At 34.9% G+C, this 288,358-nt stretch overlaps 5 protein-coding genes and 3 long non-coding RNA genes across 27 annotated transcripts in view; 6 read left to right on the top strand and 2 right to left on the bottom strand.

The window, feature by feature from the left end:
- LOC136041636 (dystrophin-like) overlaps positions 1-11,263 on the top strand; it is a 92,217-nt gene extending 80,954 nt beyond the window's left edge. Inside the window, exons 13-14 of one of the 2 annotated variants that reach the window (XR_010621075.1) lie at positions 7,968-9,734; positions 9,777-11,263. Coding sequence is in view for 1 of the 2 variants with exons in the window: in XM_065726333.1 (XP_065582405.1) it covers positions 7,968-8,065 (98 nt within the window). In the remaining variant the exon portion in view is untranslated. Of the gene's footprint in view, positions 1-7,967 lie in introns of both variants that reach the window. The other variant, XM_065726333.1, reaches the window with a different exon arrangement.
- A 49,305-nt stretch (positions 11,264-60,568) lies between these two features.
- LOC136041642 (uncharacterized) lies at positions 60,569-86,038 on the top strand. The gene is made up of 6 exons (XM_065726351.1): positions 60,569-60,656; positions 70,478-70,589; positions 73,999-74,181; positions 80,470-80,582; positions 82,015-82,171; positions 85,908-86,038. The coding sequence occupies exons 2-4, from the start codon at positions 70,496-70,498 to the stop codon at positions 80,505-80,507; spliced, it is 315 nt and encodes a 104-aa protein (XP_065582423.1). The 5' UTR covers positions 60,569-60,656; positions 70,478-70,495; the 3' UTR covers positions 80,508-80,582; positions 82,015-82,171; positions 85,908-86,038.
- LOC136041647 (uncharacterized) lies at positions 78,897-114,039 on the bottom strand. 2 transcript variants are annotated; one of them, XR_010621084.1, is made up of 5 exons: positions 113,730-114,039; positions 100,250-100,428; positions 92,858-92,979; positions 91,062-91,148; positions 78,897-79,525 (listed from the first exon to the last, which is right to left on the bottom strand). It is a non-coding gene; the product is annotated as an uncharacterized LOC136041647 (long non-coding RNA). The 2 variants fall into 2 exon arrangements; XR_010621083.1 differs by lacking the exon at positions 113,730-114,039 and having other exon boundaries at positions 92,858-102,119.
- Positions 91,520-189,558, top strand: LOC136041641 (uncharacterized). Of its 7 annotated transcripts, XR_010621078.1 has the most exons (6): positions 149,093-149,420; positions 152,525-152,650; positions 155,759-155,900; positions 158,103-158,257; positions 178,462-178,671; positions 189,067-189,558. XR_010621078.1 is itself a non-coding variant. In XM_065726346.1 (5 exons), the coding sequence occupies exons 2-5, from the start codon at positions 152,618-152,620 to the stop codon at positions 189,093-189,095; spliced, it is 414 nt and encodes a 137-aa protein (XP_065582418.1). In that variant the 5' UTR covers positions 91,520-91,599; positions 152,525-152,617; the 3' UTR covers positions 189,096-189,558. The 7 variants fall into 7 exon arrangements, 6 of the variants coding, with proteins under 6 accessions (XP_065582418.1, XP_065582420.1, XP_065582422.1 ...); XM_065726346.1 differs by lacking the exons at positions 149,093-149,420; positions 158,103-158,257 and adding an exon at positions 91,520-91,599; XM_065726348.1 differs by lacking the exons at positions 149,093-149,420; positions 158,103-158,257 and adding an exon at positions 148,621-148,921.
- Positions 189,559-192,782: 3,224 nt separating this feature from the next.
- On the top strand, positions 192,783-201,314 carry LOC136041644 (uncharacterized). The gene is made up of 4 exons (XR_010621079.1): positions 192,783-192,911; positions 195,425-195,536; positions 198,142-198,508; positions 200,980-201,314. It is a non-coding gene; the product is annotated as an uncharacterized LOC136041644 (long non-coding RNA).
- Positions 201,315-207,323: 6,009 nt separating this feature from the next.
- Positions 207,324-236,290, top strand: LOC136041645 (uncharacterized). Of its 3 annotated transcripts, XR_010621081.1 has the most exons (9): positions 207,324-207,439; positions 210,652-210,763; positions 213,395-213,761; positions 216,205-216,356; positions 217,512-217,623; positions 222,592-222,930; positions 224,974-225,117; positions 228,734-228,902; positions 236,159-236,290. It is a non-coding gene; the product is annotated as an uncharacterized LOC136041645 (long non-coding RNA). The 3 variants fall into 3 exon arrangements; XR_010621080.1 differs by lacking the exon at positions 228,734-228,902; XR_010621082.1 differs by lacking the exons at positions 217,512-217,623; positions 228,734-228,902.
- Positions 236,291-243,720: 7,430 nt separating this feature from the next.
- Positions 243,721-274,221, top strand: LOC136041637 (uncharacterized). 9 transcript variants are annotated; one of them, XM_065726340.1, is made up of 3 exons: positions 243,721-243,741; positions 258,181-258,382; positions 262,775-264,701. In XM_065726340.1, the coding sequence occupies exons 2-3, from the start codon at positions 258,267-258,269 to the stop codon at positions 263,718-263,720; spliced, it is 1,062 nt and encodes a 353-aa protein (XP_065582412.1). In that variant the 5' UTR covers positions 243,721-243,741; positions 258,181-258,266; the 3' UTR covers positions 263,721-264,701. The 9 variants fall into 9 exon arrangements, 8 of the variants coding, with proteins under 8 accessions (XP_065582412.1, XP_065582406.1, XP_065582410.1 ...); XR_010621077.1 differs by lacking the exons at positions 243,721-243,741; positions 262,775-264,701 and adding exons at positions 243,980-244,138; positions 273,146-274,221; XM_065726334.1 differs by lacking the exon at positions 243,721-243,741 and adding an exon at positions 243,980-244,138.
- LOC136041639 (uncharacterized) lies at positions 264,838-271,603 on the bottom strand. Of its 2 annotated transcripts, none has more exons than XM_065726343.1 (4): positions 271,528-271,603; positions 268,776-268,944; positions 267,032-267,197; positions 264,838-265,814 (listed from the first exon to the last, which is right to left on the bottom strand). In XM_065726343.1, exons 2-4 carry the CDS (start codon positions 268,933-268,935, stop codon positions 265,160-265,162), a joined length of 981 nt encoding a protein of 326 aa, XP_065582415.1. In that variant the 5' UTR covers positions 268,936-268,944; positions 271,528-271,603; the 3' UTR covers positions 264,838-265,159. The 2 variants fall into 2 exon arrangements, with proteins under 2 accessions (XP_065582415.1, XP_065582414.1); XM_065726342.1 differs by lacking the exon at positions 271,528-271,603 and adding an exon at positions 269,840-270,034.
- Positions 274,222-288,358: the final 14,137 nt, after the last annotated feature.

Here is a 288,358-nt window from a genome sequence, read left to right as displayed (position 1 = left end):
CCTTGAACACATCCTACTTCCTTTCATAAGTATGAATGCTAATTTCGGGGAGAATCAGTTTGGTTTTCGGTCTGGCATCGGGTGCCAGCACGCTCACCGTGCTGTTGCTTTCCTTCTTAAAGTTGCTTCGGCTAAAGGGTATGGTCTTCATATTTGTGCTCTTGATCTTTCTAAGGCTTTCGATAGTGTTGTACATAGTCAGGCTCTTTACTCTCTTTATAGTCACGGTATTAACCTTTCAGTTATTTTTCTTCTAAAGTTTTGGTATAGTAATTCTTATCTTCGAATTAAAACTAATGGTGCCCTTTCATCTTCTAATGTTCTTGTTCGTCGGGGCGTACGGCAGGGTGGAGTGTTATCTCCTAGTATTTTCAAATTTTGTATCTCTGGTATTCTTGAGAATATTTCTTCTATGTGTTTTGTTGGTTTGAGTGATATTTCTTACCTTGCTTATGCTGATGACATTCTTCTAATTAGCCGGTCTAAACTCAGTCTATCGCAGATGGTTCATAAAGTTTCTTCTTCTTTTACTAAAATCGGTCTTTCGCTTAATGTTGATAAATGTGAGTATCTTTCTTTCAATGTTCCCTGTTCTCCTAGGCCTCTAATTTTTCAAAGTTTTTCTATCCCTCATGTAGATTCGATCCGGTGGTTGGGTATTACACTTACAAAAAATCTTAAAACTCTTCGGGAGCGTGCTGTCTGTGATGCTAGAGTGAAAATTCAGATTGGTTACTCTAAAATTGTAGCCAATCGAGGGAAATACAATCGTATTGCCCTTGGTAAGCTTTATTCTACTTTTTCCGATCATTCTGTCCTTTACCTTTCTGGGCTTTACCCTATATTTAAGAAAAAAGATATTAGCGATATTCGATCCTCTTATTTCCGTTTCTGTAAATTTCTTCTCTATCTTCCTCTGTGGTATAAGAATCGAAAGATAATCAAAAAGTTCCATCTTCCGAACATTACTGAGAAGCTGACTGATCTACACAAAAAGCTCTCAGAAACGGCGTATCGGCGTTTGTCGCCTCACCACGGTCTGATCCGTTTGTATGATTAATGTCTATTGTTGACTCTCGTTTTTTTGTTATTTGTTTTTTTATTTGTTATTTGTTTTCCGTTTTTCTTCAAGTTTTTACTCCACTATTTATCTTTTTGATGTATGTGGGTTAGAAATAAATATATATTTACGATATTGTCAAAAATTCGAAAAATATTTCATAAATAAAATGTCATCTTAAATTCAGTATACTCCATGAAATTCAACATGTCTGAGAACCCTAGAGTGTGAGTTTGCAAGCTCTTATCAACAGAAATAGGAGCGGCTCATTATCTTCGTCGTGTGTGAAGATCGAACCAGTTGTTTTGATTATCGAGGGACGGTATATTCAAATAGAAATTTAAACTTTTGGGTTTTTTATGGAAGTTGGTATTAACCAAGTGACGTGTAGCGATCGCAAATTCTGTCGGTCCCGGTTTTGCTAGTTTAGGCACTTCCAGATAAGCTAAGACGATTGAATTTGGCAGGCGTATCAGGGACTAGACCAGATCAAATTGGAAATAGTCGTTTCCCCAATTCGACCATCTGGGGGGGGGGGACGGTTAATTTGGAAAAATTAGAAAAAATGAAGCATTTTTAACTTACCAACGGATTATCAGATCTCACTGAAATCTGACATTTAGAAGGATATCGTGTCTCAGAACTCAAATTTTTAATCCTGACCGGATCTGGTGACATTGGGGGGGGGGGTGGAGGGGTAAACCTTAAATCTTGGAAAACGCTTAGAGTGGAGGGATCGGGATGAAACTTGGTGAGAAAACTAAGCACACGTCTAAAAACTAAGATACGTGATTGACCTAACCGGAATGGATCCGCTCTCTTTGGGGGAGTTGGGGGGAGTTTTAATTCTTAAAAATTAGAAAAAAATGAGGTACTTTTAACTTCCGAAGGAGTGATCGGATCTTAATGAAGTTTCCTATTTAGAAGGACCTCGTAACTTAGATTTCTTATTTTAAATCCCGATCAGATCCAGTGTCATTGGGGGGAGTTGGGGGGACCGGAAATCTTGGGAAAGGCTTAGAGAACAAAAGTTCAGGATGAAACTTGGTGGGAAGAATAAGCACCAGTCCAAGATACGTGACTGACATAACCGGACCGGATCCGCTCTCTTTGGAGGAGTTGGGGGGAGGGTTAATTCTGAAAAATTAGAAAAAATTAGATATTTTTAACTTTCGAACGGGTTATCAGATCTTAATGAAATTTACTATTTAGAAGGGTCTTGTGCTTCAGAGCTTTCATTTTGAATCCCGACCTGATCCGGTGACATTGGGGGGAGTTTGAGGGGGAAATCGGGAATTTTGGAAAAGGTGAAAATAGAGGTATCTTTATCTTACGAATGGATGATCGGATCTTAATGAAACTTGATATGTAGAAAGATCTTATGTCTCAGATGCTCCATTTTCAATCCGAATTTGATCCGGAACCTAGGAGGTTGGAGGAGAGAAACAGAAATCTTGGAAATCGGAAATCTTGGAAAACGCTTAGAGTGGAGAGATCGGGATGAAGCTTGATGGGAAGAATAAGAACAAGTTTTAGATACGTGATTGACACAATTGGAAAGGATCCGCTCTCTTTGGGGGGTTTGGGGTCGGGGTGTTGACTCGGAAAAATTGAGGTATTTTTATCTTAAGAACGGGTGACCAGATCTTAATGAAATTTAATATTTAGAAGGAACTCATATCTCAGAGTTCTTATTTTAAATCCCGACCAAATATGGTGACATTGGGGGGAGTTGGAGGGGGAAACCGGAAATCTCGGAAAACTCTTGAGTGGAAATCGGAGAGATCGGGATATAACTTGGTGGGTAGAATAAGCAAATGTCGTACATATGTGATTGACGTAACTGGACTGGATCCGCTCTCTTTGGGGGAGGTCCAGTGCTTTGGCGAGTTTGGTGCTTCTGGATGTTCTAGGACGATGAAAATTGGTAGGAGTATCAGGGACCTGCACAAATTGACTCGATAAAGTTGTTTTTCTCCGATTCGACCATTTTGGGGGCTGAAAGGAGAGGAAAAATTAGAAAAAAATGAAATATTTTTAACTTACGAGTGGGTGATCGGATCCTAATGAATTTTGATATTTAGAAGGACCTTGTGTCTCAAAGCTCTTATTTTAAATCCCGACCGGCATTAAACCTCTTATTTCTTTTTTTAATTAATCTATTGATTCTTTGAATTTTGCTAGAGCTCATTTGAATTTTGCTATGAGCTCTTGGCTCTTCCGACCTCGTCACAAGTGCCATATGAGCTCTTAGCTCTTGTTTAAGTAACAAAACATACAGAAGTGTTAACTTTTTCTTTTTTCTATTAAATCCCACTTGAACTCTACTCAATGACATAATTATCTTTTCACTTAAAGTTACTTTAACTTCAATGTCACCAATATTAAATTTCAATCTTAAATTTGTTTGTCAAATTTGGTTAGCCAAATATTATTGATTAAAGCAAAGTATGCTACTAGAATTACAAAACTGAATACTAACCTTCAAATTTTTCATGTTTGGACAAAATTTTCAAACCGTCCTGTCACTCGCCTTTATTTGAAGAAATACACTTTGGCTGTACTGGGGATTATACTGAGAGGCCAGCACTTTCATATTCTGGTTAAGCTTGAACAATGTGTCAAAACGGAAAAGAAATGATTTTAGAAAAAAGCCTTTTTTTAAATGAAAATAAGGGGTGTTAAAACTTCAAATAGTCGTAAGTTATTCTTCTTATGCTAGGAGGATTGCCCCTGAACTCTTCTTTTTCCCTGAACTGCTTTTCCTGAACTCTGCTTTTCCTAAACTTCCCTGAACTCTGCTTTTTCAGCTACAGTTATCTTTTCTTTTTTCTCCGAGTTTCAGGAACGAAGCCTCCAACACCAGAGAAATGTTGAAAAGCTTCAATTTTCTTTCAAATCGCCTCGAGAATGAACGATAATTATTATTATTCGAATTTGCTTTGAATAGTAAATGCCTAGTTCTAACATTTTTAAAGGGAATCAAATTAAGATGTATACACTGACCAGTCTTAATTGACTTACCGCTGTCAGATACCTTTGGGACAATTATTTGAATTTTTGTGTGTAAAGAGAAGGGGGAGGATCCTCTCCATTGTTGCCAATTTCTAATCGCATTAAGTTTTATTATAGGTCTCTACTCTCATTTGAAAAACCTTTTTTTGTAAAATTCTCACAGACGACAGTAAAACGTTTTTCGAACGAAAATGGTCAAATGAAGTTATTCTGTAATCTGATTGATGGCACGTTTATCTAAACTTTGGTATGAAAATTCGAAAAGAAAACTACTTTGCGCACCCATTTACAAATAATTACATAAGTTTTCCAGCCCCTGCACCACCAACCAACCACTGAATGTTTTCAGGCCACAAAATGGTCCTGGAGCAGTTTTGAACCCTGTTTCGATTCCTCGTCGTAATTCTTGAGCATTGTTGACTATAGTATATTTCGTGGGAGAGAGAAAGAGCGTGGTTTAAACAATTCTTGGTGAAGAACTGCTAAGGAACGAGCAACGTGGGTTAATAGTGACCAAAACTCTAAACAATGAAATTTTTATATTAACAGATATACCAATAGGATCAGCTTATTAGACTGATACCAAATGTAATACTCATTACGTTTAATATTACCCATTGAAGGTAAAATTTGCCTGATTTTCAAAAAAAGGGGGGCACTGCCTAAAAGTAAAAGAATCTTAACGAAAATGACACCTTAAGATTTAACGTATGAGAGAACTGTTCTTGCTCCTATCTGCAAAATGTGGGAATTTGTTGTTTTTGTTTTTCCAGGGGTGATCGTATCAAACCAATGGCCCTAGAGCACCGGAAGAGGGCTCATTCGAACGGGAATTTAGACTTCTAGTGCACTTTTCTGTGACCCAAAATATTGGAGGGCAACTAGCCCCCCTTCCACACACCTTTTTCTCCAAAATCGTCTGATCAAAATTTTCTGATAGCGATTTTGCCCATCATCAAACAGTTCGTGGTAAATAACTGTAGTAAGGAGCGACCTAGCTCAATAGTAACCGAAACTCTAAAACACAGAATTTTGATACCAATAGTTACATCAAAAGAATCTCATTTTAATGCTGATTTTAAATATATAAGTTTCATCAAGTTTAGTCTTACCCATCAAAAGCTACGCGCCTGAAAAATTTGTCTTATTTTTGAAAATAGGGGGAAATACCCCCTTAGAGTAATGCAGTCTTAAAGAAAAACACACCATCAGATTCAGCGTATCAGAGAACCTTATTGTAGAAGTGTCAACAATTTCACGGATGCGTGTTTTTTTTTTTCAGGGGTGATGGTATCGACTCAGTGGTCCTAGATTGTCGTGTGAGGGCTCATTCTAACGGAAATGAAAAGTTCTAGTGCCCTTTTTAAGTGACCAAGAAAATTGCAGGGCACCTAGGCCCCCTCCCTTGCTCATTATTTCCCCAAAGTCACCGGATCAAAATTCAGGGATAGCCATTCTATTCACCCATAGTCGAAAAAACTAATAACTATGTCTTTGGGGACGACTTACTCCCCCACAGTCCCCGTGGGAGGGGCTGCAAGTTACAAAATTTGACCGTTGTTTACATATACTAATGCATATTGGGAAGTGTACAGACGTTTCCAGGGGGATTTTTTGCTTTGGGGGGGAGTTACGTGGGAGGCTTTTTCCATGGAGGAATTTGTCATGGGAGAAGAGAATCTCAATGAAGGGGGTGTGGGACTTTCTAGTGTTATTAAAAAAAAAACAATGAAAAAATAAATATGAAAAGTTTTTTCAACTGAAAGTCAGGAGCAGCATTAAAACTTAAAACGAACAGAAATTATTATGCATATGAGGGGTTCACCTGCTCGTAATGCCTCGCTCTTCACGCTAAAGTATTTTTAGTAATTTCAACTATTTATTCTACTGCCTTTGTGATTCAGGGTTCATTCTTAAGGAATTGGGACAAAATTTAAGTTTTAGTGTAAAGAGCTAGGTATTCACGAGGGGGTGAACCGTAATAAAAACATACGAATATAGAAGTTTTTTACGTAAGTTACGTATATTTTTTACTAATGATAGCGATAGCAAAAAATTAGAAGCTCTAGTGGCCTTTTTAAGTAATCAAAAATTGGAGGGCAACTAGGCCTCCTCCCTCAAAATATTCCGATTAAAACTATGAGAAAGCCATTTAGCCAAAAACAATTAATATGCAAATTATGTTTTAATTATTTATGTGCGGAGAGCAAAAATCAAAACATCCATTAATTCAAAAACGTTCAGAAATTAAACAAAAAAAAACAAGTTTCTTAACTGAAAGTAAGGAGCGACATTAAAACCTAAAGCGAACAGAAATTACTCCGCATATGAAAGGGGCTGGTTCCTCCTCTACGCCCCGCTCTTTACGCTAAAGTTTTTACTGTTTTAAAAAGTAGGATTAAGAAAAAGAGTCAAACTTTAGTGTAAAGAGCGGGGCGTAGAGGAGGAAGCAGCCCCTTTCATATACGGAGTAATTTCTGTTCATTTTAAGTTTAAATGTCGCTCCTTACTTTCAGTTAAATGTGGGGTAATTGCAAAGTCAACTAAAGGAATTAGGGATACCCCTTTTAATTTTAACACTCTCCGGGGTATTTCATTTCCTCTGGAGCTCTGATGAGGAGTATTTGAAGTACACTCGACTTTTATAATGTAATTATATTTTACATAATGGAATGCAAACAGTGTAATAAAGTGTAATCTTAAACTCTTAATTATGTTTAAGTAGATGTGACAAGTATGTTGTTGTTTATTCTTTTTTTGAGATAATAATTCAAGGAAAAGGATATGGCGATGGGGAACAAATAGTAAAAAAACGGCCAAAAAAAGTTTCTTTGTGCTATCAAGGAATGCTTAGGGAAGGAGGAGAGATCCAATCTGTCTCCATTTTGCACCCCAGAGCTTCCTTACTGCATTGAATTAGTTTATAATATTTGCTTATTTAAACATAAATCCTTTATTTATTTTCCCTTGGTTTTATATCTTCATTGACCTTTATTTATCCTTATTAATCCTTTATTTATTTCCCCTTGGTTTCATATATTCATTGACCTTTATTCTTGTTTTGATGCGTTAAAATTGGTGCCAGTGCCATTAATTGTGAAGTCATTTAAATTTGGTAGCCGTTTACTCCCGCCGTTTACCCCTGCCAAATTAACCAAGCACTTGGAAAACCATAGATTCTATCTTTATCTTAGCTCTAGGACTATCTACCTTGGTTCTACTGCCCTAGGAATGACGCATGGACGGATAATAGATAGACGTATCTATTAACAAATGAACTAACCTCGTTTTTATACAATCCTAATAAGGAGGGACTAATGCCAGAATTGCCTCTCACTTAATTGGACTGTCTGTCTTGGCTTTTTCTACAATTAGCCTTGACTTGATGCCCACAACTATTCCTATTACAGGTCTCTTAAAATATAATGATGTGTATTACTACTACTTATATTTCAAACTATTAAGAACTTATTGCTGCACTAAACTACCTGAGACTAACACTGCTGCGCATACTCCTACCCCATTCCGATCTATTCAAAGCTTCTCTCTTTACCCTCTTATAAACTTTTAAACTCTTTAAATCCATGACCTCTCCCCCCCCCTCCCGAATTTGGGAACAACCTGCTTTTCGTTTGGCTCCGTATTGATGGCCAAAAAATACAATCCTTGGCAATTTGCCTACCTTTGTCCTTAAAACGTCGTAAGGCAGTACGAAAATGGCTGAGTCATTTTTTACCTTTTTTTCATGATAGCCCTGGTTTAACGAAACAATTTATTATGAATAATTTATTGATGTAATAATTACTTATAGGTGTACTAGTATTTATATTTTGTGTAGATTTAAGGTAAGTAAGATTTAAGGTTCTTTGTAACTTATTTGTCTTTTCTTTAGCCAAAAATCCCAAAGAAACAGCAGTTTTAAATGCAGCGGCTGAGATTGAAGATATACTCACTGATTTGGTCAAAGTCATTAAAGAAGAAGGACATTAAGTTTCTGACATCATATTTAGAAAAGTGTGATTATTTTTTGTTTTTTTTTTGGGGGGGTATGAAGACGCAAGGTATCGAAAATGCCACCGTGGTAAGTCCAAGATCGCTACAGAAAAGGAAAAAAATTGGACCGTCCTAAGCACTAAAAAAAATGGAACAGAGAACTAAAAATTGACTAAGAAAAATCATATTATACATCCCAGCAAGATCTCATAGAAGATCTGCCAAGGTTTCTCAGGCCTCATGCCAAGGTCTCAAAGTAAACTGTTACCAAGACAACAGTGACAGAAAATGGACACTAAAACCCAGGAAAATTCATTGATACTTAGCTCTAAAATTGGAATTGTGGGTAGGAGCTGACCATTTTCGAATAATGTCGACAATTGTACACTTTCTTGTTCTTTACTCTACGCCCCGTATTAAGTTTGCTGTTTAGTTACAGCTGGTTGTATGGTCATACCTTAAACAACAACCTGTATAAAATCTTTCGATTATTTTCATTTTTTTTCCTTGGCTAATACAAGCTTTAAAAATTTTCGTATGTTCCTCCTATTGTTACTGTGTCTAAATAAAAAAAAGGAAGTAAATTGGAAGGATAAGCTCACAATTTCTTCACCATAGCATTTGTTAAACTAAATATTATACGCAATTAAATAGTGATTTGGGATAAACTCTAAAAGAGGAGGGGGGAAATCTACAGTTTGGCGTTATCTTTCGGTACTAAATAAAATAGTGAGCGGGGTATTACACGTGAGGACATTTATATAAAATGACCGGTAAAAGATCGGAAATGTTTTACCAACCATTGTTTCACGTTCAACTTTCGAAACCCAAATACATGTTTCATGTCACTGTTAAATGACCCTCCTTCAAAATGGGACATCTGTTTTGGCCATACTCAGAAATATTCCTATTTTTAATTTTATTTTACCAATTTTGGAACCTTGCATTTGTGAATTTCTTAGAGTAAATTTGCTGTGATAGCCGAAATATCTTAAATAATGAGAAAGACGTTTGCGAGAACTGCCTCTATGTTTGTATCTGATTAGAAATGATATTTAGTTAGTGCCTTATTGTGTCACTTTTTAAGATTCCTGTTACTATTTTGATTCAATCACTTCAAACATTTTTCATGATATATCTAAGACGTGACCTTTAGAGCAATTTTTGGAATTGAAATTACTGCTTCTTTGTTACGGCGAAGTGGCTTGACTCTACTTGGTATATTTATAATTAGATACACTGTTGAACTTGCTTAAACTTCCATTCCTTCTTAGACAAATATCGTGTACCTGTGGTAGTTCTACTCAATTGACTTGTGGAGCTATAAAAGGCAGTAAAGGTTACTAGTGTGGAATTAATGGATTAAGGTTTGGGTGGAAGTTATTAACTGGGATGAGGCTAGGAAATGATTTATTTGAACATTCATTGGAAGCTGCGGGAGGGGGGATCTGCATTTTAATGTCGAGTTAAGAAAAATGCAACGAGAAAAAAGAGTCACAAAAAAAAGACAAACAAACTAAGCATGAGGTAAAAGAATATGGAATAAAAACACAAAACAAACAAAAAATCTAGGAAAACTTGCTAAAAAATGTATATTTTCACATCAAACACACAGAACGAATAATCACCCACTGAATATTTAGTCAAATCGTCTGTCAATAAAAAGGTGTAGAAATGGCTTCAAAGTTCTGGGATTTCTCAGCATAAGCTTCGAATAAGGCTTGATTAAGGAGGAGGGCTCTCCCCTTGTTACCCACTGGGAGGGAAAAAACCGTATACCCACAGTAGTATCACTGAAAACCCCGTAAGGAGGTGAGTGAAAGGCAGGAGGTATTCGTATGTAAAAATAGCATTATGGATTGGGGTGGACGTATTAGCCTGAATACGATTGTAAAATGACTTGAGATTATTGTTTTTATATTTATACTTTTGACAGATTTCCAAAGCAAAAGCTTGGAATATGGTTGGATGGGAGAAAAGGTCTTGCCCCTGTTTTTGCCATCCTCATGTTTCATGTTCAATGGAAGTAAAATTAAGAGTGAAATTATAATAATAATAATAGAATTAGTAATAATTATTACTTATTACTTACTATTTCAAATTAATTACGTAATAATCATTACTAATAGAATTAGTAATAATAATGATTATAATAATAGAGTTAGCTAGGAGTTTGAAGAGTGAGAGCTATATGTTTAGATTTTTTTTTTACAAAATTTGCCAAAAATATAGTTGAGATAATTATGAATCTATCATTGTTCATTGTTAATGTTTTGATTTCGGTTTTATTTTAAATGTGTACTTTTGGTCACATAAGATTTTTAAAGGTTTAATTGTATCTTTTTTCTTTTGTGAGACAATCCTGACTTTCATTTAGTTTATTTTATTCCTTTTTCGTTTTTATCTTTATTTTTTCTGTGTTTGATTAACTTGATTATGTATATTTTTTGTGGTTTTTGTTATAGGGACCATATACGCAGCTACTGGCTACAATCGCGTTGGGTTATTCCAAAAAAGTACCTAGATATTTGTCTTTTATTTTTTACCATTTTAAAACCTAATAGGTTGCTAAGGCAGCTCCAGATAACTTAGTTTCAATATGAAATAGGGAAATTAATCTGAAATAGGAAATTAAATAACTTAATTTCAATCTGATTTTTTTTTTTTTTTTTTTTTTTTTTTTTTTTTTTTTTTTTTTTTTTTTTTTTACTGCTTGTATTTGCGATTTTCTCTGTCTATAAAAAAAAAGCAGAAAAAAAATCTCAACGAAAATCGGTGTTTAGTACTTACGAATCCAGTGTGCCTTAAAAAAAAAAAAAAAAAAAAAAAAAAAAAAAAAAAAAAAAAAAAAAAAAAAAAAAAAAATGTTTGAAGAGCTTTATTGCTGTGCACATTCCAACTGTTTTATTTGGCCTTGTCCGTCCGTGCTAGTGACAATCTGTGAATTTACTCAATTATTTATAGTTATTTTATTTATTAGTTAAATAATAGATATTTAAAGATTGCACTTGTTGTTTGAGATAGAGAAAACATAATTAAACTTAATTATTCACTTTTTATCTTTTTTAGCCACTTGTGATTGCCATCTTTCCAAGTGTAATTAGTCCATATGTTGGGATCTTATTACTTCTAATTAACTAGTACTAGTGATTGTTATTTAGTTCTTATCAGTTCTAAATAAATATTAGATCTTAACGAATTAGTAACTTATTCTTTAGTTGGTCATCTAATCGACAATAGGTTGCGGATCGCACTACAGCGAAATACTTATCAGACAGAATACATCTGTGTTGTTAAAATTTATTACATGCAGTGTCTAAATAAGGGCTATTAACGACATTGATTTTATACATATGTAATTTTTTTGGTGTAAAAATGTCTAAAATTTTTCAAATACGCAGTCTAAATTAGTGCTACCAACAACATTGATTTCGTTACAGAACCACAAAGAAGGTTCTTTGTGGTCCCTCTTCAAAATATAATGATGTATATACGTCTTATTTTTGTGTGGGCGCAATTTATTATTTTTTTTTTTTGCTCTACTGGCAATGTGTGCTGTGCTTGAACTTGCAACAGGAACATGTTTTTTCCGCCTCACCTGACATCTGCAAATCAGATGTTTCTTGGGAATTTGTTTATGCATAATACATTTGTTCAGTCATAACACTAATTCCACTTAAAGCCAAAGTATTGGCAACCCTAGGATTTGAATCCTCGCCGCGAAAGATATAGGATTGAAATTTATAAGTACCATCCACTTAGCTAGGATGGCTCAGCTGGTTCAGATATGTACTGCCCGGTTTTTTTAGGTCATGAGATTAAAAAGTCTTTTAGGGTTTCATGCTTGAGGTATTAGAGCCCACCATCCTTAAGTTGAAACTGTGCTGTTATTATATATAAAATTTTGAAGCATATTTTGTTTTAAAGCACATTAATTTTTATACAAATTTAAAATTTTATTTATTTTCTTTTTATAATGTCAACCTTTAGTCCAGCTTTCGCCAACCTTATTTTCAACTTCTGTTTTTTCCTTTTAATTAAAATCTAATTTTAAATTAAAATCTAAAATTAAATTTAAATTAAATTAAATTAAATCTAAAATCCTTAAAATTAAAATCTAATTTTCCTTCTGTATTTTCAACTTCTGAAACTTCGTTTTTGTTGTGCTAATAGAAGCTTGTGATCTTTCATCACATACACAGTTACACTGGCTGGTTGTGGCTCCTAGAGTGATTTCACGCTTGTTATGACTTTATTTAAACGGTATTGGAAGGCGACGCATTTAACATCCGAGTTCCAGATGCCAGGATTTGTGGAAAACCCCTGGTCCCACTACAAAGTCAAGAAGAAGATCGTAAGGCAACCAGACCTAGTTTTGCGTCTTTTCATTCTACTCGCGGCCTATCTAGAGACATTTGATAAAACATTTGAGGGAATTATTTCAATACAAATTGCCAAATAGCCAATAAATATGTCTACAGGTTCAAATTGACCCTGTATTCTCTGGGACTACACCCAAAGATTATGCAAGTTATCCAGTGTCTATATGAACTTTAAAATGGGGCAGGGGACTATGTTTGATCCTGGGTGTCTAATTACCTCAAAACTAGTTGATCTGAATTTTTGGGCCAAGAAACTTCTATATATTGATTGAGAGTAGGGGAAAAGGGAAGGGGTTCCTAAAATCGGCCAACAAAATTTTGCTCCTAATCATTTCTATTTCTAGTCAGCTCATGCGGATCATTCGCTTATCCTTGATTCTCAAAGTTTTCCTAGAATGCTTCTTGGGAAAACACATTTTCAGCCTCTGAGGAGAGGGGCTAAAATTGAAATATAGTATGTGTGTTTTGAAACAGCCTGAGATACGGCGTTACAAATTTTAAATACTGTTGGAGAAAGAAAGGGATATCTGGGCGAAAAATTCAAATTAGTTGTTTTTTTTAGGCGGGAGAGGAAAAATCTTCCCAATATTTGATTCCAATTCGCATGTAAACAATGTTTTATTGGAATATTATCTTCTAAGAGACTTATTATTCATGTACGGTTAAGTAGTAAGATAGATCAAAAGGCACTATGTGATACCAGTTTCAAAATTGTATAGACGTAGTATCTCGAGAACTATTCACAACAGTGTTCACTCCGAAATTCTGGAGAACTTCGAATTGGGGGGAGGGGGAGAGGAGAAGAACAAGACGGTAAATTGTGGTTTGTGGGAAAGGACAGAGCCAAATCAAAAGACATGATTTGCATCTTGTATATAAAAATATCATATCTACAATATCTTGGGGACGGAAATGAATCGATAAACGATCGAGTTGAAACTTTGTGGAAATACTGGACAGAAAAGTGGTGGGGGTCGATTGGATCTTAAGTTATAACCTGGGGATCAAAGAGTGTTTATCAAGGACATTACCCTTCTGAAAATTCACCAATCAAAAGCAATGTCAATTAAAAACGAAAAATATTTTTCTGAAAACAAGTCTTTGAAAGAAAGCAAATAACTATATAAAGACAAGGAGAAATCAAGTAACATAATGTTCCAAACTAAGAGGGAATGCAATTAATACATCTATGAATGTACAAGACCAAAAAGGAATAGATACTATAATAAATAATCAAGCCAAAGTGAAAAGAAATTACAACGAACAAGAGTAGAGCTAACGCCATCTAAGTCTTTTAAAGGCTAGAGTGTAATTTACGCTTCACCAAGAAAATTATATTTAAGCATTTTCTTTTTTATTTAATTAATAAAATAAATATATCTGAGACCTCTGTAAATGAGTATCCTCATCTTATCAACAATTTCAATATTTCTTTTTTGTAATATTGGTTATTATCGTAGCGCATACGGTATTTCAATAAAATATAAATGACATTCAAACTGTTTGGAGGTTTTGAGAGGAAGTAAAAGGAATAGAGAATATTACTTTTATTTATAAACCTTGATTAGCCTGGAGATATCATTTCTGTGTTGTGTTGTTGTTGATGGTATGACAAATAGATATTCACTGCTTATAAAACAAACTGTATTCAATAAAGTCCAAATGACGTTCTGGCCTTTAGAAGTTCCAGGGGGAGAAAGCTCTACTCCTCCTGGTTTTAGGTTTGATGTGATAATTCAATAGAATTTCTGCTTGTTTCGGGTCTCAAATGTTCGTTGAAAGCAATTTTTCAGCGGTTTAATTCGGCCTTTAGAGTGTTCAGGGCTTAAGTTTTTCCCCTATTAGTTTTAAGTTTCGGATGATTATTCATTGCAATTTGTGTTTGTTTTGTGTTCCATATATTCATTGACTAGTTTTTGCTTGTTTTAATTCTTAAATGTTACATGAATTAATTTATCTTTGTCTGTTGCTTAATAGCTCTTGACTTATATTTTAAAAAACTTCTTTTTTTTAAGTAAACGTTTGTTTTATTAATTACAGGGAAAAGCTGTGGTTATGAGGGGGTATATTTAGAACTTATTCGGCAATAGGTAGTAGCACAGACACATAAATAAGCCCGATTTAAAGTTTTCCTTTACAGCGAAGAATATAGAGGGCACATATAGGAGAGCTTATTGCCACAAAGTAGTTTGAAATAGTTTACATTAAACGAAATGTTACTTATATTTTGCTTACAAAACAAGAGATAATAAGGGTGAATTACGAATAGACCTCTAATGCAATAGTGCTGTCTAAGTAAAGAGTGATGTGTGCACTACGTATTACTTATATACTTATTTATTTATTTTTAGTTTTGAGTTTTTTAGAACAGGGCTCCTCGTATAGAAGGAGTTGTCATAAAAACTTCAAGAAGGGCGCATTCGATTTGAATTTGAGAGGGCTAGTTCCCTTTTTTAATAGTCAGAAGTGACTGGAGGGCAACCAGCCCCTCTTCACACGCCCACCATTTCTCCGAATAAATCCAATCAAAACTCTGAAAGCCATTTTGTCCAGCGTAGTTGAAAGGTCTGGAAATAAATGTCTTTGAGGATGACAACCTCCTCCCAAAGCCCTCAGGGCAAGGGTTGTAAGTTGTAACTTAGGGGTATATAAAGTTTTTATGGAAAGGGTGATCGTACAAACTTCGGAGTTACAATATAAACTGTTTCAATTAGTAATTCTTTTTTACTCTAACCTTAAATATGCCTCGTGAAACGCTTAGGATAAGTAATCTTGGTAATCTGGGACGAACAAGCAGCATATTACCTTTATACAACCCAGGCTTACACCAGATCAAATATAATATCCCTCGTGTTTTAAGAATGGCTCAATTAGCATTAAACTTAACATTTAGATGCTGCCTGCTTTCGTCATTAAACTAGTTTTCGATTTGGAGGTAAGATTAATGGACACCTATGAAGAAGCATTGCTGCAGTCAGGCCATCATTTTTTGATCAAGCTATGAAAATTTCTTCTCTCAAGATAGTAGGAAAATAACTGATAGTGTTTCATTGTCAAGCAGAAATAGAAACACCATTATTTCCATTAAAGTTTGTCTTCATGCAAACGGATGTTTCCGTTGATCCTATTGATTTGACATTTTTGGAGTTCTTAAGCTAGGAGCTACTTTCTGTATTTCCTAAACTGGTTTTGAATGTTAAGGCCTTCAGAAGTCACTTAATGTAGTTTTTCAAGGAGATAGTAGGTATCCTACATCCAAGAATAGTTGGATATGAAGGTACATAGTTATATGAATTGTATTTACATGTTAAGAAATTAAGAGAATGTAGTCAGTCGGAACTTGCTCCACGATAAAGATAGTAAAGGGCTTTCAATTAGTGATAAGGAAAATGTTGAAGAAAGATGCGAGGAAAATTTTGAAAATTTGTTAAACACATATAAAGCTTTAGACAATGATATCGATAGAAACGAAAAAAAAAATTCAACGCTTTGGATTTGAAGAAAGATCTATTTTGCAAGGAAGATTTAGATGCAGAACTAAAAGGATTGAAAATAATGAGACCTCAGGCGCTCATAGTGTGCTATCACTTCTAAAAATAATTTACATGACTTTCGAAAAAGGTTAGTACCCGGTGATTTTAGAAATACTCTTATTACATCCCTTTATAAGAAAGGTGATCAGAGTGAGTCTGACAGTTACTGACAGGCATTAGCCTCATTTCTGTTGGAAGCAAATTTCTTAGCATTTAGAGACACTGTAGGTGAGTTCTAAAGAGAATACTACTACTACTAATAACTCACCGCAGCACCAAGCCACCTAAGGCCAACACAGCTACATACGCTCCTACTCCAACTCAATCTATTCAAGGCCTCCCTCTTTACACCCTCCCACGAAGTTCCTATTTCCTTTAAATTTTCCCATTTCAAAAGTTCCTATTTCATTATGCTCAAGAGAATAATGATGTGATTTTCAGAATTGGAAAGGAAATGTTGATCAGATTTTTTTTTATTGATGATTGATAGTCATCTATCAATCATCAGCTAGAATCATAAGCCCTATGTCTTATAGATCATGATCCAATGTTTGATTCAGTCGATAGAAAAGCTTCAGTGAGGATCCTGTCTTTGCAGGGTATGCCTAATAAATACATTAAAGTAATCAGTACTAAGTGCAAAAACAATATTGTTTCATTTAAGCTACGAAATGAGGTTAGTTCCTGGTTTTGTCAGGAAAGTTGAAAATACACTGGTTCTAATTTCCAAAAATGAAGAAGGGTGGGGTGAACTACTTTTTGTGGGAATTCAATTTAGGGAGATGAAAACATATAGGAATTAGATACTCCCTTCAAAAATTACTTCTCTGTAAGTAGGATTATATCTTAGCCTAGTTGTATATAATATTTAAGTAAATTTACCCTAAAAAGGAAAGCAAAGACTTTGGGATGGTATGCAATGAAATGGAAAGGTGAAACTGCAAAACTTTGGTTGAAAGAAAAATTTAGATTCAAGAAAAGATGGTAGCAAAATAAAAGAATTTGCAATTGCTTCATGGGTACCATGTTTTGAATGCAAGGAAAGGCTTCGAAATTACTGTTAAAAAGTGTAGATGTATGTTGCTTGGACTAGGAATGATTTGAGGTTAAATATAAAGTTGAAAATAGCATACTATTTTCAAGTATGCACTTCTAGCGCTTTGAAATATTTGGTTATAACCAGGGGCGCAACTAAGACGGGGAAGGCTACTGAATCACTGGTTGACATTTTACTTTTTTCCATGGGAACCTTGTCGTTAATATGATTCTATCCACTGTATAATACCCTGTTTTCAACTCTCTTGACCTGCGGAAGTAATCATTTCTATAATGTCTTGTTAGACAAATAACTTTACAGAGGAGTGGAGGACCAGATCTGAGGTGAAGGACTTGGGGTTCTCTTTAGCCGTTGCTCCTAAGCCTCGTTTGCATGGACGCGTTTCATCTTGTTTAACTCAATATTATTCAGGGATCATTTTCTGGAAATGTTCCTCAATGATTAAATTTAATCAATATCCGTTATGTTTCGAGACCTCGATTGGCATCGGGAAATAAATCCAATTTACAAGCTAAATTATCTTTTATTTAAACATTTCCAGTTATTATCGAAGGTTTTTTCAGTCATTCTTTGAAGCATGGGTGTTATGAATGTTCAAGGAGGATATGGAATTAACCTTCCGATAAAATTGCCTGAGGCAATTCCATCGGAAAGTTAGCAATTCCATAGGAGCTTCAGGTTGGTGATCAAAAAATTTGTAGGGTCCAATCATATCGTTATTTAGGAGTTTTTCTTGATCCCTTTTTGTCATTTCATAATCATATTGAGTATTTAAGATTAAAATTTGCTCAAAATATTGGGTCGATGTATCGTGTGAAGAATATTTTTCCTTTTACTATTTTAAAAATAATTTAACACTCTCTAATTACTTCTTATTTGAATTACTGCTCAGTTTTATATCTTAATACATTTTGGAAGTATATAAAACCCTTACAGGCACTACAAAATAGGGCAATAAGAATACTTGGAAATTTCTTATATCGACCTTCAATGAAAGCCTTGAAAATGTTTCGGAAACAAAAACATGATTCCTCTTCTTAAATTTGTTAGATTTAAATGATATACGAGTATTAAATACTTCCATATGGCATTTTCAAATCCAAAATTCTAAAAAGTATTTCTATGACAAATCTCTGCTAATTTTACTTCCTCGCTCGTATTGTCGGAGGTCTGGGATGTACAGAATTCCTTTTGTAATTTCTGAAAGGTCAAGGTTTTCGATTAGGTACCAAATACCCTTCATTACAAACAATTATAAGCTGAATAATAAAATTCTGTTTGATCCATCCCAAAAATCTCAGCTAAATTTAAAAAAGCAAATGCTAAAGATTGTTGGCTAAAATTTTGATTATTCACCATTGATGAAGGAAAAATTAAATTATTTGATTTTCTTATTTGTTTGTTTCGTTTTTGTGTCCCTGTGTTTGGTATTGCCTCCCACGCCCGTCCTACCCGATATTTATTTATTAACTTTTCCTTGTTACTTCTCTTTTATGAGTTTTTTTTCTATTTTGTTTGTCTTTTGCCGTGTTAAATTATGGAATCGTTATTATGATGAGATATTGATGTTTTTTCTATGTTGTTGCACTGTCCCAGCCTTACGAGCTCTGCTCGTAAGTACTTTTTAAGATGAATAAAGAAAAAGTTGAAGTTGAAGTTAAGGATAATTTTAGGCAACTCGTTTTACTGATCGTATGTCAAACAGTAAGTGGGTGGTTCAGCACCTCTTTCCCGGGGTAAAATATTGAGGATGGAAGATGATAGGCTGCAGAAATTCAGGTTTTTGGCCTTCCAATTGAAACCGAAAGAAAGCAGAATACTCTCGAATGAGGTAGGAACAGGTCATAAAAAAGGATATAAAGGCTATTATAACTTCATTACAGAGAGTAAGGATTGGAACTTCGAACAAATTGATGTGGAAGAGGTAAGTTTGGAGCCATGTTTGTCCCAGGCTGCTTGGTGCTGCAATCCTACCGCACCAAAAATTGTGCAGTAGGATTGATTTGAGATTAATTTGAAACGCGTGGATATTTTTTTTTTTTTTTGTCGACTTGTTTTTGCTTCTATACATGTTTGAAGGAGCTGACTAGAAGAAGAGTTAAAAAAACAAAAAAACATGAAACTGAATCTGGCGAATGCAACAAAATGTACCAAATACGCCACAAATTCTGGATTGTGTGTGTCTGGATTTTGCAAGAATCTCCAAAGTTTGCCATCTCTAGATTTTAACACATTGGAAACGCTGGTTACTAAATCAATAAAAATATCAGGTCTGAAAAGATTATCAATCATTATATTATTTAAATTTTTACAAGGTTTCACGTTTAAGAAGGTCAATCAAGACAAGGAGACGTCCACTCGTAGAGGTAGAACTATGAAAGAGCAGCAATATATCGCTTAGCTCAAACCCTATTTTAGCCAATGATAACTGGTTGATTTCTAGCCAATGTTGATATGTTTATGATAATGTAAGCTTATAATTTCTTTGTCAGCAATACAGGTAAAAAAAAATATTCATGGTAAATAATTAGCTGGACAAGAGATCCAAAAAATTAAATATGGCCAACTGTTGTTTCTTGAATGCAGGAATTTCATCAGGAAATAAGAGAATTCTGCTACACTTTTACAGCGAAAAATATTGTGTTTCCAGGCTATCTCTTCTTTTTTGTTCACACAACAAACGCTATGAATTTCAAGGGGTTGTCACCTATGACTGCATAAATAATATAAGGGAGCGGCACATGGTGCAGCCTCTCACCCCAAACATTCATGATTCCCATAATGTTAATGATATTCCTAAAGATACGAACATTTTGTTACATTTTGATCTTCGATAAATTTTAATTTCATTTGCCAGGTTTAGAAATATTTTTTTAAACTTTTCTTCTAGTCAGCTGTTATAACTATATGTAGAAGTAAGAGAAAACTGGACTCAGAAAGAAATATCCATGCTATTTATTTCAAACTGATCATTACACGTGGAAATAATGCTTAAAATCAGTTTTTGAAAGAGGGTGAAGGTGTGAGCGAAAAAAAGGTTGCTTACCCTCTCTTAGTATGGTACTTATAATTGATTTAAGAGACAAACTGATTTGCTGATGTCTCTCGAACTTGAAGCTGACGGACTTAGGTTAAGAAAAAAACTATTTGGACCCTAGAGGGATTCTATGGTCTTGAAAACAAAAACCAACAGTTAATTCAAAGTTGGCTTTGATTGTATTAAGTAAGGATTCGTTCTGGTCGCCATGGCGTTTTTTCTCCCCAGAAGGGGGCTTGCATCAAAGTCCATTCAAAGCAAGGCCAAGTGATGGCCATTAACAGGCAAGTCTAAGCAATGAGAGACGATTGGAGTGAGCGAAGGAGCTGGGACCATTTGGGCCTCAGATACCTTGGTAAGGTATATACAAATATTTTTACCACAAACTGGAATTTTCTGTGGTTTGACAAGATAATATCAAAAAGGCACACAGAACTGGCCATACAGTGGGTGATGAGTGTTTCGTCCTGAAATTCAATCAATATGCGTTTTACAGAATTTAATAGAAAAAATGGGTATAATTTAAACAAAATAGTGACCGCCCCCCCCCCCAAAAGAAAACTTTTGGTTTTTAGACTCCACCTCTACGAGCCTTTGTCAAAGGGAGAAAAAATAGGTAAAACTAATTCAAATAAACGCAATATATAAAGAAAATAAAAAACTCACACACAAAAATCAATAAACAAAATTCACATTTCAATAGCCTCCAAAATATTTGACTCGCCATAAACAGCCTGAATAAACACATATAAATGACAAAAGATTATTACTGGCACACCAGATTGTCTCTCCTATAATTCAAGTCTAGCAATGAGAGTTAGAAAAAAATATATATTATATTAATTTGAATGAATTTGACTGTGTATGTAATCTAAGGCTGTATATGGCAACAGGTCAAAGAAAATTATGTGATATGTTGAATGGGTTTTTTTTATTTCATAGCTTAGTTGCGTTCTATTAACTCTTCCCAGCATTGACCTCATCCCAACTTTGACTCAAAGTGTTGACACTTGTTCGGGAACTATTAAGAAACAAAATGCTGTTTGGAACTTTGACCTTGCCCGTAATTAATTTATTGTAAATTGGACTTGTAAACTGCATCTATTTTTGTGTATGTTTTTTTTTCCTTTTTCTCTTTATGCGTTGCATTGAATTTAATTTAACTTTACCTTTTTCCCCCGTGGATAAGGTTGAAATATTGGATTTTTATTAGTTAAATTTTTTCACTAGTTTATTTAAGTTATTATCACGTTTTCGCTTTTAATTTCTGTAAATGGAGAAGCAGTTTGGTTTAAAATATTATTTACGTTGCTTTTTTGTATTTTTTAGGTATGAAAAGCAAACCAGGTAAGTTGAAAGTGCACCTTCTATGAAATTGCTCATTGCAAAAAATTCAGTACAATTCCGTTGTTCAAATGGTAGTTGCAGTTTTGATGCGCCCAATTTAGTTAGGTCGTGTCTTCATTATGGACTTTTGAGGCGTAGTTGCAGGTGTTTTTTTACTTTTCAGGCAGACCAGCTTCCATTGTTGCTTTTTAAGGCTCGAAAAAGCAAATAAGGTGTGTTTGAAGTGTTTTTTTTTCTTCATGAAAGTCTCTGTCTTAATGTACAGATGTTTTCACTCGGCTGACATGCCCTGAAAACCCATAATGAAGACAGGGGTTCATGTTTTGATAATTAACGTTTAAGGCTCCTAAATGTTTAATTTTTGCCTAAATTTTATAGTATCTTATTTCCAGAAATAGAGCCTTTCGAAGCATGCAGTTAATTGGAATTCAATGAGTCATGGAAATGGCAATTTACTAGCCATAAAACACACGCCGTGTAAAACACAAATGTCAATTCAGTTTTTTTGTTGAAATACTTTATTCAAATAAGTTCAACTGGATTACAGCAGTGTTGCAGTAAGTTGAAATTGTTTCATGCTACGTTGGCATGCTATGTTTTTCATGCTCTATAGAAGTTGGTTAAGTGTTTTTCTGCATATATCAGTACGGTGCTATTGTTCAAACACTTGAATTCAGTTCAAGTGTTGTAAAGTTTATTTGCAGCTAGTTGACATTGTTGTCCTACTACTTTTTTCATTCTCTTTGGTTTATGACAGGAGTATTAATGTCATTTTTATTATTATTGTTATTAATTTCATCATTCTCACTTTTTTATTTGATTATTTGATTATTATATTTAAAATATTATATTATTTCTATATTAATATATATCTTTTTATTTATCATTTTTTATTAAATTCTCTTTTTATTAATATTTTTCTGTTGTTTTTGATTTAGATTTGATTTATATTTTAGGCTTTACAGGTTATTTTAGTTTTTATCCTTCCTCCTTTAAATAGTTGTTTACTATATTAAGTGGTGAAGACTCCTAGATTTACGCTAGCAATATGAACGTAGCTTGTTTTGTTTTTTCCTTTCTGTCCACTGGCCGTCAGCCAGTTGTTTTGTTTACTACCGAGTGAACGCATACAATTTGAGAAAATCCTTAAATATAAAAAATTGTTATACTTTACCTTCGTCGAGTTACTAGTGTGCTCACGAGAATAATCAAATGTTCAATTAGCTCTACAGCAACACCGAAATCGTGACAATTTTAAATCATCAGCCTTCCTTACCTCTTCTCGGAAAAATATTTTACAAACCCCAGATCAGCTGCCTCACGAAGGCAAGAGTCTGCTCTGCCTCGGTAGTTGGAGTTATGTAGTACTTGTCAGAGACTCTATGCATGTCTCAGACGCTCAAGGCAGATGCTTTTGAGACATGGCACCTCCATGAAATCAAGCATGTTAGATGGTTTAACAGGGTAAACGCTCGAGCTCAATCGCAGCTCAAGTCTTGGTCGGTGCGTTGGTACGGTTATCTACTTCATCTACCCCCTCAAACGCCCACCAAACTCATTTTTGATCCAACTGCAAATTAGATAACGTTCTAAAGGTAGATCACCCACAAGATGGGGGGAATTCATCTGCGATTGAATCACTACCAGAAACATCAACCCCAATGAAGCTCCAACCAACACCCAGGACAGAACACCCTGGAGACAACTAACGGTAGTGACGTCTCGTTCCCACTACGCTGACGGCACTTGATAAATACAAATGAGTACCATTAACTGATCATGAAATACGTTCAGCTTTCACAAAATTGTAGTATTTCCAGTATTTATGATACAACGGGGGCGGCCAAATCTACATTCTCTCCTGTCCCTTGAGAAAAAAATGTAGATCCAGCTCTGCTTTATTTTATAGCTCAAAGTACCATAGCTCTGGTGCTAAATTAACGTAAAACTGTCAAAAAGGCAAAAACAGCCAGCTAAGAATCTATTGAGGTATATATTAGACGAGGTAAAGATAGAACACAATCCAGATATGCTGGTAATCCTTTTCTTTCTTTGTTTCAAATAGGTTCCCTTCTGCCACATGTCTCCAGTTATTAATTTGTATAAACAACCTGGAGACTAGTTCAGAAAACCAGAAGCTCATGCCTGGTCACAATAATTTTTTTCCAGAGTCAGTACCAGATAATTAGTTAAGTGGATGAGGATCTCTGTAAAACAAAATGGGGAAAAAATCAAGTTCTTAAGTTTAGGAAGTAAAGGTAAGACTCAAAATTTCTGAAGGAAGCAACATAAAATATCATAACGCAGTTTTTTTCAAGCCAAACAGGTGCAAAAACTCGTGTGCCTTAGAACAATTGCCTGTGTACGTGCCTTTGCAATAATTGCTCTAATAGTGTAAGCAGACTTTGAGTGGAAGGGTATATTCAGTTTAGGGGAAATGTAACTTTTTCATGTTATATGGAATTTAGGTGGGATTAAAAAGCATTTTTAATCACAAATACATCCTCAAATATAAATTTCTTAGAAATCAAATAATTCGCATAGTATGTGTCTTTGTCTACAAGGATGCGTCTCCTTCAATATTTCAGTAGAATATTACCCAGCAAAGGAGGAAAGGATACTTTTTTTTAATGAGGAAGGTCAAGGTCCAGAACAGCACCAGGTGCCACTGCCTGAAAAAATAAATCAAGTACAGTTGGCAATGCTTTTGGACGCAATATTTCCCATAGAAATTTAGGAACAAAAACAGAATGCCACTACCGTATCAGCTCAAATAATTTAGGGGAAATAAATCTTTATTTAGGGGAGCTAATTTCGGTGCAGAACCCACATTAAACGCACATTCAAAAATATTTTGAAATGAAAAAAAATTGGAAATTAATTTCTAACTCACCCCCTTCCATCCCTAGAAAGCAAGAAAACATTGAAGAATATATAAACAAGCAAAATTAAAAATAATACCAATCATAAATTTGTACAAAAAAATTAGCTTTTCCCCTTCCCTTGTGGAATTCATTGGCAGGAATCATGATCCTCATGATCCTGAACAGGCAGTAAAAAATCATTATCATAAGGTGGTGCCTTTCAACTGACTGCGTAAGAGTTTGAATAATTGATATTCTAATGGTATCAAAAACAGAAGGATCTTCATTTGTTTTATACTTGCAATATTTTAACATATTAATGGTGCAATTTTGAAGTAACTTCCGCTAGCAATTCCCAAGCAATGGTTAGAAGGCAATCGACTGTTCTGCAAGATTAGAGAGGAGATAAAGATGAAAAACACAGGTGAAATAAAAAAAAAGCTCTTACTTTGTAGAAAACCAAAGAGTAAGGGTTTGAATCGCGAGAACGTGCTGCTCTCTCTTTATTTTGGAACATGGCAACGATGTCAAAGAGAACAAAACTTCCTTTTTAATTTTTTGGGAAGTAAAAGATACTTAAATTGTATAAGCAGACGCTGATGTACTATTCAGTATGCACGTATGTATAATTAAATAATTAAGTATATGTATAGTATAATAATTAAGTATATGTATAATTAAGTATGTATAATTATGTATTTTTGTCATACGCCAATCTTACTATTTCTAGACCATATCTATAACTGGAATAAAGATCTTGATTCTATTTTTCCTAGAAAACTTTATCAATTAGTTTTCAAATTTTATTAGTTGCTTTTCAAAAATCATATTTGGTTGCTATTATTTTAACTTTTCCTTATTGTAACGTAAACTTATGTATTTCTGTGTGCAGATTGAGTCCACTCGGGAGATAAAGATCGAGTATATTTATACATTTCAGACAGAAAATTTCGAAGTACTGTTGAATTATACAGTTTAGCAAGGTTTAATTGGTTGAGACATGTCTTATTACGGACAACTGAGGCATAAGGCGAGCCACACTTTTTTCAAGGGGGGAAAACAGCACTAAGCAGGTTCACTTAAAGGATAGTCCAATACAAATTAATCAACTTGTTTTACTTAAGACCGTCACAGATAGACTGAATGAATAGAACCCACGTTTTTGAAAAAAAAAGAGAATGTTGATAGTTAAAAAAGCAAATAGATGTTAGAATAGTTTGTTTTGAGTCCCAAATTACAAGGACAGACTTTTCAGTTATCCCTATATATCATAATTATGCCCCGACAATTTCATATCGCTTTCAAAAACGAATTCGGTGTGAAGCCCAAATATCTTGATAAAAAGGTCTGATCCCTAGAACAGCTGGAAGTGAATAAGCTACGTTTGAGCTAAAGAGAAAGCCAGAGGAAGCTGATAAATATGTGCCATCTATAAATACTTCTAAAATAATTATAAATACATAAAATTTATATATTAATTTTTTTATCCAATGTTTAACTTGGTTGAGAAATCTGACAATTTTTTTAATTTAAAAAAATATATAAAATTTCAGAGATTCACCATTCTTTTTTTACGTTAAACATTGATTGAAGAAACATAGCGGCCATTTTAATTCCGTGTATGTTAAGATGATTGATAATTTGACATAGCCTAGTCCAAGTTTTAAGGTAGTAGGGCTAATTTTTAGGCTTGGTGCTCTAGATTAAGGGTAAGACTTGAAATTCTTACAGATTATGGTAAAATTCTAGTTAATTGACTTTTTGCTATCCCAGAAAGGGTTTAGGTTAGAAAAATGAAACTTTCAGGAATAAATCTACAGACTAAAGTATGACCCAGGAAGGTATTTTGAAGCAACTACTTCCACTCCTTCTCCCTTTAGAGGGCCCTGACCTTTGATGACCTTTAAAAATATGTGTTTTAAAAGTGAAACCTTGCAAAATAGATCTTCTGCTTAATTGAAGTACAACAAAATTGTTTTCAGCTTCATAACTTTGCTCAATTCTATTTTATAAGGTTTTAAAGATATGCATATGCATATACATTTCTTAAATTTAAAAAAAACATTGATATGGCTCAAAATTCTACTCAAATAACAGGAATTGCATTTTCACAACAAAAGGCAGAGAAAAAGCAACTAGTAACTGAAAATTAAGGTTAAATGTTGTTTTATCAAAATTTCAATAGGTATAGACCTGTCATGTAGGCAAATTTCAGGGCCCTCTAGAGGGAGAAGGAGTAGAGGTGGGTACTTTAAAATACCTTCCCGGGACATACTCTAGCCTGTAGACCCATCCATGTAAGTTTCATTTTCCTAACCTAAAACCTGTCTGAGATAGCAAGAAGTCAATTAACAAGAATTTTACCCAGATTATTGCTTTGTTATTTTATATTTAACATTTCTTTGTTGGCTATTCTTAAAGAAATAAAGTAAACATTAAACCTATGCTTTGATGAAAAGCAAAAAAATAATAGAATGTTATTTTTTCTATAATAAAAATCTGTGGCATCAATGACCTATGTAAAAGGAAACACTAGGCTATAAAATTTTGAAAAAATCAAGATATTCTTTTGATTAACGTGCAATCCCCATAAGTTTAAACTTTTAGCCTATATTGCGTTGGCTAAATCCTTTCCCATGTGAGATTTTATTTTAAAAATGCGTTTCCTGATCTACATTCTTTATATGTAAATAATTAATATATTATAGGCTTCTTATTTCAGTTGCTGTCCCCCTATTTTCAGTCTTGCTTTTCTGGTTCTTGTTTTGTCACAGCTGATTCAATTTGCAGATTAAATCAACAGAGATGCATGGGGAATATATAAAATGGACCATATATTTGAGCATTTAGGGGCTAGGGATAATGTAGGCTAGTAGAGCTGTATTCATAATTTCTTAGGTAGCCTGCTGTTAGGATATTCTGCAAGTTGTAAAGTAGGCCACAGTAAAGTTTTGGCAAAATTCTAGTTTAGTGACTAGGCTATCTTTGAAACAGGTTAGGTTAGGAAAATGAAACTTAGGGATGGGTCTACAGGCTAAAATATATCTTGGTAAGGTATTTTAAAGGTATTTTAACACTCTGTCCCTCTAGAGGGCCCTAAAATTTGCCTATATGACAGGTCTAGCCTATACCTATTGGAATTTTGACAAAGCAACATATCACCTTAATTTTCAGTTACAAGTTGCTTTTTCTCTGGCTTTAGTTCTCAAAATGCAATTCCTGTTATTTGAGTTGAATTCTGAGCCATATCAGTGTTTTTTTTTGAAGCTTAGGGAATGTTTGGTCAATGTTCCATTACCTGAACAAATGAAGAAATATATTTTGGAAAAGAATTTAAGTTATAGTGAGAGTCCTATATTAAGAAAACTAAAACCAAGTCATCAAAATCATTGTTACCAAAGAAGTGAATATGATCTGCGGCTTAGCATGAATCTATGATTTCAAATACGTTTGTAAACAGGGAATTTTACCAGGACCAAAATGATCCTGAACAAAAAAAAAAAATTAAACTATCTCTAAAATTGCCCCATAATTATAAAACGGATGATGAATAAATGTGTTTGTGAAAAATAATGATGGAAAGAAGGGGTAAAGAGGAGAGCAGTGTATGAAACAACAAGTAGTGGGAGGAGGGAAGCCGTTCTGGCTGGTAGCCCCTTTCAAGGACTAGAATGATTTTGGGAATCAGGTAGCATTCAAAGAACACATAAAATTCAATGAATGATTTTGTAGTAAAAGTTAATCATAAAAGAACAAAAAGAATTGATAGAACAACTCTGTAAATTAGAGGTCAGGTTGGATTGAGTTTAATGACCATCAAAAGGAAGACTCTTGCAGTCTAAGTTGGAAGAGTAGCTCCCCATCCTATATAGGATGGGTAAAAAATTAAATATAGGATGGCTCCCCATCCATCGAAATTGCTCGAGTTTGCCCGTTTTTGTGATTTATCCTTTTCTAATCACTAGGTCTGTTTCTCCGTTTGCCTGTCTCTTCTTCATCTCCTCCAACAGGGTTTTTCTGGTGTTGCAATCTTCTTTGGAGCTGTCGCCATAGAATCAAATTGTGTCTTGTTTGCTTTTCTACTGAATGACCCCAAAACCCCTGTCGTTCTCTAACCTGTCTACTTTTATATTACGTTTCACCTGTTTTTGCTTTATCTGTACCAACTACAGCCCCCTAGACTCAAAAGTCATTGCACTTAAAAAAATACTTAATGTTTACCATGAAGTTCCTTTCTGAATAAATTGTCTAAATGAGTGTTTTCTGTTTGTATAGCTTCTACTTGAGAAGGTAGTGGTAGTTCTTCAAAATCCAGATTTATTTTTAAATTAATCTAAATATCATTTGCCTACAAAAGTTGTACAATATACAATGGCTAGATATATTTATGGGAAAGAAAGACTGTTGAATATGTGCTTCAGAAGGGTAAAACTGGCAAAAAGAAAATACTTAGTTTTCACAAGTGTACATGGTTTTTTAGGTGTAACTTTATTCATATGGGAAAATATTTCTAATAATTTTGTCTGAACTAACTCACTAAATCTCAAGTTTTAACCAGATTGATAAGACATACTTTTATCAATACAATTATAAAATACAATTAAAGCATGAAATATTGAATAGTTGTCAAGCATGGTATTGAATTACTTTTCCAGACTTTCTATGAAGGGAATTTTTCTTTTTTCTTTTTTCATCAATTTTACCTTTGATGCTGATAATATCAGAATAAGAGCTATTGTTAACAGAGTTCATGGTACATATCCTAAGAATGAAAATAAGGGTTGCTATTTTAATATTAATTGGAGAATTCCTGAAGGGACAAAAATACAAAAAAGGAAAAATGATGCACAATATTAATGTGCATTTAGCGTGTGCCTTCAAATTTTTTATTCCTATAGAGGGGATAAAAGTTTTAGTTGCTACATAATACTGCAGCTATAGATCATAATAGTGAATCCTTTACATCTTTATTGCTTATTTGTAAAATTTAACAGTGCTTCAACTATTTAACAGTATCACAGTGCTTTAGCATAGTGATTCCAAACAGTCTGTTCCCAACCCCTCCTACGCTCGTTGAGCATAACTCACTTTTTTCACCAGTGTCGAATTTAATACTATCCATCCTAACTCTGAATATGAACCCTACCGACAGATCTTTCAAGTAATCTTGGAAAATAAGCGAATTTGACTTTCCTGTAAATTGATTCTGAGGTCTATCTTTCAGGAAAGAAGCTGAAGTAAAACATCTTTACCCCAGATGGGTATCATGGTTTCTTCTTATTTTATTGTTCGTATTAACGCTATTAAATACAATATTAAATGTGATCATCTCTACCGACGACATGAAATTGTACATAAAATGTGCCATTGCAGTACAAAATGATGATGCAGATGAAGAAGGAAAAATCAAGGACATATTAAAAGTCAAAGTCAACAAATCATTCAGAAATTTCGTTTATGCTCTGAATTTGTTTGTAAAAGTATATCAGATATTGATGTTTGTGTATGATGATGAGTTTAATGGAAACCCATTGGCGGTATATTTATCCTTGGGATTAGCATTTGGCATAGAAATCCTAATTCCAGAGGTATGTAAGCTTTATTTGCTCGTTGTATTTCAAATATGGGAATATTTGGTATATTTGCATTAAAAAGGATTAATTAATTTGTATAGATATAACAGAAAAGGACAAAGTATTAATAAAATCATATAAGTTTGAATCATAAAGTTTGACTCTTTCTTTCAACTCTTCTTTTTAAAACAGTAAAAAACTTTAGCGTAAAGAGCGGGGCGTTGGTGAGGAAGCGGCCCCTTTCTTATACGAAGTAATTTCTGTTTGTTTTAAGTTTTAATTTTGCTCCTTACTTTCAGTAGAAAAAAACTTGTTTTTTTTTTAATTTAATTTCTGAATGTTTTTCAACCAGTGCATGTTTTGATTTTGGCTCTCTGCAGAGGAATAATTAAAACGACAATTGCATATATTTTTTTTTTTTTGCTAAATGGCTTTCTCATAATTTTGATCGAATGATTTTGAGAAAAAAAGAGCGGGGGACGGAGCCTAGTTGCCCTCCGATTTTTTGGTTAATTAAAAAGGCAACTAGAACTTTTAATTTTTTACGAATCTTTTTATTGGTAAAAGATTTACGTAACTTATAAATTAGCTTACGTAAAGAACTTTTGTATTCTCATGTTTTTATTACATATATGGGGGGATTCGCCCCGTCGTCAGTACCTCGCTCTTTACACTAAAGCTTAAATTTTGTCCCAATTCATTAAGAATGACCCCTGAATCACAAAAGCCATAGAATAAATAGTTGAAACTACTAAAAATACTTTAGCGTAAAGAGCGGGGTATTAGGAGGAGGGGAGCCTCTCATATGGGTAATAATTTCTGTTCGTTTTAGTTTTAATGCTGCTCTTTACTTCCAGCTGAAAAAAAACATTTTCATATTTATTTTTTCACTGTTTTTTTTTTTAATAATGCTAGTAAATCCTAGTCTCCCTTCATGGAAATTTTCTTCCACCATGACAAATTCCTCGATGGAAAGTTCCCCCAGTCTATCCCCCTATTCTTAACCCCTCCCCTCAACCAAAAAATCCTACTGAAAACGCCTGTACGCTTCCCAATAACTATTACTATATGTAAGCACAGGTCAAAGTTTGTAACTTGTAGCCCCTCCCACGGGGACTGTGGGGGAGTAAGTTGTCCTCAAAGACATAGTTATAAGGTTTTTCGACTACGCTGAATAAAATGGCTATCTCAGAATTTTGATCTGTTGACTTTGGGAAAATAATTAGCGTGGAAGGGGGCCTAGGTGCCCTCCAATTTTTTTGGTTACTTAAAAAGGGAACTAGAACTTTTCATTTCCGTTAGAATGAGCCCTCTCGCAACATTCTAGGACAACTGGGTCGATACGATCACCCCTGGAAAAAAACAACAAAAAACAAACAAATAAACACGCATCACATTTTTGTGGATAGGAGCTTGAAACTTCTACAGTAGGGTTCTCTGATACGTTGAATCTGATGATGTGATTTTCGTTAAGATTGTATGACTTTTAAGGGTTGTTTACCCCTATTTTCTAAAATAACGCAAATTTTCTCAGGCTCTTAACTTTTTATGGGTAAGACTAAACTTGATGAAACTTAGATATTTAAAATCAGCATTAAAATGCCATTCTTTTGATGGAGCTATTGGTATCAAAATTCCATTTTTTAGAGTTTTGATTACTATTGAGCCGGGTCGCTGCTTACTACAGTTTGTTACCACAAACTGTTTGATAATCTTCCCGTTTAAGTATTCTCCGAAAGTTTTAACTTAATACCCAAATGAATTCTTGACATACGGTCCTTTTACAAAGTAAATGCACATAGTATTTTTATTTGGTTCAAATTGCTCCTAAATTTTTTAAAATGAAGTAGTGTAGTAATTGTAGCAGTAGTAGTGTCAGTAGCTGTAGTTGTATTGGTTGCACGCAAATTTTGTCTTTTTAATCATCTCCCTTATCATTTTCTGAAAGTTTTAAATTAATATATTCAGTCATTGCTGAGTTACGTCCTGTTGACAATCTATATATACACATATATTCATTTAAACACTTCCCTGAGCATTCTTTGTTAGGCTTGTCTGAATGCCCTTCATGTTTTTGTAAAGTGAAGTTCAAACAATCATACCTTTATCAGCAACATATATATATGTGAATAATGTCAGCAACCTTTATCAGCAACATATATATATGTGAATAATATTCACTATATGTGAATAATGAACGAATTTTCGAAAGTACTACTCTTGTCCTGATGACTATGATGAGATTGACATCCCCAAACAAATAAGCACTGAATAATTCAACAGTGCGAAACAAGAAAGTTCTTTCAAAGTTTTAATAGAATGTTTTTTGGAATTTTGGGCTTTGGGAGGGCTGTTAATCCTCCATTTAGTTTTAACCCTTAGAAAATACAATAGAACTCCCATTCAAAAGATCCCCATTAAAAGTTCGTACGACCATCCGTTTCATGAAAACCTTGTATGCCACAGATGTAGTGTATTCTTCTAGTTTTGTTGATCATACTTACCTCAGATCGACACGTGTGTCGACCTGAGAGACACGATGGAGAGACTTAAAGATCTTCAATTATTTCAGGATCCTCAAAGAGGAATAAATTAGAAAAAAAGAGTTTACTAAGTTTTTTAGTCTACAGTCAGTCTCTAGCCTACAGTTTTTAGAAAGAAAAAAGAACGTGAAGTATTTTAGCCTGAATATTTTTTTTTTACAAATAGACTGTTTCTCGAAGGTTAAAAACCTTGATTATTTTTCCTATATATCTAGATATTTGATACGTTAAATTGTCTTTCCACGTAAATAAAATGAAAATATTGAGGCATGTTTAATTGAAGTATTTAATTTTTGGCATATTTGTACTAATTGTTTTGCCTTCATTAAAAATTGTCTAGTTCTTTTATAAAATACTCATTTCTCTTTTCAAACTCCAAATATTATTTTTATTTATTTATTTATTAATAGCAAATACGGTAAGTTTTCAAGCTTGTAGCACTAAACGTAATAAAAAGAAGTTATGACAATGGTGACAACATAATAGACATATACAAATATATGAAAAATAGCAACTACAACAAACACTGACACATAATACTATAAATGATTTGCTGTGAAAAGGTGTTTCTTCTAGTTTTGTTTTGAATCTGTATCATCTGTCAGAAATGTTTCAGGTGGACAATGATTATGAGATTAATACGTCCTCTACCCGATTTCTCTTAACAGTAATTATGCCTCTTGAAGAAGAACTAGTTTTTATTATTTAAATTGCTTTTTCGTATTTTTTAGGTTTGAAGAAGCAAGCCCAGGCAAGTTGAAAGTGCACCTTCTGTAAAATTGCTCATAGCAAGAAATTCAGTTCAATGGCGTTGTTCAAATAGCTGTCGCAGTTTTGATGCATCCAATCTATTGAGGCTGTGTCTTCATTATGATCTTTTCAGGTGTAGTTGCCCTTGTTTTTTTTTTACTTTTTCAGGCAGTCCAGTCTCCATTGGTACTTTTTAAGCCTCAATAGGAAATTATTATTTTTATTATTTTAATTCTATATTAATTATAAGTTGTTTATTTATTATATTATATTGCTATATTATATAATGTTTTTTCATTAAATCCCTTTCTTTTAGTCTTTTTGTTGTTCTAGATTTAGATTTATTTTAGGTTTTACAGGTTATTTTAGTTTTTCTCTTTTGTCTTTTAATAGTTTTTTGTATGTTTAGCGCTGAAGACTCCTAGATTTACCATAGCAATATTTCCGTAGCTTCTTTCGTTTTTTGCTTTCTTTCAACTGGCTATCGGCCCGTTGTTTGTTTACTACCAAGCAAATGCATACAATTTGAGAAAATCCTTATATATAAAATGATGTTGTACTTAGCCTTCGTTGATTTTCGATATTCCAACAGATTCACGGTGGCTTATTAAACAATCTACCTGTGTGCTCATGAAAATTACTAATTTGTTGAATTAGCTCTACAGCAACGACAAAATTGTGATGATTGTAAATGATCAGCCTTCCTCAACTCTTCAAATTAGAAATGTTGTTTGGCAAGGCCGCACTGCTGAAACCAAACTCTTCAACTTCGTCACAGACCATGTTCTAAGCATAATACTGCTACCGGTGAGGCCATTTGGTACCCATTTTGATGAACGAAGTCTTTTGGATCTACTCTTTGTTACCAATGGGGCTTTAATTTAGGAGCAAGGAAAAACTTGACCTTCAACTGGTCTAAGACCAAATTAATGTATATAGAGCAAAATAAACCTCATAACACATTTAAATGTGTATGGAAAGAATACTGAGAGACTCAAATAGTTCATCTACCATGGTTCAATTCTGTCTGCTCAAATAGAAATCTTGAAGCAGAGAAACTAGCAAGGTTGGGAAGGTGAATATCGTCTTCTCGAAACAATATTTCACCAACCCTAGAGCAGATGCCTCACGAAGGTAAGAATCTGCTCTGTCATGTAAGAATCGTATAATCTAATAAAGACCCATCAGAGTTTCTAATAAATATCCAAGTGTGATGTGGCCAACTAGGTAAATATTTTAAAAGAAGCGTGCCTTAATTACAATTCATATAGAATGACTATCAACTACAAAACGGACTTTAGTTGAGAAAATGTAAATAAAATCCCACTCATGAGCTGTAGCTCATTCGTAAGTTAGTACTATATGAGGTCTTAATGAAATTTGGTAGAAGTATTAGGGACATTCCTGCCAAAGTGGCGAGGAATTGTATCAAATACAATTTTTTGGCCATCAGTTCAGTCTTTGAACTATATATCGCAAACCCGAGTAACAGCAATACAACCGAAAATATATTTAGAAACCAAGTTTAAACTCTTTCTTATATATCAGAAAGAAAGCTGGAAACTTCAGGAAAGGCAGCTGACAACGACAAAGGAACACTGCCTACGCTTATATCAAGTTGTGCCTGAAACAAAGCGAATAGTTCATATTGAGCTCCATGTCCTTCGGTTGCGTCACCACCCACCACTGCAATGCGCTTTCCCTGATTTTGTTTCTTCTTTAATTCCAGTATTCTTTATTTTAGTGAACACAGGACTTTTTAAGTAAAATGAACGTTAAGGTCATAAAAAAATAGGGAAAGTGGTTACTGCTGTTGAACAAAGAACTGGGTGCTTGTGTAATGGCAGTTCTAAAACTTAGTATCCTCCCCTCAGCAGGCTGTTTGGGTTCCTATTTTTACTGCTATACCCACGCTAATTATGTTTTTATCTCATAGCACTCTTTGGCCGGCTGTTTGTTTGCGACATTAAAGTTAATTTCGGACACCACTTGAGTTAGAAAAAAAGCTTGATATTATTATTAGAAAGGCCTATTTCCTAGTCTTGAAATATAAAAAATTCCTACAGAACTAATTAGAAGCATGAGGAAATGGAACACTAAATAACCTGATGTAACTGTCTTGTTTCATGGCTCTCAAATAATTTTTGGCACTATATTTACTATTGTTTTAGTATCTGAGAGATTTTTTACGGAGTGTCGATGAAATTAATACTTTTATTCTTAAAATGAAACCAAAGGTTTGTATGCGAAAATGTAGGGTCTTGTTAGGGACAAAATTGCCCAAACCTTCTGAACAGGCAGTAAAAAATCATTATCATAAGGTGGCGCCTTTCAACTGACTGCATAAGAGCTTGAATAATTGATATTCTAATGGTATCAAAAACAGAAGGATCTTCATTTGTTTTATACTTGCAATATTTTAACATATTAATGGTGCAATTTTGAAGTAACTTCCGCTAGCAATTCCCAAGTAATGGTTAGAAGACAATCGACTGTTCTGCAAGATTAGAGAGGATATAAAGATGAAAAACAGGCGAAATAAAACAAGCTCTTACTTTGTAGAAAACCAAAGAGTAAGGGTTTGAATCGCGAGAACGTGCTGCTCTCTCTTAATTTTGGAACATGGCAACGATGTCAAAGAGAACAAAACACGTTACTTCCTTTTTAATTTTTCGGGAACTAAAAGATACTTAAATTGTATACGCAGACGCTGATGTACTATTCAGTATGCACGTATGTATAATTAATTAATTAAGTATATGTATAGTATAATAATTAAGTTTTTGTATAATTAAGTATGTATAATTATGTATTTTTGTCATACGCCAATCTTACTATTTCTAGACCATATCTATAACTGGAATAAAGATCTTGATTCTATTTTTCCTAGAAAACTTTATCAATTAGTTTTCAAATTTTATTAGTTGCTTTTCAAAAATCATATTTGGTTGCTATTATTTTAACTTTTCCTTATTGTAACGTAAACTTATGTATTTCTGTATGCAGATTAAGTCCACTCGGGAGATAAAGATCGAGTATATTTATACATTTCGGACAGAAAATGTCGAAGTACTGTTGAATTATACAGTTTAGCAAAGTTTAACTGGTTGACACATGTCTTATTACGGACAACTGAGGCATAAGGCGAGCCACACTTTTTTCAAGGGGGGAAAACAGCACTAAGCAGGTTCACTTAAAGGATAGTCCAATACAAATTAATCAACTTGTTTTACTTAAGACCGTCACAGATAGACTGAATGAATAGAACCCACGTTTTTGAAAAAAAAGAGAATGTTGATAGTTAAAAAAACAAATAGATGTTAGAATAGTTTTTTTGAGTCCCAAATTACAAGTACAGACTTTTCAGTTATCCCTATATATCATAATTATGCCCCGACAATTTCATATCGCTTTCAAAAACGAATTCGGTGTGAAGCCCAAATATCTTGATAAAAAGGTCTGATCCCTAGAACGGCTGGAAGTGAATAAGCTACGTTTGAGCTAAAGAGAAAGCCAGAGGAAGCTGATAAATATGTGCCATCTATAAATACTTCTAAAATAATTATAAATACATAAAATTTATATATTATTTTTTTATCCAATGTTTAACTTGGTTGAGAAATCTGACAATTTTTTTAATATAAAAAATTATATAAAATTTCAGAGATTCACCATTCTTTTTTTACGTTAAACATTGATTGAAGAAACATAGCGGCCATTTTAATTCCGTGTATGTTAAGATGATTGATAATTTGACATAGCCTAGTCCAAGTTTTAAGGTAGTAGGGCTAATTTTTAGGCTTGGTGCTCTAGATTAAGGGTAAGACTTGAAATTCTTACAGATTATGGTAAAATTCTAGTTAATTGACTTTTTGCTATCCCAGAAAGGGTTTAGGTTAGAAAAATGAAACTTTCAGGAATAAATCTACAGACTAAAGTATGACCCAGGAAGGTATTTTGAAGCAACTACTTCCACTCCTTCTCCCTTTAGAGGGCCCTGACCTTTGATGACCTTTAAAAATATGTGTTTTAAAAGTGAAACCTTGCAAAATAGATCTTCTGCTTAATTGAAGTACAACAAAATTGTTTTCAGCTTCATAACTTTGCTCAATTCTATTTAATAAGGTTTTAAAGATATGCATATGCATATACATTTCTTAAATTTAAAAAAAACATTGATATGGCTCAAAATTCTACTCAAATAACAGGAATTGCATTTTCACAACAAAAGGCAGAGAAAAAGCAACTAGTAACTGAAAATTAAGGTTAAATGTTGTTTTGTCAAAATTTCAATAGGTATAGACCTGTCATGTAGGCAAATTTCAGGGCCCTCTAGAGGGAGAAGGAGTAGAGGTGGGTACTTTAAAATACCTTCCCGGGACATACTCTAGCCTGTAGACCCATCCATGTAAGTTTCATTTTCCTAACCTAAAACCTGTCTGAGATAGCAAGAAGTCAATTAACAAGAATTTTACCCAGATTATTGCTTTGTTATTTTATATTTAACATTTCTTTGTTGGCTATTCTTAAAGAAATAAAGTAAACATTAAACCTATGCTTTGATGAAAAGCAAAAAAATAATAGAATGTTATTTTTTCTATAATAAAAATCTGTGGCATCAATGACCTATGTAAAAGGAAACACTAGGCTATAAAATTTTGAAAAAATCAAGATATTCTTTTGATTAACGTGCAATCCCCATAAGTTTAAACTTTTAGCCTATATTGCGTTGGCTAAATCCTTTCCCATGTGAGATTTTATTTTAAAAATGCGTTTCCTGATCTACATTCTTTATATGTAAATAATTAATATATTATAGGCTTCTTATTTCAGTTGCTGTCCCCCTATTTTCAGTCTTGCTTTTCTGGTTCTTGTTTTGTCACAGCTGATTCAATTTGCAGATTAAATCAACAGAGATGCATGGGGAATATATAAAATGGACCATATATTTGAGCATTTAGGGGCTAGGGATAATGTAGGCTAGTAGAGCTGTATTCATAATTTCTTAGCTAGCCTGCTGTTAGGATATTCTGCAAGTTGTAAAGTAGGCCACAGAAAAGTTTTGGCAAAATTCTAGTTTAGTGACTAGGCTATCTTTGAAACAGGTTAGGTTAGGAAAATGAAACTGTTAGGGATGGGTCTACAGGCTAAAGTATATCTTGGTAAGGTATTTTAAAGGTATTTTAACACTCTTTGTCCCTCTAGAGGGCCCTAAAATTTGCCTATATGACAGGTCTAGCCTATACCTATTGGAATTTTGACAAAGCAACATATCACCTTAATTTTCAGTTACAAGTTGCTTTTTCTCTGGCTTTAGTTCTCAAAATGCAATTCCTGTTATTTGAGTTGAATTCTGAGCCATATCAGTGTTTTTTTTTGAAGCTTAGGGAATGTTTGGTCAATGTTCCATTACCTGAACAAATGAAGAAATATATTTTGGAAAAGAATTTAAGTTATAGTGAGAGTCCTATATTAAGAAAACTAAAACCAAGTCATCAAAATCATTGTTACCAAAGAAGTGAATATGATCTGCGGCTTAGCATGAATCTATGATTTCAAATACGTTTGTAAACAGGGAATTTTACCAGGACCAAAATGATCCTGAACAAAAAAAAAAAATTAAACTATCTCTAAAATTGCCCCATAATTATAAAACGGATGATGAATAAATGTGTTTGTGAAAAATAATGATGGAAAGAAGGGGTAAAGAGGAGAGCAGTGTATGAAACAACAAGTAGTGGGAGGAGGGAAGCCGTTCTGGCTGGTAGCCCCTTTCAAGGACTAGAATGATTTTGGGAATCAGGTAGCATTCAAAGAACACACTAAAATTCAATGAATGATTTTGTAGTAAAAGTTAATCATAAAAGAACAAAAAGAATTGATAGAACAACTCTGTAAATTAGAGGTCAGGTTGGATTGAGTCTAATGACCATCAAAAGGAAGACTCTTGCAGTCTAAGTTGGAAGAGTAGCTCCCCATCCTATATAGGATGGGTAAAAAATTAAATATAGGATGGCTCCCCATCCATCGAAATTGCTCGAGTTTGCCCGTTTTTGTGATTTATCCTTTTCTAATCACTAGGTCTGTTTCTCCGTTTGCCTGTCTCTTCTTCATCTCCTCCAACAGGGTTTTTCTGGTGTTGCAATCTTCTTTGGAGCTGTCGCCATAGAATCGAATTGTGTCTTGTTTGCTTTTCTACTGAATGACCCCAAAACCCCTGTCGTTCTCTAACCTGTCTACTATTATATTACGTTTCACTTGTTTTTGCTTTATCTGTACCAACTACAGCCCCCTAGACTCAAAAGTCATTGCACTTAAAAAAATACTTAATGTTTACCATTAAGTTCCTTTCTGAATAAATTGTCTAAATGAGTGTTTTCTGTTTGTATAGCTTCTACTTGAGAAGGTAGTGGTAGTTATTCAAAATCCAGATTTATTTTTAAATTAATCTAAATATCATTTGCCTACAAAAGTTGTACAATATACAATGTCTAGATATATTTATGGGAAAGAAAGACTGTTGAATATGTGCTTCAGAAGGGTAAAACTGGCAAAAAGAAAATACTTAGTTTTCACAAGTGTACATGGTTTTTTAGGTGTAACTTTATTCATATGGGAAAATATTTCTAATAATTTTGTCTGAACTAACTCACTAAATCTCAAGTTTTAACCAGATTGATAAGACATACTTTTATCAATACAATTATAAAATACAATTAAAGCATGAAATATTGAATAGTTGTCAAGCATGGTATTGAATTACTTTTCCAGACTTTCTATGAAGGGAATTTTTCTTTTTTCTTTTTTCTTCAATTTTACCTTTGATGCTGATAATATCAGAATAAGAGCTATTGTTAACAGAGTTCATGGTACATATCCTAAGAATGAAAATAAGGGTTGCTATTTTAATATTAATTTGACAATTCCTGAAGGGACAAAAATACAAAAAAGGAAAAATGATGCACAATATTAATGTGCATTTAGCGTGTGCCTTCAAATTTTTTATTCCTATAGAGGGGATAAAATTTTTAGTTGCTACATAATACTGCAGCTATAGATCATAATAGTGAATCCTTTACATCTTTATTGCTTATTTGTAAAATTTAACAGTGCTTCAACTATTTAACAGTATCACAGTGCTTTAGCATAGTGATTCCAAACAGTCTGTTCCCAACCCCTCCTACGCTCGTTGAGCATAACTCACTTTTTTCACCAGTGTCGAATTTAATACTATCCATCCTAACTCTGAATATGAACCCTACCGACAGATCTTTCAAGTAATCTTGGAAAATAAGCGAATTTGACTTTCCTGTAAATTGATTCTGAGGTCTATCTTTCAGGAAAGAAGCTGAAGTAAAACATCTTTACCCCAGATGGGTATCATGGTTTCTTCTTATTTTATTGTTCGTATTAACGCTATTAAATACAATATTAAATGTGATCATCTCTACCGACGACATGAAATTGTACATAAAATGTGCCATTGCAGTACAAAATGATGATGCAGATGAAGAAGGAAAAATCAAGGACATATTAAAAGTCAAAGTCAACAAATCATTCAGAAATTTCGTTTATGCTCTGAATTTGTTTGTAAAAGTATATCAGATATTGATGTTTGTGTATGATGATGAGTTTAATGGAAACCCATTGGCGGTATATTTATCCTTGGGATTAGCATTTGGCATAGAAATCCTAATTCCAGAGGTATGTAAGCTTTATTTGCTCGTTGTATTTCAAATATGGGAATATTTGGTATATTTGCATTAAAAAGGATTAATTAATTTGTATAGATATAACAGAAAAGGACAAAGTATTAATAAAATCATATAAGTTTGAATCATAAAGTTTGACTCTTTCTTTCAACTCTTCTTTTTAAAACAGTAAAAAACTTTAGCGTAAAGAGCGGGGCGTTGGTGAGGAAGCGGCCCCTTTCTTATACGAAGTAATTTCTGTTTGTTTTAAGTTTTAATTTTGCTCCTTACTTTCAGTAGAAAAAAACTTGTTTTTTTTTTAATTTAATTTCTGAACGTTTTTCAACCAGTGCATGTTTTGATTTTGGCTCTCCGCAGAGGAATAATTAAAACGACAATTGCATATATTTTTTTTTTTTTGCTAAATGGCTTTCTCATAATTTTGATCGAATGATTTTGAGAAAAAAAGAGCGGGGGACGGAGCCTAGTTGCCCTCCGATTTTTTGGTTAATTAAAAAGGCAACTAGAACTTTTAATTTTTTACGAATCTTTTTATTGGTAAAAGATTTACGTAACTTATAAATTAGCTTACGTAAAGAACTTTTGTATTCTCATGTTTTTATTACATATATGGGGGGATTCGCCCCGTCGTCAGTACCTCGCTCTTTACACTAAAGCTTAAATTTTGTCCCAATTCATTAAGAATGACCCCTGAATCACAAAAGCCATAGAATAAATAGTTGAAACTACTAAAAATACTTTAGCGTAAAGAGCGGGGTATTAGGAGGAGGGGAGCCTCTCATATGGGTAATAATTTCTGTTCGTTTTAGGTTTTAATGCTGCTCTTTACTTCCAGCTGAAAAAAAACATTTTCATATTTATTTTTTCACTGTTTTTTTTTTTAATAATGCTAGTAAATCCTAGTCTCCCTTCATGGAAATTTTCTTCCACCATGACAAATTCCTCGATGGAAAGTTCCCCCAGTCTATCCCCCTTTTCTTAACCCCTCCCCTCAACCAAAAAATCCTACTGAAAACGCCTGTACGCTTCCCAATAACTATTACTATATGTAAGCACAGGTCAAAGTTTGTAACTTGTAGCCCCTCCCACGGGGACTGTGGGGGAGTAAGTTGTCCTCAAAGACATAGTTATAAGGTTTTTCGACTACGCTGAATAAAATGGCTATCTCAGAATTTTGATCTGTTGACTTTGGGAAAATAATTAGCGTGGAAGGGGGCCTAGGTGCCCTCCAATTTTTTGGGTTACTCAAAAACGGCACTGGAACTTTTCATTTCCCCTAGAATGAGCCCTCTCGCAACATTCTAGGACAACTGGGTCGATACGATCACCCCTGGAAAAAAACAACAAAAAACAAACAAATAAACACGCATCACATTTTTGTAGATAGGAGCTTGAAACTTCTACAGTAGGGTTCTCTGATACGTTGAATCTGATGATGTGATTTTCGTTAAGATTGTATGACTTTTAAGGGTTGTTTACCCCTATTTTCTAAAATAACGCAAATTTTCCCAGGCTCTTAACTTTTTATGGGTAAGACTAAACTTGATGAAACTTAGATATTTAAAATCAGCATTAAAATGCCATTCTTTTGATGGAGCTATTGGTATCAAAATTCCATTTTTTAGAGTTTTGATTACTATTGAGCCGGGTCGCTGCTTACTACAGTTTGTTACCACAAACTGTTTGATAATCTTCCCGTTTAAGTATTCTCCGAAAGTTTTAACTTAATACCCAAATGAATTCTTGACATACGGTCCTTTTACAAAGTAAATGCACATAGTATTTTTATTTGGTTCAAATTGCTCCTAAATTTTTTAAAATGAAGTAGTGTAGTAATTGTAGCAGTAGTAGTGTCAGTAGCTGTAGTTGTATTGGTTGCACGCAAATTTTGTCTTTTTAATCATCTCCCTTATCATTTTCTGAAAGTTTTAAATTAATATATTCAGTCATTGCTGAGTTACGTCCTGTTGACAATCTATATATACACATATATTCATTTAAACACTTCCCTGAGCATTCTTTGTTAGGCTTGTCTGAATGCCCTTCATGTTTTTGTAAAGTGAAGTTCAAACAATCATACCTTTATCAGCAACATATATATATGTGAATAATGTCAGCAACCTTTATCAGCAACATATATATATGTGAATAATATTCACTATATGTGAATAATGAACGAATTTTCGAAAGTACTACTCTTGTCCTGATGACTATGATGAGATTGACATCCCCAAACAAATAAGCACTGAATAATTCAACAGTGCGAAACAAGAAAGTTCTTTCAAAGTTTTAATAGAATGTTTTTTGGAATTTTGGGCTTTGGGAGGGCTGTTAATCCTCCATTTAGTTTTAACCCTTAGAAAATACAATAGAACTCCCATTCAAAAGATCCCCATTAAAAGTTCGTACGACCATCCGTTTCATGAAAACCTTGTATGCCACAGATGTAGTGTATTCTTCTAGTTTTGTTGATCATACTTACCTCAGATCGACACGTGTGTCGACCTGAGAGACACGATGGAGAGACTTAAAGATCTTCAATTATTTCAGGATCCTCAAAGAGGAATAAATTAGAAAAAGAGTTTACTAAGTTTTTTAGTCTACAGTCAGTCTCTAGCCTACAGTTTTTAGAAAGAAAAAAGAACGTGAAGTATTTTAGCCTGAATATTTTTTTTTTACAAATAGACTGTTTCTCGAAGGTTAAAAACCTTGATTATTTTTCCTATATATCTAGATATTTGATACATTAAATTGTCTTTCCACGTAAATAAAATGAAAATATTGAGGCATGTTTAATTGAAGTATTTAATTTTTGGCATATTTGTACTAATTGTTTTGCCTTCATTAAAAATTGTCTAGTTCTTTGATAAAATACTCATTTCTCTTTTCAAACTCCAAATATTATTTTTATTTATTTATTTATTAATAGCAAATACGGTAAGTTTTCAAGCTTGTAGCACTAAACGTAATAAAAAGAAGTTATGACAATGGTGACAACATAATAGACATATACAAATATATGAAAAATAGCAACTACAACAAACACTGACACATAATACTATAAATGATTTGCTGTGAAAAGGTGTTTCTTCTAGTTTTGTTTTGAATCTGTATCATCTGTCAGAAATGTTTCAGGTGGACAATGATTATAAGATTAATACGTCCTCTACCCGATTTCTGTTAACAGTAATTATGCCTCTTGAAGAAGAACTAGTTTTTATTATTTAAATTGCTTTTTCGTATTTTTTAGGTTTGAAGAAGCAAGCCCAGGCAAGTTGAAAGTGCACCTTCTGTAAAATTGCTCATAGCAAGAAATTCAGTTCAATGGCGTTGTTCAAATAGCTGTCGCAGTTTTGATGCATCCAATCTATTGAGGCTGTGTCTTCATTATGATCTTTTCAGGTGTAGTTGCCCTTGTTTTTTTTTTACTTTTTCAGGCAGTCCAGTCTCCATTGGTACTTTTTAAGCCTCAATAGGAAATTATTATTTTTATTATTTTAATTCTATATTAATTATAAGTTGTTTATTTATTATATTATATTGCTATATTATATAATGTTTTTTCATTAAATCCCTTTCTTTTAGTCTTTTTGTTGTTCTAGATTTAGATTTATTTTAGGTTTTACAGGTTATTTTAGTTTTTCTCTTTTGTCTTTTAATAGTTTTTTGTATGTTTAGCGCTGAAGACTCCTAGATTTACCATAGCAATATTTCCGTAGCTTCTTTCGTTTTTTGCTTTCTTTCAACTGGCTATCGGCCCGTTGTTTGTTTACTACCAAGCAAATGCATACAATTTGAGAAAATCCTTATATATAAAATGATGTTGTACTTAGCCTTCGTTGATTTTCGATATTCCAACAGATTCACGGTGGCTTATTAAACAATCTACCTGTGTGCTCATGAAAATTACTAATTTGTTGAATTAGCTCTACAGCAACGACAAAATTGTGATGATTGTAAATGATCAGCCTTCCTCACCTCTTCAAATTAGAAATGTTCTTTGGCAAGGCTGCACTGCTGAAACCAAACTCTTCAACTTCGTCACAGACCATGTTCTAAGCATAATACTGCTACCGGTGAAGCCATTTGGTACCCATTTTGGTGAAAGAGGTCTGTTGGATCTACTCTTTGTTACCAATGGGGCTTTAATTTAGGAGCAAGGAAAAACTTGACCTTCAACTGGTCTAAGACCAAATTAATGTATATAGAGCAAAATAAACCTCATAACACATTTAAATGTGTATGGAAAGAATACTGAGAGACTCAAATAGTTCATCTACCATGGTTCAATTCTGTCTGCTCAAATAGAAATCTTGAAGCAGAGAAACTAGCAAGGTTGGGAAGGTGAATATCGTCTTCTCGAAACAATATTTCACCAACCCTAGAGCAGATGCCTCACGAAGGTAAGAATCTGCTCTGTCATGTAAGAATCGTATAATCTAATAAAGACCCATCATGAGTTTCTAATAAATATCCAAGTGTGATGTGGCCAACTAGGTAAATATTTTAAAAGAAGCGTGCCTTAATTACAATTCATATAGAATGACTATCAACTACAAAACGGACTTTAGTTGAGAAAATGTAAATAAAATCCCACTCATGAGCTGTAGCTCATTCGTAAGTTAGTACTATATGAGGTCTTAATGAAATTTGGTAGAAGTATTAGGGACATTCCTGCCAAAGTGGCGAGGAATTGTATCAAATACAATTTTTTGGCCATCAGTTCAGTCTTTGAACTATATATCGCAAACCCGAGTAACAGCAATACAACCGAAAATATATTTAGAAACCAAGTTTAAACTCTTTCTTATATATCAGAAAGAAAGCTGGAAACTTCAGGAAAGGCAGCTGACAACGACAAAGGAACACTGCCTACGCTTATATCAAGTTGTGCCTGAAACAAAGCGAATAGTTCATATTGAGCTCCATGTCCTTCGGTTGCGTCACCACCCACCACTGCAATGCGCTTTCCCTGATTTTGTTTCTTCTTTAATTCCAGTATTCTTTATTTTAGTGAACACAGGACTTTTTAAGTAAAATGAACGTTAAGGTCATAAAAAAATAGGGAAAGTGGTTACTGCTGTTGAACAAAGAACTGGGTGCTTGTGTAATGGCAGTTCTAAAACTTAGTATCCTCCCCTCAGCAGGCTGTTTGGGTTCCTATTTTTACTGCTATACCCACGCTAATTATGTTTTTATCTCATAGCACTCTTTGGCCGGCTGTTTGTTTGCGACATTAAAGTTAATTTCGGACACCACTTGAGTTAGAAAAAAAGCTTGATATTATTATTAGAAAGGCCTATTTCCTAGTCTTGAAATATAAAAAATTCCTACAGAACTAATTAGAAGCATGAGGAAATGGAACACTAAATAACCTGATGTAACTGTCTTGTTTCATGGCTCTCAAATAATTTTTGGCACTATATTTACTATTGTTTTAGTATCTGAGAGATTTTTTACGGAGTGTCGATGAAATTAATACTTTTATTCTTAAAATGAAACCAAAGGTTTGTATGCGAAAATGTAGGGTCTTGTTAGGGACAAAATTGCCCAAACCTTCTGAACAGGCAGTAAAAAATCATTATCATAAGGTGGCGCCTTTCAACTGACTGCATAAGAGCTTGAATAATTGATATTCTAATGGTATCAAAAACAGAAGGATCTTCATTTGTTTTATACTTGCAATATTTTAACATATTAATGGTGCAATTTTGAAGTAACTTCCGCTAGCAATTCCCAAGTAATGGTTAGAAGACAATCGACTGTTCTGCAAGATTAGAGAGGATATAAAGATGAAAAACAGGCGAAATAAAACAAGCTCTTACTTTGTAGAAAACCAAAGAGTAAGGGTTTGAATCGCGAGAACGTGCTGCTCTCTCTTAATTTTGGAACATGGCAACGATGTCAAAGAGAACAAAACACGTTACTTCCTTTTTAATTTTTCGGGAACTAAAAGATACTTAAATTGTATACGCAGACGCTGATGTACTATTCAGTATGCACGTATGTATAATTAATTAATTAAGTATATGTATAGTATAATAATTAAGTATTTGTATAATTAAGTATGTATAATTATGTATTTTTGTCATGCGCCAATCTTACTATTTCTAGACCATATCTATAACTGGAATAAAGATCTTGATTCTATTTTTCCTAGAAAACTTTATCAATTAGTTTTCAAATTTTATTAGTTGCTTTTCAAAAATCATATTTGGTTGCTATTATTTTAACTTTTCCTTATTGTAACGTAAACTTATGTATTTCTGTATGCAGATTAAGTCCACTCGGGAGATAAAGATCGAGTATACTTATACATTTCGGACAGAAAATGTCGAAGTACTGTTGAATTATTCAGTTTAGCAAGGTTTAATTGTAGAGACATGTCTTATTACGGACAACTGAGGCATAAGGCGAGCCACACTTTTTTCAAGGGGGGAAAACAGCACTAAGCAGGTTCACTTAAAGGATAGTCCAATACAAATTAATCAACTTGTTTTACTTAAGACCGTCACAGATAGACTGAATGAATAGAACCCACGTTTTTGAAAAAAAAGAGAATGTTGATAGTTAAAAAAACAAATAGATGTTAGAATAGCTTTTTTTGAGTCCCAAATTACAAGTACAGACTTTTCAGTTATCCCTATATATCATAATTATCCCCCGACAATTTCATATCGCTTTCAAAAACGAATTCGGTGTGAAGCCCAAATATCTTGATAAAAAGGTCTGATCCCTAGAACGGCTGGAAGTGAATAAGCTACGTTTGAGCTAAAGAGAAAGCCAGAGGAAGCTGATAAATATGTGCCATCGATAAATACTTATAAATACATTTATAAATACTTAATAAATACGGGATTTATTTTAAATCCCGACTGGGTCTGATGACATTGGGGGGAGTTGGAGGGGGGAAACCTAAAATTTTGGAAAACACTTAGAGTAGACGGATCGGGATGAAACTTGATGGGAAAAATAAGCGCAAGTCCCAGATACATGATTGACATAATCGGAACTGATTTGCTCTCTTTGGGGTAGTTGGGTGGGGGGGGGGAGTAATTCTTAAAAATTAGAAAAATGAGGTATTTTCAACTTATGAACGGGTGATCGGATCTCAATGAAATTTGATGTTTAGAAGAATATCGTGTCTTAGGGCTCTTATTTTAATCTGTTTGTATCATCTGTCAGAAATGTTTCAGGTGGACAATGATTATGAGATTAATACGTACTCTACCCGATTTCTCATAATAGTAATTATGCCTCTTGAAGAAGAACTAGTTTTTATTATTTACATTGCTTTTTCGTATTTTTTAGGTTTGAAGAAGCAAGCCCAGGCAAGTTGAAAGTGCACCTTCTGTAAAATTGCTCATAGCAAGAAATTCAGTTCAATGGGTTGTTCAAATAGTAGTCTCAGTTTTGATGCATCCAATTTATTTAGGCTATGTCTTCATTATGATCTTTTCAGGTGTAGTTGCCCGTGTTTTTTTTTTTTTTTTTTTTTTTTTTACTTTTTCAGGCAGTCCAGTCTCCATTGGTATTTTTAAGACTCAATAGGAAAATATTATTTTTATTATTTTAATTCTATATTAATTATATGTTGTTTATTTATCATATTATATTGCTATATTATATCATGTTTTTTCATTAAATCCCTTTTTTTTATTCTTTTTATTGTTCTAGATTTAGATTTATTTTAGGTTTTAAAGGTTATTTTAGTTTTTCTCTTTTAATAGTTTTTTGTGTTTAGCGCTGAAGACTCCTAGATTTACCATAACAATATTTCCGTAGCTTCTTTCGTTTTTTGCTTTCTTTCAACTGGCTATCGGCCCGTTGTTTGTTTACTACCAAGCAAATGCATACAATTTGAGAAAATCCTTATATATAAAATGATGTTGTACTTAGCCTTCGTTGATTTTTGATATGCCAACAGATTCACGGTGGCTTATTAAACAATCTACCTGTGTGCTCATGAAAATTACTAATTTGTTGAATGAGCTCTACAGCAACGCCAAAATTGTGATGATTGTAAATGATCAGCCTTCCTCGCCTCTTCAAATTAGAAATGTTGTTTGGCAAGGCTGCACTGCTGAAACCAAACTCTTCAACTTCGTCAATGACCATGTTCTAAGCCTAATACTGCTGCTGGTGAAGCCACTTGGTACCCATTTTGGTGAAAGAGGTCTGTTGGATCTACTCTTTGTTACCAATAGGGCTTTAATATAGGAGCAAGGTAAAACTTGACCCTCAACTGGTCTAAGACCAAATTAATGTATATAGAGCAAAATAAACCTCCTGACACATTTAGAAGTGTATGGAAAGAATACTGAGAGACTCAAATAGGTTATCTACCATGGTTCAACTGTCTCTTCAAATAGAAATCTTGAAGCAGAGATACTAGCAAGGTCGGGAAGGTGAATATCGTCTTCTCGAAACAATATTTCACCAACCCCAGAGCAGATGCCTCACGAAGGTAAGAATCTGCTCTGTCATGTAAGAATCGTATAATCTAATAAAGACCCATCAGGAATTTCTAATAAATATCCAAGTGTGATGTGGCCAACTAGGTAAATATTTTAAAAGAAGCGTGCCTTAATTACAATTCATATAGAATGACTATCAACTACAAAACGGACTTTTGGCTCCTACTCCAACCCAATCTATTCAAGGCCTCCCTCTTTACACCCTCCCACGAAGTTCCTATTTCCTTTAAATTTTCCCATTTCAAAAGTTCCTATTTCATTATGCTCGAGAGAATAATGATGTGATTTTCAGAATTGGAAAGAAAATGTTGATCAGATTTTTTTTTATTGTTGATTGATAGTCATCTATCAATCATCAGCTAGAATCATAAGCCCTATGTCTTATAGATCATGATCCAATTTTTGATTCAGTCGATAGAAAAGCTTCAGTGAGGATCCTGTCTTTGCAGGGTATGCCTAATAAATACATTAAAGTAATCAGTACTAAGTGCAAAAACAATATTGTTTCATTTAAGCTATGAAATGAGGTTAGTTCCTGGTTTTGTCAGGAAAGTTGAAAATACACTGGTTCTAATTTCCAAAAATGAAGAAGGGTGGGGTGAACTACTTTTTGTGGGAATTCAATTTAGGGAGATGAAAACATATAGGAATTAGATAATCCCTTCAAAAATTACTTCTCTGTAAGTAGGATTATATCTTAGCCTAGTTGTATATAATATTTAAGTAAATTTACCCTAAAAAGGAAAGCAAAGACTTTGGGATGGTATGCAATGAAATGGAAAGGTGAAACTGCAAAACTTTAGTTGAAAGAAAAATATAGATTCAAGAAAAGATGGTAGCAAAATAAAAGAATTTGCAATTGCTTCATGGGTACCATGTTTTGAATGCAAGGAAAGGCTTCGAAATTACTGTTAAAAAGTGTAGATGTATGTTGCTTGGACTAGGAATGATTTGAGGTTAAATATAATGTTGAAAATAGCATACTATTTTCAAGTATGCACTTCTAGCGCTTTGAAATATTTGGTTATAACCAGGGGCGCAACTAAGACGGGGAAGGCTACTGAATCACTGGTTGACATTTTACTTTTTTCCATGGGAACCTTGTCGTTAATATGATTCTATCCACTGTATAATACCCTGTTTTCAACTCTCTTGACCTGCGGAAGTAATCATTTCTATAATGTCTTGTTAGACAAATAACTTTACAGAGGAGTGGAGGACCAGATCTGAGGTGAAGGACTTGGGGTTCTCTTTAGCCGTTGCTCCTAAGCCTCGTTTGCATGGACGCGTTTCATCTTGTTTAACTCAATATTATTCAGGGATCATTTTCTGGAAATGTTCCTCAATGATTAAATTTAATCAATATCCGTTATGTTTCGAGACCTCGATTGGCATCGGGAAATAAATCCAATTTACAAGCTAAATTATCTTTTATTTAAACATTTCCAGTTATTATCGAAGGTTTTTTCAGTCATTCTTTGAAGCATGGGTGTTATGAATGTTCAAGGAGGATATGGAATCAACCTTCCGATAAAATTGCCTGAGGCAATTCCATCGGAAAGTTAGCAATTCCATAGGAGCTTCAGGTTGGTTATCAAAAAATTTGTAGGGTCCAATCATATCGTTATTTAGGAGTTTTTCTTGATCCCTTTTTGTCATTTCATAATCATATTGAGTATTTAAGATTAAAATTTGCTCAAAATATTGGGTCGATGTATCGTGTGAAGAATATTTTTCCTTTTACTATTTTAAAAATAATTTAACACTCTCTAATTACTTCTTATTTGAATTACTGCTCAGTTGTATATCTTAATACATTTTGGAAGTATATAAAACCCTTACAGGCACTACAAAATAGGGCAATAAGAATACTTGGAAATTTCTTATATCGACCTTCAATGAAAGCCTTGAAAATGTTTCGGAAACAAAAACATGATTCCTCTTCTTAAATTTGTTAGATTTAAATGATATAAGAGTATTAAATACTTCCATATGGCATTTTCAAATCCAAAATTCTAAAAATTATTTCTATAACAAATCTCTGCTAATTTTACTTCCTCGCTCGTATTGTCGGAGGTCTGGGATGTACAGAATTCCTTTTGTAATTTCTGAAAGGTCAAGGTTTTCGATTAGGTACCAAATACCCTTCATTACAAACAATTATAAGCTGAATAATAAAATTCTGTTTGATCCATCCCAAAAATCTCAGCTAAATTTAAAAAAGCAAATGCTAAAGATTGTTGGCTAAAATTTTGATTATTCGCCATTGATGAAGGAAAAATTAAATTATTTGATTTTCTTATTTGTTTGTTTCGTGTTTGTGTCCCTGTGTCTGGTATTGCCTCCCACGCCCGTCCTACCCGATATTTATTTATTAACTTTTCCTTGTTACTTCTCTTTTATGAGTTTTTTTTTCTCTTTTGTTTGTCTTTTGCCGTGTTAAATTACGGAATTGTTATTATGATGAGATATTGATTTTTTTTTCTATGTTGTTGTACTGTCCCAGCCTTACGAGCTCTGCTCGTAAGTACTTTTTAAGATGAATAAAGAAAAAGTTGAAGTTGAAGTTAAGGATAATTTTAGGCAACTCGTTTTACTGATCGTATGTCAAACAGTAAGTGGGTGGTTCAGCACCTCTTTCCCGGGGTAAAATATTGAGGATGGAAGATGATAGGCTGCAGAAATTCAGGTTTTTGGCCTTCCAATTGAAACCGAAAGAAAGCAGAATACTCTCGAATGAGGTAGGAACAGGTCATAAAAAAGGATATAAAGGCTATTATAACTTCATTACAGAGAGTAAGGATTGGAACTTCGAACAAATTGATGTGGAAGAGGTACGTTTGGAGCCATGTTTGTCCCAGGCTGCTTGGTGCTGCAATCCTACCGCACCAAAAATTTTGCAGTAGGATTGATTTGAGATTAATTTGAAACGCGTGGATATTTTTTTTTTTTTGTCGACTTTTTTTTGCTTCTATACATGTTTGAAGGAGCTGACTAGAAGAAGAGTTAAAAAAACAAAAAAACATGAAACTGAATCTGGCGAATGCAACAAAATGTACCAAATACGCCACAAATTCTGGATTGTGTTTGTCTGGATTTTGCAAGAATCTCCAAAGTTTGCCATCTCTAGATTTTAACACATTGGAAACGCTGGTTACTAAATCAATAAAAATATCAGGTCTGAAAAGATTATCAATCATTATATTATTTAAATTTTTACAAGGTTTCACGTTTAAGAAGGTCATTCAAGACAAGGAGACGTCCACTCGTAGAGGTAGAACTATGAAAGAGCAGCAATATATCGCTTAGCTCAAACCCTATTTTAGCCAATGATAACTGGTTGATTTCTAGCCAATGTTGATATGTTTATGATAATGTAAGCTTATAATTTCTTTGTCAGCAATACAGGTAAAAAAAAATATTCATGGTAAATAATTAGCTGGACAAGAGATCCAAAAAATTAAATATGGCCAACTGTTGTTTCTTGAATGCAGGAATTTCATCAGGAAATAAGAGAATTCTGCTACACTTTTACAGCGAAAAATATTGTGTTTCCAGGCTATCTCTTCTTTTTTGTTCACACAACAAACGCTATGAATTTCAAGGGGTTGTCACCTATGACTGCATAAATAATATAAGGGAGGGGCACATGGTGCAGCCTCTCACCCCAAACATTCGTGATTCCCATAATGTTAATGATATTCCTAAAGATACGAACATTTTGTTACATTTTGATCTTCGATAAATTTTAATTTCATTTGCCAGGTTTAGAAATATTTTTTTAAACTTTTCTTCTAGTCAGCTGTTATAACTATATGTAGAAGTAAGAGAAAACTGGACTCAGAAAGAAATATCCATGCTATTTATTTCAAACTGATCATTACACGTGGAAATAATGCTTAAAATCAGTTTTTGAAAGAGGGTGAAGGTGTGAGCGAAAAAAAGGTTGCTTACCCTCTCTTAGTATGGTACTTATAATTGATTTAAGAGACAAACTGATTTGCTGATGTCTCTCGAACTTGAAGCTGACGGACTTAGGTTAAGAAAAAAAGTATTTGGACCCTAGAGGGATTCTATGGTCTTGAAAACAAAAACCAACAGTTAATTCAAAGTTGGCTTTGATTGTATTAAGTAAGGATTCGTTCTGGTCGCCATGGCGTTTTTTCTCCCCCCAGAAGGGGGCTTGCATCAAAGTCCATTCAAAGCAAGGCCAAGTGATGGCCATTAACAGGCAAGTCTAAGCAATGAGAGACGATTGGAGTGAGCGAAGGAGCTGGGACCATTTGGGCCTCAGATACCTTGGTAAGGTATATACAAATATTTTTACCACAAACTGGAATTTTCTGTGGTTTGACAAGATAATATCAAAAAGGCACACAGAACTGGCCACACAGTGGGTGATGAGTGTTTCGTCCTGAAATTCGATCAATATGCGTTTTACAGAATTTAATAGAAAAAATGGGTATAATTTAAACAAAATAGTGACCCTTGCCCCCCCCCCCAAAAAAGAAAACTTTTGGTTTTTAGACTCCACCTCTACGAGCCTTTGTCAAAGGGAGAAAAAATAGGTAAAACTAATTCAAATAAACGCAATATATAAAGAAAATAAAAAACACACACACAAAAATCAATAAACAAAATTCACATTTCAATAGCCTCCAAAATATTTAACTCGCCATAAACAGCCTGAATAAACACATATAAATGACAAAAGATTATTACTGGCACACCAGATTGTCTCTCCTATAATTCAAGTCTAGCAATGAGAGTTAGAAAAAAAATATATATTATATTAATTTGAATGAATTTAACTGTGTATGTAATCTAAGGCTGTATATGGCAACAGGTCAAAGAAACTTATGTTATATGTTGAATGGGTTTTTTTTATTTCATAGCTTAGCTGCGTTCTATTAACACTTCCCAGCATTGACCTCATCCCAACTTTGACTCAAAGTGTTGACACTTGTTCGGGAACTATTAAGAAACACAATGCTGTTTGGAACTTTGACCTTGCCCGTAATTAATTTATTGTAAATTGGACTTGTAAACTGCATCTATTTTTGTGTATGTTTTTTTTCCTTTTTCTCTTTATGCGTTGCATTGAATTTAATTTAACTTTACCTTTTTCCCCCGTGGATAAGGTTGAAATATTGGATTTTTATTAGTTAAATTTTTTCACTAGTTTATTTAAGTTATTATCACGTTTTCGCTTTTAATTTCTGTAAATGGAGAAACAGTTTGGTTTAAAATATTATTTACGTTGCCTTTTTTGTATTTTTTAGGTATGAAAAGCAAACCAGGTAAGTTGAAAGTGCACCTTCTATGAAATTGCTCATTGCAAAAAATTCAGTACAATTCCGTTGTTCAAATGGTAGTTGCAGTTTTGATGCGCCCAATTTAGTTAGGTCGTGTCTTCATTATGGACTTTTGAGGCGTAGTTGCCGGTGTTTTTTTACTTTTCAGGCAGACCAGCTTCCATTGTTGCTTTTTAAGGCTCGAAAAAGCAAATAAGGTGTGTTTGAAGTGTTTTTTTTTCTTCATGAAAGTCTCTGTCTTAATGTACAGATGTTTTCACTCGGCTGACATGCCCTGAAAACCCATAATGAAGACAGGGGTTTATGTTTTGATAATTAACGTTTAAGGCTCCTAAATGTTTAATTTTTGCCTAAATTTTATAGTATCTTATTTCCAGAAATAGAGCCTTTCGAAGCATGCAGTTAATTGGAATTCAATGAGTCATGGAAATGGCAATTTACTAGCCATAAACACACGCCGTGTAAAACACAAATGTCAATTCAGTTTTTTTTGTTGAAATACTTTATTCAAATAAGTTCAACTGGATTACAGCAGTGTTGCAGTAAGTTGAAATTGTTTCATGCTACGTTGGCATGCTATGTTTTTCATGCTCTATAGAAGTTGGTTAAGTGTTTTTCTGCATATATCAGTACGGTGCTATTGTTCAAACACTTGAATTCAGTTCAAGTGTTGTAAAGTTTATTTGCAGCTAGTTGACATTGTTGTCCTACTACTTTTTTCATTCTCTTTGGCTTATGACAGGAGTATTAATGTCATTTTTATTATTATTGTTATTAATTTCATCATTCTCACTTTTTTATTTGATTATTTGATTATTATATTTAAAATATTATATTATTTCTATATTAATATATATCTTTTTATTTATCATTTTTTATTAAATTATCTTTTTATTAATATTTTTCTGTTGTTTTTGATTTAGATTTGATTTATATTTTAGGCTTTACAGGTTATTTTAGTTTTTATCCTTCCTCCTTTAAATAGTTGTTTACTATATTAAGTGGTGAAGACTCCTAGATTTACGCTAGCAATATGAACGTAGCTTGTTTTGTTTTTTCCTTTCTGTCCACTGGCCGTCAGCCAGTTGTTTTGTTTACTGCCGAGTGAACGCATACAATTTGAGAAAATCCTTAAATATAAAACATTGTTATACTTTACCTTCGTCGAGTTACTAGTGTGCTCATGAGAATAATCAAATGTTCAATTAGCTCTACAGCAACACCGAAATCGTGACGATTTTAAATCATCAGCCTTCCTCACCTCTTCTCGGAAAAATATTTTACAAACCCCAGATCAGCTGCCTCACGAAGGCAAGAGTCTGCTCTGCCTCGGTAGTTAGAGTTATGTAGTACTTGTCAGAGACTCTATGCATGTCTCAGACGCTCAAGGCAGATGCTTTTGAGACATGGCACCTCCATGAAATCAAGCATGTTAGATGGTTTAACAGGGTAAACGCTCGAGCTCAATCGCAGCTCAAGTCTTGGTCGGTGCGTTGGTACGGTTATCTACTTCATCTACCCCCTCAAACGCCCACCAAACTCATTTTTGATCCAACTGCAAATTAGATAACGTTTTAAAGGTATATCACCCACAAGATGGGGGGAATTCATCTGCGATTGAATCACTACCATAAACATCAACCCCAATGAAGCTCCAACCAACACCCAGGACAGAACACCCTGGAGACAACTAACGGTAGTGACGTCTCGTTCCCACTACGCTGACGGCACTTGATAAATACAAATGAGTACCATTAACTGATCATGAAATACGTTCAGCTTTCACAAAATTGTAGTATTTCCATTATTTATGATACAACGGGGGCGGCCAAATCTACATTCTCTCCTGTCCCTGGAGAAAAAAATGTAGATCCAGCTCTGCTTTATTTTATAGCTCAAAGTACCATAGCTCTGGTGCTAAATTAACGTAAAACTGTCAAAAAGGCAAAAACAGCCAGCTAAGAATCTATTGAGGTATATATTAGACGAGGTAAAGATAGAACACAATCCAGATATGCTGGTAATCCTTTTCTTTCTTTGTTTCAAATAGGTTCCCTTCTGCCACATGTCTCCAGTTATTAATTTGTATAAACAACCTGGAGACTAGTTCAGAAAACCAAAAGCTCATGCCTGGTCACAATAATTTTTTTCCAGAGTCAGCACCAGATAATTAGTTAAGTGGATGAGGATCTCTTTAAAACAAAATGGGGAAAAAATCAAGTTCTTAAGTTTAGGAAGTAAAGGTAAGACTCAAAATTTCTGAAGGAAGCAACATAAAATATCATAACGCAGTTTTTTTCAAGCCAAACAGGTGCAAAAACTCACATGCCTTAGAACAATTGCCTGTGTACGTGCCTTTGCAATAATTGCTCTAATAGTGTAAGCAGACTTTGAGTGGAAGGGTATATTCAGTTTAGGGGAAATGTAACTTTTTCATGTTATATGGAATTTAGGTGGGATTAAAAAGCATTTTTAATCACAAATACATCCTCAAATATAAATTTCTTAGAAATCAAATAATTCGCATAGTATGTGTCTTTGTCTACAAGGATGCGTCTCCTTCAATATTTCAGTAGAATATTACCCAGCAAAGGAGGAAAGGATACTTTTTTTTAATGAGGAAGGTCAAGGTCCAGAACAGCACCAGGTGCCACTGCCTTAAAAAATAAATCAAGTACAGTTGGCAATGCTTTTGGACGCAATATTTCCCATAGAAATTTAGGAACAAAAACAGAATGCCACTACCGTATCAGCTCAAATAATTTAGGGGAAATAAATCTTTATTTAGGGGAGCTAATTTCGGTGCAGAACCCACATTAAACGCACATTCAAAAATATTTTGAAATGAAAAAAAATTGGAAATTAATTTCTAACTCACCCCCTTCCATCCCTAGAAAGCAAGAAAACATTGAAGAATATATAAACAAGCAAAATTAAAAATAATACCAATCATAAATTTGTACAAAAAAATTAGCTTTTCCCCTTCCCTTGTGGAATTCATTGGCAGGAATCATGATCCTCTCCCAGGTCTTCCTTTTTTTTTCCTGGTAAGCATGTCAACGTAATCTTTTATTTTCTGCAGAAATTGTTTTTCTGCACTAAGAGAGAAGCTGTCTCCATCCTGAATCCCCATGTTACGCATATCTAACAATATTCTCAAGAATTAAGGGAGATTGAACTGCGTACTCTTCTATATTAATCCGAAGGCTTATCAAAAATTGAAAATTTTGGGCATAAAAATTTAGTTTTTGAGGTTTCAAAAGTCACAAGATGTAAGGATCGATATAGATTGGGCACAAAGTAATGTATTTGGAATCGTGATTTTCTGTTATGTCTCCCTTAATTCAGGGTTGGTATGAGTAGGTCGAAAATACTGATTTTAGAGATCTTTGGATACTTTCTCTGAAACTGGCAATTTTTAAATAGTTTTTCAAATCAACTCTAAACTATTTTATAGTTTTGTATTTTTTTTTTGCTTCATTTTGTATCCACTATTAGGGACTTTAAGAATCGTATAATCTACTTCACAGTCTCAGACCTATTCTAGGAATTTTATTGAGGAATTTATTCAGGAATTTCTATTGAATTTCCAAATGTGATAGGGCCAACTAGGTAAACATTTTAAAAGAAACGTGTCTTAATTACATTTCATGTAGTATGAGTATCAAATACAACACAGCCTTTGGTTGAAAAAAGGTATAGATAAAGTCCCAATTATGAGCTCTTGCTCATTCGTAAGTTTGTACCATATGAGGTCTTAATGAAACTTTGTAGAAGTATAAGGGACAATCCTGCCAAGGTGGCGAGGAATTGCATAAAATACAATTTTTGGCCATCAGTTTCAGTCTTTGAACTAGATATCGCAAACCCAAGCAACAGCGAAACAACAGAAAATATATTTGGAAACCAAGTTTCAGCTCTTTCTGATATATCAGGAAGAAAGCTGGAAACTTCAGGAAAGGCAGCTAGCGATGACAAAGGAACACTGCCTGCGCTTGTATCAATTTGTGCCCAAAACAAAGTGAAGAGTTCATATTGAGCACCATGTCCTTCGGTTGCGTCACCAACCACCACTGCAATGTGCTTTTCCTGATTTTGTTTCTTCTATAATTCTATAATTCTGTTTCTTCTATAATTCCAGTATTCTTTATTTCAGTGAACACAGGACTTTTTAAGTAAAATGAACGTTAAGGTCATAAAAAGATAGTGAAAGTGATTACTGCTGTTGAACAAAGAACTGGGTGCATGTGTAATGGCAGTTTTAAAACTTAGTATCCTCCCCTCATGAGGCTGTTGGGGTTCTTATTTTTACTGATATACCCACGCTAATTATGTTTTTATTTCAAAACACTCTTTGGCCGGCTGTTTGGTTGCGACATTAAAGTTAATTTCGGACACCTCTCGAGTCAGAAACCAAAGGTTTGTTGGCGAAAATGTAGGGTCTTGTTAGGGACAAAATTGCCCAAAACTTCTGAACAGGCAGTAAAAAATCATTATCATAAGGTGGCGCCTTTCAACTGACTGCGTAAGAGCTTGAATAATTGATATTCTAATGGTATCAAAAACAGAAGGATCTTCATTTGTTTTATACTTGCAATATTTTAACATATTAATGGTGCAATTTTGAAGTAACTTCCGCTAGCAATTCCCAAGCAAAGGTTAGAAGGCAATCGACTGTTCTGCAAGATTAGAGAGGAGATAAAGATGAAAAACACAGGTGAAATAAAAAAAAGCTCTTACTTTGTAGAAAACCAAAGAGTAAGGGTTTGAATCGCGAGAACGTGCTGCTCTCTCTTTATTTTGGAACATGGCAACGATGTCAAAGAGAACAAAACTTCCTTTTTAATTTTTTGGGAAGTAAAAGATACTTAAATTGTATACGCAGACGCTGATGTACTATTCAGTATGCACGTATGTATAATTAAATAATTAAGTATATGTATAGTATAATAATTAAGTATATGTATAATTAAGTATGTATAATTATGTATTTTTGTCATACGCCAATCTTACTATTTCTAGACCATATCTATAACTGGAATAAAGATCTTGATTCTATTTTTCCTAGAAAACTTTATCAATTAGTTTTCAAATATTATTAGTTGCTTTTCAAAAATCATATTTGGTTGCTATTATTTTAACTTTTCCTTATTGTAACGTAAACTTATGTATTTCTGTGTGCAGATTGAGTCCACTCGGGAGATAAAGATCGAGTATATTTATACATTTCAGACAGAAAATTTCGAAGTACTGTTGAATTATACAGTTTAGCAAGGTTTAATTGGTTGAGACATGTCTTATTACGGACAACTGAGGCATAAGGCGAGCCACACTTTTTTCAAGGGGGGAAAACAACACTAAACAGTTTCACTTAAAGCATAGTCCAATACAAATTAATCAACTTGTTTTACTTAAGACCGTCACATATAGACTGAATGAATAGAACCCACGTTACTGAAAAAAACAGAATGTTGATAGTTAAAAAACCAAATAGATGTTAGAATAGTTTTTTGGAGTCCCAAATTCCTGAATTACAAGTACAGACTTTTCAGTTATCCCTATATATCATAATTATCCCCTGACAATTTCATATCGCTTTCAAAAACGAATTCGGTGTGAAGCCCAAATATCTTGATAAAAAGGTCTGATCCCTAGAACGGCTGGAAGTGAATAAGTTACGTTTGAGCTAAAGAGAAAGCCAGAGGAAGTTGATAAATATGTGCCATCTATAAATACTTTTAAAATAATTATAAATACATAAAATATATATATTAAATTTTTTATCTAATGTTTAACTTGGCCGAGAAAACCTGACAATTTTTTCAATATAAAAAATTATATAAAATTTCAGAGATTCACCATTCTTTTTTTACGTTAAACATTCATTGAAGAAACATGGCGGCCATTTTAATTACGTGATGTAAATATAACTGACATAACCTAGTCCAAGTTTTAAGGCAGTATGGCTAATTTTTAGGCTTGGTGCTCTAGATTAAGGGTAAGACTTGAAATTCTTACAGATTATTGCTTTGTTGGGTTATATTTGACAATTCTTTGTTGGCTATTCTTAAAGAAATAAAGTAAACATTAAACCTATGCTTTGATGAAAAGCAAAAAAATAATAGAATGTTAGAGAAATCACAGACTGGGACACAAATAACGACCGGGAGATATAAATGACGACCGGGACACGCAAAGATAAATTACAGACCGGGACACAAATGACGACCGGGACACCGGGAATATAAATGACGACCGGGACGCTCAAAGAGAAATTACAGACTGGGACACTGGGGCACAAATGACGACCGGGATACTGGGAATATAAATGACGACCAGATCACAGGGACACAACTACAAGGGGGATGCCGGGGGCAAAGGGGGATATATAAATGACGACGGGGACACAGGGAATGTTTGATTAGCAATCACCATCAACAAAGCTCAAGGGCAATCATTAGAATAATCAGGTATAGATCTGAATACGGATTGTTTTTCCCATGGACAATTTTATGTTGCATGTTCAAGAGTCGGTAAACCTGACAATCTATTTATATGCACAGACAATGGGACATCTATATATATATATATATATATATATATATATATATATATATATATATATATATATATATATATATATATATATATATATATATATATATATATATATAATATATATATAGTATATATATATATATATATATATATATATATATATATATATATATATATATATATATATATAGGTGTATATATATCGCCGACATTATACATAGTTCACCGCCGGTACCCAGCACGGCACGTGGCAGGGTTCTATATATAGATTCTCATTGTCCCTTGTGTTCTATTGCAATTTTTTTCAAAGTTATTTGACTATTAAAGCAAGTCCAATTTCTAACCATGATACCTACTAAGCTTCGAAGTTTTGGTTTTCTTTTTTATGGTTTTTGAATTCTTGTAATCCCTTGTTTTGTAATTTTAATTTTTTTTTTCTTTTTTAGTTTCTTCTTTTTTCAGTTTTTTAAGGTTTTTTTAGTTTTTTTTCTTTTAGTTTTTTCAAGTTGTTCACCTTTTATTAGTTTTTTTTATGGTTTTTATGGCACTTGGTATTAACCAAGTGACAAATAGCAATCGCCAATTCTGTCGGTCTGTCTGTCTGTTGGTCTGTCGGTCCCGGTTTTGCTACTTTAGGCACTTCCAGGTAAGCTAGGACGATGAAATTTGGCAGTCGTATCAGGGACGGGACCAGCTTAAATTAGAAATAGTCATTTTCCCAATTTGACCATCTGGGGGGGAGTGGGTTAATTCGGAAAAAATAGAAAAAATGAAGTATTTTTAACTTATGAATGGGTAATGGGATCTTAATGAAATTTGATGTTTGGAATGATATTGTGTCTCAGAGCTCTTATTTTAAATCCCGACCGGATTTGATGACATTGGGGGGAGTTGGAGGTGGGAAACCTAAAATCTTGGAAAACACTTAGAGTGGAGGGATCAGGATGAAACTTGATGGGAAAAATAAGCACAAGTCCCAGATACATGATTGACATAATCGGAACGGATCCGCTCTCTTTGGGGTAGTTTGGGGGGGGGGGGTAATTCTGAAAAATTAGAAAAAATGAGGTATTTTTAACTTACAAACGGGTGATCGGATCTAAATGAAATTTGATGTTAAGAAGAATATCGTGTCTTAGAGCTCTTATTTTAAATCCTGACCGGATCTTGTGACATTGGGGGGGGGGGAGTTGGGAGGGGGAAACCTAAAACTTGGAAAACACTTAGAGTGAAGGGATCGGGATGAAACTTGGTGGGAAAAATAAACACAAGTGCTAGATACATGATTGACATAAACGGAACGGATCAGCTCTCTTTGGGATAGTTGGAGGGGGGGGGGGGTAATTTCTGAAAAATTAGAAAAAATGAGGTATTTTTAACTTACGAACAGGTGATCGGATCTCAATGAAATTTGATATTTAGAAAGATATCGTGGCTCAGAGCTCTTATTTTAAACCCAACCAGATCTGGTGACATTGGGGGGGGGGGGAGTTGGGAGGGGGAAACCTAAAACTTGAAAACACTTAAGAGTGGAGGGATCGGGATGAAACTTGGTGGAAAAAATAATCACGAGTCCTAGATACATGATTGATATAACCGGAACGGATCCGCTCTCTTTGGGATAGTGGAGGGAGGGGTTAATTCTGAAAAATTAGAAAAAATGAGGTATTTTTAACTTACAAACGGGTTATCGGATCTCAATGAAATTTGATATTTAGAAGGATATCGTGTCTCAAAGCTCTTATTTAAATCCTGACTGGATCTGTTGACGTTGGGGGAAGTTTGGGGGGAACCTAAAATCATGGAAAACACTTACATTGGAGGGATCGGGATGAAACTTGGTGGGAAAAATAAGCAGAAGTCTTACATACGTGATTTACATAATTGGAACGGATCCGATCTATTGGGGGGGGGGGGGTTAATTCTGAAAAATAAGAAAAAATGACGTATTTGTAACTTAAGAAGGAGTGATCAGATCTTCATGAAACTTCATATTTAGAAGGACCTCGTAACTCAGATCTCTTATTTTAAATTTCAGCCGGATCAAGCGTAATTGGGGGGGGGGGGGCCGGAAATCTTAGAAAATACTTAAAGCGGTGAGATCAGGATGAAACTGGATGGGAAGAATAAAAACCTGTCTAAGATACGTGACTGACATAACCGGACCGGATCTGCTCTCTTTGGTGGAATTAGAGGGGGGGTAATGTTGAAAATTGAGGTATTTGTAACTTACGAAAGGGTGACCAGATCTTAATGAAATTTGATATTTAGAAGGATCTTGTGCTTTAAAGTTCTTATTTTAAATTCCAACCAGATCCTGTGACGTTGGGGGGAGTTGGAGGGGGAAACCGGAATTCTTGGAAAATGTGAAAATTGGGGTATTTTTATCTTACGAATAGATGATTGGATCTCAATAAAATTAGATTTTTAGAAATAATTCATGTCTCAGAGCTCTTATTTCAAATGCCGACCAGATCGTTTGACATTGGGGGGAGTTGGAGGGGGAAATCTTTAAAAAACACTTGGAGTGTAGGAATCGGGATGAAGCTTGGTGGATAGAATAAACAAATGTCCTTGATACGTGATTGACAGAATCGTACTGGATTCGCTCTCTTTGGGGGAGTTGGGGGGGAGGGGCTCAGTGATTTGGCGAGTTTGGTGCTTCTGGACGTGCTAGGACGATGAAAATTGATAGGCGTGTCAGGGAGCTGCACAATTTGACTTGATAAAGTCGTTTTCCCAGATTCGACCGTCTGGGGGGCTAAAGGGAGAGGAAAAATTAGAAATTTTTTTTTTATAACTTACGAGTGGGTGATCGGATCTTAATGAATTTTGATATTTAGAAGGACATCGTGACTCAGAGGTCTTATTTTAAATCCTGACCGGCATTAAGCCTCTTATTTTCCTTTTTTAAATCAATCTATTGATTCATAGAATTTTGTTAAAGCTCATACCATATGATCTCTTGGCTCTTAGCTCTTCTCGCCTCGTCACAAGTGCCATATGAGCTCTTAGCTCTTGTTTCTTCTTTATTTTATTTTCTTCTCTGTGTTTTTAGTTTTTTTTCCGGAACGTGCCCCAACAACACATGTGCAAGGTGCTAATTTTTAATTGCGTAAAACTTGCGCATATACAACTGATAATTCCTCTGATATACTCTTGTAATTCCTCGACACGCATTCCTTTTTTTACTTTCTCTTTCAGCCGCAAGCCAGGTTTCGGGTTTGTCTTGTAACACATCGACACGCTTTCTTATCGTAATTACCCTCTGAGCCGCAAATATATATATATATATATATATATATATATATATATATATATATATATATATATAGTCTGGTCATGGATTGATTTAACATAAGTATTTGTATCATTTAAATGTGACTGAATTTTATTATCATAATCTGTTTTATTCATAATTACTAAGGAGTTGATTTTATCGGCTTTAGTGATTATTACTGAGGAATCATTACGGAGTTTGCTCAAAATTTTGGTGTCATATGATTTTTCCATTGCGTCATTGGGAGAATTATGAAGCTTTACTGAAGTGTTGTAAAGAGTGTTAATCAAACAAGATCTAACTATATCCGGGTTTGAAACAAGAGCACTACATTTGGAGAGAGAGGATTCTAAAGATGCTACCAAGCCCGCAACTGGAACTTGTTTCGGTAAAAACGAAGATTTTGGCCCCAGTTCTAGGACTTTTTCTTCAACATAACTAAGCTTTTTAGATGAAATATTTACAATCACAGGTCCAGGACTTATCTTAGGATTGTTAACTGGGTTGACTATTTGAGACTCATATTTCAACCTTGCAAACTTATTAGCGAGTCTCTCTTTTGGAAAAAGAGAGACTTCTGTCTCTTAAAAGAAATATCTCTTAATGGAAAGGAGTAAGGACTTTAACAAGAATTATCTGAGTGATGAATTGTTTGAAAATAAGAGGAATGTAAAGAAAATGGAGAAAGCAAGAAAATATGAACTGAGGAGGCGTGAAGACCATGACCAGGGATGTAATTGCCGAGGATCTGGAAGATGCAGCTAAACGGGATAGCAGTAAAATATTGTACTGACATGTCAATAGATTGAGAGGGAGTAGTCAATCCGGACTGCCCAAGTCAAAGATAGGAACGGTACCACAATATTGAGAAGGAGAGTTAAAGAGAAATGGCCTGAACATTTTGAGAAAATGTGGGAATACCTAGAGAATTAAGAAAATCTTAAATAATACACTGTATAAGAAAGTGATAAGAATGAGTGTGGCAAAAGGCAAGTTTCTGTAGGTAACAAATTGCTAAGTAATATGACACTTTTTAGACAGAGATGCTGTAGACAAGGTGATAACAGACGAACAGTGCAGTTTTAAAAAGGCTAGAGGATATGTTGAACAGATTTTAACTCTTAGGTTAATAATTGAGAAATGGAGATTATGAGCAAGCTTTTGATTCTGTTGATAGAAGAGCTTTAGCGAAAGTTTTATTCTTCTATGGCATGACATACAAATACATTAATGGAATCAGTACTATGTAAGAGAATTAAATAAAAAAAACAAGTTTTTTTAACTGAAAGTAAGGAGCGACATTAAAACTTAAAACGAACAGAAATTACTTCGTATATGAATGAGGCTGCTTCCTCATCAACGCCCCGCTCTTTACGCTAAAGTTTGACTCTGTCTCTCAATTCTTCTTTTTAAAACAGTAAAAAACTTTAGCGTAAAGAGCGGGGCGTTGATGAGGAAGCGGCCTCATTCATATACCAAGTAATTTCTGTTCGTTTTAACTTTTAATGTCGCTCTTTACTTTCAGTTAAAAAAACTTGTTTTCTTTATTTAATTTCTGAACGTTTTTTAATCAAAGCATGTTTTGATTTTGGCTCTCCACAGAGGAATAATTAAAATGAAATTTGCATATTTATTTTTTTGGCTAAATGGCTTTCTCAGAATTTTGATCGAATGATTTTGAGAAAAAAGAGCGGGGGAGGAAGCCTAGTTGCCCTCCAATTTTTTGGTTAATTAAAAAGGCAACTAGTACTTTTAATTTTTTACGAATATTTTTATTAGTAAAAGATTTACGTAACTTATAAATTAGCTTACGTAAAGAACTTTTGTATTCTCATATTTTTATTACATATATGAGGAGGTTCGCCCCCTTGTCAGATCCTCGCTCTTTACACTAAAGCTTAAATTTTGTCCCAATTCATTAAGAATGACCCCAGAATCACAAAAGCCGTAGAATAAATAGTTGAAATTACTAAAAATACTTTAACGTAAAGAGCGAGGTATTAGGAGGAGGTGAGCCCCTCAAATGGGTAATAATTTCTGTTTGTTTTAAGTTTTAATGCTGTTCCTTACTTCCAGCTGAAAGATTTTTTCATATTTATTTTTTCATTGTGTTTTTAAATAATGCTAGTAAATCCTGCGCTCCCTTCATGGAGATTTTCTTCCCCCATGACAAATTATCGATGGAAAGTTCCCCCAGCATATCCCCCCTTCTCAACCCCTCCCCCAACCAAAAAAATCCTCCTGAAAACGCCTGTATACTTCCCAACAACCATTCCTATATGTAAGCATTGGTCAAAGTTTGTAACTTGTTGCCCCTCCCATGGGGACTGTGGGGGAGTAAGTCGTCCCCAAAGACATAGTTATAAGGTTTTTCGACTACGCTGAATAAAATGGCTATCTCAGAATTTTGATCCGTTGACTTTGGTAAAATAATTAGCGTGGGAGGGGGCCTAGGTGCCCTCTAATTTTTTTGGTCACTTAAAAAGGGCACTAGAACTTTTCGTTTCCGTTAGAATGAGCCCTATTGCAACATTCTAGGACAACTGGGTCGATACGATCACCCCTGGAAAAAAAAAAACAAAAAACAAAACAAATAAACACGCATCCGTGGTCTGCCTTCTGGCAAAACATACAAAATTCCACATTTTTGTAGACAGGAGCTTGAAACTTCTACAATAGGGTTCTCTGATACGCTGAATCTGATGGTGTGATTTTCGTTAAGATTCTATGACTTCTAGGGGGCGTTTCCCCCTATTTTCTAAAATAACGCAAATTTTCTACGGCTCGTAACTTTTGATGGGTAAGACTAAACTTGATGAAACTTATATATTTAAAATCAGCATTAAAATGCGATTCTTTTGATGTAGGTATTGGTAACAAAATTCCATTTTTTAGAGTTTTGGTTACTATTGAGCCGGGTCGCTCCTTACTACAGTTCGTTACCACTAACTGTTTGATAACACTGTTGTAGTTAGGGTAGGAAATGAGTTTAGCTGCTAGTTTTGAACTAAATCAGGATTTAGGTAGGGTTGTGTTCTACCTTCGAGTATACTCAGTGTAGACAATGCAATCACTCGCTTTAAATCATTTCCCCAAATAATGCTTGCCCCAAGAAAAAGAAAGTCACAGCACCAATAGTGATAAGTGGAACAGCCCCTTCTTTTGAATGATGAAGATTGGGGAATTATTAAGTAAATTCCAATGGTTACTAATGTAGAAAGGTGAACCAGTGACTACATGGGTGTGGGGTCCACCCTGGCTGCGGCCAATCATGGAGAGAAAGGTGGTTGAGCTCTCTTAACAAAAGAAGACACAATAAAGAGAAATAAAATCGATTGGGGAAAACATCATAAGAATATGTAGTCTAAAATAATAACGTAATATATCAACCACGATGATCGTAAGATAACCTTCCTGATTTCTTACAACCGTAATTATTCCTCTAGAAGAAGAACTATTGTTTTTGTAGATCATAACCAAGAGATAGGAAGTGACCTCAAGTCCATCCCAACCTAATATTTGTCAGATGAAATGATTAAAAAAATTATCAACGAAATGAATTCTAGTAATACATACCATATATATATATATATATATATATATATATATATATATATATATATATATATATACATATATATATATATATATATATATATATATAATGGCCTATAAAAATTTCACTGTCCATACAGTAAGAGGAGTTAATTACTACTTGAGAAGAAATAACGAGAACTAAGAAAATGAACGATACCCCAACTAGTCTGAGAACACTTGTTGTCGAAATATAAGAAAGCCATTTTTAATTAATAAATTTTGTCCGACACAAACAATAGAAATGAAAAACAAATACCCACCACTCTAGGAGCTAGTAAAGTATAACCTGATACGAAATATTATAATACTGTCAGAGATTCTTTGCATTTACTTCCACAAACTAATCTTCTCTTTAAATTATAACAATGAAGAAGGACTAGTGTTAATAGTGGAATGAAATGTACTCGTTTAATTAGATAATCCTATAAGTTGTATTCCAATCAACTGGGAATATAAATACTTTCTCCATGACTAATACTAGAATATAAATAAATGCAACAGCAAGATTAAAAAGAAATATAAAATTCTGAATAGAACTACTATTGATCAGTCTAGACTGAAAACACCAATGAAGAAATATATTTTGGAAAATAATTTAAGTTATGGTGAGAGTCCTATATTAAGAAAACTAAAACCGTGTCATCAAAACCATTGTTACCGAAGAAGTGAATATGATCTGCGGCTTAGCATGAATCTATGATTTCAAATACGTTTGTAAACGGGGAATTTTACCAGGAACAAAATGATCCTGAACAAAAAAAAAATTAAACTATCTCTAAAATTGCCCAATAATTATAAAACGGATGATGAATAAACGTGTTTGTGAAAAATAATGATGGAAAGAAGGGGTAAAGAGGAGAGCAGTGTATGAAACAACAAGTAGTAGGAGGAGAGAAGCCGTTCTGGCTGGTAGCCCCTTTCAAGGACTAGAATGATTTTGGGAATCAGGTAGCATTCAAAGAACACATAAAATTCAAGGAATGATTTTGTAGTAAAGGTTAATCATAAAAGAACAAAAAGAATTGATAGAACAACTCTGTAAATTAGAGGTCAGGTTGGATTGAGTCTAATGACCATCAAAAGGAAGACTCTCGCAGTCTAAGTTGGAAGAGTAGCTCCCCATCCTAGATGAAATTCCAGGATTAATCTGTAAGTGAATACTAAGTATGCTACGCTTGAGGAAAAAACTACTTAATCATTTAAAAACTGTAGTTGGTCTGATCTTGATGAAAGCACTAAAGATACTGAGACTGATATGCTAAAGCTCCTTCACGAAATGTGATACCGAGAGAAAAATCCGTTAATTATTATTATATACTTTGAGCCCATCAGCAGTCTAAATATTAAGAGAATAAGGAATTTTAATCTTAGCGGAGTCAGTAAAAGATGTTTTCTTCTTGACGAGAGGATTAGTAATCCTAGGAGCAGTAAAAGATAAGTTACTATAATTGACTTTAAATTAAAGAATAATATTGGCCCTGTAAACCGAATACAGAGAAATCTTTCAGTCCTTACAAGAATCTTTAATTTTGAAATTAATATTTTCATTAAACTAACTTTTGATATTCTAAGGTTTGCCGTTGTCATCTATACTCACGCTCTTACTCAATCAACCTCTAGCATTCACCTTGTCCCTCTTCGCTCAAACACTCTTAGTTTGTACATCACTTGAGTATGTCTGCCAAATGGATTTCTTTAATTCTTTTTTAGATTTTCAAGGAGGGATCCTAGTGACCTTCATTTATGTTTCCTTACTAAGAGCTAATGAGAAGTTTCCTATTGAATTAACCTCTCTCTGGGCCCTTCCTCCAATAATAATGTAGTTATCAATTTTAACTAGGGCCGAGGTATCTGTAGGTCCTTAACGACTACATAGTGATCAGTTTAAATGTTAGTGGTCTTACTCTCATAGAATTACATTATATTCATTCGTGGTAGTATCTCTATTTCTGGCCCTCTTACTGGTTATTAATTTTTTAAACAGAAATAAGAAGCCCTTCTGATCAATAGTTTAGTAACCTGGCGACTTTTAAGAATTACAACGCTATTTTTACGCAAGACACAATCTACCATCAAAATTATCAACTCTGCTGTGGTTGATCTACCTCTACCAGCAAATATTTATATTTGATGAAACTTTGGATCCCTCCTAGGTCTTTGTCTGGTGATTCAGATCGTCACTGTTTTTTTTTTTGTGATTTATTACATGGCAAGAGTTGGTTTAGCATTTTCGAGAGTTGTTTATATTTGTCAAAACATTACTTATCGCTGGCCTCTTCAATGTCCATGCCGATGGGGCGTCTTTTATTTTATTTTTATTCACTTTCACAGTCGTCGAGGAAGATATTAGGAAATTTGGTGTAAACTTCTTTTATATTTTTCAGTTTGCCAAATATTCACAAATGTCAGATCCTCAAAATTTCATGAGGGCAATAAAAGTTTTTGATGTTGAAGAAAATATTTCAAGAACAAGTTTGTTGGAAATGGTGGCTAAAGGTAAGAAGATAATTGAAGTTGAAAGTCATTCAAAAAATAATAATATCTATTCTGTCTTACACAGAAATGAATATAAAAAACAACAAATAAAATGGTTATATGAATAAAAGCCCCAACGCAGCTTATCAATTTTGAAGCTATTGAGCAAACATCAACTTTTCAACTTCTACCCGAATCGCTGTTGACTCATATTTTAGGCCAAATAAAAGTAATTTAGTATACAATTCACAATGATTTGTAAAATCAGCAAACTAAAAAAAAAATAAGAGAATATTACATTTTATAGCAGTATGGTTACCCCTGCGACAAGTGGTAAAAAATTTTCACCATAATCCCTTTACGCCCCAAGAAGATTTACAAGACTATTAACAATTTCTCCTAGTGAACTTCGATATTTATCAGACTTAATACATTGATCAGCCCTATATATTTAGACATTTATTTAACAGTGACTTACAAAAATTATTAGAAATTTTACCCCCACCGTTATCCCCGTCATCACAGTAATTTACGATTTGCCAGGTGTGTTTTCAGGAATATTAATATAATAATAAAGTAGCATTTCCTTATGGCTTGCCGTACTAATCATACGAGGTGTGTGTCTACTGGATATAGATGGAAAACTTTAATAAAGTTATTGACAGGCTGGGTATAAATATCATTACTTTTATATTTTTTATGGCACTTGGTATTAACCAAGTGACATATAGCAATCGCCAATTCTGTCGGTCGGTCTGTCTGTCGGTCCCGGTTTTGCTACTTTAGGCACTTACAGGTAAGCTAGGACGATGAAATTTGGCAAGCGTATCAGCGACCGGACCAGATTAAATTAGTAATAGTCGTTTTCCCGATTTGACCATATGGGGGGGGGGGCGGTTAATTCGCAAAAAATAGAAAAAATGAAGTATTTTTAACTTATGAGTGGGTGATTGGATCTTAATGAAATTTGATGTTTGGAATGATATTGTGTCTCAGAGCTCTTATTTTAAATCCCGACAGGATCTGATGACATTGGGGGGAGTTGGAGGGGGAAAACCTAAAGTCCCGGTTTTGCCACTTTAGGCACTTCCAGGTAAGCTAGGACGATGAAATTTGGCAAGCGTATCAGGGACCGGACCTGATTAAATTGGAAATAGTCGTTTTCCCGATTTGACCATCTGGGGGGGGGGCGGTTAATTAGGAAAAAATAGAAAAAATGAAGTATTTTTAACTTATGAGTGGGTGATTGGATCTTAATGAAGTTTGATGTTTGGAATGATATTGTGTCTCAGAGCTCTTATTTTAAATCCCGACCGGGTCTGATGACATTGGGGGGAGTTGGAGGGGGGAAACCTAAAATCTTGGAAAACACTTAGAGTGGAGGGATCGGGATGAAACTTGATGGGAAAAATAAGCGCAAGTCCCAGATACATGATTGACATAATCGGAACTGATTCGTTCTCTTTGGGGTAGTTGGGGGGGGGGGAGTAATTCTTAAAAATTAGAAGGATGAGGTATTTTCAACTTACGAACGGGTGATCGGATCACAATGAAATTTGATGTTTAGAAGGATATCGTGTCTTAGAGCTCTTATTTTAAATCCCGACCGGATCTGGTGATGGGGGCGGGGAGTTGGGAGGGGGAAACCTAAAACTTGGAAAACACTTAGAGTGGAGGGATCGGGATGAAACATGGTGGGAAAAATAAACACAAGTCCTAGATAGATGATTGACATAAACGGAACGGATCCGCTCTCTTTGGGGTAGTTGGGGGGGGGGGGGTATTTCTGAAAAATTAAAAAAATGAGGTATTTTTAACTAACGAATGGGTGATCGGATCTCAATGAAATTTGATATTTAGAAGGATATCGTGGCTCAGAGCTCTTATTTTAAACCTGACCGGATCTGGTGACATTGGGGGGGGGAGTTGGGAGGGGGAAACCTAAAACTTGGAAAACACTTAGAGTGGAGGGATCGGGATGAAACTTGGTGGAAAAAAAACACGAGTCCTAGATACATGATTGACATAACCAGAACGGATCCGCTCTCTTTGGGTAGTTGGGGGGGGGGGGGCGTGGTTAATTCTGAAAAATTAGAAAAACTGAGGTATTTTTAACTTACGAACGGGTGATTGGATCTCCATGAAATTTGATATTAGAAGGATATTGTGTCTCAAAGCTCGTATTTTAAATCCTGACCGGATCTGGTGACATTGGGGAATGTTTGGGGTGGGGAAACCTAAAATGATGGAAAACGCTTAGATTGGAGGGATTGGGATGAAAGTTGGTTGGAAAAATAAGCAAAAGTCTTGCATGCGTGATTTACATAATTGGAACAGATCCGCTCAATTGCGGGGGGGGGGGGGGGGTAATTCTGAAAAATAAGAAAAAATGACGTATTTTTAACTTACGAAGGAGTGATCGGATCTTCATGAAACTTCATATTTAGAAGGATCTCGTAACTCAGATCTCTTATTTTAAATCTTAACCGGATCCAGCGTAATTGGAGGGGGGGGGGCAGATGAGGGGAACCAGGAATCTTAGAAAATACTTAAGAGGTGAGATCAGGATGAAACTGGATGGGAAGAATCAAAACCTGTCTAAGATACGTGACTGACATAACTGGACCGGATCTGCTCTCTTTGGTGGAGTTGGGGGGGGGGGGTAATTTTGAAAATTGAGGCATTTGTAACTTACGAAAGGGTGACCAGATCTTAATCAAATTTGATATTTAGAAGGATCTTGCGCTTTAAAGCTCTAATTTTAAATACTGATCAGATCCTGTGACATTCGGGGGAGTTGGAGGGGGAAACTGGAATTCTTGGAAAACGTGAAAATTGGGGTATTTTTATTTTACGAACAGGTGATCGGATCGTAATGAAATTTGATATTTAGAAGGAATTCATGTCTCAGAGCTCTTATTTCAAATCCCGACCAGATCTTTTGACATTGGGGGGAGTTGGAGGGGGAAATCTTGGAAAAACACTTGGAGTGTAGGAATCGGGATGAAGCTTGGTGGATAGAATAAACAAATGTCCTTGATACGTGATTGACTGAACCATACTTGATTTGCTCTCTTTGGGGGAGTTGAGGGGAGGAGTTCAGTGATTTGGCGAGTTTGGTGCTTCTGGACGTGCTAAAACGATGAAAATTGGTAGGCGTGTCAGGGAGCTTCACAATTTGACTTGATAAAGTCGTTTTCCCAGATTCGACCATCTGGGGGGCAAAAGGCAGAGGAAAAATTATAAAAAATTAAGCCTCTTATTTTCCTTTTTAAATCAATCTATTGATTTATAGAATTTTGCTAGAGCTCATACCATATGATCTCATGGCTCTTAGCTCTTCTTGCCTCGTCACAAATGCCATATGAGCTCTTAGCTCTTGTTCTATTTTGCCATTTGTATTAAACCTTAAATTCTAATTTTTTCTTAGGCCAATCAATCGCTCTGGTGATAGGAACAAGTCAAGATGACCTTGGATATGTCCACCTTAGGGACACTGCAAAAAATTTAATCAAGAACCAAAACATCCCAATAATTCGTGATTTTGTTCAAAAGGACGCCATAATCCATTATGTCCATGAAGGTGGGTTAAAGCTACTGAAAAAATTCGACGGTGAGTTTTTACTTTAAATGTGCAATTCCTTTAATTAAGGTTACAAAATATTCATTTTGATTAGACCGAAGTGAAGTAGGGATATACTGAGGAGCACATTGGTAGTATAGCCTCTTTTTAGTTCAGGTAGTATAGCCTCACTTTAGCCTCGCTGGATTTGGGATCCCTTGTCTGAGAGGATGAGGGTTCGAATCCTGGAGTACCCAATTCTTCAGTTGGGACGGGGGTCAGTGGCGTGACTCTGTAAGCTTAGCCAGAGTCGACCCAGCTCTAAATGGGTACCTGGAGAAATCTGGGGACGGTAAACAGGAAGGGTGTGCGAAAGCCCAGGATGGCTGGCCCCCAAATCCCCATTGCACTTCCTGGCTGAAGGGCCAAGAAACGGAGATCAGCACCGCCGGTACGGACTGTAAAGTCTAATACCGTATCCTATACCATTTTTTTTTACTTTAGTTCAGGCCAAAGCTGAACTAATAGCTGGTGCCAGAACTTGACAATTTTTTCTGAATGTGGCTAACTATGTGAATGTGGCTAACAATGTGAAAGAATTAATAAGTTCTTTAAAAAAATCAATGAAATTCTTTATTCCTTGTGGTGAAAGTCTTTCTGAAATAATTATGTTTAAGAAATAACTAAATGAGGACAAAAGACCCTAAAATCATCGAAAAAGGGTCTTATAGTTTCAAAATAGTCTTACATTATGGGTCTTGACCTCAAGTTGGGTCGCGTGGCAAATAGCAGGGTCGCGAAAGATTTTCGCGTTTATAAGGTCAGCTGAACTTATAAAGATTCATGGAATAAGAATTATTATTTTGTGGTCCTATGAAAGACCTTACTAGAGTGAAGGACGTATATTGTAAAGTTTGCAAATATTTACAAACTTCAACTTCTCATTTATTTAACTTAAAAAATACAAAAACAATATTATGCCCCAACAGAAAGCAGAGCTCGTAAGCCCGGGACAGTGCCAAAAACATAGAAAAAACATCAACATCTCATCGTAATAATGATTCCAAAATTTAATAGGGCAAGCGACAAAAAAAAAAAAACTCATAAAAGAGAAGTAACAAGGATAAATAAATAATTAAATATCGGGCACAGGAGGGGCGTGGGAGGCCATCCCAGACGCAGGGACACAAAAACAAAACACAGATAAAAAGATCAAATAATATAATTTTCCATCATCATTGGTGAATAATCAAAATTTTAGCAAACAATCTTTAAATTTAGCTGAGGTTTTTGGGATGGATCAAATAGGATTTTATCATTCAGCTGATAATTATTAGCAATGAAGGGTATTTGATACCTAATCAAAAACCTTGACCTTTCAGAACTTCCAAAAGAAATTCGATACATCCCAGACCTCCGACAATCCGAACGAGGAAGTAAAATTAACAGAAATTTGTCATAGAAACAATTTTTAGAATTTTGGATATGAAAATGCCATATGGAAGTACTTAATATTCGTATATCATTTAAATCTAACAAATTTAAGAAGAGGAATAATTCTTTAGTTTCCGAAACATTTTCAAGTTTTGAAGGTCGATGTAAGAAATTTAGTATTCTTATTGTCCTTTTTGTAGTACCTTTAAGGGTTTTATACGCTTCCAAAATGTATTAAGATATAAAACTGAGCAGTAATTCAAATAAGAAGTAATTAGAGAGTGGTAAATTAGTTTTAAAACGGTAAAAGGAAAAATATTCTTCACACGATACATTGACCCAATAATCTTAAATACTTAAAATGATTATGAAATGACAAAAGGGGATCAAGAAAAACTCCTAAGTAACGATATGATTGGACCCTAGAAATTTTTTGATCCAACTTGAAGCTTCTGACAACAAATTTCTCGATTGGCTCATTTTGAACGACCAAAAACCATAAAATTAGTTTTCGTAAATTTCGGTACTTGATTATTGGAAACGAGCCATCGATTAACTGAGTTAACACTTATAGTCAGATTTTCGATCGATGTCAATGAATCCCTAGCTCTAACTGTTATAGCTGTATTATCTGCAAACAGAATTGTATGGCTAATATTCTCATGCAAACCTCGTGGAAAATCATTAATATAAATCAAAAATAAAAGTGGACTTTTTAAATTAGTAATTTTTCCACCGACATCTACTGTGATTTTGCGTCTGCACGGGTATGATTTAAAAATTTTGTAATCCTTTCTCTCTTATGCTAGAATTTATCATTTTGTCAAGAAGAATTTCATGATTTAAAGTGTCAAATGCTTTTCTTATATCATAGAAAAAAGTAGCCACGTGGAAATCATCATCTAAACAATCATTTATTTCTAATAAAAGGGCTGCAACTGCTTGTTCTGTCAAACGGTTTGCGCTAAATCCAAATTGATATTTAGTAAAGAAATTTATTTTATCTAAATAGCTAAAAATCCTTTCTTTTAAAATTTTTTCAAACACTTTAGATAATGGAGATAAAATTGCAATTGGACGATAATTACTTACATCAGATTTATCGCCTTGTTTATACAACGGAATTACTCGGGAAATTTTCCATCTACTAGGAAATATACCTGAATTGTGTTGCGAGAGCAACACTTTGGTTTTGTCGTGTTTTTTTTTTTTTTTTTTTTTGTTCCGAGCACCTCGATTTCAGCTTATTCCTAGAAAGTGGTAAGGGTCTAACCTCTGCGGTTTTTACGGAAAGTGTGGACCTTAGGCCGGATTGATGAATATGACTTTACATTTTGGAAAGCTTCGTAGAACTCTTGCCTGGGGCCAAAAAGGATGGTTTTTGCTTGTCCTTGAGCCAGAGCCTATAGTGTGTGAAGTGAAGAGGAGTTGTATAGCCTATGTCAGAGAGGACTATCTGAAGTTATGCAGCCAAGCTTTCGTTTCATCAAACCATGTTTCTGCTTTCGAGTGGAAAGCTCTGTTCTAGCAGGCAAGCAGGCAGGCACCAGTTTCAAATTGAAGATGGACTAAAATCTATAAGTGTTAAATATATGCGACAGTTACCCTGCCCCACAGCCAATATATCTTCTTTGATTGATAAATAGAAAAATTTAGAGAAGCAAAAAAGCGGCATTTTCCCACGGGTCCGAAAGTGCTGCCGTGATTTCGGCTGAGTTTATCATTCGGTTTTTCGCACTTGGGATTGCGGTAGAGAAACGGTATCAGATGTGCCTCTTAACCTTTAAAACTTCTCTCATTGCTAAAGAAATTAGAGTTTATCCTTTGCTCCTTTCTAAGTGATGACGTTAGAAAGTTGGCCTACGGCAAAAAAGACAACTTTTGAACTAAGACAGATAGATTTTTTTTTTCGACGGCAGTCGATAGCTTTTGATGAGCTGATCAAAGTATATGACATCCATTTTTTTGTACAAAAATTCCTTCATGAGATATACCAGTTTGAAAGTTTAAAGGGGTTGACAACTTCAGTAGTAAGGTACACACTCGAACCAAAAATAGGTCGATACCAATTGTGAGACATATAGGGAAGTTTTAACCAATAGTTGGCTGTTACCTCATAATCATCTTCTGCAATGAGGGGTTCGCAACTTTTGCTAGTTGGAGTACCTATTCTTTGTTTCCGGTGCATTTGATGGTAAGACCAATTTGGTTCCAGCAGTACGACATGTAGGGGACTTGTAAGTAATAATCGGCTGTAAGGCTACAATCATCTTTAGCAATGAGGAGTTTGCAACTTTTGCGAGTTGGTGTACCTAGTATGTATTTTAGCATCCTTACAGATTAACAACTTCAGCGTTTAGTCGCAGCGAGGAAACAAAACCAAAGTGTTGCTCTCGCAACACTTTACTCGGTGAAGCCGAGCAAAGGTTGCCGCAACACCTCACGTTGCCCATGCAACGTAGATCTAGTTGATATTCAAATTGAAAATAGGGATAAGTGGTTCAAAAATGACTCCGACAATATTATTTAATAAATTTGTTGATAATTAATCATGTCCAACTGAAATAACCTTTTTTATATTTTTGATAATCTTATGGAATTCTGCAAAACTAATTGGGACCAGAAATATGCTCGTACATTCATTGGGGGGTAAATATTCTTTATGCGACCTGTAAGGAGACAAATCTATTCCTGCTGAAACAATTGCTTGACCAACACCAGCAAAATAATCACTAAACATATTAGCAACATCTTGCGGTTCTCTAACTTCTACACCATTTATAATAACTAATAATCAGGTTCAACTGATTAATTAATTAAAATTAATCAGGATGTGATAACTTTATTTTTTCCAATTTTATCCTTAATTTAATGACAAGTTTTTCGAGGAAAATCTGAATTTTAAATGAATTTTCATAATACACTCTTTCATTTTCTCTAAGAATTGTTTACTAACAGGTTCTTATAGTTTTTAAAACGTATTATATTTATTTCAGTGGGATACTTCATTTTAATTTTATATAAGTGATTTTTTTCATTAATAGACCTCAAAAGTGATGTTCTTGGTGTATGCCTCTTTCCTTTCAGATTTCTATACAGACAAAAAAAAGCTTTTCAGTTAATATATTATAAACGTTATCTTAGGATTGATCTGGATCCATATCATCAATTCCTGAACTCCCCCCTACGTCACCGAGTGCTTCTTTTAATTTAAAAAAAAAATTCCCCAAAGTCTCTTCCCTTTGTTGACTTCTTTTCATTATACGGGAAATATAGCGAAAAATCAGCCATAAGTATACAGTGATCAGATGAATCATCAGGAATGACATATGTACTAACAGCACTGTATGTCGTATCAGTTATTCTGGATCGTACAAAACATAGAGGATATAATTCTTGAGATAGCGGACATTCTAAAAGCTTTAAAGTGTTACTATCCAGTCTATTCTGATTAGCAGAAACATCAGAAGTTTTAAGACTAGCTAATAAATCCATGAATTTTCAAAACAATTCTTAAATTCCATCTGACTAGCTGACGGACTACGGTAAATAAGTGCGATTAGAATCTTCTCATTATTTGGAAAAAAAACATTCAACAACACAAGATTCAAATAAAATTTCAATATTCATTGGCAAGAAGTCTAGTCTTGCACGGACTGTTTAATTAAAACATCAAGACCACCTTTCTTTTGCATACTCCTCCCAACATGAAACAATTGATAACCATCAACATGAGCGCTTTCAATTGAAAGCTCATCTAAAAAAGTTTCACATACACAAAATATGTCCGGATCAGACGTGGATAGAAAAGTGTCAATTGTGTCTCTTGCAGTCCTCCATCCCCGGCAATTCCAAAACGATATTCTTCTTGTTCTAGAATTTTTCTTTGCCAATCCATTTAAAAATAAATATTGATTTTTTGGTATATCTAATTTGCTGCTACTATCTTCATTATCACTACCTACAATATAATGGAAAACCGAATGAGACGAAAGAGAATCTCGCTCAAATTCTTTTAACCTTGATGATGGAATTCCATCACTATCTCTATCCATTATCAAATATTACCACCATGTCAAGAATAACCACACCACGACCCATGCGCCCAACAAACAAAAATAAAAGGTAACTCACACAGAAACAACTAAGATAAGAAAAGAGAAATGTCTTTATTCTAAGACAAATTCTTTCAATATTCTACTTCTATTTATAAAGACCTCTATGTGCTTCAAAACAAGCAGTAAAAAAATAAAATAGATAACTAAAGAGAAAGAATAGTAATAAATATATAGAGCAACAAAAATTAGTGAGAATATAAATAAAAAACAAATAAATACGAGACAAAACATGATTAAACGCGTCCTACTTGTATATTTTAAAACATACTAACAGGGCGCTTTAATATTAGACGATATTATTTTATTTCACTGAAACATCACTTGGAAAACTATGATGTACATGTCCTCAGGTGTTCCTAAAATCGTCAACCTCTGGTATGCTATCACCAAATGAATATTTTGTAATTGAGCCGTCAGGTCTTTTCACAAACAAGTTTGTCTGAATCTCCTTTAATATCGATCCCTCATATCTAGGAATCTTCCGCAATTTATCCCCTTTTGCTAAAATCAGCTTACGTATTTTACGAATTTCGGCTGGCACATCATCTCATCACTAATAAACAAGTTACTATTATTTCCATGGAATGTCTTGTCCTTAAGCTTGCTGACATTTTTTTATAACAGAAAACTTGTTGTCTTTTTTATTTAGTGTCAAAATAAATAACTGGAGACCTAAGACCCTTCCCCCCGTTGGAAGAATTCCTATAGGACGAAACGCATGATTAAGCATTTTTTTAAAGGATTGTCGCATCCTTAAAGTAGCTAATCAATATGTTATAATTTGTAGGATGCTTCCAACGAAGAAATGAATTTATAATTAATTGACGATTTCCTTCAATCTGGCCAAAGAAGTCTGCTTGGTGAGGAGATTTTGGCCCTATCCGATTGGAAGAGAAAAAGGTAATCATTAAAATGTTTTTCTAAAAATGTTATAGTTCCGAATGTTTAAAGCCTGATTTTGGAAGGAATTATATTAATATTTAAAAATTTAAACAAAAGTTTCATTTAAGAATGACATGAATTAGCATAATTATTCATAACATATTATTTATGCCTACGGAAACATGACAGCTTCAAGCCGTAAGAAATTGGAGAAGAAATTAATTAGTTTGCGAACTGATTTGCTGAATTAAGTGTTGCGTTCTTTTAGAAAGTTCAAATTTTAATTTTGAAGTATTCAATTGAATAAATTTAAAAAAAAGTATTTTATGTACGCAATATGCCAAATGTGTGTTATTATTTTTCCTTGTAATAAAAGGCGTTTCACCAAATTATTTTACCAGTGACTTGCAAAAGGACAAATCGTTCATTTGCAAGTTCTAATTGTATTAATCAGATATGGTAGCGTATTACCTTCATAATGATTAAGTTACTAACTCAACCATTATAACAGCCAAAAACAAAAATAATATAGATTTATTATTAATTTATTACAATTTTATTTATAATTTATTATCTATGATTTATTATAATTTATTATTAAAATGATATTATCTGAATTATAAATAATATCCTATCTTATTTCTGAAACAAGTAATTTTCTATAAATATTTAAATTTATTATATTTAGGAAACATAATGGTAACCACATGTTTCAACTGAAAAATGGTATTTCTGAGATTCTGTTGGATAAACTGAAAAAAAAAATGATATTATCTGAATTCTAAAAAATATCCTATCTAATTTCTGAAACAAGTAATTCTCTATAAATATTTAAATTTATTATATTTAGGAAACATAATGGTAACCACATGTTTTAACTGAAAAATGGTATTTCTGAGATTCTGTTGGATAAACTGAAAAAAATGATATTATCATAATTATAAATAATATTCTATATGATTTCTGAAACAAGTAATTTTCTATAAATATTTAAATTTATTATATTTAGGAAACATGATTTGTTGTTGGAAGCGTTTTTTTTCAACACTTAGAGAATACGCACAAAAAATTTGAAGTGTGGTAAAAAAAAGTGCAATACAAAGAAAGAAGTGAAGATAAAGATCCCCCCCCCCCCACAGGCCAAAAGTTTTAACTATGATCGTTCTGCATATTATGAAGTAAGAATTATTTTATTTTTCCTTATGTGAAAGGGCTTATCTAGGACTATAGCAATGTATACCAATATGAAAATACTATTTTGATAGGAGATCAATTGATTTCCTTTTTGTTTTTTATTTTTGTAAATCGAACCTGTCTTCCTAAAAGATATGTCTATAATTAGTATAGTGTGTATTTATTATAGGATAATACTGCTCCTCCTTGCTAGAAATATCTATATTCTTATTCTAATTTAAATCGAATCTGTTTTAATTTTTGTTTTACTTTTAAGGCAATTGGAGGAGCAGGACCTCGTTCAGCACAGAAATTTGGATGGCCTTGTGACTCCTTTAGTCAATCGTAAACATGTGAAACTTTCAAATAAGCCTGTTCTAGAAACTTTAGCAGATCAAAAGGCTCAAATGATGAGGTTGAGGAACCTATTGAAGGTACTTTTATATTTACAAAAATGTAGTTATGATAATAATAATGCTATAGACATATTCATAAAAAGACACTTTTCCTTTGTACCATTGTTTTTTTCTAATATTTTATTGGTAATTAATTTTTTGGGGTGTGATATTCCTGAGTTCCCGGGGATCCTTAAGACGGCTACAGAAAGGATAATTGCTCAAGCTTAAAAGTTTTTTAATGAATCTTTTTGTTTGGTCGGGAAGGGGGGTTTATTTGCATTTATGTTAGTGATTTTACATTCTGTGTTTATGAAAATTGTTTTGTATAATCTTGTTCTTCTTAAAATTATTTTTTTATGTTATTAAGAAATTCTATTTATTGGTTTAAATTTGACATGAGGGGTTGGGGTTGTTCAAGTGATTTTGCAAGAGGTAAAAATAATAAAAAATATTTTGTTTGCTGGTGAATGGCTAACGGATGAGTTTCAATGTTATTTTACGCGTTTGGGGAATGGGGGGAGGGAGCTCATGTGTCATCTTCACCTAATATGATCTAGACATAGATAAAGTAGATGACATGGTCGTGAAAAGAAGATCTTTATCCCCGTGGTACAGCTTCTTGAGTAAATAAATCTATCAAAGATAAACAACACAGATGTCTCATAGTGAGTATAAAGAAGTTAAAAATAAGAAAATGAAGTAAGGATATTGTGACAGGAGAGGAAAATCACATAATCAGATATATATATGTATATATATATATATATATATATATATATATATATATATATATATATATATATATATATATATATATATATATATATATATATATATATATATATATATATATCATATATATATTTTATATATATATATATATATATTATCATATATATATTTTATATATATATATATATATATATATATATATATATATATATATTATCATATATATATTTTATATATATATATATATATATATTATCATATATATATTTTATATATATATATATATATATATGTATATATATATATATATATATATATATATATATGTATATATATATATATATATATATATATATATTATACATATTATCAATTTATATATATTATCACACACTTAAGGTGGATGACTAATTATCGAGGTTTTTGACCATGATGATGCCAATGGTCCACTTTCTATTTCGATCCAGCACTAATTCCAAGGCGTTTCAGACTTTGTGAATTCACTATAAATTTGTTTTCACATTAAATTTTTACTTTTAAGACTAACTGAAACCATGGTTACCATTCCTAAATCAGTGTTAGTTGGCAATTTTTCTCACTTGGCAGTTGTTTTGAAAACGCATTTTTCAAATTTTGTTTACTATGGGCTATGGTTCACTCTTTACTAGCTTGCATCTACTGTTGCAACCACGATTGTAAGCAATGAGCTGTTGCAGACGACAGTAGTATAGTGTAAACAACCTTTTGGGTGGGTGAAGGTGAATGTATACACTCGGCTTTTTTTAGCCACATTCATCATTAATGCTGCAGTTGCTGTCCCCCTTCGTTTCCATGAGGCCCAAAACGGGATGTTCAAAATAGTTGAAACTAGCGCTATTTTATAGCCCGGATACCATTCTATTCAGTTTTAACTCAGCAATTTTGAATGGATTTTGAATCAAGGATATATAATTTGTTGTTCTAAGCTTTTAATATATGTGGTTTATTGAAATATTTTTGAAGATTTTTTATTAAATTGGTTTGGTGGTGGATTTACCAACTTACATTAATAAACAATATTATGTATTATATTAATAAATAAATAATACTGATGCCAGTTTGGCCAAATAAAGCAAAAAAAGAAATCAGGCAGTGCCAAAGTGATACCTAAGTAATTATACAGGATAAGTCAAAGTATCATCACAAAATGCTAACCATTATTTTTTTACAGTGCGGGCTCACAAAATTTCTAAATTGTAAGAAAAATATATATACTTTGTTTAAATTCACCGTGTTCTATTCTTGGAGGACATTTTGTACAGATGCTGATTCAAACAAATGTCCCACAAGTTGCGCTGTTGTTGCGTAAAATGTGACTAATTTCAGTCATAGTTTTTAGTACATCTATGTCACTTCTTTTTTTTGCAGCTGCTAATACTATTGCTTATACTCTACCACATTCTACTATTATTAATTCTGCTAGTACTACTGCTGCTGCTACTAAATACAAAATAATTTTCGAATATTTTCACTTTTTTATTTTAATAAAAAAAACTATTCAAACTTTCATAAACAAATATCTGCAGGCCCTATATTTATGTTAAACTGACAATCAATGGTCATTTTTATTTCAAAATTAAAACAGAAGAAGAGAAAAACAAAGCCCTGTAATGATTCTTCTTTAAATTATATACAAAAAATATATTTAATAAAATATGGAGTCTTGAACTGCATAACTCTTAAGGAATTAAAATCATTATTTAGTAAGAATTTTTTAAAATTGTTTTTATTACTCCTTTTAAGTCACCTTAACAGTCAGAGGAATGTTAGTTTAGTTTCTGTTGAAATTTTGAAGAACTAAACAAATTGTCCAAAATCCACACAATTTTCGCTATAAAAAAACAACAAAATGGGCTTTAAAAATTGATTGCAAAGCCACTTGGAGGGGGCAGGGGGAGCTGGACAACTGACGCGGTATCCTGACTGAGGAAAATGGAGGAAGATGCAGCTAGGGGCTGCCCAATTTGATTAAATTTTGATTTTGCTTTCTCATTTTATATTTGAGTCAAGATGGGGATTATGTAATTCCACGGGCACTACCAGCCCTTGGAAGGATTTTGGGTTTAAAGGTAGCGAGGTGCAAATAGCCAAACTTGACTAGGTATTTATTTTAATTTCTACTCCCTTTAGGGTTTATTTTTCATCTATATACGAATTGTGTGTATGTTTGATGGTACTATTTATTTTCATTTGATATCTGATTACTTTTCTGTTTTATTGAATGTTTGATAGCTGCCAAAAATAGTTTCTGAGACCACACTGGCTAAACATGACAAAATGAAAGAGGCGTAAAGAAGAAACATATATAACGAGGATAATACCAGCCATTAAAAAATCGAAGAGAACTATTTAAATATTTCAGTCGAAACCTCTGCTTGACCTTTAGTGCTGTATACCAAAAAAAAAATTTTAACAGATGAAAGCGTGATAAAGTAAAACATACTAAAAATAATTTTCAAGTTTTTGGTTGCAAAATTTCATCAAAAACCAGTTATGGTGTTATGGCACCCATTCTAAGGGCATTGTGAAAAGTTTAAGGTAGTAGATAAGGGCAGTGGAGGGTATCCTCATAACAATGGATTTTCATTGTTTTGGCTTTTTTTCAAGTGAATATACCAATGGGATAGCCGCCACACTCTTCTCAACCCTGCCTAGCTTTAAACAAAGTTACTTCTTTTGTGATGGTCTCTTTATGATATTTTAAAAGTTACAAGTGCCTAAACAAGCAGTGCTACAGTGGCAGCATTGCTTAAGAAGATCATCTAAAGTCGGGGAAATATCTGCCTTAACTGGGCTTAAATACCATTTTTATTGTGTAGACTCGTCTATTGAATAATCTAATTATAATATTAGATGACAGGTGTTAGTACGGAGGTCGTTAGTATTGTTGCTAAAAAACATTACTGACTGAAATTGTTTATTTTGAATTTCTGCGTTTTTCTCTGTTTTTTTTTTTTTAGTGTAGTAAATGTCAATTTCTAATTCTTTTTATGCATTTTAGGTGAGGTTTGTTTTAGCCTTGGATCCATTGTTTGTGTATAAGTTAATTCAAGACTCTTGGCAAACATTTAAAAATTTGTGTAATTATGGTTTTGTAAGTACAAAGTAATTAAATAAAATTGTAATATATTATCCTTTTGTAGCTAATCTGTCAATTTGCAACATAATTTTATATTTGCTTCCACCAAAATTCATATTTGGCATTCGATGGATCATTTTCCGTTTATTGCCATTTACTACTCTAATTTGGTCTTAAAAAGCCTGGACATATGATATAATTCGCTAAGGCTGTCTTGGCAGCTTATGATTTTTGTTAATTCCCTGAATATTAAAATTTGAGTAACTCTATCTCAAACAGAGTAAAAGTTCCTAGTCCCTTCTTTTGGAGGTTCTGAAGCCAGTGTCCTTCTTAAAAATGTCGAGGAAACCATTTAAATGCCTGTTCAGCATTTTAAGAGTCAATGGTGATCAGAAAACAAAAGACCCCCTGCAACCTCTTCTCTTCAAATCAACTTGACTTAAAACTTACGACAACCACGTCACTAAAAATAACCCAAAGATTATACATAATGCCTTTGGGGTTGACAAATATTCAGAGCTCTGGGCAATGGTTGTAATAATGCTTAGGAACATAAGGTTCTAACGAAAAAGATTGCCGCATAAATTTTCGAGTATGCTTATTCAATCGGAAATTGGAATTTCTATTTTACTTCTAGAGAAGCTCATACTTTCTAAGGGCAATTAACCCCCCCCCCCCTGAACCCTTTTTCCTCAAATTCATCCTGTAAAAGTTCTGGAATAGTCATTTTTTTTCAAAGTTACTTACGAATCACAAAGCAATGTCTCAGGGGCTAACACAACCCCGCAAAGACCAGGATAATGGGAATAACTTATAACCAGGGAGCATATAAGGTTTGATAGAAGGTATGCTTTCACAAATCTTGGAGGTGGCTAATGTGATTGGAAATTAAAAGCTGTCTCAATTTCTAAAACTCAACATGGCAACAAGCCACCCCTCAAACACCCTTTTTTCTACAATACTTCTGGTCAAAATTTTGAGATTACTATTTAGTTTAAAATGATCCAAATGTCAATTTACTATGGCTTTCAGTTTGAAACCCCCCAGTCCTAGTAGAAAGGGCTGTGTTCTAGCTGCTAACTATTAACTTATAAAGTTCTTATGGATGGTGTGTCCTATCAACCTCGGAGCAGGCTCACTCGATTGACATCAAAATTTCTCTTCCCCTTTTTAAGAGTCGATAGGGATCAGAGGGTAACCCGTCACCCCTTGTTCACCCTCTTTTTTCCCATATATATTCTATCAAAATTTGAAAATAACCAGTCTTTTCAAAATAGTCCAAAGATTACAAACAATACCTTTGGAGCGGATACATTCTTCATGTTCATGTTCATACATCTTCATGTTCATTCTTCATGTTCATGGAAAGGGTTTCAAGTTATGTTTGGTCTATATGAAAAAGACGTACGTATAAACTTTAATGGAAATTGAAGGTTCTGTTTCTCTTTTAAGGTGTCAAAAGTGATCGGAGGAAAAGTAGCCCCCTTCCCCGCGATGTCATCTCTTCCTCAAATGAATCCGATAGCAATTTTGAGATAGTCATTTTGTCCAAAATCATCCAATGATTATATGGCAATGCCCCTGGGGTTAACCCCTACGGAGCCTGGAGGTACTGGTTTTAAGTTATATCTAGGGGGCATATAAGGTTTGATAGTAGGGTTGATCATCTTAATCTTGAAGGAGGTTCATTTATTTGGAAATTAAAAGTTCTAACTCTATTTGAAAAGTCAAAACTAACCGAACGGCAACAAGTCACCCCATCAGACACCCTTTTTCCTACACTTTGGATAAAAATTTAATTTGTTCATTTTGCTTAAAATAGTTGAAAAGTCGAATAAATATGGCTTTTGAGTTGGACCCCCCCCCATCCATCAGTAAAAGCGCTATAAGCTCTGCTAGTTACCCATCATTAGCATATAAAGCTCTTATGGAAGGTGTGGTCGTATAAACTTTTAAGGAGAATCATTCAATTGGAATTCAAAAGTTCTCGAGCCCTTTTTTAGAGTCAAAATTGATAAAGGAAGACCATCCTTCGCCTTTTTTTTCTCGAAATGCTTCCCATTAAAATTTTGAAATGGCCAGTCGTCCTTCCCTATTCTCTTTTCCCAAGAGGTATCCAGTTAAAACGTTGATCTAATGTCTGCAGGTTGGTGTTTTTGGGAGAATATTTTAGGGGAGGGGGTAAACACCAGCTCCTACTGCAGTAATTCATTATAACTGGTTAAACTTTATGAGTTGTAATAAAAGGTAAAGTGAAAAAAGGATATATTCTCTGTTTGTTTGTGGGGTGGGGGGAGGCGTAATTTCCACAGGATATTTTATAGGGGAGGGGTAAATGCCAGCTCCCTCTGCAATAACATTTTACAACTGATTGAAACATATGGGTAATAGCAAAAGGGAAAATGAAGATGCTTCAACAGTGTCAATAGACTTTTCCACAGAGCTTCAAGAAGAAACGAAAAATAGAAAATAGGATAGAACTATAGCTAAAACTGGGATAGGCACTTAATCCCCTTCCTCGGACAATGTGTCTTCTGGAAAATACTCGTGACTTGTTGGTCTTCGAGGATTTTCGACTTATCTGTCAAAAATTCTTCACTGTTCAGATGTCGGAATCTAGTGCCGAAACCTTTCAATAAAGACTGAATTTTAGTTGAGTTCTACTTTTTACTTTGAGTTCTAACTTTCTGAAAGGTAAATTTCATACTGTTTGGGCCCCATCTTGTAACATTGTCTCTGACTTCATTGTTTTTCCCTTGGTTTTTGCACTCATGTCTGCACTATCTAATTTTTCCGGGATTTCTAAGCCACAACACCCGAAAAAGCAAAAATACGCCGATTGCATAGTTTCGCTTCCCTTGTTGCGCCATCTCATATCAGGCATTCGGCCACATTGGTAGAGTGTCGAGCAATGGAGCATGAGAAATTGAAGAGTGGAAGAAAATTCGTTTGTTGGTAAGTTCAGGTGAGAATTTAAGAAAACCTTCTGTAGGCCTGTAAAGTGTATGTACAATATGAGAATATCTCATTATGAGAATGTCTTGATTTTTCAGATAGAAAATGGGTTAAACAGCTAATCAATTCATGGAAGTGTGGAGAGGTTAAAGTATTTGTTATTTTATTGTTTTTTTGCTTTTTTTGGGGGGGGGGGGCAAACGGTAAAAGTACAGCGATTTTACAACATCAAAAGGGAGCATACTAATATAATACAGATATTACCGTTAGATTCTCTATTTTATGCTCTTTTCAAATATATGTCCCATTCTTATCTCCTTGAGCTATATTTGAATCGTAAGCGCGGGGTTGCACTGTAAGGAAATTGATCAGGATATTTGTATACAGTAAGGAATCTAATTGTACTACTTCTATTAGCAAGTTCCCTTTGGATGAGGGCAGCTACTACGAATTTAACAGGCGATTCTTTTAATGTTTTCTATGAAAATACAAAAAAAAATTCATTTAAAATTAAAAAAGGTAATTTAGCTGGTTTAAATGCCATTCTGGCACCACCGGGCCTGAGGTTTGACCAGAACATACCAGCCTGGGTAAATTCTATAGTTTTTAAGTTTTGTTTTTTGCTATTTTGGATACCAGTTTCTTAAAGCAAATAACAAGGAATAGGATGCTTCATTTAAGCGTTCTCTAACAGCTTACGATAGAGTTTGTGAAGGAAGCGACTTGTTGGATATGTTTTGAAAGAGCAATCAAGACATGTAAAGTTTTTTTTTCAGGGGTGATTGTATTGACCCAGTGGTCCTAGAATATCGCAAGAGGACTCATTCGAATGGTAATAAAAAGTTCTAGTACCCCTTTTCAGAGACCAAAAAATTGGAGGGTAACTAGGCACCCTCCCACGCTCATTTCCCCCCAAAGTCACCGGATCAAAACTTTGAGATAGCCATTTTGTTCAACATAGTCAAAAAGTCTAATAGCCATTTTTTTTCGAGAAAAATAACCAAAAAAAAAAATTTAAAATCAGCGAATTGTTAAGATAATTGTAAACATCTCTAACTTTTCACAGAGGACTTGATTTGAAGCCCCTTCTTCTATAGGGGCACTAATTCATGAAAATGACAGAGGAAGGGTAAGGATTATTCTCGATTTTAAGATGAAAAGGCGAAAAAAGTTGTTTTTCAAAGTATTGGGGGCATATACCCTCAATCAGTACCCCTCTTTTGGTTTATTTTCCTGGCCATTGGCCCAATATGAACAACTTTTAGCAGAATGAATATAGTGTGATGTTGATAAAAACAAAGGTGAAGTTAAATTTTTCTTAGACGGAAAGAAATATTGGGAATAGCTTAGGAAAGCGGCTCATCTGACGGAAACACTAATAAAGAAAGTAGTACCATTTTATATCCCGATAAACGTTCTTTATTAATATAATAATTTTTGCTCTGACAATGCACCCCCCCATCCTTGGCTCATCGAAAGCATTTGCCCTATCCGATTCCAAAGTAATTTAAGAATGATTTATAAATAGTGGTGACAATGGAAGGAAACATGATAAAATGAACTATAAAAAAGATATTGTATGTTATAAAGTAAGACCTGCACTATTTGAGTAGTCTGTTCTATTTCTATGCTACTGCGAAAAATCTTTAGTCGGTAGAAGATTGGAGCTGAGAAAGTATGTGGGTTCTGGCCATCACAAAACTGATGCCAAAAGCCAATATTCATTAAAGCAAGCAGTTTTTCACTGTTTCGAGTCTGTGGTATCAATAGGTAAAGAGAAAATACGGCAGTAGAGCCTTAAAGTAAAAACCGGCTGTGCTGATATCCGTTTCAAGGCCCTTAAGCCAGGAAAGACAATTAGGGGCTGGGGACCAACCATCCTGTGCTTTAGAGCACCCATCCTGTCTATCTTCCCCAGATTTCTTCAGATTATGACTTAGAGCTAGTTCGACTCTTAAATGATCTTATGGTCATACCACTGACCCCCGTTCCAAACCAAATAATCAACCATGCCAGAAATCAAAATACCGCCATTCGGATAAAGGATGCCAAATACAGCGCACCAGCCACACGGCTAGAACAACACGGAGTCAATATCAATGAAGTTAAAATCACACTAACCATGATTACTGCAATCTTTGTAGACAAATATTTGCCACAAATCTTAAGTGATATTGATAATGTCTGAAACCACATTGTCTTGCCACACTATAAAGAAAGAAAACGATCAAAAATAGGGGTTTTTAAGGCCAAAAGAGAAAACTGCAAAAAAAAACACAAACACAAAGTGAATACTTCGAGAAGATAACCACCCCTCTTCTTCAGCGCGAAAAAATAGTACACTCAAGAAAAATGCCAAAGGAAAATGTGTGTCTTTCTTCGGCGAAGAAAAAATCATCAAAGAATAAAAATGTCAAGCACTTTTCTCCAAAACATAGACCTTGTTAAATATTATAACTTTCTTTATCTTCCAAATTCCCCACTTGCGTACCAAAATTTTAGCCAAAATCAATTTTTTTTTTTTCTTTTATTTCTTTTTTTTTGTTCTTTTTCCAGGGCCAAAGTTATGTCCAAAGAGATTTCACGGCTAAGTTGATTAAGTTAGCATATCTGGGGCAATGTTGTTTTTAATTAGTTGGTTTACTGAAGAGTTTCTGAGGTAACCTCTTTTTCAAGCTAGTTGCAAAAGGAAATTCTTTCTGGGGCAAAGTTTATCATCACCTAGTTGGTTAATGAAAATTTTTCTGGGAAAAATTTACTTGCCAACTGGATGGTTAACAGAAGAGTTTCTGGAGCAATGCTTGTTTTTAGCTAGTTGCAATGAAAGTGTTGCTGGGGAGAATTACTTGTCAACTAGTTAATATAAGCCTATATGCTATTTTTTTTTCCATTTTTCAAAGGGTGGTGTCCCATCATAGGCCTACTCAGATCTAGGTTACCTCCATCCTGCCTTATGATTGTGTCTTGTCTAAAATTAAGATAAACTGCTAATCTAGCCTATTAAAATAGCTTATAGGCTACCTAAAACTTCACTTTGGATTTTTGCTAAAGCTAGTTGGGTAATGAACATTTTCTGGGGAAATGCTACTTGCCAACTAGATGGTTAACAGAAGAGTTTCTGGGGCAATGTTATTTGCCAACTAGATGGTTAACAGAATTGTTTCTGGGGCAACCGCTTTTTCCAGCTAATTGGAAAAGGAAATGTTTTCTGGGGCAAAGTTTTCATCAGTTAGTTGGTTAATAAAAAATTTTCTGGGGAAAAGTTACTTACCAACTAGAAGGTTAACCAAAGTGTTTCTGAGGTAATGTTTTTTTTCTAGCTAGTTGGAAAGAAAGTGTTGTTAGGGAGAAATTTCTTGTCAACTAGTTGAGAAAGGAATAGTTTTTTGGGGTAAATTTACTTGTCAGCTAGTTGACAAATTTGATTATTGCAAAAGAGATTGATCAAATTATCCAACTAGATGGCAAAACTATTTGTATTTTTAAGGAGATTGGATAGTATCTGTTGTTGTTGTAGAGAAAATATGCTTGGCTTTTGCCCTCTTGATCATCAAACAATAATTAAACAAGTATCATAGAAACAAAATAAAAATAAAATAAATACAAAGAAAGAAAATATATACTACAAATCATCTTCTCTTCTCATCACACTCTTTTGACTGGTAAAAAAGCAACAAACCTAATAATATCAAATGAAACTCCAACCTGTTGATGATACTCATTGAAGACACAAAAATTCCCACTGCCTCTATTATTTTTCTCTCTTTATCTTTACTAACATGGTTAAAACCTAAAAAAAGAGGGATGGAAGTCTTCAGGCCCAATGATTCAATTTTTTTGATTAGAATATTTCTCTCAATTGTGAAACAGGACATTCTGAGAGAATGTGATCAATTGTTTCATCAATATCTACACACCTATAAAAAGGCCTGACTTGCTATCTGTAAGATGATGTTGTGCTTGACAAGATCTGGTCATTCCATGTCCTGTCCTCAGATTGACAATAGTTTCCTGTTTGGGTGATTTATGATACAGTAACCTGCAAAAGACCAAACATAATATCATACCTAACCTAACCTGGCAAGATTCGTTGTTACAATACAGAAATTATTGATTCTAAGAGAATTTGCAGTAGAGGTTATTAAGTTTGTGGATTCATTTACTGTGGGAGCAATCTTCCAAATAATTGGATGGTTAATAGCCTGTTTTGCAATATTGTGAGCAATTTTGTTTCCCCTAATCATTATGTAAGAAGGAACCCAAATCATTTTTAGTTGAACAGCATGAGAAGACATTTTTTTCTGAATCTTTTTCTGTAGATATACAATGATTGGAATAACTTTCCCTTGCATAGATCAGAACAAACAATTTTAGAATCAGGAAAGGTAACAAATACACCTGATCCTGCTTCCGGCACTATGTCCAGAGCTTTTTGGAGAGCAAGGCATTCCGCATGAAAAATTAAAATTCTATCTGAAACCCTAATTCCAACTGATGAACCATTCTACTCAGAAATAATGCCTATGGATGCCTTTCCATCTTTTTTTAGACTGATCCATCAGTAAATATCTTTCCAATTACAAAATTCTACCATTTTAGATAATTTTAGTTGACAAAGGATTAGACTCTTCATTTTATTCTTAGGGCAATCCATGCCAGGAATATTTATATCTATAACATTATCAGTGGTATTAGGAGTATTGGAGAATATTTGGGTCTGGCAAGAAAAGATTAGGTTCTTGGGAACACATATACCATTCAGTAAGGAAGTCAACTTGACAATGGCTGGACTACTATGTGGCTTCTAATTTTCACAGGAAAAATGTGTGATTTATGGGACACTTCTTGAGAACATGGTGGTTTTGATTAGTATTTACTCTCATGAAATAATTAGAGGAAAGTTTCAAGAATATTTCTTCTAAAGAAGGGATATTAACCTCATTGAACAGAGCTGCAATTAGTCTCATGATTAGTCTCATGCCATGGTGCACTATTGATTCATTTTTAGAAATTAACTTTTTTGAAGCTGAGTAATACACAGGGAGACAATATTCAATCTTTCCATATATTATGGACATGAATAGTTTTTGAAGACCATCTCGGCTAACACCCCACTTTTGCCCAGTAACAGCATACATAAAATTCAGCCGTTTTTCGAGTACATCTGTCAGTTAAGAAATATGAACATTCCAATTTAACTTATTATCAAGTCAAATACCTAGAAACTTCACATTCCTGGCAAAATGAATGTGCTATTTATATAGAGTCAGATTAATTGAGGGACGATCTTGTCTATGATCATTTATCCTAGAAAAAAACATGCCAGTAGTTTTTGGGATAAAAGAGCACACTTTTTTGTATTAAGCCATATTGACAGTTTATCAATAGCTCCTTGGAGCTTGGGTTGACAAGTTTCAGGAGAAGCATCTTCAGTCCAAAGGACTTAGTCATCTGCATATAAGGCAAATTTTATTGAGGGCATATCAGTCAAAATAATATCAATAATCACTATGTTGAAAAGAATAAGACTCAGAACCCTCCTTGAGGAACGCCTAATGAGACTATTTTAGTAGATCCAACTCTAGTTTTGATAGGCCTATTAGAAAGCACTGCCCTATACCAATTCCAGAAAAAATTTTCATCTTTAAATTTGTGAACCTGCCGAAGGATTACAAATGGGTCCAAAGTATCATACGCTTTCTTAATGTCAAAGAAGACTGCAGATACAACTGTCTTTCTTGTAAAAGCTTTCTTAATATCATGGTCAAGATGTGATTAAGATACCAAGGTTGATCTACATTTCCAAAACTTGCTTGTTCAGCAATAAGTAGATTATCAATAAGGGGCTACAAATCTCAGCTTAATCATTTTTTCAAAGAGTTTAGCAATGCATGAGGTTAAGCCAATGGGATGATATGAAGCTGGATTAGAACTATCTCCTTTACATGTATTTATTCGGACTACGGTTGAAGACTTCCAAGCTATTGGGGCATAACCACGTTCCCAACATCCATTAAACAAGTAAAGAAGAGGGACCAAGAAAGTTGATGGAAGAGCTCTAACCTCTGAGAGCTCTAAGAAAGTTGTGTACCAAATCTTAATCAGTTGCTGAGTCATTTAGAGACTGTATTGTTGAAGGTAACTCATCTATATCAAAATCTTTGTCGGAATTTGTGACATACCCTGGGCGAAACTGAGCTTCCATAAACAGAGATTTATTATGTGTACAATTATTTGAAGATTGACCTGCAAAATAACTATTCAATGTCTCTGCCACTTCATATGACTTGAACTTAAGTGAACCATCATTAGACTTAATCCCTTGAATAGACTGCTCACTATGCCAATATCCTGCAAATTTTCTGAAGTTTTTCCAGAGTGTTTTAGAAGAGGGTGACTAATCAAACTGATTTTTACAAATATCTTCCCAAGCTGCTTTTCTTTCAGTTAGGACATGTTTCTTAAAAATAGCTTCAGCCTTTCTCATTTAAATTTTTTTATAAAGTTTTTTTTTTTATCTGAAAGCCAGATTTTTCTAGTATTACACTTCTTTTTTTAGTGATATCTAATTTTTTATTCCAAAAATGTATATTTGTTTCTACTTTTTACTAATTGTTTTTGGAGTAAAAAAAAATTGAACCATCAATGATGCTTTTAGTAAAATTGTCATTTAAATCTTCAATATCATTAATTAGATCAGGTACCATACTTCCCAATTTAACTGCTCAAGATTTCCGATTATCCTCATTGAAAATTCATCTAGGTGCAATGTTTGGATTTAAGGAGAACTGGTCTTTTTGACAGTTCTGTAATAAGTGATTAATGCTGACTGCCAAGACTATCATAGAACCTGGACACCTTACTATTAACAGATAATCTTCCACCAACAAAACAAAGGTCAGCGGTTGAATTCCTACCATTGGAGGAATGCAAATAAGTTCTTAAAATCTTAGATATAATTATTGTGTTGGAATTCTGAGTGACAGAGATTGAATCCAATAGCAACAATTATGGATGATCTCCAGGGTGTTTTGAGTCCTACATAGGATGGTAAAGATTAAAATCGCCAAGTATAAGTTGGTTTGGGACCTTTTTGAGAAGAGAGATTAAGGACCATATATTTTCTATGTATTGTATAATTTTAATATTAAATTTTCAGCCAGGGGACAAATGAAGTTCTTGGATGTAAACAGTATCTGGGGATTCAATGTCCAAAAATCTTTTAGCTTAACCAGGCAATCAATGGTTAGACCTGTTGTGTTAAATTGAAGTATTTTCATTCTAAACTGTTAGCCGTCTTTAATACCAAGGATTGTTTCCGTTTGTTTTTAGTTGCTTTCTGTTTTGAAATAGGTGAGAGAGCACTTGTATTTCTTTTGAGGAGTTGATTTTTTGTTGTGGAAGGTTTTTTTGTGATTTCTGATGTCGGTCTTACAGGTGAAATAGAGATTGGACAGAGTCAATAGATTCCAAATCATCTTCAGATATTGAATGATTTGGGGTGAAATTTGTAAATATTTTATTAGTTGATGGTTGTGAGGAACTAAGATCTTGAAATTTTTTTCCAAACGGCCTGAGGTTAAACCTTCAATATATTTAAATTTTGAGGATAGAAACTAATTATTCATTTCAAGAATTCTAACTGTTAAGATTTCATCAATAGTTTTCTTAACTAAGAGTTCTAAGACTCTGTTGGGTTGACATGATTGGGCTTAGAGTGGGGTTTTCACGGGTTGGAATGGGAGAGGATTTTTCATTAAAAAGAACTGGAGTCATATTTTCCAGTTGCATTCATGATTTAAGGATATCTGCATGCTTTTTTTTGCAGCACCAATGGTGATTTTTTCTTGTAGTGCCTTAACAACAACCCTTTCAACAGTCTTTGTTATGGGACATGCTTTTTGTTTAGCATGATGGTTGTCGAGACAATTGGGCCATTTGAATAGTGCATTATAGATAGATAGTTTATTTTAGCCCACCATCAAAACAAGAACTAGGCAGAGTATAAAGAAAAAAAAATACTTAAGGTTAAACGATCGGATTAAATTCACTATGTACATTCATAGCTCGTATATGACGTGAAACGGCAGGAAATCATAAAGGTGAAATCATAAAAGTTTATATTCATTTAGTTATGCTTATTACAATACTTCCCCCATACGGAAAAGACGTACCCGTCTTTTATTCTAAATATCAATATTATTATATAGGTTTTTTTCCCAGGATTATTCGTTATATTCGATCCTTTGATCATATGGGTCAATAGATCTCTAATACTGGAACTATCTTGCAGACAAGTGGGTCTTTCGGTTTGATTAGAGATTGGTGAAATAATTAGCTGTTAATCCACAAGTTTATACCATGGATTTATTAGTACAAGTGTCTGCCCAACACTATTTGATTTGTTCTGCGCGTATTTGTCTTATGAAATTCGCATACCCCTTTCGATCAAAATGTCTTTATGGGACACCACCGATGGGGTTTGGTTAAATAGCCCTTACAAGACAAGTCCACACTTACTCTTGTCTGCGGAGAAAAAAAATCTCTATTTTCCATAAAATGCAGGGTACCTGTAACGATCTTAGTACGAAACAACGAATTCCCAAGAAACTATAAAGAAAGAAATTTCAATTTTAGTAAAACTAAATTTAAGTAATTTTTATCTTATTCCCATTTACATCTTTTTTTTATATTTTTTTTTCAAATGAGATCACCACAGAAAAATGGATGACTTCCTGAATTTTTGAATGAATAAGAAAAAGTTATTACAGTAAGGAGATTTCTTAAATCTTACATTAACTTTTAAAATAGATTGCTAAATTTGTCCTTTCTATTTATTGACACTGACTTTACTAGTGGAAAATGCTGAACTAAGGAAGATCACATGGGAAGTGCGCGACCCGTATTGCCTTTTCCCCGCAATTTAAGAGAACAGGAAACCCCCGCGGGTACCAATACGGCTCTTCTGATTACTTCCACGCTCTCTTCTGCAATGTATTACTTATGATGAATATAGTTTCTCTAGTGTATCTTAATAACTTGATCTTCAAAATGTCTTTATGGGACACCACCGATGGGGTTTGGTTTGGTTAAATAGCCCTTACAAGACATTACTTATGATGAATATAGTTTCTCTAGTGTATCTTAATAGCTTGATCTAATATTCCTTGTGTCCTTTTTCGTCAATATTGCTGTCCTTTTTCAATTATCCTTGCTTGGAGCGTGCCGGATTATAACAATGCTGCATACTTTCTATGCATTTGTATAGCTTTGATAAGTAAGTGTCCTACATCTGTATGATCTGAAAAATAGCACGGTTTATATATGATCAAAAGAACTAGAAATTAATAAGTTTATACATATAGCTTTCAGAAGTTAATACTTATATAATCTTATATAACTCAACACATGAAGCGGTAGCCACGAGGTAAAGATTATTCGATACATTAAATATTATTGGATATAACAAAACATTAAATTCTTTTTACTTGGACCCAAAACTAAAATTTCACTATATCCTTTTTCTATACAAGCTATACATTCTCCCTTTAGTAACTGAAATGCTCCGTCACTAAAACGAAGTGCCAACCCCATTGTGGTTGCTGCCTGTTCCCATTTAATAAAATTCTCGCACTAAATATACTTCTTCCACTAATTGCTCACAGGCTGGTAATAAGACACTTACTCATTATTTACAACAATTGAAAAAAATATTTCTCAATAATGTTTAAACTAGTGCGAAGGTTTTACAAGGAAAAGATAAGAAAAAAAATTGTGGTTTCATACATTGTAATGTTTTCTGCAAATTGTTATCATACTGAATTTTGCGGTTTCACGTGTTTTTTTTCACGTGTTTCTCGCCTCGTTTTTTTTTCATGAACACACACAAAAGATCTATGCATCACATGTCCGACAGGTAGTCGGTTCTTTGTGCGCTTGTTCTTGAAGCTTTTGCTTAGAACACTTACTGCACACAAAAAATTTAACTCCTAGATTAGCTAAATAAAGAACCAGCATAATTGCAAAAAATAAACAAATCCGTGAAGCATCGTATTATTATAAAAAGATATTCTCTCTTTTTCTGGTTGGAATATTGGACTATCAAATTCGATACTCTCCTGAAGGTGTCTGGTATTTCAATTGAATTTAACTTATCAATAATCTTTTGCAAGTGATTATTATTTTGGTCGTTTTTGCACTAAATTTTCATTAGTTTTAGCGATTTTCCCGATTTGGCTCTCGTTGTTTTTCCATGTAGATTCCTATACATCCCAAAAAGATATCGGGATAATATTTCCCACAACTCCCTAACAACTGCGTTTAATTCCTTGTTGATTATTACCTTTTTCATTTTCTTCATTTGTCTCCTTCTGCATCGTAAGGAGCATATGATCGACGTCCTTAGAAATTTCATGAATTTTATTATTCAATACCATGAAAAGGGACGCAATTGGTTGCTGAAATAATTTGGTTCTTAGTTCCCGGTTTTGTTCAACTCATATAAGAACGGATGTTTCAGAAACTGGGATACCATGTCTTGCTTTGTGGATTCTTGGCTCTTAGACAAAAGACTTACTTGACCCTGAAGCGAGTACAGAGGTGATGCATCAAAACACACACAAAAGATCTATGCATCACATGTCCGATAGGTAGTCGGTTCTTTGTGCGCTTGTTCTTGAAGCTTTTGCTTAGAACACTTACTGCACACAAAAAATTTAACTCCTAGATTAGCTAAATAAAGAACCAGCATAATTGCAAAAAATAAACAAATCCGTGAAGCATCGTATTATTATAAAAAGATATTCTCTCTTTTTCTGGTTGGAATATTGTACTATCAAATTCGATACTCTCCTGAAGATGTCTGGTATTTCAATTGAGTTTAACTTATCAACAATCTTTTGCAAGTGATTAGTATTTTGGTTGTTTTTGCACTAAATTTTCATTAGTTTTAGCGATTTTCCCGATTTGGCTCTCGTTGTTTTTCCATGTAGATTCCTATACATCCCAAAAAGATATCGGGATAATATTTCCCACAACTCCCTAACAACTGCGTTTAATTCCTTGTTGATTATTACCTTTTTCATTTTCTTCATTTGTCTCCTTCTGCATCGTAAGGAGCATATGATCGACGTCCTTAGAAATTTCATGAATTTTATTATTCAATACCATGAAAAGGGACGCAATTGGTTGCTGAAATAATTTGGTTCTTAGTTCCCGGTTTTGTTCAACTCATATAAGAACGGATGTTTCAGAAACTGGGATACCATGTCTTGCTTTGTGGATTCTTGGCTCTTAGACAAAAGACTTACTTGACCCTGAAGCGAGTACAGAGGTGATGCATCAAAACGAATTACTACTTGCCATTCGTCTTCGGTTGGTCGTACGTTATTCAGCTTCCGAAAGACGACTCCTTTGTCAACACTATAGCCTACTCGGTATAACTTTTATGAAGCAAAAAAGAAATGAAAACAAGAACTGGTAACTCCATCTGGAAGTAGTAAGTTTCAGATTAGATTAAATACGAAAATAATTATACTTGCTCTTACGTGTTTGACTTCTTAACGACCTACACCCACATAATCTGTGTATTCTTTTATAGCTCTGAGCTGTTCACGAGTGACCAATAATGCTTGGAGCTCGGTAATCTCTTCAGTAACATTCGTAATCCTGATTTTCTGATATATGACCCATCCTACCGTCAGTGAAAATAAAATTATACACAAAATTCTTATTGTGGATGCTATTAACAATAACTCTGTTAATTGAACACTTTCTGCCCTAATAACTCTCAGAAGAACATCCGCCTGAGTTAGAGCTATTTCATTTTCTTCCACAACGTCATTATACAGTTGTCTCCACTCGATAGCTTCCTTGAACCTTTTTTTCCACGACTTTACTAGATTTTACTTTTTTTCTTTTGCGAAAATTGACCGATTTCCCCTTAAAATGTATTTCAAAGGAAAATTGACGATTTTTGTAATATTTTTACCATTAACTAAGTTTTTGGGGGTTAACCGATATTCAGTATCCTTGTACCATAGACTACATTCATAAGAAGAACTTATGACCAATGGAAAACTGACAAAGGTTATATTACTTATACATGATCCCTCTAGCTTAAACTTATTTGTAATTACTACTTCTGATGCGCTAATACGAACAATGCCTTCCGTGGTACTCAATTTAGCTGTGACTTTCCAACTACAAGCTTTGTCAATGCCTTGATAATTTCCTAGTAATATACTCTCCCAACAACTAAGACTAGTATCATTGCTCGTTCTTTTCATGCCTTGCTTTGTTAATTTTGGATCCAAGTTACCCCTTTTTAAAACTTTATCATCTATATTGTCCACTATAGTAAGAATCTGATCCCTGTTTTCACTTATTAAAATATACTGTTTAGAAGTTTCCAGCGTGATGGTAGTACCAACTGGTCCTTCTGTTGATGTCGGAAATGTTTGATACAGTACATAATTCCGTTTACGTTTCACCAAGGGAATTTGAACAACTTTTTGAAGATGCTCTGCTGACAAAAAAAAGACGATGTATCCATTTGTGAATACTAATAAAACGGATCAATTATGTCAATGCTATTTGGTAATTCAAAATGCCCTTCTGCCAAAAGCATGTATTCAATAGTTTCTAAAACTTCTTTGAGTTCCTTTGGTGGCAATAAAAGTTTGGGTATTTGGCCTAGTTCTAGGACAGTTAATGCTCGGTCAACTTCTAACGCATAATCAACAATAACCTGTAAATGTGTAGAGATCTCCATCATACAGGACACTAGATAAGCATCGTATAATGATTCTTGCGTTTTACTTGCATGAGTAACTAAATATTCAACTTTAGATTTCAGTGTCGTGATTTCCTCGAAGGTCCAATGAAGGCTAGAAATCTTTTTATTTTGCCCCATCCACAGTGACATACGCGCCTTTATATCATGAAAAAAAATTCTGTTTTCAGTTATTTTCTTTACTTCCAGGGGTATTTTTGTGCTTAATGTTTCCACATATTCCTTTAAAAGTTTGATTGCTACCATAGTTTTGCCTTTTTTTTCCACCAGAGCTCCCAAATTAAATTTTACCCTGCATTTCATCATGTGCATGATCGAATCTATATGTCTTTCCATGGCATATAGCTTAGCCGATACAGATTTCCCAAGACTTTCGGATATATTTGCCACGCTCATATTTCCTATTTTCATAAAAACTAGAATACTTTTTCTTAAATCTTTTCGTGCGAAAAAGTCTGCGGACTCCTAAGGTAGTTACAGAGAGGTCGCGTTTTTGCCTGAGGTATTTGATTCCTCTACACTGGGAAAGATTGAAAAATGAGATTGATTTTAATGTAAGCATAGATGCTATAAGACGGAAGTTGAAAAGAGTGCTGATTGAAAGTTACAAATCTAAATAATATGATTTTTTTTTTCTTTTTTTTAAGGATGTTTATATATTTTTATTTAGTATTGGGTTGGTCTCTGGGGTTCGCCCATGAGGCCTCCAGATGTCTTATGACTCACTTGGTTTTAAGTTGTAAATTTAATTGTGTCTCAGGATGGTGCGCGGAGGATGGAAGTGGTATCGTACGGCACGGGATTTGTTTTTTATTTATTTCTGCCAAGTTTGGTTAAGAGAAGTTTTTATTTTTAATTTTGTGCATATTTAGTGTTTCTTAAAGGTAGCTCAATTGCATTTGAGCTATACTCTCAGCCTTGAGTTACCTAATATTTTGTATATATTGGTTATAATAAAAGAACCTTGAACCCTTGAACCTTGAGTTTCTCTTTTATACGATTTTGTTTTTGACTTTAAAATTTCTAACATGTGTTGTAAGTGAGTCATGTCAATATAAAATAAAATTTGCCAGTAAGACTCAACAACTCTCAGCTTGCGTAACTGTACAGCTAGTCCTCCGTCTACTGCATGTACCAACACTCCCTCTGGTGTCAATTTGGCCCCCACATATCTTCCCTTTATAGACACGATCAGAATAAATGCCCCAAAGAGAATTTTGAACATTTCTAAAAGAAATTATAACCAATGAAATCATGACTAGAGAGCTCTCGGTTGCTGGCTACGAGCACGCCCACATCATAAGTACATTGTGTGTGAGAAAATCAAAATATCTTTTTCAATACGCTATATTTTATTCTCTTTTTTTTCTATTTTAACGCTTTCCAACAAATTAATTGCGGTAAACGGTAGTTTGGTGAAAATATGCGGAATCCTGAATGTTAACTGTTCATAATTTTGCCGCAGTTTAGATATGTGATTTTTACTAATGGATCCTTGCCAATTACAATTTCACAAGTCTCATCCGAAATACTAACTATCCACTAACTTTTGCTCCTGCAAAGCTTTTACTAGAGACTCTTTGTTCGGTTGTTGGTTTACCACATGCCATAGGTCTTTGTTATCTTTCCTGATTTTTAGATGATTTTCTACCGCTGTTTTCAGTTTCAATAAAAACTCGAAACTAGGATAAGTTCCTACCTTGCCAAAAATCTCTGCTAAAATGGTTAGTACACATTCTCGTGAAAAATCTTTTGTTATCATGTTATGTCGCTTGCTTTCCTTGCAAAATCGCCGTAATGCGGAGGTATCTCCCACGGGCGCTGTAAATTCAGTTACTTCCATAGAATTCATGCCGAAAATCGTCTACAAAACGAACCAACTTGGAATTGGATCGCTTCTATGGGGTTTCACATTTGATACTTTTTATTTTCTTTACTTATTAGTTTAAAACTAACCTTGTCGGAGGTAAACATGATCTACCCGACGAACTTTCTTGGGGAGACTCAGACTCCTGTGGAAGCCCTAATTGTTTCCTTTTTTCACCGTAATGCTTACAGGACTTTTTGGTAACATCAGAATCCGAGTGAGACCTAATTTTTGTCTCTTCGTCAAATTTTTGCATTAACTTTTCGTCTTGTTGTTTGCTTTTAATTTCAGCTGTTTGGCTACCTGAGCTGCAGATTTTGACGGACCTTTTGGAGAACCAGTTGGGTGAACTTTCCTCCAAAGGTTTTCTCAGAGCGTTAACCCTTCTGTTCCATGAGCTTCGGTATCAGTTGAGGAATCGCCAGTGTCTTCTGAGGTCATTTTCTGTCGTAGTCCAGCTGGTCGTTACATTATTTGTTTTTGTTTCAGTTCTGTTGGGGATTCCAAAGAGTAAAATTTTTTAAAATCCTCTCCTGGTGTAGGTTTTAGAAATCTATTGAACTCCGTCTTTGGTTCTTTGGCTCCACTGGTGCTGGGGCCACAAGTGTAATCACCACTATCCGGAAATCCTTCATGTGCATGCTCCTCGCAGTCTTGCATGCGACTTTGCCCACAATCTGGACAAGTTAGTAATTTTCTTCCTGTGGTAAGTTTGATATTTGGTGTATTCGCCTGTTCCCCCATTTGCAAACTATTTGGTGGGTGAGCTATTGGGCTGAAAGCTTCTGTAATGGTGGAGAGATTGACTGCCGGAGGAATCGGTGAACTCTGTTTAGTTAGAAAGAAATGTTGCTTTGATTTCTCGTCTCCAGATTCGACGTCACTCGATTCGGGTGAATCTGACAAGTCTTTTTTCGGGTTGTATTGTTTGAGGTAGTCCATCTAAGTGCGTGCTAGATACTCCTTTAATTCCTCCCATTTGTTATAATTGTTAAAAAGATCTAAGAACTGAAATAGCTGATGTGTTAGAATCGGGGCTGCCATTTCATCAGTATCTAAATAATTTTCCTGCACAGGTTTCACTTTCCATGGCTCGGGATAGAAACCAGGTTTGATGCGGTTATGGTGTACTATTTTCTCTGTTTGTTTTTTTGAATGCCTCAAGATATATGTTAAATTGTTGGAAAGAATTTTTATCACACGAAAAGGTCCATCCCATTTTTCTTTTAGCTTTTTTGTTCCTTCCAAATTTGGTTTTTGAACCCAGACTATATCTCCTATTTTATATTCCCGTGTATTTTTCACTCTACGATCATATTTATCTTTTTGTTTTACCTTAGCTTTTTCTAAGTTTTTAGCTACCTGTTCCATTGCCTTTTTCATTCTCATAATCATTTCTTGTTTATACTGATCCAGATTATAGTATACACGCTCATTACCTATAGACTGCACACAAATCTTGGGATCCCGCAAGGGCTGTATGAAAAGCGGCGTGTCTCCTAAAGTAGCAGAATAAGCGGTATTTATTGCGAATACTACAAACGGTAGGTGATCGTCCCGATGATTTGGTTCTTGCTTAGCATGTATACCCAACATGTATGCAAGCTCACGGTGTTTACGTTCTACTTCCCCATTACACAGGCCTATGTAAGCTGATGTATACCACCTCTTTATCTTAAGGTAGCTGGTGACTTCGTCTAGCAGTTTGGCCCGAAAGCAAGGCCCATTATCTGTTAGAATGGTTTTGGGAAAAATACCATGTTCCAAAAATAAGCGAGTGACTAGAGTTTTTGCAATAGTGCTTGCTTTTTCATCGGGCACAGGGTAGGCATATAAAACCGAGTTGAAATGGTTCATGATGGTGAGAACACACCTGTTTCCTTGAGCTGATACTGGAAGTCCATCACCTGAGCCCCAGATGTCAATTGATATAAATTCTCCAACTCCTGCTGGTACTCCATAAGTCACCAATTCTGCTCGTGCCATTGTTTGTGGTGATTTGTGTTTTGCGCAATCTTCGCAGCTCTGAATAAATTCTTTGACCTTTTTATACATATTTGGAAAATGCAAATTTCCCTTGATTCTACCCATGGCTTTTGCTTCTCCCATATGGCACCCATTTACGACATGTGAGAAATAAATAACTTCTCCCTCCATACTCTTTGGTACATCTGGTATTAATCGGGTGTCATTTTGCCTATACGTCTGTAATGGCCTGTAGTATCTTCCTAAGACATTTTTGTCTTCGTCTAGTTCGTAATGATCTAGGTCCTTCAGATGATGCTTGTAGTGTTCGGGTGATTCCTTACCCTCCGCTATAAATTTTTCATTGATGAGCAAAAATCGTCTTTTTCCTGATGAAATGCTATGTTTCTTATCGAAAAGCTGGCGCTCTCCATTTGTATTTCGGCTACAGTCAGAGATTGTTCTGATATTTCCTTTGGATTTCGAGACAAAAAATCTGGCAATATATTACTACGCCCTTTGATGTAGAGTGGATTATAGTCAAAAGTTTGAAGACTAAGCACCCATCGTGCTAACCTTGCGGAGCTGTTTTGCATGGTTTGCAACCAAATTAGCGATTCTACCCTCAAGGTAAATTTCTTCGCCAAGAGAAATTGTCTAAAATGTTCCATATACACGACGACAGCTAAACATTCTCGTTCAACTTTGGAATACTTTCTTTCAGCCTCAGTTGAAGCACAACTCGCATATTGAACAATCCTTTCCATTGGGATTAATATTGAAGAGCACGGCTCCTATACCTACTGATGATGCTTCCGTTTGTAAGCAAAAATCATGAGAAAGGTTGGGAAGCTCTAAGATAGGAGCTTTTAACAGTTCCTGTTTCAGCCTTGAAAGGGCTTCTACTGCTGCTGGAGGACATTCGAAATTTCCAGATTTCTTAAGGAGGTCGGTAAGAGGTTTAGTTATTGTAGCATAATTTTGAACGTAGCGCCAGAAATAGCTTAATAATCCACACACTGATCTACAGGTTATCTGATTAATTAGAGGCTTTAGTTGCTTGATAATTTCTAGTTTATCTGGGTTTGGAGAGATAGTCCCTTGATTTATTTGATGACCTAAGAAGACCAGCTTCTGCACCAATATTTGTAGTTTTTGGGGTTTCAATTTCAAACCTGCTCTCTAGAATTTTCCCAAAATTCGTTTCAGTCGATCCAAATGACTTTCATATGTTTCAGTGAACAAAATGACATCATCCAAATAGATCAGTGTGTCTGTTTTCTTTTTGGTGTTAGTGTGAGAAACCTTTTCCTGATCGTTCTCTTTCAGAACCAAATTCGTGAGTCTGCTGAAGCAATTCGGACTGAAAGATAAACGGAAAAGCATCCGCTGAAATGTGAATGTCCTACCATCGTCCAGTATGACAGTAGCCTTATGCTTGGTTTCGGGATCTAGTGCTATTTGCCATTAACCAGGTATCAGATCGAAACTAGTGTAGAAATTAGATCCTCCTAGTGAGTCCAAAATGGAATCTATGCGGGGAAGTTTCATTACATCTTTCACTGTAAAAGCGTTCAAGGCTCTAAAATCCACACAACATCGCCATGTGTTTATCTTTCTTTCGCACAAAAACCAATGGAAAACACCATTCGCTAACAGCTTCTTTCATGACCCCTTGTGTTTCCATGTCTTTAATTTGTTTATCTAGCCACAATCGTAAATGATACGGTGTTTTGTATGGTTGCTTTCTAATCGGGGGGCCTTCTGTGGGTATTTTGTGTGTAATTAAATGTGTTAAGCCATAATCAGACTTGTGTCTGATTATCTAAGTATGATTATTTCTGTATTCCCACAAAATCTCACCAACTTGCTGTATGGTGCTCTGCGACAAATGTTTAAGGTCAAACTGTGCCAAGAATTCAGTTTTTGTCATGCCATATTCCTCCTACTTTGATCGTGGTGTATTGAAAGATGTATCCTGTACGCTATTTGCCCATAACTTGGAATTTTCAAGTGACCTGATATTTTCATGAGAAATCTGTTCTGCTACTCCTAGCTTAATTTTTGGAATCTTGACCTTTTGATTGCTCAAATTTGACACTTTCAAGTACGCTGTCCCCCTTTCTATGGTCAAAAGCTGACTTTCAACAAAAATAGAAGGATATTTGTCTAGCGTATAGCCTTCTATTAAAGCAGTTATTCGCTGATTGGGTTCAGTATTTGTTGCTGCTAAAACCTGAATGCAAGTCCCTGCCTCTATTGTTACCTTATTATTAAGCTGTAATTCATATGTTTGGCAAGGATCGGTATCTTGCAAAGTTGTGCAATTAAAATCCCTTTTTATTGTGGGGCTAGTGATTTTGATTTCATTACTGGTCGGATTCCAAATTATACCATATTTTCGAAGTGCATCTACCCCTAGTATGCATGGAAATGGCAGTTTCCTGCAAATAATCATCCGCACAATGATCCCTTCTTTATGTGTATGAAGTTTAAAATGGCATTCCCCCAAAATGCTCAACTGATGACCTGTGATTGATTTTAGGCTGTTCGTGCATTTTTGAATTTTATTTTGTATATTTGACGGTAGTCTCCTAATTATTTCCTCTCTGATCATTGAAGTTGAAGCCCCCGTAGCAATAAGACAAGGTACATTTTTAAAACACTTTATACTAAAACATCGAACTATGGGTAAATTCGTAGAATTATTAAAATCACCATATTGAAGACTGTATAAGGGTCTAGTGTGACTCGCAGCCTTTACGACCCTCAAAGGCTGGGCATTTCGTTTAAATTTACCCTATGATCGTTTCCTGATATATAGTTTGGCCAAAATGAGCTTGTTGTAGGATTGGATCGTCCCATGACTCCTCTGTTGCATTTGCCTGAACCATTCTTTGGTTTCTGGGGATGAATTCTCTAACAAAATTTCCTCCATCTCTTCCAGGTGTGTATGTGTTGCTTGGTCCTGGGATGTCCCTGTTGGCACTAAATGGTCCGAAAAATCGTCCTTTGACCCTTCCTCGAGGAGACCCATTGGATTGTTCTCCTCTGGGTCCACAATTTGTCTGATTTACCTGCCTTTGGGATCCATATTCTCTGTAACCGCTGTCTCCATTACGAATTCTGGTACGACATTCAGAAGCATAATGATTAGGCTTTCCGCAGTAATAGCAGGTGATCCCCTGTCTTTTCAGATTCTTTCTTTGGTCCCCTCTTTTGTCTTTCTTATGAAAGCGCTTCCATATCCAGTTGTCTCCTCAAATCTGGGTCGAAAAAAGCTTCTAGACCCGTCCTTCTGAGTTTCCTTCAAAAATCTTACTCGCTTTCTACCCCGATTCCTATTATTCTCTCCTTCTGTTATGTTGATCGACATTTGTTCAAATTTTTTCATTGTTTCATCTATTAGTATTTCTCTCTCTATGAGCCTCGTGGCTTCTTCCAGTGAATCTGGTTTTCGAGAAAGCAAAAGTCTAATTAATTTTGTTGGCAATCCCTGCGTAAATTTGTGTAATTGTACTTTTTGGATTGTTTCATCTGCCCCAGTTTTTCCTAGCTGTAAACATACTGCTCTAAAAATTTTGTCTGCACACTCCCTAATGCTCACGGAGCTATCATCTGACACTTCAACTAGAGTTGCTGAAACCCAAGTAATAACGAAAGGGATTAGTGTATAGATTGAAGCGAAAAAGTCTTCAAAGAGTAAGACTTGGTTGCGAATAGAGGACTCATGTTTTGATCCCTTTAAACTATCTAGTAATGCGACCTCTGTGGTTCCCTCCCCCGCTGTGATAGTCGGAGGAGATGAGTAATATGTGTGATTTGTTCATTTTTTTTTAGTGATTTGTTTGATGTTTGTAATATGTATGATGTTTGATGATTTTTTTTTTTCGTAAGTTATGATATATAAATTTTTCTCCTGGATTGGGAGATTTAGTTATGTTTTTGTTGTTTTTCATTTTGTATACAAGTTTTTTTCTTATTCAAGTTTTCTGTTTTTAGCCTTTATTTTTTCTGTTTCAGTTTCTTTTTTCACAAAAAATTAGTTCATCGTTCTGTTTTCCTAGTTGCTGTCCACATGTCATTGTTATGAAGATGCCAAGCTGGGTGGTGGGTGGCGCATGATGGATCATAGTTTGTATGTTTTTTTTTTAATTTGTCTGACTCTAGTTTGGATGACATCTCCTCCTTGGGTGAGCGACTATTTCATCTTCAAAATAACCCAATTGATGTTCTTAGTTTGATAAATAATTCAGTAGGTCAGTTTAACAAATCACCATCAAATCCCCATTTTTCAGTTAGTAGTAAATACGTATCTGATTTAGATCGAGTATCCAAACGAGATGGTCTATTCTCTATACTTCAGCTTAATGTTCAGGGTCTTTGCTCTTCGTTTGATGAGTTGAAAAAAATAGTGCGTAGTGGCCACCCTGACTTCATTGGTCTTTGTGAGACTTTCCTTGATTCAAAAAACGAATCTCTATTGCATCTCCCTGAGTACAAGATGGAATATTTGAATCGAAGTAGGATGGCTAAATGTGGCCTTGCTGTTTATGTTTCGGAATGTCTTCCGTACTCTGTTAGACATGACCTGTCAAGAAATGAAGAAGGAATTTTTGAATCCATATTTATTGAGATTAAAACCCAAGCAAAAGCTTTGATTGTTGGTAATATATACCGGTCTCCTAGTGGGTCTGTTACCTCTTTCCTTCAGATTCTTGATGAGGTCTTGGAAATAATCCAACTTCATTCATGTGAACTTGTAATTATGGGCGACTTCAACCTTAATTTTTTGACCGAAGGTCATCCTCGTCCTTGGATTTTCTTTTGACAATGCTCGCTTGTGGAACACTGCCTTCTGCATGCATTCCAACTCGCATAACTAACACTACCGCTTCTTTGCTTGATAATATTTTTCATCTTTGACGTTGGTACGAAATTCTATATTGATGAGTGATATCTCAGACCATTTTCCTGTTTTTTCCATATATGATTTTTCCAATTCGTTGCCAAGGAGGAGCCAAGAAGCTGGTTTTTTCTCTTTAAAATTTAATGATCAGGACTTGCATATTCTTAGGTCACGGTTGGCAGGTCGTTCCTGGAGTATTTCTGAAAATGGGTCTGACATAGATTCTTTGTTTAATTCGTTTTATGATTCTTTGAAAGAAGTTATCTTTGATACATGTAATGCACCCCAGTCGAATCCAGCATCAAAAAGAACAACCCCTTGAATCCTTGGATGACCCCTGGACTCCTTAAAAGTTGGAGGAAGAAACATTATCTTTGGAAGGCTTACAGATGCTCTAAGCCATTTTCGCGTTATTCTCGGCTTCAATTTTTCAAAGCTTATAGAAGAGTTTACAATTCGCTTTGCCGAAGGGCCAAATCGTTATTTTATCATAGAAAGTTCTCTGCGTGCGGTAAAGACATTAGGAAGACATGGCAAGTAATCAATTCTGTTCTCAGGCCATCTTTTCTGCCTCCTTCTGTCCCTTCAAGTGTTATGATTGACGGGAAAAATGTAGAGGGTGAGCTAAAAGTTCAAGATGCGTTTACTTCCTATTTTGCTAATATTGGCAAAACTACAGCCTCTTCTGTAAGTCCTTGTTCTTCTCTACCTGATTTTAGGTCTTATCTAGGACCACCTTGCCCTAAATCAATGGCATTGGAACCTGTCTCTGAAGCTGAAATAGCCAGAATTGTCAATTGTTTAAGGGGTTCTTCATCTTCTGGCCCAGACCGTATTCCGACTAAGGTTGTCAAGTTCATTATTCCTGTCATTGTGTGTGCCCTCACGAGACTTGTCAATCTTTCTTTTGAAAAGGGTGTCTTCCCAAGTGCTCTAAAGCGTGCTCGTGTTATCATCCTTTTTAAAGGTGGATCAAGGAATGATCCTGCAAATTATCGTCCTATATCTCTTTTATCAGTGTTTAGTAAAATTTTTGAAAAAGCTATGCTATCTCGACTTCTTGATTTTCTTAATTCTAAACACTTTTTTCATGATTTTCAGTTTGGTTTTTGGGCGAAACATTCAACTGAGCATGCATGTGCAACCCTCTTGAATTATTTAAATTCAGCTCTTGACTCTGGTTTGATACCTGCTGCTCTTTTTCTTGATGTTCGAAAAGCGCTTGACTCATTAACACACAAGATTCTTCTTCTGAAAATGTCCCATATTGGTATAAGAGGGAATGCTTATTCATGGTTTCTATCATATTTATCTGATCGAGTCATCTCGGTTCATCCGGACTTTTCTAATCCTTCTGGAATAGAGTCTGGTTTTCCACAAGGATCTGTCATTGGGCCGATACTCTTTTTAATCTACGTCAATGACCTTATTAATGCGGTTAAAAATTTAAAACCTACCATTTGCTGTCGTCTTTGTCAACCAGTATCCGTCACAAGCTGTGACAAGAGTTTGTCCTTACCGGATACACTTATTGCTTTTGCTGATGACAGTACTCTTGGCACAACTGGTAGAACTGAGTCTGATCTTCGTTCAAGGATGATAGCCCTTTTTGAAAGAGTTATCCAGTGGTTTGATGTAAATTATCTTGCCTTAAATTCGAAAAGTCATGTTTTCTCATTTTCTCCAGAGTCTCAAAGGCTTGCCCTGATTTAAATGAAATAAATTTATCAAGAGGTTCTCTAAGTAGACCTAAGGATCGTTATGTTCGATTCCTAGGTATCTTGCTTGACGAAAATCTTTCGTTCAAGCATCATATTGACCTGATTAAAATGAAAGTCTCCAGGAGTCTCGGAATCCTTAGAAAGCTCAAATATATATATTTCCAGGGTCGATTCTTAGACTCTTGTTCTGCAGCCTAGTTCAGTCTTATGTTTCATATTGTTCTGTTATTTGGATATCAACTTTTCCCTCGTCTCTGAAGCTACTTTCAAAACTTTATGATAAAGCAAGGACTCTTATTCAGGAAACTAACCGTTTTTCACTTAAACCCTTGCTTGATTTGCAATCTCTCTATTTTCTTTCTTGTTCTTCTTTCGTTTTTTTACAGTTGCACGGCCATCTTCCTGCTGTCCTATGTAATAATATATCTTTTGTTTTTAATCAATCGACTTATCATCTCCGCACTTCCAACAATTTACTGGTTCTTCACACACCGTCAGCGAGGTCTGACTTCAACCCTCTGACAGCTTGCAACAGGATCTGGAACACGCTCCCAGAGTTCGTACGACACTGCCACTCCTTTGGTATGTTCAAAAATTATGTTAGAGATTTTCTAGCTAGTAAATAATTTTGTTTGTTTTTTTTTTTTTTTTTTTTTTTTTTTTTTTTTTTTTTTTTTTTTTTTGTCTCTTTATTTTTTATTCCGGTTTCCCTTGGAGTTGATGTCTCTGGATTGAGTTGGATATTTAATTGAGTTGGTGAAATCATGTGCTACCCCCTGCCTAGCTTGTCATTTTTTGGAGATTATTAAGGTGGGCGACTCAATTTGATTTTTTGGTTTTTGTTTATATTTTTTTGTTGTTGGTATTTTTTTCTCCCCTGTTCTTTCCCGGCCGAGGAGCCTTATGGGGGAGATTGTCTTGAAGTAATTTTTTGTTTATGGATTTTAATGTTAAATAAAGAACTCAGAACTCAAAAAAAGTCATACGGCTGTGCAAGTTCATTGAAGATTTGGAGTCTTTCAATGAACTCATCTACGTCGCTTGTTCCCGCATATTCAGGAATACTTTTCGCTATCCCTAATACCGTAGTGAGAGAGGATATTTTCTTTTCGTACTCTTTTGTCAAAGACATGAGTCAAGAGACCTAGCCCTTGGATGTCCTTTTTTTAACTCAGTACCGCTGCCAGCACTGTAATGTTCTTAGGTCGCTCGGTTCGCTGCGCCTGAAGACTGTACTAGCTCAACGGTCAACTGCCTGGCGTGAATCTTTTTCGGGGGGCCTTAACGCTTGTTAAGGCGAGCCCTCCGGGTTCGAAACACCCTTTGCTAGCAGCCGCAGGTGTAGATAGCTGCAACACCACAGTCGATCCCAAATGCCTAGACAAGTATGTGTTGGTCCTGTCCGAGTTCAAACTAAGGAAATCCAAGGTTATCTCTCAACTACTGTATTAACTGAAAATGCAGGACAAGCACGATACAACCATTAAAATTTATAAAGACGCTCAACAAAACCTAAAACCTAAATCACACTTACTCATGCTATATCCTTTTTAGACGACAAATGACTTAAGAACAACAAAACCACCAAAGCTAGAAAACTTTACTTTTTATACTTTCCCAAAAAACCACATTTTTCCAGCCAGGTATTTTTCTGTGGTTTAATGACATGCGTCGATAAAGATTTATCGATAAACTCGATAAACTCGATAAAGATTTATTAATTAGATTTTTGGAAAGGAATGGTTTTTAACATTTAATCAGTAATAGTTTATATTCATTTAGTTATGCTTGTTACAATACTTTTTTGCGTTTTTTTTTTGTATTGTATTGTATATCTTTGCTATCAGTGAAAAGTATAAGGTCGGGAAATGTTCACTTTATAAACAGCAAATACAACAATATCAGCACAGAACTAATTCATCTTGTAACTCTTTTGGGGGTGAATTGTTTCTTTTTCAACAGTTTCAACTTCCAGAGTATCCAACTCTTGATCAAATACCTGTACTATAGTAGCTCTCTGCTTCATAATTGCCTTATCTAGTTGATCTTTCTCTTCTTCTGTCACTAACCGTGATCGTCCAATTAAATTCACTTTGCCAAGCTTCTGAGCCTTCCCATTTCTGATAAGAGCAAAATTCTTATTGATCCAAAAATTGCTAGAAGAGGTGAAGTCTTCCTGACTTTGGCACGTCGGAGAATATAATAGCACTTGCTGCTTTCGTTTTGGAAGCCCCACGATTGACCATAAAGTGTTCCGCAAGTCAGCATCAGTCAATCCTGTTATAGATAGCAGAGTTTCAAATGATATTTTGTCTTTCGTTTCATTCCAAGCAAATAGCAATGCCATTTGAAAAGCAGTTATATCCAAGTAATACTCGCCAGATTCATTAGTAAAATGGATAGTTGGAGACGTCATTCGATGGTGCCAATGGAGCGTTTTCCCAATATTCCCAATATCTATGTGATAAATATCTTCTGCTTTAGATGGAACTCTCTTTAGTTCTGGTGGTAAAGACAGATCTCCACTCATCCCTCTATAATCCATGCGTTTGGCAGATTTCAATTCTTGGAGGATTTGCGACAGATTTGGACTCTGTATAAATGTATTTAAAATTTTCACATTGATCATACCTGTTTAGTACTTGTCCCGACGAATGCAAAATAAACACAACAGGATCCTAATTGAGCTATGCAATGGAATATGTTCAAAATTCTCCTTCTTTCATCAATTTCTTGTCTAATTTGGTAAAGTCTTCAGTCCTAAACAAGACCTTTATCGACGATTTTAGGGTCTTTTGTCCTTATTTAGTTATTTCTTATGCATAGTTAATTCAGAAAGACTTTCAACACAAGGGATAAAGAATTTCAACGAGGCATTTTTTAAATTTGAATACTTTAACGTGAATAATTTTGATTGTAAATATTAAATATTTAGGAAATCCAGAAATTCGATCGAGATTAGGAAATCCGTCATTCGATGGTGCCAATGTAGCGTTTCCCAATATTCCCAATATCTATGTGATAAATATCTTCTGCTTTAGATAGAACTCTTTTTAGTTTTGGTGGTAAAGATAGATAACCACTAATCCCTCTATAATCCATGCGTTTGGCAGATTCCAATTCTTGGAGGATTTGCGACATATTTGGACTTGGTACAAATGCATTTATAATTTTCACATCGATCATACCTGTTTAGTACTTGTCCCGACGAATACAAAATAAACACAACAGAATCCTAATTGAGCTATGCAATGGAATATCTTCAAAATTCTCCTTCTTTCACCATTTTTTGTCTAATTTGGTTAAGTCTTCACTCCTAAACAAGATCTTTTTTGACGATTTTAGGGTATTTTGTCCTTATTTAGTTATTTCTTATGCATATTTATTTCAGAAAGACTTTCACCACAAGGGATAAAGAATTTCAACGAGGTTTTTTAAATTTGAATACTTTAGCGTGAATAATTTTGATTGTAAATATTAAACATTTAGGAAATCCAGAAATTACTTAATTGTTTTAGGTGCTATGTAATCGAAAACGAAGAAAAACAAAAGAAATAGTGAGTAAAAATTTCACATTGTTAGCAACATTAAGAGAAAATTGTCAAGTGACTTTTTCAGCACCGTCTACTAGTTCAACTATAGCCTGAACTAAAGTGAGGCTAAACTACCAATATGTTCCTCAGTATATCCCCTCCCTACTTCACTCCACTCTAATCCAAATGAATATGCTTGTAACCTTTATTAAAGAAATTGCATATTTAAAGGAAAAACTCACGTTTAAATTTATCGATGAGTTCCCATTGATCTAAATCATCATGAATAAAGGGCTGATCTATTATAACCTGCGGTATATTTTTATGGACGTAAAATTTACTCTGTTTGAGGCCTCTTTCCATCTCAAGGGATACATCTTTCAATAAGATATATCCCGGATGTTTAGTGGGGGGGTTCTGATTTTCTTCTTTGGGTCTTCAATTTTGACTTTGGGATGACCTAATAAAAAAAAATATATAATTTATGTATTAAAAGCCTGAACTAAAGTTAGGCTAGACTACCAATATTCTCCTCAGTATATCCCCCTCCCTACTTCACTCCACTCTAATCTAAATGAATGTTTTTGTAACCTTAACTAAAGGTATTGCATATTTAAAGGAAAAACTCACGTTTAAATTTATCCATCAGTTCTCGTTAATCTAATCTCGTTAATCACAATCTCGTTAATATGAATTTAGATCTGATCACTTCTTAGTTGGTTTGTACAGACGTTGCCATGAGCCCTTTTGTCTGTAAGGCGGTTTTCTATCTCATGGGCTATCTTTCAATAAAATGTATCCCAGATATCTAGGGGTGCCTTTCACGTTTCTCTCCTTTGTGCCAGCAATGATAATGACTTCAGAATGACCTTATTTAAAATTATAATTTATGTATTAATGCAAATGGCGAAATAGAAAAAAACTACAATAATTTTTCAACAAAAAGCAGTTGGCAAAACAAAAAGTAACACAATATATAATAAGGAATACTGAACTACTTTAGCTCTGGAAGTTTTTGTCAAAAAAAAAAACAAGAGCTAAGAGCTAATATGGCACTTTTGACAATATGTTATAACCTTAATTAAAGGTATTGCATATTTAAAGGAACAACTCACGTTTAAATTTATCGGTGAGCTCACATTGATCTAAATCATCAAGAGTAAAGAGTTGATCTGTTCTAACGACAAAATAATAATTCTTCTTCCATGAATCTTTATAAGCGCAGCTGAGAAAAACACACACCTAGATGTTATAAAATCGTGTAATTAAATATTTAACTTAAAATCTTTTGCGACCCAATTTGAGGTCATGACCCATAGTTTAAGACAGCCTGGTCTATTTTGAAACTGCAAGACCTTTTTCGACGATTTTGGGGTCTTTTGTCCTTATTTAGTTATTGCTTAGACATAACTATTTCAGAAAGACTTTCACCACAAGGGATAAAGAATTTCATTGATTTTTTTCTGAAGAACTTGAATACCTTAGCGTGAATAACTTTGACTGTAGATTATAAACGTTAAAGAAATCCAGAGATTACTTAATTGTTTTGGTTTCTATGTCATCGCAAACGAAGAAAAAAAATAGTGAATCAAAATTTCACATTGTTAGCCACACTTATAGACAAAATTGTCAAGTGACTCTGACACCAACTATTAGTTCAAATTTGGCCTGAACTAAAGTGAGGCTATTCTACCAATATGCTCCTCAGTATATCCCTACTTCACTCCGCTCTAATCAAAATGAATATGTTTTTAACCTTAGTTAAAGGAATTGCACATTTAAAGTAAAAACTCACTTCTGAATTTTTTTCATTAATTCTAGTCCATCTTCATCGAGGTAATGGATTATAGCATCTTTTATTATCAAATTATCAGTAATTTTAACTTCCTCTTCCTGAACCAGTTGTCTGGCAATGTCGTGAAGGAGAATATATCCCAGATAGTTATTACTTTGCTTTCTTCGCTTGACCAAAGCTACGGAATGGCCTAATAAACAATTATAATTTATGATTTAATACAAATGGCAAAATAGAAAAAAAATATTAGAGTAATGATATATATAACCAGCCTTTCAATAACTTTATTAAAGTTTTCCATCTATATACAGTAGACACATGCCTCGTATGATTAGTATGGCAAACCATAAGGAAATGCTAAATTATTATTATTCATCCTGAAAACACACCTGGCAAATCGTAAATTAACGTGATGCTGGAGGTTAAACGTCTAATCATTTTTGTGGGTCACTGCTAAATAAATGTCTAAATATATAGAGCTGATCTATTAAAGTGTATTAAGTCTGAAAATATCGAAATTCACTAGTAGAGATTGTAAATAGTCAGATAAATCTTCTTGGGGTGTAAAGGGTTTAGGGTGAAAAAATGCTAGCACTTTTCGCAGCGGAAACAATACTATTATAAAATGTAAGATTTCCTGATTTTTTAAAGTCAATTTGCTGATTTTACAAATCATTTTGAAGTGTATACTAAATTACTTTTATATGGGCTAAAATATGGGTCGACAGCGATTCGGGTAGAAATTGAAAAGTTGGTGTTTGTTCAATAGCTTCAAAATTGATAAACTGCTTTGGGGCTTTTATTTATCATACCATTTTATTTTTTGTTTTCTCATATTCGTTTTTTGTTAGAGACAGAATAGATATTATTATTTTTTTAATAACTTTCAACTCCCATTATCTTCTTACCTCTGGCAAACATTTTCAATAAATGCTCTCGGGATAAACAAGGTTTGGGTATGGTGGCCACTGCTGGTAATCAGTTTCTTCAGTCTTTTTAATCGATCTCATGAACTTGTTATATTTCCAATTCTGGTCAACTGAAAAATATAAAAGAAGTTTACAACAAATTTCATAATATCTCCCTCGACGAATGTGAAAGTAAATACAAATAAATAAAAAGACGCCCCATCGGCATGGACAGTTTGAAGAAGCCAGCCATAAGTAATGTGTCGACAAATATAAGCAACTCTCGAAAATGCTAAACCAACTGTTGCCATGTAATAAATCACTAAAAAAAACAGTGACGATCTGAATCACTAGACAAAGACCTAGGAGGGATCCAAAGTTTCATCAAATAGAAATATTTGCTGGTAGAGGTAGATCTACAATAGCAGAGTTGATAATTTTGATGGTAGATTGTGTCTTGCGTGAAAATAGCGTTGCAATTCTTAAAAGTCGGCTCTTTACTAAATTGATGCTTGGAAGAGCTTCTTATTTCTGTTAAAAAAAATAATAACCAGTAAGAGGACCAGAAATAGATATACTACCACGAATGAATAGGCTATGAGAGTAAGACCACTAACATTTAAACTGATCACTAGGTAGTCCTTAAGGACCTACAGATACCTCGGACCTAGTTAAATTGATAACTATATTATTATTGCAGGAAGGGCCTACAGGAGAGAGGTTAATTCAATAGAAAACTTCGCATTATCTCTTAGTAAGGAAACATGAATGAACATCACTAGGATCCCCGCTTAAAAATGCAAAAAAGAATTAAAGAAATCCATTTGGAAGACATTCTCAAGTAATGTAAAAACTAAGAATGTTTGAACGAAGAGGGACAAGGTGAATCCTAGAGGTTGATTGAGTAAAAGCATGAGTATAGATGACAACGGTAAACCTTAGAATATCAAAAGTTAGTTAAACGAAAATATTAACTTTCGAAGTTATTCAATTGTCAAGTGACTCTTTCTGACACCAACTATTAGTTCAAATTTGGCCTGAACTAAAGTGAGGCTATTCTACCAATATGCTCTTGAGTTTATCCCTACTTCACTCCGCTCTAATCAAAATGAAAATGTTTGTAATCTTAGTTAAAGGAATTGCACATTTAAAGTAAAAACTCACTTCTGAATTCCTTCATTAATTCTAATCCATCTTCATCGACATAATGGATTTTATAATCAAATTATCAGTAATTTTAACTTCCTTTTCCTGAACCAGTTGTCTTGCAATGTCGTGAAGGAGAATATATCTCAGATAGTTATTACTTTGCTTTCTTCGCTTGACCAAAGCTATGGAATGGCCTAATAAAAAATTAGAATTTATGATTTAATACAAATGGCAAAATAGAAAAAAATATAAAAGTAATGATACTTATAACCAGCCAGTCAATAACTTGACAGGTTATTGACAGGCTGATTCTACCAATATGCTCCTTAGTATATCCCTACCACACTCCGATCTAATCAAAATGAATACGCTTGTAACCTTAGTTAAAGGAGTTGTGTGGCCGGCCACTATAACCTAACCTAAACAAATTTACCAAGTAGCTGAGTTTGTTTAACTTAAAAGTGCTACCATTAAATTTTTCATACGCCATCGGTAACTTAAAACATTTGGAAATTATCAATTTCTTCAGTTTATCGCAGTCAAAAGTACTTTTATTATATTTTTGATGCTTATTATTGGGTTCATTGACAGTATTTGTAGTTAAAGTTTTGAGTATACTAGTAACGTTTGTAGGTGCTTTATTTTTCATCATTTCATCTTTATAGCCCATTGTTATATTGTCTGTCGATGTCCTTTTTTTTTACTTGTGATTTTACTGTCTATTAGCACACTAATTTTATTATACTTGTGATTTTACTGTCTATTAACCCATTACCAAGGTTTTCACTACACAATATATTGAAACGAAATAACTTCTGCTTGTATGGCTTCAGCCCTTGCAGTGCACCGAGGCATGAATTGTACTATGTTTAACATCAGTGTTTGTTTTTATTGTGCAGAGTTTGTTGTAGTCAAAAGTGCTTATGTTAATTTTATGGTACTGAGTCGGCAACTAAAACAATTGGAATATATCCAGTTCCTCAGTTTATTGTAGTCAAAGTGCTTTTGTGAAATTTTGATTTTCTGTCGGCACCTAAGACATTTGGAATTTGTTAATAGTACTTTTGCTTACAACAACTAAGACATTTGCATCATCCATTTCATCATTGGTATTATTGGGTTCATTGACAGTATTTGTTGTTAAAGTTTTGAGCATGCTAGTAACATTTGTAGGTGCTTTATTTTTCATTATTTCATCTTTATATCCCATTGTTATATTGTCTGCCGATGTCCTTTTTATTTTACTTTTGATTTTACTGTCTATTAGCACATTATTTATACATACTTCGCCGTTTCGTCACATAGACAAGATATACCTTATGAAATAGGGGCAGTAGTAAGTTTTTTTCTCTTTCTTTCCATTTCGAGGCTAATATCAGAACGGTGGTTATAGGATCATTAATAGGTAACCTGTTACCGGAACATAAGGCAGAAATTGACCTTCTTCATCAACTAATAATTTATTTTCGTATTCTCTTTGAGTACTATTATCTCAGAAAATGTCAGTCTCGCACATCCACCATCATTAATGATTATTTTATTCAACAGTTAAAAGGAATCTAATCACTCACTGTCGCAACAACACACTCATGCATCAAATATTATTCTTTGTCAGTATTTAATGCTTCGATAACTGAATCATGACCACACAGTTTTTTAAAATATTTCATCTTCACTTTTTAATGTATGATGTAAGCGTTTATGCTTTTAATATACTAAAACTATCGATCAAAACATACAATAAACTAGGTAGTATCGATGACCAGCCATAGAGCACCATGGGGGCAGCCACATAAAAAAAAACAGTTCACCAATGATTACATGTCATTCAAAGAGAAGTCCCAAAAACTCTAAGACCCCCCAAAATTTTAAGTCACAATATTTAAGTTACAAGTCCCCTAAAATTCTAAGTGTCACCAAAAATTATAAGTTGTATTTCTCCTACCTCCCCACTTCTCAAAAGACTTCAATCCCCCTCCAGCCCGACAACCCCCGCCCCCTTGAAAAATTAAAATTTGCGTAAATAATTTGACTCTGAAAGCAAATATTCTCAATCTTATAACTATTGATACGAGAACTTAAATATCGTTCTAAATTCTAAGTCAAAAAAAGGGAGGGGACAGAAATCTGGAGGAGCAGTATTGGAGACCCTTGGAAGTGGGTTGTGGATGATCAAGTTCCTTTAAAAAATGCCAGAGCAATTTTTTCATTGGGGAATATAAATTCGCTGGTTTATTTTACCCATATGCGTGTCATTAGGAAAGATACTTATCACATTTTTCGCTTTTTGTTTCACTAAAATTTGGATTGCATTATGAAATGCTTCCAATTTACCTTACTCAAGCCTGTTTCATTTGACTAGGTTCATTCTACCCAAATAAAAAAAATTCATATAATTGTCATGACCTGAATATGCGCTCATGTAACTATACAAATTATTTATGTCATGTATTATGCTAATTTTTTGCCTTTAAGTATGCTAATGATTTTTAAGTATCGTAATGATGTTTAAACAAATAAAGTTTGTTCTATTACAATTTTGCAAATGATCTGCTAACAGGACATGTTAACCCACCCCTACTTATATAAAAAAATAAAATCTATTTTTATGGTGATGTAGATTTTTAAAAATTAAGATATTTAAGCTCTCGTATTAAAAGTTATAAGGCTGAGAATATTTGCTTTCAGGATATTTTGATGGTGATTGTATAAAAATTATGTATAAACATTGCGATATTTAAGCTCTCGTATTAAAAGTTACAGGGCTGAGAATATTTGCTTTTAGGGCCGTATCCAGTTCTATTAACACAACTTTTAATTTTTTTATGAGGGTGGGGGTGGTTGGGCGGGGGGAGAGGGTATTTTCATCGGGCAATTGTATATTTTATTATGCAAAAAATCTAACAATGAAAAACCAAGTGCTGCCGAGGGGTTATCTAATGAAAATCGTGTACAACACAATTTTTTAGACAAATAAGTGTCTACGTAAATTGTACGTTGGTGAGCACAAGCAATAATCTTTTGAGCTATTCAAGTTTATACAATCAATACTGATGACCCAAAACCTATATAGGAAATCGAAAGGTTTAGGAATCCGATTTTAATCTTTAACGGACCCTGACACTAGTTATATATTTAAAGAGGCTACAATTAGTCATTTACACTTAGTTTGGAAAATAAATCATGAAAACTTTACTATAACCCAATTATTACCTCATTTTGTCAAGATTGATATAAAGCAACATCTTACTCAGTCAAATTTTGCTTTGTGTAAAGTGGTTGCCACTGCACCTGATACAACAGTCTCTCTCACCTTGGCAATACTTTACGTACAAAACACAAGGTTAGGAGTTAAGTAAGAAAGTATTCCTATTGCGTAGCATACAGGTTACGTACAACGTCTTTAGGGATTTGTAACTCCAATAATATGCCCCCAAACTGGCCGTTCGAAGTAATTCGGCCGTCACAATTAACTATCTATGGCAATAAGTTGTCCCTCCTCCGCAGAGCATGATCTGCCCTCCTTTCCCTTTTCTCATCATAGCCCAAGAAAGTGCGATTGAAACACACTTTTATTAGAGGCTACTGCTTTAAATATGGTCAGTCAACTGTGTATTCAAAAGAATCCTTAGACAATTCCTACTGAAAACGTCCAGCAAATCGTCCTCCGTTTTTATCAGAAATAAAACTAAAACAAAAACAAGTTTTTCCACTGAGAGTTAGAAGCAACATCAAAACGCAAAACAATTAGAATCATTTCGTATATGATATGATTTCGTATATACTTTTCGTAAAGTAGTTGCCACTACACCTGATATAACAGTCTCTCTCGCCTTGGCAATACTTTATGTGCAAAACACAAGGTTATGAGTTTCGTTGCTTTGGCAATTGAAAATTAAGGGCTAGGTGAAATTATAAGAAACTGTGTTCCTCATACAATCACGAATTAACCACATATTGCTACGGGAACACGTGCCTGCACCGATTCTTCATTTATCAATAGCAAAATACCTTCAAAGCTTGCTCTTGCTTTTGTAAAAAGTGTTAGTGCAATTGGATCATTGACTAATTCCCCACATGAATATGAAATGTTTGCACTTTCACCTCCTGTATATAAGGTAAATGGAATTCACTCTACAATTTATCCTTTGATAATTCCTATAAACCTATGTGAATTGAAAATACAATCCCTAGATCCAAAATCGAAAGCATTTGAAAATGGTATAACCGATGAAATGTTTGGAAAAAACTCATGGAATCAGTGTATTTAATTTGTCTGCTACTCAATATTTGAGCATTGTCTGAACAGGCACTGGACGTTTAGAGTGTATTTTTGCTTAACCGTTGGTGGAGAGTATAGCATTAATCTCGCTAAATCAATTTGAAACCTATTGGGAAATTACTGCTGACGGCAGTGTTCTATCAGACTTGAATTTGGATAATGATGTTACATAGGTCTCATTTCGCCATTGTTAGCGCATTCAAGTTCCAATAGAGTAAAAGAATCCATTACTAAGGAATGTACCAAGATTAATATCCTTGATGTTGACACACTGAACTCTTTTTCAATACCGAGTTGACGGAACCGTAAGGTCTGACAAGTCAAGCAAGAGTACGTCATCGTCAAAGTAGATAATCAATTGCATGGTTTCCAGGTGTCCTATACCTTTACGTAACAAACAGGTGTACATAATAACATCTTGAAGAAAAAATTGCTTAAGTAAGCAAACTATACCTATTACGTAACATACAGGCGTACTGTAGTATTATGTAAGACACATGTGCGCGAAAAAATGTCTTTAGGGATTAGTAACTCCAATTGTGTACCTCATATCTGGCCGTTTGAAGTAATTCGGCCGTCACTACTAACAATCTATGGCAATAAGTCGTCCCTCATCCGCAGAGCTTACTCTACCCTTTTTCTCATCATAGCCCAATAAAGTGGGATTGAAACACACTTTTCTTAGAGGCTACTGCTTTAAATATGGTCAGTCAACTGTGTATCCTAAAAATCGTTAGACAATTCCTACTGAAAACGTCTAGCAAATCTTCCTCCGTTTTTATCAGAAATAAAACTAAAACGAAAACAAGTTTTTCCACTGAGAGTAAGAAGCAACATCAAAAAACGCAAAACGAACAGAATCATTTCGTATTTGATGGGGGTTGTCCCCTCCTCGACACAGTCTCTACACTGAAGTTTAAAAAAAAAACTTTTAATACAGCTTATTTTTCTTACAAAATGGCCCTCGTATTCAGGAGTCATTTTTAAATAACCGTAACAAAAAATATAACTTTAGCATAAAGAGGGTGGTATAGAGAAGGAGGCAGTCCCTTTCTTTCATGGAATAATTTCTGTTCGTTTAAAGTTTTAATACTGCTCCTTACAATAAGTTCCAAAAACTTGTTTTTTCATCTACCTGGACAAATTTTGTTTATAAAGTTGAATATGGACGGACGACCATTCCTTTGTAGATTTATGCATACATTGTGAGCTGGGTGACGTCAGAGGTATTGGAGGTATAAAAGAGAGAGGGGGGTTCCAACGCTTGACCCTAAAAAATAGCCCAGTGATGGTTAATTGTCTCATAATGTCAAGATTGATATAAAGCAACGTCCTACTCAGTCAAATTTTACTTTCCCTAAAGTAGTTGCCACTACACCTGATACAACAGTGTCTCTCACCTTGGCAATACTTTTTTTTACAAAACAAAAGTTTATGAGTTTTGTTGCTTTGGAAATTGAAAATTAAGGGCTAAGTGAAATTATATGAAACTGTTCGTACCTCATACAATCAGGAATTAACCACATATTGCTACGGGTACACGTACCTGCACCGATTATTCATTCATCAATAGCAAAATACCTTCAAAACTTGCCCTTGCTTTTGTAAAAAGTTCTAGTGCAATTGGATCATGGACTAATTTCCCACATGAATTTGAAATGTTTGCACTTTCACCTCTTGTATATAAGGTAAACGGAATTCCCTCTACAATTCATCCTTTGATATATCCTTTAAAACTCTATATGAATGGAAAATGCAATCCCTAGATCGAAATTCGTAAGTATTTGAAAATGGTATAACCGATGAAATGTTTGGAAAAAACTCATGGAATCAGTGTATATAATTTGTCTGCTACTCAATATTTGAGCATTGTCTGAACAGGCACTGGACGTTTAGAGTGTATTGTTGCTTAACCGTTGGTGGAGAGTATAGCATTAATCTCGCTAAATCAATTTGAAACCCATTGTGAAATTACTGCTGATGGCAGTGTTCTATCAGACTTGAATCTGGTCAATGATGTTGCATAGGTCTCATTTCGCCATTGTTAGTGCCTTTAAGTTCCAATTGAGTAAAAGAATCCATTACTAAGGAATATGCCAAGATTAATATCCTTGATGTTGACACACTAAACTCTTTTTCAATACTGAGCTGAGGGAACCGTAAGGTCTGACAAGTCAAGCAAGATTACGTCATCGTCAAAGTAGATAAACAATTGCATGGTTTCCAGGTGTACTGTGCCTTTACGTAACAAACAGGTGTACATAATAACATCTTGAAGAAAAAATTGCTTAAGTAAGCAAACTGTTCCTATTGCGTAACATACAGGTGCACTGTAGTATTATGTAAGACACATGTGCACGAAATAACGTCTTTAGGGATAAGTAACTCCGTTTTGGCCGTTTGAAATAATTTGGCCGTCACTACTAACAATCTATGGCAATAAGTCGTCCCTCATCCGCAGATTGTGCTCCACCCTTCTTATCCTTTTTCTCATCATAGCCCAAGAAAGTGGGATTGAAACACACTTTTCTTAGAGGCTACTGCTTTAAATATGGTCAGTCAACTGTGCATCCAAAACAATCCATAGACAATTCCTACTGAAAACGTCTAGCATATATTCCTCCATTTTTATCAGAAATAAAATTCAAAAAAACAAGTTTTTCCACTGAGAGTAAGAAGCAACATCAAACCACAAAACGAACAAAATCATGTCGTATATGATGGGAATTGTCCTCTCCTCGACACAGTCTCTACGCTAGTTTTTTTTAAAAAACTTTTAATTCAGCTTATTTTTCTTACAAAATGGCTCTCGTATTCAGGAGTCATTTTTAAATAACTGTAACAAAAAATTTAACTTTAGCATGAATAGGGTGGTATTGAGAAGGGGGCAATCCCTTTCTTGCCTGGAATAATTTCTGTTAGTTTTAAGTTTTAATGCTTCTCCTTAGTTTAGGCTGCAAAAACTTTTCTTTTTTCATCTACCTGGATAAATTTTGCCAATGAAGTTTAATATGGACGGGCGGTCTTTCCTATGTGGATTTATGCAGTGTTGGTTTATTGTCATTCTATAAACTTAGAATTCTCTATAGCTAAAAAAAGGTTTTAATCCTGCCACCCAAGCATTATGGCTGCAGCACTAGCTGCAACCTAGTGAAAAGCTTACCACAGGACATTGTAATCGGAACCTAAAAAAAATATATATAGAAAAAACACCTAGTGACAATTCGGTTCGTCGTAAGAGTTCGTCGGTATGTCGCAATTTCAGTCCGTCGTAAAATTTGCGAAAAGAAATTTATGGTAATTTTGAAGTGTTTGAAACCCCTCCAAACTAACATCATATCCAAATGAAAAGTGAACCATAAAAATCAGCATGGTTGAACACCTTGTACAGGGAAATCGCGGTCCTTAAACAACAGGGAAAATCCCTTTTTGCATGGTAGCAAAGATTTGTCTCTCGTTTTTTATTTCATTGCTAGTCGATTACCATATCTACGAGAATTTCTACGAGAGTAGATCTTCCTCTTCTTAGAAAAGTATTCGAAAGGCTTCCCGCGAATTTTGGTGATGCCAAACCGAAGAAGCATAATGAAGATGCGAACGAATAAATGAGGCATAAATATATCACAAATATGAAGGGGAACAAAACGGAGAGTACCTTGGGATACTCTACTAGGAACAGGGAGGGTAATGGAATAATGAATCTAGTACTAGACAACTTGGGATCCATTTGATTTAAAACAGGAATCCAACTCCCTTAGAAAAAGTTTACCGTCAAGTGACCTTTAAAGGAGGAATCTTTACTGAAGACAGTCAGGACACCTCCAAATCTGCTGTAATTCTAATTTGTCATTTTTTCTTCTTTTTTCAATAGCTATGATTTTGGAAAATTCTGGCTTTAAGTAATTTTAAGAAGCATTAAGTTCCCTACTTTTTTTTTCTTTTTTTTTTAGAGAGTTAAAACTTAAGATGCTTGACCGTTTTTGCCATTAATAAACTGTAATAAATAAATGCTTTATATAAAAGTTATAAGCCAAAACTGGCCAGACATGACAATAAACAACAAAGATAAAAACTCTACACAAAGAAAACTTAAAACGAGACGACGGCCAGTAGAGAGGAAAGACTAAAACAACGCGGATATTTCGCCTGTATCCAAACAAGGCGTCCTCAGCACAAGATAAAAAATTAAAAGAAAACTAATCTAAAAACAAATAAAACCACCGCCAATAATAATAAATACAGTTGTCGCTACTTATCCACGTAGGGAAAAGCAGCTATTTGAGTTACTTCAATGAGAATCAAAGAGTAACTGAGGAAAAATTATGAAAATTGAAACGTAGTTAATTATTCTTTTGCGAAATAATCCTCTTGTAAGCTAATATTGAAGCAACTCTTTTTGGTCTAGCGGGTAATCTTGTCACTTAGTGATTGTGTAAAATTTTAATTCCCTTATTGATTACGGGTTCATTTTTCAAAAGAATATCATAAATTGGGTCAATATTTAAATTCCCTGTGTCTCTATTTATTGAAATATTAGCAAATATATGTTTTTTAATTTCTATAGCCTCCCTCGCCCACTGAGAAAAACCTCTATCATTAGAAATAGCTGTAGCCTCATCAAATCGTATAAAATGTTCGAAAAAAAACAATGTATGTTCAGCTAGAGCGAAACAAAAGTTTCTGGAGGCTTTCCTAATTGTAGGGTTTTTTCTATTGAGTTGCGATGCTCAATAAATCTTTCAGTAAATTGTTGGTGAGTTCTACCAATATAAAACTTTCCACAGGAACAAGGAATTTTATACACCCCACTAACTAAGTCTCCCTGGTTAAATCCATCCCAGAATTAAGAAAACTACCTAATTGTCTCACTGATTGGAAACAAATATCAATATTATGTTTACCCAAAATTCGTTTAAGCGTCTCCCCCAAAGTAGGTACATAAGGTAAAGAAATGAAACTTTTCGGTAAGTTTAATTCTGTGCACTGTGAAACCCCAATAACCCTATTGTTGTGTTTAATGCGTCTATTTTTTATTATGTTATCAATGAATTCAATCGGGTAGCTGTTACAAAATAAAACATCCCTCAAATACAACAATTCAGAATCTAAAAACTCCCGGGAACAAATTCTGAAAGCTCTATCCACCAGTGCAATCACAACCCCTCGTTTCACTGAAATAGGGTGGCACGAGTGAAAGTTCAGATACCTATCACTGTGCGTAGGCTTTCTATATACTGAAAAAAGTAAATGGAACACTTTTAATCAATAAGATATCCAGAAAAGGTTGTTAATCATTTTCTTCAAACTCCACTGTAAAATTTACGTTCTTGTCAAAACTATTTAAATGTTTATGGAAAAGGTCTAAAGACTCTAAACCGTGTTTCCAAACGCAAACCACATCATCCATGAATCTGCCCCAGAAACAAGGAGAGAGCCTAAAACTGTATATGGCGGAGGTTTCAATAGATTCCATGAAGAGATTTCCCAACAAAGGGGAGAGAGATGCCCCCATAGCCAAACCAAACACCTGTTTGTAAAATTCACCTCTAAAACCAAAATAAAGAGAATTTTCATTTGCAAGGATAACCAATTTCATAATGACTTCAATCTCCAAACTCGCCATGGTCACATCTTGTATTAAATCAAAGTGCTTTTGTAAGCACTTGATTAAATCAAAGGTGCGGAAATTATGGGGTGGAAGATGAGAACCCTCCCCCCAAGCCCTCAGAGCAAGGGTTGTAAGTATTGCCCTGGGGTCATATAAGGTTTATACAAAAAGTGTTATCGTAGAAACTTCAAAAAGGGATCATTAGATTGGAAATTGAGAGGCCCAGTGTCTTTTTTAATAGTCGAAAGTTATTGGAGGTTAAATGCCCCCCATGACCATCATTTCCTCAAACATTTCCGATAAAATTTTCATATAGTCATTTTGCAATGTAGTTTAAAGCTCCGGTATTTATATATTTCAGAATGACACCACCCCCACAGCATTCAGGACAAGGGTTGCAAGTTATATCCTGGGGGCATTTAAGGTTTTTTATAGAAAGTGTTGTCGTAGAAAATTTAAAAAGGGCTCTTTTGATTGAAAATTTAGAGGGCAAGTGCCCTTTTGGAATAGACGAAAACACTTCCGATCAAAATTGTAATATAGCCATTTCGCTCAACGTAGTTGAAAGGTCTAGAAACTATGTCTTTGAGGATGACAATCCCCCCCCACAGCCCTCAGTGCAAGAATTGTAATTTATGCCCTTGGGGCATGTAAGCTTTTAATAGAGAACGTTGAGAATGAGAGGGCTAGTGCCTTTTTTAATAGTCGGAAAGTAATGGGAGGGCAAATCAAACGCCGAGCATTTCCTCAAACACTTCCGATCAAAATTTTGATATAGTGATTTTGCCCAGCTTAGCCGGCAAAATGATTTTACCCGGCATTTCCTAAAACACTTCCAGTCAACATTTTGAGATAGCCATTTTGTTCAACGGGGTTGGAAGGTCTGTAAACTATGTATTTTATGACAACAACCCCCCTCCCTCCCCTCAGTCCTCTGAACGAGTTGTAAATTTTGCCGTGGGACAAGGTTTATATATTTTTTTATAAGGCTTATAAAATATATCTATGAGGTTCTATAAGGTTTGTATAGAAAGCATGGTCGTATAAACTTCGGATGGGACTCATTGGATTGGTAATCAGGAGCGCTAGTGCTCTTTTTACGAATCAACGTGATTGTAGGACAGTTACCGACACACAGACATGTGATATTGTCCCGAAATGCATCTAATAGAAATTTTGAGATAGTCATTTTGTTCAAAATAGTCCAAATATCATATAAGGAGGCTTCTGGGGTTGAAACAAACCCCCGAGCAAACAGCAAATTTGTTCAAAACAGTCCACAGAACATATAGCAATGCCTCTAGGATTGACACAACCTCCTAGTACCCTAGGGTTATGATTAGAAGTCAAGTCCTGGGGGCTTGTAAGGTTTTTTATGTAAGTGGTCGGATAAACTTCAGATACTTCAGTTGATATGAAATTGGAAGCTATAATGCCCTTTTTAAGAGTCAAAGTGATTTGAGTGGATCCAGCTTCCCCTCTCCGCACTCATCATTTCCCTTCACACCTCCAATCAAAATTTGGAGACAACAATTTTGTTCATCGCAGTTGAAGGGTCAGGAAATCATTTTTGTATGGATGACACCCTCCCTATAGATCTTGGGGCAAGGGTTTTAAGTTATGCCCTGGGGGCATTTTAGGTTCTTATAGAAAAACTGGTCGCATATGTTTTGGAGGAAACTAAAAAAAATGGTAATTGGAAGTTCTAGCGCCCTTTTTAAGAGCCAAAATTATCAGAATACAGTTACCCCGCCCTCCCCACGCCACACACAAACACGTCGCATTTTTCAAGATAAAATCAATAAAAATTTTGAGAGAATTCTTTAATTCAAATTAGTCCAGAGATCAAATAACAAGGCTTTTGGGATTGATACCATCCACCAGAGCCTGAGGGGGAGGATTTTAAGTTATGCCCATGGGGAATTTACGGTTCTTGTGGAAGGAATGGTTGCATAAACTTTAGAGGTGCCTCATTTGGTTCAAATTCTAGTTCCTTTTAGGAATCAACAGTGATGGAGGTGGAGGTCAACTAGTCCCCCCAGCTAACCCTCTTTTTACCAAACGCATCTGATTAAAATTACGCGACGGCAATTTTACGCGAAAGAACATATAACAATGCCTAAACATACTACTACCACAACTAAACTACTACTTCAATTGCAACAACTTGTAAGACTTAAAGCTATAAGATGAAAAGGGCGTCAAAAGCGCACATCAACAACATTTTTAGAACGATTTAATGTGTCAAAGTGAAACTTCCGGGTCATCATGAAAGCGGTATTCAACTGACCAAAAAGCAATATGCACATATTGCTTTTTATCGCTATTAATACTGCTATCACTATTATCGCTATTAATACTGCCGCTACTACCGCTACAACTACTTCTAATACAACGCAAACACTGCAACTACTTGTACTAGCATCGAAACTACTCTGATATAATTACTATTAAGGCTAACTCTATGAATGTAAAATTTTTGAGAATATTTATGGCAAATTTGAATTAATCAAAAACACTATGTGCATTTATATTGTCAAAACAGCCATTCTCCAGAAATGATTTATGCATTAAGTTGGATCTTTAAGAGAATACTAAAAGGGAAGATCAACTGACCAAGAGGCAATATCTACACACCAGTATTATTGCTACTGTTACTGCAACATTTACTAGTTCTACTACTACTAATACTATTGCTCCAGCTACTACTTCTATCGCTACTACTTGTAAGGTTAAGAGCAATAAGATGAAAATTTCAAGAAGTATATGAATATGCAGGTTATCAAAAGAGAAAATCAACAATATCATGGCTTTATTCCTTGTTCTAAACGTGGTGGAAGTGTGCCAAGCCTGGTGGACACTTTGCCAAGCATGGCGGAACTGTTCGGCATACATGGCGTTCTGAGAAGTACACCGGGTGGTGAAAATTGAGCACACCTCGAATTCAGTAATACTCTGACTATTCCTGGCTGTAGCTGGTGTGCCCTCTGCTAGAAACAACCCCCAAAATATCGATACTCAGTGGTATAATAACGATAGACCGATGCTCGTAATAAGCATCGATTGACATACATTACCTTTTGAAACAAGTTTCAGCCATTGTGTGGAATACAGCTATACCATATTCCTATGCCAAAGTAAAACCAATTTGGTCATAGTACGTAGTCATTTTACTCATGTCCAATAGTAGTTGTGGCCAGTGTTGCCAGATCGGACGGAAAGGATTATGCTTCCTTGAGCACAAAATTATGCTTTTTTGAACAGATTTATGCTACGCTTCTATATTTTCCAAGGTTTCACGAAAAAGTTGATCAGTTAAGACAAGTCGAATTCTGTCTTATCTTAATAAAGGTTCTGAATAGATTATAATCTGATAATAATAGCCTAATAATTTATTCTTAACCCGCTAAGGGAAAAAAGCGGGGTATAAACAAAGAAGGCAAAGAAAAAGGTAAAATAGCATAGAAAATAAATAAAAAGGCTTTTGTATATCCAGGGGAAGGATCTTGGTTCACAATTTGGTTCATGTTTTTCGTCTTTTTTCGCAGGTCGCCTTTCTTCTCGAAGCGGTTGGCGGCATTTGAAAAACATAGTATCTTACATCATCATCAAAGTTTTACTTCAGATACATTAAAAAAAGAAGGAAAAAATGCGGTTAATATTCAAGGATCTTCTTCATCTTCGCTTTTGGATCCGACTTTTTGTCCAGAGGGTGGGGTGGCTACGTAGAGGTTCTTGGAATTGTGGAGCTTGATCTGATTGTCTGTAGAGACACATTTGTAGCAAACTGTATCTTTTGTTCTTAGTCGCGATTTTGTGACAAGTACGGCTTCAATACTTTCTTTCTTCAACCTATTCCGCTTTTTTGTCTTGACATCACTGATCCAAGAAAAAATTCTTTCTGAGTCTGCATTCGAGTGCCGTAGGGAGAGCACCTTCTCGGCGAGTTCTGCCAGATCTGGAAAAACTCTTTCGTCGGCAATGTTTTTCATTTCGCGCATTATTCTTCACATCAAGTCTGTAGTAATTTTGCTCATATCTATCTTTTAAGAGTCACTAAAAGCATGTGGCAGCTTGCACCAGTGGGAGTCATTATCTGTGAGTTGTGGCATGAGACTTGGAAATCGGTTCACTACGACACCTAGTGATGGGATACTGGTTCTTTCAGTTCCCAGGGCCATCTTGGGATTTACAAACTGAAGGGACTTCAATAAAGGGTCACCGTTGAGGGAATTGCTTGAGCGTCTGTGTCACTACGGTAATGTAGAAACCTAAACAACTTTTTTGGAAAGTCCTTAGGGGTTATTTTACCACTCTGAACTGATGTCAAAAGATATTGGGCACACTCATCTCCTAAAAGACGTCTTCTAATGATCGGAAATGACTCGGGTTTGGCGGATTGATCTTTGTAGAGTCTCTTAGAAACCTTCCTTGGATGAAGTAGCTACATAGAGTCTTGATGAGTTATTCATATTCAGACTGTAAATCTCTGATTAGAATCTTTGCCGATTGGAACAAGGCGTTGAAGGAGTTGAAATCGTTGAGAGCATACTTAAGAAAAAGCCAATACGCTTTCGTGAACGGGTTTTTCATTTCTAGCAAGATTTTGTCTGCAGCAACTTGGTGGTCTTCTGCTGATGCTAGCATGACAAACTGTTTAAGAGCACTCCAAAGATCAAGAAGTCCGAAATGCACTTGTGAGCAGTGTTGAACTGACACGGAACGCCCCAATATCCTCACAGAAGTAACCCTGAGCCTACCTCGATCGGCAATGCAGCTCTCACCACAGGTTTGTTTCCAAAGACTATGTTCAGCTCATGAAAAGGATCCAATTTTATCTTTATTATGTTATGTGATGTTGATGTTTTGCTGGGGCTCCACCTCGGCTGACCATATACTCCGAAGACAAATTGCAGAATTTAAGATAGCCATTCACTCAGAGTAGCACAAGTTTGAAGAACTGGAAAAAAGTCATCCAGAGATTGCCAAAAAGGGATGTGTCCCTAGTGGCTCTGAGGATCCTTTAAGCTAGCCTTTGTCTTTGGGGAAAGACTTGCAATTCATGAACTGTCTACAAAAACTAGAATCCCTAACTGTAACTAGCCACCAGTGATAGATTTTGGTAGACTAGAAAACAATATCTGATCAGCATAAGCTTTTCACAAAATCGTTTGGAGTTTCGGCGATAGTTTGGTGTCTAGCTGGTGTGTAGTAGCTATCAACCAGTTCTTGAACCATGAACTATTGCCTATGGTTGAGAGGGCTAGGCCTAATTGCACAGCAATATTCTTTCACCGTTCACCTCCAACAACAACAACATGAAACCCCTCTAGATCTCAAAATTTCATCAAACAATCATCTTCACCAATCCGATGCAACTAATCACCACTTGTCTTTAAATTCAAATATCTTGCGTGCACTTTCCTTTGCCATAGACCATAGACCACAGGATCAGAACAAAAAATACCAGATGGTTTGTAGTATGTCGTTGTGCCGAAAATTTTACTTTAGTTTGGTCGAAAAATTCGATAAACCATCTTTGGTGTTCGTTTTATTAATGTGACGTTACGAGTTATTCTATAACGTCTTATATTATGCTACAATTATGCTATCTTAAGGAGGATTATGCTTGGATGCTTTTGGTTCCTAATTATGCTACGTTCTACATAATTATGCTACATCTGGCAACACTGGTTGTGGCATTAAGTTGTAGTGTGTAAATTTCACAGATTAATTCAAACCCTCTAACAAACAAAAACTTCCGAGCTGAGCGCCTGCGCAGGATTTTTTTTCGGGAGGTGTCTTAATAAATAAAAAATAAAACGAACTATGAGCATGTAGAGTTTCAAAAAGGCAACAAACCAATATCTCACGAACGGCTTACATTATTAAGTTAGACCTTTGATAGTAAGTTGTGATGGATTTTAACCAGCCAGAAGGCACTATGTGTAGGCTATGCTGTAAATGCTACCACTACACTTACTGTTACTAATGACACTGAGGGTATTAAGGTGAAACTTTTAGGGACAGTTTAGGGGGGAAGGATAAATTAAACCAAACGAACTAATTCAAAATGAACTATAAACTAAACTTTGTCCGATTGAAAAATTGTTTACATTGACAGTTATTTACCAACATCCCTGCTGGTGGGAGTCTCTGTCTCCATAATATCTAACAAGCCCGCTGTCTAAGAATGCACTAATAGCTTGTCAATAAAAACTGCAAGCTTAAAAAAAACTCCTTTTTAAAGAGTCCCAGCTAAGCGCCTGCGACAGATTTTTTTTTTCGGGAGGCGTCCTTATAAAAACAATAGCTAATTTTATTCGACTGTGTTAGCAAAAAGCGTCCAGAAATTTGAAAAATGAAGAGTTCAGGGGAGGGGCGTTCATCGAGGCCGATTTCCTGGTTACATTCCTAAGATCCGACATTCTTGGTACTTGTGTATTATTCAGAACACACTCAATAAGTGAGGTTAAGCTCTTTCGTGAAACAAACTACGATGCCGGTACAGTTTAACTAAATATTTTTATATATAGATGTGGTTAGGTTAAGTTAGGTATTTGATATAATGTACCCCTTCCCCCCTAATATGCAAATATATAGCCCAAACTTTTGATAGAGCTAAAAAAATAAAACAAAATATGATGAAAATATAAGACTTTATTAGGAAAATTACCACTTAAAATTTCGGGATAACCTAACCTAACCTTTTGTCTTTGAGGTTTGTTTTTGTGGCTATGAAAATGAATTTTCTCATAAAATTCCCCTGCATCGTAGTTTGTTTCACGAAAGAACCTGACTTCACTTATAGAGTGTGTTCTGAATAACACAAAAGTACCAAATTCTATTCACTGTCACATGTATAAGCCCCAAAAAGTTAGATACCGGCCATAACTTTGGATACAACGATATTAGGTTCTTATTGTCAGAGCAGTACGGCACTCCTCTTTTTACAAAGTGATATTTAAAAACTTTATGCAAATGTTGCTATTTTCGGTATGTGTATGGCATAAAATAGATTTACATCCGTTATGAAAGGATAGAAACCAAAAGTCGAAGTTGACAATTCTTCGCTGTGTTTTTAACACCATCGGAGATGATCAAAGACTTGGGGACATGAGAGACGTGAAAAAGAAATTCAGTTCCAAAATATAAAGGATAGACCAGAATCCCCTGATCATTACGTTTTGTATCACAATTTCTTATATTTTACATATTTTTTTTGTTACCTATTCGACATTTTCAACAGCTGAAAATAAATCTTTTGTATGCCCCTGGTGACCCCCCTGAAAACCAACGTCTGGCAGTAGCCTAACATCGACAAAAAATTTACAAGTGGTGTCAAGTTTATTTAGACGTAACGGGTAGCATGTCCATGATACATAAATGACATAACCGGATCCGCTCCGGATCTGGTGACATTGGGGAGGGGGGGAACCTAAAATCTTGGAAAACGCTTAGAGTGGAGGCACCGGGATGAAAATTGGTGGGAAAAATAAGCAGAAGTCCTAGACAAGTGATTGAAGTAATTGGAACGGATCCACTCTATTTGGGGAAGTTGGGAGGGGGGGGAGGATTAATTCTGAAAAATTAGAAAAAATGAGGTATTTTTAACTTGCGAAGGAGTGATCGGATCTTAATGAATTTTCATATTTAGAAGGACCTCGTAACTCAGAAGGATCTTTTATTTTCAATCCCGACTGGATCCAGCGTCATTGGGGGGGGGGAGTTGGGGGAGGGACCGGAAATCTTGGAAACCACTAAAAGTGGAGAGATCAGGATAAAACTTGGTAGGAAAAATTAAAACATGTCCAAGATACGTGACTGTTTTGACCGGTCCGGATCCGCTCTCTTTGGTGGAGTTGGGGGGGGGGAGTAATTCGGAAAAATTAGAAAAATTAGGTATTTATAACTTACGAGTGGGTGATCGGATTTTAATGAATTTTGATATTTAGAAGGACCTCGTGACTCAGAGCTCTTATTTTAAATCCTGACCGGCATTAAGCCTCTGATTTTCCTTTTATATCAATCTATGGATTCTTAGAATTTTGTTGTACTCATACCATATGAGCTCTTGGCTCTTCTGGCCTCGTCACAAGTGCCATATGAGCTCTTAGCGCTTGTTTTCTTATGTAAACCCTAATATGTATAACGAAGTGCAAGAAAAACTACAAGATTCCACATAACAACATTTTATTGGTGACAAAATACACATAACATAAACGTAACATAAAGTAGTTTTCTCGAAGCAAATGTCTCCATAAGGCCTTCCTATGAAAGCTACGAAGCTGTATCGTAGCCTATTTGGTTCTAAGTGGATTATACTCAAGTTTGTCAAGTACTGTTCCGTCATCCTGTTCATAAGATAGTTTTAATTAACTTTAATTTGGTAAAGTTTTTTCATTTGGTCAGATTAAAAAACCTTGAGAGCAGGCACCCTAAGTCGGCTATCCCTCTTGTACCCTAGATTCGTCCTTGGGTGAACAGGAGCACTAATTTGGGTGCTTTCACCATATATCTTGAAAAATAAAAGACCCTGAACAAAAAAAAAATGAAAGAAAACCAAATGTGCCCTCCCCATTGATTTTGAAAAATACTTTTTTTTTGTCTCTGCATTTTAAAAAGTAGAATATAAATCCTCGCTGTCCCCTGTATTTTCGTTAATGGTGCCACTGAGGGTAAAAACCCCTCATAATTTCATAATAATAGATATTTACCCCTCCCCCCAAAAAATGTCTGAGTCTACCACTTTTTAGGGGCCTCCCCAGGGACACTCAGCGTGTCCCCAGGTGGCGATAGGGGAACATCCTACAGATATGTAGGGCACCTCCATAGGAGGCACGGACCAAAAGGAGACCTTGTCCCTGGGGGTCCATAATAGAAACTGGAGCACCCTCGCCTGCATTGGGATAGAGGAGGAGCGTGCGCAGCTGTGTTGGCCTCAGGCGGCTTGGTACTGCGTTGACTTGTTAGTAGTAGTAGTTTTAATGAAAGTTTTAATGTAGTTTTAATGAGTTCTAAAAAAGACTTAGTAGCTATCTTATTCATCACGAACACCACCCCCCTCCATGTACCCCATCCTTCCTGCCTGAGCAAATAAATTCTATATTACCCAATTTCGTGCTTCCTGCATACTTTTTAAAATATAAATAAATCGAAAGAGTCTGACATGAACGTAATTTGGACATAATTTGGACGTACGATGTAATATGGGCTGGGCTCAGACACCACACCACATGACCCTACACCACAGTTAGAATCAATTTATCTGCGTTACTTTAAAAAATCGTCGACCAGATTCTCGCTAAGAAAAAAAATTGGCAAATATTTGTTAATCAGACGAATATGAAGAGAAGTTCAGTTTTATCCCCCCTCTTCTGTCCCTCGTTTATGAAGTTGTTTTTCACTCCTAAATGCATGCCACCTCCAGGGTAAAATCCTGCGTGTAGGTTTTGTGGCGATCTAGTTTTTTTTTCATTTCTTTTCTAATTAAATAAAAAAAAAGCAAGTTTTTTTAACTGGAAGTAAGGAGCGACATTAAAACTTAAAACGCACAGAAATTACTTCTTATATGAAAGAGGCTGCTACCTCATCAACGCCCCGTTCTTTACGCTAAAGTTCGACTCTTTCTCTCAATTCTTCTTTTTTAAACAGTAAAAAAAAATTAGCGTAAAGAGTGGGGCGTTGATGAGGTAGCAGCCTCTTACATATACGAAGTAATTTCTGTGCGTTTTAAGTTTTAATGTCGCTCCTTACTTCCAGTTAAAAAACTTGTTTTTTTTATTTAATTTCTGAACGTTTTTGAATCAATGCATGTTTTGATTTTGGCTCTCCGCAGAGGAATAATCAAAACAAAATTTGCATTTTTTTTTTTTTGCTAAATAGCTTTCTCGTAATTTTGATCGAATGATTTTGAGAAAAAAAGAGCGGGGGACAAAGCCTAGTTGCCCTCCGATTTTTTGGTTAATTAAAAAAGCAACTAGAACTTTTAATTTTTTACGAATATTTTTATTGGTAAAAGATTTACGTAACTTATAAATTAGCTTACATAAAGAACTTTTGTATTCTCATGTTTTTATTACATATATGAGGGGATTCGCCCCATCGTCAGTACCTCGCTCTTTACACTAAAGCTTAAATTTTATCCCAATTCATTAAGAATGACCCCTGAATCACAAAAGCCGTAGAATAAATAGTTGAAATTACTAAAAATACTTTAGCGTAAAGAGCGAGGTATTAGAAGGAGGTGAGCCCCTCATATGGGTAATAATTTCTGTTTGTTTTAAGTTTTATTGCTGTTCCTTACTTCCAGCTGAAAAAGCTTTTTCACATTTATTTTTTAATTGTTTTTTTTTTTTAAATAATGCTATTAAATCCTGCTCTCCCTTCATGGAAATTTTCTTCTCCCATGACAAATTCTCGATGGAAAGTTCCCCCAGCATATCCCTCTCTTCTCAACCCCTCCCCCAACCAAAAAATCCTCCTGAAAACGCCTGTATACTTCCCAATAACCATTACTATATGTAAGCACAGGTCAAAGTTTGTAACTTGTTGCCCCTCCCACGGGGACTGTGGGGGAGTAATTCGTCCCCAAAGACATAGTTATAAGGTTTTTCGACTACACTGAATAAAATGGCTATCTCAGAATTTTGATCCGTTGACTTTGGGAAAATAATTAGCATGGGAGGGGGCCTAGGTGCCCTCCAATTTTTTTGGTCACTTAAAAAGGGCACTAGAACTTTTTATTTCCGTTAGAATGAGCCCTCTTGCAACACTCTAGGACAACTGGGTCGATACGATCACCCCTGGGGAAAAAAAAACAACAAATAAACACGCATCCGTGATCTGCCTTGTGGCAAAAAATGCAAAATTCCACATTTTTGTAGATAGGAGCTCGAAACTTGTACAGTAGGGTTCTCTGATACGCTGAATCTGATGGTGTGATTTTCGTTAAGATTCCATGACTTTTAGGGGGTGTTTCTCTCTATTTTCTTAAATTACGCAAATTTTCTCAGGCTCGTAACTTTTGATGGGTAAGACTAAACTTGATGAAACTTATATATTTAAAACCAGCATTAAAATGCGATTCTTTTGATGTAGCTATTGGTATCAAAATTCCATTTTTTTGAGTTTTGGTTACTATTGAGCCGGGTCACTCCTTACTACAGTTCGTTACCACGAACTGTTTGAAACGGGTTCAAAGCTTGATGCTTCTCAAAAAATAAATAAGCAATTAAATGTATTAAAATAAAACTGAATAAATACGTCACTATCTGCATTGAATCATTGAGGACATGGTGTTCTCTAAAGTTAGCCTGGTATTGCCAATTAGAAGAGGGATGAATGAAATTGTAGCTAGAATTAGATATTATTACAGAATCAGTACATTAATTAGAATTAGTACATTTTCATCAAAAACCCTTTTTGGGGTTTTTCCGCCATGTTTCCATTGATTGGCACCACTACATTATAAAGTGGTGAAAAATATCTTAACAAGTTCGAAATGATAAATCCCTAAGAAAGTCTAGAATGTTTGTATAAATTTAAGTATAACAGTTCCCCAGGGGCGTAATTAGCTGTGGGGCAGGGGGAAACTGTCCCCTCCAGACCCAAGTTTGCACCCTCCTTAATTGAAATTTAGGTTGCGCAAAAAACTTGTCAAAACTAATAATCCTGTATATTTCAAGTATCCAGAAAAACAGGTCAGTTTTCATTAGTGTCTTTGCTTGTATGGTACTATATGGCTCATTTTTTAGTTTTCACTGTGATTTTCAATTAATTTGGGAAAATAGGCTCCATACTTGCCCCCTTCCAGGATTTAGTCGAAGTTATGCCACTGCAGTTCACTCATAGAAGATGCAGCAAACCAAAACATTATTAAAAGGTATTCCCTTATTTTTAAGCACATTGAACTTTTTGATAAAGGAAAAGTACCCAATGATTTTAGGAAAACCTTAATTAAACCACTGTATAAGAAAGGTGACAAGAGTGAGTGTCCTAATTATCGAGGCATTAGTCTGGTCTCTGTAGGTAGCAAATTACTGAGTAATATGATACTTTTTAGACTGAGACTTGCTGTAGACAAAGTTTTAAGGGAAGAACAATGCGGTTTTAGAAAAGGTAGAGGATGTGTCGACCATGTTTTCACTCTTAGGTTAATAATTGAGAAGTCTCTTCGCTGTCAAACACTTTTGGTCCTTAGTTTTATCGATTATGAGCAAGCATTCGATTCTGTTGATAGAACAGCGTTAACAAAGGTCTTATCGTTATATCGTATACCAGAAAAATACATTAAAGTGATTTGCGCTATGTACGAGAATAATACTGCTGCGGTTAAGGTAGGAAATGAGGTTAGCAACTGGTTTTGTATTAAATCAGGAGTTAAGCAGGGTTGTGTTCTATCCCCCTTTATATGGATCATTTTGATGGACTTCGTCTTACGGAGCACAGGAAAGGCAATTGGAGACCGTGGAATCAAATGGGGAGGAAGAACGCTCCTGGACTTAGATTATGCTGATGATTTAAGCATATTAGATGAAAGTGTGAGCAAAATGAATGAATTTTTTGAGGTTTTACGAGTTCAGGGTGCTAAAATAGGCTTGAAAATTAATGTTAAGAAGACTAAGTCACTAAGGCTAGGAATAAGTGAAGATGAACTGGTGACATTAGGTAACGAAAAGATTGATCAGGTTGGGAGCTTCAGTTACCTTGGTAGTATCAAACAGTTCGTCGTAACGAACTGTAGTAAGGAGTTTAGTCTTACCCATCAAAAGTTACGAGCCTGAGAAAATTTGCGTTATTTTAGAAAATAGGGGGAAACGCCCCCTAAAAGTCATAGAATCTTAACGAAAATCACACCATCAGATTCAGCGTATCAGAGAACCCTACTGTAGAAGTTTCGAGCTCCTATCTACAAAAATGTGGAATTTTGCATTTTTTGCCAGAAGGCAGATCACGGATGCGTGTTTATTTGTTTTTTTGTTTTTTTTTTTTTTTTTTTTTTCCCAGGGGTGATCGTATCGACTCAGTTGTCCTAGAATGTTGCAAGAGGGTTCATTCTAACGGAAATGAAAAGTTCTAGTGCCCTTTTTAAGTGACCAAAAAAATTGGAGGGCACCTAGGCCCCCTCCCACGCTAATTATTTTCCCAAAGTCAACGGATCAAAATTCTGAGATAGCCATTTTATTCAGCGTAGTTGAAAAACCTTATAACTATGTCTTTGGGGACGACTTACTCCCCTACAGTCCCCTTGGGAGGGGCAACACGTTACAAACTTTGACCTGTGCTTACATATAGTAATGGTTATTGGGAAGTATACAGGCGTTTTCAGGAGGATATTTTTGGTTTGGGGGAGGGGTTGAGAAGAGGGGGATATGGTGGGGGAACTTTCCTTCGAGAATTTGTAATGGGAGAAGAAAATTTCCATGAAGGGAGAGCAGGATTTACTAGAAATATTTAAAAAAAACAATTAAAAAATAAAAGTGAAAAAGCTTTTTCAGCTGGAAGTAAGGAACAGCAATAAAACTTAAAACAAACAGAAATTATTACCCATATGAGGGGCTCACCTCCTTCTAATACCTCGCTCTTTACGCTAAAGTATTTTCGGTAATTTCAATTACCGAAATAATACTTATTCTACGGCTTTTGTGATTCAGGGGGTCATTCTTAATGAATTGGGATAAAATTTAAGCTTTAGTGTAAAGAGCGAGGTACTGACGATGGGGCGAATCCCCTCATATATGTAATAAAAACATGAGAATACAAAAGTTCTTTACGTAAGCTAATTTATAAGTTACGTAAATCTTTTACCAATAAAAAGATTCGTAAAAAATTAAAAGTTCTAGTTGCCTTTTTAATTAACCAAAAAATCGGGGGGCAACTAGGCTTCGTCCCCCGCTCTTTTTTTCTCAAAATCATTCGATCAAAATTATGAGAAAGCCATTGAGCCAAAAAAAAAAAATGCAAATTTCGTTTTGATTATTCCTCTGCGGAGAGCCAAAATCAAAACATGCATTGATTCAAAAACGTTCAGAAATTAAATAAAAAAAAACAAGTTTTTTCAACTGAAAGTAAGGAGTGACATCAAAACTTAAAACGCACAGAAATTACTTCGTATATGAAAGAGGCTGCTTCCTCATCAACGCCCCGCTCTTTACGCTAAAGTTTTTTACTGTTTTAGAAAGAAGAATTGAGAGAAAGAGTCAAACTTTAGCGTAAAGAGCGGGGCGTTGATGAGGAAGCAGCCTCTTTCATATACGAAGTAATTTCTGTGCGTTTTAAGTTTTGATGTCACAACAAAACTGTTGTCAGCTTCACAACTTCGCCCAATCACAATTTACGAGGTTTCAAAGATCTACAAAAACATTTCCTAAATTTTTGAAAAAGCTCATTGATATGGCTTAAAATTATACCCATATAACAGGAATTGGATTTTCAGAAATATGACCAGAAAAGATTAAAGTGATAACTGAAAAGTAAGTTAAAATGTTGTTTTGCCAAAATTTCAATAAACAATAGACTTGTCAAGTGGGCAACTTTCTAAAACTTAGAAATTGCAACAGTTTAACATAGAGGCTTAGTAATACCTTCCCAGAACATGTTTTTCGCCAGGGATTCATTACTGAAAATTTCACTTTCCCAACCCAACCCCCTTCAAGATAGCAAAAAGTAGCAAAGTAGAATCTTGCCAATATATTTTCCCAAGCACAACCAACCATAGAAAAAGCTTAACCCCCAATCACCCCCTCCTTTCCCTAATGTGCAAATACATAGCGTAAATTATAGCCTGTATGCCATACATTTTGCCATGATTTACTCCTATTTCAACCCGTTTACCCATAAATCTATGGTGCATTCTAATCTGCTTGTTCTATTTGGCTAAATTATTATCCGGCTTTATGATCCGGCACGTGCAAATGTTCACAGAGTACATTTTAAGTATTTCATTTTTTTTTTATTTATGAGAAAACCCTTATTGAATGTTGGTTGAATATTGAACAGTCAACATTTATGTCCTACGAATAAAGTAATCATGCCACTCGATGCATTTTTTTTGTTCTTTTGTTTTTTGTTTAAATTTCGGATCATTTGTAATTAAAACCAGGAAATCTGGCTCCACGTCCAAGGAAAAATTCTCCCCACAGATATATCCTTTAGACAATCTAATCCTGGTGAAAATTTACCCCGGATGACTACCCTTAACACCTCGCCGTGTAGTATATAATTTTGGCTATATATTTGCACAGCAAGGGCGGGGGGGGGAATTATAGCGGAGGTATATGAAAAATGTCAGCTACAGTTATTCTACATATTATGAAGCAAGAATTGTTTCATTATGGTTAACCTAGCTTCACTTCTTGGGTGTTGTGGCTAAGAGACACAAGTAGCCTATCAAACAAACAGCAAACACAAATAAACACGCATCCGTCATCTATCTTTTGGCAAAAAAATTCCACATTTTGTGCAGATAGGAGCTTGAAACCTCGACTTTGGGGGTTCTCTGATGCGCTGAAGCTGATGGTGTGGTTTTAATTAGTATTCTACGACTTCTAGGTTGTGTCCCCTTTTTTATCGAGAATCATACAAATTTCTCAGGGTTGTAGCCTTTGATGAGTAAAACTAAATTCGTCGAAACTGATATATTTGGAAGCAGCATAATAAGCCAATTCTTTTGATATATCTATTGGTATCAAAATTCTGTTTATTATAGTTTCGATTACAATTTAGCCGGGTTGCTACTTACTTACAGTCTGTTATCACGAACTGTTTGATACCTTTCCATTTTATTTTAGATACGGTTTAGATACCTCTAATAGCGTCACCCTTGTTAAAACCGGTTTACCTGTAAAATGAATCGACGGTGACAAAATCGAGAATCAATAAATGCATGGGCAAGGCTAGAAATTTATTGGGTTACGGCATATTTGGGCAAGGCTAGAAAGGTAAGGGCAAGTTGTATTGGGAATACTCATATACTGTTATTACCGTAAAAAATGGAAAATCAGAAGTGGGAACGCTATATGTTGAATTAAGCCAGTGCATTCTTTGGATTGCTTCATTTTTTTTTTTTTAGTTTCGTAGAAAATGTTTCCGGGCATTATGATTTTCATAAATTTATCGTAGGAAGAGAAAGTGTCTTCAAAAAGTATTTAAATTTTTTCTCAAGATCAATTAGCAAATTAACTCGGTTCTTACTTAAATCGTTAGAGTATGGTTATGTAGTGCTTTCAAAGCTTCTTTACTTGCAGTGAATTTTTTTATGAACAGTTCTCGCGCTACGGATAAATAGGATAAATTCAAAACTATGGAAACCAGAATAATCAAGAATTCACAATTTTTTTTCAACGTACAATGCTACTATCGAAATAAAAAAAAAAAACACTGAAAATCTCTAAGAAACAAATCAAAGCCACCCAGCGGTGGTTCTGGCATCTCTTTCGTCCGGGGCAAAATCTTGATTAGTGCGTTGCCCACAAAATTCCCAGGCCAAATTTAAAAACAATTTCATGTAGCCTATTAACGGAATTCTTTGGATTATTAATTAATATTTTATTTTTGACTCTTAATAATTTGTCATTAAAATTATTTAAGTATCAGTAATTATTTTGATTTAACTACTTTAATTAAGTCTATTCAAGGTAGCTGTCCTGGATAAGTGGGTGATGCGTTGGTTTGAGAATTCTCTGCCCAAAGGACACGGGTTCGGGATAAGGGTCAGTGGCGACTCTGTAAGCTGAACCAGAGTCGACCCATCTCTAAATGGGTCCCTGGAGACATCTGGGGAATGTAAGCAGGAAGGGTTTGCGAAAGAACAGGATGGCTGGCCCCAACCCCCTTTGCACTTCTTGGCTGAAGGGCCACGAAACGGAGATCAGCACTGCCGGTTTGGACCTTGTGGCTCTTGTTCCGTCATGCTTAATCACTTAATTACGTGTCATAACGACCATACTCAAGTTCTCAGTCTGCTAATGGAGATAATTAGTTTAGACATAGTGAGATAAACGGTGTGCGTGTAACTGAACAACCCTGTAACTGAACGCCCTTGCAACTGAACCCACGTGCAACCGAAACCCCGTGCAACTGAACCCCATGTAACTGAATACCCTTGTAACTGAATGCCCTTGCAACTGAACTCACGTACAATTGAACCTCCGTGTAACTGAGCCCCGTGTAACTGAACCTCGTGCAACTGAACCCCGTGTAACTGAACCCCCGTGCAACTGAACTATTGTGCAAGTGAACCCTCTGGCCCCCATGCAGCTGAACCCCCTTGCAACTGAACCCTCATGCAACTGAACCACCGTACTCAGTTTTTCGGTATTCTACAAATATAAGGCAATCTAATTGGGCTAAATGCAAGTTAGGACCTTTACATGTTCAACCTTGTTGGAATTGTTTTTTTTTAAAACCATGATATAAAAGCCTGTCAAGAAGATTTACAAAAAAGCTTATCTTTTTTGGTCACAAGACCAAAGAAAATCGGACATCACAAACCATTAAAGCCAGTTTTAATTATAATTTTTTATGTTTATTTATGCTTTATGTCTCCGCCCTGTCACTATCTGAAAATCTCCCCTCCCCTGAAAAATCCCCCCATGGAAAATACCCGCCATTACCCCTCCTGCGGCCGGTTGGTTTTCAGTCACTTTTGACACAGGAAAGGACTAGAACTTAATTTCTGGTCAAAAATTCAGCCTCCGAAGTTTCTAAAAGCACGAGGCAGAAGTGAGGTCGAGACAGGGGCAGTCCCCCTCCTATACAGAATGAATTCTGCTGATTTTGGGGTTTAATGAACTCTTACTCTCATAATAACAGCGTAGACCAAAAATATTTCTAGAAAGCAAGAAAGATTAAATATCAATTTCGCATTTTTTCTTTTTTCTAAGTTTTTTTTCCTCCCACCAAAAAATAACCTCCCATACCAAAGTCTTGGACGCGACCCTGGAAATTCATATCAATTTTTACCTTCACCTTCCTCTTGTATCTCCCTTAGAACTAATTTATAAAAGGCTCGTATACAGTTGGGATGTTTTGGCATTAAAATACACCCGTTGAGGCATCTCCCTCGCTACCTAACTTCAAAACAATAATAGAACCCCACTGTAGAGTTTTAAAGCCCTTATATGCGAATGTTTGGAATTGTAAAAGTACAGGGATTTGACCTAAAATAGTGAAATTGGTATTAACCTTAAAAATATGTTGGCTAGTTTGGGAGGGAGACAGATATTAAAATGCAAGCCGTATCCAGGAGGGCTAAAGGGTATGTACCCTTTCTCTGACTCGTAAAAACGTAGCGAAACGAATATAAACAAGTCTTTCATGCGTTTCATAGTTTTTGTTTTATAAAGATTCCTCAAAAAAATGATTAATACCCCTTCCCCCTTGAAAATTTCCTGGATACCACCCTATGAAAGAGATTTAGAAATGTGAAAAATACCAGTTTTCAAAATTTAAGGGGTGTGTAACATTTCTAAATCTTCTATATTGGTAAAACGCCAACAATTGGGAGAAGGGATTGTTGAAACACAAATTTTCAATCAACGAAGTCATAGTTTGCACCCAAGGCCCGAGAATTTTGATTCTGCCTTGGCCCAACACGTGCACAATAACAGTCACCACTTCATTTTGTTTGAAAACACTTCCATTATTCAGAGGTCCTTGTCGAAATATTTGCTTGATTTTCGTCTTCATATTTTGCTACTGGCTGACAAAATTCTCATTTTCTCAACTATTTGATTTTTTTCATTAATTATATATTTTCCTTTCCTGGTTTCTCACAAAACATTGAGCTTTAAATATTATAGGAATGTGTTGAAGCTTGTCTTAAGTTTAATATGGTCCTTTACTTTCCTTTGTAAAACTTCTTTTCTGGATAGCTGTGTTGTAATTAATGTTTATTAAGGGCTTATTTTGATAATTTTAAATATATATTTATAAAACTATGGTATAAATTAAAAAAAACAAGTGTTTTTAACTGAAAGTAAGGAGCAACATTAACACTTAAAATGAACAGAAGTTACTCCGTATATGAAAGGGCCTTTTCCTCCTAACACCCCGCTCTTTACGCTAAAGTTTTTTACCATTTTAAAAAGTAAAGTTAACAGAAAGTGTCAAACTTTAGCGTAAAAAGCGGGGCGATGAGGAGGAAAAACCCCTTTCATATACAGAGTAATTTCTGTATAAGCATCTATATTAAGCATCTCAGACATATGATCAATACAGATATATTTACAGATATATTCACATACAGATATGATTATATCAAGTTTCATTAAGATCCGACCACCCATTTCGAAGATAAAGATACCTCAATTTTCACGTCTTCCAAGATTTCTGGTTTCCTCATCCAACTCCCCTCAATGTCACTGGATCTGGTTGGGATTTAAAATAAGAGCTCTGAAGCACAAGATCCTTCTAAATATCAAACTTCATTAAGATCTGATCACCCATTCGTAAGTTACAAATACATCTTTATATTTTTTTCAAATTAACCCCCCCCCCCAAAAAAAAAACTCACCCAAAGAGAGCGTATCCGTTACAGTTACGTCAATCATGTATTTAGGACTTTTGCTATTTTTCCCACTAAATTTCTGTTTCGCCTCTCTTCAGGTTTCTAAGAATCATTATTGGGCCTTCTTGAAGAAATTGACTTTCTCTATGCTGTTATGATTTATAAAATAAATTTTATTGACACATATAACATAAACCTTACGCAATTGTAGCAACAAATCATAATTTTGTGTGAGAAGCCCCTTAAAAGTTCAAAGTCTTATATGTATTACCCCTGTCAAAAGCCTTTTAAAGATAAGAGTTTCAAACAGGGGATGCGTTTAAATGCCTGCATTCAATTTTAAACTATACCATAAAAGGTAATAATTGTTTTTCAATGCAGGTGAACTAATTATGGAATATAGTAGCTTAAAAAACAGTGAAAAGTTGAATTTTCCTAAGGTAAGCAAGGATTTACACTTTTAATAGTAATATAGGATCAAATTTGACCAAAATATAAGCTGTAATGCACGAAAAACTGCGTTATATAGAGGAGGGGGAAGGGGTATAGTTAGGGATCTCAAAATAACTTCCCGGGATATACTTTAGCCTGTAGACACATCCCTGAAAGTTTCAATTCTCTAGCCCTACAACTTTCCAAGATAGCAAGAAGTCAATGGACTAGAATTTTACCGTTTAAACTTTTAGCCTATATTGCGTTGGCTAAATCCTTTCCCATGTGAGATTTTATTTTAAAAATGCGTTTCCTGATCTAAATTCTTTATATGTAAATAATTAATATATTATAGGCTCCTTATTTCAGTTGCTGTCCCCCTATTTTCAGTCTTGGTTTTCTGGTTCTTGTTTTGTCACAGTTGATTCAATTTGCAGGTTAAATCAAGAGAGGTGCATGGGAAATATATAAAATGAACCATATATTTGAGCATCTAGGGGCTAGGGATAATGTAGGCTAGTAGAGCTGTATTCATAATTGCTTAGATAGCCTGCTGTTAGGATATCATGCAAGTTGTAAAGTAAGCCACAGAATAGTTTTGGCAAAATTCTAGTTTAGTGACTAGGCTATCTTGGAAACAGGTTAGGTTAGGAAACTGAAACTGTTAGGGATGGGTCTACAGGCTAAAGTATATCTTGGTAAGGTATTTTAAAGTACCCATCTCCACTCTTTCTCCCTCTAGAGGGTCCTGAAATTTACCTATATGACAGGTCTAGCCTATACCTATTGAAATTTTGACAAAGCAACTTATCACCTTAATTTTCAGTTACAAGTTGCTTTTTCTCTGGCTTTAGTTCTCAAAATGCAATTCCTGTTATTTGAGTAGAATTCTAAGCCATATTAGTGTTTTTTTTTTAAAGCTTAGGAATTGTTTGGTCAATGTTCCATTACCTGAACAATTGTTTAGGGTCATGAAACTATTGTTAATAGATACTTTTTGACTTTTTGAGCATCTTTTATCCCTTGCAAAACTGCCGCAAACTCACCATTATGGAGTTATTCCAGCCCAAATATTCTTGTATTTACACATATAGAATTGCAATCAAAGGTGAAAAGGTCATCAAAGGTGAGAACCCTCTAGAGGGAGATATCTTTCAAAATATCTTCAAATATCTTCCCAGGACATACTTTAGCCTTTAGACCCATCCCTTAAAGTTTCATTTCCCTAACCTAACCCCTTTCCAAGATAGCCAAAAGTTACTAAACTAGTATTTTACCATTTTTTTTTTTAATGTTTCTTGTCAATAGTTCTTTCTCAAAAGGTAAATGATAGAAGTAATTATTATAGTTGTAAAGAACATAACAAAGGGATTGAGTAGTGTGTTCACTTTATTGGTAAGTCAATTATATGAACTGTGATATATTTACCAAAAATTAAATAAAAACAAGGATTTCAGAGACAATGTTACCAGATACGCACAAACTGTGTGTATTTTACTTTCTAGAAAGCCAAAAATTGAAAATTGGTAAAATTTAATCTTCACTGAAAGATTCCCACACCAGATTTCAAAATCCAAAGTGAAGCAATTATAAACAGTTTACATGGACTTTTTTGGTAAAAATTTTATGTTCTGAGTTTTTAATTTGACAAAATCATATTTTTCTCAGTTTTCTGGTATGCCATGTGTAGTGTGTTACCAATGCTATGATTTATTTAAACCCAGATATCTGGAACAAAAGGCATTATATAGCAACAGCAAGCAGGCATATCATCACTTAACATGCATGATATTACACCATCCTTCTTCCTTAGAAGAAGATTCTTATCACTTACTGGCAGTGGAGACCCAACTGCTAGCACTGTTACTAACTTCTCCAAGAGAAGGTGCTAGAATGCTTCTCTTCACTTTGTATGGACACAAAACAAAACTAGAGAATTCCTCTTAGGGCATTGATTTAACACATACTCAAGAGAAGCTGCTTGGCTCACTTCTCACTGGGTATTATATACACGATACAGATTTCAACTTCTCTTCTCTTGAGATTTTTTTGGTTAGTTCATAAGTTCAGTTTGATTGGTAATAAGCACTGAATAATTCAACAGTGCGAAACAAGAAAGTTCTTTCAAAGTTTTAATAGAATGTTTTTTTGGAATTATGGGCTTTGGGAGGGCTGTTAATCTGCCATTTAGTTTTAACCCTTAGAAAATACAATATAACTCCCATTCAAAAAGCTCCTAGGCCGTATTTTGCTTATTTTCTTTTGTCGTTGGTTTTTTCTGATTTGTCTCGTTGGCTACTCCCCCCCCCCCTATGGAGAACATTTTTTATTGTGTTTTTAGTGATTCGCAAACTGATTATTTTCGTATATTATTATCATGATTATGAATGAATGGTCTATATTTCCAGTGCTGATTATTTGTTTATTTCTTAGTTTTTCCTTGTTTCTTTTTTCTTCTCTTTCCCTGCTTTTTCTTATTTATCCTCACCTTGATTATATAATTTTATTTATCCTTACCTTGGTTATATTATTTTTTACTTTTTTTTCCTCACATTTTTTCTTTATACCTGTGGTCTGGTGGATTTAGTCGTGGAGGGGAACTGCCATCCACCATGAGTAATTTGGCGATTTCTATTAGTGGCCCTCCGGCCACTTTGGGGGAAAGTTTACTTGAATTACAAAATTATCCTTTAGATATTGAAAATATAATTTCTGTTCGTTTTCGTTTTAAGTAATGTCGCTCCTTACTTTCAGTTAAAAAAAAAACTAGTTTTTTTGTTATTTATGCGGTCAATTCACTTTCAAAAGAGAACCAATGAATTTCGTTACTCATAATTTTTTTTTGAAGAAATCTTAATTTTATAAATTCGTCAATAATCTTTAAATGCTTAGTCATTATTTTTTTGTTCTCATTAGATTTTGTTCAGTTCGTTTCCAATTGATATTGCCTATGGGCTGAACAAAATTAGGGGGTTGGTCAAGTGCACTTGGTGCTCAGCAAAGTCTAACGTAAAATCCAATGTTTCCAAGGATGAGTTAGATGCTACAATGGCTAATTATATAAACCCTTAAATAATCTTTAAACACTAAGCCATGATTTTTTTCCTGATAGATATTATTCAAACAATTTCCCATTTCTTTGGGCTATTATCTGAGCACTTTGTGCTGCGCTTGTTGCCTGGCAGATGTGAATCCAAAAATAAAGATGACTGAAGATGAGGTGGATTATTTCAGGAATGTAAGTATTTTCAGTTAATTTCTATTATTTTTTTACCTTATTCATTAATTCATTTATTCACTATTACTATTATATGTCACTATTATATGTTTGTTATGGGCCATACAACACAGTAATAGAGCGCTAAAAGAACCATAAATAATACCCTAAATCAAACAATAAATATGAAATGAAGATGAGGAAGAATAAACACTAACATACAGTAAAAAAGAAAAAGAAAAAAACAACTTGGTAGTAGTTATAATAATAGAAATAAGTAGAAACCAAGAAAGTAGAGAAAGACAAAAGTTGACATTAGAACATCAGAAAAAAAGAACAAAAAAGACAAATTAACATGGATTTTTAAAGTTAATAAGATTCCTGAAAACAATTTTGAAACGAATAAGAGAAATATCAGTTTAATAGAAGTATTAATAGAAGATACATAATGCAAAAATGTGATACGTCTATAAAATACAATAAAGATGAAGCTTCTTCCATGTATAAGACTATGCTGAAACCTCTACTAGAGTTATTTAAAAATAGAACAATTGAACATGGAAAAGATTGGATTGATTATAACCAAAGAGAGTTAAAAAATGTGACATCTCTAAAAGATACAGTTTCAAGCAACAAGAGATACTTCAATAATAATTTTGATGAACAGAGAAAAGGCTTATTGCATGCAATGATTTTAGAGAAGGGACTTAAAATAAATCCCCAGTTATGCTCTTGTTGACTCCCTCAGTGCTTATCAAAGATCCGCCTGCGCGTTTGAAAATCGTTTATGTTTTTTTTTGCATATGCGAGTGAATCAAATTGCAAACTTCTATGTTTGTATATTTTTCTTACTTATACGAGGTGGGTCCCCCCCCGTCAATACCTCGCTCTTTATACTAAAGTTCAAATTTTTCATTAATTTTTTTAAATAATGCTGGAAAATCCAGAGCTCAAGTGATGGAAATTCTCTTCCCCTGTAAAAATTCCTCAATGAATAGATCCTCCCTCGTAACCGCCAAAAAAAACCCCCAAAACCACCAACATTAGAAATATTCCTTCTAAAACGACTGTATACATTCGAATAACCAATACTATATGTAAACAATGGTCCAAATTTCGACCTTGCAGCACTTTCCCCGAGGACTCTGAGGGATTAAGTCGTCCTCAACGATATAGTTGTTAGATTTTTTTACTATGCTGAACAAAATGGCTATCTTAAAATTCATAAAAAATGTTGCAGACTTCCAAAATTGAACCAAAGACCTTTCTTTTCCGAGTCAAGCGCTCTAAAAATTTGCGCTGTCGGAGACTTGTGAAAAGTTAGACAGAAATCATTTTGTAAGAAAAAAACACTTAATCATTTAAAAACTGTTTTTGGTTTTATCTTGATGAACGTACTAAACATACTGAGACTGATAATCTAACGCTCCTTCACCAAATAAGATACCGAAGAAAAAAAATGTGTTAATTATTATTATATACTTTGAGTACATCAGCAGTCTAAATATTAAAAGAATAAGGAATTCTAATCATTGCGGGGTCAATAAAAGATGTTTACTTCTTGAGGACCTGTTGTAGTACAGTGGATTGATGTTCTTCCTTGGGAATATGGGGCCCAGGGTTCGATCCCCGCCGCAGCAAGGTTGGGCGACAAGCTTGCTACTTGTCCCCGTAAAAAACACCCAGCAACTGAAACGTCGATTCGACGCCCTATGCGTCAGCAATGGCTCTGGAAGATCTTTATCCTTATTTATTACTTCTTGAGGAGAGAATAAGTAAATCCTAGGAGCAGTGTAAAGGTAAGTTATTATAATTACCTGTGTAATTAAAAAACAATATTGGGTCTTGTACGCCGAATTTATAAGAATCTTTCAGTCTTTAATTGAGCTAATAACATTTTTAACTTCCAAAGATAATATTTTTATTAAACTAGCATTTGATATCCTATTCATCGTTGTCATCTCTGTACACATGCTCCTACCCAATTACTCTCTAGCATTTGCATTCACCTTGTCGCTTTTCGATCATACTCTCTTAGTTTGTATATCACTTGAGAATGATTTCTTTTGAAGATTTTTCAAGGAGGGATCCTAGTGATCTTCATTTATGTTTTTTACCAAGAGATAATTAGAAGTTTGCTATTAAATTAACCTTCCTCCTCTGGGCCCTTCCTGCAATCGTTATATCGTTATCAATTTTAACTAGGGTTGATGTATCTGTAGACCCTCCAACAGGGCATCGAGGCATTAACGACTAAATAGTGATCAATTTAAATGTTAGTTTTCTTACCCTCTTAGCCTATTCGTGCGTGTTAGTATATCTATTTCTGGCCCTATTACTGGCTATTAATTTTTTGAACAGAAATAAGAAGCCCTTCCGATCAATAGTTTAGTAACTTACCAACTTTAAAGAATTGCAACGCTATTTTTACACAAGATAATCTACCCTCCAAACTATCAAATCCGCTCTCTCTACCTACCTCTACCAGCCAATATTTCTATTTGATGAAACTTTGTATCCCTCCTAAGCCCCTGTCTGATGATTCAGATCGTCACTGGCCTTTTTTTAAGCGATGTATTGCACGGAGAGAGTTGATTTAGCATTTTTGAGAGTTGCTCATATTTATCGAAACATTAGTTATGACTGTTTTCTTTAAACTGTCCATGGCGATGGGGCATCTTTTTTTAATTTTTTTTTTCACATTGGTGGAGGGATATATCATGGGTTCTTCCACTACTTTGAGACATGAATGACAGTGATCATTCTGTTGTTTCTCGTGATAGCCACTGCTTATCTAGGCTACGTCAGTCCATGGGGCCAGATGTCCTTTTGGGGAGCTACAGTAATTACAAATCTGGTTTCAGTGCTGTCCTACAATGAAAATGATGTAGAACAATGGCTGTGAGGTGGATTTGCTGTTGAAAAACCCACCCGATTTTAACGTGACTATTCCCCTTCAATTTTTTCAACCTCTTTTTAGTCGCCGGTTTGACCATAATTCATCCTTTGTTCCTCCACCTGAGAAGTTCTAATAACCCTCTTGTTATTAATGCCGATCTTGACAAGCTTCCCTTCCAACCTTACTTCTGGAATTAAATTCGGTGTAAACTCTTCTTGTATATTTTTCAGGTGGCAGAAAACAATCCAACATACTGTGTAGACCAGATCTGTAGGCGACTGGAACATTCTGATCAATCTGGAGTTCTTGTTTTGCCTTGGCCATATAAGCAAGATTTGCTCATTGATAAGGGCATGGAATGCATTGCCAGTGGTAAGAACATAATTGAAGTTGAAAGTCATTTAAAAAAATAATATTTATCGTATCTCAAGCAGAAAAAAATCATGAAAAATACGAATAAAATGGTTAGATAAAGAAAAGCCACAAATCAGTTTATCAATTCTGAAGCTATTAAGCAAACACCAACATTTCAATGACTACCCTAATCGCTGCCGACCCATATTTTAGCCCAGATAAAAGTAATTTAGCATGCATTTTGCAATGATCTGCACAATCAGCTAATCTACCTTAAAAAATCAGATTTTTACATTTGATAGTAGTATCGTCTCCCCTGTGACAACTGGTAATTTTTGTTTATCCAGACCCCTTTACGCCTCAAGAAGATTCTAGTCAATCAATGTCCAATCCAGAACTCCGACACTAAATAACGCTTCATCAAGGTTTTATATCCTCACTCAAATTCAAAGATAAATATGTCAACGTTCAATTGCTGACTACATGTCGTTACCCTATACCTGAATACAGGTTGTCGTCCTGCACTTGACTGCATGTCGTCAGCACCGGGCACATTGGTTTCACCCATTTTAACCCCATTATTATTAGTATTGCTAGTAGTAGTATTAATAACAATAGTGGTAATGCTAGTAGCAGCAGTTTTTGAACGGATTTCTTTTGGGTCAGTCTAAAAGCCCTCTCGTCAAGTCCTTAAAGTGTCAACTTAATACAATTAGCCATTGTTCTGACATTGCTGATATGTCCTATTTATAACCTGAGTATTCTTGTACTTCTTATCGTAATACTTTCAGCCTTACTAGTAGTTGAAATAGGATTAGTTGTCGAAGAAGTTGAAATAGTAGTAGTAAATATAGCAGTAGCAGTTTTATTTATCATCAGTGCATATATTGTCTTTTGTCCAGATAATCATCCCGTTTAAATATTCTCCGAAAGTTTTAACTTAATACCCAAATGAATTCTTGACATACGGTCCTTTTACAAAGTAAATGCACATAGTATTTTTATTTGGTTCAAATTGCTCCTAAATATTTTAAATGAAGTAGTGTAGTAATTGTAGCAGTAGTAGTGTCAGTAGCTGTAGTTGTATTGGTTGCACGCAAATTTTGTCTTTTTAATCATCTCCCTTATCATTTTCTGAAAGTTTTAAATTAATATATTCAGTCATTGCTGAGTCCTGTTGACAATCTATATATACACATATATTCATTTAAACACTTCCCTGAGCATTCTTTGTAAGGCTTGTCTGAATGTCCTTCATGTTTTTGTAAAGTGAAGTTCAAACAATCATACCTTTATCAGCAACATATATACTATATGTGAATAATGAACGAATTCCCAAAAGTACTACTCTTGTCCTGATGACTATGATGAGATTGACATCCCCAAACAAATAAGCACTGAATAACTCAACAGTGCGAAACAAGAAAGCTCTTTCAAAGTTTTAATAGAATTTTTTTTTGAATTATGGGCTTTGGGAGGGCTGTTAATCCTCCATTTAGTTTTAACCCTTAGAAAATACAATAGAACTCCCATTCAAAAAGTTCCTAGGCTCTATTTTGCTTATTTTCTTTTGTCGTAGTTTTTTACAGATTTGTCTCGTTGGCTAATCCCCCCCCCTATGGAGAACATTTTTTATTGTGTTTTTAGTGATTCGCAAACTGATTATTTTCGTATATTATTATCATGATTATGAATGAATGGTCTATATTTCCAGTGCTGATTATTTGTTTATTTCTTAGTTTTTCCTTGTTTCTTTTTTCTTCTCTTTCCCTGCTTTTTCTTATTTATCCTCGCCTTGATTATATAACTTTATTTATCCTTACCTTGGTTATATCATTTTTTACTTTTTTTCCTTACATTTTTTCTTTATACCTGTGGTCTGGTGGATTTAGTCGTGGAGGGGAACTGCCATCCACCATGAGGAATTTGACGATTTCTATTAGTGGCCCTCTGGCCACTTTGGGGGAAAGTTTACTTGAGTTACAGAATTATCCTTTAGATATTGAAAACATAATTTCTGTTCGTTTTCGTTTTAAGTAATGTCGCTCCTTACTTTCAGTTAAAAAAAACTAGTTTTTTGTTATTTATGCGGTCAATTCACTTTCAAATGAGAACCAATGAATTTCGTTACTCTTAATTTTTTTTTGAAGAAATCTTAATTTTATAAATTCTTCAATAATCTTTAAATGCTTAGTCATTATTTTTTTTTGTTCTCATTAGATTTGGCAAGCGTAAGTACAATCGTGGTCGAATTGTCGATGGTGTTTGGGTATTTGGTGGTATAGAGCGATCTACAGGAAATTCATTCATGGTTGCCGTGCCAGATAGAAGTAGTGCTACACTGTTGGGAATAATACGTGACAGAATCCTGCCAGGTACAACAATAATCAGTGACTTTTGGAGGGCCTATGACTGCCTAGCCCACTATGGCTTTCAGCATTTGCGTGTCAATCACAGTGGGCTGTTATTGAATATCAATTCCTCCCTTGAAGCATTAGTCTGAAGCCACAGCATCAAAAACCGAAAATTCTGTTGTAGAGTGAGGCGTGAGCGTTCCAGCCACGTTTTATGATAGATAGATTTTCTAAAATTACGCTTTCTTCTTTCAATCTCACGGCCATCACGAATGGATATACGCCTGGTTTTCTGGCAACAGAAATAAATTCCAGATTTAACGCAAGTCCGGCCACAAATTGAGCAATCTTTGCTCCTCAATAACATGCCATGGTTATAATACAGTTCTAAAATTGCATCGTCTGTGGCAAATTAAAGTATTCCATTAAATAAATCGATTTTCCAATTATTACAGCTCATTTTCAAGCAAAGTTGTTTATAGACTGAAAAAATGTATTGCTCTTACATACCAGATTTGATGTTTATCCGATAAATGTAAAATAAAACCGCTTTTCATTGAAAAAAATTACCCAATTCGTGGAAATTAGGGAAGTAGCAAAATGTATTTCCCTACGTCCCATGAGCTTTAAGAGTCAGAGAAACATAAAGATAGCAGGTTCTAATTTCTGCCAACCATGGCTTTCAGCATTTGCGTGTCAATCATGACCTAAATTTTGTTGACCCTACAACAGGAGCCCATACCCAAAATATAGAACGGACATGGAGAAAAGTGAGAAATAACATCCCCACTTATGGTAGAAAAGAAGAACATATGGAAGGATATCTTGCAGAGTATTATTTCAAAAAAAAATATTCCGTCAGATTGAGAATGCATTATTTCATGAATTTCATATCGGAGCTTTATAACCCTTCATCAGGCTAAAATATAACTGGAGTCCAGACATTGAAATATAGCATAAGCTTATAAATACTAGAGAGAGAAAACGGGTATAATTTCAACAAAAAGTGGAAAAAATACATTTTTTTTGAATAAATGAAACTTTGAATAATGATTTATTCTTCCCAGAAGTTTAAACTTGCCCCGCATATTTGGATGATAAATTTGAGGAAGTTTATGTGAGTAACAGAGGAGTGACATGTTTGAGGTTTTAAACAGTTAATTGATTTACCATTGAAAGAAGTTGATTCAAGTTGATAGCAGAAATAAAAGAGAAGGATATTTTGATGAAATGAAAAATCAAGACGGGAGGCTCGTCAAGGATTATATTTCGATAAATCAACTATTTATATTGCTAGTGTTGTTTGGATAAATGAAACTTTTGAATAAATTAAACTTTGAATAATGATTTATTCTTTCCAGCAGTTTAAACTTGCCCCGCATATTCTTGGAACCGCCTCATAATCCCCCTCTAGATTTTTTTTTATAATTTCATTGAAAATGCCTTTATTTGTGTTTTCTTTGAAAAAGAACGACAGATCCCCCCTCCCCCCACCATATTTTCAAGACGTATTTTACACCTCCTAAATTGTGTTATTTGACACTGTCTTAGATGGGATCTCTCAACTCAACAAACACAAAGAAGACTTATTACGGATTTGTAAGCAGTCTTTAACGACATTTCCGTCATTATAAATTTTCCACAAATATATTAAAATAAGAATGCTAAATTACCTTATAACTTCATCAAAAGCTCCTTTCAGATCCCGGCGTAAAAGTCGAGAACAAACAGCTTTCTTCGTTAGTTTCTTCGTTACTCTAGAAACAAATTTGGGGTATAAATTTACACATTAAGGGGGTGGGGTAAGGTATAGTGGCTCTACATGCAAAATGTGTTAGGTACAATTATTTTGCATATGAAGTAAAAATTGATTCCTAACTTCAAACTGTCCAAATACTTTACCCCACCCCCTAATATGGAAATATATAGCCCAAATTATATATTTTCAGTTTATTCTGTCACTTGTCTTTGTCTTGTCTCAGGCTAAGCTGAAAGAAACTAACGAAGAAACCGGTTTGTTCTCGAGTTTTGCACAGCGCTAACTTGAGTTAGTGGCGTATAATACACGATTACCTTGATCTTTTCTAAAACGGTTCACTTGTTTTGTCTTAAAATTTAATCAGTAAGATTTTAGGAGTTTTAAGATTAAAAAATAATCAATGCCATTTGTTCTAAAACGGTCAATTTGTTTTGTTTAAAATTCATCAAAAATATATTTTTTTTCCATCCGAAAGTAAGAAGTGACATTAACAACAGCGTACTTAATTCAGAAAACACCAAGAATTTGGATGTGCAATATAAGAAAATGACCGGTCTAGTAACCAATATTGAACCAAATAAATTATGTGGATTTGAAGGACTGTGGATATTACTTATAATACGTTTATGGTACAGGTTAGCAATCTAACATTATTTTTCTTATGCTTATACAGGGCTACGGCCATTCTTATTATAAGAAAAAAAGGGCGACAATTTATAGTCAAGAACAAGGTAAAGAAATATATTCAGAAAAAAGGGGACGACATGCAGTCAGGAATAAGTTGACAACATAAAACCAGGAAAAAGGCAATGATTCGCTGTCAGATACATGACCTCAACTTCAACATTGTCAGTGACAATGTGAAGACAAACAGTCAGGAACTGGGTGACGACTCAAAGTTCAGTGCAGTGAGACGCCATTCAGTCAGAAACAAGGTTATGGCATGTTGTCAGGTACAGTGTGACGACTTACAGTCTAAAATCAGGCTAAGCCAAGCAGCTAGGTTCACGGCGACGACATACAGGACACCCTCTATGGGAGGAGAGTGACATTGCATATACTTTTGACAAAAAAGCGGTTATGCTATTTTTGGAATAAGAAATAAAAACGGTTTTCGTATAATGGATTTGCTTTGTTTGTTCTAGTTGAAGATGAACAGAATATTTTGTGTTTGGTAGTTTGTTTGTTATCAGCAGTGTGAGAGTCAGTCTAGAATAAAGGAAACACAAAAAAATCTTATTAGTTCTGTCTACTTTGGAAAAATGGGTGCATGTAAACAACCAATTTCAAAGATTGTGGGTGCATACGAGAATCTTCAGTAGAAGTATGATCTATAATATAATGAATTAAATAAAAAAAACTAGTTTTTTTTAACTGAAAGTAAGGAGCGACATTAAAACTTAAAACGAACAGAAATTACTCCGTCTATGAAATGGGTTGTCCCCTCAGCAGTCCCTCGCTCTTGACGCTAAAGTTTGACTCTTTGCCACAATTCTACTTTTTAAAACAATTAAAAACTTTAGCGTAAAGAGCGTGGGACTGCGGAGGGGACAACCCATTTCATATACGGAGTAATTTCTGTTCGTTTTAAGTTTTAATGTCGCTCCTTACTTTCAGTTAAAAAAACTAGTTTTTTTTATTTAAGTTCATAACGTTTTTGAATTAATGCATGTTTGATTTTGGCTCTCCGCACATAAATTATTGAAATGAAATTAGTATATTAATTTTTTTTGGCTAAATGGCTTTCTCTTAGTTTTGATCAGACAATTTTTAGAAATAAGGGGTGGGGAAGGAGGCCTAGCTGCCCTCCAATTTTTCGGTTACTTAAAAATGCTACTAGAACTTTTAATATTCAACGAACGTTTTTATTAGTAAAAAAATATACGTAACTTAAGAATTAACTTACGTAACAAACTTTTATATTCTTAAATTTTTATTGTGTGTACGAGGGGGTTTGTATCCTCGTTAATACCTCGCTCTTTACACTAGATCGTAAGTTTTGTCCGAATTCTTTAAGAATGACCCCTGAATCAAAAAGGCCGTAGAATAAATAGTTGAAATCACTAAAAATATTTTAGCATAAAGAGCGAGGTATTTATCTCCTCCTAAATACCCCGCTCTTTATGCTAAAGTGTTTTTAGAACCCCTCATATGCGTAATAATCTCTGTTCGTTTTAAATTTCAATGCTATTCCTTACTTTCATTTGAAAAAACGTTTTCATGTTTATTTTTTCATTGTTTTTTTTTATAGTAATGCTAGAAAATCCTGCGCCCTTTTCATTGAATTTTTCTTCCCCCATGACATATTCCTCAAAAAGAAAGATCCTCCCACAAAGCCCTCTCCCATCAACCCCAACCCCCAGAGCAAAAAATTCCCATGAATACGTCTGTACACTTCCCAATAACCATTACTATATGTAAACACTGGAAAAAGTTTGTAACTTGCAGCCCCCCCCTCAGGGATTGTGGGGGAGTAAGTCATTCCCAAAGACATAGTTATTATGGTTTTCGACTATGCTGAACAAAATGGCTATCTTCAAATTTTAATCTGTTGACTTTTGGAAAAAATGAGCATGGGAGGGGCCTATTTGCCCTCCAATTTTTTTGGTCACTTAAAAAGGGCACTAGAACTTTTCATTTCCGTTCGAATGAGCCCTCTCGCGACATTCTAGGACCACTTGGTCGATAAGATGACCCCTGGGAAAAAAAAAAAAAAAAAAAAAACAAACAAACAAATAAACACGCACCCGTGATTTGTCTTCTGGCAAAAAATACAAAATTCCACATTTTTTAGATAGGAGCTTGAAATTTTTGCTATAAAGTTCTCTGATATACCGAATGCGATAGTGTGATTTTCGTTAAGATTCTATGACTTTTAGGGGATGTTTCCCCCTTTTTTTTCCAAAATAGGGCAAATTTTCTCAGGCTCGTAACTTTTGATGACAAAGACAAAATTAATTGAAACTTATATATTTAATATCAGCGTAAAAATTCGATTCTTTTGATGCATCTTTTAGCATCAAAATGCCGTTTTTTAGAGTTTCGTTTACTATTGAGCCGGGTCGCCCCTTACTACAGTTCCTTACCACGAACTGTTTGAAAAGAAAATAATTTGGTATTTCGGGGCTTCTGACATTATTACTCCTTTGCGGAAGTTAGGCTCAAAATTGAAAAAGGATTATATTCTTTCTCTGGGCCCCTTCCACCTCTTAGTTCGTTTATTTTCCCGTTAGTTTTCACCTGTTTTCGCTTTATAGTTGTGTTATCTCTTAGCAGTTCTTTCGTTAGTTGAGTTATGGTTGTGGTATATATGTTTATCGCTCGTATAGTTGTGTTATTTTCAAATTATATTCCATAATAGAGAGGCTCCGAACACCCAGCATTGTATATTAAGCTCTTAATTTGACGTTTTTTTCCAACGTGACCAGATTCGTCCTGCGCCCTTTTCATTGAATTTTTTTCCCCCATGGCATATTTCTCCAAGGAAAGATCCTCCCACATAGCCCCCTCCCTTAACCCTACCCCCAAAACCAAAAAAATCCCCCTGAAAACGTCTTTACACTTCCCAATAACCATTATTATATGTAAACACTGGTTGAAGTTTGTAACTTGAAACCCCTCCCCCAGGGACTGTGGGGGAGTAAGTCATCCCCAAAAACATAGTCATTATGATTTTCGACTATGCTAAACAAAATGGCTATCTCAAAATTTTGATCTGTTGACTTTGGGAAAAAAATGAGCGTGGGAGGGGGCCTAGATGCCCTCCAATTTTTTGGGTCACTTAAAAAGGGCACTAGAACTTTTAATTTCCGTTAGAACGAGCCCTCTTGTGACATTCTAGGACCACTTGGTCGATACGATGACCCCTGGGAAAAAAAACAAAAAAAAAAACAAACAAACACGCACCCGTGATTTGTCTTGTGGCAAAACATGCAAAATTCCACATTTTTGTAAATAGGAGCTTGAAACTTCTACAGTAGGGTTCTCTGATACGCTGAATCTGATGGTGTCATTTTCGTTAAGATCTTACGACTTTTAGGGGGTGTTTCCCCCTATTTTTCTAAATAAGGCAAATTTTCTCAGGCTCGTAACTTTTGATGGCTAAGACTACAGTTGATGAAACTTATATATTTAAAATCAGCATTAAAATGCGATTCTTTTGATGTAGCTATTGATATCAAAATTCAATTTTTTTGAGTTTTGGTTACTATTGAGCCGGATCGCTCCTTACTACAGTTCGTTACCACGGACTGTTTGAAAAACAAACATCACTTTTATATATTCAATTATAGGCTATGCAAAGAAAGAAGAAGGTGGACGAGTCTCATCACTGTTGTTTTGAATCCTGTCGCACCTAGTCGAAACTGACCAGAAGTTAGTACTTGCGTTAACATGCAGCTTTCTTTTCTTGTTCTGTTAGAACAAGAAATATGATTTTATTAATGCTTTGTCCTTTTCTGTTGTATCGATACAAATTAATTAACACTTTTTTAAAGCAAATATACAAAACATTCTCATAGTTTAAATACAATGAGCAAATAAAGTTTACATACCTTTGGAATAATCATTTCGATCGCAAATGTCAGTACAGAAGATGAAAGAACTGAAACAGGGTGTTCCTTAAAAATAGAATCATATGCGAAAAACCATGTCTTTAAGGTTGTCAGAAGAACATTCGCAATGACCACTATGATCCTATATACATTTCCTTTTAACCGTAGAATTGATTTTACTTTTCTAACATCTTCTTCATTGACTGTTGCCTGAAGCATAATGTGCAGCTCCCAATCCCTGACGTTAACTATACATTCAGTCACGAGTGAATGAGAGAATGAAAAAATAAAGATGACTCCGAGAAGGACCCATGACACATATTTTGGGTATATACGCCTGAAAGATGGAGCTCAGAATCAATTTACAGGGAAGTTAAATTCCCTTATTTTTCAAGATTACGTGTAAGATCTGTCGGTAGGGTTCATATTCAGAGTTAATGTGGATAGTAATGACTTTAACACTGGTGAAAAAAAGTAAGTTATGGTGCTTGAGCTAATGAGGGGTTGGGAAGAGAGTGTTTGGAATCACTATGCTAAAGAATCGTGATACTGTTAAATAGTTCGAGTACGCTTAAATATTACAGATAACCAATAAAGATGTTAAGGATTGCCTATTATGATTTATAGCTGCAGTATTATGTAACAATTAAAAAGTTTTTCCCGTCTATATGGATGAAAAATTTGAAGGCACAGGCTAAATGCACAATATGGTATTAGACTTTACAGTCCCTACCGGTGGTGCTGATCTCTGGTTCTTGGTCTTTCATCCAGGAAGTGCCATGGTGGGTTGGGGGCAGAGGCGCCATTTGGGCATAATCTTGGGATGGGCATGAACTCCATCTGCCCCCCCCCCCGATTCACTTAGTGTCACGTGAGAAAAATGCGGGTTTTAGCAGCACATGAATCAAATATTCTAAGTAAAAACGCATTTTCAGCACCCGTGTGTTGCTTGGAAATGTACTGTAACCGAAGGTGGAACTCAGCCACACTGACCTCTAAGATTGATTATAACAACGAAGAATACAATCAACGAGGTTAAGTGATTAAACTGAAAGTGGAAAATTCAACCAGACAACAGGCTGGCATTCCTCAGCGAGAAACTTTCTTATTTTAGTAAACAATAGGTCGGTGAAAGTAATCTTCATTGCTATGCTGGGGATTGTAACCAAAATCTCGATTTTCCTTCAGCAGAAATCTTCCAGATCAAATATATTAACATAAAGCAACAACATAACAAGATAAAAAAAATATTACAACACTCAAAGTAACAAGGGGAACCGCCGAGGTTTCATTTTTGCAAAATCATCAACAAGCTGGTCGTAGTCCAAATTTTTTACTAAGTCCTTCTCTGCAAATATCAAAAGAAGGTGACTGAGACGATCATCTCCTGTTGTAGACCGCAGGTAGTTTTTCACTATCTCTAGGCTAGAAAAAAAACGCTCATTGCTCGCTGTTGTCACAGGAAGTGTGGCAGCAATACGAAGTACTTTAATTACTTCTGAGTAAGCCACTCGTAATGCCTGAAGATGGTCGACAATGTCTAGGAAGTTTTCCAGCTTTTTCTCCTCATCGAGCAAGAAACGCTTGGCAATACCAGCTTGAGATTCAAGAAGAATGTCGTTGATATCCAGCTCGCCGTAAAGAGCAGAGAAACGCTTGAGCGGCTCTGTGTCCATAAACTTGGTTGAGCTTGGATCCAAGGCTTCGAGTATACTCAGCACTGGCAAGTTATCTGTAAACCTTCTGTCAAATTCGGCTAGTAGACAGTCAAAAGTTTCGAAGTATTCTCGCTTCATTATATCTGCCAAAGTAGTAGTCCGATTTCCAGATTCGATGAAATTCTTTCCTAGCGTCAAAGTTGTCACAAATTGTTTCAGATGCTTGGTTATCTTTTGAGTTCTTTGAGGTCGTCCTTTCTGACCAACAGAGGAGGGTCTAGTCGCGGGTTCATTCACAGCAGGTACTTCGATTTCGAGTTCTGTTGCAAACTCTTTAGCCTTTTCGAAAAGCGATACGAATGGAGCATCTGAACGCAGGTCTGTGAGTTCGCTTCTTGTGGCCTGAATCAGGGTGCGCGATCGAGAAATAACCAAGTCGACGGCCTGGAGATGCTGAAACAGCGAGTTCGTCACTCGCATAATTGCTTCTTCATCGTGCAATTGGAATATAACAAGAAACGATTCAAGAAACGATCACGTATTAAGGACATTTGCTTATTCTATCCACCAGGCTTCATCCCGATTCCTCCACTTTTTTTTCAATTTTTTTTAATTACTCGCAGATGGTCGAATCTGGGAAAACGACATTATCAAGTCAATTTGAGCAGCTCCCTGACACGCCTACCAATTTTCATCGTCCAAGCACGTCCAGAAGCACCAAACTCGCCAAATCACTAAACCCCTCCCCCCAACTCCCCCGAAGAGAGCGAATCCGGTACGGTTACGTCAATAACGTATCAAGGACATTTGATTATTCTATCCACCAAGCTTCATCCCGATTCCTCCACTCCAAGTGTTTTCCAAGATTTCCCTCTCCAACTCCCCCCAATATCAAAAGATCTAGTCGGGATTTGAAAGAGCTCTGAGACATGAACTCCTTCTAAATATCAAATTTCATTAAGATCCAATCACCTATTCGTGTTTTCCAAGATTTTAGGTTTCCCCCTCCCAACTCCCCCCCAAATGTCACCAGATCCGGTTGGCATTTGAAATAAAAGCTCTGAGACACGATATCCTTCTAAATATCAAATTTCATTGAGATCCAATCACCCGTTCGTAAGTCAAAAATGCCTTATTTTTTCTAATTTTTCAAAATTAAAAAAAAAGAAGGAAAAATTCCCTTCATAAAAATCCAGGAAAAGTAATTCAATACCATGCTTGACAACTATTCAATATTTCATGCTTTAATTGTATCTTATAATTAAACTAATAAAAGTGTGTCCTATCAATCTGGATAAAACTTGAGAATTATTGAGCTAGTTAAGAAAAAATGACTGGAAATATTTTCCTATATGAATAAAGCTAGACCTAAAAAATGTACAATTGTGAAAACTAAATGGTTATTTTCCGCCAATTTTACCCTTCTGAAGCACATATTCAACATTCTTTCTTTACCATAAATATATCTAGCAATACTGTACAGCTTTTGTAAGCACATACTATTAGATTATTCTAAAAATACATCTGGTTGTCAAAGAACTACTACTACCTTCTCAAGCTATACAAACAGGAAACACTCATTTAGACAATTTATTCAGAAAGGAACTTTAAGGTATAAATCAAACGTTTCTTTAAGTGCAATGACTAATATAACAATTTTGACCGTAGGGTGCTTTAGGTGGTACAGATAAAGCAAAAACAGCAAAAGAAAATATAGAAGTAGAAGTAAATATAAATATAGAAGTAAAATATAGAAAATAAATCTGACTGTCAGAGTGCCTATAATATATTAAATAATACTTGATATATTCACCCGACTATGGTTTGATCATTTACGCTAAAGTTTGACTCTGTCACAACTCCACTTTTAAAGGCAATAAAAATACTTTAGCGTAAAGAGCGACCCGTTGAGGAGGGGACAACCCCTTTCATATACGGAATAATTTTTGTTCGTTTTAAGTTTTAATGTCGCTCCTTACTTGCAGTTAAAAATACTTGTTTTTTTATTTAATTTTGGAAAGGTTTTGAATTAATTCTTTGATTTTGGCTCAACGCACATGAATAAACAAAACAAAATTTAAATTTCGTCAATATATAGCTCTTTACACTAAAGCTTGAATTTTGCCCCGAATCTTTAAGAATGACCCCCGAATCACAAAGGTCGTAGAATAAATAATTGAAACTACTAAAAATACTTTAGTGTAAAGAGAAAGGTATTGTGGAGGAACCGAATCCCCTTCTATACGTAATATTTTATGTTCGTTTTAAGTTTTAATGCTGCTCATTCTAGTTGAAAAAAAATGTATTTGTTTTCTCATTGTTTTTTTTTAAATAATACTAGAAAATTCTGCACCACCTTCATGGATATTCTCTTCCCTCATGATAAATTCCTTCATGGAAAGGTCCTCCCACATAAACCCCTCCCCTCAACATACACATACCCCAACGCGTAAAAGCCCACCCTGAAAACGTCTGTACGCTTCATAATAACCATTACTATATGTGAACAATGGTCAAAGTTCGTAACTTGCAGCCCCTCCCCCAGGGACTCTGGGGGATTAAGTCATCCGCCAAGACATAGTTTTTAGGTTTTCGACTAATTTGAACAGAATGGCTATCTCAAAATTTTGATCTGGTAACTTTGGGTAAAAATGTGCGTGAGAGGTGGCTTAGGTTCCCTCAAATTTTTTTGGTCACTTAAAAAAACAACAACAAAAAAACAAATAAACACGCATCCTTGATCTGTCTTCTGGCAAAAAATACAAAATTCTATATTTTGTAGATGGGAGCTTGAAACTTCTACAGCAAGGTTCTTTGACACGTTGAATCTGGTGGTGTTATTTTGACTAAGATTCTATGACTTTTAGGGCGTGTTTCACCCTTTTTTCTAAAATAAGGCAAATTTTCTCAGGCTCGTAATTTTTGATGAGTAAAACTAAACTTGATGAAACTTATATATTTAAAATAAGCATTAAAATACGATTCTTTTGATGTAACTATTGGCATCAAAATTCCGTATTTTAGAGCTTTGGTTACTATTCAGCCGGATCGCTCCTTACTACAGTTCGTTACCACGAACTGTTCGACTTAAGATACTCAGTTTTGTTTCCCTTCAAGCTTGGTAGGGATTAAACAACCCCTTTGGTAGATGTATAAATAGCATCATCGTCACTAATTTACCTTTTCTTTTGCATTACTTACATTTTTTTTAGACTCTTTCAAGACAAAAGAAAGGTAGTCGATTTTTGTCTAGTCTATTCGACCCAAATTTGTAAGTTTTGTTTATAGCACTTATGAAGAAATTTAATTAATTTCTGTAGGTTTCATTAACCGAATACTTTTGAAAGGGATAAGCAGGTAAATTTACCGACAAGCTAGCTATTTATTTACTATTTAGTGTTTTTTTGCGGTAACAAATTTGCTGATATCATGCGTCAGGTAATGATTATCTTATCATTACCTGATAAGGTGATGATTATCTTATTTGATTAATTTTTGAATTTTGCTTATGCTATTTAAATGTTTGAACACTCCGTCAGGGTAATGAAACCTCTTTGCTCTGATGTTTCACATACCTTTTTTTTCAAGACGGACGTCATGAGAGGGTAACTCCATCCAAGAGTGTCGGCTTGGGATCTTTATTTTATTTAATTATATATGCTAATAAAAGTAACCACATTTGTAACATTTAGATTGAAATATTTAAGAAAATTAAACAAAGTAACAAAGTAATAAAAGAGTCGGGTATATTTTGTTAGGTTCAACCATGGTGTCAACTGCACTTATATTCCTATGGTGTCTTGAGAAAAAAAGAATGTAATTGATGTTCTTTATCATCTTTGTGTTTCTGCCAACTTTGCGTTTCAGCCTTCTGTATCTGCATTAATATACATATCTCCTCAACCATTAAACTTTATTCAAAGCATCAGTATTAACTTATCAGGGTCCCAACTACTTTAAACCTTTTCTAATCACTTCTTCCAACCTCGATCGAAGACCTTCATATTTTTTGCTCGAAATCTTTATTATCATAAATTTCAAAATATGAAATTATTTTTTTGATAATCTGATTTTGCAAACCTGCACATACTCTTCCTCCACCTCTACTTTATTCAAATTCTCATAGTCTGATGAAAGAAGAATGTAGTTGAAGGTTCTTTTTATTTTAAGTTTCATTTTTGTTTCCTTTTGTTTTTCTTGCTTTATTTTTCAATGTTTTTCTCAAGACTGAAAAGTTTAACAGCAAAAAAATCATTATAGAAAAACACAGTGCTAGAAAAAGAGGGTTAATCTTTTTAATTTCTTATGCCGAATTACCTTTAATTGTATTATAATTAATCTTTTTAATTCCTCAAAATTGAGCCTAAGGACATGGAGCTAGGAAAAACTGGTTACTTTTTCTTTTATCAATATTATTATTGTTTTTATCATTGATTCCAGAGAAATAAACTCACTCATGTAATTTTTGGTAATTTGAGCTGTTTTGTGGTAGTATTTTAGTCTTTAGAGCACAAAAAATTACACAAATATCAAAATTCAAAACCTACTGTCCACGGAGCCTTTTCAGGGCTTTTTGGGCATCATCCACCCTCCCTTTCTTCAATAGCCAAACAGGAAATTCAGGATGAAACTACATTGACAAATATGCAATTGGATATACAAGCTGACAAAGGGTTAGAACCCTCCAGTCCACAAATTCCCCAATGACGTAGCAGACAAGGACTCCGAGCGCAAGAGCAACAGAATGAAGGCCTGAAACAGCTCCTCGCAGTTCTGGTTTAGCAATTTCACTTGTCTAAAATAAGAAAACGTTTTTCTTGTATTTGTGTTTCTTTTTTATTATTATTATTTTTAAGACTGTTTCTTTTTGCAAATAAGTTTGAAACAAGGTTTTAGTCACTTTGTGCGGTCTCTGTTAGATTTTACTAATGTCGCATACCGCCAAAAAGTATTTAATTAAATTTAAGTTTATCAAAGGAATCTGTCCGTATTGCCACAAAAGCCAACTGAGAGACGGAAATCTTCATTTCGTAATAACAAGGAGGGGCAATTTAAAATCTTAACTTGTTTAGGCTATCGAAATGATATTTCAGGATTACGCTGTCTCAACAGGGCTGTAAAGCAAAATATGCACTTATTTTTTTAGACATACATGTGTGGAATAGCAATTAACAAATAAGTTGGAATTTAACCTGACAACTAAAAAAATATCCCCGAAAAACAAATGCAAACAGGTTTTTAGTACTGATTCCTCTATAGGCGATATTACAAAAAGTTTTATCATGTCTATTGAATAGTAAAAATAAGTAACCCCCCTCCCACGCCCTCTTTTTCCCCAATGTTGTCCGACCAAATTTTGAGATATCAGGTTCCATGGAGATGGTGTGTTGTTTCCTGGCATTATTTGAATAACGATCAGAAATTAAATAAAAATACCATGTCTTTTCAACTGAAATTAAGGAGCGATATTTATACTTAGACAAACAGACATTATTATATATATAAAGGGGGTTGTCTTATTTTAATGCACTTTACGCTAAAATTTCTTAGAACTTTTAAAAATGTTATTATTGTAAAAAAAAAAGTCATTCTTAGATAATTGGAACAAAAAGTCAAACTTTAGCATAAAAAGCGTGGCATTGAGGAGGGGGCAACCCTATTAATATACAGAATAGCTTCTGTTCGTTTTAAGGTTTTATGCTACTCCGTATTTTCAGTTTGATTTTTTTTTTTTTTTTTAATTTAATGTACCTGGGTGTATCTTGTTCGTGAATTTTTACATGGACAGTGCAGTCTCTCCCATGTTGAATGATGTACGTATTATGGATGGGTAATGTCGGGGGTATTGGTAGTGGAGGGGGAAATCTTGGTGCTTGAGCCTTAAGCGAACTTAGCTTAATGGTTTATTATCATTCTGTAATATTTGAATTCTCTTTACAGCTACGAAAGTTTTTCAAAGGGCGCATTTTAATACCAATGCATCAAAACTCTCATTGAGCCTTAAGATAAATACAGGTTTAGTTCTAAGAATGAAACAAGAAGACTGTGGAGGTATAAATTGATGTGGAATCTTGAGGACTGTATTCAGGACTTTTGTTTGGGGGGTTATTTTATCCGGGGAAGGGTTAAAACTTTAAAAAACACATCAAAAATGTGGAACTTATGGTTAATCCTTGATTTCTGAGAATATTTCTAGTCTACGCTGTTATAATGAAAGTAAACAGTAACATTAAACCTATGAGCAGAATGTATTCTGTATAAGAGGGGAACTGCCCTTCCCCATCCCCACCTCTGCCTCAAGGTCGTATTAACTTCGGAGGATGCTCGTTTGACCGGAAATTGATAGTTTTAGTTTTTTTTTTTCTTAGCAAAAGTGATTGGAAACCAACCATCCGCCGGGGGGGGGGAGGAGTATTTTCTTGGAACGTATTTTTCACGGGCGGTTATTTTCGGTAGGAGAGTATTTATCGGGAGAGGGGGAGTATTTTCCGCGGAGGACATTGTCCGGGGGTCCGTAAAGTCCTAGACCCGTAGAGACTGAAAGGTTGAAAGGAACCCCATTAAAGGATATAAAAAAGGAGAAATTTATCTGGCTTTAATGGTTTGTAGCGGCGGATTTTCTTTGTTTTTGTGACAAGAAAACAGCTTTTCTTATGAATCATCTTGGCAGGCATGAATCATCATGACTTAAAAAAAAACAATTCTAATAAGGTTGAAAGTGTAAAGATTGTAACTTGTGTTTTACCCAACGATACTGCCTCAAACTTGTAGAATACAGAAAAAACTGAGTACGGTTGTTCAGTTACACGAGGGTTCATTTCCACGGTAGTAGAGTTATAGAGGGTTCAGTTACACGAGGGTTCTGTTAAACAGGGTTAAGTTGACCGGGGGTTGAATTGCACGAGGGTTCAGTTAGACAGGGCTCAGTTGCACAAGGGTTAAGTTAAAGAGGGCTCAATTGCACGATGGTTCAGTTACACGGGTGTTCAGATGGATGGTGGTTCAGTTGTAAGGTGGTTCAGTTATAAGGGTTCAGGTGCAAGGGGGTTCAGTTGCAAGGGGTTCAATTGTAAGGGGGGTCAGTTTCAAGGGGGTCCAGCTGCAAGGGGGTCCAGTTGCAAGGGGTTCAGTTGGGTTCAGTTGCAAGGGGGTTCAGTTGCAAGGGGAGTTCAGTTGCAAGGGGAGTTTAGTTGCAAGGAGAGTTTAGTTTTAAGGGGAGTTTAGTTGCAAGGAGAGTTTCGTTGCAAGGAGAGTTTAGCTGCAAGGAGAGTTTAGCTGCAAGAGAAGTTTATTTACAAGGGAAGTTTTGTTGCAAGGAGAGTTTAGTTGCAAGAGGAGTTTATTTGCAAGGGGAGTTTAGCTGCAAGGGAAGTTTATTTGCAAGGGAAGTTTAGTTGCAAGGAGAATTTAGTTGCAAGGGGAGTTTAGTTGCAAGGGGAGTTTAGTTGCAACGGGAGTTTAGTTGCAATGGGAGTTTAGTTTCAAGGAGAGTTTAGTTGCAAGGGGAGTTTAGTTGCAAGGGGAGTTTAGTTGCAAGGGGAGTTTAGTTGCAAGGAGAGTTTAGTTGCAAGAGGAGTTTATTTGCAAGGGGAGTTTAGCTGCAAGAGAAGTTTATTTGCAAGGGAAGTTTAGTTGCAAGGAGAGTTTAGTTGCAAGGGGAGTTTAGTTGCAAGGGGAGTTTAGTTGCAAGGGGAGTTTAGTTGCAAGGGAAGTTTAGTTGCAACGGGAGTTTAGTTGCAAGGGGAGTTTAGTTACAAGGGGAGTTTAGTTGCAAGGGGAGTTCAGTTGCACGGGCGCTCAGTTCCTTTGGGTTCAGTTACAAGGTGGTTCGGTTGCAATGGAAACGAGATAAACTACTATGCAGGTATATTTTAATTAAATGTTTAATATATAGAGCTTAGGTATTTAATATGATACGTTCCGGGTGGCCTGCTTTCCATTCTCTGTTGTAATTTCTATAATTTTGTAACGAAAGTATAATATTTTCATCATATTTCGGTATATTCCATTAGGATTAACCTAAATTTACTTATTTGGTGGTGCCGCTATAACACCCGAGTACCGAAAATTAAAAAGCATAATTAAGAAAATTAAAGCATAATTCTTTTATGTATAATTCCCACAGCGCATTAAATTGAATACCTAACCTAGCCTAACCAATATATCAACTCTATATATTAAATATATGTAAATAAAATAGACCTACCTAGTAGTTTACATTAATGTGCCTAAGCTTATTGTTTGCGAATGCAGACAGACAAATTCAGTTTTACGAAGACTGATCAGATCAAACTTTTTAAGGGGGTTCTGGATAATACACTTGTGCCAATGACTGTAACAACAGCCAAGTCAAAACAAGGGAAGATATCATTCAGAAATTAGATTAGACAAACACTCTTTTACTAGCGATTGCGTGGTCTAAAACGGTCAATTTGGTTTGAGTAGTTGTGTTTTATACGCCACTCTCTCAAGTTTTTATTTGTTTTTTTTTATGGTGCAACACGACTACCTTGTTTAAGTTGAAAGTATTTGTCAACTAATTTGACAGTAATTTGACAAGAAAAATAATCATAGTAGGAGCAGTTGCGCCCTGGATGGTTGGCTGAAAAGGGGAATCTTTGACTATGCGCCATCTTTCATCGACGGCACGTGTCCTAGCTATCTAAACTTTTTTCTCATTATAACACTTCAACCTGTACTGAATTCGTATTTTTCCTACAGCTTATTGCTTGAAACACAGTTAGTCTCATTGGCTTTTTTTATTTAAAAAAAATTCAAGGTACGTAAAATGACTTTTCTTGGCTAAGATCTGTTTTAGAGGTATTTCCCTCACTTAAGTAGGTATTTATCTTTAAATGAGATCCACCGGTTGCGGCAAGGGATGCTAACCCCTCCCACCCTCTTCTCTAGGAAACTCCGAACAAATATGAAAATGAAAATGGCTTTCCTGTTTTTAGGAATTTCTAGTTTTCCTTCTCTGACCTTGACCATCCAAAATGAATATGACAAAATAAATCGGGGTTAATGGCGCTTCTCATGGCCTGTCAATTTTTCTGGTAGAATAGCTTTTTTTTCATTTTAGCAGCTCTTTTCCGAATTTTCGATTTATCGAAAAAAAAGAAAAATAACAAAAGAAAAAAGGGGTTTTCAATTACCTGTCAATCCTTCGTAAGACCCCTTCCCAGGCCATTCGGGGACAACCTGCCCTTCATTTGGTCCTTTGGGTGGATGGAATGAAAGCATGGTCTTTGGATAGAGGTTTGGATGGTAGGACGAAAAAACCAGACTGTTTACAAACTCATGTAGTGAACTTCGATGTTTGTCAGACTTTATGCACTTTCATAGATCAGCTCTATATATTTAGACATTTATTTAGCAGTGACTTACAACAATTATTAGACCGTTTACCTCCACCAACACCGTAATTCACGATTTTCCAGGTGTGTTTTGAAGATGAATAATACTAGGGTAGGATTTCCTTAGGGTTTGCCTTACTAATTATATGAGGCGTGCCTACTGGGCATAGATGGCAAGCTTTAATGAAGTTTTTGAGATGCTGGTTATAAATATGATTAATTTTATAGAAAACAACAACATATATGCCACTGGGACTCTTTGTCCCACCAAATATAATGAACAACAAAGAAATACTTATAAACTATAAGAAATTTGGAACAATTGCAGTAATCCAAAGCCCGCCTAAGAAGAGTCTAACATAGACTTGAGGTCAACCGCATATTGAGATAAAAAAAAGTAACAATTTACAGCAAAGTGTAACCTATACAGGCTACGTCCAACCACGATTTTATGGACCACAAATGTTACTTAATTGGTCAGATTAACACACTACTAGTGCTACTGACGGGAAAGGTATTGTAATTAAATTTTCAGAGAACATTGAAGAGAGTGGTTTGCTGAATTTAACCACGCGATGTGGATGCGTGCTGTCAAGTCCGTAACAGCTACATTCTAAGGACAGCTTAGAGCATTAAGCTGAAACGGGTGATCGGATCTTGATGAAATTTGATGTTGGGAAAGATATCATGTCTCAAAGCTCTTATTTTAATTCTGGACCAGATCAGGTGACATTGGGGGAAGTTGGAATGATGAAACCTAAAATCTTGGAAAACGCTTAGAGTGGAGAATCAGGATGAAACTTGGTGGGAACAATAAGCACAAGCCCTAGATATGGGATTGACATAACTGGAACGGACCCACGTTTTTTGGGGGAGTTGGGGGGGAGGGTTAATTCTGAAAAATTAGAAAAATGAGGTATTTTTAACTTGCGAAGGAGCGATCGGATCTGATTGAAATTTGATGTTTCAAAACATATCGTGTCTCACAGCTCTTATTCTAACTCCCGACCGTATCCGGTGACATCGGGGGTTGTTGTTGTAGGGGGGGGGGCTAAAATCTTGGGAAACGCTAAGAGCCGAGGGATCGGGATGAAACTTGGTAGGAAAACAAATATAAGTTCCAGAAACGTGATTTACATAACCGGAACGGATCCGCTCTCTTTGGGGTCTCATATCGTGTCTTAGAGCTCTTATTTTAAATTAAGACCGTATCGGGGGACATTGGGGGTAGTCGGGGGGGGGGGGGGCTAAAATCTTGGGAAACGCTAAGAGTCGAGGGATCGGGATGAAACTTGGTGGGAAAAGAAATACAAGTTCTTGATACGTCATTACCATAACCGGAACGGATCCGCTCTGTTTGGGGCAGTGGGGGGGGGGGTTGATTCTGAAAATTTTTTAAAAATGAGGTATTTTTAACTTAAGGAGTAATCAGATCGTAATAAAATTTGATTTTGGAAGGAAATTGCGTCTCAGAGCTCTTATTTTAAATCTTGACCGGACCCGATAACATTGGCGGGAGTTGGGGGGGGGTACCCAAAATTTTGTAAAACGCTTAGAGTGAAGGGATCAGGATGAAACTTGGAGGGAAAATAAGTACAAGTCCTAGATACATGATTGACATAATTGGAACGGATCCGCTCGCTTTGGCGGAGTTGGGGGGGGGAGGTTTATTTCTAAAACATTAAAAAATTAGGTATTTTTAACTTACGAAGATATGATCAGATTTTTATGAAATTTCATATTTAGAAGGACCTCGTAACTCTGATCTCTTATTTTAAATCTCAGCCTGATTCAGCGTCATTGAGGGGCAGTTGGAGGGGCAGAAATCTTAGGAAATACTTCAAGCTCTCTTTGGGGTAGTTGGGGGGGGGGGGTTAACTCTGAAAAATCATGATCAGAACGAAAATGGATGGCAAGAATAAAAATCTGTCTAAGATACGTGACAGACATAACCGGACCGGATCTGCTCTCTGGTGGAGTGGGGGGGGGAATTTGGAAAAATGAGGTATTTGTAACTTACGAAACGGTGATCAGATCTTAATGAAATTTGATATATAGAAGGATCTTGTGCTTCAAAGCTTTAATTTTAAATTCTGACAAGATCCTGTGACATTTGGGGGAGTTGGAGGGTAAAACCGGAATTCTTGGAAAACGTGAAAATTGGGGTATTTTTATCTTACGAATAGGTGATCGGATCTTAATGAAATTTAATTTTTAGAAGGAATTCATGTCTCAGAACTCTTATTTCAAATCCCGATCAGATCTTTTTACATTGGGGGGAGCTGGAGGGGGAAATTTGGGAAAACACTTGAGTGGAGGAATCTGGATGAAGCTTGGTGGATAGAATAAGCAAATTTCATTGATACGTGATTGACGTAACCGTTCTGGATTCGCTCTTTTCGGGGGAGTTGGTGGGAGGGGTTCAGTGATTTGGCGTGTTTGGTGCTTCTGGACGTGCTTGGACGGTGAAAATTGGTAGGTGTGACAGGGAGCTGCAGAAATTGCCTTGATAAAGTCGTTTTCCCATATTCGGCCATCTGGGGGGCTAAATGGAGATGAAAAATTAGAAAAAATAAGGTATTTATTACTTACGAGTGGGTGATCGGATCTTAATGAATTTTGATATTTAGAAGAATATCGTGACTCAGAGCTCTTATTTTAAATCCTGTCGGGCATTAAGCCTCTGATTTTCCTTTTAAATCAATCTATTGATTCTTAGAATTTTGTTAGAGCTCATACCATATAAGCTCTTGGCTCTTAGCTCTTCTTGGCTCGCCACAAGTGCCATATGAGCTCTTAGCTCCTGTTGTTTTGTCGACTGCTTTTTTTTTAATATCACTGTAGTTTTTTTTTCTATTTTGCCATTTGTGTTAATACATAAATTATAATTTTATATTAGGTCATCCTGATGGTATTATTCGTTGTCCCCAAAAAAACGCCCCCCATAATGGATATATGGGATACGTTTTAGTGGAAGATATAGCCAAGGAAATGTTAAAGGCCATTAAAAACAGCAAGATGTTTTGCATCATCGCTCACAAAATAAGAACGGATCTGGTCTACGTTGATAAGAGCACGAATTTACTAGAACTGCAATATTTTTTTCAAAGTGAGTTTTTCCTTTAAATATTCAATTTTTTTAATTAAAGTTACAAACATTTTCATTTAGATTAGAGTGGAGTGAAGTAGGGAGAGAGACATAATGAGGAGTGTATTGGTAGTATAGCCTTTCTTTAGTTCAGGCTAAAGTTGAACTAGTAGATGGTGCTGGAGAAAGTCACGACAATTTTCTTTGATTGTTGCTAACAGTGTGAAATTTTTACTCACTATTTCTTCTGTTTTCTTCGTTTTTGATTACATAGCAACTAAAACAATTAAGTAGTTTCCGGAATTCTTAAATGTTTATTATGTACAACCAAAATTATTCACGCTAAAGTATTCAAGCTCTTAAAAAAAAGAAAAAAAAACATTGAAATTCTTTATCCTTTGAGGTGAAAGAGTCTTTCTGAAACAATTATGCATAAGAAATAACTAAATAAGGACGAAAGACCCTAAAATCGGTGAAAAAGGTGTTATAGTTGTAAGATAGACCAGGGCGTCTTTAACTATTGGTTGCGAGCTCAAGTTGGGTCGTGTGGCAAAATTTTTGTTCGCAAAAGATTTTAAAGTTAAATATTTAAATACGCGATTTTATAACATCTAGATGTTTATTTTTGTCAGCTGAACTTATAAAGATTCTTGGAAGAGGAATTGTTATTTTGTGTTCCTATATAAGACCTTACTAGAGGGAAGGACATATATTGTAAAGTTTGCAAATTTTTATTACTGAAGGTTTAATAAGGAAAAATTACTGTTGATTATACTCAGATGATGTAATTGCAATAACAGTCAAAAATTTTGGTTACACCTAATCATAATAGCCGCTCATAATGATAAGCAAAAAGAATTAGCTCCAGAATCGAATGATTTGCTTCAGGATGCTGTTAAGGTTATAAATTTTATTAAGAGCCACGTTCTTGACAATCATTAATTTTCAAATCTCTGTAGGGATACGGCTTCCAACTACACAACTCTATTGTTACATGCGAAAGTAAAGTTGTTGTCAAGAGGTCTAAGGTTAAGATGATTATTGTTATTAAAGGACGAAATTGAAATATATTTTAACAAAGGATAATGTGAAACTGCTAGTTTTCTTCAAAACGACATGGCTATCCAAGTTGTGTCATATGTCAGATATCTTTGTAAAATTACACAAAGTGATCAACTTGTCTGTGCAATATATTTACTTCAAATAATGAAATTGAAAGTGTTACATAACAAAAGGATCGACAATTGGAAAATTATGGTTGAAAAAAATCCTTCGAATTATTTTCCAGTGTCAACAATTTTATAAACCAGAAACACCATTTTTATACTTCTATTTCAAAAATTATTATAGATCAGTTATGGGGATAGCAAAAGAATCGGCCTATCTGTTCCATTATCAAAACTTATAGTTTGTGTGGCCAAACTCGAGAATTGGTGGAATTGTCCAGTCTTAAATTATAGAGCTTGGACGACTGATCTGAATAAACGGCAGAAAACTAAATGTCGACATCAACCAGGTTTTTTTGTTTGTCTGGAGCTTATGATTTAGGGTGTTCGTTTTGTTATTTGGTTTTTATGGCGCTTGGTATTAACCAAGTGACATAGCAATCGCAAAATCTGTCGGTCTGTTGGTCTGTCCTGGTTTTGCTACTTTAGGCACTTCCAGGTAAGCTAGGATGATGAAATTAGGTAGGCGTATCAGGGACCGGACCAGATTAAATTAGAAATAGTCTTTTTTCTGATTTGACAATCGGGGGGGGGGGAGGGGGCTCGTTAATTCGGAAAAAATAGAAAAATTGAAATATTTTTAACTTACGAATAGTTGATCAGATCTTAATGAAATATGATGTTTGGAAAGATATCGTGTCTCAGAGCTCTTATTCTAAATCCCTACCGGATCTGGTGACATTGGGGGGAGTTGGAAGGAGGAGACCTAAAATCTTGGAAAACGCTAAGAGTGGAGGGATCAGGCTGAAACTTGGTTATTTAATTTATAATTAAATAACCAAGAACCCACAAAATTAACCAACAAAATTTAATTATTTAATTTTGGTTATTTAAATTAGCACAAGTTCTAGATACATGATTGACATAACTGGAACGGATCCGCTCTCTTTGGGGTAGTTGGGGGGGGGGGGGTAGTTCTGAAAAATTAGAAAAAAATGAGGTATTTTTGAATTACGAACAGGTGATCGAATCTCAACGAACTTTAGAAGGATATCGTGTCTCAAAGCTTTTATTTTAAATCCCAACCGGATCTGGTGACATTGAGGGGATTTTCGGGTGGGGGAACCTAAAGTCATGGAAAACGCTTAGATTGGAGGGATCGGGATAAAACTTGGTGGGAAAAATAACTTAGACACGTTATTTACATATTTGGAACGGATCCGCTCTATTGATGGGGGGGGTTAATTTTGAAAAATTAGAAAAAAATACGTTACGAAGGAGTGATTGGATCTTCATGAAACTTCATATTTAGAAGGACCTCGTAACTCAGATTTCTTATTTTAAATTTCTACCGGATCCAGTGTCATTAGGGGGGGGGGCCATTGGGGGGGGGACCGGAAATCTTAGAAAATACTTAAAGCGGAGAGATCAGGATGAAATAGGATGGGAAGAATAAAAACCTGTCTAAGATACGTGTCTGACATAATCGGACTGGATCTGCTCCAGTCCGATTATCTCATGAATAGTCCAGTCTCATGAATAGGTGATTGGATCTTAATGAAATTTGATATTTAGAAGGAATTCATGTCTCAGAGCTCTTATTTCAAATCCTAACCAGATCATCTGACATTGGGGGGAGTTGAAGGGGGAAATCTTGGAAAATTCTTGGAGTGGAGGAATCGGGATGAAGCTCGGTGGATAAAATAAGCAAATGTCCTTGATATGTGATTGACGTAACCGTACTGGGCTTGCTCTCTTTGGGGGAGTTGGGGGAGGGGTTCAGTGATTTGGCGAGTTTGGTGCTTTTGGACGTGCTAGGACGATGAAAATTGGTAGGCGTGTCAGGGAGCTGCACAAATTGACTTGATAAAGTTTTTTTTCCAGATTCGACCATCTGGGGGGCTAAAGGGAGAGGAAAATTTTCAAAAAAATGAGGTATTTATATTTTACGAGTGGGTTATCGGATCTTTATGAATTTTGATATTTAGAAGGACATCGTGACTCAGAGCTCTTATTTTAAATCCTGACCGGCGTTAAGCCTCTGATTTTCCTTTTAAATCAATCTATTGATTCTTAAGATTTTGTTAGAGCACATACCATATGAGCTCTTGGCTCTTAGCTCTTCTTGCCTCGTCACAAGTGCCATATGAGCTCTTAGCTCTTGTTCTTTCCTATGATGCGTCGCTTTTCATAGATATATTTTGTTAGAGATCTTTGATTTGGAATGTTTTTATTGTTTCTCTGTGTTTTTGACTTGTCAAATTTCTGCTAAACTTTTCAGTCTTGTATTTTCTTGGAAGGCTTTCTCAGTTTGTGAAAACCAACTAGTCTATACTAGCTGAATTAAACATATGAGAGGAAAAAAGAAATTGAATATAGCGGAAAGACAAAAGTACAAAAGAGAGTACATGTTTGATGTTGTAGATTTGCATTGAAAAAATCATTTCTAGGGTGGTATGCACTGCTTTCTTTCTCTTATTATGAAGTATGTTAAATGAAGCTTCTTTGGCCAAGATAATACACTTTGTAAGGTGATAGTACTAATGGTACTATTATAAGTCTTAGAAATTTCGTTCTCTTCCTCTAACAGTAGAGTCTCATTTCGGTTACTATTGACTGACATAATCACAAATTTTATTCATGGAGTACCACCTAATTTACTACAAATTTCCTCACACAATCTTTTTGTGAAATAGTCAAAGAAGGAGTCAGTATTCCTTGTAGGTTTGTTTGATATTCAAAAGAACTAGTCCATGCTACCCAAAATAAAACGTAAAGTTAAAAAATCTTCAGACACTGAAGGGTTATATTTCCATAGATTGAGGGGTGAGCGTGAAAGAATGTTGTCTCCTCGTTGGAGTTACTTGTACTGGGCTTTATAGTATTTTGTAGATGTGTAGCCTGAACCTTATAACGGGGGACATATAGTTTGCTATTTTTTGTTTTTTTTTTACCAGATTTTTTATGTTCCGTGGGTTGGTTTTTGAATCTCATGGTCTTGAATATTAATTAAGCAATTCCTTGTCTTCCGTGTTATTTTTTAGCATACTGGAAGTGAATTTATTTCAGATACGCTCTGGTTTATATACTTTGCGGGTTAGATCGTTTCTGCAGTATGTTTCTTAGAATTCCCGAAGTGGGTTAATTTGTATTTATTATGGGCCATGTTTAGGGCTTTGAATTTTTGGGGGACTCTTATGATGACTTTGTGTACAATTGTTTTTTTTTCTTGGTTCCATACTTTGACTTGTCCGTGCTTTCTTTTAATTTTTAGAAACTATAAATAAAAAACTTAGGGTTTGTTATGTTAAGTTGGCTTTTCATTGGCTTCTGTGGTAGATTTCTTATAATTTTGAATTTGACTTGTTTGAAGAATATAGTTTCGAATATTTCCTTTTGCCTTTTTGCAACTACTGTAATAGATTTCTTAGAATTTTGAAACTGGCTTTGAAATTATGATTTGGTATATTCCATGCTTTGACTTTTCAATTTTGGAGAAAGCCTAATGTTTCATTCCTTGACTGGTTATTGTGTTCTTAGTTTTCAGAATGTGGCTTCGTTCGAAATATTCGTTTGGAAATTCGTTGGGCAACTTAAGTGTGAAATTATTGTTTGTTTTCTTTCATGCTTCAACTAGTGGCTGCTTTCTGTTTATTTTGAAGCCTTCTTGATTAAAATTTGTTATTTTAAAGCTTTGTTTGAAATTTTGGATTTGCTGAGTTTCATGTTTTTAAGTGTTTGAAAAAAATGCTTTGATGTTTTTAACATTGTGTTTCAAAGTTTGTCTTGACTGTGGGAAATTTTTACCATCCTTTCACCTGTCTGACTTCAATTCCTTAGCTCAAGTCTTATTCCAGTCTTTATGCAAAGCTTCTTGGCTCACCTGGGCATCTTTTAGTTTCTTTCACTGTGATATCCCATCTGTTTCATCTCATTCTTTCCCATTTCTCCTATTTCTCAATCATCCTGTTTCTGTTTTCAGCCCACCTGACCTCCTTTTGCATTCTTTCTTTAGCATACGAGCTGTTCCAGTCTTTTCAAATGGCTTTTATGTTGATTTTTTCTGGATTACGAGTCGTGTTAGTCTTTTTCAAGCTACTTACTCTAATCTTCTCCTAATTCAACCCGTGGGAGTTCTGTTTGTTGTCCTAAGAAGTATTGTAAATTTTTTCGAGCTGGTCTGTTTTTTAGTTTCTAACACCCAGATATAGTTCTATCCTATTTTTTTCTGGGATCTCCTGGCTTATTTCAAAAGGATTAGATCTTTTCAGATGTTTTCAGTGTATTCGGTTCTTATTTATGCCTTTTTGATGTACTTCTAGCATCTACTAGTGTATTTCAAAAAGATAGAGCTTTTCTAATATTTTTAGTGTTTTTCGCTCTGATTTATTTATATCAGATATACCTCTAGTGTCTTCTAGATTATTCCAAGATGATAGGACCTTTCCTATGTAATTAAGTGTTCTGAGTCACCATTTAGTGCTATCTGACGTATTTTTAACATCTCATAATCTATGTCGAGACGAAAAAACGTTTTACAAGATGTGCAAAGACTGAAGAAGAAAAAACGAAGATATTTCCTGCCGGTGCAAAAGAGATAATGAAATGCAAACTTTTCCTTCCCTCCTTTTGAGACCTTCGCTCAGCCGTTCATTGCAAAAATGGAAGAATAATAAAAGACAAAACAAACTGAAACCACTAAAATAAGCGAAACATTTCCCTGGAATGGTGAAATGTTAAATTAATAAAAATTTTATTATTTAATAGCAATTCAAAAAAAAATTAGGTTAATTTTTTAATGTATTTTTTAGAAGCTAATTGGTCGTCAGGTCTGGTGACACTTAAAGTTTTATTGGACTGAACAATGATGATTTAAAAGGGACAAATCTGAATATATAACTTTGTTATAAATGCCCTCTCGGCGAAATTGGCCAAGACATGCTTTTCTCAGTTTGATTATTACTCCGTATATGAAAGGGGCTTTTCTTCCTCAACGCCTCCCTCTGTACGCTAAAGTTCGACTCTCTCTTAGCTCTACTTTTTAAAAAAGGAAAATACTTTAGCGTAAAGAGCGGGGCGTTGAGGAAGAAAAGCCCCTTTCATATATGGAGTAATTTCTGTTCGTTTTAAGTTTTAATGTCGCTCCTTACTTTCATTTAAAAAAACTTGTTTTTTTATTTAATTTCTGGACGTTTTTTAATTCATTCATGTTTTGATCTGGGCTCTCCGCACATAAATAATTAAAATGAAATTTGCATATTAATTTTCTTTTTGGCTAAATGGCTTTCTCATAGTTTTATTTAACAGTATCTAACTATTTAACAGTCTGTTTAACAGTAGCACAATTCTTCAGCATAATGATTCCAAACAGTCTCTTCCCAATCCCTCATTATTACAAGGAACATAACTGACTTTTTTTTTACCAGTGTCAAATTCAATACTATCCACATTAACTCTGAATATGAACCCTACCGACAGATCTTTCAAGTAATCTTGAAAAATAAGGGAATTTAACTTACCTGTAAATAGATTCTGAGCTCCATCTTTCAGGCGTATATACCCAAAACATGTATCATGGGTCCTTCTCGGAGTCATCATAATTTTTTTATTTTATCATTCACTCGTGACTGAATGTATTGTAAACGTCAGTGATTGGGAGCTACACATTATGCTTCAGGCAACAGACAAAGAAGAAGATATTAGAAAAAAAAATCAATTTTATGATTAAACGGAAACGTATTTAGGATCATAGTTATCGTTGCGAATGTTCCTCGTTCAGCACAGAAATTTGGATGGCCTTGTTACTCCTTTAGCCAATCGTAAACATGTGAAACTTTCAAATGAGCCTGTTCTAGAAACTTTGGCAGACCAAAAGGCTCAAATAATGAGGTCGGGGAACCTATTGAAGGTACTTTTATATTTACAAAAATGTAGATATTATAATAATAATTCTATAGACATACTCATAAAAAGACATTTTTCCTTTGTACCATTGTTTTTTTCTAATATTTTATTGATAATTAATTTCTGGGGTGCGATATTCCTGAGTTCCCGAAGATCCTTAAGACGGCTGCAGAAAGGATAAATGCTTAGGTTTAAAAATTTTTAAAAAAAAAAATGTGATGGATAGTGTATTTTTGTCTGGATTAATGATTGTGAATAGCAGCTGCATGTTGGTGCAAGTACTGTCTTCTGGTCAGTTTCTACTAGGTGGGACAGGATTTCAAAATAACAGTGATGTGACTCATCGACCTTTTTCTTTCTTTATAAAGCCTATAATGGCAGATATAAAAAAGTGATGTTAGTTTTCATGGCACTTGGTATTAACCAAGTGACATATAGCAATCACAAATTCTGTCAGTCGGTCTGTCAGTCCTGGTTTTGCTACTTTAGGCACTTCCAGGTAAGCTAGGACGATGAAATTCGGCAGGCGTATCAGGGACAAGACCAGATTAAATCATAAATAGTCGTTTCCCCGATTTGAACATCTGGGGGGGGGGTGGGGGACCCATTAATTTGGGAAAAAAGAAAAAATGAAGTATTTTTAACTTACGAACTATTGATCAGATCTTAGTAAAATTTGATGTTCGGAAGGATATCGTGTCGCAGAGCTGTTATTTTAAATCCCGACCGGATCTGGTGCCATTGGGAGGGGGAAACCTAAAATCTTGGAAAACACTTAGAGTGGAGGGATCGGGATGAAACTTAGTCACATCCAGCATACTAATACTATTTTTATTTCTTATTCCAAAAATATCATAACTGTTTTTTTTGTCATAGATATATGCAGTGTTAACCTCTTCCTATAGAGGATGTCCTGTATATCATCGCCCTGTACCTGACAACCTGCCATCACATTGATTCAGACTGAACTGTGTTTCACTGCACCTGACTTAGAGTTGTCACTCCGTTCCTGACTGTATGCCATTGCCTTGTTCCTGGCTGTATGTCGTCAACTTGTTCCTGACTAAATGTTGTTGCCTTGTTCCTAACTATATATTGTCACCCCTCTTTTTGTATTATAAGAATGGTCATAGCCCCATGTAAGCATAAGAAAAAGAATATTAGATTGCTAATCTGTCCCATGAGTGTATCATAAGTCAAATCCACAGTCCTTCTAGTACACATAATTTATTTGGTTCACTATTGGTTACTAGTCAAGCAATGTCCAATTTAGAACTCTGACACTAAATAGCGCTTCATCAAGCTTTTATATCATCACTCAAAGTCAAACGTAAATATGCCAATGCTCTGTTCCTGACTGCATTTCGTTATCTTGAATACATGAATACATGTTGTCGACCTGTACCTGACTATATTTCATCAGCACCTGACAGGTTTTACCCCATTATAACTCCATTAGTATTAGCATTCCTAGTAGTAGGCTAATAATGGTAATGCTAGTAGCAGCAGTATTTGAACGGATTTTTGTTGGTTCAGTCTAAAAACCCTCTCATCAAGTCCTGGAAGTTTCAATTTAATACAATTAGCCATTACACTGACATTGCTTATATTTCCTTTAGATAACCTGAGTATTCATATACTTCTTGAATCTTTTTGTCGTAATACTGTCAGCCTTACCAGTAGTTGCAATGGAATTAGTAGTTGAAGAATTAGAAATAGTAGTAATAAATTTATCAGTAGTAGTTGTATTATTATAAGTGTAAACATATCGCCTTTTCTTCAGATGATCTTCCCCTTCAAGTATTCACTGAAAGTTTCAACTTAATACCTAAATGGATTCTTGAGATACGGTTTTTTTACAAAGTAAATGCACTTAGTATTTTTTCTATTTAGTTCAAATTTCTTCTAAATATTATAAATTGAGTAGTGTAGTAGTAGTAGTAGTGGTAGCTGTAGTGGTTGCATGTAATTTTTTTCTTTTTAATCATTGCCCTTATCATTTCCTTGAAGTTTTAAATTAATATATTTAGTAATTGCTTAGTTACGTCCTTTTGACAATCTATAAATATATATATATATATATATATATATATATATATATATATATATATATATATATATATATATATATATATATATATATACATGACGTTCTTTTGTTCATTTAAACACTTCCCTGAGTATTCTTTGGAAGGCTTATTTGAATGCCCTTCATCTTTTTGTAAAATGAAGTTAAAACATACGTACCTTTATCAGCAACATCTATAATATATGTGAACAATTGACAAATTCACGAAAGTACTACTCTTGCTTTGATGATTATGATGAGGTTGACATCCACAAACAAATAAGCACTGAATCTTTCAACAATGCAAAGCAAGAAAGCTCTTTTAAAGTTTTGATCAGATGTTTTGTCGGGAATGATAGGCTTGGGGAGGGCTGTTTACACTCCATTTACTTTTGACCCTAAAAAAAGACACTAGAACTTCCATTCAAAAGATCCCCATTAAAAGTTCGTACGAACATCCGTTTCATGAAAATCTTGTATGCCCCAGAAGTAATGTAGTCTTCTAGTTTTGTTGATCATACCTCAGATCGACACGTGTGTCGACCTGAGAACTTAAAGATCTTCAATTATTTCAGGATCCTCAAAAAGGAATAAACTAGAAAAAAAGAGAGTTTACTCAGTTTTTCAGTCTACAGTCAGTCTCTACAGTTTTTAGAAAGAAAAAAGAACGTGAAGTATTTTAGCCTGAATATTTTTTTTTACAAATAGACTGTTTCTCTAAGGATAAAAACCTTGATTATTTTTCCTATATATCTAGATATTTGATACATTAAACTGTCTTTCCACGCAAATAAAATGAAAATATTGAGGCATGTTTAATTGAAGTATTTAATTTTTGGCATATTTGTACTAATTGTTTTGCCTTCATTAAAAATTGTCTAGTTCTTTTATAAAATACTCTCTTTCACTTTCCAAACTCCAAATATTATTTTTATTTATTTATTTATTAATACCAAATACGGTAAGTTTTCAAGCTTGTCGCACTAAACATAATAAAAAGAAGTTATGACAATGGTGACAACATAATAGACATATACAAATATATGAAAAATAGCAACTACAACAAACACTGACACATAATACTATAAATGATTTGCTGTGAAAAGGTGTTTCTTCTAGTTTTGTTTTGAATCTGTTTGTATCATCTGTCAGAAATGTTTCAGGTGGACAATGATTATGAGATTAATACGTACTCTACCCGATTTCTCATAATAGTAATTATGCCTCTTGAAGAAGAACTAGTTTTTATTATTTACATTGCTTTTTCGTATTTTTTAGGTTTGAAGAAGCAAGCCCAGGCAAGTTGAAAGTGCACCTTCTGTAAAATTGCTCATAGCAAGAAATTCAGTTCAATGGCGTTGTTCAAATAGCTGTCGCAGTTTTGATGCATCCAATTTATTTAGGCTGTGTCTTCATTATGATATTTTCAGGTGTAGTTGCCCGTGTTTTTTTGTTGTTTTTTTTTTTTTACTTTTTCAGGCAGTCCAGTCTCCATTGGTACTTTTAAGACTCAATAGGAAAATATTGTTTTTATTATTTTAATTCTATATTAATTATAAGTTGTTTATTTATCATATTATACTGCTATATTATATCATGTTTTTTCATTAAATCCCTTTTTTTTATTCTTTTTATTGTTCTAGATTTAGATTTATTTTAGGTTTTACAGGTTATTTTAGTTTTTCTCTTTTAATAGTTTTTTGTATGTTTAGCGCTGAAGACTCCTAGATTTACCATAACAATATTTCCGTAGCTTCTTTCGTTTTTTGCTTTCTTTCAACTGGCTATCGGCCCGTTGTTTGTTTACTACCAAGCAAATGCATACAATTTGAGAAAATCCTTATATATAAAATGATGTTGTACTTAGCCTTCGTTGATTTTCGATATGCCAACAGATTCACGGTGGCTTATTAAACAATCTACCTGTGTGCTTATGAAAATTACTAATTTGTTGAATGAGCTCTACAGCAACGCCAAAATTGTGATGATTGTAAATGATCAGCCTTCATCGCCTCTTCAAATTAGAAATGTTGTTTGGTAAGGCTGCACTGCTGAAACCAAACTCTTCAACTTCGTCACAGACCATGTTCTAAGCCTAATACTGCTGCTGGTGAAGCCATTTGGTACCCATTTTGGTGAAAGAGGTCTGTTGGATCTACTCTTTGTTACCAATAGGGCTTTAATATAGGAGCAAGGTAAAACTTGACCCTCAACTGGTCTAAGACCAAATTAATGTATATAGAGCAAAATAAACCTCCTGACACATTTAGAAGTGTATGGAAAGAATACTGAGAGACTCAAATAGGTCATCTACCATGGTTCAACTGTCTCTTCAAATAGAAATCTTGAAGCAGAGATACTAGCAAGGTTGGGAAGGTGAATATCGTCTTCTCGAAACAATATTTCACCAACCCCAGAGCAGATGCCTCACGAAGGTAAGAATCTGCTCTGTCATGTAAGAATCGTATAATCTAATAAAGACCCATCAGGAATTTCTAATAAATATCCAAGTGTGATGTGGCCAACTAGGTAAATATTTTAAAAGAAGCGTGCCTTAATTACAATTCATATAGAATGACTATCAACTACAAAACGGACTTTGGTTGAGAAAATGTAAATAAAATCCTACTCATGAGCTGTAGCTCATTCGTAAGTTAGTACTATATGAGGTCTTAATGAAACTTGGTAGAAGTATTAGGGACATTCCTGCCGAAGTGGCGAGGAATTATATCAAATACAATTTTTTGGCCATCAGTTCAGTCTTTGAACTAAATATCGCAAACCCGAGTAACAGCAATACAACCGAAAATATATTTAGAAACCAAGTTTCAACTCTTTCTAATATATCAGGAAGAAAGCTGGAAACTTCAGGAAAGGCAGCTAACAACGACAAAGGAACACTGCCTGCGCTTATATCAAGTTGTGCCTGAAACAAAGCGAATAGTTCATATTGAGCTCCATGTCCTTCGGTTGCGAAGGACATGTTCGGTTCGGTTCGGTCACCCACCACTGTAATGTGCTTTCCCTGTGTTTGTTTCTTCTATAATTCTGTTTCTTCTTTTATTCCAGTATTCTTTATTTTAGTGAACACAGGACTTTTTAAGTAAAATGAACGTTAAGGTCATAAAAAAATAGGGAAAGTGGCTACTGCTGTTGAACAAAGAACTGGGTGCTTGTGTAATGGCAGTTCTAAAATTTAGTATCCTCCCCTCAGCAGGCTGTTTGGGTTCCTATTTTTACTGCTATACCCACGCTAATTATGTTTTTATCTCATAGCACTCTTTGGCCGGCTGTTTGTTTAGGACATTAAAGTTAATTTCGGACACCACTTGAGTTAGAAAAAAAGCTTGATATTCTGATTAGAAAGGCCTATTTCCTAGTCTTGAAATGTAGAAAATTCCTACAGAACTAATTAGAAGCATGAGGAAATGGAACACTAAATAACCTGATGTAACTGTCTTGTTTCATGGCTCTCAAATAGTTTTTGGCACTATATTTACTATTGTTTTAGTATCTGAGAGATTTTTTACGGAGTGTCGATGAAATTAATACTTTTATTCTTAAAATGAAACCAAAGGTTTGTTGGCGAAAATGTAGGGTCTTGTTAGGGACAAAATTGCCCAAACCTTCTGAACAGGCAGTAAAAAATCATTTTCATAAGGTGGCGCCTTTCAACTGACTGCGTAAGACCTTGAGTAATTGATATTCTAATGGTATCAAAAACAGAATGATCTTCATTTGTTTTAAACTTACAATATTTTAACATATTAATGGTGCAATTTTGAAGTAACTTCCGCTAGCAATTCCCAAGCAATGGTTAGAAGGCAATCGACTGTTCTGCAAGATTAGAGAGGAGATAAAGATGAAAAACACAGGTGAAATAAAAAAAAGCTCTTACTTTCTAGAAAACTAAAGAGTAAGGGTTTGAATCGCGAGAACGTGCTGCTCTCTCTTGATTTCGGAACATGGCAACGATGTCAAAGAGAACAAAACATGTTACTTCCTTTTTAATTTTTGGGGAAGTAAAAGATACTTAAACTGTATACGCAGACGCTGATATACTATTCAGTATGCACCTATGTATAATTAATTAAGTATATGTATAGTATAATAATTAAGTATATGTATAATTATGTATTTTGTCATACGCCAATCTTACTATTTCTAGACCCTATCTATAACTGGAATAAAGACCTTGATTCTATTTTTCCTATAAAACTTTATCAATTAGTTTTCAAATTTTATTAGTTGCTTTTCAAAAATCAAATTTGGTTGCTATTATTTTAACTTTTCCTTATTGTAACGTAAACTTATGTATTTCTGTATGCAGATTAAGTCCACTCGGGAGATAAAGATCGAGTATATTTATACATTTTGGACAGAAAATGTCGAAGTACTGTTGAATTATACAGTTTAGCAAGGTTTAATTGGTTGAGACATGTCTTATTACACTGAGGCATAAGGTGAGCCACACTTTTTTCAAGGGGGGAAAACAGCACTAAACAGGTTCACTTAAAGGATAGTTCAATACAAATTAATCAACTTGTTTTACTTAAGACCGTCATAGATAGACTGAATGAATAGAACCCACGTTATTGAAAAAAAAAACAGAATGTTGATAGTTAAAAAACAAATAGATGTTAGAATAGTTTTTTGGAGTCCCAAATTACTAGTACAGACTTTTCAGTTATCCCTATATATCATAATTATCCCCCGACAATTTCATATCGCTTTCAAAAACGAATTCGGTGTGAAGCCCAAATATCTTGATAAAAAGGTCTGATCCCTAGAACGGCTGGAAGTGAATAAGCTACGTTTGAGCTAAAGAGGAAGCTGATAAATATGTGCCATCTATAAATACTTTTAAAATAATTATAAATACATAAAATATATATATTAACTTTTATATCTAATGTTTAACTTGGCCGAGAAAACCTGACAATTTTTTCAATATAAAAAATTATATAAAATTTCAGAGATTCACCATTCTTTTTTTACGTTAAACATTGATTGAAGAAATATGGGGGCCATTTTAATTCCGTGAGGTAAAGATGATTGACATAACCTAGTCCAAGTTTTAAGGCAGTATGGCTAATTTTTAGGCTTTGTGCTCTAGATTAAGGGTAAGACTTGAAATTCTTACAGATTTTTGCTTTGTTGGGTTATATTTGACAATTCTTTGTTGGTTATTCTCAAAGGAATAAAGTAAACATTAAACCTATGCTTTGATGAAAAGCAAAAAAATAATAGAATGTTATTTTTCTATAATAAAAATCTGTGGCATTAGTGACCTATTTAAAAGGAAACTCTAGGCTATAAAATTTTGAAAAAATCAAGATATTCTTTTGATTAACGTGCAATCCCCCATAAGTTTAATCTTTTAGCCTATATTGCGTTGGCTAAATCCTTTCCCATGTGAGATTTTATTTTAAAAATGCGTTTCCTGATCTACATTCTTTATATGTAAATAATTAATATATTATAGGCTCCTTATTTCAGTTGCTGTCCCCCTATTTTCAGTCTTACTTTTCTGGTTCTTGTTTTGTCACAGTTGATTCAATTTGCAGGTTAAATCAAGAGAGGTGCATGGGAAATATATAAAATGGACCATATATTTGAGCATTTAGGGGCTAGGGATAATGTAGGCTAGTAGGGCTGTATTCATAATTTCTTAGCTAGCCTGCTGTTAGGGTATTCTGCAAGTTGTAAAGTAGGCCACAGAATAGTTTTGGCAAAATTCTAGTTTAGTGACTAGGCTATCTTTGAAACAGGTTAGGATAGGAAAATGAAACTGTTAGGGATGGGTCTGCAGGCTAAAGTATATCTTGGTAAGGTATTTTAACACTCTTTGTCCCTCTAGAGGGCCCTGAAGTTTGCCTATATGACAGGTCTAGCCTATACCTATTGGAATTTTGACAAAGCAACTTATCACCTTAATTTTCAGTTACAAGTTGCTTTTTCTCTGGCTTTAGTCCTCAAAGTGCAATTCCTGTTATTTGAGTAGAATTCTGAGCCATATCAGTGTGGTTTTTTAAAGCTTAGGAAATGTTTGGTCTATGTTCCATTACCTGAACAAATGAAGAAATATATTTTGGAAAAGAATTTAAGTTATGGTGAGAGTCCTATATTAAGAAAACTAAAACCAAGTCATCAAAACCATTGTTACCAAAGAAGTGAATATGATCTGCAGCTTAGCATGAATCTATGATTTCAAATACGTTTGTAAACAGGGAATTTTACCAGGAACAAAATGATCCTGAACAAAAAAAAAAAAAAACTATCTCTAAAATTGCCCCATAATTATAAAACGGATGATGGATAAATGTGTTTGTGAAAAATAATGATGGAAAGAAGGGGTAAAGAGGAGAGCAGTGTATGAAACAACAAGTATTAGGAGGAGGGAAGCTGTTCTGGCTGGTAGCCCCTTTCAAGGACTAGAATGATTTTGGGAATCAGGTAGGATTCAAAGAACACATAAAATTCAATGAATGATTTTGTAGTAAAAGTTAATCATAAAAGAACAAAAAGAATTGATAGAACAACTCTGTAAATTAGAGGTCAGTTTGGATTGAGTCTAATGACCATCAAAAGGAAGACTTGCAGTCTAAGTTGGAAGAGTAGCTCCCCATCCTAGATGAAATTCCAGGATTAATCTGTAAGTGAATACTAAGCATGCTACGCTTGAGGAAACAACTACTTAATCATTTAAAAACTGTAGTTGGTCTGATCTTGATGAAAGCACTAAAGATACTGAGACTGATATGCTAAAGCTCCTTCACGAAATGTGATACCGAGAGAAAAATCCGTGAATTATTATTATATACTTTGAGCCCATCAGCAGTCTAAATATTAAGAGAATAAGGAATTTTAATCTTAGCAGAGTCAGTAAAAGATGTTTTCTTCTTGACGAGAGGATTAGTAATCCTAGGAGCAGTAAAAGATAAGTTATTATAATTGACTGTACAATTAAAGAATAATATTGGCCCTATAAACCGAATACAGAGAAACCTTTCAGTCATTACAAGAATCTTTAATTTTGAAAGTTAATATTTTCATTAAACTAACTTATGATATTCTAAGGTTTGATGTTGTCATCTATACTCATGCTCTTACTCAATCAACCTCTAGCATTCACCTTGTCCCTCTTTGCTCAAACACTCTTAGTTTGTACATCACTTGAGTATGTCTGCCAAATGGATTTCTTTAATTCTTTTTAGATTTTTAAGCAGGGATCCCAGTGATCTTCATTTATGTTTCCTTACTAAGAGCTAATGAGAAGTTTCCTATTGAATTAACCGCTCTCTGGGCCTTTCCTCCAATAATAATGTAGTTATCAATTTTAACTAGGTTTTAACTTTGCTCTACCTGCAAATATTTCTATTTGATGAAACTTTGGATCCCTCCTTGGTCTTTGTCTGGTGATTCAGATCGTCACTGTTTTTTTTTGTGATTTATTACATGGCAAGAGTTGGTTTAGCATTTTCGAGAGTTGCTTATATTTGTCGAAACATTACTTATCGCTGGCCTCTTCAATGTCCATGCTGATGGGGCGTCTTTTATTTTATTTTTATTCACTTGCACAGTCGTCGAGGAAGATATTAGGAAATTTGGTGTTAACTTCTTTTATATTTTTCAGTTTGCCAAATATTCAAAAATATTTGATTGTCAAAATTTTATGAGGGAAATAAAAGTTACTGATGCTCAGGAATATATTTCAAGAAGCAGTTTGTTGGAAATGGTTGCTAAAGGTAAGAAGATAATTGGAGTTGAAAGTCCCGGTTTTGCCACTTTAGGCACTTCCAGGTAAGCTAGGACGATGAAATTTGGCAAGCGTATCAGGGACCGGACCTGATTAAATTGGAAATAGTCGTTTTCCCGATTTGACCATCTGGGGGGGGGGGGGCAGCTAATTAGGAAAAAAATCAGAGAATATTACATTTTATAGCAGTAAGGTTATCCCTGGGACAAGTGGTAAAAAAAATTTTCACCCTAAAACCTTTACGCCCCAAGAAGATTTACAAGACTATTAATAATTTCTTCTAGTGAACTTCGATATTTATCAGACTTAATACATTGATCAGCCCTATATATTTAGACATTTATTTAACAGTGACTTACAAAATTATCAGAAATTTTACCCCCACCGTTACCCCCATCATCACAGTAATTTACGATTTGCCAGGTGTGTTTTCAGGAATATTAATATAATAATAATGTAGCATTTCCTTATGGCTTGCCGTACTAATCATACGAGGTGTGTGTCTACTGGATATAGATGGAAAACTTTAATAAAGTTATTGACAGGCTGGGTATAAATATCATTACTTTTATATTTTTTATGGCACTTGGTATTAACCAAGTGACATATAGCATCGCCAATTCTGTCGGTCTGTCTGTGGGTCCCGGTTTTGCTACTTTAGGCACTTACAGGTAAGCTAGGACGATGAAATTTGGCAAGCGTATCAGCGACCGGACCAGATTAAATTAGAAATAGTCGTTTTCCCGATTTGACCATCTGGGGGGGGGGCGGTTAATTTGCAAAAAAATAGAAAAAATGAAGTATTTTTAACTTATGAGCGGGTGATTTGATCTTAATGAAATTTGATGTTTAAAATGATATTGTGTCTCAGAGCTATTATTTTAAATCCCGACAGGATCTGATGACATTGGGGGGAGTTGGAGGGGGAAAACCTAAAATCTTGGAAAACACTTAGAGTGGAGGGATTGGGATGAAACTTGATGGGAAAAATAAGCGCAAGTCCCAGATACATGATTGACATAATCGGAACTGATTCGTTCTCTTTGGGGTAGTTGGGGGGAGGGGAGTAATTCTTAAAAATTAGAAAAAATGAGGTATTTTCAACTTACGAACGGGTGATCGGATCTCAATGAAATTTGATGTTTAGAAGGATATCGTGTCTCAGAGCTCTTATTTTAAATCCCGACCGGATCTGGTGATGGGGGCAGGGAGTTGGGAGGGGGAAACCTAAAACTTGGAAAACACTTAGAGTGGAGGGATCGGGATGAAACATGGTGGGAAAAACAAACACAAGTCCTAGATAGATGATTGACATAAACGGAACGGATCCGCTCTCTTTGGGGTACTTGGGGGGTGGGGGTATTTCTGAAAAAAATGAGGTATTTTTAACTAACGAATGGGTGATCGGATCTCAATGAAATTTGATATTTAGAAGGATATCGTGGCTCAGAGCTCTTATTTTATACCCGACCGGATCTGGTGACATTGGGGGGGGAGTCGGGAGGGGAAACCTAAAACTTTGAAAACACTTAGTGGAGGGATTGGGATGAAACTTGGTGGGGAAAAAACACGAGTCCTAGATACTTGATTGACATAACCAGAACGGATCTGCTCTCTTTGGGGTAGTTGGGGGGGGGGGGGGTTAATTCTGAAAAATTAGAAAAAAGGAGGTATTTTTAACTTACGAACGGGTGATTGGATCTCCATGAAATTTGATTTTAGAAGGATATTGTGTCTCAAAGCTCGTATTTTAAATCCTGACCGGATCTGGTGACATTGGGGAAAGTTTGGGGTGGGGAAACCTAAAATGATGGAAAATGCTTAGATTGGAGGGATTGGGATGAAAGTTGGTTGGAAAAATAAGCAGAAGTCTTGGCTGCGTGATTCACATAATTGGAACGGATCCGCTCAATTGCGGGGGGGGGGGGGTAATTCTGAAAAATAAGAAAAAATGACGTATTTTTAACTTACAAAGGAGTGATCGGATCTTCATGAAACTTCATATTTAGAAGGATCTCGTAACTCAGATCTCTTATTTTAAATCTCAACCGGATCCAGCGTATTTGGAGGGGGGCAGATGAGGGGAACCAGGAATCTTAGAAAATACTTAAGAGGTGAGATCAGGATGAAACTGGATGGGAAGAATCAAAACCTGTCTAAGATACGTGACTGACATAACTGGACCGGATCTGCTCTCTTTGGTGGAGTTGGGGGGGGGGGGTAATTTAGAAAATTGAGGCATTTGTAACGTACGAAAGGGTGATCAGATCTTAATTAAATTTGATACTTAGAAGGATCTTGCGCTTTAAAGCTCTAATTTTAAATACTGATCAGATCCTGTGACATTCGGGGGAGTTGGAGGGGGAAACTGGAATTCTTGGAAAACGTGAAAATTGGGGTATTTTTATTTTACGAACAGGTGATCGGATCGTAATGAAATTTGATATTTAGAAGGAATTCATGTCTCAGAGCTCTTATTTCAAATCCCGACAAATAACTCTGAATATGAACCCTACCGACAGATCTTTCAAGTAATCTTGGAAAATAAGAGAATTTGACTTTCCTGTAAATTGATTCTGAGGTCTATCTTTCAGGAAAGAAGCTGAAGTAAAACATCTTTACCCCAGATGGGTATCATGGTTTTTTCTTATTTTATTGTTCATATTAACGCTATTAAATACAATATTAAATGGATGGATCATCTCTACCAACGAAATGAAATCATACATGAAATGTGCCATTGCAATACAAAATAATGATGCAGATGAAGAACGAAAAATCTAGGACATATTAAAAGTCAAATTCAACAAAGGATTCAGAATTTTCGTTTATGTTCTGAATTTGTTTGCAAAAGTATGTCAGATATTGATGTTTGTCTATGATGATGAGTTTAATGGAAACCCATTGGCGGTATATTTATCCTTGGGATTAGCATTTGGCATAGAAATCCTAATTCCAGAGGTATGTAAGCTTTATTTGCTCGTTGTATTTCAAATATGGGAATATTTGGTATATTTGCATTAAAAAGGATTAATTAATTTGTATAGATATAACAGAAAAGGACAAAGTATTAATAAAATCATATTTCTTGTTCTAACAGAACAAGAAAAGAAAGCTGCATGATAACGCAAGTACTAACTTAAGGTCAGTTTCGACTAGGTGGGACAGGATTCAAAACAACAGTGATGAGACTCCTTCTTCTTCTTTCTTTGCCACCACCGTCCACCTTCTTCTTTCTTTGCATAGCCTATAGTTGAATGTATAAAAGTGATGTTTGTTTTTTCATTATATTATCAATCATACTTCTACTGAAGATTCTCGTATGCACCCACAATCTTTGAAATTGGTTTTTTACATGCACCCATTTTTCCAAAGTAGACAGAACTAATCAGATTTTTTTGTGTTTCCTTTATTCTAAACTGACTCTCACACTGCTGATAACCTAGGGGGCCTAGGTGCCCTCCAATTTTTTGGTTATTTAAAAAGGGCACTAGAACTTTTCATTTCCGTTAGAATGAGCCCTCTCGCAACATTCTAGGACAACTGGGTCGATACGATAACCCCTGGAAAAAAAAACAACAAAAAAACAAACAAATAAACACGCATCACATTTTTGTAGATAGGAGCTTGAAACTTCTACAGTAGGGTTCTCTGATACGTTGAATCTGATGATGTGATTTTCGTTAAGATTGTATGACTTTTAGGGGTTGTTTACCCTTATTTTCTAAAATAACGCAAATTTTCTCAGGCTCTTAACTTTTTATGGGTAAGACTAAACTTGATGAAACTTATATATTTAAAATCAGCATTAAAATGCCATTCTTTTGAATGAGCTATTGGTATCAAAATTCCATTTTTTAGAGTTTTGATTACTATTGAGCCGGGTTGCTGCTTACTACAGTTCGTTACCACGAACTGTGATAATCTTCCCGTTGAAGTATTCTCCGAAAGTTTTAAATTAATACCCAACTGAATTCTTGACATACGGTCCTTTTACAAAGTAAATGCACATAGTATTTTTATTTGGTTCAAATTGCTCCTAAATTTTTTAAAATGAAGTAGTGTAGTAATTGTAGCAGTAGTAGTGTCAGTAGCTGTAGTTGTATTGGTTGCACGCAAATTTTGTCTTTTTATCATCTCCCTTATCATTTTCTGAAAGTTTTAAATTAATATATTCAGTCATTGCTGAGTTACGTCCTGTCGACAATCTATATATACACATATATTCATTTAGACACTTCCCTGAGCATTTTTTGTAAGGCTTGTCTGTATGCCCTTCATGTTTTTGTAAAGTGAAGTTCAAACAATCATACCTTTATCAGCAACATATATACTATATGTGAATAATGAACGAATTCTCGAAAGTACTACTCTTGTCCTGATGACTATGATGAGATTGACATCCCCAAACAAATAAGCACTGCATAATTCAACAGTGCGAAACAAGAAAGCTCTTTCAAAGTTTTAATAGAATGTTTTTTGGAATTTTGGGCTTTGGGAGGGCTGTTAATCCTCCATTTAGTTTTAACCCTTAGAAAATACAATAGAACTCCCATTCAAAAGATCCCCATTAAAAGTTCGTACGACCATCCGTTTCATGAAAACCTTGTATGCCCCAGATGTAGTGTATTCTTCTAGTTTTGTTGATCATACTTACCTCAGATCGACACGTGTGTCGACCTGAGAGACACGATGGAGAGACTTAAAGATCTTCAATTATTTCAGGATCCTCAAAGAGGAATAAATTAGAAAAAAAGAGTTTACTCAGTTTTTTTAGTCTACAGTCAGTCTCTAGCCTACAGTTTTTAGAAAGAAAAAAGAACGTGAAGTATTTTAGCCTGAATATTTTTTTTTTACAAATAGACTGTTTCTCGAAGGTTAAAAACCTTGATTATTTTCCTATATATCTAGATATTTGATACATTAAATTGTCTTTCCACGTAAATAAAATGAAAATATTGAGGCATGTTTAATTGAAGTATTTAATTTTTGGCATATTTGTACTAATTGTTTTGCCTTCATTAAAAATTATCTAGTTCTTTTATAAAATACTCTCTTTCTCTTTTCAAACTCCAAATATTATTTTTATTTATTTATTTATTAATACCAAATACGGTAAGTTTTCAAGCTTGTCGCACTAAACGTAATAAAAAGAAGTTATGACAATGGTGACAACATAATAGACATATACAAATATATGAAAAATAGCAACTACAACAAACACTGACACATAATACTATAAATGATTTGCTGTGAAAAGGTGTTTCTTCTAGTTTTGTTTTGAATCTGTTTGTATCATCTGTCAGAAATGTTTCAGGTGGACAATGATTATGAGATTAATACGTCCTCTACCCGATTTCTCTTAACAGTAATTATGCCTCTTGAAGAAGAACTAGTTTTTATTATTTAAATTGCTTTTTCGTATTTTTTAGGTTTGAAGAAGCAAGCCCAGGCAAGTTGAAAGTGCACCTTCTGTAAAATTGCTCATAGCAAGAAATTCAGTTCAATGGCGTTGTTCAAATAGCTGTCGCAGTTTTGATGCATCCAATTTATTTAGGCTGTGTCTTCATTATGATCTTTTCCGGTGTAGTTGCCCTTGTTTTTTTTTACTTTTTCAGGCAGTCCAGTCTCCATTGGTACTTTTTAAGCCTCAATAGGAAAATATTATTTTTATTATTTTAATTCTATATTAATTATAAGTTGTTTATTTATTATATTATATTGCTATATTATATAATGTTTTTTCATTAAATCCCTTTTTTTTTTAGTCTTTTTGTTGTTCTAGATTTAGATTTATTTTAGGTTTTACAGGTTATTTTAGTTTTTCTCTTTTCTCTTTTAATAGTTTCTTGTATGTTTAGCGCTGAAGACTCCTAGATTTACCATAGCAATATTTCCGTAGCTTCTTTCGTTTTTTGCTTTCTTTCAACTGGCTATCGGCCCGTTGTTTGTTTACTACCAAGTAAATGCATACAATTTGAGAAAATCCTTATATATAAAATGATGTTGTACTTAGCCTTCGTTGATTTTCGATATTCCAACAGATTCACGGTGGCTTATTAAACAATCTAAATGTGTGCTCATGAAAATTACTAATTTGTTGAATTAGCTCTACAGCAACGACAAAATTGTGATGATTGTAAATGATCAGCCTTCCTCACCTCTTCAAATTAGAAATGTTGTTTGGCAAGGCTGCACTGCTGAAACCAAACTCTTCAACTTCGTCACAGACCATGTTCTAAGCATAATACTGCTACCGGTGAAGCCATTTGGTACCCATTTTGGTGAAAGAGGTCTGTTGGATCTACTCTTTGTTACCAATGGGGCTTTAATTTAGGAGCAAGGTAAAACTTGACCTTCAACTGGTCTAAGACCAAATTAATGTATATAGAGCAAAATAAACCTCCTAACACATTTAAAAGTGTATGGAAAGAATACTGAGAGACTCAAATAGTTCATCTACCATGGTTCAATTCTGTCTGTTCAAATAGAAATCTTGAAGCAGAGAAACTAGCAAGGTTGGGAAGGTGAATATCGTCTTCTCGAAACAATATTTCACCAACCCTAGAGCAGATGCCTCACGAAGGTAAGAATCTGCTCTGTCATGTAAGAATCGTATACAATTCATATAGAATGACTATCAACTACAAAACGGACTTTAGTTGAGAAAATGTAAATAAAATCCCACTCATGAGCTGTAGCTCATTCGTAAGTTAGTACTATATGAGGTCTTAATGAAATTTGGTAGAAGTATTAGGGACATTCCTGCCAAAGTGGCGAGGAACTATATCAAATACAATTTTTTGGCCATCAGTTCAGTCTTTGAACTATATATCGCAAACCCGAGTAACAGCAATACAACCGAAAATATATTTAGAAACCAAGTTTCAACTCTTTCTAATATATCAGAAAGAAAGCTGGAAACTTCAGGAAAGGCAGCTGACAACGACAAAGGAACACTGCCTGCACTTATATCAAGTTGTGCCTGAAACAAAGTGAATAGTTCATATTGAGCTCCATGTCCTTCGGTTGCGTCACCACCCACCACTGCAATGCGCTTTCCCTGATTTTGTCTCTTCTATAATTCTGTTTCTTCTTTAATTCCAGTATTCTTTATTTTAGTGAACACAGGACTTTTTAAGTAAAATGAACGTTAAGGTCATAAAAAAATAGGGAAAGTGGTTACTGCTGTTGAACAAAGAACTGGGTGCTTGTGTAATGGCAGTTCTAAAACTTAGTATCCTCCCCTCAGCAGGCTGTTTGGGTTCCTATTTTTACTGCTATACCCACGCTAATTATGTTTTTATCTCATAGCACTCTTTGGCCGGCTGTTTGTTTGCGACATTAAAGTTAATTTCGGACACCACTTGAGTTAGAAAAAAAAGCTTGATATTATTATTAGAAAGGCCTATTTCCTAGTCTTGAAATATAAAAAAATCCTACAGAACTAATTAGAAGCATGAGGAAATGGAACACTAAATAACCTGATGTAACTGTCTTGTTTCATGGCTCTCAAATAATTTTTGGCACTATATTTAGGCTACTATTGTTTTAGTATCTGAGAGATTTTTTACGGAGTGTCGATGAAATTAATACTTTTATTCTTAAATGAAACCAAAGGTTTGTTGGCGAAAATGTAGGGTCTTGTTAGGGACAAAATAACCCAAACCTTCTGAACAGGCAGTAAAAAATCATTATCATAAGATGGCGCCTTTCAACTGACTGCGTAAGAGCTTGAATAATTGATATTCTAATGGTATCAAAAACAGAAGGATCTTCATTTGTTTTATACTTGCAATATTTTAACATATTAATGGTGCAATTTTGAAGTAACTTCCGCTAGCAATTCCCAAGTAATGGTTAGAAGACAATCGACTGTTCTGCAAGATTAGAGAGGATATAAAGATGAAAAACACAAGCGAAATAAAACAAGCTCTTACTTTGTAGAAAACCAAAGAGTAAGGGTTTGAATCGCGAGAACGTGCTGCTCTCTCTTAATTTTGGAACATGGCAACGATGTCAAAGAGAACAAAACACGTTACTTCCTTTTTAATTTTTTGGGAAGTAAAAGATGCTTAAATTGTATACGCAGACGCTGATGTACTATTCAGTATGCACGTATGTATAATTAAGTATAATTAATTAATTAAGTATATGTATAGTATAATAATTAATTTTTTGTATAAATAAGTATGTATAATTATGTATTTTTGTCATACGCCAATCTTACTATTTCTAGACCATATCTATAACTGGAATAAAGATCTTGATTCTATTTTTCCTAGAAAACTTTATCAATTAGTTTTCAAATTTTATTAGTTGCTTTTCAAAAATCATATTTGGTTGCTATTATTTTAACTTTTCCTTATTGTAACGTAAACTTATGTATTTCTGTATGCAGATTAAGTCCACTCGGGAGATAAAGATCGACTATATTTATACATTTCGGACAGAAAATGTCGAAGTACTGTTGAATCATTCAGTTTAGCAAGGTTTAATTGGTTGAGACATGTCTTATTACGGACAACTGAGGCATAAGGCGAGCCACACTTTTTTCAAGGGGGAAAACAGCACTTAACAGGTTCACTTAAAGGATAGTCCAATACAAATTAATCAACTTGTTTTACTTAAGACCGTCACAGATAGACTGAATGAATAGAACCCACGTTTTTGAAAAAAAGAGAATGTTGATAGTTAAAAAAACAAATAGATGTTAGAATAGTTTTTTTTTAGTCCCAAATTACAAGTACAGACTTTTCAGTTATCCCTATATATCATAATTATCCCCCGACAATTTCATATCGCTTTCAAAAACGAATTCGGTGTGAAGCCCAAATATCTTGATAAAAAGGTCTGATCCCTAGAACAGCTGGAAGTGAATAAGCTACGTTTGAGCTAAAGAGAAAGCCAGAGGAAGCTGATAAATATGTGCCATCTATAAATATTTCTAAAATAATTATAAATACATAAAATTTATATATTAATTTTTTTATCTAATGTTTAACTTGGTTGAGAAATCTGACAATTTTTTTAATATAAAAAATTATATAAAATTTCAGAGATTCACCATTCTTTTTTTACGTTAAAATTGATTGAAGAAACAGGGCGGCCATTTTAATTCCGTGTATGTTAAGGGGTGTGTTCCAGGGACTTACTGTAGTAACCAAATGGTTACTATTTCCGTTCCTAGCGGGAAAATGGTTACTGCCCAACCCGCTGGGAACGAGAATAGTTACTGCCGGCAGTAACCGCAGTAAGTGATTTTCTTACCGTGCTCAAAAGAATGGTTAGCGCAGTAAGTACATAATTCACCTTCTTCAACAAAAAATAAATATGGACAAGAATGAAGTAATGGAATATCAAGTTATTTGCTTGGAAGAAGGTGGGACAGTGATTTTGCAAAAGAAAGAGGGATCTGAGCCAGGTTAGTAAATCACCATATTTTGGGATCAACATTAAAGGACACCCTGAGTAGTAGGCTATCTATTAGCAAGTAGGTTAAATCAATGAAAAACTTATTATTTAATTTGAAGATTTCCATGTTTTCTGGAATATCCAGGCATATTCATTACCTTAAATTGCCATTTGGAATCATTTTAAGTATTGACTTCTTCCAGGTAACATTGAGGCTCCATTAAACTGCCACATGGTAGAATTTTAAGCATTAACTCCTTTTAGGCTCTGTAAACAGGCCTAGGTGAAGTATTACAGATAAGTTGGGGATTTATGGGCTGCCAAATCATTATTCTGAGACTCTTTAATCCTATTGAAGAAGTAGGCTAGGGTAGACTATTCAGAGTCTATCCCAAAGGATGGTAATTTTATCCAGTAAAATTCTAGTTGATTGACTTCTTGCTATCACTGAAAGGGGTTAGGTTAGGAAAATGAAACTTTCAGGGATGGGTCTACAGGCTAAAGTATGTCCTGGGAAGGTATTTCAAAGTACACATCTCTACTCATTCTTGCTCTAGAGGGCCCTGATCTTTGATGACCTTCAAAAATATATATAGCTGAAGTTACATGTTTCCCATTGATTCTGCCAATCTATCCCTCAACCTTTAACTCCCTGTTAATTGAAGCAACTGTAACAAAGTAAGAATGGGGAAAAAGGTAACAGGTGACAGAATACATTGGAACTACATAATTTTAGCTATATATTTGCACATTAGGCATGTTGGAGGTAAATTATAGTATAAAGATGTATGCTTTTCCCTTTGGTATGTAGGCTAAGTAGAAGGTCACTTGTACCTGATGCTGTCCCTGTTGTTTTAGTTGGATGGGGAACCTCCAAAGAAAGTTTTCTTTGAAAAGGAAAGGTGAGAATGCCCAAAAGTGAGATTGAATTTGTCAAAGCTTGGAGGCTTGCCCCTTCAGTCTGTTTAAAGGAGAATGGATTCATAATTGAAGCTTTGTTCATTTCAATCTTAAGGGTGACCTATATTTGTGACAATTCATTAAATGGTTGTAAAGGGGTACTTTTGTTTATTCATTTGTCTTCTTTGTTTTCTAACAGTTTTTTTTAATCTTTAAATTGATATCCATTTCTTATAAATTTTTATTGATACCAGAGGTTCATTTGCAAGTTTTCGCCTACTTTGTAATCCCTGGTCTCACAATTACATTTAAATTTACTGAAGCTAGGAAACATAGAGCTACTATCTATTTAAAGAAAATCAATGGATATAAGTAGGTTTTATTGTATTTAAGCCCTAGGACCATGGCAATTAAAGACAAATTAAAGAAGATTAACTTTAAAATACTGGACATTAAATAAGCATGATAGTCACAAAGAAAAACAAATAACAAAATTATACTTCTGTGTTCAGTTGCCAACCTGAGCAACAGTCATAAATTTTTTTAATCTTGCAGAACATTCACCCCAATTACATTCACAAGCTATCTCTCATGACCCACACTCTTGTCCATACATCCATATTTCAGGGAAATAGAAAGAAAATCATACTGGTATTCTTCATTTTTACTTATATTTAATGGGTTTGAAAGAAAGTTTCTATGGCTAAGTCAGTAGGCCTGTAAAGGACCTGGTGGTCCTTTAGCCAGGTAGTGCAATAGGAAGCTAGGGACCAGCCAGCCTATGCTCTTGCATGCCCTTCCTTCTTACGGTCCCTAGATTTCCATCTGTACTCATTCAAAGTTAGGCCAATTCTAGCTGAGGTTAGTCATATCACCAACCCCTATCCAAAACAAAATAAACTGACAATGCCAGGAATTAAACCTGTACCCCTTGGACAAAGCATTCCAGCCCAGAGCGCCTATTACTTAGCAAGGAACACAAATTTGACCAGAGAACAATAATTATTTAAAAAAAAACTTGCTATAGTTGTCCCACTACTATCCTGTAAATGCTATAGGTCCATTTTATTTAGACAAATCAATTTAAGACAGGTATCAACAAAACTCCATCAGGGATTGTATATGCTTAAGATACAATCAAGCTATTTAAATGCTTAGTTTTGTGATATTCTAGTCTTGAAATAATAAAAAAAGAGAAAAAGTATACGAGCTATTTATTTTTCACCAGCTCATTTGAGCAAAATCATTTGTGACAGCCAAATGCCCATGGTTGGCTTAGAACCTCTCTAAATGCTCTGAAACAGAAGGAATAAAAAAAATTATACTAATCAGGATTAAACTGTCCCTTAAATTTAAACACGTGCATTTAATTCGAAAATGACGCTACTGCTAGTCAGCTTACTATGCCGTTCCCACTGGCTCTACTGCAGTTAGAAATGGGCAGTTACTGAGCAGTAACTGCAGTTACTGAAAAACCGTCAGCTGGAACACACCCAAGATGATTGACAATTTGACATAGCCTAGTCCAAGTTTTAAGGCAGTAGGGCTAATTTTTAGGCTTGGTGCTCTAGATTAAGGGTAAGACTTGAAATTCTTACAGATTATGGTAAAATTCTAGTTAATTGACTTTTTGCTATACCAGAAAGGGTTTAGGTTAGAAAAATGAAACTTTCAGGAATAAATCTACAGACTAAAGTATGACCCAGGAAGGTATTTTGAAGCAACTACTTCCACTCCTTCTCCCTTTAGAGGGCCCTGACCTTTGATGACCTTTAAAAATATGTGTTATAAAAATGAAACCTTGCAAAATAGATCTTCTGCTTAATTGAAGTACAACAAAATTGTTTTCAGCTTCATAACTTTGCTCAATTCCATTTTATAAGGTTTTAAAGATATGCATATGCATACACATTTCCTAAATTTTAAAAAAAACATTGATATGGCTCAAAATTCTACTCAAATAACAGGAATTGCATTTTCACAACAAAAGGCAGAGAAAAAGCAACTAGTAACTGAAAATTAAGGTTAAATGTTGTTTTGTCAAAATTTCAATAGGTATAGACCTGTCATGTAGGCAAATTTCAGGGCCCTCTAGAGGGAGAAGGAGTAGAGGTGGGTACTTTAAAATACCTTCCCGGGACATACTCTAGCCTGTAGACCCATCCATGTAAGTTTCATTTTCCTAACCTAAACCCTGTCTGAGATAGCAAGAAGTCAATTAACAAGAATTTTACCCAGATTATTGCTTTGTTAGGTTATATTTAACATTTCTTTGTTGGCTATTCTTAAAGAAATAAAGTAAACATTAAACCTATGCTTTGATGAAAAGCAAAAAAATAATAGAATGTTATTTTTTCTATAATAAAAATCTGTGGCATCAATGAACTATGTAAAAGGAAACACTAGGCTATAAAATTTTGAAAAAATCAAGATATTCTTTTGATTAACATGCAATCCCCCATAAGTTTAAACTTTTAGCCTATATTGCGTTGGCTAAATCCTTTCCCATGTGAGATTTTATTTTAAAAATGCGTTTCCTGATCTACATTCTTTATATGTAAATAATTAATATACTATAGGCTCCTTATTTCAGTTGCTGTCCCTCTATTTTCAGTCTTGCTTTTCTGGTTCTTGTTTTGTCACAGTTGATTCAATTTGCAGATTAAATCAACAGAGATGCATGGGAAATATATAAAATGGACCATATATTTGAGCATTTAGGGGCTAGGGATAATGTAGGCTAGTAGAGCTGTATTCATAATTTCTTAGGTAGCTTGCTGTTAGGATATTCTGCAAGTTGTAAAGTAGGCCACAGAATAGTTTTGGCAAAATTCTAGTTTAGTGACTAGGCTATCTTAGAAACAGGTTAGGTTAGGAAAATGAAACTGTTAGGGATGGGTCTACAGGCTAAAGTATATCTTGGTAAGGTATTTTAACACTCTGTCCCTCAAGAGGGCCCTGAAATTTGCCTATATGACAGGTCTAGCCTATACCTATTGGAATTTTGACAAAGCAACATATCACCTTAATTTTCAGTTACAAGTTGCTTTTTCTTTGGCTTTAGTTCTCAAAATGCAATTCCTGTTATTTGAGTTGAATTCTGAGCCATATCAGTGTTTTTTTTTTTAAAGCTTAGGGAATGTTTGATCAATGTTCCATTGCCTGAACAAATGAAGAAATATATTTTGGAAAAAAATTTAAGTTATGGTGAGAGTCCTATATTGAGAAAACTAAAACCAAGTCATCAAAACCATTGTTACCAAAGAAGTGAATATGATCTGCGGCTTAGCATTAATCTATGATTTCAAATACGTTTGTAAACAGGGAATTTTACCAGGAACAAAATGATCCTGAACAAAAAAAAATTCAAAGAACAAATAAGATTCAATGAATGATTTTGTAGTAAAAGTTAATCATAAAAGAACAAAAAGAATTGATAGAACAACTCTGTAAATTAGAGGTCAGGTTGGATTGAGTCTAATGACCATCAAAAGGAAGACTCTTGCAGTCTAAGTTGGAAGAGTAGCTCCCCATCCTAGATGAAATTCCAGGATTAATCTGTAAGTGAATACTAAGTATGCTATGCTTGGGGAAAAAACTACTTAATCATTTAAAAACTGTAGTTGGTCTGATCTTGATGAAAGCACTAAAGATACTGAGACTGATATGCTAAAGCTCCTTCACGAAATGTGATACCGAGAGAAAAATCCGTTAATTATTATATACTTTGAGCCCATCAGCAGTCTAAATATTAAGAGAATAAGGAATTTTAATCTTAGCGGAGTCAGTAAAAGATGTTTTCTTCTTGACGAGAGGTTTAGTAATCCTAGGAGCAGTAAAAGATAAGTTATTATAATTGACTGTACAATTAAAGAATAATATTGGCCCTATAAACCGAATACAGAGAAACCTTCCAGTCATTACAAGAATCTTTAATTTTGAAAGTTAATATTTTCATTAAACTAACTTCTGATATTCTAAGGTTTGATGTTGTCATCTATACTCATGCCCTTACTCAATCAACCTCTAGCATTCACCTTGTCCCTCTTTGCTCAAACACTCTTAGTTTGTACATCACTTGAGTATGTATGCCAAATGGATTTCTATAATTCTTTTTAGATTTTTAAGCAGGAATCCTAGTGATCTTCATTTATGTTTCCTTACTAAGAGCTAATGAGAAGTTTCCTATTGAATTAACCGCTCTCTGGGCCCTTCCTCCAATAATAATGTAGTTATCAATTTTAACTTGGGCTGAGGTATCTGTAGGTCCTTAACGACTACATAGTGATCAGTTTAAATGTTAGTGGTCTTACTCTCATAGAATTACATTATATTAATTTGTGGTAGTATCTCTATTTCTGGCCCTTTTACTGGTTATTAATTTTTTAAACAGAAATAAGAAGCCCTTCTGATCAATAGTTTAGTAACCTGGCGACTTTTAAGAATTACAATGCTATTTTTGCACAAGACACAATCTACCATCAAAATTATCAACTCTGTTGTGGTAGATCTACCTCTACCAGCAAATATTTCTATTTGATGAAACTTTGGATCCCTCCTTGGTCTTTGTCTGGTGATTCAGATCGTCACGGTTTTTTTTGTGATTTATTAAATGGCAAGAGTTGGTTTAGCATTTTCGAGAGTTGCTTATATTTGTCGAAACATTACTTATCGCTGGCCTCTTCAATGTCCATGCCGATGGGGTGTCTTTTATTTTATTTTTATTCACTTTCACAGTCGTCGAGGAAGATATTAGGAAATTTGGTGTAAACTTCTTTTATATTTTTCAGTTTGCCAAATATTCAAAAATGTTTGATTGTCAAAATTTTATGAGGGAAATAAAAGTTATTGATGCTCAGGAATATATTTCAAGAAGCAGTTTGTTGGAAATGGTTGCTAAAGGTAAGAAGATAATTGGAGTTGAAAGTCCCGGTTTTGCCACTTTAGGCACTTCCAGGTAAGCTAGGACCATGAAATTTGGCAAGCGTATCAGGGACCGGACCTGATTAAATTGGAAATAGTCGTTTTCCCGATTTGACCATCTGGGGGGGGGGCGGTTAATTAGGAAAAAAATCAGAGAATATTACATTTTATAGCAGTAAGGTTATCCCTGCGACAAGTGGTAAAAAAATTTTCACCCTAAAACCTTTACACCCCAAGAAGATTTACAAGACTATTAACAATTTCTTCTAGTGAACTTCGATATTTATCAGACTTAATACATTGATCAGCCCTATATATTTAGACATTTATTTAACAGTGACTTACAAAAATTATTAGAAATTTTACCCCCACCGTTACCCCCATCATCACAGTAATTTACGATTTGCCAGGTGTGTTTTCAGGAATATTAATATAATAATAATGTAGCATTTCCTTATGGCTTGCCGTACTAATCATACGAGGTGTGTGTCTACTGGATATAGATGGAAAACTTTAATAAAGTTATTGACAGGCTGGGTATAAATATCATTACTTTTATATTTTTTATGGCACTTGGTATTAACCAAGTGACATATAGCAATCGCCAATTCAGTCGGTTTGTCTGTCTGTCTGTTTGTCGGTCTGTCTGTGGGTCCCGGTTTTGCTACTTTAGGCACTTACAGGTAAGCTAGGACGATGAAATTTGGCAAGCGTATCAGCGACCGGACCAGATTAAATTAGAAATAGTTGTTTTCCCGATTTGACCATCTGGGGGGGGGGGCGGTTAATTTGCAAAAAATAGAAAAAATGAAGTATTTTTAACTTATGAGCGGGTGATTTGATCTTAATGAAATTTGATGTTTAGAATGATATTGTGTCTCAGAGCTTTTATTTTAAATCCCGACAGGATCTGATGACATTGGGGGGAGTTGGAGGGGGAAAACCTAAAATCTTGGAAAACACTTAGAGTGGAGGGATCGGGATGAAACTTGATGGGAAAAATAAGCACAAGTCCCAGATACATGATTGACATAATTGGAATTGATTCGTTCTCTTTGGGGTAGTTGGGGGGGGGAGTAATTCTTAAAAATTAGAAAAATGAGGTATTTTCAACTTACGAACTGGTGATCGGATCTCAATGAAATTTGATGTTTAGAAGGATATCGTGTCTCAGAGCTCTTATTTTAAATCCTGACCGGATCTGGTGATGGGGGCGGGGAGTTGGGAGGGGGAAACCTAAAACTTGGAAAACGCTTAGAGTGGAGGGATCGGGATGAAACATGGTGGGAAAAATAAACACAAGTCCTAGATAGATGATTGACATAAACGGAACGGATCCGCTCTCTTTGGGGTAGTTGGGGGGGGGGGGGTATTTCTGAAAAATTCAAAAAATGAGGTATTTTTAACTAACGAATGGGTGATCGGATCTCAATGAAATTTGATATTTAGAAGGTTATCGTGGCTCAGAGCTCTTATTTTATACCCGACCAGATCTGGTGACATTGGGGGGGGAGTTGGGAGGGGGAAACCAAAAACTTGGAAAACACTTAGAGTGGAGGGATCGGGATGAAACTTGATGGGAAAAAAACACGAGTCCTAGATACTTGATTGAAATAACCAGAACGGATCTACTCTCTTTGGGGTAGTTGGGGGGGGGGGGTTAATTCTGAAAAATTAGAAAAAAGGAGGTATTTTTAACTTACGAACAAGTGATTGGATCTCCATGAAATTTGATTTTAGAAGGATATTGTGTCTCCAAGCTCGTATTTTAAATCCTAACCGGATCTGGTGACATTGGGGAAAGTTTGGGGTGGGGAAACCTAAAATGATGGAAAATGCTTAGATTGGAGGGATTGGGATGAAAGTTGGTTGGAAAAATAAGCAGAAGTCTTGGCTGCTTGATTCACATAATTGGAACGGATCCGCTCAATTGCGGGGAGGGGAGGGGGGTAATTCTGAAAAATAAGAAAAAATGACGTATTTTTAACTTACAAAGGAGTGATCGGATCTTCATGAAACTTCATATTTAGAAGGATCTCGTAACTCAGATCTCTTATTTTAAATCTCAACCGGATCCAGCGTATTTGGAGGGGGGCAGATGAGGGGAACCAGGAATCTTAGAAATACTTAAGAGGTGAGATCAGGATGAAACTGGATGGGAAGAATCAAAACCTGTCTAAGATACGTGACTGACATAACTGGACCGGATCTGCTCTCTTTGGTGGAGTTGGGGGGGGTAATTTAGAAAATTGAGGCATTTGTAACTTACGAAAGGGTAACCAGATCTTAATCAAATTTGATATTTAGAAGGATCTTGCGCTTTAAAGCTCTAATTTTAAATACTGATCAGATCCTGTGACATTCGGGGGAGTTGGAGGGGGAAACTGAAATTCTTGGAAAACGTGAAAATTGGGGTATTTTTATTTTACGAACAGGTGATCGGATCGTAATGAAATTTGATATTTAGAAGGAATTCATGTCTCAGAGCTCTTATTTCAAATCCCGACAAATAACTCTGAATATGAACCCTACCGACAGATCTTTCAAGTAATCTTGGAAAATAAGCGAATTTGACTTTCCTGTAAATTGATTCTGAGGTCTATCTTTCAGGAAAGAAGCTGAAGTAAAACATCTTTACCCCAGATGGGTATCATGGTTTTTTCTTATTTTATTGTTCATATTAACGCTATTAAATACAATATTAAATGGATGGATCATCTCTACCGACGACATGAAATCATACATGAAATGTGCCATTGCAATACAAAATAATGATGCACATGAAGAACGAAAAATCAAGGACATATTAAAAGTCAAATTCAACAAAGGATCCAGAATTTTCGTTTATGCTCTGAATTTGTTTGTAAAAGTATGTCAGATATTGATGTTTGTCTATGATGATGAGTTTAATGGAAACCCATTGGCGGTATATTTATCCTTGGGATTAGCATTTGGCATAGAAATCCAAATTCCAGAGGTATGTAAGCTTTATTTGCTCGTTGTATTTCAAATATGGGAATATTTGGTATATTTGCATTAAAAAGGATTAAATAATTTGTATAGATATAACAGAAAAGGACAAAGTATTAATAAAATCATATTTCTTGTTCTAACAGAACAAGAAAAGAAAGCTGCATGTTAACGCAAGTACTAACTTAAGGTCAGTTTCGACTAGGTGGGACAGGATTCAAAACAACAGTGATGAGACTCATCCACCTTCTTCTTTCTTTGCATAGCCTATAATTGAATATATAAAAGTGATGTTTGTTTTTTCATTATGTTATCAATCATACTTCTACTGAAGATTCTCGTATGCACCCACAATCTTTGAAATTGGTTGTATACATGCACCCATTTTTCCAAAGTAGACAGAACTAATAAGATTTTTTAGTGTTTCCTTTATTCTAAACTGACTCTCACACTGCTGATAACCTAGGGGGCCTAGGTGCCCTCCAATTTTTTTGGTTACTTAAAAAGGGCACTAGAACTTTTCATTTCCGTTAGAATGAGCCCTCTCGCAACATTCTAGGACAACTGGGTCGATACGATCACCCCTGGAGAAAAACAACAAAAAACAAACAAATAAACAAGCATCACATTTTTGTAGATAGGAGCTTGAAACTTCTACAGTAGGTTTCTCTGATACGTTGAATCTGATGATGTGATTTTCGTTAAGATTGTATGACTTTTAGGGGTTGTTTACCCCTATTTTCTAAAATAACGCAAATTTTCTCAGGCTCTTAACTTTTTATGGGTAAGACTAAACTTGATGAAACTTATATATTTAAAATCAGCATTAAAATGCCATTCTTTTGATGGAGCTATTGGTATCAAAATTCAATTTTTTTGAGTTTTGATTACTATTGAGCCGGGTCGCTGCTTACTACAGTTCGTTACCACGAACTGTGATAATCTTCCCGTTTAAGTATTCTCCGAAAGTTTTAACTTAATACCCAAATGAATTCTTGACATACGGTCCTTTTACAAAGTAAATACACATAGTATTTTTATTTGGTTGAAATTGCTCCTAAATTTTTTAAAATGAAGTAGTGTAGTAATTGTAACAGTAGTAGTGTCAGTAGCTGTAGTTGTATTGGTTGCACGCAAATTTTGTCTTTTTATCATCTCCCTTATCATTTTCTGAAAGTTTTAAATTAATATATTCAGTCATTGCTGAGTTACGTCCTGTCGACAATCTATATATACACATATATTCATTTAAACACTTCCCTGAGCATTCTTTGTAAGGCGTGTCTGAATGCCCTTCATGTTTTTGTAAAGTGAAGTTCAAACAATCATACCTTTATCAGCAACATATATACTATATGTGAATAATGAACGAATTCTCGAAAGTACTACTCTTGTCCTGATGACTATGATGAGATTGACATCCCCAAACAAATAAGCACTGAATAATTCAACAGTGCGAAACAAGAAAGCTCTTTCAAAGTTTTAATAGAATGTTTTTTGGAATTTTGGGCTTTGGGAGGGCTGTTAATCCTCCATTTAGTTTTAACCCTTAGAAAATACAATAGAACTCCCATTCAAAAGATCCCCATTAAAAGTTCGTAAGACCATCCGTTTCATGAAAACCTTGTATGCCCCAGATGTAGTGTATTCTTCTAGTTTTGTTGATCATACTTACCTCAGATCGACACGTGTGTCGACCTGAGAGACACGATGGAGAGACTTAAAGATCTTCAATTATTTCAGGATCCTCAAAGAGGAATAAATTAGAAAAAAAGTGTTTACTCAGTTTTTTAGTCTACAGTCAGTCTCTAGCCTACAGTTTTTAGAAAGAAAAAAGAGCGTGAAGTATTTTAGCCTGAATATTTTTTTTTTACAAATAGACTGTTTCTCGAAGGTCAAAAACCTTGATTATTTTTCCTATATATCTAGATATTTGATACATTAAATTGTCTTTCCACGTAAATAAAATGAAAATATTGAGGCATGTTTAATTGAAGTATTTAATTTTTGGCATATTTGTACTAATTGTTTTGCCTTCATTAAAAATTGTCTAGTTCTTTTATAAAATACTCTCTTTCTCTTTTCAAACTCCAAATATTATTTTTATTTATTTATTTATTAATACCAAATACGGTAAGTTTTCAAGCTTGTCGCACTAAACGTAATAAAAAGAAGTTATGACAATGGTGACAACATAATAGACATATACAAATATATGAAAAATAGCAACTACAACAAACACTGACACATAATACTATAAATGATTTGCTGTGAAAAGGTGTTTCTTCTAGTTTTGTTTTGAATCTGTTTGTATCATCTGTCAGAAATGTTTCAGGTGGACAATGATTATGAGATTAATACGTCCTCTACCCGATTTCTCTTAACAGTAATTATGCCTCTTGAAGAAGAACTAGTTTTTATTATTTAAATTGCTTTTTCGTATTTTTTAGGTTTGAAGAAGCAAGCCCAGGCAAGTTGAAAGTGCACCTTCTGTAAAATTGCTCATAGCAAGAAATTCAGTTCAATGGCGTTGTTCAAATAGCTGTCGCAGTTTTGATGCATCCAATTTATTTAGGCTGTGTCTTCATTATGATATTTTCAGGTGTAGTTGCCCTTGTTTTTTTTTTACTTTTTCAGGCAGTCCAGTCTCCATTGGTACTTTTTAAGGCTCAATAGGAAAATATTATTTTTATTATTTTAATTCTATATTAATTATAAGTTGTTTATTTATTATATTATATTGCTATATTATATAATGTTTTTTCATTAAATCCCTTTTTTTTAGTCTTTTTGTTGTTCTAGATTTAGATTTATTTTAGGTTTTACAGGTTATTTTAGTTTTTCTCTTTTCTCTTTTAATAGTTTTTTGTATGTTTAGCGCTGAAGACTCCTAGATTTACCATAGCAATATTTAAATTTTGAAAGTTAATATTTTCATTAAACTAACTTATGATATTCTAAGGTTTGATGTTGTCATCTATACTCATGCTCTTACTCAATCAACCTCTAGCATTCACCTTGTCCCTCTTTGCTCAAACACTCTTAGTTTGTACATCACTTGAGTATGTCTGCCAAATGGATTTCTTTAATTCTTTTTAGATTTTTAAGCGGGGATCCTAGTGATCTTCATTTATGTTTCCTTACTAAGAGCTAATGAGAAGTTTCCTATTGAATTAACCGCTCTCTGGGCCCTTCCTCCAATAATAATGTAGTTATCAATTTTAACTAGGGCTGAGGTATCTGTAGGTCCTTAATGACTACATAGTGATCAGTTTAAATGTTAGTGGTCTTACTCTCATAAAATTACATTATATTAATTTGTGGTAGTATCTCTATTTCTGGCCCTTTTACTGGTTATTAATAGGAAGCCCTTCTGATCAATAGTTTAGTAACCTGGCGACTTTTAAGAATTAAAACGCTATTTTTACACAAGACACAATCTACCATCAAAATTATCAACTCTGTTGTGGTAGATCTACCTCTACCAGCAAATATTTCTATTTGATGAAACTTTGGATCCCTCTTTGGTCTTTGTCTGGTGATTCAGATCGTCACTGTTTTTTTTTTGTGATTTATTACATGGCAAGAGTTGGTTTAGCATTTTCGAGAGTTGCATATATTTGTCGAAACATTACTTATCGCTGGCCTCTTCAATGACCCTGCCGATGGGGCGTCTTTTATTTTATTTTTATTCACTTTCACAGTCGTCGAGGAAGATATTAGGAAATTTGGTGTAAACTTCTTTTATATTTTTCAGTTTGCCAAATATTCAAAAATGTTTGATTGTCAAAATTTTATGAGGGAAATAAAAGTTATTGGTGCTCAGGAATAAATTTCAAGAAGCAGTTTGTTGGAAATGGTTGCTAAAGGTAAGAAGATAATTGGAGTTGAAAGTCATTCAAAAAATAATAATATCTATTCTGTCTTACACAGAAATGAATATAAAAAACAACAAATAAAATGGTTATATGAATAAAAGCCCCAACGCAGCTTATCAAAAATTGTCACCATAAACCCTTTACACCCCAAGAAGATTTACAAGACTATTAACTATTTCTTCTAGTGAACTTCGATATTTATCAGACTTAATTCATTGATCAGCCCTATATATTTAGACATTTATTTAACAGTGACTTACAAAAATTATTAGAAATTTTACCCCCACCGTTACCCCCATCATCACAGTAATTTACAATTTGCCAGGTGTGTTTTCAGGAATATTAATATAATAATAATGTAGCATTTCCTTATGGCTTGCCGTACTAATCATACGAGGTATGTGTCTACTGGATATAGATGGAAAACATTAATAAAGTTATTGACAGGCTGGGTATAAATATCATTACTTTTATATTTTTGATGGCACTTGGTATTAACCAAGTGACATATAGCAGTCGCCAATTCTGTCGGTCTGTCTGTTGGTCTGTTGGTCCTGGTTTTGCTACTTTAGGCACTTCCAGGTAAGCTAGGACGATGAAATTTGGCAAGCGTATCAGGGCCTTGACCAGATTAAATTAGAAATAGTCGTTTTTCCGATTTGACCATCTGGGGGGGGGGGAGTGGGGGCCCGGTTAATTCGCAAAAAATAGAGAAAATGAAGTATTTTTTAATTTATCAGCGGGTGATTGGATGTTAATGAAATTTGATGTTTGAAATGATATTGTGTCTCAGAGCTCTTATTTTAAATCCCGAACGGATCTGATGACATTGGGGGGAGTTGGAGGGGGAAAACCTAAAGTCCCGGTTTTGCTACTTTAGGCACTTCCAGGTAAGCTAGGACGATGAAATTTGGCAAGCGTATCAGGGACCGGACCAGATTAAATTAGAAATAGCCGTTTTCCCGATTTGACCATCTGGGGGGGGGAGTAGGGGCTGGTTAATTCGGCAAAAATGGAAAAAATGAAGTATTTTTAACTTATGAGCGGGTGATTGGATGTTAATGAAATTTGATGTTTTGAATGATATTGTGTCTCAGAGCTCTTATTTTAAATCCCGACTGGGTCTGATGACATTGGGGGAAGTTGGAGGGGGGAAACCTAAAATCTTGGAAAACACTTAGAGTAGAGGGATCGGGATGAAACTTGATGGGAAAAATAAGCGCAAGTCCCAGATACATGATTGACATAATCGGAACTGATTTGCTCTCTTTGGAGTAGTTGGGGGGGGGAGTAATTCTTAAAAATTAGAAAAATGAGGTATGTTCAATTTACGAACGGGTGATCGGATCTCAATGAAATTTGATGTTTAGAAGGATATCGTGTCTTAGAGCTCTTATTTTAAATCCCGACCGGATCTGGTGATGGGGGCGGGGAGTTGGGAGGGGAACCTAAAACTTGGAAAACACTTAGAGTGGAGGGATCGGGATGAAACATGGTGGGAAAAATAAACACAAATCCTAGATAGATGATTGACATAAACGGAACGGATCCGCTCTCTTTTGGGTAGTTGGGGGGGGGGGGGTATTTCTGAAAAAATAAAAAAATGAGGTATTTTTAACTTACGAACGGGTGATCGGATCTCAATGAAATTTGATATTTAGAAGGATATCGTGGCTCAGAGCTCTTATTTTAAACCCGACCGGATCTGGTGACATTGGGGGGGAGAGTTGGGAGGGAGAAACCTAAAAATTGGAAAACACTTAGAGTGGAGGGATCGGGATGAAACTTGTTGGAAAAAAAACATGAGTCCTAGATACATGATTGACATAACCACAACGGATCCGCTCTCTTTGGGGTAGTTGGGGGGGGGGGGTTAATTCTGAAATATTAGAAAAAATGAGGTATTTTTAACTTACGAACGGGTGATTGGATCTCCATGAAATTTGATTTTTAGAAGGATATCGTGTCTCAAAGCTCTTATTTTAAATCCTGACCGGATCTGGTGACATTGGGGGAAGTTTGGGGTGGGGAGACCTAAAATGATGGGAAACGCTTAGATTGGAGGGATTGGGATGAAACTTGGTTGAAAAAATAAGCAGAAGTCTTGCATACGTGATTTACGTAATTAGAACGGATCTGCTCAATTGCGGGGGGGGGGTAATTCTGAAAAATAAGAAGAATGACGTCTTTTTAACTTACGAAGGAGTGATCGGATCTTCATGAAACTTCATATTTAGAAGGACCTCGTAACTCCGATATCTTATTTTAAATCTCAACCGGATCAAGCGTAATTGGGGGGGGGCAGTTGGGGGGGGGACCGGAAATCTTAGAAAATACTTAAAGCGGTGAGATCAGGATGAAACTGGATCGGAAGCCTGTCTAAGATACGTGACTGACATAACTGGACCGGATCTGCTCTCTTTGGTGAAATTGGGGGGGGGGGTAATTTTGAAAATTGAGGTATTTGTAACTTACGAAAGGGTGACCAGATCTTAATGAAATTTGATATTTATAAGGATCTTGTGCTTTAAAGTTCTAATTTCAAATTCCGACCAGATCCTGTGACATTTGGGGGAGTTGGAGGGGGGAACCGGAATTCTTGGAAAACATGAAAATTGGAGTATTTATATTTTACGAATAAATGATCGGATCGTAATGAAATTTGATTTTTAGAAGGAATTCATGTCTCAGAGCTCTTATTTCAAATCCCGACCAGATCTTTTTACATTGTGGGGATTTGGAGAGGGAAATCTTGGAAAAACACTTGGAGTGTAGGAATCGGGATGAAGCTTGGTGGATAGAATAAACATATGTCCTTGATACGTGATTGACAGAATCGTACTGGATTTGCTCTCTTTGGGGGAGTTGGGGGGAGGGGTTCAGTGATTTGGCGAGTTCGGTGCTTCTGGACGTGATAGGGAGATGAAAATTGAAAGGCGTGTCAGGGAGCTGCACAATTTGACTTGATAAAGTCGTTTTCCCAGATTCGACCATCTGGGGGGCAAAAGGGAGAGGAAAAATTAGAAAAAATTAGGTATTTATAACTTACGAGTGGGTGATAGGATCTTAATGAATTTTGATATTTAGAAGGACTTTGTGACTCAGAGCTCTTATTTTAAATCTTGACCGGTATTAAGCCTCTTATTTTCCTTTTAAATCAATCTATTGATTCATAGAATTTTGTTAGAGCTCATACCATATGATCTCTTGGCTCTTAGCTCTTCTCGCCTCGTCACAAGTGCCATATGAGCTCTTAGCTCTTGTTGTAGTTTAGTGGATCCTATTTTAGGAATAGGTCTATAGAATAGTTAAATTTCAAAATTTTCTTTAGCAAGTCCAAAGTATGTGCTAAAAGCAAGATACTAAAAGTTGTTAGCGGCTGCTAGTAGAGGCTGTATAAAAACAGTAAAGGCAACATTTTGTAACAATTTGTGGTAAGGTGTTGTCAAGTTTCAGGATAAAATAAGTAGCAAAACTAAGAAGAAATTGACCTTTAATGTCTCCTTGAATTTTAATAGACTTTAGGCGAAACTAGCCTACCTTTATTTAATGGCAAAACGGTATTTATAGGTGCTAGTGATCTGTACATTGTTAAATTGTAACATTAACTTGTAATTTGGTTTTTTCGAATTGTTGAAGGTGAAAGGTGTGTCATATCAGGCAATATCACAGACTTGTTGTAAACAGGGGCATCAATTGATAAAAATGTGGGGAAGGGGGGTAGACAAAGTATATTTTTCAAAATCTTGGAGCGACATTTTTTTTTCATTGATTTTCTCAAATAAAAGTTCAAAATCTTTGCCTAATCCTAAACACTATTTTTTTAATAATAATGTTTCAATGTGAATGGAAAATGTTCAATGTGAAGAAACTCAAGTAAAAGCTTGTAACTTGTGCCACTTAACTTTGGCTACTTACGGCAGTGTGCATCCGGCATTATCCCATGGAACGCCCGTAGTCTCACTAAATATTGCCGTCATAAATCGTCGTAGCGTCTTGTCGATACGTTCCAAGCTTGAGTCTTCTTAAAATTACATAAATATCATGGTTGAAGCAGTATATGCAACCTAGTAAAGAGCGAACCACGGCTCATAGTAACTGAAAGTTTGAGACCCTGAAACCCTTCGAACGTAATGTTAGATCTAATCAAAAAATTATTCTTTTGAAATCATCATCGTTGAAAACCCTTAACTAGGGAATTATCCCCCTCCCATCTTGAACAGATTTTTTTGTATCATGATTACATTAGCAGCAGAGACTTAGTAAAGATCGAACCGTTACCTATACTAGTAAAAATATTTAGATTAGATTTATTTATATTTAACATGAATACAAAACGTAGCATGTAGAACCTATGTTGCACCTTAGGTGTTATGTAATGTTTTCAAAAACTGGAAACTTGAAACTAAATTTTGCAAAACTAAATAGGGATTTTGTTTCTAGCGGAAATATAAAGTATTTTAAAGAAATTTCACAGTAGACCTAAAGGTGAAACATTCTTATTTGTTATGCGGGAGTTTTGAGTTTTCAGTAAAGCGCTAGTCTCTCAGTATCCTCCAAGCATATGGGAATACCACCGGTAGTTTTATTTGTTCTAGTTTAATTGATGTATGTTTAGAAGGCTTCGAAGGCATAATAATGAGTTTTGTTTTGAGTTTCAACTTCACTTTTTATTTCCATTAACTTTAAGATTTATTTTTATTATACTTTTTATAATTAATTCCGTTTTGAGATTAATTTTAATCTTGGATTTGCGTATTACTTACAATGCTATCATCTTCCTGTTGCAGCGTGATTCGATCTCTGGGTCCCGTATTACCAAGACCAAGCTAAGGTCAAATCCAATAAGCGATTACAGGACATGTGTTTATTATTGCTTCTTTTGAAATGAAATTTCAAACGTTTCTTTTGAAAATTTCTTGGCCGCATAACAAGCCTTTTTCTTTTTCGTTTTTTTAGTGTGAGAAGATAGAAAAACGTCGTCTCGAGCGGAAAAAGCATTTGAATCAAGTTTTTGCAGATATCTCTGACCTTTCCGTTGCAATCGATAACAAATTCAAAGAAGAAGTTCGATTAAGGGAATATTACGAAAATTTAGAAAGGTCACTTCATAGAGAGCAACAGTCATCGTCATTCCAATGAATCACATTGAAATCAAGCCTGGTGCGATGCTCATTGAGTACATTCGAAATCTAGATGACTGCCGATTTTCCCGAAAGAGTTCTCAGTGTTAAGAGAGGAGAGAATGGAAACTTGAAAAGAAACGACATTGAATGGATAAAACAGAAAATAACGCAGGTATCATTTTTTAAAGGCTAAACTTTTCGAATGTATAAGATGGACGTGTCCTAGCCATTCTTCCATCTTACTACTTTTCATGGTTTTGCATTTTCCATGACCTTCTTGTATATAATCTAATTCAATTTGCGTGTTATGCTCTTTTGTTCCTTGTCCTTTCTTCCTTGTCCCTTAAAAAAACCTATGCGATCCTCCCAATGGTGAGTTTGGGTTAGGTTATTTGGGCTATTTCTGAAAATTGTCACTTGTTGAATTACTCATTTCCTTATCTTTTCAAATTGTGCAATTGTATTTCCTGTTAGAAAATAGCCTGGCAAATATTTAGTATTTTAATACCCTTTAAGTATTTATGTGTTTTTTTTTTATTAGTGCTTTTATGTTATAGCGCTTTATAGTATTTATTGTGTTTTTTTTCTATTAATATCTGCTGCATTCTTTGGTTGACAAAATCCCAAGGCCTTAGTTTTTTTTTCAGTAGGTGGAATCGAAGTCTTCTTTTATTGATATTAATTAGAAATTATTAATCTCAATGTTTTCTATGATCGTTTATTTTTATGGCCCTTGGTATTAACCAAGTGACATATTGCAATGGCAAATTCTGTCGGTCTGTCTGTCGGTCCCGGTTTTGTTACTTTAGGCACTTCCAGGTAGGCTTGGACGCTGAAATTTAGCAGTCGTATCTGGGACCGGACCCCATGGGACCGGACTGGATTAAAATAGAAATAGTCATTTTCCCGATTTGACCATCTGGGAGTGGGAGCGGGGGGCCGATTAATTCGGAAAAAATAGAAAAAAATGAAGTATTTTTAACTTACGAACGATTGATCAGATCTTAATGAAATTTTATGTTTAGAAGGATATCGTGTCTCAGAGCTCTTATTTTAAATCCCGACTGGATCTGGTGACATTGGGGGGAGTTTGGAGGAACCTAAAATCATGGAAAACGCTTATAGCGGAGGGATCGGGATGAAACTTGGTGGAAAAAATAAGCAGAAGTCTTAGATACGTGATTGACATAATTGGAACGGATCCGATCTACTGGGGGGGGGGGGTGACTGAAAAATTAGAAAAAATGACGTTTTTTTAACTTACGACGGAGTGATCAGATCTTCATGAAACTTCATATTTAGAAGGATATCGTAACTCAGATGTCTTATTTTAAATCTCAACCTGATTCAGCGTCGAAGTTGGGGGGGGGGACGGAAATCTTTGAAAATACTTAAAGCGGAGAGATCAGGATGAAACTGAATGGGAAGAATAAAAAAGGTCTAAGATACGTGACTGACGTAACCGGACCGGATCCGCTCTCTTTGGTGGAGTTTGGGGGGCGGTAATTTGGAAAATGAGATATTTTTAGCTTACGAACGGAAGACCAGATCTTAATGAAATTTGATATTAGAAGGAATTCATGTCTCAGAGCTCTTATTTCAAATCCCGACCAGATCTGTTGACATTGAGGGGAGTTGGAGGGGGAAATCGGAAATGTTGGAAAACGCTTAGATAGGAGGAATCGGGATGAAGCTTGGTGGATAGAATAAGCAGATGTCGTAGATATGTGATTGCCGTAATCGTACTGTATTCGCTCTCTTTGGGGGAGTTGGGGGGGAGGGGTTCAGTGCTTTGGCGAGTTTGGTGCTTCTGAACGTGTTAAGAAGATGAAAATTGGTAGGCGTGTCAGGGAGCTGCGTAAATTGACTTGATAAAGTCGTTTTCCTAGATTCGACCATCTGGGGGGGCTAAAGGGAGAGGAAAAATTAGAAAAAATTAGGTATTTATAACTTACGAGTGGGTGATCGGATCTATGAATTTTGATATTTAGAAGGACATCGTGACTCAGAGCTCTTATTTTAAATCCCGACCGGCGTTAAGCCTCTGATTTTCCTTTTAAATCAATCTATTGGTTCTTAGAATTTTGTTAGTGCTCATACCATATGAGCTTATGGCTCTTAGCTCTTCTTGCCTCGTCACAAGTGCCATATGAGCTCTTAGCTCTTGTTCTTTTTTGCCATTTGTATTAAACCAGAAATTCTAATTTTTTATTAGGCCATTCCATCGCTGTGCTGAAGGGATATAGTCGATTCCCTTGAATATGTCCACTTTCAGGACATTGGAAAACGTTTAATCAACGACGAACAGTCTACGTTGATAAGAGCACGAATGTACTAGAACTGCAATATTTTTTTCAAAGTGAGTTTTTCCTTTAAATATTCAATTTTTTTAAGTAAATTGACAAACATTTTCATTTAGATTAGAGTGGAGTGAAGTAGGGAGAGAGATCTAATGAGGAGTGTATTGGTAGTATAGCCTTGCTTTAGTTCAGGCTAAAGTTGAACTAGTAGATGGTGCTGGAAAAAGTCACGACAATTTTCTCTGATTGTTGCTAACAGTGTGAAATTTTTACTCACTATTTCTTTTGTTTTCTTCGTTTTTGATTACATAGCAACTAAAACAATTAAGTAGTTTCTGGAATTCTTAAATGTTTATTATGTACAACCAAAATTATTCACGCTAAAGTATTCAAGTTCTTAAAAAAAAAAAAAAAACTCATTGAAATTCTTTATCCTTTGAGGTGAAAGAGTCTTTCTGAAATAATTATGCATAAGAAATAACTAAATAAGGACGAAAGACCCTAAAATCACCGAAAAAGGTATTATAGTTTTAAGATAGACTAGGGCGTCTTAAACTATTGGTTGCGACCTCAAGTCGGGTCGCGTGGCAAAATTTTTTGGTCGCAAAAGATTTTAAAGTTAAATATTTAAATACGCGATTTTATAACATCCAGATGTTTATTTTTGTCAGCTGAACTTATAAAGATTCATGGAAGAGGAATTGTTATTCTGTCTTCCTATAAAAGACCTTACTAGAGGGAAGGATATAAATTGTAAAGTTGATCTAGATGATGTACAGCTAATCATGATGTAATTGCAATAACAGTCAAAAATATTGGTTACAGCTAATCATAATAGCCGCTCATAATGATAAGCAAAAACAATTAGCTCCAGAATCGAATGATTTGCTTCAGGATGCGGTTAAGGTTATAAATTTTATCAAGATAATATAAATTTTCAAGAGGTTCTATGCTCAACCTTTATCCATTTTCATATTAAACCATAAACCTATATGAAATTTATAGTGTTTTGCCTAATCATTCAGAAGCATTAAGGTTATAAATTTTATTAAGAGCCACGTTCTTGACAATCATTAATTTTCAAATCTCTGTAGGGATACGGCTTCCAACTACACAAATCTATTGTTACATGCGAAAGTAAAGTTGTTGTCAAGAGGTCTAAGGTTAAGATGATTATTGTTATTAAAGGACGAAATTGAAATATATTTTAACAAGGATAATGTGAAACTGCTAGTTTTCTTCAAAACGACATGGCTATCCAACTTGTGTCATATGTCAGATATCTTTGTAAAATTACACAAAGTATTCAACTTGTCTGAGCAATATATTTACTTCAAATAATGAAATTGAAAGTTTTACATAACAAAAGGATCGACATTTGGAAAATTATGGTTGAAAAAAATCCTTCGAAATATTTTCCAGTGTCAACAATTTATAAACCAGAAACACCATTTTCATACTTCTATTGCAAAAATTATTATAGATCAGGCCAAACTCGAGAATTGATGGAATTGTCCTGTCTTAAATTATAGAGCTTGGACGACTGATCCGAATAAACGGCAGAAAGCTAAATGTCGACATCTACTAGGTTCTTTTGTTTGTTTGGAGCTTATGATTTAGGGTGTTCGTTTTGTTATATGGTTTTTATGGCGCTTGGTATTAACCAAGTGACATAGCAATCGCAAAATCTGTCGGTCTGTTGGTCTGTCCAGGTTTTGCTACTTTAGGGACTTCCAGGTAAGCTAGGATGATGAAATTTGATAGGCGTATCAGGGACCGGACCAGATTAAATTAGAAATAGTCGTTTTCCTGATTTGACAATCTGGGGGGGGGAAGGGGGGGCCGTTAATTCGGAAAAAATAGGAAAATTGAAATATTTTTAACTTACGAATGGTTGATCAGATCTTAATGAAATATGATGTTTGGAAAGATACCGTGTCTCCGAGCTGCTATTCTAAATCCCGACCGGATCTGGTGACATTGGGGGGAGTTGGAAGGAGGAGACCTGAAATCTTGGAGAACGCTAAGAGTGGAGGGATCAGGATGAAACTTGGTGGGAAAAATTAGCACAAGTTCTAGATACATGATTGACATAACTGGAACGGATCCGCTCTCTTTGGGGTAGTCGGGGGGGGGGTTTAGTTCTGAAAAATTAGAAAAATGAGGTATTATTAAATTACGAATGGGTGATCGGATCTCAACGAACTTTGATATTTAGAAGGATATCGTGTCTCAAAGCTCTTATTTTAAATCCCAACCGGATCTGGTGACATTGAGGGGATTTTCGGGTGGAGGAACCTAAAATCATGGAAAACGCTTAGATTGGAGGGATCGGGATAAAACTTGTTGGGAAAAATAACTTAGATACGTGATTTACATATTTGGAACGAATCCGCTCTATTGATGGGGGGTTACTTAGATACGTGATTTACATATTTGGAACGGATCCACTCTATTGATGGGGGGGGGGGGTTAATTTTGAAAAATTAGACAAAATACGTTACGAAGGAGTGATCAGATCTTCATGAAACTTCATATTTAGAAGGACCTCGTAACTCAGATCTCTTATTTTAAATCTCTACCGGATCCAGCGTCATTGGGGGGACCGGAAATCTTAGAAAATACTTAAAGCGGAGAGATCAGGATGAAACTGGATGGGAAGAATAAAAACCCGTCTAAGATACGTGTTTGACATAATCGGACTGGATCTGCTCTCTTTGGTGGAGTTTGGGGGGGGGGATATACCGAAAATTTAGATATTTGTAACTTGCGAAAGGGTGACCAGATCTTAATGAAATTTGATATTTAGAAGGATCTTGTGCTTTAAAGCTCTAATTTTGAATTCCACCCAGATTATGTGACATTGGGGGGAGCTGGAGGGGGAAACCGGAAATTTTGGAAAAATTGAAAATTAGGGTATTTTTTATCTAACGAATAGCTGATCGGATCTTAATGAAATTTGACATTTAGAAGGAATTCATGTCTCAGAGATCTTATTTCAAATCCTGACCTGATCTTTTGACATTGGGGGGAGTTGGAGGGGGAAATCTTGGAAAATACTTGGAGTGGAGGAATCGGGATGAAGCTCGGTGGATAGAATAAACAAATGTCCTTGATATGTGATTGACGGAACCGTATTGGGCTCGCTCTCTTTGGGGGAGTTGGGGTACGGGTTCAGTGATTTGGCGAGTTTGGTGCTTTTTGACGTGCTAGGACAATGAAAATTGGTAGGTGTGTCAGGGAGCTGCACAAATTGACTTGATAAAGTTTTTTTCCAGATTCGACCATCTGGGGGGCTAAAGGGAGAGGAGAATTTTGAAAAAAATTAGGTATTTATATCTTCCGAGTGGGTTATTGGATCTTTATGAAATTTGATATTTAGAAGGACATCGTGATTCACAGCTCTTTTTTTAACTCCTGACCGACGTTAAGCCTCTGATTTTCCTTTTAAATCAATCTATTGATTCTTAGGATTTTGTTAGAGCTCATACCATATGAGCTCTTGGCTCTTAGCTCTTCTTGCCTCGTCACAAGTGCCGTATGAGCTCTTAGCTCTTGTTCTTTGCTATGATGCGTTGCTTTTCATAGTTATATTTTGTTAGAGATCTTTGATTTGGGATGTTTTTATTGTTTCTCTGTGTTTTTGAGTTGTCAAGTTTCTGTTAAACTTTTCAGTCTTGTATTTCCTTGGAAGGCTTTCTCAGTTTGTGAAAACCAACTAATCTATACTGGCTGAATCAAACATATGAGACGAAAAAAGAAATTGAATATAGCGGAAAGACAAAAGTACAAAAGAGAGTACATGTTTGATGTTGTAGATTTGCATTAAAAAAATCATTTCCAGGTTTGTATGCACTGCTTTCTTTCTCTTATTATGAAGTATGTTAAATGAAGCTTCTTTGGCCAACATAATACACTTTGTAAGGTGATAGTACTAATGGTACTATTAGAAGTTTTAGAAATTTCGTTCTCTTCCTCTAACAGTAGAATCTCATTTTGGTTACTATTGACTGACATAGTCACAAATTTTATTCATGGAATACCGCCTAATTTACTACAAATTTCCTCACACAATCTTTTTGTGAAATAGTCAAAGAAGGAGTCAGTATTCCTTGTAGGTTTGTTTGATATTCAAAAGAACTAGTCCATGCTACCCAAAATAAAACGTAAAGTTGAAAAATATTCAGACACTGAAGGGTTATATTTCCATAGATTGAGGGGTGAGCGTGAAAGAATGTTGTCTCCTCGTTGGAGTTACCTGTACTGGGCTTTATAGTATTTTGTAGATGTGTAGCTTGAACCTTATAACGGGGGACATATAGTTTGCTATTTTTTGTTGTTTTTTTCCAGATTTTTTGTGTTCCGTGTGTTGGTTTTTGAATCTCATGGTCTTGAATATTTATTATGCAATTCCTTGTTTTCCGTGTTATTTTTTAGCATACTGGAAGTGAATTTATTTCAGATACGCTCTGGTTTATATACTTTACGGGTTAGATCGTTTCTGCAGTATGTTTCTTAGAATTGCAGTTGCAGTATGTTTCTTAATTTGTATTTATTATGGGCCATGTTTAGGGCTTTGAATTTTTGGGGGACTCTTATGATGACTTTGTGTACAATTGTTTTTTTTTTCTTGGCTCCATACTTTGACTTGTCCGTGCTTTCTTTTAATTTTTAGAAACTATAAATAAAAAACTTAGGGTTTGTTATGCTAAGTTGGCTGTTCATTGGCTTCTGTGGTAGATTTCTTATAATTTTGAATTTGACTTGTTTGAAGAATATAGTTTCGAATATTTCCTTTTGCCTTTTTGCAACTACTGTAATAGATTTCTTAGAATTCTGAAAATGGCTTTGAAATTATGATTTGGTATATTCCATGCTTTGACTTTTCAATTTTGGAGAAAGCCTTATGTTTCATTCCTTGACTGGTTATTGTGTTGTTAGTTTTCAGAATGTGGCTTTGTTCGAAATATTCGTTTGAAAATTCGTTGGGCAACTTAAGTTTGAAATTATTGTTTGTTTTCTTTCATGCTTCAACTAGTGGCTGCTTTCTGTTTATTTTGAAGCTTTCTTGATCGAAATTTGTTACCTGATATGTTCAGTCTGGCTTTGTTTGAAATTTGGATTTGCTGAGTTTCATGTTTTTAAGTGTTTGAGGAAAATGCTTTGATGTATTTAACATTGTGTTCTAAAGTTTGTCTTGTCTGTGGGAAATTTTTACCATCCTTTCACCTGTCTGACTTCAATTCCTTAGCTTAAGTCTTATTCCAGTCTTTATGAAAAGCTTCTTGGCTCACCTGGGTATCTTTTAGTTTCTTTCACTTTGATAATTCATCAGTTTCATCTCATTCTTTCCCATTTCTCCTATTTCTCAATCATCCTGTTTCTGTTTTCAGCCCACCTGACCTTCTTTTGAATTCTTTCCTTAGCATACGAGCTGTTCCAGTCTTTTTAAATGGCTTTTATGTTGATTTTTTCTGGATCACGAGTCGTGTTAGTCTTTTTCAAGCTACTTACTCTAATCTTCTCCTAATTCAACCCGTGGGAGTTCTGTTTGCTGTCCTAAGAAGCTTTTCTGTTTTTTAGTTTCTAACACCCAGATATAGTTCTATCCTATTTTTTTCTGGGATCTCCTAGCTTATTTCAAAAGGATTAGATCTTTTCAGATGTTTTCAGTATATTCGGTTCTTATTTATGCCTTTTTGATGTACTTCTAGCATCTACTAGTGTATTTCAAAAAGATAGAGCTTTTCTAATATTTTTAGTGTTTTTCGCTCTGATTTATTTATATCAGATATACCTCTAGTGTCTTCTAGATTATTCCAAGATGATAGGACCTTTCCTATGTAATTAAGTGTTCTGAGTCGCCATTTAGTGCTATCTGACGTATTTTTAACGTCTCATAATCTATGTCGAGACGAAAAAACGTTTTACAAGATGTGCAAAGACTGAAGAAGAAAAAACGAAGATATTTTCTGCCAGTGCAAAAGAGATAATGAAATGCAAATTTTTCCTTCCCTCCTTTTGAGACCTTCGCTGAGCTGTTCATTGCAAAAATGGAAGAATAATAAAAGACAAAACAAACTGAAACCACTAAAATAAGCGAAAAATTTCCCTGGAATAGTGAAATGATAAATGAATAAAAATTTTATTATTTAATAGCAATTCAAAAAATAAATTAGGTTAATTTTTTAATGTATTTTATAGAAGCTAATTGGTCGTCAGGTCTGGTGACACTTAAAGTTTTATTGGACTGGACAATGATGATTTAAAAGAGACAAATCTGAATATATAACTTTGTTATAAATGCCCTCTCAGCCAAATTGGCCAAGACATGCTCTTCTCAGTTTGATTATTACTCCGTATATGAAAGGGGCTTTTCTTCCTCAACGCCTCTCTCTGTACGCTAAAGTTTGACTCTTTCTCTTAGCTCTACTTTTTAAAAAAGGAAAAAACTTTAGCGTAAAGAGCGGGGCGTTGAGGAATAAAAGCCCCTTTCATATATGGAGTAATTTCTGTTCGTTTTAAGTTTTAATGTCGCTCCTTGTTTTCATTTAAAAAAAATTGTTTTTTTTTATTTAATTTCTGAACGTTTTTTAATTCATTCATGTTTTGATCTTGGCTCTCCGCACATAAATAATTAAAACAAAATTTGCATATTAATTTTCTTTTTGGGTAAATGGCTTTCTCATAGTTTTATTTAACAGTATCTAACTATTTAACAGTCTGTTTAACAGTATCACAATTCTTTAGCATAAAGATTCCAAACAGTCTCTTCCCAACCCCTCATTAGCACAAGGAACAAAACTGACTTTTTTTTTTACCAGTGCCAAATTCAATACTATCCACATTAACTCTGAATATGAACCCTACCGACAGATCTTTCAAGTAATCTTTGGAATTTTAACTTAAAATAAGGGAATTTAACTTACCTGTAAATAGATTCTGAGCTCCACCTTTCAGGCGTATATACCCAAAATATGTATCATGGGTCCTTCTCGGAGTCATCATAATTTTTTCATTTTATCATTCACTCGTGACTGAATGTATTGTAAACGTCAGTGATTGGGAGCTACACATCATGCTTCAGGCAACAGACAAAGAAGGAGATATTAGAAAAATAAAATCAATTTTACGATTAAAGGGAAACGTATTTAGGATCATAGTTATCGTTGCGAATGTTCCTCGTTCAGCACAGAAATTTGGATGGCCTTGTCACTCCTTTAATCGTAAACATGTGAAACTTTCAAATGAGCCTGTTCTAGAAACTTTGGCAGACCAAAAGGCTCAAATGATGAGGTTGAGGAACCTATTGAAGGTACTTTTATATTTACAAAAATGTAGATATTATAATAATAATGCTATAAACATACTCATAAAAAGACACTTTTTCTTTGTACCATTGTTTTTTTTTTTAATATTTTATTGATAATTAATTTCTGGGGTGCAATATTCCTGAGTTCCCGAAAATCCTTAAGACGGCTGCAGAAAGGATAATTGCTCAGGTTTAAAATTTTTTTAATGAATCTTTTTTTTGGTGGGGAAGGTGGGTTTATTTGCATTTACGTTAGTGATTTTACATTCTGTATTTACGAAAATTGTTTTGTATAATCTTGCTCTTCTTAAAATTAATTTTTATGTTATTAAGAAATTATATTTATTGGTTTAAGTTTGACATGAGGGGTTTGGGTTGTTCAAGACATTTTGCAAGAGGTAAAAATAATAAAAAATATTTTGTTTGGTGATGAATGGCTAATGGATGAGTTTCAATGTAATTTTACGTGTTTGGGGAATAGGGGGAGGGAGCTCATGTGTCATCCTCACCTAATATGATCTAGACATAGATAAAGTAGATAACATGATCGTGAAAAGAAGATCTTTATCCCCGTGGTATAGCTTTTTGAGTAAATAAATCTATCAAAGATAAACAACACAGATGTCTCATAGTGAGTATAAAGAAGTTAAAAATAAGAAAATGAAGTAAGGATATTGGGACACGAGTGCAAAATCACATAATCAGATATATATATATATATATATATATATATATATATATATATATATATATATATATATATATATATATATATATATATATATATATATATATATATATATATATATATTGAAAAGAGAAATCACCAATGCAACTGGACAAACACATTAAAAAAAAAATATATATATATATATATATATATATATATATTATCACCCGATTGAGACGGATGATTAATTATCAAGGTTTTTGACCATGATGATGCCAATGGTCCACTTTCTATTTCGATCCAGCACTAATTCCAAGGGGTTTCAGACTTCGTGAATTCACTATAAATTTGTTTTCACAGTAGACGTTTACTTTTAAGACTAACTGAAACAATGGTTACCATTCCTAAATCAGTGTTAGTTGACAATTTTTCTCACTTGGCAGATATTTTGAAAACGTATTTTTCAAATTTTGGTTACTATGGGCTATGGATCGCTCTTTACTAGCTTGCATCTATTGCTGCAACCACGATTGTAAGCAATGAGCTGTTGCAGACGACATTAGTATAGTGTAAACAACCCTTTGGGTGGGTGAAGGTGAATGTATACACTCGGCTTTTTTCTTAGCCACATTCATCATCAATGCTGCAGTTCCTATCCCCCTTCGTTTCCATGAGGTTAGGTCTCATAGTTCAAACTAGCGGTATTTTATAGCCCGGGTACCATAAAGTTTGGTTTTAACTCAGCAATTTTGAGCAAATTTTTTACTTTTAAGACTAACTGAAACAATGGTGCCCATTCCTAAATCAGTGTTAGTTGGCAATTTTTCTCACTTGGCAGTTTTTTGAAAACGCATTTTTCAAAATTTGGTTACTATGGTCTATGGTTCATTCTTTACTAGCTTGCATCTACTGCAACCACGATTGTTAGCAATGAGCTGTTGCAGACGACAGTAGTATAGTGTAAACGACCTCTTAGGTGGGTGAAGGTGAATGTATACACTCGCCTTTTTTTTTTAGCCACACTCATCATTAATGCAGCAGTTCCTGTCCCCCTTCGTTTCCATGAGGCCCAAAACGGGATGTTCAATCTCATAGTTGAAACTAGCGCTATTTTATAGCCCGGATACCATACTATTCAGTTTTAACTCAGCAACCTTGAATGGATTTTGACTCGAGTAATAATAAACTCGAGTAAAAACTAAGTAATAATACAGGATTTTCACCATTATTTTTTTTACAGATTGTGGGCTCACAAAATTTCTAAATTGTAAGAAAAATATATATACTTTGTTTAAATTCTCTCTCTTCTATTCTTGGAGGACATTTTGTACAGATGCTGATGCAAAAATAAATGTCCCACAAGTGGCGCTGATGTTGCGTGAAATGCGACTAATTTCAGTCATAGTTTTTAATACATTTATGTCACTTCTTTTTTTTTGCAGCTGCCAAAACTATTGGTTATACTCTACCACAAGCTACTACTATTAATTCTGCTACTACTACTGCTGCTGCTACTAGATACAAAATAAATTTCGAATATTTTCACTTTTTTTATTTTAATATAAAAAAAAATTTCAAACTTTCATAGGCAAATACCTGCAGGCCCTATATTTATGTTAAACTGACAATTCATGGTCATTTTTGTTTCAAAATTGAAACAGAAGAAGAGAGAAGCAAAGCCTTGTATGATTCTTCTTTAAATTATAAAACAAAAAATATGTTTAATAAAATATGGAGTCTTGAACTGCATAACTCTTAAGGAATTAAAATCATTATTTAGTAAGATTTTTTTTTAATTTGTTTTTATTGCTCCTTTTAAAAGCCTTAACAGTCAGAGAAATATTAGTTTAGTTTCTGTTGAAATTTTGAGGAACTAAGCAAATGGTCCAAAATCCACACAATTTTCGATATCCAAAAACAACTAAATGGGCTTGAAAAATTTATTGCAAAGCTACTTGGAGGGGGCAGGGGGAGTTGCACAATTGACTTGGTATCCTGATTGAGGAAAATGGAGGAAGTCGCACCTAGGGGTTAACCAATTTGATTGAATTTTATTTTGCTTCCTTTTTTATATTTGTGTTAAGATGGGGATTCTGTAATTTCACGGGTACTACCAGCCCTTGGAAGGGTTTTGGGTTTACAGGTAGCGAGGTGCAAATAGCCAAACCCCTGTCCGTTGTAACTTCTGTTGGTGTGTACTTGACTAGGTTATGTATTTTAATTTTTATTCCCTTTAGGGTTCATATTTCCTCATATACCAATTGTGTCTATGTTTTATGGTACTATTTATTTTCATTTGATTTCTGATTGCTTTTCTGTTGTATTGAATGTTTTATAGCTGCACAAAATAATTCGTGAGACCACACTGGCTAATCATGACAAAACAAACAGCCGTAAAGAAGAGATAGCGAGGATAATACCAGCCATTAAAAAATCAAAGAGAACTATTTAAATATTTCAGTCAAAATCTCTGCTTGACCTTTAGTGCGAAATAAAAAAAAAAAAAAATAAAATAAAATAGATGAAAGCGTGATAAAGTAAAACATACTAAAAATAATTTTCAGCTTTTTGTTTGAAAAATTTCATCTAAAACCGGTTATGGTGTTATGGTACCCATTTTAAGGGCATTGTGAAAAGTTTAAGGCAGTAGATAAGGGCAGTGGAGGGTATCCTCATAATAATGGATTTTCATTCTTTTGGCTTTTTTTTAAGTGAATATACCAATATGATAGCCGCCACACTCTTCCCAACCCTGCCTAGCTTTAAACAAAGTTACTTCTTTTGTGATGGTCTCTTTATGAAATTCTATAAGTTACAAGTGCCTAAACAAGCAATGCTACAGTGGCAGCATTGCCTAAGAAGATCATCTAAAGTCGGGGAAATATCTGCCTTAGGTGAGCTTAAATACTATTTTCATTTTGTTGACTCGTCTATTGAATAATTCAATTATAATATTAGATGGCAGGTGTTTGTACGGAGATTTTTAGCATTGTTGAAAAAAAAAAATTACTAACTGAAATAGTTTATTTTGAATTTCTGTGTTTTTCTGTTTTTTCTTTTTTTGTTTTTTTTTTCCGTATACTAAATGTCATTTTATAATTCTTTTTATGGATTTTAGGTGAGGTTTGTCTTAGCCTTGGATCCACTGTTTGTGTCTAAGTCAACTCAAGACTCCTGGCAAACATTTAAAAATTTGTGTAATTATGGCTTTGAAAGTACAAAAGTAATTAAATAAAATTGTAATATATTACCCTTTTGTAGTTAATCTGTCAATTTGCAAGATAATACTATATTCCACCAAAAATTCATATTTGGCATACGATGGATCATTTTCCGTTTATTGCCATTTACTACTCTAATTTGGTCTTAAAAGCCTGGACGTATGATATAATTCGCTAAAGCTGTCTTGGCAGCTTATGATTTTTGTTAATTTCCTGAATATTAAACTTTGAGTCACTATCTCAAACAGAGTAAAAGTTCCTAGTCCCTTCTTTTGAAGTTTCTTAAGCAAGTGTCCAGAGTCGATAGGGATTAGAGGGTAACCCGTCACCCCTCCTTCACACTCTTTTTTCCCAAATATATTCTATCAAAATTGGAAAATAACCAGTCTGTTCAAGATAGTCCAAAGATTACACAGTACCTTTGGAGTGGATACATTCTTCAGAGCCCAAAGGAAAGGGTTTCAAGTTATGTCTGGTCTATATAAAAAAGACGTCCGTATAAACTCTTATTGGAAATTGAAGGTTCTGTTTCCCTTTTAAGGAGACTAAAGTGATCGGAGGAAAAGTTGCCCCCTTCCCCGCGATGTCATCTCTTCCTCAAATGAATCCGATAGCAATTTTGAGATAGTCATTTTGTCCAAAATCATTCAATGATTATATGGCAATGCCCCTGGGATTAAAACAACCCTACGGAGCCTGGAAGTAGGCCTACTGGTTTTAAGTTATATCTTGGGGGCATATAAGGTTTGATAGTAGGGTTGATCATCTTAATCTTGAAGGAGGTTCATTTATTTAGAAATTAAAAGTTCTAACTCTATTTGAAAAGTCAAAACTAACCGAACGGCAACAAGTCACCCCATCAGACACCCTTTTCCCTACACTTTGGATAAAAATTTAATTTGTCTATTTTGCTTATAATAGTTGAAAAGTTGAATAAACATGGCTTTGGAGTTGGGCCCCCCCAGCCATCAGTAAAAGCGCTATAAGCTCTGCTAGTTACCCATCATTAGCATATAAAGCTCTTATGGAAGGTGTGGTCGTATAGACTTTTAAGGAGGCTCATTCAATTGGAATTCAAAAGTTCTCGAGCCCTTTCTAAGAGTCAAAATTGATAAAGGAAGACCATCCTTCACCTTTTTTTTCTCTAAATGCTTCCTATTAAAATTTTGAAATAACCAGTCCTCCTTTCCTCTCCTCTTTTCCCAAGAGGTATCCAGTCAAAACGTTGATCTAATGTCTGCAGGTCGGTGTTTTCTGGAAGAATATTTTAAGGGAGGGGGTAAACACCAGCTCCCACTGCAGTAATTCATTAGAACTGGTTAAACATTATGAGCTGTAATAAAAGTTAAAGTGAAAAAGGGATATTTTCACTGTTTGTTTGTGGGGTGGGGGGAGGCCTAATTTCCACAGGATATTTTATAGGGGAGGGGCAAACACCAGCTCCCTCTGCAATAACATTTTACAACTGATTGAAACATATGGGTAATAGCAAAGGGAAAATGAAGATGCTTCAACAGTGTCAATAGACTTTTCCACAGAGCTTCAAAAAGAAACGAAAAACAGAAAATAGAATAGAACTATAGCTAAAACTGGGATAGGCACTTACTCCCCTTTCTCGGACAATGTGTTTTCTGGAAAATACTCGCGACTTGTTGGTCTTCGGGGACTTTCGACTTATATGTCAAAAATTCTTCACTGTCCAGATTTCGGAATCTAGTGCCGAAACCTTTCAATAAAGACTGAATTTTAGTTGAGTTCTACTTTTTACTTTGAGTTCTAACTTTCTGAAAGGTAAATTTCATACTATTTGGGCCCCATCTTGTAACATTTTCTCTGACTTCATTGTTCTTCCCTTGGTTTTTCGCACTCATGTCTGCACTATCTAATTTTTCCGGGATTTCTAAGCCACAACACCCGAAAAAGCAAAATACGCCGATTGTTTATTTTCGTTTCCCTTGATGCGCCATCTCATATCAGGCATTCGGCACAACAGGTAGAGAGTCGAGCAATGGAGCATGAAAAATTGAAGAGTGGAGGAAAATTTGTTTGTAGGTAAGTTCAGGTGAGAATTTAAGAAAACCATCTATAGGCCTGTAAAGTGTCTATATACAATATGAGAATATCTCATTATGAAAATATCTTGATTTTTCAGATAGAAAATGGGTTAAACAGTTACATCAATTCATGGAAGTGTGGAGAGGTTAAAATATTTGTTATTTTATTGTTTTTTTGCTTTGGGGGGGGGGGGGGCAAACGGTAAAAGTATTGCGATTTTACAACATCAAAAGGGAGCATACTAATATAATACAGATATTATCGTTAGATTCTCTATTTTATGCTCTTTTCAAATATATCTTTCCCATGCCTATCTCCTTAACCTATATTTGAATCGTAAGCGCGGGGTTGCACTGTAAGGAAATTGATAAGGATATTTGTATACAGTAAGGAATCTAATAGTACTACTTCTATTAGCAAGTTCCCTTTGGATGAGGGCAGCTACTACGAATTTACCAGGCATTCTTTTAATGTTTTCTATGAAAATACAGAAAAAATCAGTAAAAATTAAAAAGGGTAATTTAGCAGGTTTAAATGCCATTCTGGCACCACCGGGCCTGAGGTTTGACCAGAACATACCAGCCTGGGTAAATTCTATAGTTTTTAAGTTTTGTTTTTTGCTATTTTGGATACCAGTTTCTTAAAGCAAATAACAAGAAATAGGATGCTTCATTTAAGCGTTCTCTAAGAGCTTACGATGGAGTTTGTGAAGGAAGCGACTTGTTGGATATGTTTTGAAAGAGCAATCAAGACATGTAAAGTTTTTTTTTCAGGGGTGATTGTATTGACCCAGTGGTCCTAGAACATCGCAAGAGGACTCATTCGAACGGTAATAAAAAGTTCTAGTACCCCTTTTCAGAGACCAAAAAATTGGAGGGTAACTAGGCACCCTCCCACGCTCATTTCCTCCAAAGTCACCGGATCAAAACTTTGAGATAGCCATTTTGTTCAACATAGTCAAAAAGTCTAATAGCCATTTTTTTTCGAGAAAAATAACCAAAAAAAAAATAAAAATCACCGAATTGTTAAGATAATTGTAAACATCTCTAACTTTTCACAGAGGACTTGATTTGAAGCCCCTTCTTCTATAGGGGCACTAATTCATGAAAATGACAGAGGAAGGGTAAGGATTATTCTCGATTTTAAGATGAAAAGGCGAAAAAAGTTGTTTTTCAAAGTATTGGGGGCATATACCCTCAATCAGTACCCCTCTTTCGGTTTATTTTCCTGGCCATTAGCCCAATATGAACAATTTTTAGCAGAAAGAATATAGTGTGCCGTTGATAAAAACAAAGGTGAAGTTAAATTTTTCTTAGAGGGAAAAAAATATTGGGAATAGCTTAGGAAAGCGGCTCATCTGATGGAAACACTAATAAAGAAAGTAGTACCATTTTAATTCCCGATAAACGTTCTTTATTATTATAATAATTTTTCTGACAATGAACCCCACATCCTTGGCTCATCGAAAGCATTTGCCCTATCCGATTCCAAAGTAATTTAAGAATGATTTATAAATAGTGGTGACAATGGAAGGAAACATGATAAAATGAACTATAAAAAAGATATTGTATGTTATAAAGTAAGACCTGCACTATTTGAGTAGTCTGTTCTATTTCTAAGCTACTGCGAAAAATCTTTAGTCGGTAGAAGATTGGAGTTGAGAAAGTATGTGGGTTCTGGCCATCACAAAACTGATGTCAAAAGCCAATATTCATTAAAGCAAGCCAGTTTTTCACTGTTTCGAGTCTGTGGTATCAATAGGTAAAGAGAAAATACGGCAGTAGAGCCTTAAAGTAAAAACCAGCTGTGCTGATATCCGTTTCAAGGCCCTTAAGCCAGGAAAGACAATTAGGGGCTGGGGACCAACCATCCTGTGCTTTAGAGCACCCATCCAGTCTATCTTCCTCAGATTTCTTCAGATTCTGACTTAAAGCTAGTTCGACTCTTAACTGATCTTATAGTCATGCCACTGACCCCCGTTCCAAACCAAATAATCAACCATGCCAGAAATCAAAACACTGCCATTCGGATAAAGGATGCCAAATACAGCGCACCAGCCACACGGCTAGAACGACACGGAGTCAATATCAATCAAGTTAAAATCACACTAACCATGATTACTGCAATCTTTGTAGACAAATATTTGCCACTAATCTTAAGTGATATTGATAATTTCTGAAACCCCATTGTCTTGCCACACTATAAAGAAAGAAAACGATCAAAAATAGGTGTTTTTAAGGCCAAAAGAGAAAACTGGAAAAAAAAACACACACACAAAGTGAATACTTCGAGAAGATAACCACCCCTCTTCTTCAGCGCGAAAAAATAGTACACTCAAGAAAAATGCCGAAGGAGAATGTGTGTCTTTCTTCGGCGAAGAAAAAAATCATCAAAGAATAAAAATGTCAAGCACTTTTCTCCAAAACATAGACCTTGTTAAATATTATAACTTTCTTTATCTTCCAAATTCCCCACTTGCGTACCAAAATTTTAGCCAAAATCAATTTTTTTTAAATTAAATCTGCAAACCTGGAAAAAGATGGCGAATTTTTCAAAATTTGTAAACGTTGCTTTGATGGGTGCTTACGAAAGAAAGAAAAAGACAATATTAAAACATTTGTTTTTTCAGAAACAGAATAAGCTTTATATTGAGCTCGTTAGATATTTTGCTTACGGATTTTCTTACGTCGCATCCTCGCTAGCTAGCAGATCTCAGAAATGGTTGAAATCGAGAAAACAAGAGAGAATTACTGCTCATTGATAAAAATGATTTTATTGTGAAAAATACTAATCCGAAACGTTGAAATAAGTTTCAAAAACAATTTTGATACAAAAATAGCAACGGTTTCTTTTGGTCTTTCTTGTTGTATTGCAAATTGTACTTTACTTTTTAAGCTTTCCCTTTTTGAATTTGATTGTCGAGCCCATTTTTAGCTTAGTCAAATATGTGACGACTGTGAAAAGAAGTAGCCTGAAAACTGTCAATTTGAGATCGATGCCACAGGTCCAAGAAGGCTCGAAGAATGCACTGTATTCAGGATCCTTTGTCCGATAGGGCGAGGGTTCAAATCCTTGTCTACCCAATTATTTAGTTTAGGACGGGGTCAGCTCGAAGAGAGCAAAGCTTGGTTGCTGTTTCCTGACAAAATTCTTCTTAAGAAATTGGAAAGTCTTCTGAAAAAATTGAAGAAGCCAAAGCACTAGCTACAGAAGATGAATATGAGGACTAATTTTTTCCATGAGATTCTATTTTCATTTCTTGAGTTCATTCTGTTTTTTGTTCTTTTTGTGCCCAAAAGAATAAATGATTTATTTTTCTTTTCTGGCTTTGAAATATCAAACATATCAGGCGCCTAGGCTCTTTGAACTGTCTTATTGCCAGGTTTGGATTAAGAGCTTATATTGCAACATTAAAAAACGAGTATATGTAAGCAGGAAATAGTTTCTTAATAGTCTACGCTTTCCAGAACAAATTTTGGATTATTTACTGTTACAATAGGACTTTTGCGATTTTTTACTGAAAATAACGGATTTTGGGTAGAAACATTGGCTTTCAGTTGCATAAAGGGCAATTCATAGAGAAATTTATGCCAGGAACGGGTAGCAGAGAATTATCGGAGTATCGGGATAAAATAATACAATTAGAAAACTACCAAAAATAAACTGTTTTTCTAATCAAGTAGGTAATGAACATTCATAGATTTATTAACTCGAAGGAGGACTTACAGTAATAATCCTCTAAGAAATCAATTCAATCGAAAAATGATATATTTCTTTCCTCTTTTAATAGTTAATTGAGAACTGTTTTTTGATAATATAACCAATAAATAACTATAATTTTACTCTTAGTAGGCACTGATATTGTCTACGTTTTTGCTTAAACAGCGCATAGTATTAGCACGATGTGTTATTTTTTCTCTTATGACTCACTGTATCATCGCTTGACACCATACAGCTTCCTGATTTTCATTGCCAAAATAATAAGTCGATCTAAACAAATTCGAAAAGGGATCTCAACAAAAAATAGCAGAAAAAGTTCCCCTGTTTGACAAAAGGCTCATTATGTTTGAGAATTGAGTTCATAAATATTTTTAATAATAATAAAAAAAAATGCTAGTTCCGAGATGGAGAATGTCAAAACCCGAGAAATGCTTAGTATACTCCCAAACTGTTTCCTAGTGGTGTCAATTCACATCACTGGAGCTAAAGGCAGTTGCAGTTCTGCTTATTATGTTAAAAATATTTTTTTCAAGAACAATATTGGCTTTCTTTTGAGATATTAAGCGGGGTTTTGTTATTTACCTTTCTGGAGCTATGGTTCGACGTGTTGGCTTTTAGACCAAAAATTTGGATTTTTTCAAACTTCGAGTGACGAGTGACACGGGTTAACGTTGTTTAATCGAGCTCAAATTTTGGCTATATCGATATCTGGAAAGCGGAATCATTTTTGGGGTTAAGACTAACAAACTTATTTGTGCTCACACCTAATCTTTACAGTAATGTAATACAGCTTGGAGTCGGGTAAGCCAATTGAAATAATCTTATACAGCAAATAAATAATAGAAAAAGCAAAAAAAAAAATGATGAAAAAAGTTGATGAGGGGACAAAAGTGATATATAATAAAAAGGTAAGATTTTTTTTGCCTCAGTCACTTTTCTCCATGAAGCTCCCCGTTCAGTGAAATCTGTTAAAAAGGGGACATCCGTCTTATAGTTTTGCCTCCCCCCCCTCAATTTTGAAAATATTTTCTTGGTAAATTTAATTGACCAAGTTTGATTTTGATATTGAAAATTTTGACATCAAAAGAATCATCTTATTATGCTGATTCCAAATAACATAAGATTCATCAAGTTTGAGTTGCCCATCAAAAGTTAGGAGCCTGAAAAAATTTACATGATTTTTGATATTGGGGAGAACGCCCCCCAAAATTCAATGAGCATTGATGAAAATCACATCATCAGATTCAGCGTTTCCGATAATCGTGCTATAGAAGTTTCACGATCTGATATTCAAAATTGCAGAATCTCGCTATTTTTGCCAGAAGACCTATGAGGGATATTTTTTTCGTTCAGGGGTGATCGTATTGACATATGGAACCTAGAAGATCGAAAGAGGGCGCATTCGAACGAAAATTAAGGTTCTAGTGTCCTTTGTAAGTGATCAAAAGGACTAGAGGGCAACTGAGCCCACTCCAACACCCATTTTCCCTCAAAATTATCTGATCAAAATTTGGAGATATCCGTTCTGCTGAGTATAGTTGAAAACCCAAACAATTGCGTCTTACAGTGAAAGAGCTAGAAGATCACGTATAAAATAGGTATATTCGTTTGGTAGCCTTTATTGATACTTCGAAAACACATGTTTTCATTCTTTGGTTTCATGCAATCCTAACTAAAAGCGTTATAAGGCTGTTTAAAAAATACGGTAAAAAGCCAACAAAAAAAAACATTTATACCACCATATCTTAATATCTTATATTATGCCACCATGTATGAAAATGCAGAAAAATAATGTTTTTAAGAAGCTTGTGAATACCTGTTCATCTCGTATTCATGGCAGAATTCTGAAAGAATTTGTAATGCCAGAATAACGTCAGCTTTTTTCCACAGGAAAGGTTAATGGCACCGAATACTACCCCAGCGCCACCAAGCATAAACTTATATTATAGAAAATAAACTACACCCAATAGAAATTAATGAGTGAAACTTGTTTTTCCAGGGCCAAAGTCATGTCCAAACAGATTTCACGGCTAAGTTGATTAAGTTAGCATATCTGGGGCAATGTTGTTTTTAATTAGTTGGTTTACTGAAGAGTTTCTGAGGTAACCTCTTTTTCAAGCTAGTTGCAAAAGGAAATTCTTTCTGGAGCAAAGTTTATCATCACCTAGTTGGTTAATGAAAATTTTTCTGGGAAAAATTTACTTGCCAACTGGATGGTTAACAGAAGAGTTTCTGGAGCAATGCTTGTTTTTAGCTAGTTGCAATGAAAGTGTTGCTGGGGAGAATTACTTGTCAACTAGTTAATATAAGCCTATATGCTATTTTTTTTCCATTTTTCAAAGGGTGGTGTCCCATCATAGGCCTACTCAGATCTAGGTTACCTCCATCCTGCCTTATGTTTGTGTCTTGTCTAAAATTAAGATAAACTGCTAATCTAGCCTATTAAAATAGCTTATAGGCTACCTAAAACTTCACTTTGGATTTTTGCTAAAGCTAGTTGGGTAATGAACATTTTCTGGGGAAATGCTACTTGCCAACTAGATGGTTAACAGAAGAGTTTCTGGGGCAATGTTATTTGCCAACTAGATGGTTAACAGAATTGTTTCTGGGGCAACTGCTTTTTCCAGCTAATTGGAAAAGGAAATGTTTTCTGGGGCAAAGTTTTCATCAGTTAGTTGGTTAATAAAAAATTTTCTGGGGAAAAGTTACTTACCAACTAGAAGGTTAACCAAAGAGTTTCTGAGGTAATGTTTTTTTTCTAGCTAGTTGGAAAGAAAGTGTTGTTAGGGAGAAATTTCTTGTCAACTAGTTGAGAAAGGAATAGTTTTTTTGGGGTAATTTTACTTGTCAGCTAGTTGACAAATTTGATTATTGCAAAAGAGATTGATCAAATTATCCAACTAGATGGCAAAACTATTTGTATTTTTAAGGAGATTGGATAGTACCTGTTGTTGTTGTAGAGAAAATATGCTTGGCTTTTGCCCTCTTGATCATCATCATTAAACAAGTATCATAGAAAGAAAATAAAAATTAAATAAATACAAAGAAAGAAAATATATACTACAAATCATCTTCTCTTCTCATCACACTCTTTTGACTGGTAAAAAAGCAACAAACCTAATAATATCAAATGAAACTACAACCTGTTGATGATACTCATTGAAGACACAAAAATTCCCACTGCCTCTATTATTTTTCTCTCTTTATCTTTACTAACATGGTTAAAACCTAAAAAAAGAGGGATGGAAGTCTTCAGGCCCAATGATTCAATTTTTCTGATTAGAATATTTCTCTCAATTGTGAAACAGGACATTCTGAGAGAATGTGGTCAATTGTTTCATCAATATTTACACACCTATAAAAAGGGCCTGACTTGCTATCTGTAAGATGATGTAGTGCTTGACAAGATCTGGTCATTGCATGTCCTGTCCTCAGATTGACAATAGAGTTTCCTGTTTGGGTGGATAAGGTGATATATGATACAGTAACCTGCAAAAGACCAAACATATATATTCGTTGTTACAATACAGAAATTATTGATTCTAAGAGAATTTGCAGTAGAGGTTATTAAGTTTGTGGATTCATTTACAGTGGGAGCAATCTTCCAAATAATTGGATGGTTAATAGCCTGTTTTGCAATACTGTCAGCAATTTTTTTCCCCTAATCGTTATGTAAGAAGGAACCCAAATCATTTTCAGTTGAACAGTATGAGAAGACATTTTTTTTCTGAATCTTTTTCTGTAGATATACAATGATTGGAATAACTTTCCCTTGCCTAGATCAGAACGAACAATTTTAGAATCAGGAAAGGTAACAAATACACCTGATCCTGCTTCCGGCACTGTGTCCAGAGCTTTTTGGAGAGCAAGGCATTCCGCATGAAAAATTAAAATTCTGTCTGAAACCCTAATTCCAACTGATGAACCATTCTACGCAGAAATAATGCCTATGGATGCCTTTCCATCTTTTTTTAGACTGATCCATCAGTAAATATCTTTCCAATTACAAAATTCTACCATTTTAGATAATTTTAGTTGACAAAGGATTAGACTTTTCGTTTTATTCTTAGGGCAATCCATGCCAGGAATATTTATATCTACAACATTATCAGTGGTATTAGGAGCATTGGAGAATATCTGGGTCTGGCAAGAAAAGATTAGGTTCTTGGGAACACCTATACAATTCAGTAAGGAAGTCAACTTGACAGTGGCTGGACTACTATGTGGCTTCCAATTTTCACAGGAAAAATGTGTGATTTAAGGACACTTCTTGAGAACATGGTGGTTTTGATTTGTATTTACTCTCATGAAATAATTAGAGGAAAGTTTCAAGAACATTTCTTCTAAAGAAGGGATATTAACCTCATTGAACAGAGCTGCAATTAGTCTCATGATTAGTCTCATGCCATGGTGCACTATTGATTCATTTTTACAAAATTAACTTTTTTGAAGCTGAGTAATACACAGGGAGGCAATATTCAATCTTTCCATATATTATGGACATGAATAGTTTTCGAAGACCATCTCGGCTAACACCCCACTTTTGCCGAGTAACAGCATACATAAAATTCAGCCGTTTTTCGAGTACATCTGTCAGTTAAGAAATATGAACATTCCAATTTAACTTATTATCAAGTCAAATACCTAGAAACTTCAAATTCCTGGCAAAATGAATGTGCTATTTATATAGAGTCAGATTAATTGAGGGACGATCTTGTCTATGATCAAATATCCAAGAAAAAACATGCCAGTAGTTTTTGGGATAGAAAGAGCACACTTTTTTGTATTAAGCCATATTGACAGTTTATCAATAGCTCCTTGGAGCTTGGGTTGACAAGTTTCAGGAGAAGCACCTTCAGTCCAAAGGACTTAGTCATCTGCATATAAGGCAAATTTTATTGAGGGCATATCAGTCAAAATAATATTAATAATCACTATGTTGAAAAGAATAAGACTCAGAACCCTCCTTGAGGAACGCCTAATGAGACTATTTTAGTAGATCCAACTCTGGTTTTGATAGGCCTATTAGAAAGCACTACCCTGTACCAATTCCAGAAAAATTTTCATCTTTAAATTTGTGAACCTGCCGAAGGATTACAAATGGGTCCAAAGTATCATACGCTTTCTTAATGTCAAAGAAGACTGCAGATACAACTGTCTTTCTTGTAAAAGCTTTCTTAATATCATGGTCAAGATGTGATTAAGATACCAAGGTTGATCTACATTTCCAAAGCCTGCTTTTTCAGCAATAAGTAGATTATCAATAAGGGGCTACAAATCTCAGCTTAATCATTTTTTCAAAGTGTTTAGCAATGCATGAGGTTAAGCCAATGGGATGGTATGAAGCTGGATTAGAACTATCTCCTTTACCTGTATTTATTCGGACTACGGTTGAAGACTTCCAAGCTATTGGGGCATAACCACGTTCCCAACATCCATTAAACAAGTAAAGAAGAGGGACCAAGAAAGTTGATGGAAGAGCTCTAACCTCTGAGAGCTCTAAGAAAGTTGTGTACCAAATCTTAATCAGTTGCTGAGTCATTTAGAGACTGTATTGTTGAAGGTAACTCATCTATATCAAAATCTTTGTCGAAATTTGTGACATACCCTGGGCGAAACTGAGCTTCCATAAACAGAGATTTATTATGTGTACAATTATTTGAAGATTGACCTGCAAAATAACTATTCAATGTCTCTGCCACTTCATATGACTTGAACTTAAGTGAACCATCATTAGACTTAATCCCTTGAATAGACTGCTCACTATGCCAATATCCTGCAAATTTTCTGAAGTTTTTCCAGAGTGTTTTAGAAGAGGTTGACTAATCAAACGGATTTTTACAAATATCTTCCCAAGCTGCTTTTCTTTCAGTTAGGACAAGTTTCTTAAAAATAGCTTCAGCCTTTCTCATTTTAATTTTTTTATAAAGTTTTTTTTTATCTGAAAGCCAGATTTTTCTAGTATTACACTTCTTTTTTTAGTGGTTCTAATTTTTTATTCCAAAAATGTATAATTTTTTTCTACTTTTTACTAATTGTTTTTGGAGTAAAAAAAATTTGAACCATCAATGATGCTTTTAGTAAAATTGTCATTTAAATCATCAATATCATTAATTAGATCAGGTACCGTACTTCCCAATTTAACTGCTCAAGATTTCCGATTATCCTCATTGAAAATTCATCTAGGTGCAATGTTTGGATTTAAGGAGAACTGGTCTTTTTGACAGTTCTGTAATAAGTGATTAATGCTGACTGCCAAGACTATCATAGAACCTGGACACCTTACTATTAACAGATAATCTTCCACCAACAAAACAAAGGTCAGCGGTTGAATTCCTACCATTGGAGGAATGCAAATAAGTTCTTAAATTCTTAGATATAATTAGTGTGTCGGAATTCTGAGTGACAGAGATTGAATCCAATAGCAACAATTATTGATGATCTCCAGCGTGTTTTGAGTCCTACATAGGATGGTAAAGATTAAAATCGCCAAGTATAAGTTGGTTTGGGACCTTTTTGAGAAGAGAGATTAAGGACCATATCTTTTCTATGTATTGTATAATTTTAATATCAAATTTACAGCCAGGGGACAAATGAAGTTCTTGGATGTAAACAGTATCTGGGGATTCTATGTCCAAAAATCTTTTATCTTAACCAGGCAATCAATGGTTAGACCTGTTGTGTTAAATTGAAGTATTTTCATTCTAAACTGTTAGCTGTCTTGAATACCAAGGATTGTTTCCGTTTGTTTTTAGTTGCTTTCTGTTTTGAAATAGGTGAGAGAGCACTTGTATTTCTTTTGAGGAGTTGATTTTTTTGTTGTGGAAGGTTTTTGGACACTGACTTTACTAGTGGAAAATGCTGAACTAAGGAAGATCACATGGGAAGTGCGCGACCCGTATTGCCTTTTCCCCGCAATTTAAGAGAACAGGAAACCACCGCGGGTACCAATACGGCTCTTCTGAATACGTCCACGCTCTCTTCTGCAATGTATTACTTATGATGAATATAGTTTCTCTAGTGTATCTTAATAGCTTGATCTTCAAAATGTCTTTATGGGACACCACCGATGGGGTTTGGTTTGGTTAAATAGCCCTTACAAGACATTACTTATGATGAATATAGTTTCTCTAGTGTATCTTATTAGCTTGATCTAATATTCCTTGTGTCCTTTTTCGTCAATATTGCTGTCCTTTTTCAATTATCCTTGCTTGGAGCGTGCCGGATTATAACAATGCTGCATACTTTCTATGTATTTGTATAGCTTTGATAAGTAAGTGTCCTACATCTGTATGATCTGAAAAATAGCACGGTTTATATATGATCAAAAGAACTAGAAATTAATAAGTTTATACATATAGCTTTCAGAAGTTAATACTTATATAATCTTATATAACTCAACACATGAAGCGGTAGCCACGAGGTAAAGATTATTCGATACATTAAATATTATTGGATATAACAAAACATTAAATTCTTTTTACTTGGACCCAAAACTAAAATTTCACTATATCCTTTTTCTATACAAGCTATACATTCTCCCTTTAGTAACTGAAATGCTCCGTCACTAAAACGAAGTGCCAACCCCATCGTGGTTGCTGCCTGTTCCCATTTAATAAAATTCTCGCACTAAATATACATCTTCCACTAATTGCTCACAGGCTGGTAATAAGACACTTAGACTCATTATTTACAACAATTGAAAAAAATATTTCTCAATAATGTTTAAACTAGTGCGACTGTTTTAGAAGGAAAAGATAAGAAAAAAAATTTTGGTTTCATACATTGTAATGTTTTCTTTTCGCTTCGTTTTTTTTTTCATGAACACACACAAAAGATCTATGCATCACGTGTCCGACAGGTAGTCGGTTCTTTGTGCGCTTGTTCTCGAAGCTTTTGCTTAGAACACTTACTGCACACAAAAAATTTAACTCCTAGATTAGCTAAATAAAGAACCAGCATAATTGCAAAAAATAAACAAATCCGTGAAGCATCGTTTTATTATAAAAAGATATTCTCTCTTTTTCTGGTTGGAATATTGTACTATCAAATTCGATACTCTCCTGAAGGTGTCTGGTATTTCAATTGAGTTTAACTTATCAACAATCTTTTGCAAGTGATTATTATTTTGGTCGTTTTTGCACTAAATTTTCATTAGTTTTAGCGATTTTCCCGATTTGGCTCTCGTTGTTTTTCCACGTAGATTCCTATACATCCCTAAAAGATATCCGGATAATATTTCCCACAACTCCCTAACAACTGCGTTTAATTCCTTGTTGATTATTACCCTTTTCATTTTCTTCATTTTTGTCCTTCTGCATCGTAAGGAGCATATGATCGACATCCTTAGAAATTTCATGAATTTTATTATTCAATACCATGAAAAGGGACGCAATTGGTTGCTGAAATAATTTGGTTCTTAGTTTCCGGTTTCGTTCAACTCATATAAGAACGGATGTTTCAGAAACTGGGATACCATGTCTTGCTTTGTGGATTCTAGGTTCTTAGACAAAAGACTTACTTGACCCTGAAGCGAGTACAGAGGTGATGCATCAAAACGAATTACTACTTGCCATTCGTCTTCGGTTGGTCGTACGTTATTCAGCTTCCGAAAGACGACTCCTTTGTCAACCCTATGATCGGTATAACTTTTATGAAGCAAAAACGAAAAGAAAATAAGAACTGGTAACTCCATCTGGAAGTAGTAAGTTTCAGGTTAGATTAAATACGAAAATAATTATACTTGCTCTTATGTGTTCGACTTCTTAACGACCTACACCCACAAAATCTGCGTATTCTTTTATAACTCTGAGCTGTTCACGAGTGACCGATAATGCTTGGAGCTCGGTTATCTCTTCAGTAACATTCTTAATCCTGATTTTCTTGTATATGAACCATCCTACCGTCAGTGAAAGTAAAATTATACACAAAATTCTTATTGTGGATGCTACTAACAATAACTCTGCTAATTGAAGACTTTCTCCCTAATAACTCTCAGAAGAACATCCGCATGAGTTAGAGCTATTTCATTTTCTTCCACAACGTCCTTATACAGTTGTTTCCACTCGATAGCTTCCTTGAATCTTTTTTTCCACGACTTTACTTGATTTTTACTTTTTTCTCTTTTGCGAAAATTGACCGATTTTCCCTTAAAATGTATTTCAAAGGAAAATTGACGATTTTTGTGGTAATATTTTTACCACAAATTCCTAACTATTCACTCTAACTTTTGCTCCTGACTTTCATTTGTTTCAGTGAAGAAAATGACATCATCCAAATAGATCAGTGTGTCTGTTTTCTTTTTGGTGTTAGTGTGAGAAACATTTTCCTGATCGTTCTCTTTCAGAACCAAATTCATGAGTCTGCTGAAGTAATTCGGACTGAAAGATAAACCGAAAGGCATCCGCTTAAATGTGAATGTCCTACCATCGTCTAATATGACAGTAGCCTTATGCTTGGATTCGGGATCTAGTGCTATTTGCCAGTAACCAGCTATCAGATCGAAACTAGTGTAGAAATTAGATCCTCCTAGTGAGTCCAAAATGGAATCTATGCGGGGAAATTTCATTACATCTTTCACTGTAACAGCGTTCAAGGCTCTAAAATCCACACAACATCGCCATGTGTTATCTTTCTTTCGCACAATAACCAATGGAAAACACCATTCGCTAACAGCTTCTTTGATGACCCCTTGTGTTTCCATGTCTTTAATTTGTTTATCTAGCCACAATCGTAAATGATAAGGTGTTTAGTGTGGTTGCTTTCTAATCGGGGGGCCTTCTGTGGGTATTTTGTGTGTAAATAAATGTGTTAAGCATAATCAGACTTGTGTCTGATTGTCTGAGTATGATTATTTGTGTATTCCCACAAAATCTCACCAACTTGCTGTATGGTGCTCTGCGACAAATGTTTAAGGTCAAACTGTGCCAAGAATTCAGTTTTTGTCATGCCATATTCCTCCTGCTTTGATCGTGGTGTATTGAAAGATGTATCCTGTACGCTATTTGCCCATAACTTGGAATTTTCAAGTGACCTGATATTTTCATGAGAAATCTGTTCTGCTACTCCTAGCTTAATTTTTGGAATCTTGACCTTTTGATTGCTGATATTTGACATTTTCAAGAACGCTGTCCCCCTTTCTATGGTCAAAAGCTGACTTTCAACAAAAATAGAAGGCTATTTGTCTAGCGTATAGCCTTCTATTAAAGCAGTTATTCGCTGATTGGGTTCAGTATTTGTTGTTGCTAAAACCTGAATGCAAGTCCCTGCCTCTATTGTTACCTTATTATTAAGCTGTAATTCATATGTTTGGCAAGGATCGGTATCCTGCAAAGTTGTGCAATTAAAATCCCTTTTTATTGTGGGGCTAGTGATTTTGATTTCATTACTGGTCGGATTCCAAATTATACCATATTTTCGAAGTGTATCCACCCCTAGTATGCATGGAAATGGCAGTTTCCTGCAAATAATCATCCGCACAATGATCCCTTCTTTTTCTGTATGAAGTTTTAAATGGTATCCCCCCAAAATGCTCTACTGATGACCTGTGATTGATGTTAGGCTGTTCGTACATTTTTGAATTTTATTTTGTATATTTGACGGTAGTCTCCTAAATATTTCCTCTCTGATCATTGAAGTCGAAGCCCCCGTATCAATTAGACAAGGTACATTTTTAAAACACTTTAAACTAAAACATCGAACTATGGGTAAATTCGTAGAATTATTAAAATCACCACATTGAAGACTGTATAAGGGTCTAGTGCGACTCGCAGCCTTTACGACCCTCAAAGGCTGGGTATTTCGTTTAAATTTCCCCCATGACCGTTTCCTGATATGTAGTTTGGCCAAAATGAGCTTGGTGTAGGATCGTCCCATGACTCCTCTGTTGCATTTGCCTGAACCATTCTTTGGTTTCTGGGGATGAATTCTCTAACAAAATTTCCTCCATCTCTTCCAGGTGTGCATTTGTTGCTTGGTCCTGGGATGTCCCTGTTGGCGCTAAATGGTCTGAAAAATCGTCCTTTGACCCTTCCTCGAGGAGACCCTTTGGATTCTTCTCCTCTGGGTCCACAATTTGTCTGATTTACCTGCCTTTGGGATCCATATTCTCTGTAACCTCTGTCTCCATTACGAATTCTGGTACGACATTCAGAACCACAATGACTAGGCTTTCCGCAATAATAGCAGGTGATCCCCTGTCTTTTCAGATTCGTCCTTTGGTCTCCTCTTTTGTCTTTCTTATGAAATGCTTCCAATCTCCAGTTGTCTCCTCAAATCTGGGTCGAAAAAAGCTTCTAGACCCGTCCTTCTGAGTTTCCTTAAAAAATCTTATTCGCTTTCTACCCCGATCCCTGTTATTCTCTCCTTCTGTTATATTGATCGACATTTGTTCAAATTTTTTCATTGTTTCATCTATTTGTATTTCTCTCTCTATGAGCCTTGTGGCTTTATCCAGTGAATCTGGTTTTCGAGACAGTAAAAGTCTAATTAATTTTTTCGGCAATCCCTGCGTAAATGCGTGTAATTGTACTTTTTGGATTGTTTCATCTGCCCCAGTTTTTCCTAGCTGTAAACATACTGCTCTACAAATTTTGTCTGCATACTCCCTAATGCTCATGGAGCTATCAAATGTTACTGCTTCTGTTTTTAGTTTTTCGGTCGAACTTGTTTCAATAAACCTAGCTTTAAAAGTCTCAATTAATTTGTTCATACAGTCATATACAGTTTCCATATCTCTAACAGAATCAAAATATTGCAAGGCACTTCCTCTTAGCCTAGTCGCTAGACACTGCTTCTTAGTCTTAAAGTCATATGGCTGTGCAAGTTCATTGAAGATTTCGAGACTTTCAATGAACTCATCTACGTCGCTTGTTCCCGCATATTCAGGAATACTTTTTGCTATCCCTAATACCGTCGTGAGAGAGGATATTTTCTTTTCCTGCTCTTCTGTCAAAGACATGACGGAAGAGACCTATCCCTTGGATGTCCCTTTTTTAACTCAGTACCGCTGCCACCACTGTAATGTTCTTAGGTCACTCGGTTCGCTGCGCCTGAAGACTGTACTAGCCCAACGGTCAACTGCCTGGCGTGAATCTTTTTCGGGGGCCTTAACGCTTGTTAAGGCGAGCCCTCCGGGTTCGAAACACCCAGTGCTAGCAGCCGCAGGCGTAGATAACTGCAACACCACAGTCGATCCCAAATTCCTAGAAAAGTATGCGTTGGTCCTGTCTGAGTTCAAACTAAGGAAATCCAAGGTTATCTCTCAACTACTGTATTAACTGAAAATGCAGGACAAGTACGATACAACCATTAAAATTTATAAAGACGCTCAACAAAACCTAAATCACACTTACTTATGCTATATCTTTTTTAGACGACAAATGACTTAAGAACAACAAAACCACCAAAGCTAGAAAACTTTACTTTTTATACTTTCCTAAAAAACCACATTTTTCCAGCCAGGTATTTTTCTGTGGTTTAATGACGCGCGTCGAATCGGCTAAAACTTGATAAAGATTTATTAATTAGATTTTTGGAAAGGAATGGTTTTTAACATTTAATCAATAATAGTTTATATTCATTTAGTTATGCTTATTACAATACTTTTTTGCGTTTTTTTTGTATTGTATTGCATATCTTTTTCTATCAGTGAAAAGTATAAGGTCGGGAAATGTTCACTTTATAAACAGCAAATACAAAAATATCAGCACAGAACTAATTCATCTTGTAACTCTTTTGGGGGTGAATTGTTTCTTTTTCAACAGTTTCAACTTCCAGAGCATCCAACTCTTGATCAAATACCTGTACTATAGTAGCTCTCTGCTTCATAATTGCCTTATCTAGTTCATCTTTCTGTTCTTCTGTCACTAACCGTGATCGCCCAATTAAATTCACTTTGCCAAACTTTTGAACCTTCCCATTTCTGATAGGAGCAAAATTCTCATTGATCCGAAAATTACTAGAATAGGTGAAGTCTTCCTGACTTTGGCACGTTGGAGAATATAATAGCACTTGCTGCTTTCGTTTTGGAAGCCCTACGATTGACCATAAAGTGTTCCACAAGTCAGCATCAGTCAATCCTGTTATAGATAGCAGAGTTTCAAATGATATTTTGTCTTTCGTTTCATTCCAAGCAAATGGCAATGCCATTTGAAAAGCAGTTACATCCAAGTATTACTCACCAGATTCATTAGTAAAATGGATAGTTGCAGACGTCATTCGATGGTGCCAATGGAGCGTTTTCCCAATATTCCCAATATATCTGTGATAAATATCTTCTGCTTTAGATAGAACTCTCTTTAGTTCTGGTGGTAAAGATAGATAACCACTCACCCCTCTATAATCCATGCGTTTGGCAGATTCCAATTCTTGGAGTATTTGCGACATATTTGGACTTGGTACAAATGCACTTAAAATTTTCACATCGATCATACCTGTTTAGTACTTGTCCCGACGAATACAAAATAAACACAACATAATCCTAATTGAGCTATGCAATGGAATATGTTCAAAATTCTCCTTCTTTCATCAATTTCTTGTCTAATTTGGTTAAGTCTTCACTCCTAAACAAGACCTTTTTCGACGATTTTAGGGTCTTTTGTCCTTATTTAGTTATTTCTTATGCATAGTTGTTTCAGAAGGACTTTCACCACAAGGGATAAAGAATTTCAACGAGTTTTTTTTTTTAATTTGAATACTTTAGCGTGAATAATTTTGATTGTAAAGATTCCAATTCTTGGAGGATTTGCGACAGATTTCGACTTGGTACAAATGCATTTAAAATTTTCACATCGATCATACCTGTTTATGCCAAGTTTACACGCATAAGATTTTATAAAAATCCTATAGCGAAATTGTTAAAGGTTCCAAGAAAAAGTGTTCACACGCCAAAAAGCGTCTATATGTATAGGGTAAGCACGAAGTTAGTGCCGAAAATATTTTTGATCTTGGAATATTTGAAAAGTTCAAACATGGATTCTGATTTGGAAGATTTGGCAATTGTAGGTGCTATTTTAGATGAAAGACGACGCAATTCTGAACGTAGTAGAAGAATTAGGAAAAAAAAGAGGTCGTGGGTGCGTCCAGTATATGCTGTAAGGGGTTAATTCCATTATTTTTATAATTTTAGGCTCTTAAGATGCTAAAAACACACAGCCTGTCATCAACATTTTTATGTGGGAGTACAGTGACAATATAGAAGGAAACTCATCCTAATTCACAAAATAATATTAATGTACTGCTTTGCCCATTCAAAGGAAATACTATAATATTGTTAAAACAACTGTAAAAAATCATAAAGTACATAGACTACTTTGTGTAGACTAAATGGTTTCTAAAGGTAGGCTACTTTACTTTACTTTGTCAACATCTCTCCACTTAATGAGCTTAATCTATATATGTCTCATACATTTTGCTATTGTCCCTATTTTGTTCAAATAGATTTAATAGCTTTAATAGATTTAAGAAGGTACATAAAATGAGGAAATATGAAAATGTATGAAACATATACAATTTAGGCTATATATTTGCAAATGAAGGAGTTAAGAGAACTAGAGTTAAAACTAGCTAATTTGTCTTTTAATTGATAACATAATTTAGCTAGGATATAATTTAATAGCCTACATAGTATGATGCCTTTTTTTGTACTTTCCTAAATAACAAATCAAAATGTGATTTCCTACAGAATCAATTTAAAAAAAATGAAACAAAATAAAAAAAGTATTAAGGGATGTATTGATGTATATTTTCATCCTACCCAAGTTATGTTGTCATTTACAAATTCAGCAGATAACTTTTGAGGGGGAGGGTAAGTTTAAGTGAACAATTATTAGGAAAGTTTGACAAAAGTTTTGGTAGTCTTCACTCTAGTTTGTTTGCAGTAGCCTACAGGAAATAGTATATATATTGTTTTTTAATTTGTCATTAAATCAAGTCACAGCTTTTTTTGTGCTTATATTTGAGTCAAGAGAAATCTTGAACCTATTTTGCCCTGGACTTTGCCAACCATTGGAATTACTCTGATTAGGATTAAATAAACTTTAGACTAAGTTTCAGCCTAGCCTGTGTAGACTGAAGAACTTACTTGATCTTTTTTAATGTGGTATTATTCAGTAATAAGAATCAACTTTGGGTCAGAAGTAAGTAGACATAAAAAGAATAAATACTCACCAAATTAGTAAACAAAAACTTTTATATATTCTAACACTATATCTAACCCCATTATTCTAGGGTCAATTTGTCCTTGTAGCATTTAGCTCAGATGAAGCTAAATGCAAGAGTGTTACCAAGGATTGTTGCATAAGACAGTTAACTTCCCTTAAATCACATCCTGGAGTGATTTCATATTTTGCCATTCTATAGACTCACTTGATTAAAATGACCAAATGCAAAGTAGAAGCTTCTTACACAATTAACCCAACTGTTCTTTCATATTTGATTGGTTAAACAAGAAGCCTCTTAGTCACAATTCTACAGCTTTGTGGATGGTTTCTTTTCTAATGTAGCCTTTAATACCTTAACAGACAGTGCAGGGACAATATCTTCTATAAGGTTGTTCCACCTGCATAAAATGCTACCCAATTTTCTTCATGAGAGATGCAATTAAGCTTTTTTTTGCCTTTTTGAAAGCAATTGGTATTTTTTATTAAATTTTGTGGAATAGATTTTGTTATAGTTTTTGGATTTTCTCTTGTCCTCTGTTTAAAAATAACCTCAAATAACTTTAGGCCAAATTTTGTCAGCTGTTTTACTTTAATCTGAAAAATGACTATTAGGGTATTCTCACTATCTTAGAAAATCCATTTCTGAGACAAATATAGCTTTAAAATTAATCTAAGGCCTTTATCTTATGCTGGAAAGGGTTTTTCAGACTCATAGACCCATCTGTACTATGTTCTTTGTTGTAAGATTACAAAGGATATCTGAAAGAGATGTTCTTTGAGGTTAAGGTAACACTTCCAAAATTTTTTTGCTAGATTTTAAGTTAGTTCTTATTAGCTGATTATTATAGAATAAATGATAAAATTTGTATATAACAAAAAAATGTCTGTATTTCTTGGAATTTGTCTTGTTCTGTAATTTTGTAAAACAAACTTTATATGTGGCTTTTTAGCTATAATATGAGTTATTATTTGTTACTTTACAGTTGAGAGACATCCATGGGTTTTATGGAGCCCTCACTAAAGAAATGGAACAGATGGACTCTGAACTGTTTTTTTTCAAACATACAGGATGGACAAAGAACAATTGGATTCAATTGTAACTTTGATCAAAGCTGATATTCAAAAACAGGATACAGTAATGAGGCCATCTATATTAGCCAAAGCCCGTCTAGCTGTTACACTTAGGTGAATATGTTTAGTATTTCATGTTTTTGGACCTGTACTTTGGCTCAATATAAAATTAATTTGTCTTAAATAAAGAAGAAGGGTCTAGAGTAGCTTACATTTGTAACTTTTGCAATTACTATTTTTTTAGTTTATCAGAACACAGTTATAACACTCTATACAGAAATCAAACTTGAATAAGCATAAGAAACAAGAAAAAAAATTAAAATTTGAAATCACTTAAAGCACTATTCACAAAAAAGAGGCACAAGGCACAGCTTTGCTAATGCTGATTTATGCTCAGCATGGAGGTTAATACCATCTAAATGATGAAAAGGATCCCAGTCATGGAAATTCTGACTCATTTTGAATAAATGTGCTTAGAAGGAAGATATAGGAAATATTTACAAAATCAAAGTATTTTTTACTAAGATGCAGCATCTCTTTAGGAGGAGGACTGCTTTCAACAAACACATAAAATGGGGTGCAGCACAAGATGGGAATATTTTCCGAAGATCTTTCCTATTATTTAGTAACAAACCAAATTTTGTCTGTGATCATAAACACAATAAAATCTTTTGTTGTTGGAAGCCTATTATAGTTTGGGTTGTCACTTATGCCCCTTTTCAATCCATCTTCCTGCTTATCATCGATTTTATAATAGTTGGTGCACCATCAATTTATTCATAAAATAAAAACAAGTTATTGCTATCTTCCACGGATTAAATCAGTAACTGCTGTACAACAATGGAATAGAACCCTTGGTTCCATGTCTCAAGTTACAAAAGAACTTACTAGTCCTTAATATGATGTATTTAAAAATAACATTTGGCAAATACAATCAAGTAATTCGGTGTTAAAATGTTAAATTTATAATTCAGATGAAACCAGAAAAGCAATAAAATGAATTTATCCAGGCTAATAGGTGCATCTAAATGAAAATTAGAAGTCATTTGCAGAACTTTTTGGATACAACATATTGTACCCAAAACAACTTTCAACTTTCCATAAAAACAACTTTCACTGTAGATTGAACATGGATTAAAAATTGTGTTAAGTTAACTAATCCTTAAATTACTGAACAAACAAAAGCTATATTCCTAAATAAATTTTTGTCTATGATTTAGGTAAATGATGTATATGCTTAAATAAATGACTGACATGGTTCGGACAGGTCGGTTCGTTTCAAATTATAGGCTCTGTCCTATTTTTATAGGATTTCCCGAGCCCAAATATAGGATTTGGAAGTCTTCGGGACCACATCTGTAGTAGATGGCGCGGGATGCTTGGTCACATACATTCGTTATTTCTCGGATTTCCGTTTTTTTTTTTTTTTTATTTACTTCAAACACAAACCGTACAAATAATAAAAAAAGTAAAAAAAAAAAAAAATCAGATACACATACTGTGCCAACGATTGACTGCTACAGGTAAAATACTTGGAATCACTCTTGCTGCTTCTTGGGCGTCGATTTCGATATGAGGTCAGTTTTTTTCTTTGCACGAGACTGCTCCATTCTCACAAATTACACCATCTGCTCTCTTTCACCTGTTCTGGACTTCGCAGCTCCTTCGAGCAAAGAAACAGCTAGGGCAATGTCTATGGAACTCTTGGACTCGGCAGCCTTCTTCATTCTGTCAGTCGCTTCCTGAAGTATAGTATCTGCTACTGTTCTCTTTTTTTAATCTGATGTTTGATGTTTTTTTTGCTTTCCAGGTCTTCTATTTCTTTCTTTTTATCATTGACCTCCTGCAACTTCCGCAGGTTATCCTTTTCGAAAGCTGCTTTGCCCTTCTCGGATAGCTCTTCTTTTTTCTTTTCGTCCAGATATTGTTGATACCGAGACCGTACGGAACGTGCAAGATTCAAGAGTTTTTTTGAAATAAAAACCGTTCTGGTTTTCTTCCATAAAGTCTCAACGTGCCATATACCATGAGTCTCGCATCAAGAACGCGTTCTGACAAATAACGCCTGGTATTCACCGAAAATCCTACCAGAACGCGAGAACCCACACTCAATATCTGCGCTACCTTGCGATAAAATCGGCCCACTTTGATAAGTTTGTTAAGTTCCGGGTACTTGCTGTCCCTGCGCTAATTCACCAGTCAAAAATAATGGCTCCCAAAATGATTGATCCGAGTAATGTCCTCCCGGGGTCCAGTTTCCGTTCACAAAAGCAGCCACTCAGCCTGGGCGATGTCTGAGCTTACTCAAATCGCAATCTCGCGTACCACAAACGCTACGTCTGCAATGCTTCTTGAATCTTTCATGTTGGTCGGACTCAAGCAGCGTAAAGCCTCTAGAAAACCATCCTTTTACAGAGGACATTTGTTGAAAATATGGCGAATACCCGCAATAAAATGTTTTCGCACACTGACATAAAAAATGGCCTTGTTTTTCAGTGTTGCTTTTTCACGGGAAGCTCGCTCCACATTTTCTGATACTATGGGATTTTCTGAAAATTTTTACAGCAAGATTCAACATTTCTGGCGAGAAATTTTCTGTCTCGGTCACGAAATCTGGAGTAAAGACCCGTCCAAAAAGTGTCACAACCCGTTTTTTGATCTGCGAGTGCAGAACATGAATGAGAGGCTCTTCTTTCTGGAACGGTTGAGTGAAACTCGTGAACAATTCTACTGAGGCTAGAACAAAATCAAGTTGCGCCTTCATCATAGCACTTTTGATGTAAGTCATAATCTTCAGAAATTTGGGAGTGGGCAGATATTTCTTCAGTTTTTTCTCTCTCGGCACGAAGTTCAGGAAAGATTGCCGGCCACTGCTGCATGATCCTAGTAAGGGCACGTCGAATCGTCAGCCAGTGGCTTGGGACATGCTTTATAAAAAGCATTCTCTGGTACTCTCACTTTATTTGGCACTTTCGATAGTCTTCACAACATGCAGGCAAGCCATCAAAAAATGAATGCACAAGAATAACAAAGTCGAAACTTTCTTCTCCGAAAACCTGAAGACCTTTCAAGAAAGCGTTATGGATTATATGGATGTTGCAAGTACCAATGTTCAACATTCCCTTTTCCATAAATTTCTTTTTGTCGGCATCGAACTTGTTCCAAACGCTTTTGTTGACGTTTGATCCGTCACTTCCAAGCGTGATCAGTTTCAAGTGGCAGCTGATTCTGCTCAATGGCTGACATAATCTTCCTATACGGGTCATCACTTGTCGCTTGGCCCATAAAACTTGTGCATAAATGTCTGCTCTGGATTTCGTTTCCGTATGAGGACCAATATTGAGCACGTATCTGTAACTCTTTCATACCAGCGTTGTTGGTTGTCTCATCATATTCTAGTACAGAATATGACTAAATGTCCTTCACAAGCATTTGATTAAAGTAAGGGTGCAGCGCGTCGGTGATCAGATACGTGAGCTTCTTCGCACTTAGGCACATTCTGTCCCGGATCTTACTGGGGAACATCGCATGGAAGGTTCCGACAATATGGTCAGAAGAGTCAGCAGACATGGAACTCTGTACCGTCTGAAGTGCCCATATTAACTCAGCTTTATAAGCGGCATCACGCTCACAGAACATGTTTGTACCAACTAATGGCTTATCCTTGGATGTTTCATCAAATCGAAATTGTCCGGTCAGATGAAGCTGCAGTGGATGTAGTTGAGCAGCAACTACGGCTTTCCAAGTAGTTTGCAAAAGAACGAGTACTGGTCATTCCCAGTCTTACACCATTCGCCAATCTTTCTACCGCTGCAATCCGTCTTAGCAGGCCATGAACTGTTAAACTTGGTAGGCCCCATACTTAATTACCAAGCATCACCTGCAAAATAGCACCCCAAGATTTAAAGACCATAAGAAGAAAAAATGTGGATATATCCGGAACTCGGCCGTATTTGCATCAGCCTTTTAAATAGCGTTCAGCCAGGAAATGCATAAGTCACAAGAACTCCAGTCTCATTAAGCAGAGACTGCTAGCCTATATACTGACTTTCGCTCATTTTGGACAAGCCCAACATGACAAAAAAACATAGGCTGTTAAGTCAACACAACAGCATAGCCCAGGCAGAAGCAGCTTACTAAGCACAACACAAAGCATTGGTTAAGTTCAGACAGCTCAACTTTTGTAACTATCAATCTAGACCAAAAGAAAGCACAGTCTACAAGCAGAGTCAAAAGCAAAGAAAAGCACTTCTTGGCTTACTTAATGAGCAGTGAAAATTCCAAATCACGAATAACGTTCTTAGTGCTCTTCAGCCGAAAATATAGGAATAATAGGATTTTAGCCAAAATATAGGCATTTTATAGGAGTGCATTAAAATATAGGAATTTATTGGAGTTTATAGGCGAGTCCGAACGCTGGACTGACTAGAGTGATTAAACCTAAGCACCTACTTGAAAGAAGATTTTGTTTTGTCAACCACTGAACAATTTTCTTTTTACTTTTAGATATCTTGTAACTGGAAATTCAATGGCTTCTCTGTCATTGTGTTATAGGATGGGACGATCCACCATTTCTGGTATTATTGCTCAAACATACCAAGCAATTTGGAAGAATTTGCAGCCGATATACATGAAGCCACCCGAAAAAGATGACTTTTATGCAATTGCTAGGGATTTTTATGAAATTTGGAACTTTCCTCATTGTATTGGGGCAATAGATGGGAAGCACTGTCGAATCCAATGCCCAGCCAACTCTGGATCTGACTTTAATAATTTTCACGAATTTCATAGTATTGTTTTAATGGCTGTTGCAGATGCTCATTACAAATTTATTTATGTAGATGTAGGTGCAAAGGGTAAAGAAAATGATAGTAGTATTTTTGCAAGATCTGGTTTTGGTGCTGCTTTGCGGAATGCCACCCTCCCAATTCGAGATCCCTCATCTTTGTTAAACTCTGAGAATCTTTTTCCATTCATTTTTGTTGGAGATGAGGCTTTTCCTCTTCTAAAAAATCTTATGCGACCATACCCAAGGTATTCAAGCCTAACCACACAGCAAAGAATTTTTAATTATCGTTTGTCACGGGCTAGAAGGGTGGTAGAAAACGCATTTGGAATTATGTCTGTAAAGTTTAGGATACTGAGAAGTAGTATTAATTGTAAGCTTGATACAATGGACCATATTGTTAAAGCTACTTGTGTGCTGCGCAATTTTCTGATAACTACAAATTCATCCAGATACTCTCTGTCAATAGTTGTTGACCGAGAAGTAGATGGAAATATTATTCCTGGAACTTGGCGTAACAGCTCTTTTTTACAACCATCAGGAAATTTATCAGGAAATGCTGCTAGCCCAAATGCCATCCAAGTGCGTATTATGTTCATGGAATATTTTTCTGGTCCAGGAGCAGTTCCATGGCAAAATCTTTCAGTACAAAATGGTCTTTTTTAGTAATGAAATAAAAAAGGTTAAATGAAATAAAAATTGTTCTTTTTTAATTTTTTTTTAACTAATCTTGATCACTTTTGGGATAATTGGTCTAATTTAGAATTAGCTGAACCAAAACTAGATGCAAGAGAATTTAATATTGTCAAGTCTTTTTCTTTGAATTTTTAAATTTCCTTCAGCATACTTAAAAACTTCTTCTTAAACTAAAATTGGAGTTTATTTTTAAATATAGACTCAATTAGAATAGAATAATTGGCTCCAAGTTTACTTAAATCATACCTGCTTACACTTTGACTTGATGTGTATTTTTTAGCAGTTCCTAAACTTTAGTTTAATTATATGGTAAAGTTAATAACGACATTTATTTAAATTGTTTTATTTCCTTGATTTAAAATAGTCTTTTTCACACATAAGTATTTCAGAAAATATTTTTTAAATATCCTCCAGTTTTCAGCTGCTTTTTGAAAGGACTGTTTTATTTTATAATTATATTAACTATTAAAAACTTCAATAAGATTATTCCTGTATTCAATTTGATTAACACACTTTTTAATCTTCTTCTAGTTAATAATTGTGCTACTACATCAAACATCACATTATCCATCTAATAAAGATGATTAAATATTCTTCATTCTAAGAGGTCCTACAATGTTTATTATCTCTATGAAAATTTAAGTTACGGTGTATTTAACTATCAATTTTCTTAACCTTAACATTTGAAAACTGTTGAAGCACCAAAAACGTCAAAACAAAAACATTTTTGCAACCTGACTCAATTTTAGGTGTATTCATTCCTTAAAACCAGGATTTTGTATGATTTCAAAAATTTAATTGCTGGTTTTTGCTAATATTTTAAGAAGTGTATGGTTTTGTAACTTTCTGCAAGTTTAAAAAATTACATTTGGCTTTAGTGGCCTTGGAACTTCAATTAATTTGCATTAACATATTTGTATTCAGTATCAGTTTAATATATATGGTAATCTATTTTCTATTCTTTTTAATCCAAACAGCACAGGAAGAAAATTATCTGCACCTTCAATTCTCCTCAAGTAATGAAAATAAACAAAATTGGAGACTAGAGATCAGATAAAATGTTTAATAAAAACAAATTAGACAAAATTGTAAATCAAAGATGAGGCACAAGTTTGATAATGAATATTGAATCAAAATAAATCCAATATTGATGTATTTGAATCAAAGAAACTATTCACTGGGTTGTATCAACAGAAGAAAATTCTCTTTCTAATAATTCTAAAATTTCTTTCTGAATACGAACTTGATTGAAAATAGGTAATTGATCCAAATTTTGGGCTAAGGTGTAGCAAAACCCATAATTACATGAATTCTCCAAATTAATCTTTCTCTTCATTCTATCCTCCAAGAATACTTTTATGGTATCCTCTACTGGTGTCTCTGTTGATTGAACTGGGTGCACTCTTTTCTTATTTTTTTTGGTGACCAGAAGAGAGAGGAGTTGTAGGAGCTACTGAAGGTGAATTTGAGGGTTCAAAAATATCAAGTTTTGAAGAGTATTCTGGTTTTGTGACTGGTGTGTGGAAAGGGGGGCTGGAGCGGATAGGGTGCGAAAGGTTATAGCTGGACAATTTTGAAGATTTACCAGAAGCATGTTTGTTTTGTATATTGGATGTAGAACACAGGGGATTTGGAGGTGACTCAAGTTGCACAAAAGTTAATGGTGCAACAGGGTATTGCATGGTTGGTGAGGAACTTTGTAAATAGATTGTGTTGGCAAAAGGATTTTTTGGTTGAATAATGATAGGATTGGACTTTGATGTAGTAAGAGCACTAGGAAAGTTGGAAGTGGAAGATTCAGAATCTGGTGTAAGTATATGATTTTTCTTATGAGGGAAGTTAGCAGTGGAGTCGCCTTCAAATACTGTGAAAGTGTTTGAAGTAGTTAAATTATTCTGAAAAAGGTAGGTATTTGATGCTGTTGATGCTATAGGAGAGGAGGAGGTAGAAGATGATCCAAAATTAGTTTCATCAAACTTCACATCAGGCTGGTTTGAAGTAGAATCACCATCAGATAGCTGAATGGTAATAGTATCTTCTTCATTGTCAAAATTTCCTGATGTCCTGCAAAGTAAAACTTGTGAAAACTTTGTGAAGAATGTACAGCTGGATGAGGATCATTTAATTTGTTCATACAGTATATGTTTAAGGAATGCTGCATCATTATAGAAATACACTTTTTATCAAGGAAATGTATTACTAGTGCAATGAATTATTAATTTTTTTTTGCACTCATAATTAGCTGACTGCTATGACTCAAAAATTGTTCGCTGAGAAGATAATTTGTAATCTAGAATTCAATTTTTAGGAGTTGCTTGTTTCCTTTTACCAAGAAAGTACGCCAGAATTTGGCAGGAAAACCTTGGAATTGACCTGGCATTGCACAGTTTAGCTAGTATTTGGGGATGAAAATTAAGTTTATTAGATACTATACTGCTACAGCTATTAAACATTACACTGAAACTTACATACTAGGAGCTTTCTAGCTGTTCAACGTCACTAATTTTACATATTGCTCTTTTCTTATAAGCCATCAAGACTAAACTAAAATACTTTGAGAACCAGAACTTGGTTGAAAAATATGATGTCTAACTTTGAAGCATTAAGCTTAAGTTTTACCTCTTGATCTTCTTGAATTGGATTAGCCAAAATTCTGTCTAATTCTGGTAATATTTTACTGGGGTTGAACAAATCATACATACACTAAATAGGTGATGCATTTATAAGAAGCAATTCTAAGCCATTTTTTATTTCATAGTCAATTCATACAGAAGAGGTGATCACAAACTTTTGAGGGGGTGCATTCACTTGGAAATACAAAAAAAAATAGTTGTGCTCTTTTTAAGATTTACACATGATTGGAAGGCAACCAGTACCCGTTTTATTCCCTTTCTTTATTAAGCATGTATCAAATTTTAGATAACCTTTTTATTAAAAATAGTCCAAACATCAAATAACTATACCTGTGGGGTTGACATCCCCCCCCCAAAAAAAAACAAGTTGAAAGAGACTTGAGACTAAAAGGCATATCCAATATATCGTAAGAACAACTCAGATTGGTAAGATGAAACCTTCAGGACATGCTGAGGGGGTATAACAAAATTACCAGAGGGAAACTAGATTCCCTTCCATCATTTTTTTAGCTGCTTTCCTGCAAAGACACTTAGCTATTATTTTCACCATAAATTTCATATAGCAAAGAATAAAAATAAGAATAAAGATGTTACATTAAATTATAAATAAGACTAAAATATGCTGCAAAAATACTTTCGAAAACTTACTTTCGAGGATGATGATACTTTCTTAGAAACTGCATTGCTCTGAAATGAGGCCATTTCTGAAAATCAAGACTGTCCCCACCATCTCCACTTCTTTTGAAATTGTTTGCATTCAGTCTTTTCATAAACTGATTCCGCAGGTAGGTCCAAGTGGATTTACACCATTCCGCTAAAAAATCAATGAGAAAGGTAGCATAAATAAGGAATTATTAAACATAGATGAAGGGGACAGATGAAAGGAGATATTGCAGTTCTATTGTATAAAATCATGCAACAATGGTAGCATGTTTTCAGTAGGTTCAAAAATAACATTCCAAGTTTCACAAGGATTGAGAAGAATGTGAATTCAATAACCCTAACTAGGGGTCTTAATAGTCTTGTATTTTAGACAAAAGATCTCACTTCAAGACCCCTTTTGGCTTAGAGACTAAATAATTTGACAAAAGTGTGTTTCAATCATAAGCTCAATTTCATAATTTTACAGGATTTGTAAGATCTGTTCTGCCAGACTTTGACATTGCTTACCCTGAAAATCATGCAAGCATCATTTAAAGCAAAATGCTATGTAATATATTTCATAAATTCAGGAATTTGATGAAATCTTTGCATCCAAAAAGAAGCAACACAAGATTACCAAAAAACCATGAATATGCTAACCTTGACTTATTTACATAGGATGGTAGATGCACATTCTTAGTTTGTAGAGCTAAACATAATATAATTTTTTTGATTCTAGCACTTCCTAAAAATCGAAAATACATCGGGTTTAAATCTTCTTAATGATCTAAAGGTATGACAGCTTATCAGTGGTATATTTTCATTTCCTTAAGTTACCTGTTTGAGGGTATGTTTGCTTTATAAATAAATTGTCATTTTGTAATAAATACTATAGATAATACCAATTTTATTTTTGTCAACATATCCTATTATAAAACCAATTTTAGCCAAATGCACATGTCATATTAAATTGAAGAAAAAAACTGTATAACCTTAAACTCAAGCTACAACAATTATTTTCTTCTAAGAAAAGGAGACTTAACAAACAAATTAAAGAAAATCACTGCTATTTTTCCATTTTCTTAAGTTACCCATTCCAGGGTATGTTTACATTATAAATAAGGTGTCATTTTGTAATAAGTATTAGACAATACCAATTTTACTTTTGTAAACATTTCCTATCATAAAACCAATCGTAGTGAAATGCCCATGTCATATTAAGTTGGAAAAAAAATGTTGTATAGCTTTAACCTCAACTGAAACCATTTTTTTTTCAAAGAAAAGAAAACCTAATAAAAAATTAAGGAAAAACACAATCTTTCTGAGGCAAGGACAGATTTACACCTGTCTTCTATGACAGTTTCTCATTAAGTTAAGAAATGAGGTTAGTAGCTTTTTTTGTTTCTTTATCAAATTAGGAGTCGAGTAGAATTTGCTTTCTATTCTCATTTGTGGCCATTTTGATGGACTTTTTTTCTAAGGAGCATATCTAAAGCAATGGGAGAATTAAGAATCAATGGAGATGTAAAACTTCCCTAGGCTTTGATTATGCCTATGATTTAAGCATTATAGACGAAAGTCTCAGGAAAATGAATCAAATTTAGAAGCTCTTCAAGTTGGCATGAGTTTAAACTAAAGTTTTATTTTCTGAGTCACCTTATTTCCAAGATGACAAGAAGTTCTTTATCAATATGTTTGCAATAGTGTAAATGAATAAAAATAGTTATATGCCTAGCCTTGTGCAGCTTACCTTGCTCTCCAAGACTGTTGGCTATTTCAGACCATCTGTCATTTTTGTATTTTGTATTCTTATATAGTGAATTACTTGTATCATATAAACAAGGATGGTTTTGTACCAAGACAATCAAATTCACATAGACTGACTGCTTCATGGTAGTTATGGTAGTCATTTTTCCAAGCTAAAAGAGAATCAATTCTTTGAGTAGGATGAAATTTTTCTTATTGAAACATAACAAACAAAATGAAAAACAAATTAATTTTGTTATGATATGACAAGTAATTTGGTAACAAGGGAACATCAAAAAACATACTTGATAAAATTATGGAACATCTCTTCTGACAATTTTGCAACTAACTATAGGGGAATTTAATGCATAGACCAAGTAGTCAAAATAATACTGGGATGTCCATGAATCAGCAAGACTAAAAAAAGGTTTAAAATAAGAGCTCTGAGACATGATATCCTTCTAAATACCAAATTTCAATGAGATCCAATCACCTGTTTGTAAGTTAAAAATACCTCATTTTCTCTAATTTTTCAGAATTACCCCCCCCCCAACTTCCCCAAAATGAGTGGATCCGTTCCGGTAAGTCAATCATGTATCTAGGACTTGTGCTTCATATTCTCACCAAGTTTCATCCTGATCCCTCCACTCTAAGTTTTTTCCAAGTTTTAGGTTTCCCCCTCCCAACTCCCCCCAATGTCACCAGATCTGGTCGGGATTTAAAATAAGTGCTCCAAGACACCATATCCTTCTAAATATCAAATTTCATTGAGATCCAATCACCCATTTGTAAGTTAAAAATACTTCATTTTTTTAATTTTTCAGAATTACGAATTTCAGAATTAAGAAATAGTGAGTAAAAATTTCACACTGTTAGCAACAATCAGAGAAAATTGTCGTGACTTTTTCCAGCACCATCTACTAGTTCAACTTTAGCCTGAACTAAAGCAAGGCTATACTACCAATACACTCCGCATTATATCTCTCTCCCTACTTCACTCCACTCTAATCTAAATGAAAATGTTTGTAACTTAATTAAAAAAATTGAATATTTAAAGGAAAAACTCACTTTGAAAAAAATATTGCAGTTCTAGTAAATTCGTGCTCTTATCAACGTAGACCAGATCCGTTCTTATTTTGTGAGAGATGATGCAAAACATCTTGCTGTTTTTAATGGCCTTTAACATTTCCTTGGCTATATCTTCCACTAAAATGTATCCCATATATCCATTATGGGGGGTGTTTTTTTCGGGGACAACGAATAATACCCTCAGAATGACCTAATTTAAAATTATAACTTATGTATTAATGCAAATGGCAAAATAGAAAAAAAACTACAATAATATTTCAACAAAAAGCAGTTGGCAAAACAAAAAGTAACACAGTATATAATAAGGAATACTGAACTACTTTAGCTCTGGAAGTTTTTGTAAAAAAAAACAACAAAAAAACAAGAGCTAAGAGCTAATATGGCACTTTTGACAATATGTTATAACCTTAATTAAAGGTATTGCATATTTAAAGGAAAAACTCACGTTTAAATTTATCGGTGAGCTCATATTGATCTAAATCATCACGAGTAAAGAGTTGATCTGTTCTAACGACAAAATAATAATTCTTCTTCCATGAATCTGTATAAGTGGACCTGACAAAAATACACACCTAGATGTTATAAAATCGTGTAATTAAATATTTAACTTAAAATCTTTTGCGACCCAATTTGAGGTCATGACCCATAGTTTAAGACGGCCTGGTCTATTTTGAAACTACAAAACCTTTTTCGACGATTTTAGGGTCTTTTGTCCTTATTTAGTTATTTCTTAGACATAACTATTTCAGAAAGACTCTTTCACCACAAGGGATAAAGAATTTCATTGATTTTTTTCTGAAGAACTTGAATACCTTAGCGTGAATAACTTTGACTGTAGATTATAAACGTTAAAGAAATCCAGAGATTACTTAATTGTTTTGGTTGCTATGTCATCAAAAACGAAGAAAAAAAAAGTGAATCAAAATTTCACATTGTTAGCCACACTTATAGACAAAATTGTCAAGTGACTCTGACACCAACTATTAGTTCAAATTTGGCCTGAACTAAAGTGAGGCTATTCTACCAATATGCTCCTCAGTATATCCTTACTTCACTCCACTTTAATCAAAATAAATATGTTTGTAACCTTAATTAAAGAAATTGCACATTTAAAGTAAAAACTCACTTCTGAATTTATTCAGTAGTTCCAATCCATGTTCATCAGTATAATGGATTATATGATCTCTTCTAATTATATCACTACTGATAAGAACTTCTTTCTTTGATATGATACTTCTTCAAATATCTTGTAATAAAACATATCCCTGATAGTTCCTTTGATTGCTCTTTGGTTGCTTTTCTGAGACTATGACTTAGGGATGGCCTAATAAAAAACTAGAATTTATAATTTAATACAAATGACCCTACATTTCATTATATTGACCTTGATTTTTTTTAAAAGAACTTGAATACTCTATCTAATCGAAAACGAAGAAAAACAAAGGAAATAGTGAATCAAAATTTCACATTGTTAGCCACACTTACAGAGAAAATTGTCAAGTGACTCTTTCTGACACCAACTATTAGTTCAAATTTGGCCTGGACTAAAGTGAGGTTATTCTACCAATATGCTCCTCAGTATATCCCTACTTCACTCCGCTCTAATCAAAACGAATATGTTTTTTAACCTTAGTTAAAGGAATTGCACATTTAAAGTAAAAACTCACTTCTGAATTTTTTCTTTAATTCTAGTCCATCTTCATCGAGATAATGGATTATGGCATCTTTTATTATCAAATTATCAGTAATTTCAACTTCCTCTTCCTGAACCAGTTGTCTGGCAATGTCGTGAAGGAGAATATATCCCAGATAGTTATTACTTTGCTTTTTTCGCTTGACCAAAGCTACGGAATGGCCTAATAAATAATTAGAATTTATGATTTAATACAAATGGCAAAATAGAAAAAAAATATTAAAGTAATGATATTTATAACCAGCCTGTCAATAACTTTATTAAAGTTTTCCATCTATATGCAGTAGACACACGCCTCGTATGATTAGTATGGCAAACCATAAGGAAATGCTACATTATTATTATTCATCCTGAAAACACACCTGGCAAATCGTAAAGTAACGTGATGCTGGGGGATAAACGTCTTATAGTTTTTGTGGGTCACTGCTAAATAAATGTCTAAATATATAGGGCTGATCTATTAAAGTGTATTAAGTGTGAAAATATCGAAATTCACTAGAAGAGATTCTAAATAGTCAGATAAATCTTCTTGGGGTGTAAAAGGTTTAGGGTGAAAAAATGCTAGCACTTTTCGCAGGGGAAACAATACTATTATAAAATGTAATATTTCCTGATTTGTTAAAGTCAATTTGCTGATTTTACAAATCATTTTGAAGTGTATACTAAATTACTTTTATATGGGCTAAAATATGGGTCGACAGCGATTCGGGTAGAAATTGAAAAGTTGGTGTTTGTTCAATAACTTCATAATTGATAAGCTGCTTTGGGGCTTTTATTTATCATACCATTTTATTCTTTGTTTTCTCATATTCGTTTTTGGTTAGAGACAGAATAGACATTATTATTTTTTGAATGACTTTCAACTCCTATTATCTTCTTACCTCTGGCAAAAATTTTCAATAAATGCTCTCGGGATAAACAAGGTTTGGGTATGGTGGCCACTGCTGGTGATCAGTTTCTTCAGTCCTTTTAATCAATCTCATGAACTTTGTTACATTTCCAATTCTGGTCTACTTTGTCAACTGAAAAATATACAAGAAGTTTACACCAAATTTCATGATATCTCCCTCGACGAATGTGAAAGTAAATACAAATAAATAAAAAGATGCCCCATCGGCATGGACAGTTTGAAGAAGCCAGCCATAAGTAATGCGTCGACAAATATAAGCAACTCTCGAAAATGCTAAACCGACTGTTGCCATGTAATAAATCACTAAAAAAACAGTGACGATCTGAATCACTAGACAAAGACCTAGGAGGGATCCAAAGTTTCATCAAATAGAAATATTTGCTGGTAGAGGTAGATCTACAATAGCAGAGTTGATAATTTTGATGGTAGATTGTGTCTTGCGTGAAAATAGCGTTGCAATTCTTAAAAGTCTGCTCTTTACTAAATTGATGCTCGGAAGAGCTTCTTATTTCTGTTAAAAAAAAAATTATAACCAGTAAGAGGACCAGAAACAGATATACTACCACGAATGAATAGGCTATGAGAGTAAGACCACTAACATTTAAACTGATCACTAGGTAGTCCTTAAGGACCTAGAGATACCTCGGACCTAGTTAAATTGATAAATATATTTTTATTGCAGGAAGGGCCTAGAGGAGAGAGGTTAATTCAATGGAAAACTTCTCATTATCTCTTAGTAAGGAAACATGAATGAACATCACTAGGATCCCCGCTTAAAAATGTAAAAAAGAATTAAAGAAATCCATTTGGAAGACATTCTCAAATGATGTAAAAACTAAGAATGTTTGAACGAAGAGGGACAAGGTGAATCCTAGAGGTTGATTGAGTAAGAGCATGAGTATAGATGACAACGGTAAACCTTAGAATATCAAAAGTTAGTTAAACGAAAATATTAACTTTCGAAGTTATTCAATTGTCAAGTGACTCTTTCTGACACCAACTATTAGTTCAAATTTGGCCTGAACTAAAGTGAGGCTATTCTACCAATATGCTCCTCAGTTTATCCCTACTTCACTCCGCTCTAATCAAAATGAAATTGTTTGTAACCTTAGTTAAAGGAATTGCACATTTAAAGTAAAAACTCACTTCTGAATTTCTTCATTAATTCTAATCCATCTTCATCGACAAAATGGATTTTATAATCAAATTATCAGTAATTTTAACTTCCTCTTCCTGAACCAGTTGTCTTGCAATGTCGTGAAGGATAATATATCTCAGATAGTTATTACTTTGCTTTCTTCGCTTGGCTGAGTGGGAGCCGTCCTGGCCGAGTGGGTTGGTGCGCTGGATTCGGGATCCTTTGTCTGAGAGGACACGGGTTCGAATTCCAGTGTACCCAATTCTTCGGTTTGGGACGGGGGTCAGTGGTGTGACCCTGTGAGCTTAGCCAGAGTCGACCCAGCTCTAAATGGGTACCTGGAGAAATCTGGGGAAGGTAAACAGGAAGGGTGTGCGAAAGCACAGGATGGCTGGCCCCCAACCCCCCATTGCACTTCAGGGCTGAAGGGCCAAGAAACGGAGATCAGCACCGCCGGTAAGGACTGTAAAGTCTAATGCCGTATCCTTTACCCTTTTTTTTCGCTTGACCAAAGCTACGGAATGGCCTAATGAAAAAATAGAATTTATGATTTAATACAAATGGCAAAATAGAAAAAAATAGAAAAGTAATAATATTTATAACTAGCATGTCAATAACTTGACAGGAATCATGACCACACAGTTTTTAAAATATTTCATCTTCACTTTTTAATGTGTGATGTAAGCGTTTATGCTTTCAATATACTAAAACTACCGATCAAAATATACAATAAACTAGGTAGTATCGATGACCAGCCATAGAGCACCACGGGGGCAGCCACATGAAAAAAAAACAGTTCACCAATGATTATATGTCATTCAAAGAGAAGTCCCAAAAACTCTAAGACCCCACACTATTTTAAGTCACAATATTTAAGTCACAAGTCCCCTAAAATTCTAAGTCTCACCCAAAATTATAAGTTGTATTTCTCCTACCTCCCCACTTATCAAAAGACTTCAATCCCCCTCCAGCCCGACCTCCCTCACCCCCTTAAAAAATTAAAATTTGCGTAAATAATACGACTCTGAAAACAAATATTCTCAATCTTATAACTATTGATACGAGAACTTAAATATCGTTCTAAATTCTAAGTCAAAAAAAGGGAGGGGACAGAAATCTGGAGAAGCAGTATTGGAGACTCTTGGAAGTGGGTTGTGGATGATCAAGTTCCCTTAAAAAAATGCAATAGCAATTGTTTCATTGGGGAATATAAATTCGCCGGTCTATTTTACCCATGTGCGTGTCATTAGGAAAGATACTTATCACATTTTTCGCTTTTTGTGTCACTAAAATTTGGACTGCATTATGAAATGCTTTCAATTTACCTTACTCAAGCCTGTGTCATTTGACTAGGTTCATTCTACCCCAATAAAAAAAATGCATATAATTGTCATGACCTGAATATGTGCTCATGTAACTATACAAATTATTTATGTCATGTATTATGCTAATTTATTGCCTTTAAGTGTGCTAATCATTTTTAAGTATGGTAATGATGCTTAAACAAATAAATTTTGTTCTATTACAATTTTGCAAATGATCTGCTGACGGGACATGTTAACCCACCTCAACTTAAATAAAAAAAAAATCTATTTTTATGGTGATCTAGATATTTAAAAATTAAGATATTTAAGCTCTCGTATCAAAAGTCATAAGGCTGAGAATATTTGCTTTCAGAATATTTTGATGGTGATTTAAATGTATAAGAATTACGATATTTAAGCTCTCGTATTAAAAATTACAGAGCTGAGAATATTTGCTTTTAGGGCCGTATCCAGTTCTATTAACACAACTTTTAATTTTTTTTATGAGGGTGGGGGTGGTTGGGTTGGGGGAGAGGTGATTTTCATCGGATAATTGTATATTTTATTATGCAAAAAAAATCTAACAATGAAAAACCAAGTGCTGCCGAGGGGTTATCTTATGAAAATCGTGTACAACGCAATTTTTTTAGACAAATAAGTGTCTACGTAAATTGTACGTTGGTGAGCACAAGCAATAATCTTTTGAGCTATTCAAGTTTATACAATCAATACTGATGACTCAAAACCTATATAGGAAATCGAAAGGTTTAGGAATCCGATTTTAATATGTAACGGACCCTGACACTAGTTATATATTTAAAGAGGATACAACTAGTCTTTTACACTTAGTTTGGAAAATAAATCATGAAAACTTTACTATAACCCAATTATTACCTCATTATGTCAAGATTGATATAAAGCAACATCTTACTCAGTCAAATTTTGCTTTGTGTAAAGCAGTTGCCACTACACCTGATACAACAGTCTCTCTCACCTTGACAATACTTTACGTACAAAACACAAGGTTATGAGTTAAGTAAGCAAAGTATTCCTATTACGTAGCATACAGGTTACGTACAACGTCTTTAGGGATTAGTAACTCCAATAGTATGCCCCCTAACTAGCCGTTTGAAGTAATTCGGCAGTCACAATTAACTATCTATGGCAATAAGTTGTCCCTCCTCCGCAGAGCATGCTCTGCCCTGCTTTCCCTTTTCTCATCATAGCCCAAGAAAATGCGATTGAAACACACTTTTTCTAGAGGCTACTGCTTTAAATATGGTCAGTCAACTGTGTATTCAAAAGAATCCTTAGACAATTACTACTGAAAACATCTAGCAAATCGTCCTCCGTTTTTATCAGAAATAGAACTAAAACAAAAACAGGTTTTTCCACTGAGAGTAAGAAGCAACATCAAAACGCAAAACAATTAGAATCATTTCGTATATGATATGATTTCGTATATACTTTTCGTAAAGTAGTTGCCACTACACCTGATATAACAGTCTCTCGCCTTGGCAATACTTTATGTGCAAAACACAAGGTTATGAGTTTCGTTGCTTTGGCAATTGAAAATTAAGGGCTAGGTGAAATTATATGAAACTGTTCGTTCCTCATACAATCACGAATTAACCACATATTGCTACGGGAACACGTACCTGCACCGATTCTTCATTTATCAATAGCAAAATACCTTCAAAACGTGCTCTTGCTTTTGTAAAAAGTGCTAGTACAATTGGATCATGGACTAATTCCCCACATGAATATGAAATGTTTGCACTTTCACCTCCTGTATATAAGGTAAATGGAATTCACTCTACAATTTATCCTTTGATAATTCCTATAAACCTATATGAACTGAAAATGCAATCCCTAGATCCAGAATCGAAAGCATTTGAAAATGGTATAACCGATGAAATGTTTGGAAAAACTCATGGAATCAGTTTATTTAATTTGTCTGCTACTCAAGATTTGAGCATTGTCTGAACAGGCACTGGACGTTTAGAGTGTATTTTTGCTTAACCGTTGGTGGTGAGTATAGCATTAATCTCGCTAAATCAATTTGAAACCTATTGGGAAATTACTGCTGACGGCAGTGTTCTATCAGACTTGAATTTTGATAATGATGTTACATAGGTCTCATTTCGCCATTGTTAGTGCATTCAAGTTCCAATAGAGTAAAAGAATCCATTACTAAGGAATATACCAAGATTTATATCCTAGATGTTGACACACTGAACTCTTTTTCAATATTGAGTTGAGGGAACCGTAAGGTCTGATAAGTCAAGCAAGAGTACTTCATCATCAAAGTAGATAAACAATTGTATGGTTTCCAGGTGTCCTATACCCTTACGTAACAAACAGGTGTACATAATAACATCTTGAAGAAAAAACTGCTTAAGTAAGCAAACTATTCCTATTACGTAATATACAGGCGTACTGTAGTATTATGTAAGACACATGTGCGCGAAAAACGTCTTTAGGGATTAGTAACTCCAATTGTATACCTCCTATCTGGCCGTTTGAAGTAATTCGGCCGTCACTACTAACAATCTATGGCAATAAGTCGTCCCTCATCTGCAGAGCTTACTCTACCCTTTTTCTCATCATAGCCCACGAAAGTGGGATTGAAACACACTTTTCCTAGAGGCTACTGCTTTAAATATGGTGAGTCAACTGTGCATCCTAAAAATCGTTAGACAATTCCTACTGAAAACGTCTAGCAAATCTTCCTCCATTTTTATAAGAAATAAAACTAAAACAAAAATAAGTTTTCCACTGAGAGTAAGAAGCAACATAAAAAAACTCAAAACGAACAGCATAAGTTCGTATTTGATGGGGGTCGTCCCCTCCTCGACACAGTCTCTACACTGAAGTTTAAAAAAAAACTTTTAATACAGCTTATTTTACTTACAAAATGGCCCTCGTATTCAGGAGTCATTTTTAAATAACCCTTTCTTGCATGGAATAATTTCTGTTCGTTTAAAGTTTTAAGACTGCTCCTTACTATAAGTTCCAAAAACTTGTTTTTTCATCTACCTGGACATATTTTGTTTATAAAGTTGAATATGGACGGACGACCATTCCTTTGTAGATTTATACATACATTGTGAGCTGGGTGACGTCAGAGTTATTGGAGCTATGAAAGAGAGAGGGGGGTTCCAATGCTTGACCCTAAAAAATAGCCCAGTGATGGTTTATTGTCTCATAATGTCAAGATTGATATAAAGCAACGTCCTACTCAGTCAAATTTTACTTTCCCTAAAGTAGTTGTCACTACATCTGATACAACAGTGCCTCTCACCTTGGCAATACTTTTTTTTTATAAAACAAGATTTTATGAGTTTTGCTGCTTTGGTAATTGAAAATTAAGTGCTAAGTGAAATTATATGAAAAAGTTCGTACCCCATTCAATCACGAATTAACCACATATTGCTACGGGTTCACGTACCTGCACCGATTCTTCATTCATCAATAGCAAAATGCCTTCAAAACTTGCCCTTGCTTTTGTAAAAAGTTCTAGTGCAATTGGATCATGGACTAATTTCCCGCATGAATTTGAAATGTTTGCACTTTCACCTCTTGTATATAAGGTAAACGGAATTCCCTCTACAATTCATCCTTTGATAAATCCTCTATAAACTCTATAAACTCTATATGAATTGAAAATGCAATTCCTAGATCGAAATTCGTAAGTATTCGAAAATGGTATTGAAAAAACTCATCGAATCGGTGTATATAATTTGTCTGCTACTCAATATTTGAGCATTGTCTGAACAGGCACTGGACGTTTAGAGTGTATTGTTGCTTAACCGTTGGTGGAGAGTATAGCATTAATCTCGCTAAATCAATTTGAAACCTATTGTGAAATTACTGCTGATGGTAGTGTTCTATCAGACTTGAATTTGGTCAATTATGTTACATAGGTCTCATTTCGCCATTGTTAGTGCCTTCAAGTTTCAATTGAGTAAAAGAATCCGTTACTAAGGAATATGCCAAGATTAATATCCTTGATGTTGACACACTTAACTCTTTTTCAATGCTGAGTTGTGGGAACCGTAAGGTCTGACAAGTCAAGCAAGATTACGTCATTGTCAAAGTAGATAAACAATTGCATGGTTTCCAGGTGTACTGTGCCTTTACGTAACAAACAGGTGTACATAATAGCATCTTAAAGAAAAAATTGCTTAAGTAAGCAAACTGTTCCTATTGCGTAACATACAGGTGTACTGTAGTATTATGTAAGACACATGTGCGCGAAATAACGTCTTTAGGGATAAGTAACTCCAATTGTATATTTCCTATCTGGCCGTTTGAAGTAATTTGGCCGTCACTACTAACAATCTATGGCAATAAGTCGTCCCTCATCCGCAGATTGTGCTCCACCCTTTTTATCCTTTTTCTCATCATAGCCCAAGAAAGTGGGATTGAAACACACTTTTCTTAGAGGCTACTGCTTTAAATATGGTCAGTCAACTGTGCATCCAAAACAATCCATAGACAATTCCTACTGAAAACGTCTAGCATATCTTCCTCCGTTTTTATCAGAAATAAAATAAAAAAACGGGTTTTTCCACTGAGAGTAAGAAGCAACATCAAACCGCAAAACGAACAAAATCATTTCGTATATGATGGGGATTGTCCTCTCCTCGACACAGTCTCTACGCTAGTTTTTTTTAAAAATAAACTTTTAATACAGCTTATTTTTCTTACAAAATGGCCCTCGTATTCAAGAGTCATTTTTAAATAACTGTAACAAAAAATCTAACTTTAGCATGATGAGGGTGGTATTGAGAAGGGGTCAATCCCTTTCTTGCCTGGAATAATTTCGGTTAGTTTTAAGTTTTAATGCTGCTCCTTAGTTTAGGCTGCAAAAACTTTTCTTTTTTCATCTACCTGGATAAAATTTGCCTATGAAATTTAATATGGACGGGTGGTCTTTCCAATGTGGATTTATGCAGTGTTGGTTTATTATCATTCTACAAACTTAGAATTCTCTATAGCTAAAAAAAAGGTTTTAATCCTGCCATGCAAGCATTATGGCTGCAGCACTAGCTGCAACCTAGTGAAAAGCTTACCACAGGACATTGTAATCGAAAACTAAAAAAAAGTATATAGAAAAAACTCCTAGTGACAATTCGGTTCGTCGTAAAAGTTCGTCGGTTTGTGGCAATTCCAGTCCGTCGTAAAATTTGCGAAAAGAAATTTATGGTAATTTTGAAGCGTTTGAAACCCCTCCAAACTGACGTCATATCAAAATGAAAAGTGAACCATAAAAATCAGCATGGCTGAACACCTTGTACAGGGAAATCGCTGTCCTTGAACAGCAGGGAAAATCCCTTTTTGCATGGTAGCAAAGATTTGTCTCTCGTTTTTTCTTTCATTGCTAGTCGATTACCATATCTACGAGAGGTTCTACGAGAGTAGATCTTCCTCTTCTTAGAAAAGTATTCGAAAGGCTTCCCGCGAATTTTGGTGATGCCAAACCGAAGAAGCATAATGAAGATGCGAACGAATATATGAGGCATAAATATATAACAAATATGGAGGGGAACAAAACGGAGAGTACCTTGGGATACTCTACTAGGAACAGAGAGGGTAATGGAATAATGAATCTAGTACTAGACAACTTTGGATCCATTTGATTTAAAACAAGAATCCAACTCCCTTAGGAAAAGTTTACCGTCAAGTGATCTTTAAAGGAGGAATCTTTACTGGAGACAGTCAGGACACCTCCAAATCTGCTGAATCCTAATTTGTCCTTTTTTCTTCTTTTTTCAATAGCTATGATTTTGGCAAATTCTGGCTTTAAGTAATTTTAAGAAGCATTAAGTTCCCTACTTTTTTTTTTAGAGAGTTAAAACTTAAAATTCTTGACAGTTTTTGCCATTAATAAACTGTAATAAATAAATGCTTTGAATAAAAGTTCTTAAGCCAAACTGGCCAGACATGACAATAAACAACAAAGAGAGATAAAACTCTACAAAAAGAAAACTTAAAACGAGACGACGGCCAGTAGAGAGGAAAGACTAAAGCAACGCGGATATTTCGCCTCTATCCAAACAAGGCGTCCTCAGCACAAGATAAAAAATTAAAAGAAAACTAATCCAAAAACAAATAAAACCACCGCCAATAATAATAAATACAATTGTCGCTACTTATCCACGTAGGGAAAAGCAGCTATTTGAGTTACTTCAATGAGAATCAAAGAGCAACTGAGGAAAAATTATGAAAATTGAAAGTTAGTTAATTATTCTGTTGCGAAATAATCCTCTTGTAAGCTAATATTGAAGCAACTCTTTTTGGTCTAGCGGGTAATCTTGTCACTTAGTGATTGTGTAAAATTGTAATTCCCTTATTAATTATGGGTTCATTTTTCAAAAGAATATCATAAATTGGGTCAATATTTAAATTCCTTGTGTCTCTATTTATTGAAATATTAGCAAATATATGTTTTTTAATTTCTATAGCCTCCCTCGCCCACTGAGAAAAACCTCTGTCATTAGAAATAGCTGTAGCCTCATCAAATCGTATAAAATGTTCGGGATAAAAGAATGTATGTTCAGCTAGAGCCGAAACAAAGTTTCTGGAGGCTTTCCTAAATGTAGGGTTTTTTCTATTGAGTTGCGATGCTCAATAAATCTTTCAGTAAATTGTTGGTGAGTTCTACCAATATAAAACTTTCCACAGGAACAAGGAATTTTATACACCCTACTGACTAAATCTCCCTGGTTAAATCCATCCCAGAATTAAGAAAACTTCCTAATGGTCTCACTGATTGGAAACAAGTATCAATATTATGTTTACCCAAAATTCGTTTTAGCGTCTCCCCCAAAGTAGGTACATAAGGTAAAGAAATGAAACTATTCGGTAAGTTTAATTTTGTGCACTGTGAAACCCCAATAACCCTATTGTTGTGTTTAATGCGTCTATTTTTTGTTATGTTATCAATGAATTCAATCGGGTAGCTATTACAAAATAAAACATCCCTCAAATACAGCAATTCAGAATTTAAAAACTCTCGGGAACAAATTCTGAAAGCTCTATCCACCAGTGCAATCACAGCCCCTCGTTTCACTGAAATAGGATGGCACGAGTGAAAGTTCAGATACCTATCACTGTGTGTAGGCTTTCTATATACTGAAAAAAGTAAACGGAACTCACTTTTAATCAATAAGATATCCAGAAAAGGTAGTTTATCATTTTCTTCGAACTCCATTGTAAATTTTACGTTTTTGTCAAAACTATTTAAATGTTTATGGAAAAGGTCTAAAGACTCTAAACCGTGTTTCCAAACGCAAACCACATCATCCATGAATCTGCCCCAGAAACAAGGAGAGAGCCTAAAACTGTTTATGGCGGAGGTTTCAATAGATTCCATGAAGAGATTTGCCAACAAAGGGGAGAGAGATGCCCCTATAGCCAAACCAAACACCTGTTTGTAAAATTCACCTCTAAAACCAAAATAAAGAGAATTTACATTTGCAAGGATTACCAATTTCATAATGACTTCAATCTCAAAACTCGCCATGGTCACATCTTGTATTAAATCAAAGTGCTTTTGTAATTTAATCCTTAATATATCCTCGTACTTTTTCACGTTACAATTTGAATACATGGACACCACATCAAAACTACAGAGAATTAAATTCTCCTCCAGTGTGAAATTTTTTAACTTATTAGTAAGATCAGTTGAATTTTTTTATATATGATTTTTGTGTTCCTAAGAGTGGACGCAATGCCACCGACAACCACTTTCCTAATTTTGCCACTGGTGATTAGAAAGTTGATACAATGGGACGGAGGGGGCCTCCCGTCTTATGAATTTTGGGTAGACCATAGATCTTTGGTGCGGAACAACCTCTTGGATAAAATTTATTAAAAATTTTTGGGGTAATGTGTAAATTATTTTTCAGTGACTCCAATTCCTTTCTTATCGACTTTACATATTTATCCGTAGGATCGAAATCCAATTTCTTCTAAATAGTGGTATCCGAAATGATTGAATTCATTTTACGATCATAATCATCAGTGTCCATAATTACAATAGTATTGCCTTTATCTGCCCTAGTGATAGTAAGGGCCTTATCCTTTTTCAAATCAGAAAGTATCTCAATGTCATTTTTTGTTATATCATTTTCATTTTTTTTTTCATGTTAAAAGTCTTAAGTTTCCTTACGATTTCAGCTCTAAGTTCTTGAGGAGCTTCGAGTTTATCAATAGAAGCCATAATTCCTAACTCTATCTTAGAAATTATTTTTGAATAAGACATTGGGGTTGGAAAACAGAATCTAAAACCCTTCGACAAAACTGCCTCTTGTTGACTACTAAGAGTTTTAGACGACAAATTCTTAGTGGCAGGACCCAGACAAAAACGAGGATAAAAAGTCTCTGAATTCTGGAACTTTTCAAACAAAAGTCTATTGAACTTGTCGACCAAACGAACCTTTGACAAATGGAAATCATGGTGAAAAGATCTAACGGCCATTTCCTTAATTCTCTGAAAAATTTCAAATGGAAGGTTATTCCTCAAAAAATTTTTGACAAAATTTAAGTCTTTGGACAACTTAAAACGTCTTTGTTTTTGCTCGGAAGTCATGTGATTTAAAGCCATGAGGCTTAATTTGTTTTTAATTTTGATTCATTTTCAGTACCAAAATGGGTATTGATTCTAAATGGCTCTTTTTAATACTCAAAAGTCATTGGAGGGTAACTAGCCCCCTCCTAAACACACCATTTTCCCGAACATATCCAATCAAAATTTTGACACAGCCATTTTGTTCATCGTAGTTGAAAGGTGCGGAAATTATGGGGTGGAAGATGAGAATCTACCCTCCCCCCAAGCCCTCAGAGCAAGGGTTGTAAGTATTGCCCTGGGGTCATATGAGGTTTATACAAAAAGTGTTATCGTAGAAACTTCAAAAAGGCATCATTAGATTGGAAATTGAGAGGGCTAGTGTCTTTTTTAATAGTCGAAAGTAGTTGATTCTAAAAGATTTAGAAATCACTGATTTCTACTGAGTTTTTCCACTGAGAGTAAGAAGCAACATCAAAAAACGCAAAACGAACAGAATCATTTCGTATTTGATGGGGGTTGTCCCCTCCTCGACACAGTCTCTACTCTGAAGTTTTTAAAAAAAACTTTTAATACAGCTTATTTTTCTTACAAAACGGCCCTCGAATTCAGGAGTCATTTTTAAATAACCGTAACAAAAAATCTAACTTTAGCATAAAGAGGGTGGTATAGAGAAGGAGGCAGTCCCTTTCTTGCATGGAATAATTTCTGTTCGTTTAAAGTTTTAATACTGCTCCTTACTATAAGTTCCAAAAACTTGTTTTTTCATCTACCTGGACAAATTTTGTTTATAAAGTTGAATATGGACGGACGACCATTCCTTTGTAGATTTATGCATACATTGTGAGCTGGGTGACGTCAGAGGTATTGGAGGTATAAAAGAGAGAGGGGGGTCCCAATGCTTGACCCCCACAGCTTTGAGGACAAGGGTTGCAAGTTATATCCTGGGGGCATTTAAGGTTTTTTATAGAAAGTGTTGTCGTAGAAAATTTAAAAAGGGCTCTTTTGATTGAAAATTTAGAGGGCTAGTGCCCTTTTGGAATAGACGAAAACACTTCCGATCAGAATTGTAATATAGCCATTTCGCTCAACGTAGTTGAAAGGTCTAGAAACTATGTCTTTGAGGATGACAATCCCCCCCACAGCCCTCAGTGCAAGAATTGTAATTTATGCCCTTGGGGCATGTAAACTTTTAATAGAGAACGTTGAGAATGAAACATTAATAGAAAATTGGGAGGGCTAGTGCCTTTTTTAATAGTCGGAAAGTAATGGGAGTGCAAATAAAACGCCGAGCATTTCCTCAAACACTTCCGATCAAAATTTTGATATAGTCATTTTGCCCAGCTTAGTTGAATGGTTCGGTATTTATGTCCATTAGGATGACACCCCCCCCCCACAGCCTTCAGGACAATGGTTGCAAGTTATCCCCTAGGGGCATTCAAGGTTTTTGCAGAAAAAGTTGTCGTAGAAACTTCAAAAGGGTTTTTTTTATTGGAAATTTAGAGGGCTAGGGCCCTTTTAATAGACAAAGTGATTGGAGAAAAAATGCCCCCCCCCCATACAGCCATCATTTCTTCAAACAATCCCGATCAAAATTTTAATATAGCCATTACGTTCAACGTAGTTTAAAGGTCAAGAAACTGTGCCATCGAGGATGACAGCCCTCAGGGCAAGGGTTGTAAGTTATGCTTATGGGGCAAATAATTTTTTTTTTTTAGAAAATGTTGTCGTAGAAATTTCAAAAAGAGCTCATTCGATTGGAAATTGAGAGGATTAGTACCCTTTTTACCAGCCGAAAATGATCGAGTGCAAATTTTCCCCCGCGCCCGGCGTTTCCTAAAACACTTTCAGTCAACACTTTGAGATAGCCATTTTGTTCAACGTGGCTGGAAGGTCTGTAAACTATTTATTTTATGACGACAACCCCCTCCCTCTCCTCAGCCCTCGGAACGAAAGTTGTAAATTATGCCGTGGGGCAAGGTCTATATATTTTTTTATAAGGCTTATAAAATATATCTATGAGGTTCTATAAGGTTTGTATAGAAAGCATGGTCGTATAAACTTCGGATGAGACTCATTGGATTGGTAATCAGGAGCGCTAGTGCTCTTTTTAAGAATCAACGTGATTGGAGGACAGTTACCGACACACACACATGTCGTATTGTCCCGAAATGCATCTAATAGAAATTTTGAGATAGTCATTTTGTTCAAAAAAGTCCAAATATCATATAACGAGGCTTCTGGGGTTGAAACTAACGCCCGTTCAAAACAGTCCACAGAACATATAGCAATGCCTCTAGGATTGACACAACCTCCTAGTACCCTAGGGTTATGATTAGAAGTCAAGCCCTGGGGGCATGTAAGGTTTCTTATGTAAGTGGTCGTATAAACTTCAGATACTTCAATTGATATGAAATTGGAAGTTATAATGCCCTTTTTAAGAGTCAAAGTGATTTGAGTGGAACCAGCTTCCCCTCTCCGCACTCATCATTTCTCTTGACACCTCCAATCAAAATTTGGAGACAACAATTTTGTTCATCACAGTTGAAGGGTCAGGAAATCATGTTTGTATGGATGACACCCTCCCTATAGATCTCGGGGCAAGGGTTTTAAGTTATGCCCTGGGGGTATTTTAGGTTCTTATAGAAAAGCTGGTCGCATATGTTTTGGAGGAAACTAAAAAAAATTGGTAATTGGAAGTTCTAGCGCCCTTTTTAAGAGCCAAAATTATCAGAATACAGTTACCCCACCCTCTCCACTCCGCAAACAAACACGTCGCATTTTTTCAAGATAAACTCAATAAAAATTTTGAGAGAGTTCTTTAATTCGAATTAGTCCAGAGATCAAATAACAAGGCTTTTGGGATTGATACCATCCGCCAGAGCCTGAGGGCGAGGATTGTAAGTTATACCCATGGGGAATTTACGGTTCTTGTGGAAGGAATGGTTGCATAAACTTTAGAGGTGCCTCATTTGGTTCAAATTCTAGTTCCTTTTAGGAATCAACAGTGATGGAGGTGGAGGTCAACTAGTCTCCCCAGCTACCCCTCTTTTTACCAAACACATCTGACTAAAATTACGCGACGGCAATTTTACGCGAAAGAACATCTAACAATGCCTCTAGGTTTGGCAAACCCCCCGAGCCCTGGGGCAAGGGGTTGAAGTTTTTCTCTGGGGGCAAATGGGATTTTTATGGAATGTGAAGGTATGCATATTTAACTTATACTTAGCCAAAATACGAAGGTTTATTAAGATGAATCTTTCAGTGAATGCTGAGGGAAGCGTTGAACTAAATGACTGTATGTTATGTGTACATGGGTTGTTAAAAGGGAGTATTTCAGGAATGGCTGAGTATATTAATTTGGAATATTCAGGAAATAATAAGGGAGATGATCATTTAACCGAAAAGATAATATTTGCACGCTACTACTACAACAACTACTGCTGCTTCTACTTTTACCCAATACTATTACTGCTACAATTATTATCACTGCAACCACCACTTCTGTAGCGAGTATTACTAAGACTGCGGACACTGAAAAAATATATGATGAAACGTTTAGGGAAAAGTGGAACTAAATCAAAACATACTATTTGTGTAGAGATTGCTGATACGGGCAGATCAAAAATATTTTTGGTATGGCTTATCATATCAAGAGGAAGCTTCAGGGGGCGTAAGGAGTGGGATGTTCAATTGACCAAAAGCCAACATGTACATGCTACTACTGCTATTAAAATTGTTTCTACTACTTTTACTATTCATAATTGTACACTATTACTGCTACTACTGTTCCTACTACCACTATTACTACTATGGTACTAGTACAATTAAGGCTACACGTATGAAGGTGAGAAGTTAACAGAATATTGAGGCGGAATTTGAACTGCATGAAAACACACTAAGCACATGCAGATTGTCAAAAGCGTGTATCTCAAGAATTGATTTAGGAATTAGGTTGAAACTTTCGAATAATACCCAAAGATAAAATCAATTGACAAAAAGATAATATATACATGTCACTGCTAACTGATACCACTGCTACTTTTACCTATACTACTACCATAATTAAACTACTATTTCAATTGCAACAACTTGTAAGACTTGGAGCTATAAGATGAAAAGGGCGTCAAAAGGGTGTCAAAAGCGCACATCAATAATATTTTTAGAACGATTTAATATGTCAAAGTGAAACTTCCGGGTCATCATGAAAGCGGTATTCAACCGACCAAAAAGCAATATGCACATACTACTATCGCTATTAATACTGCTGCTACTACCGCTACAACTACTTCTAATACAACGCAAACACTGCAACTACTTGTGCTAGCTTCGAAACTATTCTGATGTAATTACTATTTAGGCTAACTCTATGAATGTAAAATTTGTGAGAATATTTATGGCAAATTTGAATTAATCAAAAGCACTATGTGCATTTAGATTGTCAAAACAGCCATTCTCCAGAAATGATTTATTCATTAAGTTGGATCTTTAAGAGAATACTAAAAGGGAAGATCAACTGACCAAGAGGCAATATCTACACACCAGTATTATTGCTACTGTTACTGCAACATTTACTAGTTCTACTACTACTAATACTATTGCTCCAACTACTACTTCTATCGCTACTACTTGTAAGGTTAAGACCATTAAGATGAAAATTTCAAGAAGTATATGAATATACAGGTTATCAAAAGAGCAAATCAACAATATCATAGCTTTATTCCTTGTTCTAAACGTCGTGGAAGTGTGCCAAGCCTGGTGGACACTTTGCCAAACATGGCGGAACTGTTCGGCATACATGGCGTTCTGAGATGTACACCGGGTGGTGGAGAGTGAGCACACCTCGAATTTAGTAATACTCTTACTATTCCCGGCTGT

This window comes from Artemia franciscana, unplaced genomic scaffold (assembly GCF_032884065.1).
Source record: "Artemia franciscana unplaced genomic scaffold, ASM3288406v1 PGA_scaffold_32, whole genome shotgun sequence".
In the NCBI taxonomy this organism is placed as follows: domain Eukaryota; kingdom Metazoa; phylum Arthropoda; class Branchiopoda; order Anostraca; family Artemiidae; genus Artemia; species Artemia franciscana.
The sequence above is the reverse complement of the archived record's forward strand: the minus strand, read 5'-3'. Positions and strand labels throughout refer to the sequence as shown.

Excerpts from the sequence above, each read along its gene's own strand:
- LOC136041642 (XM_065726351.1), top strand. The coding sequence starts at position 70,496 with ATGTCAGATCCTCAAAATTTCATGAGGGCAATAAAAGTTTTTGATGTT. Across the intron at positions 70,590-73,998 it reads GTTGGAAATGGTGGCTAAAG|GCCAATCAATCGCTCTGGTG; the intron begins GTAAGAAGATAA and ends ATTTTTTCTTAG. Across the intron at positions 74,182-80,469 it reads GCTACTGAAAAAATTCGACG|GATGCTTCCAACGAAGAAAT; the intron begins GTGAGTTTTTAC and ends TATAATTTGTAG.
- LOC136041639 (XM_065726343.1), bottom strand. The coding sequence starts at position 268,935 with ATGACTACCATAACTACCATGAAGCAGTCAGTCTATGTGAATTTGATT. Across the intron at positions 267,198-268,775 it reads CAACAGTCTTGGAGAGCAAG|CGGAATGGTGTAAATCCACT; the intron begins GTAAGCTGCACA and ends TTGATTTTTTAG. Across the intron at positions 265,815-267,031 it reads AAGTATCATCATCCTCGAAA|GACATCAGGAAATTTTGACA; the intron begins GTAAGTTTTCGA and ends TTTACTTTGCAG.
- LOC136041637 (XM_065726340.1), top strand. The coding sequence starts at position 258,267 with ATGGACAAAGAACAATTGGATTCAATTGTAACTTTGATCAAAGCTGAT. Across the intron at positions 258,383-262,774 it reads CGTCTAGCTGTTACACTTAG|ATATCTTGTAACTGGAAATT; the intron begins GTGAATATGTTT and ends TTTTACTTTTAG.
- LOC136041641 (XM_065726344.1), top strand. The coding sequence starts at position 149,373 with ATGGAATATAGTAGCTTAAAAAACAGTGAAAAGTTGAATTTTCCTAAG. Across the intron at positions 149,421-152,524 it reads AAAAGTTGAATTTTCCTAAG|ATATTATTCAAACAATTTCC; the intron begins GTAAGCAAGGAT and ends TTTTCCTGATAG. Across the intron at positions 152,651-155,758 it reads AGGTGGATTATTTCAGGAAT|GTGGCAGAAAACAATCCAAC; the intron begins GTAAGTATTTTC and ends TATATTTTTCAG.